Source organism: Acanthochromis polyacanthus, chromosome 4 (assembly GCF_021347895.1).
Source record: "Acanthochromis polyacanthus isolate Apoly-LR-REF ecotype Palm Island chromosome 4, KAUST_Apoly_ChrSc, whole genome shotgun sequence".
Taxonomy (NCBI): Eukaryota; Metazoa; Chordata; class Actinopteri; family Pomacentridae; genus Acanthochromis; species Acanthochromis polyacanthus.
In genome coordinates this window covers 38,024,839-38,313,196 of record NC_067116.1, presented here as the reverse complement: position 1 = coordinate 38,313,196, position 288,358 = coordinate 38,024,839, and the positions used below count along the sequence as shown (strand labels likewise).

Sequence of the window (288,358 nt, the reverse complement as noted above, 5' to 3'; positions counted from 1 at the left end):
GGATTTTTGGAGAAAATGGGTGTGTGTTTATGTGTCGGCATATTAGAGGAGAAGAAATCGCACTATGCCGGGTGACGCACGGACACAGCGACCAAGCTGCCATTTCCACTCACTCGAAATCAATCATGGGACTGTTGGAGTGATTTTTATTGGCCCTAAAAAGTCTTAGCCACGGGCTAATGGGGATGGATTCATCTTCGCTCCTCCAAACAGTACATCTCCCAGTGTGGAAACTTAAGAGTATGACAGCTTGTCATCCACAGCGTCTCTGTGCGTTTGTACCTTTTTGTGTTCACGTCCTCAACATCAGAGGGATCACACAGATCAATGCTCTCTCCTCTTTGCTTTGAAGGGACAAGTGCTGTCCCTGCGGTGCCCCCCTCCAAACCACCCCATGCACACCGACCTTCTCTGTTGCTGATGAAGGCCTCCTCGTCTCCCTCCGCCTCCCTCCCCCCGGCTCCCCCAGCACTTCCTGCCATCTCGAGCCTTGTTTACGAGCCTCTCTGCTGGAAGGACAGGTTAATAGAGGACCTGGCTCAGCTCAGGCCCGCCTGGTTCCTATTCACTCCCTAATAAGACATTTCATCTCCTGCTTTACCTGCGGCAAAGCTTTCTCAAAAAGCACCGGGACCAGTACAGGTTGTAATATGTGCACTCTGGTGGTTTTAAACAGTAAACGCACAAAAAATAAGGATGCAGATTTTCATTTCCTTTCAGTTTCTGTATTTAAGCACCTTTAAATGGTGCTCCGGATAAGAACTGCTCTATCATGTACCAATGCGGTTGTAAGAAATACCTACCCAAGTTGGAGAATGTAAATTAGCAGCTCTGTGCTTCACATGCCCACGGGCTTCAGATTCATGAGAGGCAACAGGAAGCCTGCTGCTTTGAGCCTGTATGTGTGAACAAGGGTTACAGTCGTACGTACCGTCTACCTTGTACTGTATGCTATGAGGCTGCAGGAGACTGCCTTAGACAAACCACAAAACAAGCAAATGTCTAATCTGCGTCTTTATTTCAAGAGCACATAAGAAATTGTGGTATGCTATAATAAATTGAAGTGACCTAGTTTGCCATGATGAATAAACAGATTAATAAACAAAATGTGTGGAGGGAACATTAGGAACGGAAAATGCAGTGTGATCATCTGTGAGGGGCTCACACATGTAAATAAAGTAAATTGTTGCACCTTAACTGTACTTTCCAGCTGCTCAAGCTAAGATAGGAATATTGACTTCAGAAAATTCCCAGATGTTATGTTACTGCATATACCTTTCTACAATATCTGTGTATGGTAAGAAGTTATGGGCCAGATTGCTTAAAGTAGCATATGGTGGTAGTTTGGTTGTCTTTGATCAAAGTCAGAGCTCTACATGCCCATCCACCACCCCTACCTCCAAACTCTCTCCGACTTGCTACAGAAATGTCAGAAGAGAATCATTTCAAGTGATACTGTTTGGCTGGTTTTCCTAAATCATCACATGCATCTAATAGAAATTAATACCTCTTCTTTTTTCTGAGGATTTTTAAAAGATGCTTTTGTGTTTTCTAATATTTTCCTTCCTGTGTGCATTTGGCATCTCCCACCACACCACAGCTCACAATTAAAGACAGAAGAACAAACTAATGAAAGCAGCTCTCAGCACACAGGGTTACCTTGTAAATCAGCTCCCAAGGACACAATAACAACCTCCTGAAAACACTGAAACACAGGGACTGTGATCTTTTTTTTTACTGGGGGACGAATGAAAGACAGGAACTGCAGGAGCGAGGAGCCAGGCCTGGTCCATAATGCCTGGACTTTAGGTGGTTTAAATCACCTTGACTGGCTGAGCTCTAAAAGCGAGCCAACTCCCTCCTGTCCAGAGGGAGGCCAGGGGGACGTGGCGTCCAGTAAACAATGTCCGCCTCACCCTCCGCAACCCTGGGAGGGAGAGGAAACGGCATGTCCTTGGGGCTTCAACTTTGACCTCCCTCCCTGATGAAATATGGGCCCTGCCCTGTGATGTAGACTTGTTTGAACTCAAGTCTCTAATGGGTGAGGGTGTGTGTGTGTTTTTTTTCATTGTGTCTTTGTGTTTGTGTGCATTGGCAACACTGGGGAGTTGCAGAATACAGTTATATGATTGCAAATAACTCAAAATAATGGCTCTCTGGATTACTGAATAACATGTCTGGTGAGAAAGAGATGTTTTGATTGTGGTTCTGCATCATTTGAAATAATGGCCTTGGCATGGTTTAGGTTTCAAACTCATTCTGTGAATGAGAATAAATTGTTAACTTTCTACTATGTTGATTTTGGAAGCGAAGAAATATAATTGTATTTCAGGGAATTGGTGTTACTTTTGTTCTCTGATGTGTTACTTATGAATCTATGCAATTCTGCGTGTACTAGAGGAGCTTTATTATTACAATGAGAGAGCAGAGGTTGAGAGGTGCTGCGAGAATGTTTACACAGGCCTGCTGCCGCTTTGATAAATGTGCTAGGAAATGACCTGTGTGTAATACCAGTTACTCCGTTCATTCATATTCGATATGATACTTGGCACATGATCCATCAGCAAAGCACAGTGACCTTTACCACACTGATGAGCAGCTTTTCACTCGTACGTTTCAGATAAGGGAGGATTTATGCCTTCTAAAACAGCCCTATATGGACTTGAACTGTGACATTTTTGGAGGATTTAAGAGGCTATTTTGTCCTACAAAAGTCGTGTCTGTGTGTACGTCAGTGCTCATTTCATCTACTTCCAAAGTCGAGGCTTAAATCTGAGGGCGACCGTGCTGTTGCCATCAGGGCTTTGGAGTGACCTACCTGAGGAAATGAGGCTGCAGGATCAGTGTCTTCTCTGAAATCACTTCTTACAACCCTTTTTTTCAGTCTCTTTCACTCAGCACTGCGATATTTTTGGTGCTTTTATCGTTGTTTGTAGTAATTGATGTTTATTCTATTAATTTATGTACACCAAAATTCTGTATTCTGCAAATTTCTCCACTTTTTATTTCTTGTCTTTTTTTCTTTCTGTTTAGCTTTACCGGTTTTCTTTTGTAAATTTTCCTGAGTGTCCTCTTGTTTTTGCCTTCAAATTTGCTATACAAATGAAGTTATTATTGTTACTTCTGTGAGTATTTGTTCCTACGCCACTGTTAAAAAAAAAAAACAACAACAAAAAAAAAACTGGTTGCTAGTTTGTGGCGATAGCATGTCAAAGCAGAAAAAGGATGCACAGTTCTCATGTATTTGCTTTAGGACAGCAAGATTTTTACAAACAGATTTGAGGTAAAATGACTTTATATCATTTCATGTTTGGTGTCAGCTCAGTGATGGATAACCGGTCAAAATTGGTATTGATATTTACTATTAATAACGGACACACAGGAACACACAAATGGGATTTGAAATTTTCCACTTCCCTTCAATTCCTCCCGCTGTGGCTGTTAGTTGAGGCAATTTGGAGTCATCTCTGTTTCCATGGCACATCTGAAATACAAGCCGTCTTTGTACAAATTGATCCGTCAGATGTCCCTCATACTGTGCCTGGTGTTCCCCTAATTGACAATGCACATGTTTCCATTTCTGCTCTTTTAAATTTCAAATGGCGGATGAAAAAAAAGGAGTCTGCCTTTCGCCGAATGCAAAAAGCACCTTCAGAGTATGGATGGTGGCCACAAATGTCGTAACCTAGCAACCAGGAAGTCGCTGTGTGAGAGAGTGCAGAGAGGGAGAGAGAGAGGAGAGGGGCTTCCTCTTGAAAAAAAAAAAAAACCCGTCACACTCATTCTAGTTTATTCATGCCTTTGTTTGACCAGCTATTTTAGGACCTCTGGGTATTTTTCCCTCACCCAAGGATTCATTTATTTTTAGCATCATCTCACGCTTCTTGTCTTTTCTTCCTGCTTAACCCTTTTTCTATTTCTGTTGTGCTGCCTGCATCTGTTCCACAGAACCGCATGGGAGAACCAAAAGGGAGGATGGTGGCAGTGTGTGTGTTTGTGTGTCTGTGTGAGAGAGGGCTTATAGGCAGAGGGGAGGAGAGAGAATGAGGGAGGAGAAGAGACTGAGGGAGTGTTTTCCATCTGTTTTTTGGCTGAATGTATTCTTTTTGTTTGAGGCCATCATGCTGGGCAGCATGTTTTGTTTTTGAATATGGTTGTTTCACCATCTGGGCTATTACCTATTACAGAACAATGTCTTTGTCCTTGTTTACACCACATTTGTGTTAGCTGTGTGCACACACTCATGCTAGACTTAACACTCTTATATGTGTACTCTTCTGTTGTTTATGCAGAAGCACAGACTGGTCTTGCTGCTGCTATTTTTATCAAAATGTCAATTTTAAGGGTAGAAAAGGCAAGATTGCATATTACGTTTTTGTCAAACCCTTTAAAGAAGAAAACCAGCAACATGTTTGTCTCTTAAAATTTCTTACTTCTCAGCTTATCTGTAGCACTCAGCCCATTCCTTCCTATCCAGGATCCCATAACATTGTCACAACTGACAGACAAAAAGTGCATATCAAAGCACTCATTCGAACTAGATATTGTCTTACATGCATTTTTCTTCCTTGTCAAAACCTCAAGCCTTCATGACGCATAACGCAAGTCTGCTACCGAAAGGTCAGCAGGAGATTGAAGTGTAGTAGCAGCCTCAAGTGGTTACCCTCAAGCAAAGATTAGGGGAAGCAACAGTGATCCGCTTAGTCCAGTTCTCTGCAACTCTAGACCCCAAGATTGTTTCCAAAACTGACGAAACTGACTACTTTTAAATGCCTTGCTTCTTGATGTGTGAAAACAGAGCAGCTAACTTTTTGAAAATAGTCACAATATATGTGCATTTTTAACTTTAAGTAAAAGGTTAAGTCGATTAGTGTACCAGTAGGAAAGTTTAGTAAAACTGGAAGAAAAACTGTATTTCTGGGACTATTTTCAGCAGTTGATTTGCTGTGCTGGTATTTTATTTATGGCACTAGACTCGTGTATGTGGGACTGGGTTAAAATAAACTGCAGAGCTCTTATTCCATGGAAGGAACATGCTGTCAGTGCAACAGAGTGGTTCATTGATGGGTTTTTGGCAACAATGAAATAATATTTGTTAGGGTGATCAGTAAATTGTTGCTCGTAGTCTTCAGATAGGGATTTGTTGACACTACAAAACATTTTTAACATACTGAAGTTCAAAAATCAAAGAATAGTCTTTAGTTACACAAAATGTTGGAGTCATAATAATGATGTATTGGATTTTGTTTGCATTAATTGTCCTGTGTCTCTGTTTTGTGTATAGTACATCATCACACACATGGATGCTCTTTGAGTCTGAATGTGAATTGGATGTGGCCTCTTAATCATCTTCGCGTCTCTGAATTTGCATAGTCAAAGCGACGATCATTTACATGATGGCATAAGTACAATTCATTTCAGGCTCAAGTCCCTCCCTGCTCCTGAATGAAGCACCGCAGCCCCAGACTGAGTGTCTGCGGGGAACGATAGGAAAAAATAAATGAGGAAATCATATAGGGGTGCTCCGTAGCTGATGCGTAGCTCTCTTGCGGCGATGTGATTTTACTGTCATTGGCTGGAGAAAGGGCAAAGCAAAGGCGCATTGAAATGGGGGAATAAATAGGCAAGCATACTGCAGTGCAAAGGGAGCGCGGGCCTGCCAATGAAGTCCCAATCTATTCCCCTCACGCTCCCTGTTCACTCCCATTACAGACCTCATCAGCATCAAATCCCCACTAGCAGCAGCAGAAGCAGCAACACACCCTCCCCCACATACAGTATGCTCCCCTCTTTCTCACTGATGCAAACACCCATACATTTGCAGGCCTTGCAAAAAGGAGGCCATTTGTTTAAATCTTCCAGGCAGTCTGTTTGCACGTGTGTTAGTGTATATGCAGTTTTGTGTGCGTGTCACCTCCAAACTCCAAGTAACATCAGCCATTCGGATAGTCGCTGTAGTTTTCCGTGACTATCTATAAACTCTAACCAGCTATCTGAGCTGACAGAGAGGATACTTTCTCAAAAGAACTAGACGTTTTAGCTTGACTCAAAGCTTTATTATGTAAATTATGAGCATATATCACAGTAAGTAATTTCTACACAGATGCAACGTTTTTTTTTCAAAAGGAAACAGGGAAAACATAACACTTTCACAGAAATGCTAATTGCTAGTTATTTAGCTTTATGGTTATGACCAGCTGGAGGTCATAGTTTCCATTAACCACTACATCACTGCCCTCTCTGCCCCGTCCTTCTGTCCTCTCCATCCCTCCACTCCACTCGAGGCAGTGGACCGATGCCTCAGCTACATCCAGACAGGCACCACCACCATCTCCACCTCCACCAACAGTCCTACACTACTCTCTGTCCAACTCAGCTCAGCTAACATGACAGGCCGGGCAGATGATGATAAATGCAGAGGAGGAAAAGCAATTACTGGATCAGTTAGGTGTAGTAGAGAGCGCTCAGGGCACTCATTACCAACAGACTGCAGAGTTTGGGGATGCTCACACACACACACACACACACACATACGCAGATTGCACACACTTGCATCCAAACCAGATTTAATGCATCAACAGCAACTGTTACATATGACAAAGTGTTGATTTGTTTCTTTATCTGTTTTAGACTTGCATTTATTTAAGCGGATTGAACCACCGAATCCGTCATTATTCCTTTAATGCGGAAACACGCTTTAATGACGACAGGACAAAACGAGATCAAAAGTGGCAAGCGGATGACAAAAACACTTTGACACACGCATAACATGAATAGGTTAATATCAGCGTGGCGGTAATGTGGCGTGCACTCGTTGATGCGAGCTATACAGTTGTGTAATGCGCCATCTGCACACCTGTCAAAGCTCAGGAAGCTGCATGTACAGAATGTAAGCCAGGGAGGATAAGGAAACCTAGGTGATTGGCAGTAGCACTGAGGTTGTCATAGGGACAGCTGCAGTCCTTGTCGTCCCCTGAGGAGGATGTGGAAACACTAATAATAAGGGAGAGAAGCACACAGACAAAGAGGAGAAGGAGGGAACGAAGAAAGGGAACGAAAGATTTGTATTTACCCTGCAAATGTGCACGAACACAGACAGAGACACACACGTATGCACATGAGCGCACACTCTTTCTTGCAGGCTAAAACAGAGGCAGTTGCCTGAGCTGTGTGTGTCTATGCGAGTGGTGGGTGGTGAGATCGCAGGTCAGGCCCACGCAGTCCCCATTCAGCCGTACAGTGTTGAAGCACGCACCGGCTACACAGAGGCCAGAATGGCAGACGGAACAAATAGGAGCTCATGCATGCACACACACACACACACACACACACACACACACACACACACACACACACACACACACACACACACACACACACACACACACACACACACACACACACACACACACACACACATAGCAAGCCTCTTGTGCCCTTATCTCCTCTACATTGCTGCCCCCTAACAGGATGATTTTTGCATCATCAAGAAAGCCATCAGCCTGGATCGAGTCAATAAAAACCTGATGATGCACATGCAAATCAGAAGTAATGTAGCTGCGTGGTAAGCAGCGTTTCAAGGCATCGTGCTTTATTTTGCCCTCCGAAACTTTCATTTCCCTCAGATTGAATGTCCAGCCACAGTTACACAAGAGTCCATGAGTCTTAATTGTGGGTTTCCTTTACCGCTACAAACAGTAAACATGTGATTACAAAAACAGCTTGATTCTGTTGGACATCTAATCACTGGTTGCATTTGCGGTTCACCCCAGTATCACTTTCCTTAATCTTAGCTGTCAAGAGGAGGTGTGTGTTTGACTTCGATAATGGGTATGTTTGGTTATTTGGGCTCGCTAGGGCCATTCTGTCACATGTCTGACCACATTTGGACTGGACAGGATGTTCTAAACAAGTTCATGCTTGAGCACCGCCGAGAGAGAGAGAGAGAGGAGAGAGGATGATGTAGTGCCACTGTAGGTGGCAGAGATACACAAAGTCTCAAAGTGTGTTTACGTGTTTGTATGCATGAGCGCGTGCGTGCGTGCGTGTGTATGTGCGTCAGCGCCAGTGTGAATGTTTGTGTATATGGGCGAGTGGGGGTGGCAGGGCTATAATCTGCTCCAAACTGCTTGCGGGCAGAGGCGAGGTGGGCGAGACAGTGATACAGAAAGAGAGCAAGGGAAGGAGGGAGGGGAGGGGAGGGGGGAGGCAGGGAGGGGAGTGAGGGAGGGAGGTGAGAGGACAAGCAAGGAAGAAATGAGTTGGCAGGAGAGAGAAAATACAGAAAAGAAAGGAGAGGGAAAAAAAAACAAGACAGCAGAGAAGGGAGGGAGAGGTGGAGGTGAGTCGAGAGCAGAGTGGATCCATGCAGCTTACTGATGCTCTGCAGCTACTGTACCCACTGTCCTCTCTCCTCTCCCACCCATTGTCATGCCGGGCTCCGTGGGCGCCAGCAAGGCAGCTAATTCCTCTGACATTTACGCCGCTTTCTCAGCCCTCAAGTGACGCAAGCCCGGCCACAGTCGCCGTCAGCACCCACAGCGGCTTCAAGGTGGACGAGAGACGGGGTAAAGCCCAGACGATGGACCCTGACTGGGGCTCATCCGGCGAGGAGACCCTTTAGAAACACTTTCCGAGCCAAGGTCCTGGATATTGTGTTGTATTATACAGTAGGTCTTGAATAAAATAGGATTAGTGTGGGTGGAAGAATGAGAGGAGATAACAGCAGCGGGCGAGAAGAGTGAAAGAAACTGATGGAGAGGAAGAGGAGAAGGATGGGAGAAATGGGAAGTTGATAGTGTGAGGAATTTTTCCACTCTTCCCTGCCAACGTATGCACTTGGGTTTTAAAAGTACGAATTTCATGAATTCGCTTAGCACTATGAAGAAAGACTTTGAAAAAGAGTACAGCAGTTTGACTTCTTGTTCGCCTCACATACATGTACCCACAATCCCTTGCTGCTTGGTAACCTTTGCTTTCCTGTTCATCACTTTCAGCCATCTTCATTTAAACTTATTTATTGACACGGTTTATATGTTTTATGCCAGCTATTCAAATTCTTAAAGTTGGTGATTCACACTTACAAATGCCAAAGTACTTAAAAATGTTTTCTTGCTGTTATTCCTACTTCTTTATGTTTTCGTATTTCAAATTTACTGCTAATAGTGAGATGGCTAACGTGTTTTAGAATATAAATGCAGGCATTGGAACAACAATGCAAACTATCAATTACAGCCGCCAGTGTGTGGATTTGGCCTTGTGTTGTAGGAACTGTATAATGGTATGATAAATAGCAAGGAAGGGAAATAAATAAAAATGAAAGGAAACGATTGGACAGACAGTTTGAATCCTTATTCGCTTAATGAAAAACTAATGACATGTCGTATCATGGACTTTGTTGTGTAATTTCGTGGGGAAAAAAAACAAATAATGTAACAAAGCAGGAACAAATTTTACTTGTCTGAAAACTAGGCCAACAAACTCATTAAGGCTCATTTATGACTCATTTCTTGTCTACCCAGTGGAGGATATCTGTAAGTTTCTCATGATAAAGTGATCACCTGTAGTAGTCTGGTGCAAAGATTTAAATATTTCACTCCAGTGATTTTGTCCTTTGTTGTGGTATTGCTTTTTTTAGACCCCGAGTCAGGGGTTGAGGCTGCAGATTTATAGTGTAACCACATCAACTGTGCTATCATATGTCTTCATTTCAAATATGGAAGAAAGTACAATGTTTCTGTTTAATACAGCAGCTATTCTGTGAGCCCTCACAGTCGTGTCTGTTATTGGGTATCCTGGAGGCTCACATGGTTCACTGTCTCTACTGTATCTTATCTTCACCTCCATTTGCTTTTTTCTCTCTGCCCTCTCGTCTCACTCACTTCCACTCCTTGTAGTCTGCAGGCCTCACTGATATAATTGTCAGGACACTTGCAGAGCTGGAAGGAACAAACTGACACATGCATACATCCACAGACACGTTCATTATTATCTTACGTAACCCTCCAACATGTATTTTAAGTTGGTGAAATTCACCATCAGACGCCAGCTGACACCAGATGTGACATCTGAATCAGACAGCCTTGAGAAAAACTTTTTTTGACAATGGACACGAGGCATCCTCTTAAACAGCAGTCACTCTTGTCATTCCTGAATTGCCTTTGCAAATGACTGTAAAGAGAATGCAAATATCTCTTTGTGGGTTTTAACGCTCCGAGCTTAAACATGCAAATGATAGATAGAATCCATTCTCCTGCAGACTGTTGCTTTGTTGACTGTTCCACTCACTGTCTGTACACTGACTCTCCCTTTTTTTTCTTTCTTTCTTTTTTTTTTATAAATGACTCAGAGGCCCAACGTCTACGCTGCAGTGTTTGTAAGAGTCTGAGATTGCACGCCGGTTCCACCATCTTCTGTCGATGCTTGTTTACTCTATTCATTCTGCATGGCTTTGAACTTATAAAACACAAGTGCTACTGCTGTCCTGGTTACTGACCACTCTGAATGAAAATCTTTTATTTTCCTCTCTTATGTCATACCTCCGTTGCTGCAAAGGCGTGGGTTCAAAACGAGTTCACAGTTGGAATGGAAAAGATTTGGTGGGATGTTATCTTGGGTGGGATGATAGGAGTGGCACTGACCACTTAGAGATGAAATGCAGAGATGAGGAGTGTATGACTGATGTGATCTTTCCTTTGTCATCAGGAAACAATGACAATTGCTTTTACAGAGCCTGATGAAGAACACCAGTTTCACTGTGTCACATTCATTTTATATCAACATCATACACATGTGTATATCATACACATTTTTGTCTAAGACTTGCTGCCTCTGTGCTCATCCATCACCCGTATGCACTCACGTACGTAAACACATACATGCACAATTGGATTGGTGAAGACTGCAGACAACGTCATTATGATTGAGCTACATCTGCAACCTCCTCCTCCTCCTCCTCCTCCTCCTCCTCCTCCTCGCAGCCTCCAGTGCTCAAGCGGACAGATCTAAACGATATTGACAGCTGAATAAATTTTCTGCATGAAATCGTGTCAGCTCGAGCATGCCGTCCCCCTCTCCGTTCCCCCTCTCCCCACACCTTTATGACCCACTGAAGTGCTAAATAATTACATTAGTTTCCAGAGGCTAATTTGACTGAGAGCAATAATTCTGGTCCCATTTCACCAAAGCTGGTTTCTTACATTTAAAATCGCCATTGGTAAATGTAAGTGAACTATAGGGTTGCCGTGCCGTCGTACACGGTGTGATAATAAAGACTTTGGATTGAGGAGCACCTGCAGGGTTAATGATGCTATGGGCGACGTCTGTCATCAGCAGGCATTACAATCGTCAATTATCTACCTTGGTATGTCACGGCGATCATATTGATGAGTAACTGGCCTCAAAAACACCTCCAATGTCGTATAAACTTCTAAATATGGAAACATGACGGATGGGTAGTTAAATCTGATGCAAGAATTTGATAATAAAGTCAAGTGTCTGAAGCGCAAATGTTCATCTTGTCAAAAATATGTGGAAAAAACAGCATAAAGTAATTAAGAAAGGAAAATATAAATATACATTTGAAGTAATGATACTACAGGACGATTGCATTTAGAAGGCTTGTAAACCTGCTTTTCCAAATTAGAGTGTCTGGTCTATGTTTTGTTTATGTCTTATCTGGCTCCAAGAGACTTCTAATAGATTCTTTCATCAGTATCTGTCTGCAAATCAGTGTGACTTACGACACTTACATGATTTTTATGCCTGTTTAATGACACACTGTGAGTATCTAATAGTAACTGTGTACTCCTTAAGACCTGCTATTCACAGAGGTACAACAACATTGTAATTTATGAGTTTGTCAGATCACTTATGTTTGTTTAATGACATTGCAATTACGGAAAATAACACAGTATTGCCATGCTGTATAATAGTGCGTGTTTATTGCTGACGAATGCCATGACCTTTACATGTTTCCAGGCTACAACACAATGTTTGGCTGCAGTTTCCTAAGATGTGTTTTGGTTGAAGATGCGTCGCTGACTGGAATTGATGTTATGTAAGCATGTTGGGTCTGACTGGTCTTTCCACTGCTGGAGTTTCTGCCCCCTGGTACTTAAAACAGTAAATGTCTGACTCCTGTGACTACAAAACTGCATTCTCTTCTTTGTGTGTTTGTTTGTGTTTGTGTGTGTGTGTGTGTGATCTAACAGCATAATAAAGAGCAGTTACATCATCTAAGAGAAAAGACAGAATCCTCCCTCTTCGCCAACAGCCTTTCAGTCAAAACAAGGACTACTCTTTGGCTCGACGTTCATTTCAGACTCAAATGTGTTTCCTATTAAAATAGTGTATTTTAACTGTTAGGTCATTGTCACACACACACACACACACACACACACACACACACACACACACACACACACACACACACACACACACAAATGAAAATCTATTCCAAGGTTTTTTTTGGTTTGTTGTCATATCTTCTGGGAAAAGCTATGCCGTGTGAGACCGGAAGTATGAAAATCACAGAACAGACAAAGGTCGTTGGCTGCAGGGTTAAGGCAGCGCGGGTTAAGTAGCGTTAAAGCTTCCTCTCACTGAAAAGCCCTTTAATCCTGATGAGGACAAACAGCTCACACACACACACACACACACACACACACACACACACACACACACACACACACACACACACACACACACACACACACACACACACACACACACACACACACAGCAACACGCATAGAAAAAAACCACAGTTTTTGCTGATGAGCGAGCCAGAGGTCACCCTGAAGGATAACTGCTGATAATGATAAAAACAGTTCTTCCTCAACACAGACATACACACAGACATATGTGTGTATGAACAACGTCTTTATCTGCTCAGCGTGCTCAGCACATGACGTTTCTATTTCGGTTCCCAGTTTCAGTCTGTGTGAAACACGTGTTCACATCTTCAAAGTCATTACCCCTCACCCAGACGCCCAAAGTGGTTTTACCCAAATTTCTCTGTCTCTATCATCTCATCTCCGCTCCCCCTGGCAGCTGTGTCAACACCCCTAGGCCTCTAGCCTTAAACAAATCTTCCACACAGCCATTGTACACCATGCCACTCCCCTAGTGTGGCTGCAGGAAGACTGCGCTGACAACTCTATAAATGCTGGCAGTCAGTCCCAGAACAACATTGATTTTGTTCCAATCAATCCAGAGAGATTGCAATGCATGGTAAATGACACAGCCTGTGTGCCATTGCATACATTTCAGCATTAATTGTTGCTGGGCAGACTCGAGGCTGTCCAAACGGTGGGTTGGTCCCTTGCGTGTTGCGGCAACCAGGAAACATCAGCATACTGTCTGTTCACTACAGCTCTGTGGGAGGCCCAGCTGTCACCCAGAGCTCATCTACAAATGGACAAACTTGATGCCTGCTGGACAAAAAATGATCATCATCATTGTTCCAAACACTCCATACAACACTAATTCTGTATGAGACATCAAAAATGCTGCAGATCTGACCTAATTTAAATCATAGTTGTAAATAATGAGGCAGACTTTGCTTAATTTCTTTGCGTATTCACATTCTTGCAAAAAACATTTAGATGAGAGGATTGGTGCAGCAATAACATTTATTTTGCTGGGAGATCTTGGATCCAATCATGTGGATGTAACTTTAACAGGTAACACCCTCCTTAACATTGACACAGACCAAACACAGCTCCCCACAGTATTGTCTGACAGCAGCAGCCTTCCTGCAACAGGAAAATGTGCACTGTCACAGAAAAAAACTGCTCAGGAATGACTCGAGGAACATTACAAGGGGTCCAAGGCAGACTCCAGACCTTCCAGATCTTAATCCAATTGCAACAAGGTAGATCCCCAGAGGCCCCAACCCACAACCTATAGTATCCGAAGGGTGCCAGTGGTGCCTGGCATCAAACCACAGGGATCATGTCCATTCTCCGACAGCTTAGATGCTACATTACAATGGTGGTTTTAATGTTGTGGCTTATCATGCATTGTTTTACTGTAAGCTAGCATCTATTCATGACTTGCTAAAGCTCTCATTATCCACTGTATTTTTTAAGCCCAAATCATCCCATATTTCCATTTGTTTAAGTGCACCAAGATGTTGCTGTCACATCGCAGGTGCAATCCTGAGATTTTGTTAATGTTTGATGGTACGTTTACTTATTTAAATCATGTTCAGCACCTTTTCTTGTGCTTCTTTGGCTTTGAAAAAGCTAAAAATATGAGAACTCCATTTTAAACTCGAAGGATTTCTGCTGTTTGACTTGCAGGTTCCATATATGCAACATTTCATCCCTTATGGTTTCTAACGTGAGACTATGGCAACCATTTGAGATACGGGCTTCGCAAAAAGTGTAGGTTGCCTTTGGATGGAGCCAAGCAAGCTGTTTCTAGTCTTTGTTATGCCAAGCAAACTGTCTCCTGGCTGTATGTATGTTTATTTAATGCACAGATAAGAGTGGTATCTTTTCATCAAGATGGCCAATGTGCCTATTTCCCAAAAAGGTCATTCTATTCCTTTAATCATTGTTTTGTGATTTTTTTTTTTTTTCCAGGAAACACCATTTCCTCCTTCCACCTATGACTTTTTGATTGCTAACATAAATTGATATTGCAGGCTCTTGCCCGAAGAGCGAATGTACGGTCAAGGAACTGCTGTGGATGTTATTCTAGCTGTCAGGCTTTGTTTACCTTTCATTCGAACATTTTCCTGTCTCCCATTCCTAACTTTTGTATGTTTTCTCTTCACCCCGCCTGTTGTTTTGTGTCATAACAAAGTGAGCTATATTCCCTCCTCCAATAGTTTTCTCATCCTCTCTCCTTATGGTTGATTTTTTTGGTGTTTATGTTTCCACTCCATCACTTATCCCCACATGGAGATGGGGACGAGGCCTGCTTTTCTACTCTCTGTGATGTGGGTTCGGGTATGGCTGTTTGTGTGTGTGGTTTTGGCACAGGGCATGTATCAGAAAGTATGTCAGGAGAGGCGAGCCGTGTGACGTCAGTTGCATATCTCCGGTGATGCACGTCTGCGGGTTTTACACAAGCTGCATCATGCGGCATTTTATCTGAATCCATCTTTATGGACACAGATTGTAAGGGGAGGAGGGAGGTCCTGTGCTGACAGCCAGCCTGCTGCCTCCTGACTGTAGAAAAATATTAATGTACCAGCGAGCAGGAACACTGCCAGCACTCCCTTTTCTCTCTGTGTCAGTCCATGTCTGATTGCTGGGAAAGACTTCTAGAGTTCTATGAGTTTTGCTGCTGGACCTGCCGCAGGCTTGGCTTAAGGCCCTGCCAGGGATCAGAGTCGCATAGCAGCACTCACACCAGGGCACACATACACAAACAACACTGGATACTGCACATACACACACACACACACACACATACAGCTGCACAAATGTGCCAGGTAAGAAATGTCAGTCATATGTTCGTCCTTCCGGGGAATCCTCGGCGACTGAACTAGCGCCATTTGTAACATGGGGACGCTGGACATTGCGACGTTGCACAACACGCAACCGCATTTAGACCTGAGCGGAAACAACCTGGACAGCCTTGGGCCAGCAGACTTGCCATTATAACACACACGAGGAACTGCCTGTCAAGGCAAAGGGCACCGGGGGTAGATGTGACGTACTGCCGAGAATCCGGTACGTAATCACATACGACAAAAGGGCTGTTCGGGGATAATAAAGGCAAACATTTGCTCTCCAGGTTATTTCCTGAGCTTTGTGCTAAATTTGGACTTGGTGACAGGCAAAGCAGTGTCTCGTCCAACCTGTGGCTCAGGGGCATTTCCTATTGGGTCTGACCTTTTCTACTGCTTTTGTCCTTATCTATCTAACAGATTTGATAAGCTACAGCATGCAGGGTTTATGTCTATGTGTAACAAGGGAAAAGGCCGAAAGAGCAAGACTTTATTAATCACTGACCAATGAGTGCACGTGAGTGAGTCGAAAGTCTGAAGCAGAAAAAAAAAGCAACAGAAAGGAGGGCGCAGACCTGAACACTGCTCTTTTGAGGCTTGAAGGTTGTGTTGTAAAAGCAGCAGAGCGGAAAGAGAAGAGAGGTACTGTCCCCATTGGTAAAGAGCGCTCGCTGCCCTTTGTGTTTGGTTTAGAAGAGGAGGAGTAACTGCTGACCACATCAACCACAGGCCTTTAACTTACGGCGCAGGCACTTTCTGCATGACCTTCACATTAGAGCAGCTTTAAACTTATGTCTGGAGTTCAGTTAAAAGAAAAAGGACACACAAAAAAAGCTGGGCTAGAATTGTACCTTTCAGAGTACAAAAGCTTGACACTGGGGCAGAACCCTATTAAAGTGCAATTCGGTAGCCTTTCTTACAAAGCTGTTTTTCTACCTTCAGTTTCTTCTTTCAAAAGAACAGTTATGTACTGCAAGTGACCAAAATGTAACTTTAATAGATAGTATAATCAAAGAGGAAAGTGTGGTGAAATATTGTGTATGCAGTTCTTATTTGAAAAGGTAAATAAGATAAAATATCATGTATAAAACAGTTTGCTATAGAGTTGCTGACAGCAGAATTTTATTTCCTCTGGGAAGAGCAAAGTTAACTTTTTACCCATTTCTGACTTGTGTTGAGCTAAGTTAACTAACTTCAAAGTTATTAAATAAAACAGGTATCAGTCAAAGCTTTCTGTGTTTCCAAAGATAATTTTACATTTTTCTAAGAGAGGCATTTAATAACTTTACCTTTAGCTTACACATAAACAGCACTAGCTAAAATCCTAAGCATGTGCCTATCAAGTTATTATTTTTATGCCCTTTGTGGTAACTTAGATTTTATATTTTTGAAGGTTAAGCAAAAAGTTAGCGATTGCTTACACTTTTCCTTTGATTGGTATGTTGAAATATAGTGACATAGATTATTTTCTTATCGACAGGATTTTTGTGAATTTGATTTCAGACCGAAACAAATTTTGATTGAAATAAACTGTGATCCAGACTGTAGGTAAGAGTTCGATAACAATAAATCTTTAATGATCCCCAGAGAGTAAGCTGGCCATTACAGCAGAAGTAAATAAAACATACAAACACAACTCCTGGCATGGTATTTAAAATTCAGAAAAAGGGCCAATGCAAATTAGTCCTGCTCTGGTTGCAGGAGTTCGCATTCAAATATTCCAGGTTGTCCTGTCACTCCCACACTGCTGCAGAGAGTCTTTCTGAGGAGTTTTATCACCCCGCTGGCTTTGACAGGACCGCCTCCTCTCACCTCTGACTGTGTGCCTTTACTAAACACCGGCCTTGGACTGATTACCTCCCTCCCTCAGCTCCCACTGTCTCTGTATATGTCTGCTGATGTTGTTTAGAGGAGCACAGACCACTTCAAATTGTTCTCAGTGCGGAATGGAAAGCAGCGGCAATCGTAGAGGCGGGGGGAAATGAGTGCTGCAGTATATTCTTACATGTCACTTTTTAGCAAAACACACAAGCCGAGCTCTTATTCTCTGTCTCCGCGTGGAGTTTTGCAGTGTGGGCAGAGGGTGATGAATACAATGGAGAGAAAATAGAGGAGAGGAGAGAGGGGGAGTGGGGATGGAGGAGAGTGCGTGGGTGAGCAGATAGGACTGGAGATGAGGGGGAGGGGGCAGGTTAAGTTAGTGCCTACACAGGGCTCTATCCCACAGGCTCTCTCCTGTCTCCCACGCCTGGCCCCTCTAACCTGGCCTAGCTTCTGTTTAATGTCTGGCTCTGTCACACCTCGGCCCACTCCCTAGAGATCTGCACGTCTGTGGAGTAAAGTACATTTCAAACTAGTTCTCCAAAGGAAGAAAAAAAAAGAAATGGAAAAAAAACACACTGGAGAAGACTTCACTGTGGATTTTTTGGGCCTTTCATCTCTCGAGCAGTTTCTGCTTGGCTACGTCTCCGGCTCTGTCTCTCTTGCTGCTCTTAAACTCTTTTTGTCTCTGCTTTTGCAGGACTTGTACTAGCTAATGGCTTTTTGCCTCAGCCCATTTAATCACGCATCCACTTCCAACACATTCCATCATGCTGTGCTCAAAATGCCCTTCGTTTAATTTGACTGTTATCTGAAGTAAATTTCATGACGGTATCACGATGACCACTCTGAACATGAGTAGAAAATGTAAGTTATTTTATTTATTGTGATAGAGAGCAGTGATGGTGGTGAACAGAAGGGTTTATTGTATAAACAGCTTTGCTGGATGTATGATAATGAAAAACAGCAGATTTCTGAACACTTTTCCAACTTTCTCTTGCTGCCTGCTCTTTCAGTGATCTCTAACAGCACTAGAAACTTGCAGAGAAGGAAATACAAGCAGCTTTTTCTATAATATAACCTTTGTTGTCACAGTGTCAGTCCTTTCTGGGGAGGAACAATACGTGGTATATTTGACAGCATTTGTAAAGCTGTCTATTTATATGCATAAATGTCCATGTTTGTGTGTGTTTGTATGCTCTTGTTTGTTAATTATTAGTTTGTTTGTAATTTTAAGTAAATAAGACTATAAAATTACCCCATGTCTGCCACACTCTGCTACATAAACAACAAAGAAACTTTATTTGAAATAAAATCAGATTGATTTAATGCCTAAAAACTCCTCTCTGTTAGTTACATATTTCCAAAAATAATCCTTTCCTTCCTCAAAAATGCCTGGATGTAGCTCTCCATGTTTCCCCCTTTAGACCAGACAGATCTATGAAGTCCCTGACTCCTTTTTCACTTGCTTGCTGCAGCTTGAGCACACTAGCTCACCCATGACTCTGTTTAAACACTGTAAAACTGCTCTACACTGCACAATGCCAAGTTGTAATAATGAAGAAATTAGCCACACGTGTTTGAACCTGGAAACCAAATGTGAAGCAGAATACTGATACAGAAATCCCCATCACTGCAAGTAGAAGGAATTGGTTTCACAAGTTTACTGAAATCCCAGAATTTGTAATCTGTCTTTGAAGCTGTTATCGACTCAGTTTCTTTTTGCATTTTTTTATCATCTTATCTTATCAAAAATAGAATTTTCTCTCTTTACATATACATTAACCAATTAAAACAAAGACTCACAAAAATCCCAGCTTGGTAATCGTTCATAATAACATAGTGATAATCATGTATTAACATAACAGTAGTAGCAGTCCAACCACAGAAGTTCATTTCAAAATAAGATAACAAAAAAAACAACAAAAAAAACCCAAATCCCTACAGTTAATCTAAAAACAAAAGCTATGGAACACAAAATAAAACAAAGGAATTTAAATATACATTCAGAAATGAGATATCAGTCCTTTCTTGTTATCAGCATGAACCAGCTTTGTAAATGAATACTTTATAAAGTCATTCATGTTACTCATTCACTGTGTTTTTATGTGTACTTTTGACAAATTACAGAACAACTTCCACAGATTAACCACTCCATATTAAAATTGTTGCAAGGCTCTCAGCCAGCAAAGTTACATGTCTGGCTGGCACAAGAACAATATTGTGTAGTTTTTTTGTTAAAATTTCTTTGGAGAGTGTCAATAAACCAAACCACTTTCGGTCATCACCCAAACCTGTATCATAATTCGTGGTGGTGCATTTTTTAAGGTTGAAAATCTCAGCAATGGTGCCAACTGCAGATTTTGCTCATGATAGCATTTATATGAAATGACCATACGCACATGTTGACAGGGTACAAAGAGGTTTTATATGCGTCTAAAGTCTTGCATTTTAACATCAACGCCAACAACTCAATTTATTTGAATTGTTTACCTGTACAATGAATGCCCACCTTAAGTAGAACTGTGGAGAATATAATATATTGCTGTATAGTATATCGCTGTATGCACTGTAACAGCATGAAAGAGCATTCTTTGTTGCTACCCTGCTGCTTTGTCATTGCTACCGGCACTCCTGGGAACAACTTTGACGCTTGTCAAGTCATTGTGTTAAGGTGTTTGCATTGCTTCCTGTAATCAGATTCTACTGTGCTTATAATATTCGTTGTCTGCCATGTAAACACATTCAAAGTCTCACACTAGAACACTTCCTCGTGGCGAACGCTTGCCAATATGGGATTTTCTGTCTGAATGGTTCTCTCCCTCCTCGCTGCTCATCATTCGCTCGTGTTGGCCTGGAAACAGGTAATTCTCTATCGAATGCCGGTCTACTGTACATAATCATTGAGATATTCAGATCCACATGAGGGCTGGATGAGCAGATTAATAGTATTGACAAATCCCAATTAGCGTCATGCTGAATCAAACGATTAATGTGAACAGTTGTTAAGGAGGCAGTGTGTGTCTAAATAGACCCAGAGGCTACATAATACAGTAATAGTCTATGAGTCATGCTAGCACTGTTTTAATGGGAAACAGACAGAAAAATATGACAGAGAGGGAAAGAAAGCGAATGTCAGAAAAGGAGAAAGTAAGAGAAGGAAGGAAAAGGGAGAAGAGAGGAAAATGACAGTTTTCTATAGCTGTACTGTTGAGTGCTTGCCTGCCTTCCTGCCTGGCTCCCCCCAATGTTTTTACACCTCGAGTTTTAAGCAGCGATGGGATTAGTTTGTAGGATTGTTGGCTTGCATTGTGTGCTGAGAGGATAGGCAGTGAAATCCCTTTTTCAGCCACCACTACTTATCCTTGTCCCTGTGTTGTCTCTTTCAAACAGAAGCGCCTCGCTCTACATGCATGTAATCTAGGTGACAAGAAAGAATGAAAAGAGAATTGAATGTGTATGAAGGGAGTGAAAATGGGACGGCTGACAGGGAGAAGAATGCAGCGAGGTTGGAGGAATACACTGAAGAGGAAAAGAAGAGGGTGGGAGTGTGGCTTGAATGTGAGCTGACTTTGCGGGCGCACAGGTAGCCCCCTCTGTTCATTTTAAATGTGGGGTGCACACTGATGGCATGTGCACAGTGCATTTATGTCTGACATCAGCATGTGAATAATTCATCCTGGACGTCGTGCCTGAATTATTGATGTCTTAAAGATTACAGAAACAGGCAGCAGAAAACAGCAGTCTGCAGGGAGGGAGCATGATGCAAGTTGGAGAAAAGAATTATGGTTTCATCATTATTTACAGTTTCATTCCAAAATAAGTTATTCACCAAATGAAAACTGTGACATTTAATCAGATAGAAAATGATTGCTGGCACTATACTGGAAGTAAAACTTTAGGTTTAATATATTTTGTTATTGGTTGGCTCTAATTTACAAAACAATAACATTTTGCACAATGTAATTGAGCAAAACAAATTTAGAAACGCATGGAAATATGTGGCACACATCTGAGAGGCTGGTGCATGTGGGGGAGCTGGATGAGATGATGTATTGTTGTCAAGAAGTAGCATGCTGATACTCTGTACTTATTATAGTATGTGTTTTTCTATAATAACACTGGGAACCTGTGGATGGTTGTCATCTGTTGATTTGTCACTTTGCTTCAAGGTGAAATGTCAATTATTTATTTGGATTTCTCAGAAATTTTGATATTCGTGGGCCCCAGAGGATGAACAATGCTGGCTTTGGTGATGCCCTGACTTTCCCTCTAGCACCACCATGACGTTCTGTGGTTTTAGGTCAATTGTTCTCACAGCTTTTTCTGTGTAATTTCCTGCAGATATCCTTGTTCCACGGACGATGAATTGCAGTAACTACAGTACCAAATTCCTTCTAAACTATAAATGTTCACTTCAGCTACAGCTGTGTTTTCTGTTTAGTGCTAAATAAATGATGCTAGCATAAGAGGTTCGTGCTAAGATGGTAAGCACGGTTATATCTACCAACACACATACATTTCCATCCAACAAGCTGCTTTCTCAATAATGCTTTAAAGTATTTCGTGATGAATTATGTTATGGTGCTATTGTTACCATCTTTTTACTCCTTTGCTGTTCCTCGTCACCCAGCCAATCATGTATTAGAAGAGGTGTTACCGTGGCAACCCAGATAATGAAGGAGACACTTCAAACATGTAGTTAAATTGATGTATTTTAACCCAAAACATGATATTTATTACTAACAAATTCAGTTCAGTTCAATTTTATTTATATAGCGCAGATTCGCAACATATGTCATCTCACAGTGCATAGCATTGTAAGGTGGAGACCTCATGAACTATAAACAGAGAACAGAATACCCAGCAATCCAAAGTTCCTTTTGGATTCCCTGTGAGTGACGGTGGGAATGAATGGGGGGGGGGACCTGGAAAAGGAAGGAGAAAAAAAAAACAGACAGAACCAGGCTCAGGTAAGGTGGCCATCTACCTCGACTGGTTGGGTGAGAGTGGGGATGAGGGGTGTGGGGGTAGCAGGAGGCGCTGGGGTGCGGATGGCAGGATAGCAGGTGGTGAGGCCAGTGGCTGCAGATCAGAGACATGTGGCTCCAGAGACACCCATGGTGAGAACAAGCACAGGACAAAGTGTGACATTTTCCGAAAGCTAACCAGAAAGTGAGTGAGAATTGAAAGTAAACAGTGACAGAGAACAGAACTTAATTCTGGTTTCATCCATCACAAGATGCAAACTGTAGTCTCTTTGGTGAAAGCCTGGTTGCTGGTTCATGACACCAAATACCACACTTGTGCCGCAGGTCACACGGATCACAGTTTAAAATGTGTTTGGGATTGCAGGTTAGTGGTATAGTAAGGTAATATTTTGGAGACAGGGATGCACCTATACAGTGTTGGCCTGTTTTTAACTGTGAGCTTCAGGACATTAGCATTTGGCTTGAATAATAACTGTAAGTAACAGGCTTGCAAGCTAGCTGCTATGCATTACATCTTGTAAATTGTGGCAGTAGACGATACTCCAACACAGCGGCTTCTCGGGAAGGTTGGGCAGTTTCAGAAACGCCATCTCCCTGGACTTGTCTGACTTTCGCTGCCATCAATTTCTGTAACCTGAAACCACCACTCTGACTTTCGCACACACCCATTTCACCGTTTGACTGACCAGCTGTGCAAAAATGAGACTGTAAGCAGCTCACGATGGTCCGCCAGTTTTTGAAGCCATATAACCATCATTCCCAGCTTGTTTTTATTATTTTAAAGCCCCTCGTGATGAATTCCAATGTGACTCAATCGTATAGCCTACATCAATAGAAATATATGATTTAGGACATATGTTTTCTCTTCATTGTGTCGCTTTTCAGCGATGAATAAGCTGCATACTCAAAAACCTGTGTGGAATTAGTGTTCAGTATGATATTAGAACACAACAATGGAAAATAAAGAGTGTCTCTGTTGGATGGATTCACAAATGGATGACTGGGATGCACTAAAATTGATTCTCGTCGCAGAATGAAACAAAGAGACCTCCCATTTCTCTGTGTCTTTTGTTTACTTCGCTGAGCCCCCTTTCTGCAGCACCCAGAATGCTACTTGCGTACATCTTTTTGTGGGTGTAACTGTGTGTATGTGGTGGCTGTGCTGCCTGCTCAGGGAGGCACGGGGCCCAGACACTTGGAATCATTTAGTGAGAATTTCGAGTGTGGGAGGAGAGGAATGTGCGCCCAGATAAAAGAAAGAAAAGTGAAAGAAAAACAGAGCAAAGAGAGGGGGTGGAGAGTGCGAGAGATAGACACAGATATAGACAGAGAGAGGGCAGGCAGGGAGAGTGTGGCAGGTGAGGAAGAGGTGGAGGGGAGATAAGGGGAGGAGGAGGAAGAGGGATGCGCCACCTGAGAGAGAAACATTTGGAGTGGAGGAAGACAAGCTCGAGTCGAAGACGGGGGGTGAAAATGAGGGCACCGAGAGGGAAACAAAACAGAGAACAGGAGGGAAAAAAAGACAGATATCTGGAGCAAATGACAGACAGTGGGAGCAGCAGAGGAAGAATAGAAGAAAAAGGCTCAGGAAGAAGAAAAAAAAAGTACAAGCTGCCCACTCCTTACCTACTGTTCTCCATTAAGCTGATTTTTTTCAAATGGCTCTTGCAGGTCTCGCTTAGGGGGAACATCTATTCCTATCACAATGCTGCCTACACACACCTCGCAGTGACAGGCAGAGCGGGAGAGAAAAGAGGGGGGCCTCGAGTATAAATGAACGAAGATTTAAAAGAGAATGGTGGAGAAGGGAAAGGAGGGGGAATGTCCACAGCATAATGTGTAACTGAAAGTACAAGCCAAAAGTACAACATGTTATATTGGTTTTATTATTGGTTATATCGCAGCGAATGTGGTTGCTTGTTTCATTACTGCAGTGCCGTCTTCAGTGACTCAGTGGTGAAATAAACAATTACCACGAACACTTTCCCTTCTACCAAATCGGCGGCACACCGACGTTTCATACAGTGTGTTCTTTTTTAAATATCTGTGCTCACAAACTGTTATGACCTCTTTTCTGTATATCTATATATCTATTTTTTTCAGTTGTTGTTGTTCACAAATATATCCTCCCACATTCCCACCTCATGCTTCCTGTCTCCCTTTCCTTTCCCTGATCTGTGCCAAAGCCAACAGCCTTGTGTGAGCATCTCATGTGTGCGACTGAGTCTGTGTGCATCTGTAGGTGTGTGTTTGGGTGTGTGCACAGGTGTGCCTGTGGATGAGAAATTCCAATGGAATACAAATTAGACCCCGACTTTTCCAAGAACATTTAAGCTGCTTGTGACAGCTGTGGTAAAAATAATTGTTGGTCTTCATCAACGTTAGTAGGGATCGACCGATGTGGGTTTTTTAAAGGCTGATGCAATGCTGATTGTTGGTAATCAAGAAAGGTCGATAACCAATCTTTGGAACCAGTATGCATTATGTGTAATGTTTTAACAGGATGTAATATATATGGTTGACTTTAACTGAATATGTAAAACAGAAATGGGTGTGATTAAATTACAATGTTCTCCTCTGTTTATGTGGGATCGACTGAGATTGATCGGTTTGTCTCCTGCAGTTAGGTGTTTTGCTGTTCTTCTCCATTTTCTTAATCTTTCGCTGTTCTATTTCTTTTATTGCTCACTAAGGTCCATATCTTAAAGTACTCATAATTATTTTTTTTGCAGACACTGTTTCAGGTTAATCTGTGGCTGCCTTCTAACTTAGCCACTAGCTGTAGTCTGAGCCATTGTGAGAGAAGCTAATTTCCTGGTTTGTAGCAATGACTTGTTTCTTGTTCAGTTTTTGCAGTCTCTGCTTGAGAGACATTTCTGAGACCACAGAGTGACTACAGACAGAGAAAGGAAGCTGCATCAGACCTGAAGTAGCATGTTTAACTTAGCAATAATCATCCAACAATTTATCGATACCGATAATCGGAAAAAATGCCAAATATTGGTGATAATAATCAGTCTATCGCTACTTCTATGGCGTCTGAAATCAGACTTTTTAATATTTTTTTTTTTCTATGGAGACCTGAAAGAAAAATGGCTGCACACACACTTTCTCTCTGCCCTCATACAGGTTGAAAAGTCAAAGGATTTGATGAAAATTGTCTATCCATGCAAATCCACAATTGGCCTCCTGACCCAGCTGATGAGCTATGTGCTTTAGTTGGACTGAGAATACACTGAAACAACACCAAATCAGCAACCATTGTTCACTATTGACAAGGAACGGGGACCCTTGCTGGGCCTCCAGCCTCCAGGTCAAGATGATTGGCATCTGAAATCAATCTTGGGGAGTATCACACACATCTGCATGACCATTTCTCTGTGTTCGACGGAATAATATGCGTAGGTTACGAATTAAAAAATTTAATGACGAATCAGAGTTCCGCTGATGGACGTGAGGTGCTATCGACCAGCCGAGGTCACAGAATGAACTGGGCTTGAGCTGACCTCCACGGCTCCTGGCAACAAGGCGGGCACATTCAATCTCACTTGACCCACTCAGCTTTGACCCCTGACCCCTGGCAATGCTGCCCCCGTGTGAACTATCACCTCCAGGGATCAATAGCTCTTGACCATCGCCATAGGCTTTGGGCCAGAGTGCTCAGGGCCATGGAGGGGCTGCAGAGAAAGGAGGAACTGGGGTGCAGGCTGATAGAAGCAGCTGACCTCTGAGGGCAGGGTTACTGACCAATAATGATGTGGGAGATTTATATTGGAATTGGATCTGATGAAGGCAGAGGCATGTATATGGGTATGTAAATTTCGAAAACATCAAAGCGAAGCCATTTAATCCCTCTTTAATTCTACCTCTAACTATTCAAACTACAAATGTGAAATTTAGACTACAGACTTCAAAAACCTCCAAGTTGAACTGAGTGAAAGAAATCCTTTCAAGTTCTCCCAATCTATTTATGTCATACATGGATACCTCTCTCCAGACTTCAAACTAGGGTTCCACATTCTGATCCTTAGTTATTGTGGTTTTGTTGTGTAGTTTAACAAGTCAGATCACTAATCCTCTTATGTTAGAATGGTGTAGCAGCAGCATCTGAAAGTTGAGCTGCCCTGCATTCTAATCAGGAAGGTAAAGTTCTTTGATCTTGACTCGGAAAAGCTTCCTCAGTTTCTGCTTTAGAGATGATACTGTGCATAGTAGCGGCTTTATGGTCTAAAACCCTTCCAGCGTTTGCTTTGGTGTTGCCACTGACTCTGGTATTAGGCTACTTGCAAAAACAGCCATTTCAATCCTTATTCCCATATGACAATTTCCAGCTTTATTCTAACGTTAGACTGGAACCTCTGGATTTTTTAACACGCGCATAGTATCACAATGGCAAAACACACACGCAAACAAATACATAGCAGGTCTCAGTGGGTGTCAGAGAGATATGCTGAGGGTGTTATAACAGCGGTGAATCATCGACAACATAACACAACAGAACACTGAATACATTCTGTTCCATGGGGCTATACACGAGCGAGACAATAAGACAAAAGCAGAGAAACTAATCAAACATACTCCAAGCAACTGTACACTTCAAGTGAGACTGTGTGACACTGAAAGAACAAATGATGCATTCTTTCTCTTACAAATATAAAGTTGGTTCTGCTGCCAAACCCTTAGGTATGATAGGCAGCTTATGGTGGCTAATCTTTGCAAACTTTATTTACACATGAATAACAGACATTCATGAGCCAGTTTACCACATTTACAACTCTCCTATGGGTGCTGAAAGAGTGCATCGCACTAAAAAACACAACCTAACACACAAAACATGTGCAACATCTTCTCTGACTTGCAAACAAATATGCTACACCGAGAAAGTAACACTGCAAGTAAGTAAAACACAAGCAGCTAACGAACGCGTTCAGCAATTTGCCACCACATATGTGGCATAAAGAAACGTGCTGCAAATACATGAAGCGTAAGTAAATAATGAAGCACTGCAAGTCCTACACAATCAGAGACATGATGAGGGAGAAAAATATACACTTAAGGAATCCTGAACAGAAATTTACGAGTTGCTTTTGTGATGTCAGAGATGGCAGTTTTATGACAGGAGTCTCATCCCCTCCCTTCAAAAAGCCACTTGTGTGCATTGATGCAAATGTGCTGTCATGAAAGTGTGCACGTACATAGTAGAAGTATAAACTGTACAAGAAAAAAAATATACTGTCCAGCCTTATTTTGGGGGCAAACTAACCAAACCTTTAGATCAGTTTTTATCAGATTTTATATGTGATTCCATTAATGCCGTTTTTAAGTCTGTTAAAGTTAAGTCTGTGACTGCAGGTGTGGCTCTCTTCTTAATCTTTCAGATGGGGACATGGTCACCTTAGGCTGAAATAAGTGGCCAGCGCTGTTACATGCAGCACAACAGATATTTCCAGAATACTCCAGTAATAGAAGAATGCTATAAATAGACACACAGTCAATGTCTCTGGTATTATAGGAGTCATGTAATCCTAATGGTTAAACTAAATACACATTTGTAGCTCTATCTAATGTGCTTGTCAGTGTCTTCCGGAATGTTAAGGTTTGCAGGTTCAGGATGAGTTTATTTTTGCAATTTTTGGGGTGGTTTTGTCTTGTTTATTTTTGTTGGGTTTTTTTCACGCTCTAAAATGTGTTTACTATGTGGCTTATTACTCCACCAAGGAACGTGACAGAGTTATGTGATGATTGGTGTACGTTTGTCTGTCTGTCTGTTAGCAACATTAGTCAAAAACGGGCAAACGGATTTGGATGAAGTGTTCAGGGAAGGTCAGAAATGACACAAGGATCACACTTGAATAGAGTTTGGCAGTGATGCGGCTTATAGTCTGGATCCATGGATTTGTTCAAGATTTCTGTATCATTGCAAGATGGCAGCATGATTCCGATCCTACTACAAATCCACCGCTGCAGACTTACCGGGACTTATCCATCTGAAATCATACATTGACTGAGCAGCCTTGGCTGAGTACTGTGCTCTCTGAGTGCTTCTCTTGCTAGTGGTTTGCTGGTGCTTAGTTTGTTTGCATGTTTTTCCTGTGCATTGCAATGCATTGATCTCTCATGGTCATCATACTGTTCTTGGCTAATTCAGTGCTTACACTATTTTTTTTTTAGCATTATCAGTATCCCTTAATTGTGTCAGTGACTGCTGTTCAGAAATGTTTAATGCTAGCATGCTTGCTTTGAGTAGGTGAACAGTTGATGTAGATTCCAGTGCACATAGAAACTTCTATGCAGACCTGTTTCTATAGAAACAACATCCTATGATTACCATTATGTATGCAAAGTAAACTTAATGCCACAAAAAATGTCATGAAACTCTTGTCCCATCAAACCTCAGTCACTTCACTGCAGCAGCCAGCACTCATTGTGAGAGACAGGTGCTCCAGTTTGACTCTAGGCTTATTCATCCCAGAATGTTCCTGGTACATAAATTATGACTCTGTTTGTGTGTATCTGTGAGTGTTTGTGCAAGTGAGTGTGTGTGTCTATTTGTTCTCTCATTTCCCATTTCTCATATCTCATGTCTGTGGTTTCACAGACAGCAGGGCCCATCTCACGAGAGCCGAGGCATGACTCAGACCTACGCAGACTTGTGGCTGGCGGCTGTGACTCAGAAAGGAAGGTGAAGGAGGACAGAGGAGAGGGAAGGGGAAGGGAGTTAAGGAGGAATAGAAACAGAGCAGAGTGGAGAGTGTCTGAGATGGAATGTCTTCGCCTCTTCACCCGGGGTTGCAGAGAAGAGCAGCTGGCCATGAATACATGAGTGGCAGCATCACTCAACGTGCACTGTGTGCACACATGCCACTGATGGATGCAGACACACAGGAGCAGCTGAAAATAGCAAAAACAGAGGCCTTCCACAACATCTGCTAATTATCTGGCAGAAAGCAGGCCTGGGCCCTGGATCAGAGTAGTCCCAGCTGTGGGCCTGGACTGGAGGATGGCACTGATAGAAACAGAGAGTGAGAGGAGAGAGAGAGAGAGGGAGAGAGCTTGGTGAGAAAAATTGTCAATAACAGACAAAGGGCTTTACAACAAGCAAAACTGGCTCCCAGTGCGACAGGCGCATAGATCAGGCTGTCATAAACACATAGATTTATTTTATCCATATGTGCCGCAGAGAAACAACCAGGGCCCCAGCCTTCCAACAGCATTGGCAGGAATCACAATATCCTTGACAGTCAGTCAGTTTGCCCACCTTCCCTCTGTCTCCATCCTTCTCTCCATCCCTTTGGTCTCCTCTGTGCTCTGAAAAAAGAAAGACAAACTCATTTCCATACAAATGGAGTGAAAGCCTGCAGCCCAGGGACCCAGTGGAATTGCAAATATTTCATCTTTGCCTGGGAGCCTCGCGCTATTACTCCTTGGCCATTATCCCCTGTTTTAGTCTCTCTCTTCTTTTACTTTGTATCTCTTCTTTGCTCTCATACCCACTCACCTCCGCTATCCACCCATGCTAACGCTGACCCCATGTACCTCCATCTGCCAATTGATCTTCCAAATCACCCGTCTGATGGAAAAACATCCTCAGACTGTTTTTACAGCAGTACGGATACACTCGCTACTGCTCAGTCAAAAATAACTTCACTACAAGGTTGGACTCAGTCTTGAGCTCAATGAAGTAGTTTTTGAGCAACTTTTAGGGTGAACACTGTCATGACTTCCAAGCGTCGCAGTGCAGACACAAAACTACTGCTGCCCTTCTGTTTCAGTTTATTCTTCTGTCTTTCTTTTCCTGTAACGTCCCTCCATCCTCGCCTCCTTCGTAGCATCTGCCCAGTGCCCACATTCTTAGGCACACATGGTATCCAGCAGCTGCCAGGTCAGCATAGGTGCTGGAGCACAGATTGCCTGGCGCTGGCCTCCTACTCAGGCGAACTGCCAGTTGTGGACACAGAGACAGCCGGGAGGCGCTGCAGAGGGTAGAGGATTTAACAGACTTTATACAGCACAGCGAGCTAGTGGCGGATTCTAATTACTGATCAAAAGTAAGGAATGTAGAAGATGAAATCGCCAGATATTAAGCTATACATGGGTGGTAATTATCAGAAGTGTAGGAGATTGGTGGTTTGGAATCATGCAATTAAACTATTAAAATTAAGATTTGACATTTTAGCTTCTGTGGAGATATTGACGGAGGCGGTGAACCTGCAACTCTCCAAAGTATTCCTGTTCTATTTGAGCTTGCCAAATTTCCATCAGAAATACAAAATTCACTTACTATTTTCTGCTTGCTCTACATTTTACTCTCTGGAGGAAGACCCCTTAACCATGGGAGTCCTTTACATGGCGGATTTTTTACCAGTAGGCTATACAAAGAAGAGCAGAGGGAGGACAGGCTAGGCCCCAGATGGACAGTGTGTAATGTTGTTAGCTATAGTTAGCCAATTTAGTCACACTGCCAGCAGCTCTCATTACATGATCTAATTCTCCCTCTCTATCTCTCTTTCCCTTCTATTTCTCCAGCACACACACACTCCCACACAGGCCAGAGAGGATGGAGGGAGTGCCAGGAGGTGAAAGACGAACAGACGTGTGTGTGTGTGTGTGTGTGTGTGTGTGGGGATGCGGGTGGAGGTGGTGGAGCTGCAACACTGTGTTCAGGAGGTTATGCATGGTCTCCTCACTCAGGAACTTCTAGTTTTTCCAACAAGAGAAAGGCATGAAAATTGAATGACGTTATTAATAATTCAGCGTCAGGTTTCTCCAAGAAAACAGGTTTTCTGAAACGATAAAGCAAAAATCAATGCCGCCCCTCTTCCCCCCTCTCGCTCCTCTCTGTCTCCCTTTCACTCCTCCATCGCTTTATGGAGGAGAAAGGAAGAGAGATGGATGGGGAGTGGAGAGGAGGGGATCAGCGTTACGTGGCTGTATGCCTCTTTGTTTTGAGCCCATGTGTGGGAGCTTCTGTTGGGTTTGCGCTTCCGTCGGTGTTCTCGCGGGGTGGACATCAGCTCCATGCCCCGGCAACATGCGCTGTTACTCAGAGAATCCCCTGGAGGCAGAGGCGCTGCTTCAGCCTCGCTACCTCCAGACTGGGTCAGAGGAGAGGAGACACCACGTGGAGGGAGGTGCAAACCTCAACAGGGCTGGAGGGAAGAAAAAAACTGTCATAGGAGTACAAGCACATGCAAGCATACACCCATCTGAGCGCACACACACACACACACGCATGCCTAACAAAAGTCCTGACTGTGAGACAAACAGGCTGCTCATGCTTTTGAACAAAACCGTTGACATGGTCGTGTGTCCATTGTGAGGTTGACTCAACCGGCGTACAGCGTGAGCTAATTATCACCTCTGTATGAAGCTGTCTGAAGAGGAGCAGGTACACACCCAGTAGTGTGCGTGTGTGTGTGTTCATGTCAAAATGTCAGACAAACCACTGTGTCTCTGCTTGGTGCTGCCTTTTTTCATGTCTCCACTACACCAACCTGTCTTACTCTGCTGCCTCTCCCACTTAACCCATATAGGCGCCCCCAAAAAAACGATGCTCAAGTCTGTCATCTTTGCTCAGTGGTCGCACGGATGGCTTGTCAGATTTCTCTCATATTAAATTTGGGAGTTTTGCGGCAAGACTGTGTGGGCAGAGGAGTTTACTAATGTTTTTAGAAACACTTGACTCGCAAGGTTAGTTGGTTGGGACATTTTTGGCGCTGACATGATGAGGAGGAGGAAATGTAAATCAGAGACACAAGCTTGGAGGAGGATGGTTTGTTAAGTTGTTTCCTAAATGAAAATGCATTTTTATTGAGAGACGCTGAAATTGGACATAACAGCAGTGAAAATAATGATACATTTTTCCTCAGAGTGCTGCCAGAGAGTGCTTTTACTCAGACATGTGGTGCCTGCTAGCGAGGAGTAGTCTCTTTAGCAGGCTGTTTGTGAAAAGAAGAAGATGCTTTAGCCTTTAATGAACAATCTAAATCCATATTCCCCTGGTTCTACAGAGCAAATATGTGCAATTGCATATATTTTCAGGGTGAACATGCCATGTCCACAGTTTGGCTCTTTGCTGGCTGGACATCTTTACGCATGTCATGCATCTGTCTAGGTCTCTATTACAGCAATCAAATAATGTGAATAAATGCCCAAAACATGTTTTCTTCAGCAAGTTTTTTCTGGATCTTATATTACAATATTATTTTATATTCAAAGCTGCCAACACTACACTGCTTTTATCCCTTTCACAGTTGGGAAGTGACGGGAACCTTTTCAGTCCTTCTGGCTAAGGAAGTCCATTTCATTTTTCATATAGACGATGTTACGTGACTCAGAGTGCTTCTACATCTTAGATGGGCTTGAAACTCTTCGGGGTAAAACATCAATACAAAAGATGAACGACTGAGATGGAAATTATGTGGTTTCTTTGATAAGATGTTGAAGATCTCAGCTAGCACACATAAAAATAACATTGAGTTCTATGTTAAATGCAAGCTGCACTTGACCAAGAAATATCCTGTCGCAGAGCTTACAATTTGGTTAGGGTGTGAGACTGTCTGCTGCTTAAATCAATTTACTTTACAACTGTAGATTTTGAATGAGTTTGCTGACTATAGCACTGGGTTTGGCTGAGAACTTGAACTCCAATGCATCTAATGTTTTTCGACCTGCCTACCTTGAGGGATAAAATTAAAGCAAATACAACAAATAATGCATAGATTTGTAGAATATTCTGTGCTTGTTTATCAAACATAAAGATAAAAATGAAATACTGCTACTCTGAGGCTACAAATACTTCGAAAACCAGCTGCTCCTTTTGCTTTGTAACGTCCTTCATCTATACACATTTCTTGAAACGGATGAATGAAGCGGCCGTGAATCAGTTTGACGCTACCAAACAGTATAGTGAGAGATGAAGGTTGTGTGTATGTGTGTGTGTGATTTTTTTTTTTTTAATTTATGTGCGTTTATATGGCGCTGAGTGTCCCCATTTGCTGGGAACACATCCTCCATGGGGAGATTAGAAGCAACACTGACTAACTTCCTCTGATTGTTGAGGACAAACGATGAGGCCTGGCGTGTTTGTGTGTGGGCGGCACATCTGGCACTGCGAGCTAATAATCTGTGTTTACGTGTGCGCATGTGGCAACGCACATCTACTTCTGTGCATCCGAGTGACTGAATTTGTACTGTATGTAGCTGCGTCTATATTGGAGCTCTCTGATGTATGTGTGAATGTTCCTACGCATGCACAACCGTGAAAGTTTGTGCATGCGTCCGTGTGTACGTTCGTTCCAAGCTCGGTGTGTTATCAGAGATGGAGGAGGTTCTGCTCCTCTGACACCGCCACTGTGTCATGCAGACATATCCAGAGTAAAAGAAATCATTACACTATGTTCTCCGTAATAAATTAGTGGGTTGAGGTAACCCAAGGCAAGGTAATACAAGGTTAATAATGCACTGTTATTCCCCACTGGCAGAAATAAACAATCTCCTCTGTTTATTTGCCTTCGCTACACTCCCACGAGAAGCCAGAAACAGCAGGACAGAGGCGTGGAAAGAGGGAAACGGAGGGGAAAAAAGATAGCAGGATGAGAGCGAGAAAGATAGATGACAAATAGATGATGCTTCATTCCCGCTTTGACACCCACCTACCCCTCCTGCCGTGTCCTTCGTTTCGCTGCGGAGAAGAAGAAAAAAATTAAAACAGGTCGACCCATGTTTTTTTTTCTTTCGTCCCTTTTTTTTCTTCCTTCCTCCACACTGGGTCATCTCTCTGTGTTTATCTGTCTTCCTTTCTCTCTCACTCTTCCTCCCACTCTCCTGGTCACTGCATGGGTCAGCATGGGAGTCACGACAGGCTCTGAGATGACCTCCCTCCTCCCTCCCCTCTCCGCCGCCACCACTATCTGTCATTCATCACATCCCACAATTGACAGCTGCCTCTACCCACTCACACTTTCACCTCTGCATTTCTCATGGAAGACAATGTGTTGCGTGTGGCGTGATATACCAACGCGATTAGTCTTTCAAGATAATCAGCGGAAACTTTGCTTTACTCGCCGTAACACATCGGGTTCATGCATTAGTAGCTTTCCACCTCGTAGGCTGGCTTGTCAGCGATATTCATAATCAGTGGTTAATCAAAAAAAATGCGTTCATGTGTGTGGGGAGCTGATTAATTGAAATAAAGAAGTCTGAAGTATAGCAAAACATATTTATGTCTGTTCATGTGTGTTTGTGTCGGCATAAACTACTGTGTCTGTGTGAGTGTGTGTGCATGAGAATGGAAAACACATTACCACCTCTTATCTCTTGAATAATACCATTGTTTAAGATATAGCCCCTAATTAGCAACCTTGCCGCTGTTAATTGCACCGAGGGGGTCTGCAAAGGAAGAAAGGCTCATAATCCCTGTCTTGCTGTGAAGACGAATATAATTCCGTGACTTCTTCGAGAACAGTGTGAGTCTTCATGATCGTGCAGCGACGCAACAAGACGCAGAGCTGAGAAAGGACGGGCATAACAAACTTGTCACGTGTTGCTGCGAGAAGTAGCGCTCCTTCTTCGTGACAGCTCTCCCCGTGGTGACATTCAGGCCCCCGCAGTTGTCATACGGTGATCTCACTGGTGACACTCTCGCATAGACACAAGCGCACTCACCTGCCCCGTCATGACCTCAATGCTCTTCCTGAACACACGGATTCTTAGAACTACTGTCACTCTAAGCAGAAAGCATGCAGCCCACACCTATTTTCCGAACACACACATGCATACATGCATATGCGAAGGCCCTCCTGCTGAAAGGTGAGCCGGACTAGTGCACATGCAGCCCCCTTGTCACCTGTGCAGGAGAAGCTGGACGGATAATGCACGAGTGGGAGGCAGAGGGCAGAGATACAGAGTGGAGTGAGCAGCATGTGTGAGAGTCAGATAGGAAGTGAAGTAGCTAAAAACAGAGCTCACATGCGAGGCGAGCCTGTCAGAAGAACTACTAAAACCTACCACAGGGACTTACTAACTAGGTCACCCAGGACCTCTGGGTCTGGGTGAGCACTGCACTTTTCAAAGATAGGCCAACTTCTCTCCATTAAGGTAGAGCAGAGGAGTTTTGGATCTATCATGTCCACCCTAATCTCCACCGGGGGAATGCTCATTATGCCCTATCTACAGCCATGATCATTTTTTAGCATTTCCATTTCCCTAGGTAAACACTTATTTTCACCTCAGTTCTTTTGTGCTGCGTGTGCATCACTAAAATGAGGTCGACGTATCCCTATTGATTCCTTTCAAAGGAGCACTTCTCTGTAAAATTCATTAGAGCGCTTCTCCTGAGGTGTGTTTAAACTGAAGCAACCTGCACTGGTGAAAATGTGGAGCGAGCCAAGCCAATCCAGCATTGGCATATCAACACATGCGACAATATGGTGCGTTCAGATTTAATTGATTTGATTAAGTGATAAATTGGTTTCCAACGTGTAGCCAAAACCTCATAATTGAAGATTATTGACTTAGTTAAATGAACTCTGTGTACCCTATCAAATTTCTGTAGTTCTCCTTTTTTATTTTAGGATAATTGTTTCATTCCAATTTTCATGCCCAAACAAAAACTACATAAATAAATTGGTTAAATAAAATGTCAGTGAGAGATTCTCAGAAAAACTAGAGTAATTGCCACATTTCTTTTTGCTAAACCTACATGGAAAACTCTATTCAGCTTGATTTTACAAACTGCTCTAATTGCATTTTACATCCCCTTCAGCATCATGAAAATCCACAGGAAACATACACTGCTTTTCTAAAGACCTGTAACATATCTGACCTGAATTCTAACAAGCAGCCCATCCCAAGAGAACATCTTGAAGGCCGCTTCATTTTAATAACACTGCTTTTGCTAGCCAGACATTTAGATGCTTTATTAAATCCAAATGTATGCTCTGGGAATCTTATCTTAGGAGAGGAATTATTTCTCATTGTGGTTTTATGAGATCCCCTTGAATATTTGATCTTATCAACCAATTATTGCGCTTAACCTCCGAATATGATGAAGTCCAGCCCGTCAGCACCAACTGTCACCTTAGTAACAAACACGTAGTTGAATAAATAACTTCAAGGAGGTTTTAGCGACATAAACTGAACAGTTTAATCTTTGTTTTCACACTTATTTGGAACGTTCAGTCACAAGTTCACGATTCAGACACATGATTCCATATGTACCAACATCGCTAAATGAATACAATGAGAGGTGTCTGAAAGCTCCAATTCAGTACAAAAGAGTTTTTGTACTTTGGACTTTTGAGCTTACATTCTCTCTATTGTGACTATGTTTTGTTTAAATGGAGATGCATGTGAAATATGGCACACAATAAATTAATTTTTTTATATTAAGTATAAGTAATATATAAGTACAGTGGGAGGAGAGGGAGGGGAGGACTTTATAGATCTGCACACAACAGTGTAGAGTTGCATTATGCCATTTTAAGGCATGAAGGGATTACTTGCATGACAATAATGCTGAAAAATGGAGATGAGGTTTTGAGGTTCAATCATTGCCTGAAGAAGGACTTTAAAAATTAGACGGTGTAATTTTTGTAGCAATTTGTTTAGAGCCATGGTAATGCATTGAAGATTTATTTGATTTTTTTCCCCAAGATATATTAATTTATCAGTACCTATTCTTAATTATATTCAATGCAAGTGAGTAATAGAAGAGGGAATCTCTGTAAGTCTGAGCATCTGTCTGTTCTTCGCATTTCTCAATAAGCCTTCATCTAAACCTCTTCAAACTTGGCAGGTGTATATTGCTGGAAATGGGAGAAAGCGCACTGTTGAGTGTGAAGTATTTTAAGCAAACGGTGGCCATCTTTGATGTCTTTTTGGCGTCCTCAGTGGGCGGTGCCTAAATTGCAGCTGCCATTTAATTCAATTCATTCCTAACATCACATGCTTAGCACATGACCCAGCCATAAACAAAAAGACATTGTGGTTAGAAAGTATACATCAGTGTCATCAGTGTTGTTATTTGACCATGTTTGTTGATACCTATTGTGCCTGTTAAAATATGTTATTGTCTGAGTTGGAAGGAAAGAAGACGTGTGTGTTTTTATAATATCATACTTTTCATATTAGTTGCACTTTTTTTGTATCTGTGCGTACACATCTGCTATGCTTTGGCTCATGGTTGTCACAGAGAGAAGTGCTTAAAGTTCTTGCCTCAAAGACACTAATCAAACCAACACCCACAGCCCACACAGTGCAGAGGGGCCAGCAGCCCACACGTGCACAAAAATGCACGGCAGAAACTCGGCAGAAGCAGGAACACTCTAATACAGGCACACCTACGATCTCACATAGCTCCGAGCACTTACCTGCAGCTTCTAATTGCACTTCCTGTGTTCTTTATTCCACGAAACTCCCGACACCCACAGTCGCTTCGCTGCCTACCTTGTTGATAATCCTTTTTCACTTTCTTCAAGACACAATGCAGTTGTTTTTTTTCCCAGGACTACGCCTGTGAGTTGACCCGCTGCATTCCCTTTGTCTTGGTTTGATTATCTCACCACAGTGTGCCCCAATCTCAAGTCTGCTTACATTCACACAGTATGCGGTCAGTTTGATTTGAGCGGTCAGACAAGGCTGTGAATGAGAGCCAAGCTTTTCAGTGTGATTAATGCAGGGTGACTCATTCACCATGGCTTCCTATCACACTCACACATAGGTGTGCAGGCACAGAACATGCAAATCATTAAATACATAAAAGAAATATATGTAAGCATTCATTCTTCACCCCCACACGCATTTCAGTACTCAAAGAACCCTTGCCAGATGTCAAATGCCTTTTGTGCGTTTAACATGTAGGCTGTGACTGTTGATGTTCTTATTCATTTCGACAACACTTGGACTCTGCAGTTGACATTCAGTCCTTTCAAAGGCTAGCACCAGGCGCTGAGGCTTCATCACAAGAGTGTCTCCTTTCACAGAGCCTGGACGTATTTTACGGTTTTCTGTCATTTTGGGTGGTTCAGAGCCAGTACAGTAATTCCATATGTGTCAGCAAAGAAGGAATTCAGTGTGGGTGATTGTAAAACATAATTGCTTGAGCAAAAAAAAAACACCCTCAACTTTTCCTGTTATTTGTGTGTTACTAGATCTTCTGACATGAACCTCTTCATGTCAGTTTGAACGAAGGCGCATCTGTTTGAGTCATTTTGATATTTTGATCAGCAGTCATAAGGAGTTCAGGACTTCTTCGGAACACGAATGTCATATTTACCGCTTCACATATTACCAACAGGCCCAGTTTTCCCTGAAACAGAGGACATCTGTTTATATTGATACATACAATCTTGCACATGTTCTTCTGTTAATCTGTGTGTGTATGACAAACCTGTGAGTATATGTACTTTAGGTCAGTAAAGGCCAGTAAAAATGTTCTTCCCTGTTGTGTGTTCCGGCCTGTCTCTACCTGTATTCCCCTGCACTTCGTCACTCACAGCTCCTCCAGTTACAACCCGGCCCCCTCTTGAGGGCCTCTGGGGCCCGCCGGCTAAATTAGTTTCAGCAGCACTAGGAACCGGACTTGCAGGCCCCTAACCTCTCTTTGGATTACAGAACTCTAAACCATCTCTCTGTCAAGGCCTCCCAAGGCCTTTGAAGTTTCTCATGGCTTTTCCTTCCTTACCCTGAATGAATGATCTACCCCCACCTCTGGCCTTCAGCGACCCTCCCTCGTCCTCTCACCCTCTTTTTTTTCCCCTGCTATCTCACCACTCCTCCTCCTCCCTTCTTTCCATCTCTCATGCCTCCAGGGTGAGGTACCCCTCCCTCGACTTCCTCCCACTCCTCTGGCCTCGATCCCTCTCCCTCTTGCTTTGGTCCTTATTCCTCCTTTCTTTGTCTCTCCACCGCTAAAGGCATTTCTACTGTCTTCCACTGATCCTCCTACTGTCTCCATCTTTCCTCATCGTTCATTCTTCTACTCCTCTTTTGGCATGATCACATCACTCCTCTTTCCTCCATCCAGGCCTCAAATCGGTTTCTTCTCCCACTCTGTTCCTTCAACTTCTCACATCAGCTTGTATGCCTCATCTTATGGCAAATTTTCCTCTTTACCCACTCTCTTGTTCTCTGTTCCATTTTCCTCCCCCTTCCTTCCTTTCTTCACTCCTCCCTTCCTCCTTTGGACCTTGTCCCCAGGGTTTTTTGCGTGCCTCATGCATTCCTTTGCGCTGACTGGCTGTGTTTACATTGACATCTTCTATTCTGTGTGTGGAAAGAAGCACCGCAAAACCCAGCGGCCCCCATGCACAACTTCATTAACCCTCTTCACTCGCTCGCCGGAGAAAATAAGTGAAAGTAAGAATAAATAATATGACGAGAAAATAGAAGGTAATTCTTCCTTGCAGATACCAGCCATCAAGAATGCCATGCTTAATATGTGCACATTCTATTACCCCTTGACTCTTTCTGCACTAATTACACTTCCACATGCACTCCAAAGGTGGGCATTTTTCATCAACATGCTGGGGACGGCGGGACAGCTGGAAGTTCAAATGGAACTCGAACACATTACAGTGCATTATGCCAGCAGAGGTTACAGAGTAAAGTCAAGAGCTGCCAAACTGTAATAGCGCCCTTAATCATATACCACCCGGTCCTGCAGTGTGAAAGCAGAAGGGAGGCACAGTCCAGTTCCATTGATAAATAAATGCAGCCAAGTGGATCTTTTTATAGCTCCAGCAGCCAGAGGACAATACACAACCACGTGAGTAATGTTTATTTTATTAAACAGGGTAAAAGAGAGAACAGGGTAGCATGGGCAGAAGGGGAGACAAAGGACAGGAGCTGGAGACTGAGACAGAAGTAAAGAGGAGAGAACTGGAGGGAGTAGTAACGGTTTATCTATCATAAGGTCATCTTTTTCCGCCGCATACACGTCACCCGTGCGTTGTCTACGAAAGGACAGTCAGCACATTCAAATGTCACTGCCGGCTGGTTGTATTGTGTAACGCTGCGCTCACCCGACTACAAACACGTGCTTGTGTGTCGTATAAAAACAGAAGTTTGGCATCGATCTACCGAGCCCTACCAGGTCCCTTTCCAGGTACTGTGTTGTGAAAGATCCTCCCAACACATCCGCCCCCTCCTCCATTAAACCCCTCCATATTAGGATGTTATTTTCCTCCGTGGCACACTGTGTATGTGTGTCACTATTTCCTGTCCTGTGCTCTTCTTGTATTCACCTGTCAGTTTGGCTTAATGCGTCTTATTATTCCTAGAAATAATGCTCCTTTGTGGACAAGCTCCACATATTCAATGGGATGAGACTGTAACAGTTGGCTTTATCGCTAATCTGCTATTGTTTGTAATGCTCATAACCAACATTCATGATTTAGAGAAGCTTGACTAAACCCTGTGTTTATGGGTTAAACACAGGCGTGACCAATGCGGAGCTCCTCCTCAGTCTACCGTGTTTCATCTTGTGTTGCTGCTCACCTCCCCTAGTGATCCTGTGCTCTTTCTGTGTGTGTGTGTGCTGACATGTCCGTCATGCCGGGTCAGAGTTAATTGCAAGGGAAGATTATAAGGTGTTGCAAATGGATAAAAACATTTGGGGAGTGAATCACTTTGACCTTACCAGCACACACGCCTTCGCTTCCAGTAAAGGAATAGCTGCATTCCCGCCCCTCTTCCCCCCGAGCTTTCCTTCGAAAACTCGCATCGGTGCCAGTGGAGCTGGAACTGCCCAACAAGGAGTTAACACCTCAGATGGAAAGACATAGTGGAGGGAGGAGTGGGAGGAGAAGGAAAAGGATGGTGTGAAGGAGAAGAGGAGCGGCTGGCAGCAGACTGCAAAGGTGGTGAGCTCAGGGCTGAGGAATCAGGAACTGTTCTTTGCTCTTTACTGTGCTACGCCCCTGCACTACCGCAACACCCACACCTCCACCCATGCTCTTTACTCGTACGACCTCTGCTCCACTCCGGTCCAGCTGGAATGCTGACTTTCCCCCCTCCATTTTTCTCACCCGTACGTCTCTTACAGAACAGAGACAAATAAAAGGGGAAGCGGCTTCTCCTGTCACGAGCTGCAGCTTTCTGCGGCCAGCAGTCTGCCTTTGAGTGACACTTGTATCTGAAAGCTTCGAAATCAGATAAATTTACCCACTGTGCCAACTTGTATTTGAGCAGAAATGCCACTGTCTGACTAAAAATATCTCTCCGAGCAGCAGAAGGAAAGTCTGATTCCACACGAGGCTCTATTAAAACCCACAGATTGAGCAGTGCAGACCTCAGTCTTGATTCCAGTGAGGATCATTCTTGCCTCTAGAGCAGGAGTTTTCTACTGTATGAGACAAGGAAAAATATTCACACACAGTCTCAGCTGGGGCAGATTCCAGTAAAAGCAATTTGTGTAAATTTGCGTCCAGGGAAAATGGCTTCAGAGTGGGTGCGCTGATCTAAAAATTATTCCTCTTTGAATGAACTAGAGATGTTACAGCTCTTATGTTGATACGCAGCCAGTTTGTTGTAACATCTGTGAGTCATACAGAGAGGTATCCTCTTTAAAGTTCAGGAAAGAATGACCATGCATCTTTCGTTTATCTCTTCCTCTTAGGACCTCGAGCATGAGCGAGTTCAGCATTCCTTCTGAGTTCAGACACTTCAGGCATGGCTGGCATGAAGCACTCATCAGCGTATTTGTCACCATCTATCTTTGGTGGTAACGGACCATGTCTATCTCCTGTCTCACAATATGAGTCATCTAACCATACCGCATTGTGTTTGTCAGCTGAGGAATATTTCCAGTTGGCTTTGAAACAGTTATTTTGTCAACACTTCTGATAAAAAATGAAGATAAATGTGTTATCTGATGGAGCGGCTTATTAAGCAAATAAATAGTTTCCTTTGAAATAGGTCTTTTTGCTACTGCTTAGCAAGGTCAGCAGTTGAACAGCACATGGGAGGTTTAGTGGCACAAAGAAAGAAAGAAAGAAATTGGGCAGTAGCCGGCACATCTGTCATCCATTTGGAATGGGGAGGGAAGGGATGGCTTTCTGCTTACCTGTGCACCATCAGCCCAGGAGGGGCAGCAAGGACATTTGTCATGAAGCTGGGGAGTAAATAGCGAGGAAACAAACCGCCATCTGTCTGGGCCCATTGATTTTCACATGAAAAGCAAATACATCCATTCTGTTTGCGCTGCCTCCCAGTTCTGTCTGCCTGTTGGGCGGGCGCAGAGTTTAAGTTTACCTTTCGACATCATGTGCTTTGATAATCCTTATATATGACTGAACCTCCAGCCTGATGACTCCCTCTTTGTGGGGTGTCACCGGCTGAGAAGAGGAGCAAACATTAAGTGCCTGATCCCTAGTGAGTCACTGAAAGGACACGGAGAGACTTACATTGCCAGATCGGCGGGAGGTTGGCGAGGGAAGCAGATAGCATGTCTAGCTCTTTAAACAATGAACAATGCATGGGGGTAGTGACGTGGCTGACCTGAACAAGGGCACTGACAAAGAAAGGTGAAGGATCTAGCCTCTTACGTTGTGATCTTTCAAAAGACAACGTTTTCCATCTCAGTCCTCAAACAGAATGTGTCCACTCACAGCTGCGATGTGTCACAAAGGTGTGTTTAGAGGCAGGCATGAGAAGAAAAGACAGGAAGAGCAAGATGCAGACACTGATCCTGAGGAAGGGAGAGAGAGAGAGAGAGCTTTAATGTCTTGTGTCACCACCACCTGCCTCCTCTTATGAAATCTCTTCATGTTCCACCCACTGAGTTTCCAATCCTCCATTCTGCCCTTGAACAGACACTAATTCAGCCACCGAATCTAATCCCTAATGTAAAGACCTGATAAATACCTTTCACTGCCACCATGTAAATGTTTATCATTAAATGGGTGGTATTCATAGAATTATCACTGAGGGGCGTAATGACTTTTTATGAGGCCTGACTAAGGTTTGTGGGTAGATAACCTAACAAAGAGTGCCTAGGTGCTCTCTGTGTGTATTATCCTCCCTATTTGGCTTTGATCGTTTTGGCATTTTGCTGCAGACACTTTAGATATACAGCTGATGCAACCAAAATGTCATCCCTCTTTTTGCACAACCGCTGGAGAGAAGGGCCTTTTCATTTAGGGGGAGAATTTGAAACAGCTCTAACCTTTCATCAACAATGCTGCCACGTTACGCTGTGGAATTCCTAATTCAGTGAGAGGCGTACCGAGGCACCTGCTTTCATCAGCGCTTAGGTCCTCTGAGAAAGTCGGCAGAAGCGGGAGAAAAGGGGATGGAGAGAGGCATTAGCAACTTGTTGACAAGAGCGTGGCGTCAAAAACAAAATGAAACAAGCGCCTGAGGGCTTCAGGATGTCATGTGGCACCAGCAGGCTTTTGCTGTTGGGACAATAGCAAAACATATCACACAGTCACACATGCACAAACACAATATACTAAGCTATAGAAAGGGCAGAAACTTTGCCACATCATCACGTAATTACGTAGGTGTGCTTTTTGTTCTATATTCAGTGCATTTGCATGTCCTTTGTTCATATCAATCCTCACCTGATCCACACTGGAAAACCCTCAACCATGTCATCCCCCCTTTCAAATGGCCTCTTATACATCATGGACCCACATGATGTGTCATCACTGGCTTACATTCCTGCCCCTGTTCTCTAATTACCACACAAAAAAGCCTGATGTCTCCAACTGCTGTCATGAGGGCCATTTGTTATTACTGTATTTCAAAATTTGTTTTCTGTCATCTTTCTTTCTCTCGCTCTCTTTCACCTCCCTGTCCCTCCCTTCCCCTTTGTATCCCCCCCCCATCTCTGCCTCTTATGGTCCCCTGCTCCCCCTCCCTCTCTCCACATTCCTTGGTGAGTGGGTGGAAAGTTCAATGGGGATGTGGGATCCCAGAAGGGCAGAGGGAGGGAGAGTGGGTTTTTGCCTCTTACCAGAGCACAGTTTTGTGTGCAAACCGGGGGCTTCTTATCCACCAATCTGATCTTTCTCCCTCTGTCGCCACAAATCAGCGGCGGCCCCCTGCTCCTAAGCAGCTGAAGAGGCTGCTTGGTGGTGTGAAAAAAAGACCAAAATGTGACCCAGATATGTAAAGGACTGAGATTCCCGGCATTTCAGACGGATGAAACTTTGTATCATGCGGTCATGTAAGCATCTGTTCTCTGTTACACTGTTCGAGCTGTTCCTGGTTCACCTTTATCACCTTCTTACTGCTTTTGCACAACATTAATGAGAGAAGGACCTCTGCTGGACATGTCTTGGTACTGCAATTCTTATACTATCTCGTCATCTTTGTTGGCTGCAGCCTGAGTTTGGCAGAACAACTGTGTTTATTGTGAATATTAATATTCTATCTGATAGGACGAGGCAGACAGACTGCTTATCATTTAAAGGAGGATCTATTTTTTGCTGTAGTTACTGCAACGCTTGCATTGCCTCATTTAACACACTTGGCAAGCAGAAAATGAAAGGGTAGGGCCGTGTGGGTGAGTAATCTCCAGTAACTTGCATAACCTTTCTATAATGGCAAAGACATCGCTATTGTTTTTGTGGCATTCCTCGCCCCTTTGTCACCGTGTTTACCTTTGGTTCTGTCTTATCTCTGCTGGACTGCAAGCAAACAGACTGGTTTTAGAAGCAGCTCTGGTCCGTGGGCTGCGAGTGTAGGAGACACACAGGAAGAAGTGGGCGACCAGCAAACTGTATTTCCCCTTCCTGTCTATGTCCTCCCTCCCTGCCTGCCTGCCTGCCCTTTGGCTATTAATGTAACTCTAAGCTACCCACCACACACCCACGTGGCCACTGGGAGCTGCTGTGCACTAAGCAAATCGTGCACACACGCAAGCATGCACGAAAAACACAAGCGCGCACGCAGTCTCAGCAGCAGATGCCAAGTGATATCAGTGTAAATAGTTAGAAGCTAAACAAGCAGGCAACATATTAGGTTGCAAAGTGTACCGAACAGCATGTGCCCTACTGGCTGGCTCTCGTATCAATCCATTAGTTCTAGCCTCTCCCTTCAACCTCACCGGTACATGTGCAACACACAGTGGGGTGCAATTAAATAGGTGTACATCACTCAATCACCGTGTCTGTCACCACCGAGGAGGAGGCGATGTACAGCGTGCATGCACAGTAGGAAAATACCAGCAGCGTGATAACAAGGTTTCCCATTCTTTAAGTTGGTGCACCTGCTCCTGCATACAAGCAGGCACGTGTACAGCACACACACATTACAGACGAGGTTCAACACAGCAGTGGAGGAAATGATTGGTCATTTGTGTTTTGCTATTTTTTACTCCCTCCTCCCTCCAAGTAGGCCTCAAAAGTGGGCTGATAAATTTAGCTCTTCAGCTGTGTGCATTTTCAGTCTCTTTGTTCGATTTAACACACATGGCACAACCTACACACATATATGCACACGCACACACGTACCAATGATCCATGTTCCCACTGCTTTTCCTTATCTCCTACCCCCGGTCACCCAGCTCATGTGTGAGAACAGAGAGAGAACACACACACACACACACGTACACTGGCATGAATCACAGTGAATCATGCAGCCCAAATAGCACCCAAAGAGAGGTGTTGCATTTAACCAGGACACGGACTATTTATAATGGCCTGGGCGTGCACGTTCTCATTATAGGCCACAGAGGATGCTGACAATGGACAGGCAGATGAGGGGTTAGTGAGGTAGAGACTCCTTTTAAATGTCACCAGCAATGTATCTTCTTATCTACAGGCTCTTGAGGTGGCAGTCTGCCTGAATACAATATTTAGAGTAGGATGAATGAACTGGAATAGAAGGGAGAGAAAAGGGTCTTTTATAAGACACAATGATTTGCAGATGAAGGGGCACAGATACCATATGGATTATTGATTTTTTTTATTTATTATTTAGTAGTAAAGGCCTCCGATGTTCTATTTGAATCGTTCCAACTTAGCTGAACTGATTAATATCAAACACACTGATTTAAACACTGACTATAGATGGATTACGACGGAAAAAAAGAAAACTCCCCACAACACAAACATGACAACAAACTCCCATGCAGACCTCTGCTTAATAAGCTTGTTAAAGTCTAATTAGTGTAACAAGTAGCTGGAAAATAAACAAACATAATTATCATATCAAATACATTAGCTGTTGGGGGGATGATAGACTAATATGACAAACACTTTGTTCTTCTGTTTTCTTTTGGCTTATTTTCTCTCCTCACATGCCAATCATGCTCAATGCATCACATCAGGACAGAGTTGGGAAGTGCAGGCTCATCAATCTCTGGCAAAGCTAACATTCAAATTACACTCTGTCTGATCTTGAAAGCAACAATGCGCTTGAACCCAACCCCCCACACACAAACAAGAAAAATTGTCAAATAGCAGCGGCGAAAACGCAATTCAGGTGAAAACGGCTTTGAGAAGCAATCAGCGCCTGAACAATTACGTCTAGTGAATTGATTAGATATTGACTGAGGGGGAGACACACACCTGACCAGAATCTGCAGAATACCCACAGTACAAATCAGCACAGCCCTGTAACAACCTAACAACAAAATAATGATAGCAAGAGGAAGAAAAACAACAAAACACTGCAACACCGTGACAGTTAGCCTGTTTTTCTTCTGTTCCGGTAGAAGAGGGAGAGGAGGAGAAGAAAAGGAGGGGCCATTTCATTATCAGCCAACATGTAGTCTCATGCCGCATGGCTTTACCCAACCAGCCGTTGTCATGGCAGCAACTTGTCATGTCATCTGCGTCTCACCTTGAATGAGTGGTAGACCTGCGGGACATGTGCCCTCCGCTGGCAGGATGCGAAAGGAGGGAGGCGTAGTGGAAGTGCGTCAGCCCTACGAGCAGCTGGGGACACACCCACGGCAACCTGCGTTCCGGTTTGTGTGTGTGTAAATGTGAGACTGCTTTTCCTGGGAAACGACAAGAGAGGCTGGCTTCCTCAGGACCACGTTGTCACCACAGGGACAAAATCAACAACAGCAACAACAGCAGCAGTCGACCAGCTGCTCCTCCATCTGAAAATTGCACTTCGCTTGGTGGGCTCATCAAGGAGCACCAAGTCCTGTTCTTGTTTTTTTTTTGTTTGTTTTTTTAATCAAAAAAGGGCATTTCAGTGTTTGGTTAATTGTGTTCATGAACCTTGGCCTCCAGGCTACCACCACTGAGTGTCAGTTTTTATACGCCTGTAATCAGATTTCAGTATTTGCAATGCCTGTGCAGTATGAATTATTAAGATATTCAATATTGCAGCAAAACAGGATTGTTTTGGTAATCTTTAGAGTGAAGTACATATACATTTCTGTGAAGAGTAAACTGGATAAACCTGTGAAACGTGCTTCTATCCGACTGCGGCAGAGTCTTAGATCATGTGTAGCTTTTCTGTGGCAGTGTGCAGTATGCATTGATCATGTATCTGAGCTTTTTTTTTGGCCTTAGAGGACAAGTGAAAAAGTCATCTTTATTGGAACTGGAAAAAGTTTAACTTGTATATCTGAATAATATCACACAGAAGATTTTCTTTATGCTTTTTCTAGTTTTACTCCACATAGCACTGCTGATCAGAATGTCAAATGTGAATGCATTGAGTTGAGTCCTGCTCCTCATATACAACAAGAATAAGAACACAGTGCAGGACACCCACAGTGAATAATGCCATGCACCCTGCGTCTGCTTCCTTATTTTCCCTAGTGTTTCTCTGCATTTTGTCTCCTGAAGAGTTGGACATCTTTTTTTCTTCCGACGTCACCTCTTGAAGTGTTTCTCGAGTGTTTCTAGAATGAGAGAGCTTGGCATATGTGTGTGTGCGCACGTGTGTGTCTACAAGTTTGAGTGTGCTGAGGGGGTGATGAGGGGAGAGGAGGAAGGCACGGCAGGTTTCCATGACAACAACTTTTTATTTGCGCTTCCTCAGTGGCGTTGGTGGAGGAGACAGATAGATAGACTGATAGATAGATGGATAGATAGATAGATAGATAGGGCAGACAAAGAGAGACAGTGAGTCTGGCAGAGTTATTAGGAAGAGACAGGCTAGTGGGCTGGGGTGCATGGGCAGGCGGGGGTGGAAGAAGGCAGCAGAGTTGTATGCCTGCTTGTTTGCTTTGTCTAGAACAGAATGTCTCTTTGTATACACCCCTCCCTTGTTGGAAGACAAGTAACCAACAACTTGCTCGCAGTCATCCAGAAATACCGTATGAATATAGTGAGATGTGTCTGCACGATCTGCTAAGAAAGCAAGCGTGCCTCTCAAGAGCAAGTGGAACAATAAGAAACTCGTGTGTCTGAACGATCACTGTGGGCGGGCGCCTTTAGGTGTGTTTGTGTACGTGCGCATGGTTGACGTCTGCATAATGTAAAAAAAAAAAAAAAAGGTCTCAACCTCAAGACACTATCCTGATGAGATTAAATAGAGATTAAAAAAAAAACATGCCTCTGAAACTTCTTAATGCGCTCGGTGGGTTTCACACCGCAGGAATCTGACGTCCATTCAACCTAAAAACCAAAGTCACTGTGCATCTGAAACATGGTGAATGAGAAAATGAGCAATATGCATGGAATTTTGCACACACTAAATGCATTCAAATGATGAAAAGTGTGCAAGTATGCAACCATGCATGCAGGCAGTGCTACTTTGAATAAAGAGATCTTTGCAGATGTAAGATGCAGCACACGTCAAATAATTATTTCCCTCGACTGAAACTCCTGTTTGCCCTCATTCTTTATGCTGAGCTTGTGAATCTGACGCCCACCTAGGAAAGTAAAGTCAGCCGACCTTAAAGACCACAGATACAGTCGCTATTCGTGTGCCGAGTACACAGATAAACTGGAGATACCCACTGTAACCAGCAACACAAACATCACACAGAAATGCACAGTGTATACAGTGGCATTCATCCTTTATTACTCTATTGCTCACAGCACTATTTTATTCTCTCGACAACAATTTGGGCATACACACACACAAACACACACACTGATAGACAGTCTATCTGTGTGGGGAATGACTCACCTCCTCCACCTGGAGTAGAGCCAAGCCTTTCTCGCCTCCTCCCCCTTCATCTGTGTGAGCCCTTCACTTCCCTCACTCCGGCTCCACTATGGAAGCATTTCAATCATTCAAATTAGCTGTAATCACAGCCAAAGGCATAGAGTGGGAATGGCAGCACGTCACTCTGCATACTTGAGAACACTTAATACATTGATTTTATATTGAGTATGCTGTGTTTCAAAAAGGGAGCTGGAGAGGAAATAAATAAGCTATCCAGGCCAAGCCTTTTTTTTTTCCTTTTTTTTTCTCTTGCTCGCCATGCTGGCTTCCAAGACAAAGGATGGAAGCAGGGATGAGAGGCCGGCTTTATAATGAGCAGCGCTAAGACTCCTTTCAGTCTTCAGCCCTGACATGTGAGAAGCAGTGCATCACTAGCACCAGCTGCAGTCTTCACATAATGACACAAATTATTGGCTCGTTAATGGGCAGCGTAGCCTTGAGTGTTCAGCCTGCAACACCATTCTGGAGGAGAGAGGGGGAACACAGGATCAATCTCTGCCTCCTTTGGCGGTGCTGTAAAACATGGGATGCATCTAAAGGACATCTTATACACGTCTCAGTCTCTCTTTCTCTCTCTCTCTCTGTGTCTCTCTCTCTCTCTCTTTCTAATCCATACTGGCCCCTTGAGACTCATATTAGGAGACTCCTACACTCGCCCCTCCCACACCTTCTACCTCCTCCACACACCGCCCTCAGAACCACTATCTGTCCACCTCCACAGTCGGCTTGTGGACAAACCCAGAATAACAATGTGATCTTGCCTCTTAAAGGCACACGGGCAGCTTTCTGCAGCTTTGTCTTTCAGTTCGACAATGTGTTTCTACATTTCTGTGACCCTCATAATGCTGATGTGAATAAAAAAAACAGCCACTAGCACATTTGTCTCAACTGCTATCTCTGGAAAATTCTAATGTGCATTGATTTTTAATATGCAGTAGAGTAGCAATCCCAAGTAAATAATCATCAGATACAAACAAAGCAGGCATCGCAGTCACGTTCGACTGCTGAGGCTTCCAAACACTGGACCTCTGCAAAGCTGCGGCTCCAGAATAGCAATCAACATCAAACAGAGTCAAGTGCAGGACACAGTACTTGTAGGCTGCAGTCAATGAACCTCTCAGAGAAGGTACTGGTTCAGACTCCAATGTGCACAAGAAAGCCTGCAGTAGGTTTGCTTAGAGTGCCCCCTTCTGTTGTATCAACGAAAATTATAAATGACATAGCAAAAAAATCGCAAAAACATTCATAGTTTGGGACACTTGAAGAAGCACTGTCACACACAGGGTTACTCTTCTTTAACTACTTAGCTAATTGAACTAAATGACAGGTTGTTTCTCCCTCCCGAGTTGACAATTCTGTCAAATAATTTGCATATGTGGACAAGAAAAGCAACAAAGATGCATTTTTCTTCTGATTCTGCACACCATTCCTCTATAGAGTCTCTTCTGACAGCTCTGCAGGTCTGTTTTGCAGCTTCTTACCTGACTAACATTGTCAGTGAAGCTTCACAGGACTGAATCTGCCACAATGGAAAACTGTGGTGTTGCACAGGAAGCCATGAGGTGTGCTTGCGTAGGAGGTGCTGAGGTAGAAAAGGGGTAGTTCACAAGTTGGAGTGCTTACTGCAGCACTATCAACTTCTATTTTTAACACGGCTGTGGTCTTAACTCTCTAATCTTAATTGCCTGCACCGAGTGCATTTTGTTTAGACACAGTGCAGGATTTCCAAATAGCTCATTGCAAGTGCATGTTTGTGTTTCTGCAAACTGGTCTGCAGTTGTAGGAGTACTTCACAATCAATTTCCATCAGCTTACTGCCTTGTTGTGTCCTTTTGTTTTGTCTTTTAGTATCTTGAACTTGTCATCAGCCTGCCTTCCAGACTTGGTCTGTGCCACTATTAATACCGAATATGATTGACAGATAATCTCTGTGATACAAGGCATTTATTATAAGGTGTCCCTCAACATAACCCACACTGTCCAGTAAATTGTGTACTGCAGCAGTTTTCTTGTGAGGGATTGTGTTAAGATTCACCTGCTGCTACCTAGTGGACATAAATAGAGTAGCACGAGCTTATTGAGGCCTCTGAATATGAACCCTGCAGTTACACTTTTGCCACAGCCTTGAAGATACACATCTTGATCGACGTCCATTTTTAGCAGCGTTCTCATGCAGACACTAACCTCAAGGAGATGGTAACTGTCAGTTGTGGAAAATAGTCAGTCTTGATGCCTCTTATAAACATTTCCGGAGTTGAAGAATTACATGGTGCATTGCCAGTAAGTGGGATATGTTATGTCCATTGATGGATGAGATATTTAGACCTTTGAGTTCAGCAAACTTGTATTATCTCTCTATATATTTTCTGTAAAATTAGATATTTTTTTTAGACTAGAATAATTATTATGTAAGCAAAATTTTATGTAGGTCAAAGTGAATAGAATGAAAGCACAGAGGCAGTGCTGCTATGTTCGTCTAGCTGTAGCTGTCAGTAGGTCAACTTGTTTGGTACGGTTGTTGGCGGTGTTGTTGTTGTTTGTTTCCCCAAATCTGGCAACTTATCAATTCAATTCAGTTCAATGTAATTCAGTTCAGTTAATTTTAATTAAATTTCATCTCTTATCAATTCAATTTAGTTCAGTTGCAGTTATTTAAATTAAGATCAATTTATTTCAATTCAGTTCAGATCAATTTATTTCAATTCAGTTCTGTTCAATTCAGTTCAATGGGGCTTTATTACCATGAAAGTCTCAAGAAACAATATTGCCCAAGCATCAAAATATAGTTTGTCCAGATATTTGGACAATACCCAGTAGTACATGATAATATTTTCAAAAACACCACCAAGTGTTGCTTCTTTGCTTTGGTTTAAAGAGAAATATATTTAAGGAAGTGAAAGTACAACTTCTCTTTACTGCGTTAAACTTTTTTCTTTTTTCAAACAGTTGGTACTTAATTTGTTCTTTCGATTCTGTCTTCCATAATTCCTTCCAACATAGAGAACACATGCTTTTATAGCCTTGTGATGTGATTGTCAAAAATGATAAGTCTGTCTCCTCCTGTAGTTGTAATGATGTATTACATGGTTCACTACCAAATAGGGATAAATCTTGCTTTTGTGTTCAAGGCAAGGTCACAAAACAGGTGTTTGCATTTTTGTTTTCAAAACCTCCCTTTCAGCCAATGAAGCACCTGCAGGAGTAAGACAGATATGACAGCTGACCATTTGATACAGAAATGTGCTAAAGAGAAATGCAGTTTGCAAAAGGGTCTAAATATACAAGTTTTCATGAACCAGCTACAGGTACTGTATGGTAGCTTACTACTACAAACAGTGGTTGCCATGCAATTAAAAAAGGTCTGTTTAAATTAATTGCTTCAATTGGTAAGAGGTATTCAATTTAAAGTAATCCAAATTGAATTAACAAGTAATATTAATGCCACTGGTTTAACTTAGATGTATTTATGTCATTCTTTTATTTTCAATTGAACATTGTTGTAGCAAATGTCAACTTAAAGGTTCCAGTTTTTCCAAATTAATAATTCACTTTACCCAGGCGTAAACTGTACAACATGATTTTGTTATTAGACTGATCATTCTGCTTCTTTATTTTCAAATCCTGCTTGAAGACAATGGGGGTTGAATAGCCGCGCAGTGTAAGAGGAGCAGCAAAGCACATTTTTTTGCCCTTTTGCTGAAATTAGAATCCCAGTTTAATTGGAAAAGAAAAATTAATTTCAAGATGGTAGAATCCTCAAAAATACAGTCATCACCACAGAAGGAAGATCAATGAGATTCGAAACAGTACTTTGCTTCAACTACAGCTCACACATACTTTTATATATATTTTATCAAATGTTAGCTTCCAATACAGTCCTCAAAATTCAGTATTTTTATTTGTCATATGTACGTATCAGCAGTTTGGTATAATGACAAAAACGGCTCACTTAAACAAAATAGCGGATAAAATTTCCTTAAATAGTAAGTAAAGTAAAATAAACAATATGAAATATGTTGTGGTGGATGCCACTATATAGTACAATAAAGACTATAGAGACTGAATATACAAGGTGCTGATGGTGAATATGTAACATTTTGAGAGCACACAGGGAGCCACCATATGCAGTGTTTTAAACAAAGCCAACCAATGTTCCTTGTTTGTCCGACATTTCTGGATTAAGAGATGAGACGTAGATCCGCTGCAGTGCGCTATAGTGCAGCAGCAGTGATGTAACTGAAGTAGATTATGTAGTGTCTCCACCATTAATGTGCAGCTCCACTGATACAGGAAAAGTCCTCAAGCCTTCTTCCGTTTCTGAAAACTCTAAAAGCTCCCAGAGTGCCCCCTTAAATGTGTCCATCTATCTGTTACAAAGTTTGAGTTAGAATTTTGCAGTTTCACTTTAATCTAGTTGTACAAGACCCATCTAGAAGCATGGTTATGTTGCTCTTCAATATAATACTGTCGCTTAACCACGCAGATATCTTACATCAAGGTTTTACTTCAGAAAGCAGGTTTAGAAAAAACTGTGACTATTACTTTGGCCTTAACAAACTCATATTCCTTTGGAGCTTACATATGAATAAATATAGTCTGCTAAACAAGAGGTTGGGTGAACTAGTTGACTTACTAAATCATTTCTCCTCTATTGCTGCATTTTTAAAGATGAATGCACATTGTCACATATTAAACAGAGGCTCTGCATGTATTTACTGCTAGAATTTATTTATGTGGTCACCAATATGATCAAAACATGTAAAAACGGAAACTGCCTGATGGTGGTGCTAAAGTCAAGCTGATACAGAAAGCAAATTCAAATGTTTTTTTGTTAGTTTTTTCCTGTTTTGAGCATTAATGTACTCGAGCCAATAATCATCGTTATCTGAGGTATGATGTTGACATAAGCAAATAATAATAATAATGGATTAGATTTATATAGCGCTTTTCAGGGCACTCAAAGCGCTTCACAATGGATCCATTATTCATTCACTCACACAATCTCACTCTGTGCAAATGTGCAAACAGGTTGTGTAATGTGTTTGACTAAAACATGTCTCACTGCTATGTTTATAAGTAGGTTTTATACTGGTATCCTTATGCATATTATATATTTTTTATACTCAGCATGTTGAATCATTTATCTTGATTTTTTTTAAAAAAACAAATCTATAGCATAGCTGTTAAGCAAATTAAAATGAGAATTAATGCAGGTACAGATGGTTGACTTGGTAGGAACTTATAGTAACTGAGAGGTGGTATGTGTTATAATAGACCAAAAAGTAGCAGGAAAACTAACCCGACACGTGAGCACTTTGACACGTACAACCTACAAAAAGTGATGAAAAAGAAGATCTTTCAGTAAAAACTTAATTTTTCAACTTAGCCAGTGTAATTTATCATCAGGTGTGGTAAACCTGTATTATTCCAATAAACCAATTGACTCTGAATGAATAGGGGTTGGAAACGGGCGTCGCTAGGATTAATTCTGTCGTTTTTGACTGTAATTTTGACTAATGCTGGTACTGACGACAACAGATGTCAAGTCATCGACAGATCTATTCTTCTCTCACATTTTTCCGGCGCAAATATTTTGACAGTAAAACATAGTCTATTATTTTATTAATTATAGCACCATGGTTTAAATTTCAAATTAAAACCCTTTTACAAGACTGTTTGTCAGCTATGTAATGCAGTATACCATGACTTTCTGCAAATTTAATGTAAGTCAGCTGCCTGATCATGTATTTTTGAGAGAATGAGATGAATCATCTATTTTTTTTAATCATTTATGCTAAAAAAAAAAAAGTTCTGAGACCACACCGTTGGACAACAGCAGTTTATTGGTTAAAAAAGCAAACAAAAAACAAATGTAATGAATCCGATATTTTCATTTAAGCAAATCAAAAAGAAAATGAACAAAGCAATATTTCACTTAGCATTTTTGAGTCTGCATTAAAGGGCAGATGATACAAAGGCTAATATCAGCAGCTACCACACCTGTATTTCTGATCTAAAGCGAAAACTTCCTCAGAAATCAGGTTTGCTTTGAAAGTAACCACATCAGAATAATATGATTTTATCCTTTTGACTCAGATTCCAGACTTCAGTGTTGATGTTTCCATGTCAGTGCTGAAAATTCTTTTTTAGCAATGTTACACAAATGATATCTGCAAATATTAGCTCAATCAGCTGTTGCGTGTATTAGAACTTTCCCTTAGGTTTCATGATATTATCGAGCCACTGTTTGTACTCGGGTATCTTCGTATACCTATAGACCATCGAGCCATCCGGATCTGGTTTCTTGCTGCAGGACACCAACCCATAAGCCTTCCCATCTTCACAGACCAATGGACCACCAGAGTCTCCCTGGAATGACAAATACAGTAATCAGTGATTGCTTTAACTGAACATTGGACTCACTGTCTTTACAAAAATATACAAACTTTTCCTGGTCCAGTCGGTCCCTCAGAGCAGTACAGCTTTTCCCCAGCACAGTGGCTGTTGTTAGTCAGGGTTACATTGAGTTCCAGCAGTTTGAGAGACACGTGTTCATCGTTTATTTTCCCCCAGCCAGAGACCGAGCATAATTTTGGCAGATGGCCGTTGTCCTCTGCTGCAAGAGCAATGGGCTTCACATGTTCGTTGAATTTTGCCTTGGAGCTCAGCTTCAGGAGTGAGGAGAGACAAAAAAATATTTTTAAAACTGTGAACATGGACACCATTTTAGTGGCATTTTCTACTCAGTTGAGTATTTGTTAAGCTGTATCTTAAATAACACTAATTCTGTCTTTTACCTGAAGAAGCATTATGTCATTCTTATAATGCTTTCCATCGTAGTCTTTATGTGGAAATGTTTTCCCCACAGGCAATTCCTGTATTCCGTTTACATCAAAATATGAGTGAAGACCTAGGAAGACTTTGTAGGACCTGAAATGAAAGAAACATGAGCAAAAACTTATCTGGGAAGCGAAGGGCATCATTGTAGTAACACAATAGAGAAATATTAGATAACTTATCAGGGGCTCTAGAATTGTTGGCATCATCCCTGTCAGAGACAAAGTGTGTTAAACTGACTCGGCTTGACAGTGAGCTGCAGTCATCACAAAATCCTCATTCAGAAGGAATCCACCACAGTGTCCATCAGGTTTATCTGGTACTTTCAACTCTAAAAGCGCCATGTATGGCCGGCTGTGTGGCTTAGCCTCATGGCCTCCAATGATTCCTCCTGAATGAACTGAGACAAAAATGCGTTGTATGTCATCGAGAGCTAAACACCACAGCACTGATTCTCTTTTATACCCGTATAGAGAAGGATGGTGTAAGGGTGCTTAGGCGCCATTGAAAGAAGCTTACCTTGACCACAGAGAGTCAGCACAAGTGTCAGCGTTGGCAGCTTGCAGTTGATGAACATGGTGAGATCAGAGTCCTGCTGAGCTACTGAAGAGCAGTGGCTCATATCACTGACAGCCTCGGTCTTTAGATGCTTCCTTGTACTCGAGGTAGAAGGAAGTGTTTGTGTAGTTTGCTTATGCAAATGATGTGGCTCCATCTCTGTCACCTCCTGAGCCTGACAAAAGTTAGATGTTTTAAACTGGACCCAAAGCTGTGGCTCTTGTGGAGGTCACATAGCCCCAAAGGAAACATTCTCATAAGATTGTTCATGAACATAAAAGCTTCACTATCTTTTATTCTCATGATGGGAGAAAAATATATTGGTCACCCCTTTTCTTTTAGTCATTGCGCTCGATCAGAAAGAAAAAAAAAACTCTCTCCATGAGATTATTCCCAAATGGTGAAACGAGCCACAGTTTGTTGTTAAAATTCAAGAAACTTTGATAGCTACTGCCTAAAAGTTTTTGGTGTGTGTGCTGATTCTGTCAGATCACAGCACAACAACCCCTGTTAGAGTAATGATCAAAAGATTTCTTTGCAACATGACAGTAGCTTACGGCATGTGCTTTACACTTCTACAACAAAACTGCTTTTCACAGTACTAAAAATAATAAAAATATATGCGAAAGAAATTCCCAGCCTCTACAGTGGTGTTAAAAAGGAGTACATCCTATGGAAATGGGTGACTTTTTCAACACGTTTTTATGCATGTAATTGGCATTTTGTTGTCATTTTCATAATCCAAATAAATTAAAAACAGACCCGACCAAATCCTTTAGATCTTGTATATCATCACGAATACAAATCTGATGAAAGTCTGGATGAAGGAGGACATTTCTACAGACATGAGAAAGGCACCAGCAAAGTTTGTGGTTTGTAAATACTCTGGCAAGATAACAGAAAATACAGGAAACCGTGTGATCTGAGAACGATTAAATGATGAGTGACATTTCCTTCAACCCCTTCCAACTATCAGCCATCACAAGGAAGCATCTAAAGCAGCGTGAATTAGAAAATGTGCAAGCTTAGAGACCATTACTACTTTACTCTTCTACCACTAATACTAACATTAAGGATTGTAATGCTAATGGCTTGCATGGAGTGTTCTAATTAGCATCAGACTTTATTTATGTAACTGTTTTTATTTAAACAGTAGATAACACAAAGTGCTTTACAGAACAAAATGAAACTATAAAAACAGTCTCAAGCGGTTATGTCAATAAAGAAGGACTAAGTGAATGTTATTATCTTAAAGAAATCTTCACTGTGTAGCATGGTGATAGCATCATCATGATATGGAAAATTTCTCAACTGGAAGATTTGTAAAGGTAGAGGGCAAAATGAATACAGCAGAGTACATTAAAAGCGTGGCGCACAGTCTTGTGCAGTTTGCAATGAAACTGCGACTTGGGAGAAGATTTGTTTCCCAACAAAACAATGACCTGCAGCATACAGAGACAAGACAACGAGGTGAATGCTCTGGAGTGGCAAAGTCAGAGTCCAGACCTCAATCTAACTGAGAATTTGGGGTTGGGCTTGAAAAGGGTTATTTGCCCACTGTAACAAAGGCGAACAATTCTTGACTGTTGCACCCCTCCATTTGGAGTGGTACATTCCACCCCGTCTAAGTTGGTATGCTCCAGCCCTGGTGCAGTTGAGAAGACGGTGTTCATCTCGTTAGCTTCTCGTGGCTCTGTGTACATGCTGTTGTGTGCGTCAATTGAAAGAATACCGCACACACATACGGCATTCTGTACACCTAGTTGGACTTTGTCAATAAAGTCTCTGAAGCGGAACACGTGGACAGTCTGTGATTTGATCGATCACACCAGTGGTGGTTGGTGAATTCCGAACCATAAGAATTGGAAAGGAGCCGTTGCACTATACTTTCTTTTATGGTCCTTCGAGCCGGATCGCCATCTCGCCACTGATAAGGATGCCTGAAGTACCAGAGGACCAGCCCAGTGTGCGCGTCAGGAGGCAGCCATCCCTTCCCGCACACTTGCAAGACTACGACCTCACCGGCTTTCACAGGAGTAATCCTCTACCTGTCTCAGCTCACCCTGTTCAGTACCATGAGGAGGATAGAGGAATAGAGGAAGGAGCAACCGGAGGCGAGCGCTCGTCATCACCCGTCAGCCAGGATGATAACCCCTCGACCCAGTGGGTATTGAAGGATCAGTGGTCCTCTAAGAGAGAGTCCCTCCGGAGGACTGACCAGCAGAGACCAGGCCCAGATGGAGAAGCCCTGCTCGCAGAGTTGGAGGAGGTAAAGATGCAGAATGCGACACTTCGTTATCAGAATGAGCATAATAAGCTCAAGTTGGAGCAAATCAGCCGTCAAAACTCCTCTGACACCCGCAAGCTACGTGAACAAGTAGAGCAATTAAGTGGTCTGGTCCAGCAACTGCAGGCATCAGGTGAACCAGTAAAGCCCAGGACCACCAGCCCGCTGGAGACAGAGCGTTCATCTGCTCCTTTGAGATGTGAACCCATCCCAGTGAAAGCACATCTCTCCCCACCACTCAAGGTGCAACCCACCTATGTTAACCAGAGGATGGCTCCAATCACTAGGAAATTCCGAGAGTCGTCCGATCCCAGTTCCTCTGAGAGTGAGGAGCATCACTACAGGTCACATCGAGGCCCTGCATCCAGGAGACAAGACACTCGCCATTACCGTCACTCCCGTCGCCATACCCCAAGTCCAGTGGGAGGACAGGAGCGGTTCTATAGGGGCCCAACGCCCACAATTCCTGACATGAGCAGCCCAAATCCACGGGACTTTAATCGTCTGAGGATTGCCCTTGATAACCTTCTCCCCAGTGATGCTTCAGAAAGATTTAGGTATCAAATACTCGTTGATCACCTTAAGACCGAAGAGGCGCTTCTCATTGCGGACTCATATAGTAACTCTACACATCCTTTTACTGACACCATGGCAGCTCTGAACCTGCAATATGGACAGCCCCACCAGTTAGCCCTCCAACGGATAGCTGAACTCATGGATGGACCGAATATCACTCATGGTGACACCAAAGCTTTCAGGATGTTTGCACTCCGCGTGCGTTCCTTGGTGAGCATGTTGGAACAACTGGGAAGAAAAGGCAATGTCGAGTTAGAGTGTGGCTCACATGTGTCTCGGCTGTTAAGTAAACTCCCCCATGAGCTTCGCTCTAGTTTCCGCCGCTTCATTCACCCCCTCACCATGCCCATACCAACTCTCCTTGACTTTGCTGGTTGGCTAGAGTACGAGCTCCAGATACAGGAAGACAACACCCAGTTCAGCATCAGCACAAGGAGAGAGAAGGAAGTCAAGAGCAAAGGTCAGAAGAAACCCTTTAAAGCTTCCACAGGACCGTCAACTGTTTTTATGAGCTCAGCACCCGCTCCCCAGAAGGAGACAACTCCGCCACCTCCAGCTGACCTCAACAAGAAGTACTGCCCCTACTGTGACAACAGTAAGCACTCACTGAATAACTGTGCTAATTTCAAGATGCTCAGCTCGATTCAGAAGCAGAGTTGGATTAAAGATAACCACCGCTGCTGGCGTTGTGGCCGAGGCCATCGAGCTGCTGAATGTAACCTGAAGATGCGCTGCAAGAGCTGTAGTAGCCGTCACCTTCTTGCTCTGCATGATATCAATGCATGGGCTGGTGCCGGTAGAGAGCAGGTTGGAGCGAAATCAAACACCACAGAAACCCCCATTACCAGCACTACAGAGGAGGTCCTATACATCGACCGACCTTTAGAAGGGCGAAAGGTGCTGCTCAAAGTCAGTAGAGTTGTGCTGAGGAATGGAAGCAGAACCATGGATGCCTACGCCATACTAGACGATGGTTCAGAGCGCACAATTCTCCTCCAAGCAGCAGCTCAGCAGCTTGGCCTTAAAGGGGAACCCGAAGATCTCCCCTTGAGAACTGTTAGACAAGAAATGCAAATCCTACATGGTGCTATGGTTTCCTTCACCATCTCGTCTGCTGCTGAACCACATCGGGTTTACGCCATCAAACACGCCTTCACCTCAAAACACTTGGGTTTAGCTGAACACACCCATCCAGTTGAGGCGCTGCAGAAGAAATATAAACATCTGAAAGATCTACCCCTGCAACCGCTGCATCTTGTCCGCCCCGTCCTACTCATCGGCTCAGATCACCCCCACCTGATCACACCGGTAGAGCCGGTACGCCTGGGACCCCCTGGAGGCCCTGCTGCAGTAAAGACTCGTCTTGGATGGACTCTCCAAGGCCCAGCACAGGGTGTGCGGCGTTGTCAGGCAGAACAGCAGATCTTATTCACATCCATCCAGTCACAGCCCTCAGAACTCTACAGCCATGTGGAAAAGCTGTGGCAAATGGACACTCTGCCCTGGCGCAATGAGAAGATTAGCACCCGCTCACGTCAAGATCAAGAGGCTCTTGCCCTGCTGGAGAGTAGAACAATCAGAGTGGATGTAGAGGGCATCCACAGATACGCTACCCCCCTCCTACGTGTGCAGAACATGCCCCCACTCAAAGCTCCCAAGGAAGCAGCTCTCCCTCAGCTCCGTGCAACAGAGAAAAGGCTGTCTCGAGACCCAGAGAAAGCAGCTGCTTACATGGCCGAAATGCAGAAGCTGGCAACAGCAGGCTACATTGTGAAGTTGAAACCAGGTGAAGAAGACACTCCTACAAGCTGGTACATCCCCCACCATATGGTGACGCACAATGAGAAGAACAGAGTGGTCTTCAACTGTTCATTTGAATATAAAGGTGAGAGCCTGAACCGACGCCTGCTCCCTGGTCCAACAGTGGGTCCCTCTCTACTGGCTGTGCTTTTGAGATTCAGGGAGCATGCAGTGGCTATCAGCAGCGACATTCGCAGCATGTTCCATCAGGTCAGACTGCTTCCTGATGACCAGCCCCTCCTCAGATTCTTGTGGAGAGATCTGAAACGCGAGGAACCGCCCAACATTTATGAATGGAGAGTGCTACCGTTTGGCACCACCAGTTCTCCCTGCTGTGCCACATTCGCTCTTCAAAAACATGCAATCGAACATACTAGTGAGGGAGAAGACGTCAGAGAAGCAGTGCTGAAGTCATTCTACGTGGACAACTGTCTACACAGTCTCTCATCTGAAGAGGAGGCTAAAGCCCTAGTGGATCATCTGCAGGACACACTGGCCAGCGGGGGCTTTGAACTAAGACAGTGGACGAGTAATAAACCATCTGTTATCTCCCACCTGCCCCCTGATATCAGATCCACCAGCGCAGAGTTGTGGATAATCCAAGGTCAACCAGATGCTTCTGAACGAGCCCTTGGACTTCTCTGGCATTGTCCTTCAGACACACTGTCTTACAAGCACCAGTCCGTTGAGCACACAGTGGTCACCCTCCGCACCATTTACCAGGTGCTTGCTAGCCAATATGATCCCCTTGGATTTATTGTGCCGTATACCACCAGAGCCAAGGTTGTTGTTCAGAGACTGTGGGACCAAAAGAGAGACTGGGATGATCCATCCCTACCTGAAGACCTCCTTCACGCTTGGCAGGAGTGGGAGGGTGAGCTCCCTGATCTGAAGAACATCATCCTACCAAGGTGCTACACCAGCGAACATCTGGATTCAGAGACCAGTCAGAGAGAAATACACGTCTTCTGTGATGCTTCAGATCGTGCCTATGGCTCTGTCGCATACCTGCGAACTGAGAGTGCTGAAGGTGAAGTGGAGACTGTCTTTCTCACCGCCAGATCTCGCGTAGCTCCGAAGAAACAACAATCAATTCCACGCCTGGAGCTATGTGCAGCCCTAACCGGAGCACAGCTGACGAAAGTGTTAAAAGAAGAGCTCACTCTGCCCATTCGGCAGATCACCTTATGGACTGATTCAACCACTGTACTTACCTGGTTGCAGTCTGATTCTTGTAGATTTAAAGTGTTCGTAGGAACACGTGTTGCAGAAATTCAGGAACTGACTGCTGGAGACTCATGGAGGTATGTAGACTCTGCAAATAATGCTGCAGACGACATCACTCGAGGCAAGCACCTTCAAGAGCTCACAGCCACGAGTCGCTGGTTCCAAGGTCCAGCCTTTCTACGAAAGACCTCCGATCAGTGGCCACAATTGCAACAGGTGCCAGCCATCACTGCAGAGTGTGGGGAACTGAAGAAAGCGACTTTCTGCGGCCTATCTGTCACACCTCCCCTCACCGCTATTCCCGACATCACCCAGTCTAAGACCTGGAATGAACTGGTTGCAGCCACTACCCAGTCCCTGCAGGGGGCGGCCCACGCCCAACTCACTGCTGATGACTACAGACAGGCAGAGAACATCCTACTTCAGCGAGTGCAGCAGGACTGTTTCCCCCATGATTATGACCAGATGCGGGCAGAGAAATCCCTCTCCAGCAGTAGTCGCCTTATAACTCTGGCTCCACAATTTGACAAGACTGCACAGCTCATCAGAGTTGGTGGTCGGCTACGGCACACACCAGACATCGATGTAGAGACCCTCCACCCGATTGTCCTCGACCCCAAGCACAAAATCACGCAGCTTCTCATCCAGCATTATGATGACCAGCTACACCATCCAGGTAGTGAACGAGTGTTTGCTGAAGTGAGGAGGAAATACTGGATCCTAAGAGGAAGAGAGGCCATACGGCGTCATCAGCATCACTGTGCTGAATGCAGGAAGTGGCGTGGGAAGCCACACATCCCCCGCATGGCAGATCTTCCCCCAGCTAGGCTACGTCTCCATAAGCCGGCCTTTTTTCAACAGGGGTCGATTGTTTCGGTCCCTACACCATAAAGATCGGCAGAAGAACAGAAAAGAGATGGGGCATAATATTTAAATGCCTGACCACAAGGGCAGTGCATTTAGATCTCCTCACCAGTATTGTCACAGACTCCTTCCTGATGGCTCTGAGGAGGTTTGTGGCCCGCCGAGGCAAGCCCTTGGAGATACACTCTGATCAGGGCACAAACTTCAAGGGTGGAGAGCGGGAACTGAGAGAGGCCTTCTCGTCACTTCAGCCAGAGCTGCAGGCCCACCTGGCTTCCCAACAGATCAAGTTCACCTTTAACCCACCGAGTGCCCCTCACTTTGGGGGCTGTTGGGAGAGAGAGATACGATCTCTCAAACAAGCCCTTCAGGTTATTCTTGGCAATCAGTCCGTCACTGAGGAGGTCCTGCAGACTGTGCTTGTGGAAATTGAGGGCATCCTTAATTCCAAACCTTTAGGCTACACCTCATCTGATGTGGCTGACCCTGACCCTGTGACCCCCAACATCCTGTTGATGGGGCGGCCAGACTCGTCACTACCACAGGTTGTGTACCCAGAGTCCGAGCTTCTTAGTAGACGAAGATGGCGCCAGAGCCAACTTCTAGCAGACCACTTTTGGAGCCGTTTCATCCGATTCTATTTGCCTGATCTTCAGACGAGACAGAAGTGGTATTCAGACCCTGCAAACCTTCAAGCTGGAGACACGGTAATGATAGTTGACCCCCAGCTTCCTCGAGCGTCATGGCCCGTGGGACAGATCACGCAGACCCTTCAAGCTCCTGATGGACGTGTCCGAACTGTGACAGTTGAAGTGGGAGATCGCTCCTACACTCGGCCAGTGTCCCGCATCATCAGCCTTCCTAAGCTGCCGGACTGCTAAGGACTGAAGGCTGACTATGGCCATTGCTGTTTTGCAGATTTCCTAAGGAAATCTGGGGGCGGCTGTAACAAAGGCGAACAATTCTTGACTGTTGCACCCCTCCATTTGGAGTGGTACATTCCACCCCGTCTAAGTTGGTATGCTCCAGCCCTGGTGCAGTTGAGAAGACGGTGTTCATCTCGTTAGCTTCTCGTAGCTCTGTGTACATGCTGTTGTGTGCGTCAATTGAAAGAATACCGCACACACATACGGCATTCTGTACACCTAGTTGGACTTTGTCAATAAAGTCTCTGAAGCGGAACACGTGGACAGTCTGTGATTTGATCGATCACACCAGTGGTGGTTGGTGAATTCCGAACCATAAGAATTGGAAAGGAGCCGTTGCGCTATACTTTCTTTTACCCACGATCACCAAAGGAGAATTGGGTAAAATTCAGTTTACAGATGTGCAAGACTGATTGAGATCTGTCCATAAAGGCTCAGTGCTGCAGTTGTGGCTCAAGGTGCATTTAGGAAATACTGACTTCAAGGGTGTAAATTCTTATGAAGTCACTTTTTACATTAATTGTTTTTAATTAATTGACATTACTTTGTGTTAATCTCTTTTAACTTTGACATGAAATAATCTTTCATTATTCATTCTTGCCAAAGTCCCAACTTCACTGACCTTGATTTATTGCTGAAAAGCAGTCAAATTGGAAAACTTCTTAAGTGGGTCAGTGCTTTATTAGGCACTGTAGATAGTATTTGCTATCGTTACCTATTTCTGCACATACTGACATAGTTCATAATATGATAGAACATTTTAATGTATAGCTAGTTACATGCCCCTTATCTTTAAACATGTTGGTCACCATTGCAAGTAGTTAGTAGTTAGCATAGTTTGCTAGGATTTACAGTTTACTGCATGTGTGAGGAAATAAACCAAAAGTTTAGCATTTAATCAGTATTTTGGATTCTGATCCAGGATGTTTCAGTGCTGAGAATCTTTGATCCAAAGTTCAGTGCAATAATTATATTTCCTGAGTGAATATCAGAATTATTATTATTCTTTATTTTACCTGGTAATATCAGCTAAGAATAATTTCTAATTTACAATGATGGCCTGGAATCCGAATCAGACAAGATTTATTGATCCCAGAGGAGAAATGATTTAATATATTCATCTGACAAAAACTATTTGTTAATCTGCATACGCACAGTGTGACAAATATTCTGTTTGTTATAACTCTGCACCAACTCGTACTCTGGAGGTTCAGTCCAACCCCACAGTGTTTTTAGACACCGATTCATCTTCCTGTTAATTTCACATTTGAATAATCCACTTTCTATGACTTGCATTATCCTCAAAAGTTTATGATGATGAATAAAGTCTGCATCACATTGTGATTAAATTAAAATCTGACTCTTGTCTTTCTGAATATTGCTTTGTCACAGGCATTTGAAATGCTGTTGCATCTTTCACCCTGTTTGTAATGTTGGGAGGAAATATATAGATCACTATCAAAAACCATTTCCTCTGCCTGACATGTGAAACAGCAACGTATCATCCACTGACTATGTCTTTGAGATGTTAGCAACAGATTTGTTCCATTGCTGAGTTGGTGTTAACCCTTTGACACATCATGTCATGCCTCCTCTGAGTTGCCGCCTTTTGAAGATGTCTTTTCTGATACTTTGTGTACTTTACTTTAAGTTTAAGTACTTGAAGTTGAAACTGTTCAACTAATTACCCCTATTAAAACATTGTGCATCAATATTAAACTAACTTTATGGGGAGATATAGCTCATTCAATACATTTTGCCCAATTTTTAGGGTTCAGCAGTAAAAGTACAGATCCATATAAAGCCAAATAAAATGATCATATGCAGTATTTTGTCAGAAATCCTTTGCGGTCACAGACTGCCTGTATTCTTCACACCTCAGACATCAGCAGATGCTTTGAGTCTAACACTGGTGATCGTCTGTCAGACCTGCACTGCAGCCACATTCAATTCCTGTGTATTGTGAGGTTTCTATGTCTTTTGTCTGATCATCAGCAAGTGTAATTGAATTAAATTAGAGTGAAGTCAGTCAAACACGGATATTCTCCTCTTCATCCCAAAATGCTGGCTGATTGTTGAGGGACTGTTGTCCTGCTGAATGATGACCTTCTGTCCAGTGACCTTTGATGCATTTTGATAAATTTAGCACACAGGCTGCTCCTGTACTCCTCCGCATTCACCCTGTTGCTTCCATCGGTGGTGAAATCATCAATAATTGGCTGTGCTGTTAATTTTTTTTTAATCAACGCTGTCCTCTTTCTATAATACTGATAATACAGCTTAATTTTTGTTTTCGTGCTTACAGAACTTTGCTCATCAGGGTTTTACATCTTGTGGTAAATCCCCTGAAGTTTTGATCACAGACAAGGTAACACATACGAGTACATCCTGTAGAGTATTCTGAACTAGTTGCGCAGCTATTAAGGGGCCAATATGCAGATAGATTTTCCGTTCAAGGCATGCAAACTATCTTTGCTGGAATGAACCTGATGCTGATTTTGGCAAACCCACCACCTTTAATACATGTGTAATTTTTCTTTGCAATCATTATTTTTATTGTCATCTACTGTTTTTACTTGAATATTGACAGACAACTCCACCTCAGCCGAAATGAATATGACAGCCATGTGTTCGCTCACTTTTGAACCCCTTCCATGGCCATAAGTTTGGACACAGCATGACTTACTATGTCTGTTTTGATGTCTATTACAGAACATAACTAATATTTTTTGACAGCACCAGTTTAATTAGTCAACAAATCAACAAGGGATATAATATTACCAATAAATTCCAACAATTGGAACAACTTTGTTCCCAAAACATAATATTAGAAGAAAATAACAAAAAAAATGCAGTACTTTCACAACCGAATTTGGTAAGAATAACAAAATGACACCAAACTTTTTTGATGTTTTTTTTTAAAAATATGAAACTTAATATAGTTCTCAGGACTTGTGTACTGTATTGTAAGTGACCATTTTGTGGTATTTTCTAAGATTCAAAAGCGTCATGGTACTTGTGTCCAAACTTATGGCCATGGCTGTACATGTTCAAAGGATTTTACCGTGCACAATCTACTGATGACATTTTTTCATATGACAAAAAGTGTCCCAGTACTTACAGCCTGAACTGTGTGTACACAGGAGGATTTGGGTCCCATTTCTTTCACTTTCTATCCAGATGGGCTTCTTGGAAAGGCAAGCAAAGTGTGGAGGAATTGATTAGAGTTTGGAATATAGGACTCAAGAGATGTGATAAAATGAGGTTGAGAAAGACACTCAGCACTTCATAAAGTGTCCCATTGTGACCCTATTGCTCTTAGCTTACACTTAAGGCAGTCAGGGAGACATATATGGTTCTCTGGGCAATACAAGGCTTATCTTAACCGAGTAGCTTCTGCCCTGACGAGCAAGTGCAATTTATGATTAGAATTATAGTCATCAGATCTGCAGCAACTGTACAGATGTGAATGTCAAACACAACACTTTGACAAAACTTCGACTTCTCACAGCTCGTAGAATATAAAGGTGGGGCCATCTGGAAAAGCTCTTTATTTTATCTTTTATCTGTTGTCACATTTGGAAAAATAGTGGTGTATTTGGGATGCGAATCAGGTTTGTTTCTGACGTAAGGCCTTATCTCTGATTAACAGGTCACTGTTTCTGTGTCAGCGAGACACAGTTAAAGCAGGAATTAAAGTAGTCTTATATATTTGAGTCTAACATGCTTGTGATTATGCAAGCAGATATGTGTACAGTATATGTTTAAAAGCATCTTAAGGAACTTATAAAATGGTTTTTAAGGCCTTCTCTGGTAAAAAAAAAAAAAAAAAAACAATTTTTAAAAAATCTAAATGTTTGGTTTTTTACCATGTCAACTTGCTGTAGCATGTTTTTTAGTTGTGCTTTAAGACGTATTGTCCATAAAATATGCAGTTCCTGTACTGTAGCACATTTCTTTATATCACTGCTGTATTCAACGCTATAAAGGACATTTGACTCTAGTTAAAATTAACTAAAATAAATGTAGCTAATTTCTTAGTGGTAATAAATGAAAAATGCCTTTTTTTAATGCCCAAACAATGCCAAAACTTAGAAACAAATGCACTTGTGTAAGTGAAAAATGATGGCACATGCTATCCATTAGCTTTATTAGATTGAAAGCTCATAAATCAAAATAATTACTAACATTCTTCAAGATGCATCAGTTCACTTTGCTCACAAGGAGGCAGTGTTGTCTTTTCTGTTGCCTTATGTCAGGCCCAAGAAGAGGACTACAACCACTTGCAGAGAGAATACAAAGTTTATTCTTTAAAAAGTAAGGTACAATACAGATCAGATTCAATCAAAAAATAATGCACAAAGCAATAATATATTGAATGCATTTCATTTTAAAGCATAAATGCATGCAGTGTCTAATGTAAGCGGGTATTACAACTTCTTACTTTCTAAAGCACATGTAACTTGTGCATCACATGTGAAAGTACAGCCTCAAAGAAAATGTTTGTGGATTTATTCTAAAAAATTTTCAGTAATTTGAAATTTATTGTTAAAAAAATAGTTGCCGAATTGTAACCCCTGCAGTTGCAACGAAAGGATTTGTACAAGAAAGAAACATCATGCAGTAGCTAAATTAAATTCACATATTTAGAAAAAAAAATTGTGTTTGTGTGATTTATAAGCGTCAAAGTTAAATGTCATTTGATCATTTCTGTCTAAAGCAAGCAAGCCAAAACTTCTGATCTGCCACGTTATTAATATGGAAGAACTGGATATTAGCAAATTATTATTATTTCTGTAATGCAAACAGTAAAATCCAAGTGTCACATGCATCAGTCCTTCATCAGAGCATTTTTAACTGTTGATACGATCCAGGCTCTGTAATCAGGAATCTTAGCGTACCTATGCACTTCAACGCCACCAGAATGTGGCCTGAAGGTGGAGGACACAACCCCATAGGCCTTATTGTCTTCACAGACCAGTGGACCACCAGAGTCTCCCTGAAATACACAGTGTGGGATTTAGATCGACAGTGAAGCAATTATCATTAATGAGCAAAGTTTGTTTGCACATGTCACGTACCTCCCCCGGTCCTTTTTCTCCTTTAGAGCAGTACATGTTTCCTTCAGTGCATTTATCATCGTTAATCAGTTCCACACTGACTTCCATGAGTATGGATGACAAATATTGATTGCTCCTGTTTGTTCTTCCCCAGCCTGAGATGCTACATGATTTTGGAAGGGAGCCATAATTGCTGGGTGGGAGAGCGATGGGTTTCACAGTCTCACTGAAATTTGCTTTGGAGCTCAGCTTGAGGAAGAAGGAAGAACATAATAACATATACGTGAAACAGGCATTTCTTCTGTGCACATTTGCCTCTTGTCTAACACATTTCATGCTTTGTTATAATATATCTGCAATATCCCAGGCCTACTATAGATTAAGATATCTGATTTATTAGTTGCAATGTGAAACAAATTTGAAAAAAGCATAAACAGACAATATTTTCTCTATATATTCTTACCTTAAGAAGCATGATGTCATTGATGTATCTCTTTTCATCGTAATCTTTATGTGGAAATGTTTGTTCCACAGTTATTTTCTGTCTTTTTTCATTCTTTTTCATATTGTGAGCTCCTAATATGACTGTGTAAGACCTGAAATGACAAAATGAAATACAAAAATGTGCCAGAAATATTAGTAGATTAAATGTGTCACACGCATGAAAAACCATGGCGCTTAGTCACCAAATACATGTCAGTGATTCATGAATTTTAAATCGAAGTCCCAGTGAATGACTTTAAGTTGTAGTTGAAATGAGAAAGTCTATTTGGGGACCCAGAATATTTGGTAACTTCAACTGACTTGCACTGTGAGATGTTGCCTAAAAGAAAAGTGCATTACAAATAAAATGTATTATTATTATTATTATTACTTGGCTTGGCAATGGGCTGCAGTCATCACAAAATCCTCGCTCAGAAGAAATCCTCCACAGTATTTTGTTTTACCGTCTGACATGGTCCTCTCCAACAGCGCCATGTATGGACGGCTGTGTGGCACAACCACGTGGCCTCCAAAGATTTTTCCTGCATATGCTGGCAAAAGAGGAGAAAAAAACATATCCATCTCTATATGAAGAATGCAGCTTCTCATACACGTACTGTAGTGTAAAGCATTTTCAATAATGACCTGCTTTCTGAAAGTGCATATGTAGCGCCCTAAAAAAACCACTTGACTTACCTTGACTGCTGAGAGTCAGCACAAGTATCAGCATGACCAGCTTGCAGTTGATGAACATGGTGAGATCAGAGTCCAGCTGAGCTACTGAAGAGCAGTGGCTGATGGCTTCAGTCTTTAAATGCTTCCTTGTACTTGAGGTACGGTAGAAGGAAGTGTTTGTGTAGTTTGCATATGCAAATGATGTGGCTTTGCATCTCATTCACAGGGAGAGCATCTTTATCACCCCTAAAGTCTCACCAAATGTAGATCTTTATGGGGCAAAAATGTTTAATTGAGTGAATAAATAGGTGTAAGTCGTTTAACTTAGTTTATATCTTAGCTGGGATGAAAGTAAAACCATGGTATGACTGATAAATTGTGAAAAAAGCACATTTGTTACTGTGCTTGGCTCATGTTTCAAGTTAAGTCATGACTTTTCTGATGCTTTTCCCTGAACACTCTTTGTATCACAAATAAGTTGACCTGAATTTCCATTTCCATAAATTTACATCACATGAAAAACCACCTCTCAAGGCCACAGGTCAGCTTGTAATTGCACACGGGGTGCAAAGATCGAGCATAAATCAGAGGAGTGTAGTGAGATGTGATATAATTGGTCATAATATCTCCACCGATGTCTCTGTGGCATCACTCACCGCTACGAAGATCTCTATTGATATTTTATGTTTAAAGCCACGGCTTTCTCCGAGGAGCCTCTGAGTCTGTCACACGGCCCCAAAGGTAACATTAGTCCGATGTTATCACGTCATAAGACAGTGCATAAAAATAGGATTTGTTTGAAAGTGTGGTTCGTGGAACTCAAAGTGAAATGAAACCCCTGAGCTACCAGAGGAATGAAGAAGTCGTTAGGATTCTGTGGGAGAAAAAAAAACGACTGCATTTTTTCTAAACCAGCATTATAGCCAAAAAAAGAACAGTTAAGTCTTTTTCTTTTAAGCCTGGAAGCCAAACTTGAATAATTTCTTTATTTAAAAAAATGTATGTGCGACATAAATCAAATGCAATTCATAATGTCTGTTTATAGCTTGTGGCTTCTACAGACACATTTGTTTCATTTTGGCAAATACACAGGAAAACACACTTGTGAGGCGACTGCTGCACTGAATATACGGCTGTATTTTAGCTAGCAGTGATAGATGAAATGGGAATGTGGATTTTTTTGCTCTGACTGGGGATTAAACACGTGAATGCAACAATAAAATTCTAAATATTTGCAATGCTAAAAACAGTGGTGGCTATAGCTTTAATTTTTTTGCATCACCTTCTCAGACTCAAGTATGTCCTAAACTTTACTGTAATTGTTTTGAATGGTGCACAGTAGAGTTTTTAATGTGTCAGAGAAGGCATTAAAGGGAAAATTAGGGGAGGATGGGAGGGAAATGAGTCAACGGGGTTTGTGGGATGTGAGCTCTGGAGTCCAGGGCAGTAATGGGAATTACAGGAGGAAATGCAGAGAGGAACTTGCCTGGTAGAACAGGGCCTTTACCGTTAGCCCGTCACTTTTATGAGGACCACGGGGCTCAGAGGACGGGCTGGTTTAGCCATCGGACACAGCAACGAGGAAAGAGGGAATGCAATAGCCGCCATCAATCAAAGTGCAAATTACATGTTTATTAAGAAGAAAGGAAAATGACAACAATAAAAACCAACAGACAGAGAAACAGACATTCCTAGAACAGTTACAATAGATCAAGCTGTGGGTTTAACTGAAATCACATATGGGAGCAGCAGTTTACAGTCTGAGAGCCGAGCTGAGGTGACACCGATTGCATCCAACAGTCATCCTGATAGTAGCTGACTCATGTCTGTGGCTGTGAAGTTAACTCAAGAGATGTTCTTGCTGAGCTTATCTCTACTTTTTCATTTTTAGGTTATTCAAGTTCAATGAGCACAATTTTTCCACACAGCTGTATACTATATTTAGAGTGCTCATGCAGACGTGCATTCGTTGCTTGTGTGGACTTTGTAGCAGGATTCTGGTTTGCTTAGTGACTTTTGGCCCAACGCTACGAGGACCAAACAGAAGCGCCTGTCCGCAAGAAAAGAATTTAGTTTTAAGTCTATAGCTTAGCCTCTACGGTGGGAAGATGCAACTAATCCTGTTCCCAAACACATGCTTGGTTTCAGTGTAGCTCATGCATCGCTGACCTCACAGGATGATAATAATCTACTTACACAAAACGAGATTTGATCTGTTTTTTTGACACTCTCAGTGCGATAGAACGCATGTGATGCGCGCCCTGTTCATTTATTTGGTCGTCTGTCAGTAAGATTAAGCAAACACTATTGAGATGATTTTCCTAAAAGTTGTTGAAGATAAGAAGCAAAAGAAGATCAAATGAAGTTTCTGTGTGAAACGTGCTGCAAGTCACATATCACAAAAGAGTGGACAATTGGTCCTCCACTTCTGCACTTTTATCTGTGTTGTAATGGCAGCCAAAGCTGGACAGAGTTGAGTCATTTAAAAAGCAAGATAGTTTATTCATTTTAGGTACTTACATTAATTGCATCACAATACAATCCTACATTGTCGATCAGTTTCTCAAGTAAGAAAGGACGTCTTGTAATGGTTTTGCTTTTTCTTCTGACAAAACATAGTACATGATTTTCCTATTTCACAGCAGCATATTAGCATATTTTTAATGCCTTTGTGTTGTTTTATTGATGCTGCTAAACCGCCTTTTCTTCTGACTTTCACAGTGAAAATAAAGATCTGATAGCATATCCTACTGGCACTTTGATGAACAAGAATAATGTTTTTTTTTTTGGTAGGATTAATGCTCTGAATCAAAATGATGCTCTTTTTTAAAAAGCTTGGTAACAGTGAATCAAATCTCAAAATTAAGGTACAGAATTGAAACAGTTTAGAGCCTTTTCCAAACACTAAATGCTAGACTGCTGTCAATTCTAGAGATGTAAGTAAGGAAATAACGCATACTAACTGAACAGCTCTGTTGAAAATTTCAGTATCGGGGCTGCGGCAGACTATGTTGATGTTGCATGTTTGATCTTGATACTGACACTCATTCAACTTCCACAGAAAAGGAAACAACAGAACAAGTGATGCACGTACACATGAGGTTACTCATATTGTGAAATCAACAATGAAAATCTTCTTGCTCTAGAAAAAGAGATGTTGGATGTATAACTACTTTTTTCCACTCATGCAGAAACTCAGAGGGGCTTTATTTGAAGCAGATCTTTTAGATTGTTGTGCGAGTAAGCTATGAAACAACTCATATTCTATCCTATTTAAGTACACAATTAATATATAACTTGATGGTTAATCAAAGAATAGAATGAGTTGATTGTCGGTATGAAAGTGAAAAAGTCTCGGAAAAGTCTGAGGTGAGTTTTTCAGTTTTCTCAGCAGTGTGTTTACAGATGGAGGAGTAATGTTGCACAGATATACAGATCTGACTGTTGATGCCTGGAGAGATTCTGCAAGACGGGAGAGAATAGGAAGCATTCTTGGATGCACCCATGATTTCTGCAAAGCACTTAAGCTGTCACTGATTTCTCTCAATTTAGACACATGCTGTTTGAATACACTTTGACAGGTATTGCACAATAAAAACATACAGTAAACTGGAAACAGTACGTAGAATTTAAGTGACTGAGGTGATATACCGTCACTGAATGTGTTTTTACCTGACTGAATTTATTCTCCACTTTTATTTAATCTTGATGTAACTGTACAATGCTGTGACATTACAGTGGAGATTCATACAAAACATATTTTTGCTCATGAAAATACCACAAAAAGCTCATAATCGCCCACTTTGTATTAGAATGTGCACAGTAAGCTGTAGTGACTTAACTGGCATGAGTCGATATGGTAAAAGAGAGGTATAAACATGTCAATTTGGTGTAAATATTCATAAATCATGCGCACACACATGATGTTGGGAAACACCGAAAAATGTGTTTTCCGTCTTTCTTCAACCCCCACTGCAATCAAAACACTTTTATGTGTACAGCCATTGAAAGGAAACCATGTGTTTGTGTGTGTGCTGGACACATTAGATATAGAAAAAGGAATTTATAAAAAAAGAAAAAGTCCACTTTCCCAGCACAGACTAGCATTTCTCTGATGCAAACTCTGGCTTCTCATCTGACCGTCGGTCCCACCGCACTGACCAAAGCTTCAGGATATTAGATCTTATGAGTCAAACCTCTATGATCTGATGTTGATTTGTCTTGCTTCTGCTTGTTTGACAGCTTTCTGTGAAGAATGTGCTCTAATTCTCAGGCATTACATCTCCAGCACATAATCTGGTTCTTCCACTATAAGGCCACGGCTTCTTACTAAAATTCTACATCAGGGGCAGATCCTTGTCTGCAGTTTTGTTCATATAACACAGCTGGGAATTAGGTTTTGGAAGTCTCCCAGTCATAACTCTGACCTGAACAGGCAAAGTGTGAATTGGGAGACTAGATGTTATTGTTGACTGCATGTAATTACCTAAAAAAAGCACGCACACAGGTGACTTCTCGCTAAAATCAAGCCTCTACTCAAGTAACATGGCTCAGGGGAAAAGGAGAGAGAAAGGAGAAAAGCATCTGACTGAGCCTTGAACGTCATAAATTATATCAGCTCTATGGGTGTTTTTCTGTTCTGCTCAAACCATTTCAATCCAAAAAACATATGCTGTCTATCCGCTTTGGACATGGGATTCATATTTAGATGTATCAGATTTAAACCAGTATAATGAGAAGATGGGAATTCCAACAAAACAGTTAGGCCACTTTTTTTCTTTTTTTTTTGCAAGAAAAGTGATACCAGTATGAAAGCTTCCACGTCTTAAGTTATGCTATTCATCAAGCCGTTGAAGAGAAGCTGTCAAAAGTGTGGAAATGGTATAAAAACACTCGTGATTACTAAAATATGCGCCATTCCTCTTTTAGTCTTCTCACAAGTTCTTTAACAAAGCTTGTAGAGTCAAAGTATTGCAGATGTTTTTCCTCCTGATGCCCATCTACAAGATAAGTGACCATTCACTGTTTCCATTCTTACACATGCGTTTTACTGATAACAGAACTGTCTTCACCATATGAAACTGTTTGTAATTTGAGTCTTAATTCCAGACAGAGATTAACAAAAGTGAGCTCCTGATTTCCAGACAGAATGATGGATGCTGGCTAATAAAGCTAGCGATTGATCCGTGAGATGAAAAGTTGTCTCCAGCTGACTTTTTAAAGCATCAAGTGATTTGATTTAAATTGAGAACCCTGCAAAGGGGGTCGTAAATGTGCACCTGTCGGCTACTTACAAAAAACTGAAGCTACAGCTGTGTGTTGCTGGCAAAATATCCTCCTCACCAGTCATGATCTATGTAAGAACAGCATTATTCATGTATTCTCATGTAGAGCTGTCCTCGTAATATAAGGTTAGATTTATGTTTTACTATTTGTATTCCCAGTATTGCATAAAAGACAGAACTATTTTCTTTTACATTACACCTCTGATGTGACGCATCACGATAAATCATCTTAATGTGGTTCAACTTAAAACCTGAAACACACCTGAGTCTTCAATGAATGAATGAATGAATGAATGAATGAAAGAAATTTATTTGGTTCTTTAAGGAATCTAGAAAAAAAAACAAGAAACAAAACCATACATTAAATCTTTATACAACCAAAAGGGTGTAGGCAAGGGTCTTTAAGTGAAATAACTAGTTTGAAAGATCTGAAAATGTTAAACCAACCAACTTATGCTAATTAAGCCGAATAGAATAAGTTCAGTACACTTAAATGTTTAATCAACAGATGTTAAGTCGCACTGCCAAAATGAGCCCGAACTTACAACTACACCTGCCAACTACACAACTATCAAAGAAGAGCAGCAGGTTTACATGTTTCTCTGTTTCAAATTAGAAAGTGGACAACACTCTGGAGAGCTTAAACTATTTTTAATAAATTCATTTAAGTTGAGTGAACATTTAAATTGTGAAAAAATTAAAAGCAAACAGTTGAAAGTTGAGTTTACTTGAAATTCATGAACCTTAATGTAATTTAACAAGAGATGTTCCTTGCCAGGGGCTCCACAGTGGTGTACTGGTTAGCACTTTGCCTTGCAGCAAGAAGATCCCTGGTTCGAGTCCCGGCCTGAGCCCGGGATCTTTCTGCATGGAATTTGCATGTTCTCCCTGTGCATGCGTGGGTTTTCTCCGGGCACTCCGGCTTCCTCCCACAGTCCAAAAATATGCTGAGGTTAATTGACTATTCTAAATTGCCCGTAGGTGTGAATGCGAGTGTGATTGTTCGTCTGCGACAGACTGGTGACCTGTCCAGGGTGTCCCCTGCCTTTGCCCGAGTCAGCTGGGATAGACTGCAGCAACCCCCGCGACCCTAGTGAGGATTGAGCAGCGTATAGAGAATGGATGGATGGATGTTCCTTGCCAGCTTCCCAGGTGGTCAGTACTGTCGCCTCACAGCTAGAAGATCCCAGTTCGCATCCCGGCCTGGGATCTTTCTGCGTGGAGTTTGCATGTTCTCCCTCTGCATGCATGTGTTTTCTCTGGGTTTTCCTACTTCCTCCCACATACCAAAAACATGCTGAGGTTAATTGATGATTCTGTCCACAGGTGTAAATGTGAGCACGCTTGTTTGTCTCTTAATAAGGATTACACGGTGTATAGATAGTGGATGGGTGTGCTTTGCCTGTAAACAAAGAACACCAGTCAAGATATTTATGTAGAACATATAAGGCAACAGACATTGAGCCAAAGTGCCTTCCAATAACAAATGCGACTAACAGCAAAACTGTATGCAAAACTTAAGTATGTATGCAAGTACACTGACAGTCAATAGAAACTTTGAGACCATATTTTTCAACATAATTTTTATTTTGAAGCCCGAAACTGGATTTTCTTCATATGAATCATTTGTTTAGCATATTGGCATACAGAAACCAAAATCTGAAGTTTCAAGAATGATTTCAAAATAAAGAATTTCACAAAAGAAAACGACAAAGTCACAACAGTCAATACCGAGTATGGCCTCCATTTGCTTCGATGCAGGCAGCAATCCGTCGGCGCATGCTTTGGACCAGGCTTCTGATTGTGGGTTGGGAACAGCCCATACGCCTGGCTACATCACTGTAGCTCAAACCAGCCTCCACCATACCCAGTGCCCGGAGACGTTGTTCATGTGATAGACGCGGCATGATGCTGTTCACTGGACTAACAATGGTGGCCTTTTTTGGGCCTTTATATAGGCCTTCAAACCCATTCTCAAATTGTGCAGATGCTCACTGAGTATTGCTTGGTGTGTATTTGGTTCACTTTTGCAAAGTGACCAACCCATGTGCAATGAATCATGACAAAATGACAACTCATCATTATCTCAACTACCAGGGCATTAGATCATCAGTAAACCCACAATGAATAATTACAACCCCCCCTACAAGTAGAATTCTGTGTACATTTCTACCTCAAAGTTTCTATTGACTGTCAGTATATTACATCCTACAGTACTATTTAGAATGCAGTTTTATCTGAGTAAGCTTTTACTAAATTCTAATTTTGCCATCAAGCATCAGCCAAACATGCTAAGGTTTCCAGCACCCTGCGTTTCTTATACTTCAGTGCACTTACCAGTGTGCTTCAGAAAGTTCTTGGATTTACCAGAAAACATGACAGGAGAAAGACTGTTTTTGCATTGCTTTTCAACATTTTTAACTTGAGTGCGCTTGGTCCACTATGTTCAAGCTTCACCATAGAAGGTCACATCTTGTGCCTCCAGATATTCCTCAACAGCATGCACATCATCATCATCATTTAGAAAATGGCCATCACAGTGGGATTTCAGTTTGGGAAGCAGATAGAAATCAGACGGTGTCAAATCCAGCAGTTCATAACCACGTTTGGCTGCTTCTGTCTCCTCTGCTGTTTGGACAGGCACATTGTCCTGGAGCAACAGCATGCCACCTCAGATCTTCCCTTTACTTGCAAAGAAATTAAGGCAAACATTTGAGTTACTGTGGACGGTGATATAAGGCTTTATAGTATACTGTTATGCCCCAAAATGGGAGTTATATTCCTTGTTTCCAGGTACTTTCTGAAGTACCCTTGTACAACAACTATGCAGTTCCATGCACACCAATAATATACAGGAAAAGCTTAATAGGCCTGTCTAGTTCCAGTTGCTATGCCATAACCAAGTTTTGAGAACGCACTTATTAAATTCAAACGGTTGCCTTAGTTTTTATTCCTCATCAACAAAGACACAGACAGACAGAATCTCTTTTACAGTACGTAATACTGACTGAGACATGAGGAGCCTGAGGGTACCAAGAGATGTAACACAGGGTGACAACTGCCCCTCTGTCTTTTGCACATTGAGATGTATGCGTACACTCAAGTATGTGCAGAATACCTTTTTAGCTCAGTGTCTCCTCATCAGTCCGTCTGTCTGAGCACACAGATCCAGTGTTCAGACCACAGAGAGCACCTCTGAAAGAGGACCATGTCGGTCAAACAGTGTGGAAACAAAAACAGACCTATGAAAGGGCGCTGTATAGGCTTTCACTGTGGTGCAAAAGAGGTCTGTATGTAGGCAACATAAGACTAATACATCAGCCCTTTTCATGGAGGGCAAAGAAAGGGTCAGATGTAATTAATAGGAATGGTAAGCTGATATTTAGACATTCCTGTTAACCCCGGTGTGGCTGAGAGAAATGATCGAAGTGCCAGATGTGGACTGGTTTGGTCTGACAATGTCACACTGGGTCATGGTATCCACCGTTATAGCCCGCTGAGTTCAGGACCCATCTCTATTTTTGTGATGGCTCATGAGCAGATTTTCTTTCTCTCTTTTCTATAGTTTTTTTTTTAGGACAGAATTGGAAAAGTCATTATCCACATAATAAGGTCGTGTTCACAGAGGAACACGGTGACAGGTAGCCTCTTTGATTTTTAGCTTGTCCTGTGAGGCTTGACGTCTCACCTTGCCTGCTCTGCTCTGCAGGTGGAAGGAAAGGTCTAAAGTGAATCTCATGTCCTTTTGCCTCATTTTTCCAAAGCCACTTCTAATTTGGTCTCTCTCTGTGTGTGTGTTGGTTGGGGGGGGGGGGGGGGTCTGTGTGTGTGTGTGTGTGTGTGCCCATGTTTTTGCTATACTGTGGGGACCAAATGTCCCCACAACTGTAGGAAAACCGAAAATTATGTCACTTGTGGGGACCTCATTTTGGTCCCCACAAGTTTAAACAGTGTTTTCTTGGCCATGTTGTTGTTATTGAAAAAAGTAAAAGCGCAAAAACGTTTCTTTAGGGTTAGCCATTGTTTTGGTTAGGGTTAGGGTTTGGTTAGGGTTAGGGTAAGGGTTAGGGGTTAGATATGAATGGGAGTCAATGGTATGTCCCCACAATGATAGCAAGACACACACGTGTGTGTGTGTGTGTGTGTGTGTGTGTGTGTGTGTGTGTGTGTGTGTGTGTGTGTGTGTGTGTGTGTGTGTGTGTGTGTGTGTGTGTGTGTGTGTGTGTGTGTGTGTGTGTGTGTGTGTGTGTGTGTGTGTGTGTGTGTGTTATTCACTATTGGAACTCACATAGTTGTGGAGACATACAGTATACAGCAAGTGGTGCAATATCTCATTAAAAATTCTACTTGTATCTTACGAACTTACGTATAGACAGAATTTAAATCTACTGTAACAAATATACAGGCCCCGCAGTGAAGTCAGTACACCTTTCATTACTAAGAGTCAGATCTTTTATTATTCAGGTACTTCATCTTATTAATAATAATCTTATTAAAATTACCTTTGGGAAAAGCACAACTCCTGAGACGGAATTGATTAAAAAAAATGGAACTGAAATTAAAACTGCAAAAGCATTTGAAAGTTCAATTCAGTAACGGAAACAATCTTTGCAACAGTGTTTTTGGCATGTGATCAATTCTGGTAGCAGACTGTTACAATTAGGTTAAATTTTTAACTTTTTGGTGCAAAATCACAATTGTGGCTGTTTTGATACTATTTAAATACTTTTTTGTATGATTAGCTGAAAATTATAGTCTGCTGTATCACACCGACCAGCAATCACACGTTATGGTTAGTCTTGGTTTTTAATTTCAGTAGAATTTAACTTTGAGTTCTGTGTGTCAAAATTTCGCTACTCTACTGTTCATCCTATAGAGGTTACAGAAAGTCTTGTTACCATAGCAACGAAATCTTTGACAGTCTCAAGTTTGTTATAGTATTGTTCTGTGCTGTAAAGTTATTATACAGATGATGATGTGAAGCGTGTGGCGTTTCGTTTTTCTTTTTGTATTGAGGGAAAGTCCTATCGAATTCCATCCTGTCGCATTGAACTTTCGACTCAGAGCTCAAGCCTTTCATCATGGGGCAGGTCCATTCAACAAGCGATAACATATATTAAGCTCTGAGTCTGCAAGGGCTATCATAGCAAAATGCAAACTAGAGACTTACAGCAAGTTAAAAATACCAAAAAGAATTGGCCGCCTCGAACGGTACCAAAATGATGGGTCTTGGCTCATGGATTATCTGTCCACCTTTTATTTCTGATGACAGATTTAGTCCTACTCAGCATTAAGAATACCGTTGTTGCACAAACTTCCCAAGAGATGATCAACCATTCTTCAGACATTTTTATTTGGCTGCACTTTACTGGATGAGTTGTGCTGCACCACATTTCTCTTAAAAAATGCCCCAAATGTGTTCTATTGGGTTCAAGTCAGAAACTTGTGTGATTTTGGCAGTTTGCTTTGGATCGTTATCGTGCTGGAATGTTTCTTTTCAGCCAAACTTCTGCAGACTGGAAGTTATCCTGGCAGCCAGTATTTTGGTATATCCACAGACGTTCATGTTGCATAAAACCTTTTGCACTTAGGCGGCCCCATAACGTCACATTCCCAACGCTCTGCAGGACTATGCATTCACTATGGCAGTCCTGGCCAGGTTTGCACCAAAGCTGGACCCAATCTGAGCCATCTGAACAAATTTACCTTCTACCAAATCTGACGCATTGACACACATCTCTTTTTTTAGAGCTAGATTGTACAAGGAGTGCACTGCTCTTGGTGTCATTTTAGGAGCACTGCTATTCCGATAAGAGATACTATCACTCGTTCTTTATCTTCTGATTACTGCTACAACTGTGTTTCTGCTGAGTTTTGATGGCTCACCAATCATCCTGCATCCTTTTCCATCTTTGTCAAAACTCTTTTAGTTCCTTTGGCAATTCTTTTGTGGAGCCATGATGCAGACATGCAGATGGATACAGTGCATAGGTCAAAAAACCGAGCAAATTCTGATGTTCACAGGCCATTTTATAACCATATTTAATTCAGTTAATCTAACTGGAAATCACAAATGTACTGAATTTAGTGTCAGGAATCACAGGTTTACTAACTTGTGTGTCAGTGATCACAAGTGTATTCACCTTTTTGCATTTAGTTTCTACTTTAGGGACTGTATTTTCAATAAAGTCTTTCTAAAGTGTTTGTTTTCCATTGTTGTTAATAATAAATATTCTATTTGTCGCCTTAGAAGTAATGCAGTTATTGAGAGGTGATACAGTTTTTAGTAATTTTGAATTTTAATGGTATTGCACTCACTTCTGTTGTATAACGTAGTTCTATTTACACAGTCCCAGTGCATTAAGCAAGTTCCCGGAACTTATATCCGGAACTTTCAGTATGAAGACTTAGCATGAAGTCGTGGAAGGTTAGGTTAAAGTTAGGCGTTAGCTGGTGGTTACGGTTGTTGTTAGAACAAGCGTAAAGTCCTCTGAAGAGATGAAAACAAGCAAACTCAAGATTGGTGTGTTAAACTGCGGTTAGATAAGCGGGACATTCAGTGTGCCTTTCCTATCTTTAATTTCTCTACTTAAGATATGAATCAGACCACATCCTTGACTCCTCCTTTAGTCAATATGTATTCATTTTCTTTTGCAATGTGGGGATTTTGCAAAGAATTTTACGATTAATGAAACACATCTACTATCATCTGTTTGTGCAAAGTAAGAATACCTGCTCTGTGGATACTTCTCTTATTGAGGCCAAGCTTCTCAGTGTTCAATTCCCCAGAGTTCACTTTTACACAGGAAGCCTCGGACTAGATTGGTCCCACCAGATGGGAAAGGACACTGGTATTCTGAGTATTTGGCAGTCAGAGGGGAGAAGAAAAGACAGGTATTTGGAGGTATTTGGATACAGAGTGGACAGACAGGAGGTGGATAAAGAGGATGAAAGTGAGAACAATAGAGTGTGTATCTTTGGAGTGAACTGCCTCGAGGTGGAAGAAGAGTCAGACAGTCTGTGTTTGTCATTAAAGGAGATTTTTCAATGGAGAAAACAGATGAGCGCTTCTTATCTGATGATTGCTGACAGCTGTGATCAGACACAAGGGGGATAAGCGTGTTTGTGTGGGTGCATTTATGCCTGGACTTTACAGGTCTGTGTGAGGACATGCGCTGCGTGTCCGTTTATTTATGATTTTGAAAATGGAACACGGCTCATTTCACCCCTAAAAACCGCTGTGCTATTAGAAATGCACTTTTTGATTTCTGTTAGTTTCGACTAAACAATAACACTCGAATGAGCCTCTTTACATTTCTGGACTTTGATCATGATAATGTACTGTTCTAACTTACATCGAGCGTCGAAGCCACTTCATTGCAGAAATCTGATCATTTCTCAGGCGTCAAGCCAGAATAACTTCGATTTTTGTTTTGTTTTGTTTTTGCCAAAGCTGGCATGCCTTTTTTCATTATGATTCATTATTTGAGCAGCATGACAACAACAGCTTAGTCTTACCCTAATAGCAGCTGTATATCAGTGTCACACCTCCTGTTTACTGACCTAGCTCTGACTCCAAAGCTGTTTAGAATAATAGTTCAAAAAGAAATTAGGAAAGACAGAGCAATAAACTGGAGAAAGCATGAAGAAATACTGAGGAGGAAACATTTTCACCTGTAACATAGAAGATAGTTGATAGTGTAGGTGCTCTGTTAGGAAAAAGACATGCAACAAATATTCCCAAATAACTGTTTAACCTTGTAAAAAAAACAAAACAATACAGTATACTGACATATTGTTTGCGTGAGAAAGTACAGCTACAGATGTATGTTGTTATGGTGCAGAAAGGCCACATGCAAAGGAGAAGAATATTATGACCTCGGGAAAGGAAACAGTGTTTCACCTTGTACTTCTTTAGTTTCAAATGGCTAAAAAAATGAACAATCACTTGTTTGCCACAATGATTCATGTCTCAAGCATTTGGCTTTCAGCAGCAGTCTCACTATGACATTCCCTTCAAGGTCTCAGAGTTCTAATGTTTCAGGCCACTTGTGATCTGGCAAAATAAATTTTGAAATGATGCAGGATATGTCTGAGGTGAAAAGCATCCTTCAGAATCTTAAAAATTTGAATTCCTAACAATACCTCATTGTAAGAGACAATCACACAGATGCAACACACAGTTGTAGGATGTTGTTTATGCAGGTTGTTGCAAAGGTTAAAGTTTTAACTAAAAAAGAGGTTAACTTCCTACCATTGCTGCAAGAGTGTTTTGCTGCAAAAGCACTAAAACCTGTGGAAAAGACGAGTAAACTGTCAAAATTGAGGGATGGTATTTGGAGCAAAGGAGAGGGCTTGAATTCACCTCTTTAACAAAATATGCATAACTGCAATTTCAAGCAACTGTGTGCAATAAGTACAGATTCAGCAAAGCCATACAGGAATTCGTCTTTAACTTGGAGGAAGTGGAAATTTCATATTATTCACATTTGTTCAAGTCATTTTGGTGGTTTGCTCATTTGTTCTTCTTTTCCATTCCTCCGCACTTTTCCCTCTCCAAACCTGCTGGACAAGCAGAGCTGAAAGTGTCGAAAGAAAGAGTACGTATGAGGCCGTGTAACGAGGTCATGTTATAGAAGTCAGTATGCAGGATGCTATATCAGAGCTGCTTGATGGATACTTGGCTAGCATTGACATACAAGCTCTTTTTTTACTGATAAAACCCACCTAGAAATGTCTGAGAAGCTGTGTCAGTGGTTTGATCTGAGACCGTAGCAGCAACAGAAACAACTTAATAAAAGCACAAGAAACAAAGATTATAATCAGAAACCACTTCCTCTGCTGATTTATGAAGCAGCAGAATATCAAACCTCTTCTTCTTTTGAAGGCTTATTTTCAATGCTATAAGGTAGAGAATCACTGGATTTGCTCCCCCTTCAGTTTCCTATGGGAGTATTGAATTGGTCAATCACGGGACGTTTGGACCTCCACATCTGAGACTGGAAAGACACTCAGCACCTCATTTAGTGTTCCACGGTGACTCCTATGCTCCTAGCTCACACTCAAAGGACAGTCAGGAAGACATGGAGGATTCCCTGAGCAATATTTCAACAAGGTAGCTCCGGCCCTGACCTACTTTCTAGCAAGTGCACCTTATTATAATTTCCAGATCTGAGGTGAAATGTCGGAACATGTGGAAGACAAGAGGTGTCTGAGGTTAGGGGCAGATTTTACTGCTCCACATGTTGAGTGCAGTGTGGTAAAACACAAAACTGCTCTCTGTTTCACCAGCATTTTTAATGCAACGAATAATGCCCATTTGTACAAGCCAAAGTGACTTTTCATTTGAATGTGGTGAGACAGATAGAGCATGTGGAAAAATCTGTAGATCAAGTTAGTCTGCTGTAAGTTATAGTTTTGCATCTATTCGGCCCGCTATCACAGCAGAGAGCAAGACCAGTATTGTTGCTGAAAATAAGCGAAGAAAAGAATATTACATCTGTTTAGGGTGATTGCAGAGACATGGAGCAATGAAACCAGTGTTACAAAAAGAAGACACCGACATCAAGGCCACAACTGCTCTGAGACTCCTGGTTTGTGGGTGAAAATTCAAAATTCAGTGTGTGTGAGTTGCTTTGTGAGAACTGGTTGGTGCTAAGTGGTTTAGTAGATGCACCACTTGGTCAGAGTATCATCTGATATGATAAGAGTCTTAAGCACATAATTTTTAGCTAATGTTAACTAATGGCTTTTATGAATGGGCCCTGTGTCACATATGAACCTTTAATTATTTTTTTTACCACTCCTGATGCTTAAGGCAAAATGTAACAAAACTGTCATGTTCTGTTGGTACTTACACAATGCACCTACAATGGAAGGAAGGGGGCATCAGTAATCCAACCATTCCTTCTTGCCCAAGGACCCAATTTAGTGGGTTAATCCATGCATGTTCAGGTGGTATTTCTGGATTTAAAATTAGTCATACCATTCTGATGACTAAGAACCAATTCTGAATGAAAATGTGTCAGCAACTATTGAAATACCCGGTGCAACTCTCCCTCTCAATGAGATCGTGTTGATATGTACGATGCATATCTTCACATCTTTTTAGTTCTTACGTCAGTGTTACCGCATCTACATGTTGGTGATAGGAAGTGGACTGATTCGTGCAAAGAGAACGTGCCTACCAGAGAGAATTTGGTTTATAGAAGATGCAGGCGTCTTTTGCAATGGAAAAAAACTAATACAGCACGACGAAGCATGTGAGGCTGACTGCTGTTGAAATATAAAGCTGCTGCTTTAAAAGTACTATAACAATGATATGGAGAATTGCTGATCTTTATTATGCATGCCAAGCCCGTAGCAATGGATAAGATTATGATTTAATTGAAAACTATACAGGTTTGACTGTTGGGAAAAAATGCTAAATATTCATCTGCTCTCCATGGGTTAGCACGTACGAAGAAACAAATTCTGCAGGTGACCACAGAAGGAACTCATCAGATTACTGATTTCAAAGGAAAAACTTACTCGGGCACAAGTCACTTCCTTGACAAAGACTTAATGTTTTTTTTGTTCATTTGAGTGTGCTACATGCGATTTTTGCACCCATGAACCTCCACACCACCCTCTGCAGTGACCTCAGTCCTTTTGCATACCTACAACAATTCCTTTCCAAACAAATGAATTCAGTTGTCAGGCCCAGTTTATCGCTGCTTAGAGTCCTTGAAAAGTGTTTTTTTTGTCATCCAGAAGGTGATTCATACCTTTATCTCATCTCTGGAAGCAACAGTCTTTCTTCAGATGTCAACCAGTCTCTGCTTTCTCGGCTACAACTGGAAGAAAATTTGCAGACATTAGGCTTCTGACAGGCAAACTGTCGTACAACAGGGTTGAACCCAGGCAGCAGGCGCAGACAACAGGGTGAAGTATTAATGATTTAATTAAATTAAAGAGTGTAAACAAAACAGAAACTCATCTTAAACAATGCAGGAGGGGAAAGAGCAGGAGGGAGAACTAAACAGAAACTAATCAACTAAAGGAGGACCAGGGGCCGAGGTAAAAACTATAAAACAAACAGGACTAAACTAAACAAAGGGCGGACCCGAAGGCCGAGAACAAACAAAACATAAAACTAACTAAATCAACGGGGAAGTGGTTTACTGATTGTCCCAAGTGTGTGAGATGGCAGAGGGCAGAGCTGACAGAGCCGGAGGGGAAGAGAGGCGATGGCTGGGAAGGGCAAGATTGTCCAAGGAACGGGGCATAGTGAGTAGTGTCCAGTGGAGAAAGCAGAGTCCAGGAAATGACGAGCAGCGTATAGTATCCAGCGGGGTGCGTCGTGTAGCGGGGTGAACGGGTGGGGATTGTCAATGACGCAGCGTCGGGGAGATGGAGAACGCCAGGCTTTATGCAGCACTGATTGTCAATTACGCCCGACTGCGCACTCCGCACAGCCATCTGTCATCAAGTTAATCAGTCTGGTCACAGGAGCGGGAGGCGTGACACAAACATCAGTAAAGACATATATAGCATGTGCTGACTTCTCTCCATTGGCTTCTAGTTTAATATTTTAGAGGATTAGCACCTCCTTAACTGTGATCTTTTAATTTGACATAATCCCAGGTCTTTCCACCAGATACTCCTGGTTAAGATAGAGATTCAGTCATTTGCGGTATAGCTGCTGCTCAGTTGGGAAAAAAAATGTCCTTTCAGGAATTCACCATCACTAGGCCCTTTATAAAGTCATTTGAAACCCCATTTTCATTCTTCGGCCTTTAAAACTAAACTGAGATTTGATATTTGCTCTTACTTTAGTTGTTTGTCTTTCTATGTTTTGCTTCTGTTCGTATTCAGAGTGTCACATTAGCAGTTTTCACTACACAATAGTCATGACCAAAGGAATTCACGCTGACTGTATTATTACAATATCATTAAAAAAAACTTGACAAGTGATAATGCTATCAGTGAAATTCATCTTTACTTTTGCTGGTGTGTGTTTTGTCACTTTTTTTGGCACATAAATCACACTCAAATACTCGTGTAAGCACACGGTAAGGAAGTCTGTAACCTTGACTATCTTGTTCTTATGTTGGAGTGTCAGTCAGATAGTTACAGGCACTGCATTATTTGTGATATACATTATTAATATGATATAAATATTTTATTCTTTAAGTAACCCAATTTTTCTGCATAATGAATACTGTACACTACATTGGTCAATGTCTGTTGTATCAGTGGCTTGACTCTACTTGAAGTGATATTTTTTGTAAAAAATGCAAAGCTCCATTTACAGTGTCGACAATGAACCTCTAAAGTTAATAAATGATGTTTTATTTCTGTCTTTACCACAACGAGCTCCAGGTTTTACAGCATATTTGATCGATGGTCATTTTAGCATCCTCGGGAGAATTAGATCTAAGTAAAAACAGCTAAATGATGAGTTTACCCAAAAATTCAGAGGAGTTGGCGGCGTTCTCTTAGCCTGAAGTAGTGTCTGCAGTCTTTCTCACAAGCTGCACTGAGACTCAACAACCTCCACGAAGAAAGTAGGACACACTGCATGTTGCCCCAGAGGCAAAATCTGTGGTGAAAACAGCCTGCCACTGCTTCTAAATCTTCAGCGCTCTCAGTGCACTGGAACATTTAACATTTTAACAGAAATCTTTGAGAAAACATAATAAAAGCCTAGAGTGGATCGAATCCCATTTGACACAAAAAACAACGCTGGGTTTCCGTTCATGCAAATATCATGTGAGACTCCCTGAAGAGTTTAGAAAAGCTGCCAACAAGCAGAGTTTCACTCTGAGACCTTTTGTTTCTGACAGTGGTGGAAGAAGTATTCAAAGCCTTTACTTAAGTAAAAGCCAAGTAAAAATATTCCAGTCCTGCATTAAAAACTACTTATAATACTACTAAAGTGAAAGTAGAAAAGTATTAAAACTTTTCACTGCTATGTAATCTTTGATTTTTGGTAAGATGTTGGATCATTTGAACAGTTATTTAAATGAAACCATGTAAGAAGTTTAGCCGGAAAAAATTACAATTTGCTGGAACTGTCAGCAACTCAGACATCTGAAATGTGATCCCGCCAACACACTGCTTTTAGTAACACATCAGAAGGCTGAAAACCAACAGTTTAATCATTAACAATGTGTTGTTTTTTATGTGTGCTATGTTATCCATTGTGTAAAATCTTCACCTTAAAAGGAAATAAATCTGTCAAATAAATGGAGTGTAAAAGAAAGTATCTCTGAAATGTGGTGGCGTGGAAGAAAAAAGAAGCATACAAATGGAAATACTCAAACAAAGCACTCCACTTGAGTATATGTACTTAGTTACTTTCCACCACAGGTCACTGAATGCTCACTTTCCCAGATGGAGGGTCCCTCTTTACAAATCGATCCTGTGTGTTCTCATTCTCAGTGAGACGGCCTGGTTGGAGAAAGTATTTGACTGTGCGCTGTGATGTGGTTAAGAGCCGCGGGCCAACACAGATTTCATCTTTCCTTTCATGGTCTATCAAATGCCCTTTTATAGAGCCCGGCTGTCTTTTCTTAAATCCTTACATTCATTCTGAATAGCTTATACATAAAATTGATAGACATGTCCAGTTTGGTGTTGTTTTAGTGATCTTTTATATATCCTCTGGCCATTACACCATCCTCTCTAATGGAAACCGGGGAACGTGTTAGATCTATTGATGCCGGATTGTGCTTGAATTTATTGTGAATTGCTTCTGTTGATCTTTTGAGCAACTACGAAGCAGTACATATCTCACTACCTTACAGCCTTGGAAGCATTAATATTAGTAGTCCAGATGGACTGTTTTATAATCTATTTGTGGTAAAAGGAAGCACACACAGGTTCAGTTTTTGTTTACTTTGTGTGAAAGCCATTGGCCTCCATTTATCCAGTCTCTGATCTGTCTTGTTCCAGACTGTAATATTCTTTCATAAAATCTCCTCTCTGTTTTTGAAGGCCAGGGAAGTACAGTATGTCCCTGCGAGAGTGCTGTTATGGGACACATGCCGATCAGCAAGGCTTGAGATATCCTTGAGGAAAATTAAGGCTACATTCCAAATTGCGTATGCACCTTTTCGCTTTAAATTCATACTAAATCTGTCCTTACAAAATTTGTTGTGCAAATTTTGCTGCTTATAAGCTTGTTTGTACTTGTGCAAGATATTGTAGCGTGTGAAATGTAACTGCACATGAGACTGAAGATCAAAATGGTTAGATAATGCTGGTGTGCAGCTGCAAAATCTAACCAAATGAGGAAAGACATCCTGTTATTTTTATTATTTGACAGACTTTACACTAGGAGATACTCGATCTTTTTTTGGCATACTACATAGTATGGTAGCATGACTATTGGAATGCACCCCGTGTCTTAGTTTGATTTGGAGATGGAAGTCAGTCCTGCTGATGGCAACAGACGTGAACAGACTTAACATGTCTCCATGGCCCACTTTTAAATGTTATGTTTGAACAAAGGTTCTTTCTTTTTCTCTCTCTCATGTGGCTACCAATACTTTTTGTGCAAGCTTTCATCCAAATGTGAATCAGCACGTCAGGTGACTCCTTCCTTTGAAGGATATGTCTGGTGAGACTGCAGGAGATTTGTGTTGTCCTCTGAACTGAAAGGCAAAAAAAACTCAGGCTAAATTGGCAAATAGCCTTGTGGTTCACAAACCATAACAAATTGCAGGTTGTCGCTAGGCTGGCTACCACCAGCCTGAATCTCAAGTGAGATACAGGCTGGGTACCTGCTATTCATTTTCTTGTAGGGGTGGAGCAGTTTAAAATTTTCCACAGCCGTTGATTGGGCGCTGCATATGTCAGTCAGTCTGGGGCAGTTGAAGCTCACAGCCAATCGTGTCACTGCTAGCCGCTGACGTAAATGCAGAGCGACGGCAGCACCACGAAAAAGAATCATTGCTGTGTTTGCTCATGTGTTTGCTTCTTTCGCCATGTCGCCGGACGATTCTTGCCGTTTATGTAAAGTAAACATGAGGGAAAGTGGACCCCGTGTTTATGCACACTCCACAGATATGTTTGTGTCAAAAACAACGCCGACCATATCAGATAGGTTAGCGATGATGGACCTGATAGTCACCCGGAGCCGGAGCAGTCAAACAGATGCTGCCAGCGCTGCACCTCCACACTCGGTCGGCTTGAAAAAGACTTTCCTTTATTCAGGCAATGGGAAGAGAACGTCCGGTTAAGCAGCGTATCGAAAAGACAACGTGAACCCACCCCGTCCAAGACACCGAGGACTTTGAAAAAGACCTGCCCAAACCCACCGAGTCCACTAGCTTGTTCCTTCGGAAACACGACAACAAAGGTAACGCTTCTTCTCAAACAACCCATCATGCATTGCGCGTAGTCGCTTAGTGTGCGTCATCGTCTAACTGTCCCTCCCCGTCCTGTGATTGGATCCCTGACTCAGGGACAAATTCAACCCCAGGTCGCCAGACTGCCTAGTAAACGAAATGACAATGAGTGCACAGGCAGTCTGGGTATTCCCAGACTAGGTTGTCGCTCTGGTTGAGCCAAAATTATTGTTAAAGGCGCTGGCCTCTGTGTGCCTCGGGGCCTGGATATGAATAATATGTTGATGTGAAAAGAGCCTGATGTGTTTCAGAGTCTGCTGTGCAGGCAGAGAGGGTCAAGTGATTATTGGTCCCTGAGGAGAACACTGTGTCCTGTGCAGTGGTGGGTCTGCTTATTGAGGTTGGTTTATGTTTTATAGGTGTGGTTTGTGTTTTATAACGGTGTCGTGCATAGGTTGTGAGCTTCCTCTCCTCCTGTCTGCTCTCTGTGGGGTTGTGGGATGAGTGCATGGGATGTGTGACTCAGTGTAAGCACGTGCACTTATCTTTTGTTTGAAATCTTTCTGGTTTTAAGAATGTTTTTATTGCTAGTTTTTGAAGTCATCGTTAAATTGTAAATTTTATGTATATTCATGATGTGACGTTCAAAATGTATACATGATAGCATTTATAGAGTTAAATAAAAATGATAACAAAAAAGACCATAAATGTACTCAGTGCTCTCTCTCAGACTGGAACCATCAATTACACGTTTGCAGTTATACCCTACGCCCCCTTTGTTTCAGCATTTCTTTGGTCTTTGTCTTAGGATGGGAGTGTCTGAAGGCACTTTGATAAATATTTTTATATTCATCAAATTTGTTTCTAGGAAATTTTGTGTCCACAGTCATATTCTCCACAGGTTGGATAGTAATGATTTTGGTGATCATCTCACATTTTCTAAGCCTCTCATGAGAATGGCACTTGTGCTTTTAGCTATTAGGAGGATTGAAGCAAAATTTGGCACAAATATTCTTGGGGAATGAAGAGTTAATGCTAGTTTGTCCAGATCACCTGACCTTTCATGACCTTTCATGTCTGTGTAGATTCTCATTCACCCAGGTCATGGTCATCCTATCAGCTTCAGTAAAAAAGCAACTGGGCTTCACTTTTAGGTTCTTGAAGATGTTTACCTTTAAACCAAAGAGGCTTTTTCAGTTCTAACTGACTGATGGGGAGTCTTAGATGTATATACTCCCCCTTAGGTCACGTGGCTAATGACCCATTAACAAACCAGGACTCGCATGTCTTGAGGTGTGAATGGTTTTGAAACCGCCAGATTTCCAACCAAGAACAAAAATAATGGCTGTGAAACTGCCAGCTTACCCAACAACAACAATTGGTTGGAAGCTGCCAGATTTTACAACAATAACTGTGAAGCTGCCATGTCTGCCAAGGGTGACTCAAGATGTTAATGGCAGTGAAACTTTCTGGGGAAAGATCTCAACACTGCAAGCTTGATAAGTGGTGTCAAAGACCCCCTTCTCTGTTCAGAAATGGCTACTCCAACCACCTATAGTTGTGAACAAATATTTACATTGTAAAGGGCATGTATATCATGGCAGTCTAGAGTTTCCAATGGCTCCTTAACTTTTAATTTTCTGTGATGGAATTACTGAAACAAATGCCTTTGTCACAAAAAAACAATTATATATTTTAGTTCTCTCATTTATGATAGGTCTTAAGAAAAAATGACACAATCTGCTGGTGGAGCTACATTCTGTGGTCAGATGAAAGAAAAATTTAACTATTTGGCCAAAATTACCAGCAATATGTTTGTAGAGAGAAGTTGAGGCCTTTAGTCTCAAGAACACCAAAGTTACTGGTAAGCATGGTGGTGGTATTATTATGCTCAGGGGGTGGGGGTGCTTTACACAAAATAAAGGGAATAACAAAAACAGAGGATTACTTCTATATTCTTCAACAAAAATCCTTAAAAACCTACATTCTAAAACTTCAGCCAGAAGGTTGGGTGTTGGACCCAGTTGGGTGTTTAAACAACACTATGATCCCAAACACAAATCAAAAATGGTAAAGAAATGGCAAAATCAGGCTAAAATTAAGATTTTTAGATTGGTCTCCCCAAAGGCAGGACTTAAACCTAATCAAGAATCTGTGTATTGTACCGAAAAAACAAGTCTGCATCAGAAAGTCAACAAATTTAATCGAACTGCGTCAATTCTGCCAAGAGGAGTGGTCAAAGGTACCACCAGCAGCTTGTGGACAGCTACCAAAAGTGTGTAATTGAGGTGAAAATGGCCAAAGGATGTTTAATCAGTTATTAGCTTTGTTGTACATATCTTTTTTGGCCCAGCACATTTTGCCACATGTCCAGAAGACCTTCAATAAATCAAAGAAAGAACCAAATGCATGATGTTTAATTGTGACATGGTGCATGTGTTTCAATGATTCTGCTGTAGACAGTTAAGAGTTATGAGTAAATGGAAAACACACGACTGCCATGATATACACTGTCTTTACAAGTGCATGTAAACTTTAACTGACAACTATCTTCTCTGTTCAGGATGTCTACATTGCTGTCCTGAAAGCAGAGCCCTTTCACCTTAAGAGGCAGGCGGACTGCTGAGTCTTGTCCTGAATACCTGTCTTTCCTGTGTTGTGCCATGGATTGGTGGAGGTGCTGTTTAGTCTGACCTGTATATAGGTCTGTGCACTCCTCGCTGCATTGGACTGCATATACAACATGGCTCAGCTTGTGGGTGTTTTACTCTTGAAATGAGCCAGTTTTGTCTGAGTGTTGCTGGATCTGAAGTGCACTGATATGTTGTTTTTGGAGAAAAATCCTTTATGAGTTTCTCAGACACACAAGCTACATGTGGAAAGACGATGTTGCTCTGCTTGTTCTTATCGTCTCTGTTTGTTGTGGTGCTGTTTTGTTCCAGAGTTCTTTGCTGACTTCATAAAGGCCAAGTGCTTCCTTAATATATGTGTGCTGCCTTTTCCCTCTGCCTTGGTAGAGACATTCTCAGCCCAGTGCTGTAAGGTTTATAATAACCCCCCAGCTTTCAGTTCCAGTGGGTGGTGTAATTAAACAGCAGGTACTGGTCTGTGTGTGTAGGTTTTCTGTGATATATAGTTCCATGAAAAAGTTTTAAGACAGCTTAAATCCACAGAGGAACTGTGTTGAGATACTGAGCACAACCTACCTGCCCAGTATTTTGTGTGTTGCACGTGTTTAGCATGTTAGATTGATGAGATATCATCCTAGAATGACGAGGCCTCATAACCACAACACAATTTTCCGTCTGTAGTTCATCATAAAGTGTGATGTAATATAGATGTGTTTTGTGCTCATGTTGGCACGTGACAGGAGCTGTTTGAATTCAGGCTTCCTGAAGACAATACGCAGTGTTTCTCCAACCATATATACCAGCACGACATGTCACCACAATCCAACATAAACCACATGGCACACCATAAAATCATCGTCACAGAGGTGCGTCATGACAACTGTATGTCTACATTTTCCAGATGGTGAACTCCTGTGTCCTCACTTTTAGACACAACCTCCCCAAACCGTTCAATCTGCTAAGCTGGGAACCTTGAAGAACAAGACGTATTGTGTCTGGATATAATCAGGACTAAGGACATGACGGAAGGAATGTAGCATAGTCTTGATCTCTCCTGCAAGACATGTATGCCTGTTCGACTTTACAGAGTGACTCAGCGGCTCAATGTCAAGACCTTACTGTCTCAAGAGTAAAATTAAATGATGTCTTTCCTCTACAAACTGGTTGGAGAAAAATATTGGGCATTTAAGATGTTTGCAAGTCAAATAAGGTACACTTTTACTGAGCAGTGCCTTTCAGAAATCGGTCGGAATTTTTGTCAGGCTGATTCTTTGCAGTTGAAACCAGAAAATTAGTCTGTCGGTCTTTTCCTGTGAAATTTCCAAGGCGACACATCCTGCAGCTTAAAATGACAGATCAACCATGACATGAGGAATTACATTCTTAAGTCACATTAAGGATGTCAAAGTAAAGTTTGCAACAAGATGTATTTTGGCAAGTTGAGGAAGCAGGTTTTATGTTTGGGGATGGAAAGGAAACATAAGAGTTGTTCTGCATCCACTTACATTTTAGCACCATTGGTCTCATTAGTGGGATCCAATTCAAAAAGCCCAACTTTAAGAGAAGCAAGCAAAGCAAACATTAATCAAACATTTCCAACATCATACCTTTGTTGCTACTTAGATTTTGATCCACAGAGGGGCATATTAAGTTTATGGTAATTAGCAGCAAAGAGGTCTGCTCATTGTTCGTTTTCTGCAAGTTTCCATAATTTAGACCAAAATTTGGTCTGATGAAGTCGTTTCAACTTTTAGCCTGTTCTTCGTTCAGACAGCTTTATGTTTGGAAAAGCCAAAGGATGCCTTCTGTCTGCATTTCTACTGCCAACAGTTTAATACTGTGGATCTGTAATGGTGTGAGCAGCCTTTTTGTGTCATTAGATCTGATTATTGCTCTGCACGGTCTTATAACAGCCAAGGAATGAGGTAATTTTACAAATCCAGGTGGTGCAAACCCTGTTCTCTAACCATGCTCCTGTTTTCAAAGATCCTGATGTGCCCATAGACACCGCTAAACAAATCAAAGTCTGGTCTCATGAACACTATTAAGAACAAGAATTTGGCCTCCACAGTAACCTCATTTAAACATCATTGAACCTTTATGAGGTCTGCACCAGAGAATGCGGAGGTGCTTCCTTCCCATCCCTCTAGCTGAGAATTTCCTTCTTGACAAATGATCCAATATCCCACTGCACTTACTTCAGGATTTGAATAGCTTTTTACCAAGTAGAGTTTAGGCTGTTTTCTTCTTATTTTTATTTGCTCTTTTTATTGTATTGTACTCCCGCTAGGCTAAAGACTTGGTAGGGACTGTGGTTAACTCTAATCGGTGTTCTAGTTCTCTCAGGACCAGGTATTGTTTTGAGGGGATGTGAGTTCTCCAGGAAGCCCAGTTCTAACCACAGCCCTAAAGGATGACATGTGAAAATTTGATCAAATGAGTAACTCCAAAACTGTACTTATTTTCTTTCTTGATGAGAGTTAAATGATAAAATGGATACAACAACATTTCAGTATGAAATGAAGTGTTAAAAAGCAGCTGGTGTGCTTAGTATAATGACCGGACACATGGGGGGAAAAGGTGCCTGTGCTTAGTCTGAAGGTAAAAATATTCCCCCGACCAAGCCAGTTTCCACAAAATTACATTTCTATATAACTAAACTGCAAATTACATTTGCTTGTAATGTATCATGCATTTCTTTTCAGTGTATCAATCATATATTAAATGGTGCATTACTTGTTACCCTGGTAGCTCAGGAAACAGAGTAGAAGCTTCAAACATGTACTAAAATGGTCATATTTTAACTCTAACCAGGACATTTTTCCAAACCCTAACCAGGCAATTTTGGTGCTTAAAATTAACTGAGGTCCTAACAAATAGAGTGTCTTAAAAAGTGGAATTTTCCAAAACCAAACCACATCGTTTGGGTGCCTTAGCCTTACCAGAGAACAAATATAAACTTAAACAAGGAGCGAAAATAAAACTTAATTCTAAGATTGATGGTCTCTTGTTCATCATGGGACATGAACTCATGAAGTCTTCTGGGTGAAAGGCCAGTTGTTGGTTTATGCCACCAACTGCACTACTTTCCTCCTAATGTAAACTCTGACAGTTTTCCAAACTGGACACTTTTCCCACCACATCACAGGTCGCAAATTATGTTCAGGTCAAAACGAAATTAGTTTCCCTTCAAAACATAATTGAGAATAGAGTTTAGCTGTATAAGAACATCATTTTGTGGAAACTGGGCACATTATTTATTGGTTATTTCACTGAAAACTGAAGTTATGAGGGATTATGTAACCATTTTTTCTTGACTATGTACAGTGACTTCCTTAAGGCTTGTTGTCATCATGATGTTCCCAAGCAACCAGTAGAGACTCCAAGTATATGAACCCCTGCAAAAAAAAAAAAAAACAGTCTGGAAGTTTGATCTTTACATTGAGCCAACCTAGCTCATTTCCACCTTGTTTTTAGTCTTTGTGTTGAGCTAAGGTAGCTTCCTGGTTTGGTTGAAGCGTCACATTTAATACACACGGGTCAGTGGTATTGACTCTGTCATCTAGGTGGTGGCAAGGAAGCAAAGACAGTGCAACAGCTCAAAATACCTCATGAAACATGGGCCAGCATTTGATGAAATGCAGGTTTGCGAGTCTGTGAAGGCAGACATCAGGATTATGAGAAGTCAGCAGTGGCTTCAGTGTCCCGTCCACTAAACATCAAAGCTGAGTCTGGATTTGCATTTGAAGTGTCATTATGACACTGTGGCTATTCATGTTCCACAGCTGTAGAGGACATCAAGCAGCACGCAAGCAATAGTGTTATCATTATACGAGCTCCTTAGGGGACCCTTAAAGCTCACTGTCCTCATATCAGTGCATGAAACAAGAAGCAATTGAATGACAAGCTCCATTAGAGAAGGAGCAAAGCAAGCAGGGAGTGGTGTTTGGAGTTTGGCTGCAGCATTTGCTTAGCTAATGAAAACCACATTGGCTGGAGAGCTGGTCTTCCATCCATCCTTGGCGGATGAGTTAGGAGACTTTTGAGGGTGGTTGCTGGGTTGTGGACAAGATGAAGCTAATGATGGATGAGTTTTGGCTCTGCTCTCAGCCTAATATCTCATTCGAGCCAGACTTTCCCCACACCAAATTTTGCCCCATGCAAATAGTTACACTGTCCAGTGGTCGAAGTGCTGCAATGAGAAGTCAAAGAAATTTATGGACAGTGCAATGCTCCTGTGATCATTTTGGCCCGTTTCTCACTGTCTGCAGCTTTGTTTATTAATCCCATCCAGCCTGCTGATTCAAACTTTCCACAATACATCATTTTCATTTCTGTAATTATTTTTTTCCCTTGCAAAAACTCAAATCACTTGGAGCTCATTTAATTTGATACTCTGCATGTGTACAGTTTGTCTTGTCACCTTTCAGCATGCAGGGGCAAAGCTGTTGGTAATGACTTTCAGTTTGTCATTGCCACCTCAGGCTTGCAGACTGCTCACTTCACTGTACAGCTTCTTGGCCGCAATCCTCTGTGAACTATTACATAACCTCAGGACCCCACCCTCTAATAAGTAATACTTGGAAGCACCGGTGAAAATAAACACCTTTGGTGATTTTCCAATCTAACCCTGCTGTACGAGGGGAGGCTGCATGGTTCAGGCCTACCTGTAATCACCATGGCAAAGTATTCCCAGCTGTGTTTCACTGCTGGTGATTTGGGTTTTGTTTCTGGATTTTTCCACAGAAATGCTATGATGACATGCTGTTAAACACTCAGTGAAGGTATATGACAAGTAGGCATGGATTCTTTCAGTTCTCATGTTCAGTTGTCATTTGGTAATGTTCAATCAGTCATGCATTGGTAATCTGGTCCTCTGCAGACTGAACCACAAAAACATGAATTGATACATACAAAATATACTGCAGTAGTGACTTAGTAAAAAATAATCCAAATATTGCAACTACAGTGAATGCTGGTTGATGCAGAACCAAAGTATCATAGCAGATGATGTTGACAATTGGGAAAATAGCACACATTTACCATGCAGATCACCATAAATGCTACTTCATCCTTTTTTTTTCAACTATTGTTGTTGTATGAAGAAGCCTTTGTGGGCATCCCTTTTCTGCCTTCACAGCTGAAAACTTGCATAGTGTGATTTAAAATAATAATAACCTCTCTGTTGATCTGCTTAGCACACTCACTTAGCTCACATTTCTTTACATTGGCTTCTCCTTTTCTTCACATTTACTTTTGCTGAGGATCCAACTTCTGACAAGATGCAGTAGCATTCCTTCTTCCTGCCTGAGACACATTTTCACAGCATTGCTGCTCTCCTCCTACTGCACCCCTCACATGAGTCAGTTTCTCAAAGACACGAATCAGAACAAGTAGCCTCTGTTACGCATCACCCCAGTCTAGACACTAACTCACATTACTTACAGGCTTAACTCCCAGTTGCATTATTACTGGCTCAGTGAAGCAATGGAGACAATGTGGTTGATAGCTGAAGAAATGCAGATCATCGTTTGTGAATTTTTGGTTTTGCAAATTGCCATTTGGATGCACATGTAGTTCAACTTTAGTGCTACTGAAAAGATTGGTTTTCAACACTGGTGATAATAATGAGTTAGTAATCTTTGATGGTAGACAGATGGCTGACTTGTACACAGAGAAAGTTGCTGACGGAAGATCTACTATGTTGTTTGAAGATGGCATCTCTGATAAATTTATCTTCTCTATCATCTCTTGTTTGATGTAGCAGTGCTGACAAAGGCAGATTTTTTCCTGTAGTGAAAGACAACAACACACAAGCAGACACAAACTTCACAAACAATTGAATGTAATGCTAAAGTGGAGAGAAAAAAAAAAACTTGAAGAAGTCAGCCAAATACCTGTCTGGTGGCAGCAGACGGCGTCTACCATGAGAGAACAATAACAGCCTTTTAACTGATAATTGAGAAATGATTTTGAACTGTTTGCACAGTACATAAAAAAATATGTTCCACATTTACCACACTCCTTGGGAACAAGTCCAATACTCTGTAGTATATTTAAGTGTTCTCAATAAACTCCGCAGGCCACAAGAACTCCGCAGAATGGGCTTGTTGCAGCTGGTTGCCATGTTTGAACATAAACAGTGAGTTAATTTCACAGACTGACCCCAATCAAAGAACAGGAAGGGTCTGTCTGGTTCCATTCATTATGAAACATTCACATTTATGATGTATATTAATGTAGTGAAGTTCAAAGGCCTCCTGGTTGCAGGATTGGACCTTGTGATGCATGTTTGGGGTTATTTTTGGAACAGTTCAGTATGTGCATTTGCACTGGATTTGCACTTTAAGCGTCATTTTAAAGCATATAAGTCAGTTTGAGCTGCTCAGTATCTGTGAGGAAGCGTTTCACTCATATGCACGGTTACAGCGGTGCTTGTGCACGGCGGTGTCTGGGTGCAGGCAGCTCGGATGGAGGCAGCAGCAGCAGCTCCTCCATGCGGCTGCGCGTCGCACCGCTCGGCCCGCTGGTTAATATGGAATATCTGCACGGATCCAGCGGCCAAACCGTTTGCACTGGCGGAAAAAAGGAGGCCTGTAGTAGCGCAAATTAGAAAAGCAGCTCATTTTGCCGGTTCTTTATGGCTTCTGGCTCCAAAGATGAAGAGGGAAACACGGAAGGCGGTTCGTGGAGGCTCATAGGCCCGGCCTCGGAGCTCTCCAGGAAGCGCTGCCGCTTTGATGCACTCTTCTCTCGGCTACGACTTCTGGTGTGTGCCTCTTCTACGTAAAGGGGAGTTCTTTGCCATGGATGCTCGATGCTCACACTCCGGTAAAAACCCTCATTCACGTTCGCTTAGATTAACCCTTCAGCTGCATCTGAAATGAGAAACTACAAAATGTAAAAGCCACAGTGCGCGCAGCTGATCATAACAGTAAACATGTACTATAAATGTCTCTGTGGGGGGAGTTTAACTGAGCTTCCATCAACATATGAGGACTGAGTCATTCTTCTGAAAAGCAGCATGCCCCCTGCCTGTCTTCAACATTGTTATGAAGGCATCACATTTTCCTTGGAGATTGTTGATTGTTTTGAGAGGATGTTGTTTTTGTGTGTTTGAGTCTAGGTGGTCCTCTGTGTGAGGGGGACATTGAGGAGGCTGAAGGAGTCCTGCAGGTCTTCTGTCCATGGCAATGACTATGACTTTGACCTCAGAACTGGAAATCAGGACATCACTACAGGTTCCAGTGATGAAATAAGTCCTCCAGGGTTCATTATATTAGTTTATTTTTCTACTACAATAGCAAAATGTGTTTTGTTTTTTTTTTGCCCTGTGTGAAACATTGAAAACATATACGTAATACAAACTCCATTATGTAGGGTAAACCAAAGAAGACGTTCCTCTTGAGAACAATGCCTATTCATTTTTCAATTGTATATGTCTTTGGATATTACTTTAATGTGTACACAGTGATGTGCCCCACACTTCAGACTTCATTTTAGTTCTTTCATACATTTATTGTAGTTGTTTTGAAGTATGACAAAATCTGCTGGCTCGAAAATATACATACACCTTTGGTTAGCTTCTGCAAGCTTCTGGTTGTATCTTTGGCAGCTCCTCTTAACAGAATTTGTAGAATTAAACTCAGTTTATTGACTTTCTGACAAAGACTCTTTTCTTCATCACAGTCCACAAGTACTCGATGGGATGTAAGTCAAGGTGTCCGTAATCCTTGCCCAATTTAGTAATTTCTTGATCATTTTTGATGTGTGCTTGGGGTCATCATCTTTTGGAAACCAACTGCATCCACACCCCAAATGCGTGGATGATGATTTTTAGGTTTTCCTGAAGAATGTATAAGTAAGGTTCTTAATTATTCCATTTACTTTGTGCAAATCACCAGTTCACAAACAGCTCAATTTTTGTTTCATTTGACCACAAAACTTTCATCCAGAAGCCTTTTCTTTGTCCATGTGATCAGCAGCAGACTTCAGTTATACCTTCATGTGATGCTTCTAGAGGAAGTCCTTCCTTACATGGCAGCCTCTCAGCCCACAATGATGTACAACACTGCCACCTGTGATCCTGCAGATTTTGTCATATTTTGAGAACACTTGTAATAAATTGAAAGAATTAAAATGCATGATTTGACAAAGATATGTTTGCTTTAATCATTCCACGATAGAAAGTTGAGAGTTTTAAGAATCGTTGGAAACTCACTATTGCCATGATGTGTGTGGTCTTTACAAGTCGATTTAAACTTTTGTTTATGTCTGGTTCACTATGTAATCAGTCAACTGCAAGTCAGCTTCTTGTTTGACTGGCAGACTCAAAGCTGCACAGAAAATGAGTAACCTACAATGTAGGGCTGAGCGACTATGACGATAGATATCGTCTCGACGATAGAAAATGTCTATCATTTTATGTGAAGATCCATATCGCAGTGTCGCAAAACACGCTTTACGGCAGTATTTTACGTCACGCCGTGCCTTACGGCAAGCCCAGGCACACGGCCGCATATCTATGCACGGCCGCGGCAGTGCTGCTAACTTAGCAACTTTCTCGCTAAATCTAGTGACTTTATCGCTAAATCTAGCGACTTTCCAAAGCTTCCTAGCGAGTTTTTTTTTTTTTTTTTGTCAAAAGCGACTAGCGACAAATCTAGCGACTTTTTGTGCCGTTTTGGAGACTCTGACAGGAAAACTTGGATCATTCTGCAGTTACTGTCCTCAACAAGCAGCAGGTGCTGCTGTGAGCTTCTCCTCCCCCTCCCAAAGTACAGGCTGTCAGTCCAGTAACCCCGCAGCAGTCCCAGTGTTTGATTAGGGGAGACCACATCACTCCGCGGCCAGACGACAGATGAATCGTGCATGCACAAAGTCACTACAGATCCCATCCAGACTACGGAGCGGAATATAAATGAAAATGTTTCCTTCACTGTCATACTAAAATAAACCACAGCATTTAGCCTCTAGTTCAAAACATATTTTGGGTGTTTTATACTCACTTTTTGGTCTCTTCCTCTCCTACAACATTGATTACAATTACATGCAAACTGGGAAATATGCACACGAACAACCAGCTCAAACCGACGAGCTTGTACCTAAAAGAGGGGGAACTTCTGTCATATGGCGGTGGTTTGGATTTAAAAAGAACCGACAAGATCAGACTACCGTAACTTTGTAAGGTATACCGCTGCCCGGTCCCATCATTCATTGAATTTTACCCAAAAATATGCTATATCGTGAATGTATATCGTATCGGGATATAAATAAGCTATATCGGGATATAAAATTTGGTCATATCGCCCTGGCCTACTACAATGTAAAGACAAAATACAGAGTTGTTGGCAGTTTTGGCTTCTTAAAACTGAAAGCACATTTTTTCTGCATACTGATGTTTACAATGCTCCGCTCCAACCACGTGGTTTCAGCTTGACACCTCTTTATTTTACTCTTTTCAACATAAGTTCTGGACTCACATGGTCTGAGCTGCAGTAACTGTGGAGGCTAGAGGCTTCCTTGTGCGCAGCACTGCAGCCTGCATGTGAGGCATTTAGGGAACATAGTAAATTGTGCTGTCTATCATTAGCAAATGGTCAGCGAGTTAGTAGTTTCCACTACAATTTGATCAATACTTTGCATCTATGAGCTGCACTGTATTTGTGTGTTTTTGATACAGATATGTCCATTAGCAGGAATGTAGTGCTTTTACTATGACGTGAAAGTGTAGTAAAAATATTTTGTCTCTATAACCAATTAGTAATTGTGATACAGGTTAATCATGATCTCAGTATTATTCCAAAATCAGCATAATTTCCTGAATCGTGCCGATCTAGTCAGTTGTATGAGAATATTTTGGCTACAGAAAGGATGATTGAGTATGAGGAGTTCAAGCCGGATCTGAATGCTGTCCAGACAAACAAAAATGTTTTGGATGTCTTCGCTAGTGTTACACCATATCATTCTGAAGTCATTATTCAACTTTATTAATATCATTTATGATTTTCTGTGCAAGTGCACTCTGCTACAAAATTACCTTAATCAGTCTAAAATAATTATTTCTTTCAAAATATTTTTTTTCAGTCATCTGGTGAAACTTCCTGTTTTTTTTTTAAATATTGCAATATAAATCACAAAAGAAAAAAGTAACTATTGGAATGCACGTGTTTCTTTCAAGGTAATGCTTAACCCACTATGAGTTTTTGTACTTTCACACATTAAGGTGTGATTGCTCCCACAGTACTTCAGGTGGATGTGTTTCTGTCATCTCCTATATTTTTGTGTTTCTGTGTTTTCATTTCTGTAGCAACAAGTGTACGAAGTCAAGCTGGAGGACGGTAACGTGTACGTAAAGCACCCAAGTCATCTCTCCTTACAGCCTTTTCCTGCAGAAGAGAAAAGCTGAACAACAACCTCAGTGCTGTTGCTGCTGCCTCTTCGTCCTCCTGCCGTCCAGCCCTTTGTGAGACTTGTGTAGTCCGGTCGGGCTGTTTTTAAGATCTGTTCCACAAACCCAAGCCATCCGAAAACATTCCTAAGCCTTATCTTTTATGTCTCAGAGCTGTTTCTACTTTGACCGCTGTGAACTCAGGACCCTATCGAGAAGACTGTCTGAAGAGGACATGAGAGATGAAAATGTTTTTCTTGAGCTTTTCTTGCCGGCATTCAGGTACAGAATCATCACTGGCACTGAACATGAAGAGACATGAACTTATTACAGACCTTAGTAGCACACCGGACAGTAGCAAGCATCAAATTTGACGGCATGGAATATCATTTTCCAATATAATTTTGCAGTTTTTTAATACTGCCATTTTTTCTGGTGCAGATATTAGAGTAAATGTAAAGTGGTTTGATCTTCACATTTGAGGAGTCTGATTTGCACCATTCCTGAAACTCAACAACTGTTGGGGATCTGAAAAATGTATTTCTCATATGCTCTTTTTGCATATTTTATTGCACTTGTATGGACCAGCAAGCAAATCTCTCCTCTTTGGACATACTGAAGACATTCACAAATGACTTTAATCAAAACATGAAATTATCATTTGCAAAACTCCGTCTAGAATTGCTCTTATGAGATGAATTTTTAGTGCACCTACTAATGAAGCCTTTGTGTTTTGCAGTCATGGCAGAGGAATTACTCATTATAATTATGCAAAATGCAGCTCTAATTAAGTAATTTGAAAAAGCAGTTAAAATGGAGAGTAAATTGAATAAAAATTGAGCAGCAGCATCTTGACGTTTTGACAAGATGCGTTAGACAATCATTAATTGTGGCATGTTTGTAACTTTGAAAGTCAGACAGACAGGTTATTGGCATAAGCAGTACAGGTTTTCCTTTATAAAGCATACATTTTGGGTGCAACCGTGTAATGGTAAAGTATAATGACAGTTTCTTTCAACCGCTAAGACATAAACAAGCTGCACTGTCTCACGGTCTTGTTCCGATCGACCGAAGGTGCTTTTCCTATCCTCAACAAAACATCACCTGTAGTTCCACCAGTGACTGACAGACATGTTGAGTTGTGGTTTTGGATAAATTCAAACACTTTATTCCAGTGAAGTCATGCAGCAGAAACTCCTTTGCAGAATTTGTCCCTCAACTGTTTTTTAACCCAATTAGAGCCCAGGCAATTAGAACACACATGAAGGACACTGTGGTTATGATCGTTGGCCGTTCCAGTTCTGAGACGTCTCCATCAGCATTTCTCTCCATTCCTGGCTTTTGCTCAGACAGGTTTGTCTGCTACTGACGCAATGGGATTTAAGAGGCACGGTTAGTAAGGCGCCGGAGGAAGGTTCACGACCTGAAATGCACCATTGACTCAAGAAAAAAGTATTTTTCTAGCTGTGTATGTGTGCGCGCACACTGATGCAAGAGTGTTTTCTTTATTCCTCAGTGGTGAGAGCAGTCACTCACTATATTTTCTGTCAACTCTGTTTTCTGGCAGATGCACAGAGGCCAGTCATGAAGGTGTCAATGACAGTGTGGCTCGACAAGCTAGTTTTTCTCCCTACTGTGCTGCCCTTTGTGCAACTTATCATAATTCCACTGGCTAAAAATGTGCATTATGTGCACCAGAGGTATCACTTTGTTGCGGTATAACTCATCACCTGGAGTTTAATGGGCACGCACAGTGGAGATGCAACTATTTTGTGTCTGGAGAAAGTCAAAGTAAGCACTGTCTGCAATTCTGCAGGAGTGGTTTCTACATTATTACATGTTGACATGACATCGCTGGAGTCTCCTAAAACACTGAGGGAAAACAGCATTCTTGTCAGGTTTTTGTTATATATTTCCTGAAAATGTGTTTTGTATGCTTTGCTAATTTGATGTATTTTGTCTTTCACGTATGCATCTGGCCTTTAAGTTAAAAACATTTGCCATTCTCCAGACTGCATATGCAATCTATCTGTTTTATGATAGTATTGATTTGTTTGCTGTAAACTGTGCTTGTAACTTATGCAAAGCTGAAATTATGTTTATCAGTGTTATTTAATTCATAAATTTAATTATTCTCTCAGAATCATTGTGGTATACTTATTATAAAACAGATGAAGACCCTTTATTTCTCTCATAAATGGGACTTTGTTAAACTTTTATGATCTTTCAGTGCATTTAACACATAATAAATAACTAAAAAAAAGGAAAAAATCTATCAAAAAGTTAACACAAAATCATTTATTTACATTTTCTTGTTCGTACAATAATTGCAGATTTAATACAATACACAATTTACACATAAAAATTTAATTCTGAGAGAAACAAAGCAATGAGCATCACCATGCAATAGTTCGCGCTACAGAGTATTACCAGGAGTTCATTTATGTAATTATTTTACTACTCAGGGTTGCTTCCTGGGGCACAGTGGCAAATGTACACGTCTCTCCATATACTCCAGAAAGTAGTGGAAAGGTTCAAGGATGACCTTCTGAATAAATTATGATCTCCCTGAGACCAGCTGGACTGTGCAGAGAAGAGAAAATGGATTAATCGGTTCATGCTCGAGTTGAAATTGTCGGAGGTTTCTGGCAGGAGTTTCGAGACTTTGTGCTTTTCTGCTTTAAAGTCAAATAGTGCCGGTAAGCGTTACTGTGACAGAGAGGCAAAATCAGGTCAAGTATTTTGAAAAGAAATTGGCTTCACAGATTCCTTTTTCAAATTTCAGTTGGCACAAAACACCTTAAATGTGGCCAACTGGTCTAAAAGGATGGATAATACCCAAGAAAATAACATCTTTCAAGCACAAGACTCACTCTTTCAGTATTACTACAACTGTACCATAAGCAAACTGTATTCATAAAGAAAAAAATCCACATTTTCATATCCAAATATGTTTTTTTTGTCTTCTTGTCAAGAGTTAAGAGATGAGAGTACTGGTACCACTCTTACATCTGTAAGGCAAATAGATAGTTATAAGAAAAATGCCTCCGTTTTCTGTTTGCAGCTAAATATGCACGCCAGCACCTTTAAAAGTATGTCTTGTTCATTGTTTTTGTGCAAATATCGAAGTGATAAAAATGAACCCTCGTCCTGAACTGTCAGGCCTGAAAGTTCTTTTGATCCTACCGTCGATCTCTCAGCATGGAAGCATTTTCTTTTTTGACATATTTTCCGCAAAATCGACCTATTCATTTGAAAGTGTCAAATAAAAATACATTGAGCCCCATTAGGCCAAAAGTTGCTACTACTACTGCTCTTCCCATGGAAATTCAATGAGATAATCTTTGCAATGTGTTTTATCTGTTAGATTCTGGCTTAAACTCATCTTTTTTTCATTTTAAAGACTTATGAAACTTTTTCTTAAGTCATTAAACCAACCATCTCAGAGGTTCTTTAATCTCCTTTGAAGTTCCCCAAAGACAAAGTAACTGTTTGGAAAGCACAGTCTGCTTTCCCATGCAAAGCCTTACATAATGCTTTACTCAGGCTATTATTGTTACCTTGTCCTTCAAACTCCCCTGATAACTTCTCCTCATGAATAAGTCAATTCTCCTGTCAAAGCATTCTAGGAAGAAAACCTGCATTCTTCCATGTGCAACCACTTTGAAAGCTCAAGATCCTCTAAGTGATGGACTGTGAAAGCCAAAGACCGCTAATATTTTCCCTTTCCTTTTACCAAACACCCCAAAATGATTAAATCCATCACAAGATAATCTTGCTTTTCTTTCTCCTGATGTCTTTGGTCTAACATTTCCTTCAGTCGCCTTACATCTGTTGGGCCTCCTCAGCTGACCTCACACAGTATTGCATTTTTATAGGACTTATCTCTTTCCACACCTGGAGTCGATCATCGTCTTTCTTATGGGGCTGCAAATGTTGCTGAGAGGTGTTTGTTTTAGTCTGGAGATCTGAATTGTACAGTCTTGGACTGCCCATAGACCTGTGATTAGAAAGGTCACTGATAATGGTGAAGGTACCACACACTGTCACTCTATATTTTTTAGTTTTCAGGGTTTTTTTTTGGAGTGTTTCACTCACGGAAAGAGTGGGTACATGTACAGGTGTGTGGGGTACAAGATATGGTTTTCGTTTACACAACTTTGCTATGGCTATCTGTTGCGCATTAGAAATGAAGATGTTATGAAGTTAAGTGGACTATATTGAAAACATTTCCAAAAATTAACTCTAACATGATCTGAGTGGCATTTTGATGGTAAATATTGTAATGCCCCTAACTGCAGGAAAATCACCTGGAGTCCTCGGTTCTCCTTTGGGTCTTTTATTTAACAAGCAGGCAACAAAACGAGCTGTTGTCACAGCCACAACTCACGCTGAACTCTCCAGCCACAAGAAAACGTCCCATCTCTCCCTCTTCACACCCCCGCACGCATGCGGCCCATATGGCTCCCCTCTCATACCCATGAAACATTTAACCCTTACATAACATGAACATCAACAGCATAGTCATTACAATATGTTGGACCAGAATACTCTTGGGCCCAAAATATTATTAATTACTTAAGTTCTATCTTTGTTTTCTTGTAAAGTTTGGCTGTTTGTGAAAGTCAGCAACAGAATATGTAAATTACTTTTTAATTAACAGCAGACTTATATTTAATTGTCAGGCTCTTCTTGTTTCTCCAAGGACCTTCGTGCCCCTTATCTGGATTTGGATTATTTCAGCTTGAGGAGTTTTGTCCCGTGGGTCTGGAAGAGCCAGTGTTACAGATAAGTATGTTTAGGGAGTCAACTTTCTGCTTTTTACTGACTTCAGTTTTATATTATCCCTCACTTTGTCACATGGACAGTATTTATAGAAACTTGGCCAGTAAACCCAGAAGTGTGTCTCCTACTAATTCTTAGAGGTTAAGAATTGTGCAGTTTGTTTAATTAATGAAGAGAAGCCTCTGCTGAGAGTTTCAAGCCCTATAACGAAATATCACTCCGAAGCTAAAAAGATTAATGTGATGTACAAATTGAGTCATGCAGGAAAGTATGAAAATGTTATTAAACTTACAGATTCAAAAAATGATTACATAGCAGAAATATTTACTTAAAAATCACATAAAATGTGTCCTGTGCAAGATCTTGTACAAACACCTTTGCCACATTGTCTGTGACATATACTGAAGGAGTTGTTGTTTCACTCAACCAACATAACAGTTTGGAAAATGCTGGATTTGACTGATTCTCAAGTTTAATTATAGTTATTGCACTTCAAGATACAAAGGCAGCTAACGACTAAAACAAAGTTCAATTAGACCCTGAAAGAGCGTTTTGCTGAGAAACTGACTTTGTTTTGAGTAACTTTTGTTTGGTGATGTGTGGCTTTGGAATGTGCAAGAGCAAAAAAGGGGAAATTATGTCATACCTCCCAATCAATTATCTTTTTTAAACTGCCTGCTGGTAGTGAGATCCCTGTTTGTCTTGGCGACAACCTCGGTCTTGCACATTTTAAGTAGGTGTGGAAGGACCTTTGACTGAATCACAGTGGGCAATGTGACATGTCAAAGAAAAACATTGAGAAAGCTTGACTGAAAACATCCTCTGTTCCCTGGGTGGCATGCCTCAGCCCACTGTCTCTTTTTAGAGTGCCTCCTTTTGGTGGAGAGACTTTCCCACTTCGAAGAAAAAAGGCTCAGTGTCTGCTGTGGACAACAAGGACCTCATGTTGGTTTCTTTCTGATCTTGAGGAAAAATATGAGTTCAGTGGAAAGGAATGGCCAATTATGAAGTGTTTGGGGCTTACCGTAGTATTTACAGTTTTTGGAAGGTTTGGTTTCTACTCAAGCATTGAAAGTTGTCAGCAAAAAACACCCACCATTGGGGAAAGTGGAATGTTGCAAATGAGCTCTATAAAACTTACAATCTCAGCTGTCAATTTAGAGTATTCATTCATAAAATGACACCAAAGCCAATTAAATAAATGCCAGTCACTGAGTTAAAGACAAATGATGCTTGTCTTTTAGGAGGGAAGGAAGACATTAATAATATACCAAACCCTTCAAGTAAGCATTACACTAACGAATATCTTCAATCATACTTGATGATTTTGCTGAATCGCTGTCTGTCTTGGTTTTGGGATTCTCATAGTCAAGAGGGAATTCACACTCATCAACAGACAGACAACTTTCAGGAATAGATGCCATCACATCGGCTTGAACGGAAGACCTAGACATGAAAACGAAAGAACGTATAAATCAGTCAGATTTCCTGTCAGTTTACATAAGAATCAAAATTTTATTATGGTATCTACACCTACTTCTTGGCACCTCTACTGGCGTTGCTGCGTACGTGTGGACACTCTCCTCCTGGTTGTGGAGCTGTCTCTGCTGCGACTCTGGGTCCTGCCCCGCTGCTCAGAGGGATAAGCCACCACCTGGGTGGATGATCTCTGCACCTGCAGACCCTCCAACTCCCTCATGTCCCTCGCCATCTGAGACAGCGTCTGGCCGGGGTTAGTCTGCAGACGCTGGAAAAGGCTCTCCCTGTTAATTTTCCTCTCTGGACAACTGAAGGTCAGTGCCACTCCTGAATCTGACTTCATCTCTCTGGAGAAACCATCGGAGGTGCCATCAAAGCAGCGCCCGATAGCGATTTCTTTGGCCACTCTGGGGTTCTGGTCTGTGACTGTGTAGATGCCATAGTTGTGTCCCAAAGGATCAACAGGTGCTAGCATGGTGAAGGCATGGGACTGATTATTCTGAGCGACTGGTGGATGTTTAATGAGATACTCTTGCAGGAGGCTGTTGGTGTTGATTTTACGACAGTTCCCTTGTGGAAGGATTGATATGAGGGACCTGTCTACCTTATCTTGATCGAACAACATACCACTGCATTTGAACTCCACACAGGCTGCTGAGGTATTTGCCTCCCGCATGTCCCGGGTGCTGCGAATGTCTCTAATGCCATAAAGTTTGTCTTTTGTCTCTGGGTGTGTCCCTCCATGATTCCTAGACCTAATCATCACTTCCTTCTGCCCATGGATCTTGACCTTGATAAAGCATGCTCTGAACTCCTGAGGGTTGGGCCACCAGGAGAGGTAGTCTCCTGTCCAGGTTGTCAAATCGTTCTCTTCAAAAGGGACAACATTGTATTCATACTTGTCCTTTTCCACTCGGAAAAATCTGAAATGATTTGCATCGGTGGGGGCATTTTCACAAGCTATTAAATTCTGATATGGGTATATTGGCCCATTGGTCTCATCCAGATTGTTTTGGTTAGGCTTTGCTAAGTTGATCTTGAATGCTGTTTTCTTCAGAGCTGGATCATCGTGGTCTGAACGCTGGTAATCTATTTTATCCAGATAGGGCTGAGAGACTCCGATGATGTTTGGATTCATCTTTGGGGATGAAGGAGCTGCTTCTAGTTCTTCACCACCCATCATTGCTGTGACGTAAGCTGTGTAGGCGTCGGGCCTCTGGGCATCACAGAAAGCTGGTAAACAGGCTCCATTGGGCCCAGTTATGACACTGTCAAAACGACCCCATGCCCTGGGATTGGAAGAATAACCAGGCTTTGGCTCCAGATTTATCAAGCTGATCACGACACCCTCTAGCTGCTCACTTGGTAAGAACTTGTCACTCATGTACGCACGGACTTTGACATAGCAACGTCTGCTTTCAGGCACATCTAAATTGAAGAGTCTTCGCTCTCTAATCTCCATGTTGCCAATGAGGAATGTTCGCTCCTCACGCTTGCTCCGCCCATGACCACCAGTAGTAGTCGTGTTGTAAGAGAAGTTGCTCTCCTCTTCCCAGACTCCTGTGTCGGGGTTTAAAGACCACAGCTTCATAATGGGAATGTGCTCTTGCATTTTGACATGCTGTGTGTCAAGAAGGACTTGGACTGCTCCAGCTCCAAGAACCTCCATGTTGGTCTCATCTCTGAAGTCCACAGAGAACATGCCATAGGTCCTCAGAGGGAGCATGTCACCCTCATCATCCACAAAGTTGAGGTCGCCAGGGGTTGCAGCTGCCGTTGTGATGTTTCTTGGATCAATGAATGTGACGCTGGCTTTAACTGTCCCCTCGTATATTTCTCCATTGTCTCTATGGAAAGAATTGGGAGGGATCACCAACTGCCCTATTGGGTCTTCTCCTTTCATTTCTCCAAGGTTAATAGCATTGGTCTCTCCTGCATTGATATCAATTGGTGTCTGCTTTCTCATCACTTTTACATCATGATAGATGGAGCCACCTTTCCTGTCAAAGATGAACACCTTTGGAGTGTCAAGAAATTTCTCGGTAGGGTCAACAAAATTCACCACTAGCCTCTGTGTGTCAGGAGTAATTTGTAACGTGAAGCCTCCTTGGTATCCAGTGGTGCCCACTCTCTCTTTACCAATGTAGATGTGCCCAAACCGCAGTGGCTCACCATTGTCAGCTGTGACCACTCTACCGCGAACCAACAGTGTTGGCTCCATGCACTTCTGACAGCTGCACTGTGTCACGGCCCGGATAGGGAGGCTATAGCTACCGCAGTCAATGACTCGACTTTCCATATTTTGCACCCCACAGCAGAATCCAGCTCCATCTCTGCAGCGCATGTCAAAGTCAAGGGAACCAGCACATTTGTTGTGAGGGCAGCGGCCGGCGTTGTAGTACTTGGAGTGAGTCCCGGGTTGAACACAGTCCATCGGTAGTCTGATGAGGTGCGTCTCAGGGGTAGAATTACATGCTGGTGTTCCTTTGGCTGTGAATTATACAATAAATTACATTAAACTTGCGTTGATACAACATATGTAAAATACTAATTATCATAAATGTCATGCCATGTACATAAAATACGAAATGTTACTTTTTTCCACAGTGCAGAAAAAAATATTGCACAATTGACCGCTGTGAAATGTCATTTTAACATTGCTTTGGTTTTAAAATGGAACACAGACTTTTCATGTTGAAAACATGCCTACTACCTCTGAGTACTGGATATATAGTAAATTAAGTGGATTCTATATGTAGAGTCTTCAAAAAATATTATTTATGGCTTTCTTTTTCACACATGGGTGCACGCACACATGCTATGTGTTTATATATAATTTATGCGTTCACCATGTCGGTATGGCATAAAAGTGCCTGTGAGTGGCCAAGTTGGAGGCTGTGTGACATGGTAATTAGACATGATGTTGAAGAGAACATTTATTTACTGAAGATCCAACTGGGAGCTGTAAAGAACAACTGATTGTTCACACAGACATTGGCAGCATAATCAATGCGTATGATCATGTACTTGGAGTCTAGTATCCTTGTTAAACTCCCTGTATCCCAAGCAAGTTGTGATTCCAGAGACATGGATTTGTTATAAAATATAATTACCGTATTGCAGATGGCTTTACCATCAGTGTTTCTTTTGATAGTAAATCACATAACTTCTTGTTACCTGTAAGAATTGTTTGAACATATTCGATCAGTCAAGTTAAAGTTCTGCACTGTGGAAACTGGAAAAAATGAAGTGTTGGGCTGAAGGAATAAGGAGTTTGTCATCCTGCTCTAAAGTGCAGGTGTTGTTCTGCACATATACAGTGTCTCCTGCCATTATGGCTTCAGGAGTTCAGGGGTTCGTCTGCGGCCTGGGATAGGTTGCTTTAGCACTGTTCCATGAAAACCCTGTTTGTTAATCAGTGTCCTAACTAACAAGCGCCTGGAGAATATAAGGAATAAGTAGCCCTCCCACAAGAATGTGGAAACACATGCTTGTCTGACTTCTGAGAGAGAAAAGAAACAGAATTTATTGACAATCTTGGGTTTCGTTTCAGTGTTTGGTGTTCTGGAGAAATTGGGTGTGAGGTTTTTACGGTGTCAAGAGCACACAGTAAAGAATTCCTGTGTAGAAAGCTGTAGTTTTCAACCAATGTAAATGCAATAACAACCTGTTCCAGATTGTAAGAGCTCTGATATTTTTATTTTCTTATGACGGATAGTCTATTAGCTGACGTTTCCCTCTCTGTCAGTTGTAGGACACTGTGGTTTAGTTTGATTCCACTTAATGCATGCTCATGGCTCATGGATCACTTCGTTGGAGCACTGACTTTCCTCTTAAATTGTGTATTCAATCTCCGAGACAGCTGCTCTTTATACAACAAAATGAATAGCGGTTGTTTGCTTTTTGTCAGTGGTTAAACTTAAATCTGTGGAAGACTTTGACTAAATACGTCACTGTCAAATGCACTGGGATAGCAGCCATCCTGAGTTATAATCCCTGTGTGCTGCTTGCTGTCGTCTTAGGAAATTACTTTTTCTCAAGGTTGATGAAGATGAATTACAGTTTACTCAAACTTCACTTTTTGTCTCTGAGAATAAACCTAGAGCCAAAAAAATGGTACAAAAATGGCACTATACATACCAATCACAGTAAGGAGGGCTGCAGATGACTTGATGCTGCCTACAGGGCTGCTGGTTTTGCAGTAGTACTCCCCTGACTGCTCTGGCTTCAGATCCCGCAGCACAAGATCCTCCTCATACTTGTACACCTTCCTGTCCAGCAAAGTCCCATTATGGTACCTTTAAGAAACAGCAACAGAAAAAAAACTGTTGGTACAGGTAAAATAACACTATATACAAATATATAATGTGTGTAAAATTGTAGCAGTACGACTTTTAGATTGATGAATCTAGCAGAAAATACAAGTTCAAACTTACAGCTGCATTAACTGTTCATTTGAATTCACTGCGCAACCAATTGCTGCATGCATTGTAAATATAATAATTAAGGTTTAGAGAATTATCCCTTGACTCTGCAGTTCTCTCATGCTTCGTGGACCTTTTTAGAATCTTTTAGCTCATTACTTTGGCTTTATGACTATACTGCTTTGGTTTAGTCAGTTCCACTTGTATATGGCAGCTTATTTTAATGCAAAAGCTTTTTTTAACCCACTGCACATTGTTTGCTTATCATCAAACAGCAGTGCAGAGTTGGCTAAAGCAGCTAAAGAACAGGTATTTGTCTAAAGGCCCAGTGGAGCCCAAAGCAGAAATATAAGTAATGCACTTTCATGATAACATTTCATCTTTTATATGTACTTTTCACTTGATAAGTGCACAACTGATTCTTGGAAAATGTACATTTCACAATATGTAAAAGTAGCATTTCAGATACTGTCTTTTCTTGGGTTTCGCACTCAAATTAATGAAGTGCCAAAACTAGTTTGTGCCTCACCAGTAGTATTTGTCAGGTGCTGGTGAACCCGTTGCCTTGCAGCACAGCAGCACCCGTCCTCCCTCATAGCGCACTTTGTCCTCTGGGTGCTTCACAATGTATGGCTTCTCTGTAAAAGCAGAAAAAGGAATATATCTCCGTGACTCTACTCTGATTGTTGTGAATGGTACCGCAGGGTAAAGGGAGCTCATAAAACTCACTCAAACATTACATTTTATTCTCACATTGGTCTCTGTGCTTATGAAAAATGATTGCTGAGGGAATTAGGCTTTCAAAAAGCAGCACAGGTCTATTTTTATTTGGTTTCTATGCAACCAAGTAAGTGCTCGAGAAAGCCTTACAATAGTCCAGACTGTTTATGTTGTAGTGTTGTCAGTTCCCTGTTTTCACTAGGCTGAGAAAATGATTGGAAGAATTACTGACTCTGTGGAATCATAATGAAATTCTGGATACATTTTCCCATAATACTACCTCCTTTTACAAACTTTCATTTATCTGCACTCACCGGCTGATCTGAGGACAGCCTGTAACCAGGACAACCCAGTGGTGTTGCTGGAGGTGGAGATGGTGATCGGGACAAACTTCTCCTTCCTGATGGCGATCAGAGTCGAACTGGAGGAGCAAACCCCTGGGAGCCTGAACTGACCTTTGGCATCAGTTTGAGCACGAATGATCTTAGGATGGCTGGCCAGAGCCACATAGGCTCCAGCCACAGGTACGCCGGTCACGGTGTGGACGTCTCCATGCAGCATGTGGCCTTCACATACACAGCGGCTGCAGTCCTCACTGGGATGACCTTCAGTGCATACACGCTGGCATTTCACTGTTATAAAGAAGACATAGAGATGTGGATGATGAAGACACCAGAATAAAGATGAGCAGAGTTACTTGTAGCTGTGAGGTTACTTCAAAAAGTTCTTGACTTCACCAAACGAACATCACAAGAGAAGAACTGCAACGCAGTCTTCAACTTCAATGCACTTGGTCCACCGATGCTTAAGCTTTGCAATACCTTCCTGGAAGAATCTCACATCTTGAGCCCACAGATACACCTTAACATGCATGACCTCATCGTCACTCTGAAAATGGTGAATTTCAGTTTCAGAAACATAAGTCAGTCGGTGCAGGTTGGGTGAGTAAGGTTCATGGGGCAACAGTTCAAAGCCACTTTTAGCTGCCTCTGCCCCCTGTGCTGCGTGGATGGACACATTGTCCTGGAGCAATATCACTCCAGGTTGAAGGTTTCTTCTCTCTTGTTCTTTGATTGCTTCAAACATTTCAATTTTTGATGGACGGTAAAATAAGGCTTTGTAGTTTACAGTTATGCCACAAAATAGGAGTTACACACGTTGTTTCCGGGTAAGGGTCAAAACTTTTTGAAGTACCTTCGTATGGTGTTACTTTACATACCTGGGCATGGACTCTTTCCACATTTCTGTATTTCAACAGGCCGTCCCCTACAATGGACTGTCGCTGAGGATCTCACACAGGTTCTTCTTCTGATCCTGCGCCCGCCACCACAGGTCACTGAACACGAACCCCAGCGTCCCCACGGACTCCACTTGGCTATTCACACAAGAACACACAGGGGATGTTCATTTGATCAGCATATCAGTACTCCGGTAATTTGAGATAAACCTTTTTACTAATTCGGTCATTCAAACCTTTTTACTACCTTGTGCATGGAAGCGACACTTACACAGGATAAAAATAACAGCTTCTACTCCAGAGCCTTAAAGACAAGCTCTATCAAAAAATTTACTCTGTTACATTTACAGAATTAGTAAATATCTACATTGTTTTGGACCTTCTACTACAGTTTAGACATCTTCTTATATACAGCACATTCTATCTATAAACTCAGCCTGTGCATATGTTTACACACAAGAGGACTTTATATGTACTTTTAGCGCTACTTTAAGCCATGACATTTTCATAAATTTACATCAATCTCAAATTCCAGAAGGGCATCGTCAGTTATGGTTTATGTGGTGTTTTTAATACAACAAATAAGTTCTCCTTGCATGAGCGTGCTAATATACTGTTTCATAAGTCATACTTGTACATATTTTTTACTATATTTTTCTATTTTCTATTTACACATTTCTTACTGTAGTTTTATGAATAAACTGCTGTCTGTGTGAATGCACTGACAGGATTGCTGCTTAATTTAGTTGTACACTGTGCAATGTCTATTCTATCTATTTAGGTGCAGTTATACTGTATTGAGACTGCAGCTACCATACTGTGGGCACTAAAAACAACAACACAAAAATCTATTATTAAAATCTGTATCTGTAATCTGTATGCAACTCTGGTAGAGCAATTTTAGCCATCTTACCACAGGAAAATGTGATTTATGCTTAACTCATTTAATTCAATTTCAATCAATGCCACTACTCGTAAATGTCATTGCATTTAATTCACAAGGACATATTTATTGAATATAGCTATGTAAGTGAATATAATATTTAATTAATATCCCTATTAACTGGTCTGAAGGAAGGGTCAAGTACAGAACAGTGGCCTCTAACTGTGAGGAATTCAGCAATAAAAGGAGGGGAAATTATGAATCGCTTTCCTGATTAAAGCGGTTTAATTCTGGTTGGCCTAAAGATCTATAGCCACTGAGTAAATTAGATTACTGAAATGGCTTAGTTGTTGATGGATTCTGGGATGCTCACCTGTACATGGAGGGTTGGAGCACTCCCTTCTCTCCGAATGATGCCCTTGACATGCTGGCACCAACAGAAGGGGCATGGGCTGACTGCTCACGCATTTCCTCTGGCGGACCTGGATGCCGACATCATCGCAAACCGTGGTCGAACAGGGACCCCATTCGCTCCAGTCAGTCCAGTAGCTCTGCACTGAAAGCACACATTGAAGACAAGAGTGTCACATCCTAATCTTAGAATGCACAACAAGCAGTAAACAGCTAAGAGGCATTACTGACACCTCACTGTAGAGAGGGTGCATTTGGGAAAAGGTTTGCATAAATATTCATCCGGACTACCTGGGGGACACTGAAAGCGGACATGGTAGTTGGAGCAGACGCGACCTTGGGGCTGTTCCTTGTTGATGCACCAGAAGCCTTTCTCCAGACTGGAGTGAACCACCTCCCCGGTGTCTGCCGCTGCCACCCAATCCGTGGTGCGAGCCTCCATGGCTGTAGGCCGTGAACAGACTCTCTCCCTGTAATAGAAACGAATGGCTTCTAGGCGCTCGTAGTCTCCATTTCCCCCAGGATGGTCGATATTGAACCAAGACGTCCACTCAGTCACACCTAGATGGGAGACGTGGATGAAAAACAAAAGAGAAAGAAAACAGCTGAGGATCCAGAAATATTGAACAGGTTTATTGCAGGTGGAGCTGGTCTTACATGGAGAAGAGGCATAGTTAAGAATAAGGAAAAAGCAACAAGGAGGAAAACAGCAGCGGTGGGGTACAAAATTTAAGAGGTCTGCAACTACCATTGGAAACTGACTTCATACACCCCAGGGAGCTTTTGCATTGTCCAGGTTCTTTCCAAGCCCCCTGGTCTGACTGATGAGGCATATTGTCTCATTTTTTTGGTCTGCAACATGTTCCGAATCCTGAGCAGTTTCCTCAGGAGAAATGCGAGGGATTAAAAATAAAAGGAATCCATTAGCAGCACATGGACGGCGCATTTTTCATTCACAAGGTAATGCATCGCTGAAATCAGGTAGCACAGAGTCAGATACAGACTAATACAGTTACAGATGCTTTTTGTAGAGTTAGAAAATGGTTGTTTTTATTAAACCCTTGTGCTTTTTTAACCCAAGAAGACAACAGACTTAATTCTATACACATGATGCTGGGTTGGACAAACAGAAGACATCTTCTCTACTAAATTACACTTTTCTGTGTTACTGCTGCACCATTTATATTTGGTCAGACGGAGTTCTATTTCAGTTTAAGTGGCTTCAGTTTCAATAATGTGGGAGTTTCAGGGGATTAATAACAATATTATGTTTCCAGGGAGTGATTTAGTTAGTAGGAGGCTGTCTTACAGTCTAGATTTGCCCACATTTTTGGCAAATTGGTATGATTAGAGGTACAAAATTAACTATCATTTCCTGTTAGGGAGGTAGCCATGGATTTCTGGACAACTATCACTGTAATACTGAAGAAAACATAAAAATGTGATGATTTTTAGGCAAATTCTGGATTGAAATCAAACATTTTATTTCCTAGATGTATGGATATGTATTTATGATGGAAGCTCATGATGATATCCTTAATCTCTGGAAGAGTAACATACACGGAATCTAAACTGTGAGTGGGCTGTTTAGTCTGTGCATTTAGAGTTGTATGAGTTACGACTCCAAGAAAGAGCACAATTTTTGATGCAAATTGCTGCTGTTGGGGCACTAAATGTTTTACCGTGACTGTCCATAAACGGCGAGCCTCCTGCTGTTCAGTCATGCTAAGTCCGCTAAATCAGCGAATCAAACTCCAATAGCTAACTTTACTGATGCTTTTACAGCAACTGGCAGGGACTCGGCATGCACCTGCCCCCTTTCACCTGATGCTAAAAGTCTCACAGTCCAAAAGCCCTCATGGCTCTGGATTTTTCTCTGCTGGATTCGGTACCTGTTGTCTGAGAGTCAGTGAATGTGTTGAGGGCCACTCTTCTGCTCCGGTCTGACTGGCTTCTGGTCCACAGATATCCTGCAGAAAAACATTTTAAAAAGTCATTGCTGTATACTTCGTTCTTCAGTTTATATCCTTGAATTTATGCATTCCTCCCCTCCGACAGATCTGGCAAAGTATGTGACTATAATGTAAAGTTCATGCTTTCTGTGGTGTGTATTTGTGGATGTGTATAAAAACATGTAAGATAATTTCAAATAGTTGCTAATTTTATTCAGATAATACATGTGTGTGTGTCTATGTAAGAGTGCATGTGCATTTTCTGATAGTTCCTGAAACTCAATCCAATATTTTTATGCAAATACAGCCATTGCACACACTCAGTCACTCACAATAATGCAATCTGAGCACGTTTTGCTCTCTCTTCATGGCTACAAAGCTCAACTAATTCCATGCACTTTACTTAGTGTTCTCTAAAATCTTTTCACTTAGTCACATACTGTTTTCTTTTGGAGTGCTTAAACAACAAGCAGGATTTCGTAGCTGCTTAAAACAAGAAAGAAATTGAATATTTTGTTCCTTTTCTTCCCGTCTCCTAATGCAAGCTTTCATCTGTCTCTATCTAAAACTTCTAATTCTCCATGCATTTCCCTTCTCCTCCATTTAGATCTGCTCTCTTTGCTCAAACATCCTCCTCATCTATCATGTTTCCTGTGCTCCTTGTCACTCGGCTTTTCATTCTTCAACTCTTGCTGTCCTCCTCTGTCCTCCCTTCTCCCCTCTATCCATCATCAAAAAGCAGCCGCTGGTGAGGATGCTAATCAAGCTCCAGCTGAGACAAATCACTGCATTCAGCGGACAAGCCAGAAAAGTTCACGTCGACTTTCTCCATCACCCCTCTCACTAACAAACAGCAATTTCATGCCGATGTTTTTCTTTGAATGATTTATGATTATACAGTAATGTAAACGCTTTGCATGCCTGTATCGCTGAGTAATCCTTACATCATTTGTCATGCGCACGTTCACACACACAACAGCACAACGGTAAGCGTAAGATGAAAGCGAATATTGCCTTATTAGAAAGAGAAAGATATGGAATCTGGCATTCATTGAAACTCTTTGATTTATGAAATGCGTGCCGTGACATTTTCCCTCATGCTTTCATGTGTAATGATTCATTTTCCTACAGTACTAATTTTTTATGTTTTCAAAAATGTCAGTTGTTTGCTTGACATTTCTTGGAGTTTCACTTGTGCCAAGCGGAAAAAATTAATGTCATGGACCGTAACAGAAACAAAAAATAGCTTATGTAGCCCTGGTGAGTGAGTGTGTATGTGTGTGTGTATGTAATATGCACAAGCACTTAGGACTTTCAGAGAGACACTGCTGAGTTTACGAGCAGAGACTCCCAGCACTGGGACCAGTATCGATCCCAGTCCCCGCTGGTTTTTACAGCTCACTTCAAGTCTTTATTGTCATGCCAGCACATTTCTTTTCAACCCCAAACCCTTTAACAAGACTTAGCAAAAGAAGGATAGTAGCCCAACAGAACAAAGATCAACTGTCCAAAAATGTATTACATAAGTTTTACGGTAACATAGAAAGCTGACTTTCATGGTTGACTTTTCATGCTCCTGGCTTAAAAAACCATTGATGGGTTTCCATATCGGTTTTTGTCTGTCTGATACATCGGAATGGCTTGATATACAGAAGCAAATGCTTTCGCAGTGATCTGCTGAGCAGATGTGGCTCGGCCTGCAGATTTAGTTTAGTAAATCAAGTCAAATAGTTTTTCCACCATTCTCTCCTTTTGTCTCCCCAGTTATGTGTCTGTCCTGATTACATTTTAAAAACAGTTAAAACCGTGTTTTTCTGCTACTGCATCTCTACTGTTATCATGCTTTAGTACACATTCTGCAAAGCACATGCTCTGTTGACAACTTATAGGATAGAGTGCACAAACAAGCTTTTTGTTTCACTTAATTAACATTGATTTCAGCCTATTAATTACCCAGTCTGCAGTGCCTCCATTTATTTCCAAGAAATCCAAAAGCAGCATTTCTGCTCTTGTTACATAACATTTTTTCTCCTTCTCACACCCAAACAAAGGGAATTCACAGCAGAACATTTGGCTCCCGATTATCATTTCAAGATGTCCGATCATGAAAACGAAATAGAGAACGATTCTTTGAGTTTTATGAGGTGACTAATGGTTTTAGAAAGTTAAAAGAGGAAACCCAGATTAGTTGCAGCAGAAGGCAAATTGTTGGGGTAGTGACCTCAGTTATGGCTGGTATGAACTGGCTCGACTCCCACAGCAAACTCACAGAGCTTATTGTGCTTTTTGAGTGGCATGTTAACACTTTATGAATTTTAAAAGCTGCCGGGATTTTATTGGGGCACCGCTTCATTCAGCTGGTATGTGAGCGAATTTACCTCATCAAGAAGCAAGTAACACACGTCTTTTAAGCCAAAATGAACAAGGTCAGAACTTATGATTTCCTCTTTACTGAAAAATCCACCCTAAAGTGCCTCACCAGTACAGTATATCTTGTTCATTCTTGTTCGTGTGGACCTTTCTTTGTTTGCTTTTAGGCTTTGCAGGGAGAAATTTCTTTACAACTTAGGATTCTCCTAGCAATTCAAAATGTCCTGCTTGTTGTTTGTCGATGCATATTTGTCTCAGAATTCCTGAGCCATAAAAAACACTCCTGAAAAGTACATCTCTTTATGAAGTGACAGTACTATAGTTAAAGCTTTTTTAGGTTCAGATTACTTGGTTTTGGTTAAAATGAGATGATGTCCTCCTAAGAACAACAGCATTAGTCATTTCAAAATAACATATGTTCATGCTCAAGTGACAAAGCTCTCTGAAGGCCCATATTTTCTTAGCCAACCCCGCCGTGACCCTCATATACCACCGACAAGGTAACAAGATACAATACTGTCTCACAATATATTAGGCTTGACCTGCTCTTTGTTCCACATATAGCCCCACAGTGAGCTCCTGAATGTCAGATATATGTCTGAAACAGAGGTATTGGATTACTTTTTATTCAGCACTGTTTTCATTGTCACCCACACCCACCACGAGTCCGCCGTGACAACTATATATCTTATTTTAGAGAACTAGCTTTGGATTTAACGATTTACGTCACGGCAACTCGTTGTGAAATACAGCCGCTGAGCTTACAGCTCGGCTACACGAAGGCAAATCTTCTAATAATAAGCACCGGTGCCTTTGCAAAGGACTGCCTTCCAGTCTCTCCTTCACTTTCTGAGTGAGAATATTTTGCCTTTTCCAGAATCTAATAAAAAAAGCTACCGAAGAGAGGAGCGGGGAGAAATGCAGAACTTTATGAAGTTGTACCCAGAATGGTTTCAGTCATACTAAGGAGGTATGGCTGTGCCAGATCTATGTTGGCAGACAGACTAGACTTAAATAGAAGGTCTGGATTCTGTTTATAATACTCCAGATCCTTACAAGAAGGAGAAGACGTAAAAACACCAAACTCCCCTCCTCGTATTACGTAACCGAATAGACGGAGCAAAGCTCACTAAGGGAGTGAGGTTGAACAGGATTTGCTAATGTAACTTCCACTTAAGAGGGAGATCAGGAGTGTTGCGATGAAGCACCTATCACCGAAGTGTGTAAATTTAGTTGAAACACAGGTATTTCATGTGTGAACTGTGGTCTGTGAGTGTGTGTTTGTGTGTGTGTGGGCTTGTGTATGTGATGATCCGTTTGCCATGTCATATGGAAGCTGTTTATGTGTTTGGCCGGCTTCTTAGTTGAGGTGTGTGTGGTTACAGAGGAGTCTGCTCTTTCTCTCACTGTCTCTCTCTCTCTCTTTTACCCTGACATTCCTTTTTTCCTCCAAAATCTGAGCTCTAAAACATCTGCAGCTCCTTAAAATCAGCGATTTCGACCCTGACATTAAACTAATGATGCAAATCAACCTTGTGATTAAAGGATTTGCAAAGGTATAACGGAGGATTTGTGTTCTTAAAATAAGGCATTTGAAGAACACATCATTGTCTCCCCCCCTCAACGGATGCTATTAAAAACAGTTGGGCAGCTTTGAATTTCCGCATTAAAAATATGTGCAAGCCCTGGCTTGAACCTCTGCACCTGTGCACAGGTACGGAGCCAAGGGGCTGGAAATAGCTCAGCTGAAAGCAACTGATTAGTCCTGCAATAAATAATTTCTTGGCACATCCATATACACAGAGAGAAGAAATGAAAAGAAAGATGTGATATGGCTCAGAGGCTGTCATTAATGGGAATTTGTGCCTTTTCCCTTGATCCATAGTAATCCCTGTCTCAGTCATTGAAGTCGGCTGGCCAGACAGCTCTGTGTTTGGAGCAGACGGTGGTCAGCATCTGGAGAACTAGGCCTCAAGTCTGAGTCCAGCTGCACACATACACCAACTTTTCTGCCTGAGAAGAGAAGGCTGGAAGATTTATGCTAAGAGCTGGTAATACCACAGTGTTCTCCTTCGGGTTACAGTGAGCATTCAGGCGACAGCTGCCACCTTGAAATTGGAAAACGGCTCATAAATCCGTAAGCTCTGAGGTGTGTGGAGAGACTGACGGAGAACGAGGCGAAGGGAGAGCTTTTTGAAGGAAGAGACCAGAGAGAGAAATAGGTGCAGGGAGTTTGATGGAGCGAGGCAGAGACAGAAGGGAGAAAGGTGGTGAAGGTATTTGCGAAGAAATACCTGAACGGAGACATGATCAGAAACAAAAGGCGAACAGATGGAGACGTACAGTCATTACTTTAGCGGTGGACTGAGGGGGGGATGAGATGGTCAGCGAAAAGGGAAAAAGGAAAGAGTGACACGCTGGCCAATTTGACAGGGGAAAAAAGAGGAAAGTCGGTAAAGTCATTTTACCTGTGCTCTTTATCCCCCCCTTTTTGTTCCATTTTCTCATTTAACCAAGCACAAACCCAGCAGGTGGAAAAGTGGGCCACTCAGTTTGTGATTATTGCACCTTGTTTCCAAGGTGACTGGGTTTATATCTTTAGGGACTGCTGCCACTATATTCAAGGGTGAAATAAGGACAAAATGCACCACCTTACTGCAAGATGTGGACGTGCAGCTTAAGGAGCGTGACATTTGACATAAAAATTTTACAGTCCATTTTAAGATTATAGTGTTCTGTTCAGTCAGTATATGCTCACTGTCCTCTCATCGTTATGATATACTCATCAGGAAAATGGCACAATGCCTCTGCAGGAAATTTACAACTCTGAGGCCTCAAGAGCCCAACAAGATATGGAGACTATAAAGGTGTATTCACAACCATTTACTCATATGAACTGCCAACTCCATTACTTTGGCAAAATAAAGTTAATGTGAAGCAGCTGTGGGGTGGAAAGAAAGTGACAACTTTGGAAAAAGTGCTTCCTCTGGTGTCATTCAGGAAGAGTGGCAAGCTTTCAAAGGATGATAAGAGTGACATTGTTCAGGGGGAACAACACCGCTGACACTTCACCAACAGTAAAGGCAAAATGAGAAACTAGTGTTAAGAAGTGTATGTTTGAGCTGGCTTTTTGTCAAATCGTAAAAGCACAGCAGAGTGTTGAGACACATTTTTTTTTACGGTGCAGGCCTTCTGTTTGCTGATAGTGGCGGCTACTGTTGGGCAGCCTGTGATTATGAAAATAAAGTAGGTGCCACCAGGACCTTTAGTCGCTAACAGCACTTTCACTGTCATCAAAAGAGCTTTTTCTGCAGTTAAACTGCACTACAGGAAGAGTGGATTTCATGACCTCCTTCTCTTAACCTGCTCTCCTACAGCCACATGCTGTTGATCATCCTGGTGGTGAAACATTCTACATTGAGAAAACAGCCAGAACACATCATGTTTCCAATGATTTACACTGACTCCACCAGTTCTATCCTAATTCTAAACTCACCTTGAAATTAAATCATGTTATGGGGACTTGAATTCGGTCCCCAAACAGTAGGTCACATTTATGTCCTCACAACATGAGTAATTCAAGTACACACATGCACTTTCTACTCTTATCATATGAGCTCACCTCCAGACATTCGTCTAAATCCTGCTCCGACATCCTTTGGGAAATGCCGTCAACTTAGAAAACTCTACTGTCAGTTGTGTTGCACATGTGTGAGCAGCCATAAACTGGCCCTCTGTTCTTATGTGATTACAAGAAATGACAAGGGAGATGAAAAACCGCTTAATTCAGTACAAGATCCATCTTAGAATTGGCTGTTGTGCTGGGAAAATCTGCAGTCTCACAGTAGTTTCCTGTGATTCTGTTGTCCTGGCAACCTCTTTTTTTTTAACTCGGTAATAGTAACAGTTGTGTCATCAGTCTTCACTTACCTTGGCCCAGAGCCACCGAGGCCAGGAAAGACAGCAGGAGTGCCACCTTATTTAATTCCAACATTGTGCCAACGCTCTCAGTTGCAGAAGATTTTCTAGTTTTTCTCTGATCTTCTACAGCATTGAGACAAACTAAAGAAAAGCAACAAAAAAAAAAAAGTCAGTCGGTTCTTCAGCTGTCTCTTCAGCTCCTCAGGTGAGAGTGATGCTGCGGAGTCTCGCCTCTGCTGCCTCTCATGTGAGTCGAGCTGCCGAGTTGGAGACAGGAGCTTTTTAAAAGAGGGGGCATCAGGAGTGCACACCAATCCAGCCCCTCTCTCCTCACCATTGGCCGGTGAAACGTAACATCTGGGTCCCCCATATCATCGTCCAAAAAAAGGTGATGGTACGGTGGGGGTGGAGACACACATGCAGGGGGAGGTGGGGAGTGTGTGCTTGTAGCTGTGGTTACTGAAAATAACAGGGTGTTTTCCTGTCCTTCCGAGCAGGATCTCATAATTTCTGACTAATTTACATTATTAGTTCAATTTTTCTGCCTCTTTGTAACCCTCTTTTGCTCCAGCGAAGTTACATTTATCCACAGAGCAGGTGTGTTCGTGCATGTTGCCATTTTTGAATGCCTTTTTTGGTTTCCGTGACAGACTTTCAACACATCAGAATGCCCTTTTAAGTACTTTTTGTTTCATATTTTGTCTTCTGTGACTTTTTTTTTTCCTAAAATTCAAAACATGGGAAACTAGTTTGAAACATTCATTACTTTACCTCAAGATTCTATTAACTGTTTATTCATGTGTTAAACATGCAAAGACATTTCTAATTATCTTCTGTAAACTGTTGTGTCCTTCTTTGGTCCCTCTTCGGTCTTTCTCTGTCTGAATCGCTGTTTCCGTCTCCCCCAACTGACACAGGACAGTGCCAGATGCTGCGCTCCCTCTAGGTTCAACTTCTGGTTCAGTTTTGTAACTTTTTAACAGTTGCTGATTGCAGGGTGATGCGCTGCCAAAGAGTGGAAGTGGCGTCATATGGCATGCCATTCAGGAAAAAGTCCTCGGAACGCAGACACGAGACGTGCTTATGAGGTGCAATGTACTCGGTGCTCATTTGCAGCATGTGAATTGTTGCTGTTTAGCGACGACGCTTGTAAAAGCCATGGAAATTAAAGCATTAATTGCTTTCAGCTCTTTTTATTGGTCCCTCTTGGTTCTAGATTTTTAAAAAGGGTGTTAAACAGGAACTTTTAGAAGAATGACTTTCAAGATAAGTGCAGCTTTTTAAGTGGATCCTGAGATCATTGCTTCTTAATAAAGGCTAAGGTAAAGTAAATGTTGAATTTGTTGCTGTAAAGGAAAGCTGGCAATTTGTACTGTGTTTAGGTTCAATTTTGATGAATTTGTATTTCATTTGCATTTCCATTTTTTGCGACCTTATACATTTTAGATATGAATTGTGAAATTTTTTTTAAAATACAGCAAACTGTGAAAAATTAATCAACATGTATGGCTTGTATCCCACCCCATAAACTGACCAGTGTCTGTTGGAGACTTAATAACATTAAAATGTCAGGTAAAGTGTTTAACACAGTTTAAACAACCAAATAAGTACAATATTACAGATGTTTGTATCAGAACATAGTTTTTCCTTCTTTTCACCTCCATTATTCATCTAATGGCCCCTCATGTGACCCTTTGTGCAAACCCAACTCCAACGTTACAAACTGGCAGACTAATGCTGCATGCTGTTGAACGTTGAAAGGCAGAGCTGAACATGACGTCATACCTTAGTTGACTGTCTTCCAAAGCAAAGATGGACACCTCCTGGAAAAACCTTTGCTTTATGTGAATCTCACTTTGTGTCACCACGAATTTTTGGACAAAATTCATGATGATTTTTTTCAAAGAAACCTGCTCTATAATGTTTTTCACGGCCTACTTTACATTATTTCATCATATGGCATGTTTTTACAACATGTTGAAAAAATGTCTTTTTTTTCGACATAGTATACTATGGCGTTTTTTTGGACAAAATTCATGATGATTTTTTTCAAAGAAAACTGCTCTACGGTGTTTTTCACGGCCTAATTTACATTATTTCATCATATGGCATGTTTTTACGACATGTTGAAAAAATGTCTTTTTTTTCGACATAGTATACTATGGCGTTTTTTTGGACAAAATTCATGATGATTTTTTTTCAAAGAAAACTGCTCTATAGTGTTTTTCACGGCCTACTTTACATTATTTCATCATATGTGGATTTTTTTTTTACTTTTTTTTTAAATAAAACAAAGTTTCCATCTTTTGTTCCCTTTTTTAAACAAAGTAATCAAAGTCTTGCATGTCCATACATTGTGTCTTTCTTTCAGAATACTGCAAAGATGGCTTGTTTTACCACAACTGTACAACCACTGGTTTAAAGGTTGTTCTAAATGGACTGTTTTGCTATGAACACCAATGAGCTGCTGCTGTCCCCACCTCCTTCAGGAAGAAAACTCTCTCTGCAGTTATTTCTATTGAGCTGAATGACTGTTAGTTAGTTATCCAAAGTTATTTAAATCAATCCACTGGACTTTAAGAAAGTTCCTTGAAGACGTTTCACCTCTCATCCAAGAGGCTTCGTCAGTTCTGGTGGTGGTTGGTGTGAACTGAAGAAGCCTCTTGGATGAGAGGTGAAACGTCTTCAAGGAACTTTCTTAAAGTCCAGTGGATTGATTTAAACAACTCTGGATAACCATGACCTGGATGAATGAGAACCTACACAGACGTTAGTTAGTTAGGCTTTACATAGGATCTGGGTTGTATTCTCACTCACAAAGCTAAGAGAGTAACTAGCTATATAGGGAGACTTGAGAAATGGCAAAAGTAAACATATGATTTTATAACAATCACAAAACACAATAAAAAAAGAATTTTCTCTACGTGGAACCTTTAAATGCTTGAGATGATCAAACTTGGAAAGCAGATAAGCCAGGCTTTTAAAATATGTTTTAAATTTGAACCTTTCAGTGATTTCTTTCCATAAAAATACTATTTATCATAATGAAAAAGTTCTGGAAAACTTTTCATGGCAGTGAGATTTGGTGCTGAGATTCTGTAGACAGTTAACAGTTTTAATACATCTTCCATTATGAGAACTTTATCTCTCTGCCTCACATCTGATTGCTGTCACTTATTCTGCTAAATCTTTTGACGGCACTTCTTTCCCATGTCGGACTGTCTCTCACTGGATATTACAACAACTGCCGCTGTCAGCCATGATTGTTCGATTCTTCAGGCCACCGGCGACTCCAGAGCTCATTACTCAGCTACTCCCAGGAAAAGCACAAACGACAGAGCGGCGACAAGCCATTGTTTCCTGACAGCGATTGGACAGGCATGAAAGACAGGACTGCTGAAAGCTCAGACATATTTCTACAACCCTTGTCAGTTTGCCTCTGACAGATTTAATGCCGCTAAGCAAAAAAATGGATCAACATTCCTTTTCACTGACTTTCTACACCCACTCGCATATGTGCGCACACACTGGGCATTAGTGTATTAGCATGAAGAAGAAGCTCCTGTGCTTTGTATAAATACACATTACCTCATCCGTAAACAGCACAGCAGCTTAGTCGCTCTCATCACGGCCTGCAGCCCTGAGCTCAGTAATGAGAGACCTTCCTCCACAGCTGATTATAGCTCCATCACACCTGTTTACGGCTTTCACTTCCAAATCAAATCCAGTTGGGGACCACGAAACAGATGTAAGAGAGTGCGCTCATTTTAGAAGCCCAGCCCTAATTGCATGTGATGGAGATATTACGCAGCTTGGTGGTCTGGTGATTAGTGACCATCATTTAACAGAACAGGTTGACTTTAAAGCCTGTTTTGGCAAACATTTATCCTGGCACTCAGGGGTTCTATTCTTACTTCAGCATTGAAGATCAAATAAAATAATGAAGTTAAATTGTTGACAGAAAGCATATTTGAACTGGAAGAGTATAAGAGAAATGTATGCTTTTCTGTGTTTTTTTAAGCTGCCTTTATTTAGTTCTTTTGGTCATATTTTGCAGTGAAGCATGCTGAAAAAAGAATTTTATCACCTCGCGAATGTTGCTATGTTGCCTTTTTAAACACCCAAAATACACATAACACTAAAAATCAGTAGGGTTCTAGTTTCTGTATACCTTGAATCCATAATTCCTTATGGCTCTGTTTTTGGTCTCCACCATCTCATGGAGAAGCTGCTAAATGTTCTTATGCCCTCCCACATTATTGCAGAATTGTTTATCTGCTTCTTGGTGTTTCACTGCTAGCATAAACCAGGTTTTTAGCAGATCTTTCCCCACTGCAGCTGAAAACATGCTTACTGAGAGGAAAGTTACAGACTCAAAAACCAGAACAACAATGATGGAAACTGCAGAGTTGATTGGCAGTTCTCAGTGAGTTTCACACTGTAGGTGATCTCCTTTCATATTACATCCTTACTCGATCCATTGTTGATCTAAAATATTAATCAGTGCAGCTTTAAGTCATTTGCATCTCTAATATCATCGTATTTGTTGCTGTTTTTCTTGTATTTCTCATTTTAAGTGAAGGAAAAAAAACACCAGAAACCAGACAGTACCTTGAAATTGATATTTGTTTAATTGGACAACAAGAACTCTCTGGGCTTTTTGTAAAAGCAAATGAGGTAACTGAAACAAAAGTCATCCGGCAGTGCAGGCTGACAAAACAAGGCAAAAACATGTAAACATATAAATTTAATCACCAACCTACACCAACTCAACTCAGCAGCACACTTCAGTAGAAAGGTAAACATGAGAGCTTATGGGCATCAGAACATGAAAAAAAGATTCTAGTGACTGTTGTCATAGAAAATTCCTCCTTCCTTGCTGACTCTGGAAAAAGAAGCTTCTTTTGCAAAGTAATCAGGACAAAGTGTAATGCTACAGCTTGTACAGGTAGACTGACACAAAACTCCTCATGCCGTTCCCTAAAAAGACACGACTCAAACCACAGATTCTAAATATTATCCGTTTACTGTAGCTCAACAGCACATTTGGTTAAGGTGTATCCTGATCTACACAACTGAGATGTTAACATTAAGTCACATTAACAATCTATAAAATACAAAAACAAGAGAATAGATCGAACATACATTTTTAAAATGAGGCGTGGCCACACTGGCTCTGATGATTCCATGTGTTACAATTCTATGAGACAGTCTGTGCCAGGGTAGTCTGGGAGGTTCAGCTCATATTTTTTCTGGATGTCATAGGGCAGGAAACGTCCAGCCAAGAAATGCTTCCCCGAGAAACTCATGGCGCACTTCTTTGGTGCTGTAAGCGAAATGAGAACTTCTGGGTTTATCCCCTCCTGACTCGGTTCCTCTACATCCCAACCTGAGGCAGAGAGAAAGAAGATTTTATGGAGAGGACCATTGTGATATTTTTGTGTTTTCAGCAGGTAATGTATGTGGAGTGTGATGGCATCACACTGAGCTGACTGTAGCATTAGATTTATCCTCCATGTGTGCCTCCAGACTTGGAAAACTCCTCTCAGTGAGCCAAAGCTCCTAGGCAGCTGCCTGGAGGCTCGTTTATCATGTTGTGTTTCTGGGCCTAGAGTCTGATAGCTACAGTTTGTATGAACACTTACCTGAGGGCACATCCACACTGGCAATGGGAATCTTGACTTGCTTCAAAGTGACCAGAATACCAGAGTAGGGCTCCTTAATGTTGGTGCAGTCCGCCTCTGGGCCGAGCATCGCATCAATCACTAGGTTGTAGGCATCATTTATGAGTTGCACCTGAACAGAACACACCTCAGAATGAATAAAATGAAGAGTTTACTTTTTGGATCACAGGTATCAGTGGTTCCCAGTCCTGCTGATGGTTGGGACCCCTCCAATGGCTCAAGTCAGGTGTTAATTAAACAGCTCAATGTCACAAAGCATGCATTTCCCTGAGCAAGCTTGGAAGTTTTTGTACTTCAAAAAGTTCCAGGCCTTACCAGAAAATGAAAAAAAAGATTGTTCTTGCATAATTTTTCAAACCTTTTCATTATTTTTTACTTAACGTTTATGCACTTGATCCACCATTGTTCAAGTGGTGCTATTCCTTCTAGAAGAAAGTCACATCTTGAGCCTCCAGATATTTCTCAACAGCATGCATGACCTCATCATCATTTTGAAAATGGTGACTTCAGTTTGGGAAACAGATTGAAGTCAGACTGTGCCAGACTGGGTAGATAAGGTGCATGAGGCAACATTTTAAAGCCACATTTGGCTGCTTCTGCCACCTGTGCTGTGTGAGTGGGTGTATTGTCCTGGAGCAACAGCACTCTAGCTCGAAGCTTTCCTCTCCTTTTTTCTTTGATTGCTCCAAACATTTAAGGCTTTGTGGACAGTTAAACCCCCAAATGGAAGTTACATCGCTTGTTTCTGGGTGTATATATACACGCTAATCAACCACAACATATATTAATATTGCGTAGACGCTGCCAAAAGTAGGTCTGAATTGCATTGACAGAACATCTGGAGCACTTGGTCGTCTTCCTTTAACTATTACTGAGCAGTTATTGCAGTGTAGCAGGATAGATTTTCCTGCTGGTGGAGCCCACTGCCATCAGAGAGTGACATTTGACATTTGGTGTGCAGCAGTGTTTGAGTGCATGGTACTTGTCAAAGTAACATCCACATGAATGGCAAGATCCAAGGGTGAAAAGGTAGAGGAGCACTGACTTTCCCATATCTACAGAGAGTTAAATCAGAAGATAGATACCACTTTCTCATATCTGCCCATTGGGCTACAGACAGCAGCAAATTAGCCTCTCTTAACATAAAGGTTTTAACCAAGGACAGACAATTAGTTTGATTCTCTCCAAAGGTAGAACAGTATACTGCCAGCTCTAAAGCTCACTAATTAACATGTTGTGTCACTGGAGGCAATTGCCAGGCAACCAGCAGAGACTCCAGGAAGTCAAAGGTCTGATCCAAGAAATAATCCAGCACATGGACCACTTTTACAAAGCAATTAATTGTGTTTACACTTTGGTTTTAGTAAAGATTAAACAAAACTAGTGAGTTTTAGAGGTGCAGGTTGATGGATTGTGTTACCTTTGCATAGACTGGCAGCTGCCACCAACCACACATTAGTTTTGGAAGTAGCATCACTCTTAAACAAAGAAGATTAAGTACATCTCTCAAGACCACTGTCAATCTTTTCAGCACGCAACAACACAACTGAAGCTTTTGTAAAATGTCTCGTCGTGTAAAAGCACTGCTGACCTCTGTAGGGAGATAGGAGAGGAAGGGGATGTCCATCTTCTCACACTGAACTGTGAAATCCTGGTGTAGACTGTGAGGGGAGCGTTTCGGGTGGTAGATGGTTGGTTCGTATTCCTGCATGAGATGAGGCAACAGAGGAAAACAACACAAAGGAGGAGAAAGAAGCACAAAGAGAGAAAAGGTTACCTAATGTCAAGATCTGAGTCAGCGGCTTCTGCCAACACTTCCATGATTCAGTGTGGATAATCCTTCAATGTACATTCGGCTTCCAGTTCATAACAAGTGAACAAAACTGGCGATCACGTGTTGTCGTTTCTGCAGTCTGCTTCCCTTATGAGCTGGAAGCTGAGAAGAGTAGAAATCCAGACCCCTGCTGTCTGAAAGGCCTGTGATGCTCAGCAGGAAGCAGCTGTGATCCGTGACCTTTACATACTCACAAAGATAAATCTTTCTGGTGTCAATACGTTGAATGTGTGCTCCCATGTTTGATCGTGTATGTTCATCTCTTTCTCAAAATCATGGTCTCGGTGTCCTGTACAATTCTGTTTTTACAAACAGCCCATTAAGCATGAAGGGATGAGGTCTGCTGCACACAGTTAAGACTTTTAAATGTTTAACTGGAGGCACAAGTAACATTTTGGCATACAGGGAGTTTACAGCCTGCTTTAAAATGCTGCTGAGGTATAAAACGGTGGTGCATGCGAGCCACAACATGACTAACATCATAACGTTTGAATGCAGTGATTGTCTATGGAGCACATCAGCGAGCCAAACCTGACATCATCTCCACTTTTTGAATCCAAACAGCACACCGGAACTAATGACCATCGTTGCTGTTTTTTATTTTTGTTTGACATAAGCTTTGATCAAGGAATATTTGTATCATCCGGTATGTTCTGCTCCATACCTCTCAGTGGAAATAATCAAAGATGAACGACACACAACCTGCTGTCTCAGAGTGACTTGAGGAGGAAATTGTTCGCCTGCAGCTGATCATTCATTTCTATGCTCTGTCTAATCACACTCACAGTTCCAGATCAGGGGCTTCAGGCCATGCATGCATGTGTGTGTGTGTGTGCGTGTGTGTATAGAAATATATATGTGTGTGCCTGTTAAACTGTGTGTCTCACGTGTATCCTTGCATGTCGTCCTGCTGACAGGGATCACATCACACCGTGAAAAACATACGCTAAGAAAGCTGTTCGCCGTCCAAAGTAAGTATTCATGTTTCTCAAGTTAGAGCGAGCTCAGACCAGCGTCAGTCCCAGTCGGCATCGGTGTAGTGTGGAGTCGCTTTAAAAATAATAATAGTAAAACTTTTATTTATGCACCACATTTCAGTGTGTTTTTTCCCACAATATTAGAAAAACACACCGATGCAGACGGTAAACACATTAGAGAGAAATGGACAAAATATCGGACACAACGCATACATTATGAAGAGACAATCGGTGTCCACCTGCGTCATTTTTCCCCCGTTTTCAGGTTAAGTTATGTAACAGCTTCTCATTCATTTCTGGAATTCCAGGGTGAAATATATCTCCCTCAAAGCTGACCTCTGACCTTGTTCTTGGCCTTGAGAGGGAAAAGACAGAGTGGGAGAGAGAGACTCCACAGAGAGCCACCGGGCTGCTTAAATAAAGTCTGTCTAACATGGTTTTAATCAGAACTATCAATGTGTTGTGAATCCAGTACGTCAGACACATATGGTAAAGTGTATAGATGCATTCCATTCTGAGCCAAAGATCCCAAAAACACATATCCCATATTTCCCTTCCAGTAAAGTTGTAGACTGGCGCAGGACCCCAGCACCTAACAAAACGACCCTGAGATGTGTTGGTATGCGGCCTGAGATGCAGACATCGTGGTCATGACATCACATCGCGGCGGGAGAGGCGATGCACAAGATGGTTTTAACGAGAGTAACAATAGCATGATCTCACGACTGTCTGAGTGCCCTTGCAGAGATGGTAATGGGATAACTGCTCGGAGCCATTTACAGGAGCTGAAATGAGATTCTGTAAAGCGCCGAGGGCCCGTATATGGAGATCCCCTGTTAGTTACCACACAATTTGATGTCTGTGAGAGGACTTTTTTTGAATTGCCTGAATGACTCTGTAATTACCAGCCTGTGTTTAATAGCTGCTAATTTGACATGTTGTTACATTGGGTAAGAATTCACTCTTGGCCTGATGTGTCTCTGTAAGTTACTTACAAACATGCGCAGGTGTCGGGCGCAAACCAGGCCAATGGATCCATTCTGATCCGGACCACAGATCACCAGCACTGTTGGCTGCTTCTTTCCTAGAGAGCTGAGAGGGTAGGCCTGGTGGAGAGACCAAAAAATCGAGTTAGAAACAGATCTGACGCAAGCACAGATGAGAAAATGGAAGGGGTTATTGATAGAGAACAATGGTGAGAGGTAGGGGAAGATAGAGTTTCTGCAATATTCAGTATTATCCCTCCAATTCAGGCTTCTTATTCAGTGCTGGTCACCCGATCTGCACCTCAGCCTCTGCATCATAGTCTGAGTGCCTTTCTGCTGCATGCCGTGGATGCCAGACAAGGGTGGAAATGGCACCGGCTCCACTGTCTCTTCCGTCCACGAGAAAAGGTCCACTCTTATTAAAATAACCCTGACAGCAGTGGAAAAAATACCACTGTCCTCACCATGGGATGCTTCCGTATATATAACACACTTTCCATCCAAGTCCCAAGCTGCTGGCATCTGTCTCGCTTAGTGGCCGCACATTCCCTTGTAAATCACCCTCCACCTTCTTAAACCAGACAGGTATTCATTCGCCTGCAGAGCTGTCATCCTGAGTGGCTAATCTTCCATCTCCAACACCTAAACAGAAGAACTACTGAAAGTCACGCAGGACGTCTGGCTTCATTTTCCACATTTTCCTCAAAGCGCCAAATTCATTGCCACATTATGGATTGTTGGGGGGGTTGGGGCGTTATTACACTGTACACAAATGATGGTTCAACACTGTTTTGGTCACAACAGAATTTTATGAACTCGAAGAAGAACCTGAGTTCATGCAGACGTCCTGTCCAATTAGAGCTCAGTAAATGTGTGTCGGAGCACAGCTTGTTAGCCCAATTACTCGGTTTAATTACAGCCATAAATAGCCTCTGACTCCAGTTCACAGTAACGCTTTAGATCAAATCCCCCAAATTGTAGTCGAGGCATTTTGTAATTACTAGACAGGTATAAAAGACACTATAATGTATTAATAGAACAAAACAAACTAAACTAAAGGGCAACATTCTTTATTTATACTGGGAGCTGAATCATGTAACTATTTTAACCTTAGAGGATGTTCTGGTGAAATAATTACAGGCTGCAGGGATACAGCCCAATGAATTTAAAGTGGTGGCCTGTTAAACCGATACATAAATTACCCTCTCTTATAAGTATTGGTTTAGTCTGTCCATAAGTACAGCTCTGCATCCTATGATGAATAAGCTCCTCATTTCTGTGTTTTCTCTGTACCTTGTAATTATTTCATAAGAGTCCTGCAACTTAAAGAGTAGTTATACCATCATTTGCAAGCTGTTACTCCTTTATTAGAAGAGTTTTGGCATCTGTAACCATTTTGTTGTACCCAGTAATTATTTAGTTATAACACTGGTGCTCCATAATTACAAAAATAATGACACTTTCATTACCAGGCTGTAATGTAAAGTGACTGAAATCATAAGTTTTTGTGCTGGTTTTTAATCATCGACTGGCGATCTCAGTTTGACAAACGCTGGAGATGAGCTCGAAATAGGCCAAAATTCTTCCACCGTGCATAAAATCCATTTAGTTCCACTTTTGCTAATGTATTCACTACAGGAGAAAAGTTCATATGGAGAAACAGGCCGTTCCCCGCGTTGGATAATTGGATATAACAAGACTCAGAGCGCATTAACAAGAGCGATGAATCCAGGAGAAGAGACGGCGGCCGTTATCTCCATCATAACAGCTCAGCGGAGAAATTATCACACAGGCTCAGCGAGATGGAGGAGACACTGTTATGGCCACTGAGGGCCACAGGGCTGGAGGTAATTTTAGGAAAGAAAGAATGGTAGTGATTGATAGGAGAAGACCAGACGGAAGACTAGAAGAGAATAAAGCAGGAGGGCTTTCATTGTTGTCAGTAATAAGACTGAAGCTTTACCTGAGCTTCACATATTTGTGGCATTAAGTCAAGCTTTTACTGCAACCAGCTGCTGAAGATTAAACATCTCTGAATGTACTGTCCACTGCTGCAGCCTCACCCATATACAGAAGGTGTTAGCAGACTACACAAGTAATTGAAAAAAGTTAAAGAAGCAGGAAAACGGTGGACGTAAAGCTGCACCGATCAACATTTTTATGTGTAATGTCGCCTGAACCCACAGAGAATTTTAATCTACCTCTGCAGCGTCTCTCATTGAACCCAAAATGTCTCAGTTTGCTTTGGATCATTGTGTTGATTTTTGGGCCCAAAACTCTGCTTTCTCTCAGCATTTTCCCATTGGCAGCAGGCAGCTATTTTCAGCAAAGCTCCTCTGATAAACCCACTGTTTACGATGTGCTCAATGTCAACTGTCAGAGAGACAAAGTTAACAGGCTGCATTTAAAGTCAGTATGAAGTTACTTGTCTTGTTGGAGCTTGTGAAATACAAAACAGAGTTAAAAAGAGAGTCAAGGTGGTTGTAAACGCAACAAGGTAACGCAATTGTTGCAAATGGAAGCAAGACTTTCACTACAACAACATTATTAATACTGATATGGCAGCTTCTTTAGCTGTAACCAGTGGCTCAAAGCAGTTTCACCATCTTGTGTCTCCTTTCAACTTGTTTCTTTCTGCTGTGACATATACAAATTCACATGACATCAATATCTGAAAATGTTGAGGATCATCAGGAGGACAAGAACCCGAGCCAGTAGTTACTGCTGGAGAAACCATTAGAGCCACACACTGCTGAAGGTGAGCATCTATAAAGGGATCAGACCAGTCAAAATCAGGCAGATTTCTAAGACATTATGAGGCCTTTGTGCAAGAGAGAAGGGACACTCGATACCCTAATCTATTCAAAACAGTAATTTATTCTGATATTGTGTCTTCGAATGGATCACCGAGTAAGTGAAAGCAATTTGCAAAGGATGAGATAGAGAGCATCTTCTAATGGGGTCTTGGCGAGTGTCAGCGTTGTTGGTTGTGCTTATTTTTTGTTTGTTTTGTAATTTAAAAAATGAGCGCCTGTCAGGGCAATCCTGACATAAATGGCGAATTTCACAGCTACTTTAATCCTCATTAAATGCAACTTGCGAGTGTGACCCAGTTTCTGAAGTGTTTTTGATGTATTTTGCATGGATTTACGGCCAGAAGCGATGATTGCTTCACTTGTATCGTAAATCAAGTGAAATGTCTTGGTACAAGTGTATGGTACGCTTTATTCTGAAATAAGGTCATTGTTTCGAGCAGTTCAAACTACCTCTGCAACAAATTTGATATAGAAAAACAAGGTTTTATGAGGTAATAAATTTGTTCAGATGTTTTCCAGTGTGCGAGATATTTATGATATTTCTGATGTGTATGAGGTTTCTACAAGTGCAGACAGGTGGTTTTGTTGCATCTGTGCAGCAGGTTCGTGATCTCCTTTTTAACTCTTTTGTGCTGCTTTATTTTCCGTGACAGCTGATGATGTAATGTTTCTGACACTTATGTGCATTTAAAATATTTTGTAAATTATCAGTAACTTTTTATTACCAACATTTTTAGAGCATTAACGTAGGTGCAAACTTCAGGAAAAGGCCGAGGTTGGAAGAAAGGTCATAAAAGTGTAGCGTCTAGAGCACTGCTACAACTTCCCTCACACTCAAACACACACTTACTGTAGGAAATATGTCAGTCTTGATTGTAATAACGTCTCAGCGGGAATACCTTTTTGAAGTAAATGCTAAAGACACATGAGCTTTCACCTCCAATCAACCTGAAATGCACACTGAGCCTGAGAAAACATTGTCAGGCCTCTGAGAACACAAATACATTCACATACGGAGAAAAACACTTCCTTTGATATTCGTACTAGAACACCAAGCTAAAGTCCAGGGGCTCTTGTAAACTACACACTAATTTATTGGTGTGTGGTAACAAAAACGTCTCCTGTCTCCACTCAGGTGTTGAAAAGTCTCAGACTGATACAGAAACAGACAGTCTGGACACGGTGGTCGTGGCCGCCGCTGCTGGAACAGTAAAAGGATTACTTACAGAAAACCTATAATCTATCTGGCAAGTAGAGGTTTAGGTGTGTGTATGTGTGTGTGTGTGACTGTGCTTGTTTATGTGGTATATTTGGAAGCCAAGCACAGTAGGCCAGCAATGAAATCAGTGAAATCAGACTGTCTGCATCTCCTTCTACTGTAATTTTCCCTAAATAGCAGTGATGTCATGTAACCGGTAGCGTGCTGCTGGCGGCTGTGGGCAGCGACGAGCCACAGCATCCAGGCCATGTTTGTCTAGTAAGGCTACGCTGCTGGGGCTGGTGGTGGACGGCCAGGCGTGGGGCCAGGCGTGGGGCCAATGGCGGCTGATGATAATAGAGGGGAAGTGGATGTGGTGGGTTTAATCACACACTCTGAGGAGAGAACAGTTAGTCTCCACTTCTAACTGATGCTGCCTGTCTCAGCTTTTACTTTTCTTTTTAGTCCCCCGTCTCTGGATGTTCTTAATTTTTTCTGAGGGGAGCTATTATTCTTTCTACTATCGTGTGGGCTACTCATTTGTGTTTCTGCTTGTCTTTTCTTTTTCCTGTGCCTCTTTTCTCTTCATCTTCCCTCCTGACAAGCAAAGCAGGGTTTCGTGTGTCTTGTAGCTTAGACTTTTATTCATCACAGCCAGTTGAAGAGCCCACTGAGAAAACCAGTGTGGTGTTAAACCAAGCCAGTGGTCTGGTCAAAGGGAACCACATGTGTTCCTCACAGCTCTTCACTGACACACAGAAGCGTACACACAAAGCTTGACACAGTTCAGATCGCAGCATGATGAAAACTGCAGAAGAAGAGCTGTGGTTCTGGGTCAAGATGGTTTGGTTATAAGAAACGCTGCCACTGAGTGAGCTCAGGTGTTGTGCTTTGAGGTGAACCGCTCAAATGTTTGTTAGCAAATGTCACCAAAAGTTAATGGAAACATTTCCTCCACGCATTAATCAGCCTTTTTTTACGGAAGTTAATGCAAATTAGGAAAGTCTAAGTAGCAGCAGCTGTGACTTTTCACCCCCCTGTACAATCCAACGGTCACGTCAGGAACTCGCTGAGTTTTGTGGTGATTACTGAGGCTAAAAATGACAGGATTTGAAGAGAATAGGGGTGAAATCTGTGACCTTTGCAAATGGTTTGCTGAGTGATGCACACTGGGCCCGATTACATGGATTTGCTTAGGAGTGGACTTGTTGAGGCCACAGTCTGATGTTATTTAACTGAAGCTTTAGGTTGTGGTTCGAGATTGGATTTTTTCCCCTGACAAGTTCGGTAATTGCAGAAATAAAAGTGAATTCGGAGATGGTGGGGGCAACTAGGAACTGCCTCAAAGCAAGTTTTGATTGGATTTGTGTAAATCCTGACAAGATTCTAATAAGGCAGGAGGGAAAAAAAGCTTTGACATTTTGAAATCATTGTTAAATGTTTGTAGGGTTGAACTTCCATAACTTCGCTTTGTTTCACTGCAGTAATAGAAAAAAACCCTTTATAATCAATACAACCATATAACAGATGTAAAATAGGACTGAACTGCTAGTTATGCAATACAGCTCGCACAAGAACTAGTAAAAATACATTTCAGACACAGCAACCTCACATGCCATGGTTAATGGTAACCACTGTTCAGTGTTTGGTGCCTCTGGTTTAATGGACCAAAGAAACAAGCCTATAAAAGCACACTGAAGGAAGGGTCTATTTCATGCACTAGAAACAAAACAAACAGTGTCATGGAAATTCAACATTTTACCTTTATAGGTTTTACTGTACTTTACTGCTGACATTAAGCATGTTATTCTTTTGGATATTTTGCATCTTAACTGCATGTTCTCTCATGTAAAGGTTGGCGTCTCATCCACTCTTGTTTGTCCTAAAGCAGCCTTATCTTGTCTCGAAGGCGAACACAAATAATTCTGTGACGGCCCTGGAGTGCCCCATTAGTGAAACACGTAGAGAAAACCATTAGAGACTGACCTTCACCATTTTTCCTTTTCTTGGGAGAAGTATGAGACACAAACCCTCTTATAACATGGAGTGTGACATTATACAAGGTCCATGAAAACTATTCACACCCCTTGGATGTTTTCCCCTTTTATTGCTTTTCAACAGTGAACAGTGGAAAATAGATTTTGACAAATTAATGTCAAATTATTGAAAGTATGAAACATAAAATAAGTGGTTACATAAGTATTCACTCCCTTCAAGTCAGAATTTAATAAGTTCAGTGTTGAGTCTGTGTAGTTAGGTCTAAATCAGTCTTCCATGTCTGGACACTGCATTCTGTTGTTCTTTGTGAAACTGCTGATGCTTTGTCAGACTGCATAGACATTGTGACTGACAGGAATGGTTCAGTCCACAAATCCTCTATTGGACTGAGATCTGGGCTCTGATTTGGTCACTCCAAAATATTCACCTTGCTGCTTCATGTCATTATCCTGCTGGAAATTAAATCTTCCCCAAAGTCGCAGTCCTCTCAGGTTATCCTCTGATTTTCTCTATACTGTGAAGCATTCATTTTACCTTCTACCTTTACAAATGTTCTGGGGCCTACTGCTTAGAAGCCTCTCAATATGATCATGCTGCCACCACCATGCTTCACAGTGGGAATGGAGTGTTTGTGATTATGTGCAGTGATAGTTTTGGTGCCCAAAAAGCTCCATTTTAGTCTCATAAGGCCAAAGAAACTTCTTCCAGTTGATTTGAGAGTGAACTGATACTGGTAGATCTCACAGATCTTCTTCAACCTCTCTTCTTTGGTCAGGCTGGTTAGCTTTCTGCAATTGTGAGCAAGGATAAATCCCATAATACAAGGCACACTCCCGTCCAGCTTCGCGTCGTCCAACGTCTGTGCCTACAGATGAACTTCAGTCAAGATTTCATATGAGCTTTTTTTTCAACAGTGGCTTTTTCTTTGCCACTCTACCACAGGGCTTTGACTGGTGAAGAAAAGGCAACAGTTGTTGCATATGCAGTCTCACATCTCAGCCACTGATGCTTTTAACTCCTGCAGAGGTGTCATAGGTGTCTTGGTGGCCTACCTTACTCATGTCTGTCTTGCAAAGTAACTCAGTTTTTTATGCAGCTTTAGACCTGTGCCGTATTAATTCTATTTCTTATTATACTTTTTTTTTATCCCTCCCCTGACTGGTGCTTTTCTCTAACGATTTTGCAGAGTTGCTTTGAGTGTTCTTTTGTAATCATGGTGTACAGAGGAGTATTGATTCACCAGTGACTGGACCTTCCAGATACTGATGTCTTTATGCTATAATCACCTACCACACATTGACTACACCCAGATGATCTCAATTTCACTAATTGTGGGACTTCTAGGACCAGTTGGGCTGTATTTGTATTTTACATTTTCATTGCATTCACATTATTTGTAGAAATCAGTTCTGACTTTGACATGAAAGAGTCTTTTTTCCCCCATAAATTCTTGTCAAAAAAGTTGACAAGCAATTAAAGGGAAAAATTTCCAAGTCGGGGGGTAAATACTTTTGATAGGCAATGAATGTTTGGATCTTTGGGTCTCATATGCATACATGTGGTTTACAACAATAAATGTATGCTTGTTGTTTGTGAATTAACTTTTTGTAGAATTTCCAAAAGGCATACTGGAATGGCAGAGGTTTGCCTCATGGTGTGTTTTTCTAAATTACTGCAGTAAAGCAGGATCAATTAGCAAAAAAATAAATAAAAAAAATAAAGACAAACTATTAACAGAGGAGATCAGGAAGATAGAAGATATACAGACCTTAGTGATGGCGAGGGCACATGCTTGTCCCCAAATCTCTATCAGCTGCTGCTGTCCAAACCTGTAGTCTCTCAGGAGTTCCGTCTCGATAGCTGCAGCCTCCCCTTTACTGACAGACAGGGGGGAAAGTTTCATGTTAATCATCAATAAACACATACACACGTGGACAAAATTGTTGGTACCCCTCAGTTAAAGAAGGAAAAACCCACAATTCTCACTGAAATCACTTGAAACTCACAAAAGTAACAATAAATAAAAATTTATTGAAAATTAAATAATCAAAAACAGCCATTACTTTTGAATTGTTGATTAACATAATTATTTAAAAAAACAAACTAATGAAACAGGCCTGGACAAAAATGATGGTACCTCTATAAAAGATTGAAAACTATTTGACCAGAGTGACATGATTAACTCAGGTGTGTCATTTAATTGACATCACAGGTGTTTCCAAACTCATAATCAGTCAGTCTGCCTATTTAAAGGGAGACAAGTAGTCACCCTGCTGTTTGGTGAAAAGGTGTGTACCACACTGAACATGGACAACAGAAAGCGAAGGAGAGAATTGTCCCAGGACATCCAAAAAAAAATTATAGACAAACATCTTAAAGGTAAAGGCTATAAGACCATCTCTAAACAGCTTGAAGTTCCTGTGACAACAGTGGCTCATATTATTCAGAAGTTCAAGACCCACGGGACAGTAGCCAACCTCCCTGGACGTGGCCGCAAGAGGAAAATTGATGACAAATTGAAGAGACGGATCGTTGGAATTGTATCCAAAGAGCCCAGAGCAACCTCCAAAGAAATTAAAGGTGAACTCCAAGGCCAAGGTACATCAGTGTCAGATCGCACCATTCGTCGTTGTTTGAGCCAAAGTGGACTTCATGGGAGACGACCAAGGAGACACCACTGCTGAAAAAAACTCATAAAAAAGCCAGACTGGAATTTGCAAAAATGCATGTTGACAAGCCACAAAGCTTCTGGGAGAATGTCCTTTGGACAGATGAGACCAAACTGGAGCTTTTTGGTAAGGCACATCAACTCTATGTTCATAGACTCAAAAACCAAGCATACGAAGAAAAGAACACTGTCCCTACGGTGAAACATGGAGGAGGCTCAGTAATGTTTTGGGGCTGCTTTGCTGCATCTGGCACAGGGTGTCTTGAAAGTGTGCAAGGTACGATGAAATCTGAAGACTATCAAGGCATTCTGGAGAGAAATGTGCTGCCTCGTGTCAGAAAGCTTGGTCTCAGTCGCAGGTCATGGGTCTTCCAACAGGACAACGATCCAAAACACACAGCCAAAAACACCCAAGAATGGCTGAGAGAAAAGCGTTGGACTATTCTAAAGTGGCCTTCTATGAGCCCAGATCTGAATCCCATTGAACATATGTGGAAGGAGCTGAAACATGCCATTTGGAGAAGACACCCATCAAACCTGAGACAACTGGAGCTGTTTGCTCATGAGGAGTGGGCCAAAATACCTGTTGACAGCTGCAGAACGCTCATTGACAAATACAGAAATCATTTAATTGCAGTGATTGCCTCAAAAGGTTGTGCAACAAAATATTAAGTTATGGGTACCATCATTTTTGTCCAGCCCTATTCCATTAGTTTGTTTTTTTAAATAATTATGTTAATCAACAATTCAAAAGTGATGGCTGATTTTGATTATTTAATTTTCAATACATTTTTATTTATTGTTACTTTTGTGAGTTTCAAGTGATTTCAGTGAGAATTGTGGGTTTTTCCTTCTTTAACTGAGGGGTACCAACAATTTTGTCCACGTGTGTATGCAGTATAGCAGTAGGTGAAGCTGTTCAGGGAGAAAATAAGGCAGCGTAACAAATATGACATGCTGTCACTGGTCTTAATCAAGAAATACTTCATTTAAAGACTTCACACATAATTCAAATGTGTTTTGTATTTTCTCCTCTTGTACCTTAGTGACATCAAATATGTCCGAAATTACGTTCTGTTGTGTTTCATTCACTTCAAGGTCAGCTCACCTTTTTTTTGTAAGTGTTAAGTTACATAAAAAAAAGCTTTGTTCATTCTCAGTTCTTGGATTAGTGAAAATTCCCCTTCCTCATTGGTCTTTGATTCCTTACGGTATTGTCTCATTGATTTAAAATCTTCAGTCGAACTTAGCAGGAATGGTTAATTTTTGAGTAGTGATATAAAAACACGATAGCATGAAGCATAATGTACTAAAAAGACATCTGCAACAGATGGTCATCATATAATTTGTCTGCTGGCCTTTAGAAACAAACGGGGGCCTCCAGGTTTTTAGTAGTTACAGGTCGACAAGTCAAGGTTTTCTCATAAAAACCTTAACAGCTTCTGGGAAATGTTGTCATGCATCTCAAAATAGGAACATGTGATCGATTAACTGGCTTTACAGTAGCTTGCATGTGCTAGTTTGGTGCCTGTGCAGGTGTGACTGAGCTTCATGTTGATGCATTTGTCGATATATTTGTGAAGTAATGTTCCCACATGTTCTTTCTGAGCTGATTGCTACTTTGCTTCCTCCGGTTGCATGGTGACAGAATGACATAATGCTGCTGTATTGGAGCCTGCTGGTGCTGCTTATAGCATGGAGGTGTTAGTGTGTGGGTGTGTTTCATGTTTGTGTCTCAGCGGGGACTTTAACCTGACTGCATACCAACCCAAAGGGACTTGAGTCACTGTGGCTGCAAAAAATTGAGGCTCCAGTGGGTAATGACTGCTTTTTGAGGGGTTAAGACTTGGTTTTAGGTTGTGGTTGAGATTAGGCATTCAGCTATGATGTTTGAGGGTTGAGCAAAGGGCTGGATAAGGCATCATAGCAACGAATGACCACAAGGATGGAGAAACTGGTTTATTTGTGCTCATGCCTGACAGTCTCTTGAGTGTGAAGACCATGAAAAATCCAAGCAAAATCATTGAAGTTAGGTGTATGTTTGAAAGCTCGCTCTGCAAACTAGGATACATCTCTATTACTCTATCGACACCTAGTGGTCCTTCACAGAAATGCAGCTCAGAAAAAAAGACCCAGGGTGATGAAACACTTCAGTCGGAGGTCTTCCTTTTTTCAAAATGTTTGGTATTTCAAGAGATATCAGAGACAGCTTCACAGCAGAAGGAGCTTGATGTGGATTAAAATGTTATTAAAAGAGATTAGATGTTGGTTGTTAGAAGGAGTTCATCACATTATGACTTTTGCAAATCAACAAGAGCAAATGAGATGTGGGTCGATGCAAAAAGAAGTCGATGATGTGCCTTTAATCAGCGCTGACTCGACAGGGTAGCTCCTCTCATCTTTACATCTTTACCTCTCGAAGGAGATCAAGAAGTTTTTGTGCATGTGAAAGCAAACTCTGTGTGTGTGTGTGTGTGTCTGTGTGTGTGTGTCTGTGTGTGTGTGTGTATTTCTTTGTGTTACATCATTTGTGCTTTTTCTTGTTACATCATGTGTCGACGTAAAAAGAAACAACAGGAGGAACCTACAAAAACATGACACCCCAAACTCTGGCATCTACTGTACAGATTAACTACCACATATGATGGATTCCTATTATCAGACATTTAAACTTGCATACAAACGAGCAGAGCAACTTAATCAGAGATAAGTACAAACTGTACCAAACATTTGTTGTAAATGGTGTTGGATAATAGCTTTTTTGGACTATTAAAATGCTAAACCATTGTTGTTACTGTAATGGAGCAGTTTTGGTTCTTTATGCAGTAATAATGCTGCATTATGCTGCTGTCTGACAACTGTTATTCATTTCCACCCATTTTACAGGAAAGCCGGATGCAGCTTCTATTACTGTTCTGTTTATGGAGAACAATTACAGTGAAGGACTGTATCTGAACCTCTGTGTTATTCTGTGTCCTTGCAGCAAATGTGTGTATCATTATGTGTGTTTACGTCAGTGTCGGGTATCTGTAAAGAGAACAAGGTGTACAAATCAGTGACTAATGCTAAGCCTGTCCGTGTGACTTTTAGGTTCTTATAAGACACAGCAGTGCAAGTGCGTGTCAATGTGTGTGTCTTAGTGTGTACGTGGGCACTTGTGTGTCAGCAAGGGAGAGTATCCGAGTGGGGCTTCTGGCATTTACCTGTGCCAGTGGAGCGGCAGCAGCTGTCACCCACGGCTCACCTCAGGGATGTTTCCTGAGTCACTGTGACAAGTTGATCTTTAGAAAGTTCACCTCGGTCCACAGGGTTCGCTCTGTGTTTTCGCTGTACCTGACAGAGCCAGAACGTCTCACGGTTTTATTAAGCTGAATTGATTCTGCATGAGGATAGGCTAATTTAGCTGTTTTATCTCACAAACAGAAAGCAGGGAGTAATCCAATTTGAGTAAAGGAAAAAAAGGCGCTGCTCTCCATGGGTGGGGAAGTCTTGGCTCAGGACTGATACGATCGCAGTAACAGTACTGCTGCTGCTGAACAGGCAATTACTATTGATCCTTAACAGCACTGACAGAGCAAAGTGCTGTGGGTGTGCAGCTCAACAGCTGGTTTTAGCCAGGAGGCTCTACCACGCAGACAGACGGACTACGGACAGATGGCTGCTTCATGCCACGTACTGCAGCTTTGATCATGCTTATTATTATTCTTAGTCATGCAATTATTCACCAGAAGCCACTGAGGTGCATTAGAAATCTTCATGTAATCAGTGATTTTTCCATTTTGGAAATAACATCACCATCAAATTGCTTCTTCAGTAAAGCAGGTATGCAAATATAAGCCAGTCCTGACATGTGTTTGTGCTGCATGTACAGTGTAGCTGTAGAAAAAAAAAACTGTCTTATTAGTAATAGAGCTTCTGTTGCACCTGTAGCCGCAGTCATGCAGCCTCTCCCTAGAGGGTAAGTTGATTTCCCCATGCTGAGTGTGATGTGCTCCTGTGGCGTGTCACCTTCAGTGCAGCACTGCTCAACTATGATCACAACCTGCTTAATGAGTCTGTTTACCTTACACATGAGATAAAGTAAAATTAAACTTTAATGGCCCCTGTGGGGAAATTGGGACAGTGCAGCAGCAAATGGCAACAGCATATGCAGTAAAAGATAACAAAGAATTGCAATAATAATGGAGAAGTTGGGGGTCATAAAGACATTAAAGTTTTAACACATGAATAAATTATAGCATTGTTGATGAAAATGTGACAATTAAAGTATTAAAAAATAAAAGCAATCGTCAGTTCTCAGTGTTGCTGCACAGAGTGTGTTGTGTGTTGATGGAAATACTTCACGTAGATGTGCATGCTTTATGTAATGATTCATATACAGAGAATACTGCAATGTACAGCGTGAATATAGGAACAAAGCCTTTTAATTATAATGCAATCCAGTTCAGCAGTACCATGACAGATACAAGGATAGAACTCAAAGCAGCATACAAGGATGCTAATTTTATCCCCAAATACCAGCCAATGAAAGCCTAACAAACAATATGTTTCTGTGTGCAGTCTTCAGCTGTGAAGCAGCTCAGTATCATATAAGAGATGAATAATGTGCTGAAAATCAGAAGAGCTTCCATTTTTCAAACACTGGAAGCTTAAAATAGCCACATTTCACCACCTCCTCTCTCTCAGTTTGCCTAATTTCCACCTGATCTGCTGGTGAGATAAGGAAAAAGGCTTTGAAAGTGTGATTACTAAAGAGTGACTACTGCTATTAACATTGTAAATTTGACTGAAAACAACTTTGTTTTAAAGCTGGAGCAGGCAGTGTTTTATTTGGCAACAATGACCAAACATTCGTTTGTATGGGTATGTGGGGGAAAAAAAAGTATTTTTTTCAACATGTCGTAGAAACACGCCATTTTATGAAATGATGTAGAGTAGGCTGTGAAAACCACTATAGAGCAGTTTTTTTGGATAAAAAAAAACATCACAAATTTTGTCCAAAAAAAACGCCATACTATGTCGAAAAAAAAAGACATTTTTTCAACATGTCGTAGAAACATGCCATTTGATGAAATAGGTTGATGCTACGGGTACTGACCGTACCCGTAGCATCTCATTAATATTCATGTACGTCTAATTAATATTTATGATAAGGGAAAGTGCCGTATCCGTAGGCCACAGGCTACGGGTACGGGTCCGTATCTGTAGACATTACCGATGAAATAATGTAAAGTAGGTCATGAAAAATACTATAGAGCAGTTTTTTTGGGGAAAAAAAATCATAAATTTTTTTGAAGAAAAAAAACGCCATAGTATACTATGTCGAAAAAAAATGCCATTTTTTCAACATGTTGTAGAAACACGCCATTTTATGAAATGATGTAGAGTAGGCCGTGAAAACCACTATAGAGCAGTTTTTTCGGATAAAAAAAACCATCACAAATTTTGTCCAAAAAAAAACGCCATAGTATACTATGTCGAAAAAAAAGACATTTTTGCAACATGTCGTAGAAACATGCCATTTGATGAAATAATGTAAAGTAGGTCATGAAAAATACTATAGAGCAGTTTTTTTGGGGGAAAAAAAATCATAGATTTTTTTGAAAAAAAAAACGCCATAGTATACTATGTCGAAAAAAAATGGCATTTTTTCAACATGTCGTAGAAACACGCCATTTTATGAAATGATGTAGAGTAGGCTGTGAAAACCACTATAGAGCAGTTTTTTTGGATAAAAAAGAAACATCACAAATTTTGTCCAAAAAAAACGCCATACTATACTATGTCAAAAAAAAAAGACATTTTTTCAGCATGTCGTAGAAACATGCCATTTGATGAAATAATGTAAAGTAGGCCATGAAAAACACTATAGAGCAGTTTTTTGGGGAAAAAATCATAAATTTTTTTGAAAAAAAAAACCCCGCCATAGTATACTATGTCGAAAAAAATATGATTTTTTTCAACATGTCGTTTGTATGGCGGACAGACAAACCTTTCAGCATATTGTATGCTCGGCTTTGTTTTCAGATTTTCGATAATGTAGCCTTTTAATGAGAGATTCTAGCCAATCACAGAGCCCTTAACCCAGAGCAGATGAGACGGTATCATAGCAACAAAGTCTGGAGAACAGGATGAGGCGTTACACCAGGTAAGATGGAGGATTTTCACTTGGAAGAAAGGGGTTTCAATCATAGCCGAAGCCACAAATCAATGCTGACCTTTAGCTTTATTAACTTGCGCGTTGAAACACATGTGCTTCTGGTGGATAGATGGATGGATGGATGGATGGATGGATGGCTGGATGGATGGATGGATGGATGGATTTGCAATCCAAACTTGCATGCAAAATTGCAAACATAGCACACCACAAGCAATGCGTTCTTACTGTCTTTCTTTGTGTTTTTTTCCTTTAAAACTATCGACATCATGTTATCTGGTACCTAAGATTTGTTTTTCTCGGTGTTGCTGAAAGTTCAACATGATGTTTCACTCCTGAGCACCAGTACTGCCTCATAAAAGGGATTGTTGAGCCCCGCTGCGACCTGCACCAAATTTACTGTTGTGTAATTAACTATAGTTTATCCACCAGTAGAAGGGCTCTGAGCAGCTCTGGTCTCTTAAAGAACGGCTAATAATTAGTCAGACTCCTGCTCTGGAGAGGACAGAAAGAGTAAAAGCACACAGTTCATTAGTTCCACAGCTCTCTTCTCTACCTGTCCCCTCCCTCATTATCTGTCCACCCTCCTGCTCCACCTAATACTCACTAGCTGCTAATGATATATAAAGCCTTTTAAACACAAATAAAGCACCACATGAAATAACATGCTGATAAGAAATTAATCACTCTTGTGCGTGTTTCTGTCTCTTTATGGCACTAATCTGTAACATTTCTGTATGAATTTGCATTTTTGTTGCTTGTCTATCACATCTAATAGAACACGGTGATGATTCAGCCTGAACAAAGCTTTTCTGTTTCCCACGATTGTGTTTCTAGTAAGTACCCATTGTCATGTACAGCAGGCAATAAAAGGCAACCTCTGTGGAAAAACGAGGAAACTGATGTAGTGGAGACGCTGATTGTCAACAAACCGTGTTGTGAAAATCTTCCCTGAATGTATTGTATAACCAAGATATACACAATTGTACATATACATGCACATTTGTTGAATCTGATTTGGTTTTATTTTCATTTTCACTACCACACAAACCTATCTGGTTGAAATTTTGAGTTCAGAGAGTAAATATATAGCCTTTCACAGCACCTTTTCTACCACGCATGTTAACCGTCTCAGCTTAGTATGTCAGAAAAATGCCAATATTTGGCTAACTAGCAATAATGTACAGCTGAGACTGATGGGAATGTGATCAGTTTTGCAGACATTTTGTTATACATTATGGACAAATTGAAGTTTAGATCTCATCATTGGTGCTGCGTTAAAATTCAGGGATCATTGAGGATATTACAATTTATGCTAAGAGGACTTGAGTGTGCAGCAGATTTCTTTGCAATCCGTTCAGCAGCTGACACATTTCATCCAAAAGCACAAATGTCAGCCTGGTGGGAGTGCTAGAAAAGAAATCTGGGCATTACCAGCATGTGCAAAACATATCTCCGAGGGTGCACAAATGTCGGCACAAAATTGTATCAGTAGACTTTGAGAGGTTAAACTTTGACTTGCTGGTGCCACAACAACAAAACACTTGGGATTCTCAGCATTATTAGAATCTATCTTCTGATAACAATAAAAGCCTGAGAGATACTGCGTGAAAATCCATTACAGACTTGTGAAGATAAGGGCTAGAAGCGCTAGAGACTCACTAGCATTTTATTCTCTGGGGGACATGAAGGTTTGTGCAAAACATTAATCGTTATCATCTAATAGTCTAAAACATTTCAGTCTGGAACAAATAGTGGGTTCAGATAACCAACAGACACTGCCATCCCTCGAGCATGCTTTTAGTGTGGATAAAAATCCAACTGAAATTGCATGAATATGTGGGTACAGTGTCTAATGTAGATAGTTAAATCATAAAAATGTATCTGAAAAATAGACTCTGACTGTTGATTTATGCATAACTGCCAAGTTTCTATGAATTGCAAAGCAGCAGAAAGAGGGGTCTGTGGAACTGTGTGGGTGGATGAATTGTATGGAGGGTGTTTTTTTCATTCATTTTCCTTTATTTTCCTTGTGCAATTATCTGTCTGTCAGTTGTGTTAATACATGCTCATGTCATTCGGTGTGAATGGTATAAAAAACGCATTATTTAAATCGAGAACAAAAAAACGAATCTGTCACAACCATGTGCATCACATTTTGTGCTACACAAGTGCAGCACAAGACCTGAAATTTCCTTTCAGAACAAAAAAGTATCCATAAGTCGATCTGTCTTGGAATTTTCTCCACTCTGCTCTTTCCTGCTTCTTTCCATCACCCACACCTTCCCTCCACTATTCTGTCTTTTGATCTCCAACTTTGCCGATCTCACCTTATCAGTCACCTCACTTTAGCTCTTTCCATTTTCTTTTTTTGCATTATCTTTGTCTGTCACTCTGCTCCTCCCATGCCACCACCCTCCATCTTTCTCTGTCCCCGCTGCCCTGATGAAGGTTTGCACTTCACTGAGCCAGAATGATGGAAGATGGAAAGGTGAGAGCAAGAGCCAGAGAGAGAGAGAGAGAGAGAGAGAGAGAGAAAAGACTGAGAGGTCACACAGAAGAAAGCTGATATAATCTATGGTGCTTCAACGTTTTTTTTCAACTAAGGGATGCAAGACTGCAGTAAGTGACTTAATGCCGACCTGTCAACATTTAAACTACTGACAGGTGAATTAAATGACATTGTTCATCTTATTACAATACAATGTTCTGCTAGGAAAAATTGGGTATTGGTAAGATTGTTATTGTGACACAGACGCTGCAGGACGTGGATGTGCCCTGCCACACGAAAGCTGCTCAGTTACGGCAAGAAACACAACAAAGATCCCAAATTGAATCAAATATCCATAGGATGCATCAGAACTGGCCCAATACAGCGAAGTCCCTCACTGCAGGCCACAGGACCCAAAGGATCTGCTGCCAAAGTCTCAGTATCAGACGCCACAGGACAACCCCAGAGGTTCCAAAGAGTCAGAGCTGTTTTGATAGCACAAGGCTGATCTACAGAATATTATTCAGGTGGTTTTAATGTTGTGGTAGTAATTTAAATATCAATGAATCACTGAGGGCATGGCCTCATTTCAGTGAAGTCAAGAGCACAATCAAAACAGAAGAAGTAGGGCAGTAATTTACGAGATAACAAACAACAGAGCACAACTAAAAACACAAGAGCAGACTCATTTGTAATGATGGTTTTCAATTGACCTACAAGTGCAGTTCAGTTGTGGTAAGGATTATTGTTTGTTGTAAAATGCTCCAGGTGCATGCTGCACAAAAACTGGTTTACCAAATTCAGTGAATGCAAAAAAGACTTCAGGGATGACCAAATCAAAATCATTTTTTTGCAAAGTAGGTTTTCATCATACAAGGAATTTTACTTGGTGATTTGGTGCATTAACGCTAACATGTAAAAAATGTATCTGAAAAAGGGGGATGAAAAGGGTTGTTTAATCTAACTGTTGCAAATCAGACAAAAGACACAACTGTAGTAAATTCAAGGAGTTAATAAACTAAAAAAAAATGTAATAGAAATGTTTACAGTGTGTAGAAATGTGCAAATGAATCGCCTGAGAATGTGCAAGGTTCAATAATCCTATTCAAAAAGCTCTTTGTAAATGTGATGTATAGAGTCAGTGACAAAGGAGGGGACAAAGAGACAGAGCCAATGGGGAAGCTCTGGCCTTGCTCGTGAGGCCAGCTGCTGTTGAGAACAAGCTGTTCTGTGGCATGAGGTTCTGGACATCATGGACCACAGAAGTTATGTCTGGTGGCATCTTGCTGTTCAGTGCCTTATAAATAAAAAGAAACCAATGTCTGTTACGTCTCACTGTGAGTGGTAAATTGAAGAAAGGGCTTTCAGAGTGGAGGCAGAAGCTATAGATGGCATCACTGTAATGTAAAACAGACAACAGCTGCTAAATAGGAGGACAATTGCTTTGTTTCTGCTCAAATACCCTGTTTGTGTATGTGCAGTTTGCTAACAGTGTGTCAATATAAAATTTGACACTAAGCTTTTGATCCAACCAGATTCCAGTTAAGATATTTGTGCTCCAGGACCTGTTAAGTACTTTGTCCACTCAGAGTCGTGGTATGCAAACTATCATTCACAATATCTCTGACTCTAGATTATCTTTGATCTTTTTTGCATTTTTTCTTGGGAAGTGCAATTTTGTCTTGCAGTTTCTAAAGATTTGGTGCAGGATTTAAGTGTCTGACTGGCTCATATTAGAAAATCTGTAGACAACTTTATCATCTGCATAGACATGAGTGTTGTATTTTTTTATGATTGATCTGATGTTGTTAATGGAAACTGAAAACAAGACAGGACCTGAAACTGAACCTTGAGGGACGCCTATAGCCAGAGGAACTACTTAAGATTTTCTGTGATATAGAATCAAATTCAAAATCATTTAACCTTTGCAGAAGAATATTGTGGCTGACATTAACAAATGCTACAAAGAGGGCTTCACAGTATTTCTCTGTCTGCAGCAGAAACTACATATTCGAAACCAAAGTACTAGCAGTGACAGCAGTGCGTTTTGCTCTGAAACGTGTATGTCTGTGAACTCATCGTTACTGATTTTTAATCCTCACTTTCGTCATTACCCTGAAAATAATCTCATTACAGACACTCAAGCTTGTTCCAGCTAAAAGGCTTTGGCCATCACTCTGCTATCATACTGATGGACAGACACGCTTATATGATGCGAAAAGATAGCTCCCTGCAATTACAATGAGATTATCAGTGGGCTTTCCCAGGTGTATGTGTGCATCTAATTTAATGGTTGTCATCTCAGGACACTTTTCATCATCAGTCACACCTCCTGCAGTCGGCCTCCACGAAGTCCTGCAGCACCCCCACTAAGAAACGATGTAAAAGGGGGAAAGGGGCGAGAGGGAGAGTCATAGAGAAATGCAGAATGATTTAGATTCAAACTGCCTGAAGTTAAGATGTAATATAGATGATAGATCTTGCAGAGAATTATGAATGAGTGGATTGTCTGACAAGAAATGCAAACACTGGCATGACAACAACAAAACAAGAGTGATGCCTTGCAGTATATGACATTATGCATGACTGTGTCAGGGGATATGTTTGCATGTTTCCAGGCTGTGTGTACACAGCGTATGTGTTTTCGATTATTTTTTGAGGGTGGATATGCAGCATAAACATGTTCTATCTGAAGTTACCACAAAACCGGAATAATTTGTCTAATCACATCACAGCTAGCCAAAAAACACAAGCGAGCATGATTCATTACACGGTGCTGTCAGCTGCATTCAAACTCACAGCCGAAGTTTGCTCAAAGATACGTATTATAATGTTTCCGTCTGCATAGCTGGATGGACAAGAGGATCAGGTGCCGTTATCAGGGGGAGCGTCTCATAAACAGCCTCAGCTGGCAGATATGAGCTGGCTCTGCGCCTCCATATGGTCCCATTCAAACTGCCCAGCATGAACCCCTTCATGCTGCTCAATTCTTATCAAATCAGGATGGCATAATTCACTTTGTTTCAAGTCTCCTTGGGCAATCATTTCGGACTGGCTGTATGTATTGTGTGCGTGTGAGAGGCGCACAATCACATCCATACGACTGTCTCCTGTAGCATCATTCTTTTAAATCAGGCTTAATCAGTTTAGCTGTCTGCTCGCCGTCCTCATATCCGGCATGGTGAGACAGACATTCTTTAGATAATCGCAATCAGTGGCTCCTGCATTTTGTTCTCGATTTATCCTCCAGCAGCTGTGCACATGAAAGAGGGGCATGGATCATATTTACCTGAAGCCACAGGTGTTGACAAGCTCATTTCAGTTTGTGTGTCTGTATATTTCCTGTGAGCATGAGCTAAAAATGTCCACGATGGCCAAACTATGATTCAGGTCTACTTATCCCTCATTTTTAGATGTAATGTGATGGCACAAGTAGAAGGGCTGTTATGGAGATGGATGAGCGGCCACCCCCACACATGCACACACACGGGTCACACAAATGCACCGAAGCACAACTTGACATAAAGTACACGAGACATGCATAATCAGCAGCACACCCACATGCCCACAGGTTACATCATCCTGTACCCCTCAGTGGTCTTTAAACCTCCGTTCTATTTATCCAGAACATTCACATATAACCTCTGCCTCCACTTTAAACCAGGTTACCTCAGTTTGAGGCCAGCGGGCATCAGCATCATGAATTATGATGACTGTGTCGTCGCATTCCATTCTTTTGTGGCAGAGTTTTATCCTCCAGGTACGGGAAGAAGAGCAGAATGGCTAACGCAATTTATCATGCCTCTGGCCAGGACGTGCCAGATTGATGACCTATCTGCGTTAATAATTGACCTGAAGTGCAATAACAACAATGTATCGGTGGCCCTGAGCTTTAGGGGGAACAACTTGGCTGGAGTTTTATATATATGAATATGCATCTCTGCGACCCAGCTGTGAGCTAATCCATGCAGATTAAACTTGACTGTGTTCACACACAGCATCAACAGATGTCAAAATCTGGAGATTTCTTTTGTACCCGCCAAAATATACACAATTATGTTACTGTGTATTGCCGAAAATGGTTCATTTTGTACAAGAAAAAGGTGACCTAATTTTCTCCCTTGTGCACCCCTTTATGCACAGCCCTGGTGCCATAGCAACCACTATCATGTAACAAGCATGATAAAAAGAAAAAAAAACATTCAGTATGCCATTTTCAGAGTAGCATGAGCCATAATACACCAAAGTCCATTATAACATTCGCAACACTTTCAAATACATTCTCCACATGAACAGCGTGGCTATATTCTGTGACCATGTCTAGATGTGGTGTGGGGTATGAAACGTTCAATGCTTTTTGGTTATATTCACATTGATGGTCTTGTTTTATCATCTGAGACAAATACAAGGTCATTTCAGCAGTTGTTTCTGATTTTAACAACTGAGAGTTGTTCTATTGTTGGTAACAATAGATTGAAAGAGATGGCTTCAGTAAGAAGTGAAAAAATGGACATGAAGCTGAATACAGAGATCTGATAAGTGCCTTCAGTGACTGGAGTCACAAAAACTGCCTGCTACTCAACGCCTCAAAGACAAAGGAAATGATCATAGATTTCCGCAGATCCAAACCCCCTCTTCAGCCAGTGAACACTTGTGGCGTGGACATCGAGATGGTGACATCATATGAATATTTAGGTGTCCACCTTGATAATAAGTTGGACTGGTCTACAAACGTAGACTTCATCTACAAAAAGGGCCAGAGCTGACTTTATTGCCTCAGAAGACTTCGATCACTAGACATCTGCAGTAAGATGCTGCAGATGTTTTATCAGTCTGTGGTAGCAAGTGTCCTGTTTTATGCTGCAGTCTGCTGGGGAGGCAGCATAAAGAACAAGGATGCAAGGGGTCTGAACAAACTGATTAAAAAAGCTGGCTCTGTGGTTGGAATCAGATTGAACACATTGGAAGATGAGGTGGAGAGACGGGCACTGAGCAAGATGGAGGCCATTCTGACCAACATGGATCATCCACTTCACATCTGCCTCAATGAACAACGAAACATCAGTGGACGGCTCCTATCCCTGCGCTGCAAGACAGAAAGATTTAGGAAATCTTTCTTGCCATCAGCAGTCAGGCTATTCAATTCAAAATTAAACAGATAAGAACCCTGACAACTGAATTTCCCTTCTGGGATGAATAAAGTGATTCTGATTCTGATTCTGATTCTGATATCATTCAGCTTTGCAGTTCCTCTCAGCTTTAAAGATCATTTAATCATCTTTTTGGTCATGATTTTGATTATATGGCCTAACATTTAACCACTTTGGTCACTCTCAGTATTCTCATGGTATCATTTTTGATTTCAGTAGGCAGATGTTGTCCCTGAAAAAGCTCTAAAGACCCACTGAACACTATCTGGTCCAAAAGTGAATCACTATTTGACAAGCATAGAGGATATTTCTCCCAGGATTTGGTGGATTCGGTTTCTACTGCCCCAAGTGGCAAAAACTGCTAGTGCATCTTAAAATAATTTCTTTTCTGCATAGGTACAGTTGTCACCACTAGCTCTACTGCTAATGGCACCATCCATCCATCCATTCTCTATACACCGCTTTATCCTCACTAGGGTCGCGGGGGGTGCTGGAGCCTATCCCAGCTGACTCGGGTGAAGGCAGGGGACACCCAGGACAGGTCACCAGTCTGTCGCAGGGCTACATATACAGACAAACAATCACACTCACATTCACACCTACGGGCAATTTAGAGTCATCAATTAACCTCAGCATATTTTTGGACTGTGAGAGGAAGCCGGAGTACCCGGAGAAAACCCACGCATGCACAGGGAGAACATGCAGACTCCATGCAGAAAGATCCCAAGCCCACCCCGGGATTTGAACCGGGGATCATCTTGCTGCAAGGCGAGAGTGCTAACCACTACAGCTAATGGCACCAGTTGCCTCTTTTTTCCTTCCAGACAAAGCTAGCTTTACAGAGCGGCCTCAAGCTCCATCCAGAACACCACATCTTTGATGAAGACACAAGCCCACACACAAAAACTTCCATTCCTTATTTCTCTGTACATTTTATTGAACAAATGCTAGCATGCTAAAATAATGCACACACAAAGCCATGAACCATCATGGTTACTAGCAAAAAGAAATGCATTTTCATGACCGTAACTGGGCATTCACAATAATAGTGGAACAACGGGTCTTGGATTTTTATATTACAAAGGACTTCAGCAGAACTGATATCAGGAAAAATTTCATAATTAAGTGGGACTGTAATAAAAGTAGAAAAAATGAGAAACATAAAGGTTTAAACCGTTAAGATGACATATTAAAAATGTAGGGAGATTGTTGGCGAGGCAGCAGACAGGGAGAACAGAGGAGGAGAAAGTGACACAGCATAATTAGAATAGCTGCCAACGACAGCGCTGAGATACAACGGAGCAAGTCAGACTAATAAAACCCTGCCAAGAAGGGGACAATCTTCCTACAGCTTTCCTCTGCTGTACATGGCTAAATAAATACCTTTCTCCAGGCTGCAAACTGAGAGCACAATGCCTCTCTGTGACAGCTCCAGACAGTGTTTAATCAGTGTCACTGATTTATCACTCTGGGGCTAATGTTGATAGGAGCACTGAAAGCAGCTAAAAAAAAAAAAAAAAAAAAGGAAAAATGTGCCGTTTGCTGTATTTCCGGTCAGTCTCTAATCCCATCGGGCTTCTGTCTACTGCTTTTACACCCGTTTAGCTCCAGATGTCACGGTTGGTTAGCTGCAGGACACACTGGAACAGAGTGGGAGGAAATATCTCAGGATGACAAATGTGGAGGAGGAAGGGATGGAAAAAAAGAAGAGGTGGAATCACACATGAAAATCATACATGCGTGTGTGTTTACAGACATATTACTGCAGGTACACAACAGATAATTCCACTGGTGAGAGTCAGAGACATTATATGATCATATAAACACGAGCAATCCTGTCAAGAATTTCACATCAAAAGAAGTGATGTTCACAGCAATGAAATGTAAAAACTTGCTGTGTGGCCAAATGTGAAGTCAAATCAGTGACTTCTAACATTCAGTATCCTGCTGATCCGGCATCAGCGTCTCCAGAGAAGAATGTCAAAAGGATTTTATTGTCACTTCTTCCCCAAAATGGAAGCACTTCCAGTTTCTTAGTAATTTGCACATGGGTTATTATCAGTAGCTAACATAAGAGGAAACTGGGAGTGATTTGACCAACAGAAAGAATTCATTTTCCCTTACAGTTTAAGTTTTTCTGCATCGGAAGATCTTTGAACCCTTTTGTAAATAAGTTAAAGGGAAATTCCAGTGTTTTTAGAGGATTTGGGGAATTGAAGTAGTCTTTTAAGTACATTATGTTGATAAGATAAGATAAGTCTTAACAAATCTCACAAGTTTGCAGTGTTACAGCAGCAATAATGCAAAAATGTCAGAACATCAGTTTACAAAAAAGAAGCAAGAAATATACATAAGTATTGTTGATATTCTACAGATTCTTCCATAAGTAGAAATTCAGATATTTCACACGTGTTTGAATGTGGAAAAAAATCAGTAATGCATCGGTTTAGTCTATATGTAGAGTAGAAAACAGTGATAAAAAAACACAGGTATTGCTCATAGGTTTGTGTGTGTGTAAATATAGATAGATAGATATTGCACAGTGTTTTAAATGTGCAAAACATTCATTTAATGTTGTACAACTTCACTGTCTTGTTTTTTTTGTGCAGAACTGCAGAGTGGAAAGAAATTAGCTAGGGAACACAGCAGAGCATTTAGCGGTGAAAGAGTCTGATTTTTGCTCCAGAGACCAAAACAGAGCTACTAAAGCAGCGACCTTGCACTTGCATTCATCTTGTCAACACGCTGCATCTCCTGTGTACATGAGCAACTGTTTACTAGCAACTTAAAAGCATAGAACATGTCCGTGTTGTGCTTACAGCTGATTTCTGGAGGCGGAAAAACACTCAATTAATGCAGATTTGAGATCAGACACAGATGCATGAGATGGAATCACCAGCAGCCGCAGAAGGTACATTTTAAAGGTCTGACAGCGAACAGCGGAGCCACTTTCATTTTTACAGATTTATACTTAGAAAATCTCTAAGAAAGATCTGAAATAAACCCCTCGAGAGCATGACAAGCCTCGGCTCAAGCATAACCCGAACATCAGAACCAGCAGCGGGGGGGAAATGAGTGGTGTGATCTTTAGTATAGCAACTTCAGCACATTGTGACTTTGAGCTGCTGACTTGTGACCAGAAGGTGTGTGTTTTTCAGTTTTTGGTGTTGAGGACTACGTGTTCTATAAGAGGTGTTTACATTTACTGCAGAAAAAAACAGACATCTACAGGGAGCGGAAGGTGTTTTTGTCCTGCAGGGCATCTGCTGCTCGTCGTAAGTCTCCCCTCTCTGAAGTTTATCCCCTTGTTAGTTTCTCCCTCAGTGGGGAAGCAGATCAGGTTCAGCCATCAAATGAAAGATGCACAGATGGGCCACTAAGACGTTTTAAAGGTGGAGTTTATGAATCCAGTGTGCTTTTAGTCAAGTTTAGCTGAAAAATTATACATTTAGATGCAGCACTGGGTCTGGAAAAGGTAAACAAGCAAAGTGGTTGAGAGCGGTCAACACAATGTCATTCCAGCATGTCCTGTGCATGGTAAATCATATCTGGAAAGGACAGAAACCGGGGGGTAAATGTGGCTGTGGGGGCAAGAGGGGCAGTAAATGCATGACAGACCAACACTGATCACCACATAACTCCGCCAAGGCTCCACCTCCTTGGCACAGTAAATATTAGCAGTCTTTCCCCAGAATCTCAGACTCCACCTTTAATGTCATTCTGTCAATCCTGCTGTTGATTTGTAGTTATTCTACAATTAAGCTGAGAAACAAGCAAACAAACAACTATAAATCACCTCATAACATGAATCATCGCAGTGACTTGTGTTGCATTCATTCAGCTAAGAGCCCTGTTTGTGTTCTGCATGAGCATCTGCTGTGAGACTCTCCTCCAGGAAAATAAAAACATCTCAGCACACAGCCGGTGAGGAAAATGAATGCTTTGGTGTTCAGGGGAGCAATGTGGTGATGCAGAAGATAAAAAACTTGGCGGCAGATTTTCTGTCGTGTTTTTTTCCCCCACAATGTGTCCCCATTGCAGACTTTGAAGGGCCTGCAGCCTTCAGCTGGTTTTGGATACAAAAGACTAATCTCCTTCCTGCTCACAATTTTTATGGCTCTATTTTGTAGCGTTGCCAATAAAATGCGAGAAGAGAGAATCCCCAGGCAAAGCCAGCGGAGGACAACAAAGAGAACGAGGCTTCTGCTGCTGCTCAAAAACTCTCCGAGGCTTCTTTGAACTCCCTTCACAGAAATTATTCACTCTCTTTCTACCTAATCATCTCGTGAATACATGCGTGTGTGCGCATTCGCCGTATGTACGTGAATCCAATCCCTTCTCTCCTGAGTGATTCAGACTGTGTCATGAAGAACAGGCAGGTGGGTCAACTGAAAGTCAGATAGAGAACACACACACAGCACATAAGCAGCAGACAGCATATTAATGAGAAAAGCCTCAAACCTATGCTGCCACCCTGGTAAAAATGCCCCTCTCAAAACAAGAAAAGAAAACTTATTTCAAGGAATTTTTTACCTTAAAATAAGCGAGAGAAAAAAAATCTGCCAACAGAACAAGTGAAAAATGGCTCGGTAAGATTTCTTGAAATAAGATATGACATTTAGAATATTTAAAAGTTCCTTTAAAAAAAAAAATTCTCCAAAATTGGCTAGACAATTCTTGTAACTATTATCAACAAATGAGTAAAAATCTTCCAAAAAAAAATCCTAAAAATATCTAAAGTGATTACACATATATCAGTAAAACTGATTCACATAAAAATCAACCAAAATTCAGCGAATTTCACTGGATTTTGGTTGATTTTTTTGTGAATGTTCTTAAGAAACACTTTGAACATTTGTTTTTCCCACCAAAAAAATTTTCAAAGATTTCCCAAAAATGTTACAAATGTGGACATCAGAAGTTTCACTGTGAAAATATAACTTTTCCCCCACATTTTCAAACTTTAAAACGGGTCATTTTGACTCATAGAACGACACGAGGGTTAAACTTATTTTGAGTTTTCTTGTAAAATTCAATTCAAAACGAGATAATTTCAAGATTGTTTGACTTAAGATACTTAAGATGCATTGTCTTAAAACAAGTCCCTCCATCTTGCTGAAATGTCACTTGTTAAGAGAATTTATCTTAAATCAAGTGGGATGAAACATTTGGACCAAAAGTAAGACTACTAGTCTTGGTAAGCTTTTGAGTTTTTGCAGTGCACTGTCTCTCAGCGTCTCTCACAAGTTTGGCCAGAAGCTTTCACACCAAGAAGGGTTTTGTTTCCTGCATCCTCACACACAAACGCACGCCCAACCTGTGCAGGCCGTTTATAATTGATGAGCACAGCAGCAGGGGGAAACCATGAGAGGGGAACCAGAGAGCTGTCCTATCGAAACTGGCATTCGGGACGACCTTTTCGCAGATTTTCGCCTGCATGCGTGGTTGCATGTGTGTGGGCGGGTGTGTGGTTGTGTTTACGCTGTGGCAGAGAGAAACGTGCGAGAGGTGCAAGGCAGAGATGAGGAGGAGAGTAATCTTCAGAGACGAAGCAAATAAAAAAAACAACACTGATTAGAGAGTTGAAGAGGAGGCTGATGAGCGAGAGAGGAATCCTCTGATGAGTTGCCTCTAATGAGAACCGAGCAGTCGGGCGTTATGATGAACTTGGACGAAAATGGTCTGTTTGCTCGAGAAGATGAGACCGATGTTAGTCAGTCGCACAAACATGAAACTATTTTCCCAGTCAAGCGGCGTTTTACACAAGCGATGAGCCAACCCCTGTGGGATGGAGTTGTGTTAGTGACACACACGCTCTTGCAAAAGCAGCCTCCCGACTTCAGGATGAATTAATTAAATCACAGCTGCTGCTCAAACATTCCCTCAGCTCTCCCATGCTCTCGCCCTTGGCACCATCCTTTACTGACAGGATTTGTGTAAAAGGTGGAGCTGTAACCTCGGGCCATCGAGGCTTTTGCGCTGACAGGCTCGGCAGGTATAATGTATGCATATGTGGCATTTCCCATACATTAGGAACAGAATGTCACACAAGCTGTGCAGCCCGAGCAGCCTGGCAGGATGCTGGGAGTTGGTGGGTTTCTGCACGCATGATCTCCATCAGTCCAGGGACACGCACGTCATGTGAGCCCGATCTTCCTCAGCTCCCTCAAAGACGATTAGGAGGTGAAAGAGCGGCGGAAGCAGGGGGAGCAGGAGGTGCAGATGTGTGAACAGCAAGCTGCAAAGGTGTGATGTGGAGGAGGAGGAGGAGGAAGAGGCGTCACGCAAAGACTGCTTCTGTCGCTGGTACTGCTGCTGCCTAACCCCCACGGCCAGCTGAAAGCTAAGTCATCATACGTGGTTCAAAACTCACCATGATAGTATAGTGTGACATTCAAAAAACTTAATGTTTGATTACTGTGAACATTTTAGTAAAAATGTATAAAAAAAAACCTACATAAATTAGTGAAAATTTATCATTAACATCTCTAGCACAACATTTTACTGTCTTTTGTCACGTCTTCATGTCATTTCCAGTCAGAAGAAACCTTACCGGACAAATAAAAATATCACCAGAAGTCAAATTTTGACTGGGCTATGAATAATTTACTGCTTAACTGTGTGAAACTGGAGCTGGTTGGACAATCTGGGCTAGAAAAAAATGTGATAGTTTACTGTAGTATGTTGATTATAAAAACACCATAATATAATGTTCAACAAAGGTCATATTATAGCATGTGGTTAAAAAAAACTGTCACCCTCAGCGGTGCCAAACATGCGGCATTTTGGTCTGTTTTTGTCAACCAGTTTCATTTTTCATTTATTGTCATTCACATTAAAGTTTCATCCAGACGCCCTCATTCATGTCACATCAACCTCACAAATCTATTATGGGATTTTCAAAATAAAACTCTTAATAAAGTAACGGCTTTGGCATGCATGAAGCTCAGACATGCAGCCATTATTTCACATTTTAATTACCGGTTGCACTGATACTTCACAGCCCCACATATGATTTCATCTCCCTGCCGGTGGTCACTTAAGGGAATTGTGCACATTCTGAAGTCACTGACCCTAACAGTAACATTTTAAATATTCATATCTATAACTAATTGGCTGATCATTATTCAGTCTCCTTGAGCGTGATTAATCCCATTACCTTGACCCTGACTGTGCCGTGGAGGGAAATTAATTTGACAGGAAACCTTTCTGCTTTGAAAACCACCTACTGCCTCTAATCTCACTCCTGTCCATTCTTCCTTTCAGTTTTTAATTTAAAATTTTAACCCAGTATAATTTTAATTTACATCTTCTCTTGATTCATCATTGTAGGCAGGTTACAGGAGATTACTGGAACCTCTCACTGTGTTTCTTCTTGTAATATGGATGTTCCAGGACATTAAATTCATTCAACTGTTAATTTAATCCCGCAGTAGTTGCTCTGAGCAACTGTGCAGGTGGATAATTAAATGTAGACTGTAAAAACTAGGTTTGTGGTAGACATGAGTTGCATATAAAAGATACCAGAGTGGAAATACAGCTTTAAAAAGGCAGATAAAATGTCATAAAGATATTTGTGCCATCATCTGACCTGCTGTGTGGCAAGGAAAGAGAAATATGGCAATAGATAACAGTCCTTGTGGTGTTTACTTCATAAACATGCCAGTTGAAAGGAAACAGAAAAATGAGTCAACATCAAAGCATCGTGCTTTTGAAGCAGCCGGATTGCCAGAGTTTTTTTTTTTTTTTTTCCCTAAATCGGGGCCAAACCTCAGGACAAAACCAGCACAGAAGCCACAAAATGAGATTTAGCCTACAATTTTTATAGGTCAAAAAACGAAAAGAGCTGGAGAAGTATAAATCCCTAACGCATGTCTCATCCAAATGTAGCGGCTGCTGATTCAAGTATACAGTTTGAATTCATTATGATAACAATTAGGTGCAGCCTTGCTTATCAGAGCAGGAGTGAGTGAAATCCATCCATTAATCTAGCAGTTTGTGTGCTGTGTTTGATGTAAACAAGGCTGAGATTAGACCAAAGCTAAAGGAAGTAGCTATAACTCAGTTGTGCATTTGTGGAGGTCTGCATGAGAACCATTCATAGAGCGTCACGGTTATCCGATGTGTCACAGCTGGTTTTAGACAGTTCACTCTGATCAAAGTTCACACCGGAAGTAAAAATCCATCAGTAATTTCAAGATTAGAGAAACGACTTGGCTTAAAAATGGGAATGACAGCACATATTTCTCTCCTAGAAGACATTCACGGAGTGTCACTCAGATATTTAGATTTGAATGAAAGGGCTGCCTAAAATGTTTGAGTTAAATCAAGAAATTTATTTTATTGTCTTGATTAAACATTTCTTGCTGTGTCAACCCTTTGTGTGAGTTTCATTTATTTGAATTTGTTCATTTATTGAACTCCTTAGAGTAGTTGTTTGAACTTGCAAATCTATTTTAAGTCAATTAAAACAGCTAGTTGTGTGACTTTTTTTCTATTTTGTTTTGATTTAGATTTGTTAATTGATTCAACTGTTTAGGGTAGTTATTTGAACTTGTAAATGTAATTCAGGTTAATAAAACAGGTCTGTTCACTGAAATTAAGTAAATTTACTGAACTTAAATACTCATTTCACCACAACTGAAGTGGTATGTTGTGCTAAGTTTGTCTTAGTACATTCAAATTAGGTTTGTACTTTTACTCAACTCCATTTCTAGTTGTTTAAACTACAAAATCTTTGTCAAAATATCCCAAAAAGTGCAGACAGAGCCCGTCTCATCTTGTACCTGTGCTTGTCCTTCACTACATCTCGACTTGGTGGATGCATGTTAAGTCAGATGATGTCTAAAAGCCACATACAGCCAGTGCAAAGACTGTGTTCTGAATGACATGAATCGCTTGTACTTCCTGCTTATACAACTAGTAATACAATAGGGAGCCTTTGTTTTTCTTTTTCAGCCCTGTTCTCTTCCTCTTTGTACCTTCTCATAAAGCCCACCAGTTATGGCATACTGGCAGTGTTACAGAAAATGCCTCTTGATTAATTACATCCGCTGTTGACAATTTTAGCGCCAACAACTCACGTCTCCTATGACTATGGCAAACCTTCAGGCTTTATTTTTACTAATTACAGTGATCTGGCAAAAATCCAAAAAAGCTATAGAAATCAGTGCCCCTCCCTTCTGACTGACTCTTTATAATTATGGCAATTATCACATAATTCAAAAGCAGACATGGGAAAAACACGAATAGATGATCGCTGAAAATTGAATCTGTGAAAGCAGTTAGAAAAACAAAAGGCCTTCCACTGCATGTCCGTCTTCCATTTTCTCTCCTTCGCTTCTTCGTCTCTCCAGGGTTTTGATTTGCTCTTTCTCTGCAAACATTTAGTTGACTGTGTTTTGATTCTTCCGTCCGGTTCTCTCCGACCGGCGTTCTTATGGCAGCATCCACATTAACCTGCCGTCTCGCAGGTCACCGGGGAGTCTGCCCTTAGCAACTGCCCGTCAAGGCAAACAAAATTCCTCTACACCTCTGTTGATTGCCTTACTAAAGCAGATCTTTGTCTGGACTTGGAGATTTTGTTTGTCAAAGAAGAAATGAAATCCTCAGGTGATTAGAAATGCACACTTATTTTGCATCTTATTCCCGTGTTTTTCTGTGTTAGGAATGATAACCAGCCTTGAAAAACAAACTTTAAGCCTGTGTTTACCATAATGTACTGTTTTTGATGAAGTTTCCTGCACCCTATATAATCAGCGCACAAACTGCTGTGAAGCTAATTGAATGTGCACATTATTGTTTTCTTGCCGCTTTGTTATCTCAACTTCCAAATCCCCCCAAAGTTAATTTTCTATTTATATAATCCATCAGCGAAAAGGAGGGGCTGTGATAAACAACTCAGAGGGCCATATGAAAGACGAGTCATTTACATAATCAGAATTATGTGACAGCGTTCCTCCAACGGGAAACAAAACAGAACCACAATCAGGACTCTGCAGAGCGAGACAGTGAACCCAATTACTGAAAATTGGGAAAGCCTTCTTGGCAGCCAGCAGTGGCACGTACAAACGCATGAGGACAGCCGGAAACTCAGTACCTATAAGTGCGGAATATGACATGAAATGCATTTATGGAAAGGAAAAAGTGCATCAATTATTGAGAATTTATGTAATGAGTTGCATCCATGATTACCTATTCTGTTTCTTCTGTCTGCTCTGCTTCTCTTTCTGCCAGTTCTCTTATCAAGCCTGATTGGAACTACGAAACAGAAACTTCACTGAGAGGGAAATTTCATGGCAGCATATTGTAATGATCAGCTACAGTTTTAACTCGAGTCCCTGCAAAGGTCTTTTTACTGGGGTGTAGCTGGGTTTGGTTTCTATGGCAACTGGAGCAAAATCGATGTGAGTGACAAGTGGTAATAGCTGAAAGAAAAGTGAGACCCCCCCCCCCCCCCGCCGCTGTCTGGATCTTATTATCAATTTACTGGTCCTCAGGCATTCTTTTTTCTTGCCTCTACATCTAAATTACCCCTGCCCTCTCGTCTCTTCTCCTCTTTTCTCCTCTTTTCTCCTCCTCTCTTCCTCTTCTCTCCTCTCTGTATCCCTTTTCTCCGTCTCCCCACATTGATTTTTCCGGCGGAGATGGCATAGGGCGAGCTGCTAGTGGGCATCGCTCCCATTCTGTCACCATGAGAACACTTCTTTTTCTAGTCACATTCCTCAGAGCAGCCCTGACCCCTGTCAGCGAGTCCCCCGCAGGGTTCCGAAGGAAAACAGCTGAAGGGCTGGAAATTAGAAGTGGAGAGTTTGTCGTTAAATAAGCCACAGTTTGAATGCCTGTTGTACAAAGTGGAACACACAGTTTTTAAGGAACTGAATTTTGAAGTCCACTTAGTGTGTCCAGATTGTAAAGGAGGAATCATCTCAAGATGCTGCTAAAATTCTACGGAGAGACGTTGAAACATGGCTCAAAAATCTCTCTGCTCTCCATCTTTCTTTGGACATGTTCAAGGCATGACTGGCTGGCTGGCAGGAAACACTGTGGCAGCACACACCAAAGAGAGATCTCCTGCAGGGTTTGTGCAAAAGCAACCCACCACCCTGTTATAGCTTCAGCCCACCCAGTAGTTCTGAATATCCTGCCTTGAGATTTTGGCAGGTTTTCAAACTTTTATATAGTTGGACATCGAAACAGCATCAAATAACTCCTATTAAACAAAGCTTTAAGATTTATGAGCAGTTTTTACCAAACGCTCACCAAGAAAATACAGGCTAAGTGCAACAGCAATAAGAGACCAGAGCGTTTGGGTCATTTACTGGACTGGAAGTTTCTCCTAAACGTGCAAATGCTAGTTCCCACTTCAGTGCTGCTTAGATTTACTATTTCTCTTCACAATTTCTAGATAAAAAATGATGTGATTCTACCAATATTATTTGGATTGCATTAGGCCCAAAACATCTATGACAATATGAATTTATTAAATATTAGTTATTGTAGTTCTTCCACATGCTGAATAAATTCAGTAAAAAATTGTGAACTGCATTAAATACAAAAAAAACTGAGCTCCTTCGGGCATGCATAATTATAACACATTTTATTTATATAGCCCTTTTCTGGGGACTCAAAGACACTTTACAGGCAGGAACACATTCACCATTGTCATGGTGAAATATTTTTCTATAGCCATTCTGTGGAAAAGACTATGAACATAAATAGTAAAATATCTGTACTGGCTAATGCTAGTTAGCAGTTATCTCTGGTTTACTCATGTCCAATCCCAGTTGTATTGAACAATCCAGTCCAAGTCCAGGTTATGAAAAAACAAGAATGTATTTATTTACATTGTGTCGCTGATTAATTCACAAAAAAGGCTTTCAAAACAAACACAGGACGGGACACGGTAAGAAAACCGTGTGTCTCCACTGCGAACCTGGCGTTTCTTCCCATAATCTCACGTTCCGGTGAGCCAAACTGCCAGCTCTTAAAGCTACAGTACCACCAGAAATTAAACATAAAGTGAACAGTCTGTTCCAGTCCAAAAGATAAAGAAATAACCATATTCCATTAGCATCACTCTGAAATAACCATTAAACCAATATGCAAACTTAAGATTCAAAAGTTACAGGGCCAAAACATCGAGGGAGATATGTATTTGATAATTAAAAAGAATTAATATGTATGAATCATTGCTACAACGCTGCTTTTTCTGACCAGTGATACTGTAGTGATATGAGATTCCAAAATTCCACAAGTGAAAAGAAGATGTATGCAAGTCAGATGTTGTTTATAAAGTGATGCAGCAAAGCAGAAGTGGAACTTTAAAGCACAACTGACGGACTTATCAGATGGAGGAAAGTTTACTGAAACACTGAGACGAGCAGTGGTCAGCAATGGGTCAGGAGTTAAATCTCCAGAAGTCTGAAGAGTCAAAAATCATACAGTGAAAATCCTAGTCAGGCAGGAGTTAGTCTTACATTGCCAAACTATTCGACAGAACATTGTCTTGTCTGTATTTCTTTAAAACAATCACGGTCTTCATGGGGCGAAACAAAGGATGCAGCTTTGCTGTTCATTCAAAATAGCAGCAGGTGGAAATTATTTAGGTGGAATATTTCCATGCAGGCAATCAGGAGAAAGCTGACCAAAGTGTTGAACATGTTGAGAGACAAACCACAATAAAAAGAAATGCTAATAAAATCTATTTGTTTGCAAAAATTATATATAATTACTAAACAAGGCAAAACAGAATAACAAGCTATAAGACAGAAGATAACAGAAGAAGCCTGGAGATTTGGTAAGTAAAAAGGATACTTATCTCAGCAAGGATCCAACAATGTGGTGGAATGAGTCCTGCTTATGGGACCAAAGTTTCTTAAGGACCTTCAAACATTTGCACATCCAGCAGGTTCTGGATTCCAAAGCCACTTCATTTACTTTGATCCAAGCAAAGATGATAGAAGGTTGATTTCTCTCATCTCTTTTGTCCAACTCTCACTTCACTCGCTAATCTTCTTCATGCTTCCTTTGTTGTCATCTCAGAGGTGTTCCTGCTTTAACATCTCACTCCCTGCCTACACTTCCTGCCAGGAGAAAATGAAAGGGTTGTTCTGTCTGTTTTCTTTTTCTTTTGATATAAGACACAGATTCTAGTTTAGACACAAACACATTGCCAAAATCAGGCAAACATGTTTGTTGCTCTGTCAAGAATCAGAGGTCACCATTAATAAGTAAGATGTTTCCAAAAAAAAAGCTTAGAGCCATTGTTGGAGAGTGGATGTGATATTAGAATTGATTTCTAACCGTAGCTGCATTGTTTTCTCTTCATTATCTCACATTTATTTTTATTAGACAGCTGTTCTGAGATAAAGATCTGTAACAGACAATAATCTCTAAATAACATGCATCAAAATGAAAGAGTGATGGAGACTAATGTTGTCTCTCACTATAAATACTAATTTTGCTCCTATTGTGATGATTCAAGGAAAGAAATTCTCTCATGTTCCACTGACTGACAACAAATCTGACAACAAACCTCTGAATAAATACTGCCACTCGTCTGTAGATGGGATCATGTCTTCAGCGGTTTAATGTGTTACATGTGTCTGCTGAAGCTTTTCAAACGTAAATACTCGGGCTCAAAGGTCAACCAGGATTTGGGAAGAAAGCCAGAAGGCAAATATAGTAATCGACTCCTTATATCATCCCACATCTGAAATCAATCGCAAAACAAGCTGAAAGTAGGATTCTAATCACAGAGACATGACAGCAAAGATGATCCTCTACAAAATAAATGAGGCAATTCTAAAAGCTTTGCTAAAATCTGTTTTTCTATCGCGCATAAAGCTGATTGAGCACGAATGGCTGGAGAGTTGGAAGAAACAGAGGAGGCAGCTCAAGTGTTCTTGTTGAAATCTGACCCTGAGTGAAGCAGAAGAACGAGGCGACAGCAGCAGAATACACAATTTTAAAGACGCTACAATGCGATGCACAAAAGTGTGGGTAAAAAAAACGAATCAGGGAGTGGATCAGAGATGAGCTGATTGTTAGTGTGTTGCTAGTATTTTCCTAATATCCCCTAATCCTAGACTTTGTTGGAGATATTGATTAAAGAACCAGCTGAAAGATACTATTTTAGTGAATCATTAGGTGTAATGATTAGTTCACAATTATCCGAAAACTGTTCATCCTCCCACTTCGTTCACGGGTGGCTTCTGATTATCTCAGATCCAGGTCAGAGGTCTTAAGCCGTTCCTTTGATTTGGGCCTATCGTAAAAAGCTCTCACTAACTGATCTGTGAGTCAGATTATTCTCCTGCTGTAGAGTAGATTTTCTCCGTGCAAACTGTTACCTCCTTGCTGTGGATCAGGCCGAGGCTTCCCTTGTCCATCCAAGCTCTTAGCAGCATTCAGGGATCTTTATCATCAAAGTCAGAAAAGATAACATCAACGACCTGACAACACCTGAAGAAGAAAACGCCTACCTGAAGGACAAAGTTGATGACACTGAGAGCACCCAGCCTTGGTTTTATTCATCTTTATGAGCAAAGTGAAGGAAGAAACATGTTCACCTTCTTGATCCAACTACTTCCTGTCAGGGCCAACATTCTTACTTTGCCCTTTTATCGACTTTCAGCTTCAACTCTAAATTTGCTCTGAGACCCGTCTTAGTCACTACATTTCCAGACGGATTTTACATGTGGCCATGAAGCTATATGGGACCCTGACGCCATATTTATCCATACTTCAATGCTGGTCGAGTCATGATATGCCAAAATCATCTCCACGCTGCTAACAACAAATTTTCTGTTTTATCCTTTTATACTGAGAGGAATGTTGGTGCAAAATCCAAAACTGTTCCACTGTCCTTCATTTCGCCAGGACAGTGCTGTGAGTTGATTATTCTGTAAGTGAACCTCGTAATTTTATTCATTTAACTGATTTTATTCAGCCCATTCTTCCAAATCAGTGCAATTAAACTGAGCTAGGAGGGCAGAGTGAACCTTTGCACACATTCTAATCACAAATACCACACCTATAGGGAGACTAGTAGCTTTTTCAAGGAATAATTTTACAGAAAATGACTTGAATGTGGATACTAATGTGCTGTATATGTGGTCTGAAGTTGATGATTAAATACTTGAAAGGAGGCACTTGTTAAGATAATGATAAACTACTGGGTAACTACTTAGAGTGATGCTTCACTTTGCTTGAAGAGACATAAATATAGTTGGCAAGGGACGCGTAATCCTAAGCATTGATGAAACATCTTTATAGAGCTGATGTATAACACACAAATTGTAAAATGTCAATCATGTGTAATTGCCTTTTCTCCAATATTAATAACACCTTTGGACATTTGGGAGACTTGTTGTACATGCTGGTTCCAGGTTGAGTGATTTATCTTTTTTTAAAAAAATAATTTGTGGCATTATAGTAGCCTAGCCGCGCTAGACAACCCACGGCAACGAATTTAATTCTCTGCCAGGGTGGGTCTAGTTACCCTCCATAAGGCTCGAGGCTGGATTCTCCTAAAACTGGCCGGACCAATCACCATGAAGTGTAGAGTCAGAAGGCGGGCGTAACTAAGTGACGACAGAGGCGTGACGATTCTGACAGAAACAACTGGCGCACAATAAACAGTTATCTTTCGACTCGGCTTTGGCCACAGCCCTTAAAGATTTGAAGCTAAAATTCAACTTGAAAGATAAACAAAGGACAGCACTTAAATGTCTCATTGAGAAGAAAGACGTATTTGGACTTATGCCGATGGGATATGGCAAATCCTTAATATACCAGTTGGCTCCGCGGCTCCGCGGCTCCGCTGGTTGGGAAGCTAATGGGACTTCGTCACAATCCGCTGGTGCTCTCGGAACTCCGTCAGCCTATTTGCGTTGATTGGTTGTATACCTACCCAATTGCTGCAGAGGGATTTGATAGACAACCTTTTAGCCCGCCTCCCTCCCTGTCGAGCTTCCCTAGACCCTTGTGCCGTCAGAAACATTGGTCTAGCATGGCTAGGCTAGCATTATAGCTGTGTCATTCCCAACAGGAAACATTTCTGAGTTCTCTCTAATTTTAGTCATTGTTGTTCTGTTTCCATAGAGGCACAGGACTTCATACAGCAGTGAAAAGGACTCATGAAGTAGGTGGGAGTGTGATTGATCTTTAAAATAATATAAATGAATCTTTACCTATAAGGAGTCACAACTACAGTACCTTCCAGCAGGGTTTAAAGAAAAAAAAAATCATTATTTTCTACGAACTCCAGCAATAAAGGTTATCAGGCATGTGCTTCTGAAGGAGCCGCGCACATGTTTGTGTATTAAAAAGTGTCACCCATCCTGTTTTTTTTTTTAAACCTTCTACCCACCACCACCATAATGTACACACAAACACACAAAGATACACTTCCCTGCAACCTCTGTTTCTTCCCTTTTCCATGCCTGTCAGCTTTCTAAATGTAGCTCGGTAAACAAAACATTCAGCAAATGCTCCCACACGATGACAGTGTATCTTGTCTGCACACATTAAAAATTGAATAAATGTCATCCTGGCACATAAACAAACACACATTTTTCACACATTCAGAAAAAAAGGAAGGTTTACACATGCTTCCACTTGGTTTATCAGATACCTTTCTGTCTACCTCAAGCTATCAAAGACAAGAAATGTGATGAGAAAGTCATATTTTCTCAGAAGGTTTCCTCAAGGAAAATCTTTTTTCCTTAAACCTGGATATTTATTTGTCACTTGGCCATGATTTCCACAATTCATCATAACATTTCCTTCGCTAATTGCATTGCTGATCCTCGGAACAAACAACATCAAAGGCAGGAAGCACAAGCGATCGATATGATCAGGCAGATTGATACCATCGAAACATGGAACCAAAACGACTGGAAATCAAAATAAAAGCATGGGGAGAAAAACTAGAATGCAGGGAGAGGAAGGCTGAAAATATGTGTCACTTGCAATATCAGCAGAATTACTAAAATGTCATATGAAAAGATCACATTCAAGCAGCATAATAGTTTAATTAGCAGCAGGTAATTGAGGCACAGTGTGGACCTGCCAAATGAAATAATGGTGCGGTTCTAATAATAGCCTGGCCCTCTGTTTCACTGAGTCAAATCGAAGTCCCTGTCATCAGTGGAAGTTTTGTTCTTTAAAAAAGGCAAAGCGGCCCTGAAAGTAGAAATTAAATCATCTGCCACATGGAGTGTGATGAGCCAGTCGCACATTGTGGTCATAAATTTTCGTATCAACTTGTCAGCAGAACCAAGTCCCTCTATTCCACTGTGAGGACGGTGACTTTAAAAAGCTAACGTCTGCTTGTGGCACTTGTAACATTCTCATTTTGATTTGAGTATCGCATATAAGAACTAATTCTCATCTTTCCCAGGGCATTAAATGTGGACAATTACTGAGAGGCACTAAGAACTTTGACATCGGTTAGAGTGAGGTTCATGTCCTGTGTTGAATCACTATTATACACTTAACTTCATTTAATTCGATAATTGAAGTCCCATATTTACACACTTATTTTCATTTTCACTCGCTGCTTGACTAAGTTCAATTAAATTCAAATAAATTAAGTCATATAATGCCAATTTATACACAAAAATAGTAAAACTACGTGGTTGAAAACAGGAAAAGACCATAGCTTGAGTCAAAATACAGTCTTCTACAGCATTAACCTCATGTCCTGTACTTATCTGCGCTGTATTTATATTTTGGCATTTGTATTCTTTCCTATCTTTAATGTGTGCCTAAATGTTAGACTTTTCTTTTTGTGTACTGTGGGAAACGGCATCTCAGTTTCTCTGTATGTCGAGATACTAGCAATAAAGTTTGACTTTGGCTTTCATTTTACAAGGCAAGGTTCTGGTTACCTGAAAAGAAGAAGATTGAGCGATGTATTTCTGGTATAAATGTCTTAAACTGAACATTTTTTAAGGTCTGAATGGCCTTTGCATTGAAAAGTGTTGCGAAAAGGAGCCCAGTGCATACAAGAGGGTCCTGACAAAGCAGCAGCATATTTGTTACCTGTACAGTTCAGAGTCCAACATGCAAAACATCACTAAAAAACCACTGCAGCATTCAGATTATAACCCTATACCACTTTATGTATTCTATAGATAAATGTGTTTCCCTTCCTCCTGGTCCGTCAGTTTCCGTCTCTTTCGGCGCTCTATATGCAGGTGTGAGTATCTGAAGGGCCCGGAGGCATCTAGATGAAAGGTTCTCAACAGACACTACGCTTGAGTGCATTCTCCTGCTGCCAAAGAGACACTAGATCCCGTCAAATCAATCTTACACTCATTACGGCATTAACACACGGGCTCTCCCAGGCATCCTTTATGCACACATTTCTTTGTTTAATGTCTGTTTACGCGGCTCAAGTGCGCAATCCTTTGGTTTTTCTCTGTGTGCTTAAGCATGGTAGTAAGGAGAGGAATAAAACATGAAACCTGTTTCCGTTAGAAGACACCTCAAAGGAGTGATTCCACCGAGCATCCGCCTTCTGTAACCACCTCCATGTTTTGCATGTGCGTGTGCACGTAAGCGGTGGGAAAAGAAGGTCTGTTTTTCAAGGACAAGATGTACCGAGCTGTCTCTTATTTAGTGAAGTGTGACAGGAACTAACCATTAAATTTTGCTCCAGTGCCCATAACCGCAACCACAGACACACGCACACCAGGACTCTTTATATCACAATTATCTGTGTTGGTGTAACGCTACAAATTATTAGGGGAGGGAAGATGGTTAGAAAGGGATACAGCTTGAACATCAAAGTGTCCTGCTGTGGCCCTGTCATCCCCCATCACATTAACACTCACAAGGCAACACTAAAGCACACACTGGGCATTCAGAGCACATTTTAACACTCTTTCCAATTAAAAGCACAAGAAGGAATTCTAGCTAGGCTTTGTCTTTCTTTACTGCAGCCTCTGTCCCTCCGTCACCCTCCAACTGCTTCTGTTTGCAGGACATTTTATTGCATTTGGCTTGTCACAGAAAACTCCAAGTGCGAATAATCAAACCAAACTCAGCCCCGACCTTTTCACTCCGCTCTCATCTCTCCTCAAACCAGGCAGTGCTAAAGCGAGACGGTGCTTTAGATTTTTATCATTTCATCGAGTGTGTTTTGCAGGACAAATTGAGACACCCTTGGGAGAATATTGCTCTCTTTCACTTCATGTCCACAAAAAAACAATTCGCAATATGGACATAATGAGGAGGACAGAATCTTGGCTCTGGCTTTCCTCGAATGGCTTCTGTTGTGCTCTTCATCAACAAAGGCTGCTGCCTGGAGACTAATTTAAATGTGGATCTGCAGTGTTTTATGCTTTGGGGAGGGGTTCGGGCAAATGAACACAGGAGATATCAAACCTCGAGTGAAACAGACCTCAGAGAAGCTTTGGATTGAATGAATTCACCAATGTGAAAAATTATAATTACCACACAACTGTATTTGCTATCACATTCTTATTTCCCATTAGCCTGTAAGTGGCTACACATCCTCCCCTTAAGTCAACTGCTGCATTAAACAACTTGTGTCCTTTTAGTCTCTGTAATAAAGTTTAGGTAGGAACAATGGTACCGGCATTGTCATTGGAATTGGCCAATATAGCCTTTAAAATGTTGTTTGATAAAAATAAATATGACAGATTTGACATGTGAGTTGAAGTAGTTTTTGTATTTTGCTGAGGAAATGTCTAAATTTGAAGACAATTTTACTCAAGATCTGCTCTGTCATGAGGAGTACAAGTATTATAGTACATTTCACTATAGGATGGACCTAAAGATCTATGTCCTTTTGGTGTCTGGTACCAGGGAGTTGCTACTGAATCTATTGGGTCTTGTGAGTTATGGGGTGGGGTCTCTGTATCATGCGTGTTTGTCAATAAGATTGGGACCGGCAAAGCCTTTACTGAGCAATTTTCATGGTGTCTTATTGCTTTGCAGTTTAATTTCAGTAATAACATTGAAACTCGGATGTTGCAATACAGGACAGATAGGGATTCAAATATAGAGCTAGTTCAGTGTAGCACAATTTGAGTGTTTTAACAGCTTTGACAACAATGACTTTGGCTCACGATGCATCCATGTTTGGAGTCACACCTTTTCACATAGCATGCTTTATAGCCTATTTTACTCTAAGTGGGGCCATAATTAACAAAATAAACATCATATTGTTTTCACAAAATCTCAAAACTAGCAATTGAAACCATTAGCTCATTGGGGAAATGTTTACTGAGGTCATAAATCAAGTAAGAAGTAGGGTTGTTTTCTCATAACCAAACTTCAATTTGCAGCCAGAGGAGTTGCCCCCTGCTGTTGGTTAGACAGAATGCAAGTTTAAGGCACTACAGTCTATGTTCACAAGGGCACATCTGATAATTACAGCAAGTGTAGAATGTAAATGCATTTTTTGTATCTTGTTTTAGCCACGAAGACTGAAATATGTTCGCATCAAATATACATATCAGCTCCAGCTAAGGTTTATTTTTGTTGGAAATGGGAAAATGCTAGCAAGCTAATAAACTAAAATTAGCTGTTCAGCAGGGTAATCATTATATCTGCTAAACATCAGCATGCTGTCAATGGGAGCAGTATGCTGGCATGATAGCATTTTGCCTCAGAGTGCTCTTAGCTTTGCTGTTATTGTGTTTCATGTGAAGCATAAAGACACAATTATCTAAGTCTTACCTTAAGTTATATACTCAAGGTAATGGAATCACTTTGTGTGAATGAGCAAAGAGCTGTCTGTCACACTCTAAGGCTATACGAGGCCGCTTAAACAGCGAAGATGAAAAAAAAAACAGACTTATTGTAGATTCTATAACTCATTTGAAATCAGATATAAGTCCTCATCCTCCTTAACCTCCTCTTAGCCTCATTCTCCTCCACCCCCTACATTTCAAACAGTGATTTGAGAACTCTTGCAGCTAATCTGACTTTAATGGAGAAGGAAAATGATGGGCAAACAGCGCACTGGTGGCAAATCATCATCTCTGCCCTCCATTCTGCCTCTCTGCATCTCCACCTCTCTGCCCCAATCATTGCATTTGGCCTATAAATAAATGCCTGAGCTGTCACACAAGCAAATGGAGCTGGCACCATGGGGATTGGTGGCAGGGAGCTGAAGGGAGGGAGGCAAGCCAGAGGAATAACAATAAGCCTAATATTCATCGCTGCCAAAGTAGGAGGGACATGAAGGCAGAGCAGGTAAATTCAGACAGCTTGACGCACTGGCAGCGCATCAGATAGACGGCTAGGCAGAGCAGCAAGTGGAAAGACAGACAGGAACATCTCAGGAAAGTCTGACATTTCTCTGTGTGACTGGTTTGCAGGCTTTTGGTGTGGCGAGCAAAGGGGGAAAAGAGGCGCAAGGAGCCCAAATAGCAATCACTGTCAGAGCAGAGAGAGGAGAAAAACTCCGAAAGCTCTATAAAGAAGAAAAGACGTTACTACTTCTTGAGTCACTCTTTAAAAAATGCCACTGAGTACAGTTTGCTTGGAAAACAGTCAGGCCTTTGCGCCTTTTTCTCTCTTTGAAAGGAAGATGTTGTATACCTGAATAAATCACACAACACACATGCTCCAAAACTTGCCCTCTGCGATTTGACTCATCTGATCTCTCAGAAGCAGCAACTGTGCCAAATCCGAGGCTCAAAAACCAACGAAAACATTTACAGGTTATCCACCACCGCAGGCAAAACATCGAGTGAGGTGCCAGAGAAATATGTGCACTTTAATGCTGGGGCTACTTCCACACCTGCTTACTCCAGAATTTGTCATACACATCCTCTGTTGCATCATGTGTGAGTGTGCAGTTTGGTTTTCTGTGTGTTAAACACTTGGAGTCAATTCTGGTCTTTCTGTCGTTCAAACCATTATCACACTAAAACAGCAGGATTGTGACATATTGAGAGTTTAGTGCATTAACTTAATGGGTTCCTGCTTGCCTCTGGCACAAACATTGCTTACAATTTCTATATAATTATATCAGATCATTGAACGGCTTTATCACAAGGTTGACTCTGGAGAAATGTGGAGCCCTGCGGTGACAGACGGCGATCATTGTTTGCAAAATCCTAATTTTTGCTTAAGCGTGTTGCTGAAACAGCTGCCTGTTAGCGATTAACTTCACTGGCAGGAATATTTAGATGTTATTTGAGCATGAGTCCTGAACCAGTGGGTAATTTAAAAAGCAAATAACCATGAAGGGCACATACAATATGTCCACATGCCTGCACACATGTACACATCCACATATCCACATACATGAAACCTTGACAACGAAAACAGCTGTAGCCAGTGCAACAGTGTATATGCACTTTAACTGACTGCGTTAATTGACCCGCCAGCCAACTCCAAGCAGAATGCAGAGATCTGAGAGGTTGACGACTGGGACGAAGCCTCCTGGGTGACTGTTAATCTTCCAGCGTCTGGATGTCAGCACACTGGCACAAGAACGCAAATGCAGCCAGAGCAGAGAGCGCAATTACATATGTTACTGAGGAGAGTAAAATAAGCTCCCAGAATAGATATGAGCTGTAGGTACATGCACAGATTACGTGGCAATAATATGGAGCGAGTGAAGGAGACGGATGTCGAGGGCCTCGAGCAGTGAAATCAATCACCAGGAGTGCGAATGTTGGCGTCAGAGCTGAGGTATAGTACAATATATGGAGATGTTTCTAGAAGCATATCGTAAAATCAGTCACAGTCTCTCAGAGTAATGCATATTTTTTACAAGATAAACAGAAAGGGAAAAAAAGTAGGAAGCCATCTGTCTCGACTAAACTAAGCACATCATCCTATTTGAGGTGCACTGAAGGAAGAAAGAGCACAGTGATGCTTCCTCCTGGGTGACAAACACACCCAGTTTAAGGTAGATTAGCCAGGGACAAAAACAGCAAAGACCAGAGGGCATCCAAGCATTCACACTAATTCTGCCACCCCACTGGATATAATTTAACACCATTGAGTGTGTTTCACAGGGCTTGATATGCACCATTATCTGTGACAGGTGGCCGTGTGTGTTTTGTTTCCTCCAGTTGCTGTTGCAATCATTTGGTCAGGTGGCGCACAGTAATTAAAGCTTTAATGGGAATGCTAGTGTGGTTAAAAGAGCCTCCAGTGCAGCAATATAAGACTGTTGGACTCACAATTGACATTTTCTCTTTTTTTTTCTTTTGATGTAGAAAAACTGATGCCACAAACTCAGAGATCATGTGTTGTTTTGTGTTTTTTTTCCCCAGTGATAGACATTGATGTGTAAAACTCCCATTCTAGCATGTACTTTAATGCATTTACGTGGCTGTGCATCCAAAATTCTAATTCTGTAATAACAAACTCAGAGCCGCTTCTGCCTCAAATTAACCACCTGCCCACATGCAGCTGTTCAAAACCTTAATCACCAAAACAAGAAGCTAAATGAGCTGTTTTCTCCCAGTGGATTGCTGCTTTCTGAGCACGCTTCCTTAATCCGCTGGTGACTCTAGGAACATTATTTCCGTGTTCTCATACAAGCTGCATTTTTCTGTGTGTGTCACAAGTTTGATGGCAGTAACTAAAGGCAAAAAGGATTCTAGATTATCATTTAAAATCCAAATATAGTCCTCGATATAGCTGCTTACCTGTATTACAACATAAAGTGCATCTCTGACAGCCCATTCAGGCCATAAGCACTTGTCAGTTTCACCTGTTCTCCTTCTTCCCGGCACTCAGAAAGTAAAAGTGGCGCTACAGCAGCAGCAAGGATTGCATAACAAAATAATTACACATCTCATCCAGGAAGACACTGAATAATAAGACGCTCGGTTAGGATGGTAATATGTAACCTGCTAATGCCAAATTAGATGAAACACGGACCTCCCGATTCAATAACAGCCCACATTTGGAATCCAATTTGAGGCTTCAATGGAGTGGAAGAGAGTAAAGAGGAAAATTCAAGACTGGCAAAGCGGTACGGAAGTTTCTGCAGGAAGATCAATGTATCTTAACGTTTGCTTTCACTTAAATAATTCATCCCTCATTATTCCGTCTAATCCCATTACCTTTAAAAGCTGAGCAGACTGTAACATGAATGTGAAGTTTTTGTGCTTCTCTCAGTATTGCTCTCTTTCTCACACTGCACAGATTTCATAGCTGTCATGAGAACTGGCAGCAACAGCGTGGACAGGAAAAAAAAGAACAGTTCAGAACAGAGGAGAAGAAGCAAAAAGAGCTCCAGAACGCATTAGAATAGAACCTACCTGAGGTAACGCAGGGGTTCTATGGTTTCAGCCTCTGCCTCAGCTGAGCTGTGGTTCATCTTGTCCATCTGTTTTCACCCAGCACGACTCGGCAAATGTGAGGAAAAAAAGGATGAGATGTGTCGCTCCAAAGAAAACCCTTCCTTTTCTCTCTGATTCAATAAACACACTGTCTAAGCTCTTTTTGCCTGGGAATAGACTGGGAATCTAAATGGGCTTTCCTGCCTCTGCCTCTGTCCCTGCAGCTCTTGATTGGCTCAGACGCTGGTAGGTAATTACTGCACTCTGAATCTTGCCTCTGTATCTCTGCCTCTCCTCTCTGCCTCTTTCCCCACTGTGGCCCCGGCTCATTCTCTGATAAAACCAGCTGGCTCTGTGTATCAGCTGCGCTCGCCGGGAAATCCAGCCAATTAAGAATCAGGAGGCACGGTGCTCGCCGGCTGATTGGCTCTGGCAGCCACGATCAGAGCTGTTCAGTCTTGTAGGGTGCAGCAGCAGCATCACACACACAATTCACACCAACACAGACGCATATTCGTGCACACTGCTTGCTGGCAAAAGGATCCCTTGATGTTGAATCTAGAGCAGAGTGAGGAAACACTTCAGTGCTTTCATATGATGCTGGAGGATAAATGAAGACATTACCTAAACTGAGATAAATAGCACCTTGAGTAACAGCAATTTGCATTTAGAGCACAAATGAAATGATAAACAATGGCCTCCCCAGTAGGAATTTGATGCATGCAAGCTCATCATATGGATTTAGGGCAGCTGATGAGAGAGAGAGAGACAAAAAAAGGCTCATTAAAACGTGAGCATGTAGTAATAAACATACAGACAGTTGCACACACACACAGGAGGGATATGTATAGCACCATCACATGGAGAACCTGCAGCTGCCAGGGAGTGAAGCTCAGAAGTAGGTCGTGGTGATAAAACAATAGCCCACTTTCTCTTTTCTTTTTCCTCCCCACATTGTGACCGCTCCGTCCAGCTCAAAGTCTGTCTGGTTTACGGATTAAGGCGAAAAAGAACAAAAACAAAAAAAAAACACACAAGCAAGTCCTTTTGCTTTTGTTTTTCTGCCAGCTTACACACAAATGCACCTGTTAGAAGGATTAAATTCCTCTGAGGACAATTGAAGGCAATCAAAAGTGGAGGGAATGTTAGTGTACTCTGCCATCTAGGGGTGATAAAAAAAAAGAAAACATAGCAGAGATTGTAGGTTACAGCAACAAGGGGAGAGAGAAAAAGACATAAGAGAACATAGCATGATGGGAATTTGGTTTGTTGTATTAAATTTACGTGGTAAGCATTTGAACAATAAAGCAGCCTCACATCGATACTGAACAGTGCTGTGAGTGTACACGGAGGACAAACTTCAATTTGCTTGTGCTGAATGTGGTTTATTGGCATTTTTTTGTATATGGAAATGCAAATACAGATTCAATGCAGAACTATTGCAATTTCCTCTCTGGTCATTGATCAAATCGCCATGAACTTATCTCTGGGTATCAACGTTATATACATATTCAGATTATTTTTAAAAATTAAAATAATCCCTACTGACCTTCAAATGGCTTGGATTGAACTTTTTACTATCATTGTATACTTGTCTGTCTTCACTCACTGCAGCAACACTGTGAAATCTTTCTGCAAAGTAAAAAAAAAAATTAGATATAAAAATGTATATATATATATATATATATATATACACATACATAATTGTAATGATAATTAATCATTTAAAATAATGTATTTTCTAGCCCTGGTTTTATATATAATTATCTTTTTTGTTTCTTTTTAAATTTTAGATGGGATGAAGGATATGTGTATAAAAACAGTAACTTTAGCAATAATATATAATATATACTGCATAATTAGATCAGTATATTTAAAATTGGTGATTTCCAGGGAAACAATGTACCTTTCTAATTAAACAGTATTTATTATTACTATAGCTATTGTTTTTAAACATATAAATATCCATCATTGAATATAAGGAAGCCCAAAAAAGACAATTATATATAAGAGCAAGGCTAGAAAAGACATTATTAATATATATATATATATTAGAAATAAGATAAAAGGGAATATAATTGTTTGTTTTTAACAGTTATTTTATTTTAAATTAGGCATTACAATTCAGTCTATTTTTTATATTTTATTGATGTTGTGTCTATTTAAAAACTACACACAACATCAATTGTAAAAAATTAGAAAGAAAATGTATTTTTTTGAACAGTGCATGCTAAACACTGATAACTTATATTATTAAAGTATTTCAACGGTGCATGTTTAAAACCAGTCAGAAACTAGCCTTCAAGAAGAATAAAACCAAGGAAGACCCCACCTGGGAAATTACAGGATTTAATGATTCTTTAGTTTTATGGTCACACATTAAACCACAGAAGCCCGAATCAGTGTTGAGAAAGTCATCCGTATATTTCATTTTTGAAGTGGAAATGCTCGGCCATAATGTTGACCGCTTATTTTGCTCAAATATCTTCTAGCATATTTTTTAAAAAAAACACACACACAACATGGACAAATTAAAAACGTAAAATATGCACTGGAGTGCGTCTTTTGAACCTTTCCGCATTGATTTAGTGTTTGAATTAAGGTTGCACTTCTTTACTCCAAAGCCTAGTGAAAAACTTTTTTAAAATTCTGTCTTGATAGCTCCCTATTTGACAGAAAGATAACCATCAGAGCAGCAGTGAATTCATGCCAGGACTATAAACTGTAGTTGCTCCATCCTTTCTTTCTTAAATGCTCATTTCTAAGCTTCACTCAGCGGTGTTGACGCAACTCCCAGAAACTGACTTGCAGCGGGCAGACACAAAAAAAGCATAAAAGCAACCCATGTATGATGAATCCAACACAAAAGCCTCACAATAATCACTACGAGAGCCTCACCATTGAAGATTACAAGCTTTACAAACATTATTTTCAAAGTTATTGTACCATTTTATTTTGTTCAGAGCAATTTAGCATTCTAAATGCACACCGAGTCACGTAGAGAAATGTTACAGTTCACAAGTAAACAGGCAAGCCAGCCATAAAGAGGGGTTAAAATTAGTTTTATTATTTGATAGAGCAGAAAAAAAATTCCAAAAAAACAAACAAATATTTCTCATACACTGTTTTCTTTTCCATTTGGGCTGCACTGCATTTAGCAGCGCGTCGACCCCAAACAAACGGAATGGTGATATCGTTGTCAAACAGCAGCAGCAGGCAGTAGTCAGGACAGCACAGGGTTACACTTAGCAGGGCACAAAATCCTGTTCCAGATTGCTTTATTTATTATTAATATTACTTTTTTTTGCATCCACAAGACGCGGGCTGCTACCTTCTGCCTGTCAGGAATGTACAGACAACCTGGAATAATCTGATGCTACTTTGAGACAGAAATACAAAGATCTCGAGCGATTTAAATTAAAAATCACTTTGCTCGTATTTCCACCAGCAGAGAGTTTTTTGTTGCACCATCCTAAATGAAACCCAGGTGTACAGTGATGATACCCCAGCACAAAGGGAGAAACTTCAACTGATGCCCCATTTAACCCAACGCAGTGCACTGTGTTTTCTAAGCACGGAGGCCGAGATAAACCAGTGAGCTAAAGAGTGGACGACACAAAGTCTTACAATGCCGTGTTCGATCACCTCATGGTTGTGTTGATGAACTCAGGGGTGAAATGACAAAGGGGGAGAGGGAGCAAGACATCGGGTTCATGATGAGTAATATTTCAATGTGACAAGGACAAAAAAAAATTAAAAAATGATACAGGATGTGGAAAAAACTGCTGGGGTGGTCAGCCACTTTTTTCTTTAAATATACAACAAACAAAACAGCAGATGTTTTTACTGACTAAATTCAACACATCGTTCATTTACTGACATTCCCCAATAGGGCACATAACTCTAAAGCCACTATTGAGGGGTAGAGTTGATGCAACCGGACCACCCCAGCGAATGAAATGAAAGAAAAACAGCACATGGTAGCTAAATAAGTCAAATCCATGAGCGGGTGGGAATTCCCCTGTTCAATGTGGGACATATTGTACTTCACTAGCTTATCCTGTGCTGCTGCAACCTGATAAAAATGCAATATAGCTCACGTGAAAGGCAGAGTTAGCTCAATTCAATGACCTGACAGAAATCATTACACACCTTAATGTTAAAGACTAAGAAGTTCATGTCATTTGTTGCTATAGGGGTTTTTGCATAACTACATTCTGAAAGCTGTCCAGCTTCTCTCAGACCAATCGTAAGGGTGCATGGGAGCCACTTGACACACGAGAGAAAACAAATTTTTAAGATCCATTCAAACTTAGGGCATAAGCATATGTCTTTACTAACATGACCCTATAAATAAATTCAGACAAGTTTGTCTATAGAAGAAAAATAATGCACCACAACCTATGACTAAAAGCAAAAACAATGTCAAAAATATGACATTCCTTACACCCCCTCAGTTTAGCATGAATTCATGTTTATATCCAGAGAGGGTTCAAATAAACTAGAAACCTTCTAGCAGAAGGGATTCCATTTGGGCTCCACTAGTTCTTTGGAAGGTTTATTTTACAATATTCAATAAGAATAGTCCTCCAAACATATGCTCCGTGTTTTTACATGAGTCAGTGAAACCTTAATCTGTATTCTTCCTCTTCATCTTAGAAAAAACAAAGTATTTAAAAGTAGGCCACAACATGGAACCCAGCAGATGTAAAACCACCTCAACAGTAACATTAGCCTGTAAATTCAGACCTCGACAAGAGGCCACTTCCAAAGTATCAGGGAGCACAATATTCCAAACACAGTATATGACTTACAGAAGAAAAGACAAAATCCTAACATTCAGCCATACAAAATAATCCAACACACATCAACTTCTCTACTATACACGCTGTAGGTTAGAGAGAAGAGGCAGTCTGTGTGTAGATAGAGATCCTTTTTTTTTTTTTTTTTTTAACAGTCTTTTTTTTTACCTTTATTTTATTCATTTTTGCAAAGCTGAAGCAGTTATTATTCCGTGGATGGTCCTCGAAGCTCAACAACAATCCGTGTGATGAGGTCTTCAGTTAAGTTCGGTTCGGCCACCGCGCGGGCCTGAGTCTGACTGGCTCAGACTAGGGGCAGGACGTAAGGCGAATATTTTATTGTGTATAATAGTGATTATTACTTTTCCCTGCCTAATCCAGAGGCAGGAGAGCTCAGGGAGCTTGAGTGAACATCGTCTCGGTGCAACTGGGAGGTTCAACCAATATACAGGGAGGGAGAGGCAACATCTCTGCAGAAGTTTGTAAAATTGTACACGTCCATGTCAACAACAACCCTCAAAAAAACAAGGTACCCAATTTTCTATTCGACATGTTCCTTGTATCCCTGAAGCTGTCAAAGCACAACTCCACTTGGGGAAGGATTGAGATAAGGAAGAAGGTAGCAGAAGATCATGGGAAAGAGGTGTAAGAACACCTCTACTCCACAAGAAAAGAGGCTGATTCTCTCCTGTGCCATTTTGGCCAGAGTCCACAGAAAGGATAAGAACAGTAATGAGAATGGCTGTTATTGATATTAAGAGGGCTAATAGTTATGTGTCAGTAGGGAGTAAGATTGCATTATTTCCATGTGTTTGCTGCTTGGGAGATAGAACGGGAGGGAATCATGTCCAGCAGATATTCTCGCTGACGGTCCACAGCAGAGCTGGTCTTATGAGCAGATAAGCTGGGGTTCACATAGGCCATAGTCATACCTGTCAGGAGACAAACAAGTGGTCAATGTACTGGATATGACTAACATCAAGTTGTTTCACAATAGTTCTATAAGAGTTATTACATCATCACCCTGTTTTGATGTTTGATGTAGGAAGAAGGAAAAAAACAAAAGCACTGATGAAATAGATGGAGCATTTCTCTGTTAAAAGCTGTAATTTTTAGGATTTTGTTTTGAAACAAACAAAAAGTTAAAAGACAAAATAAAAACAAAACACACAAAGACTAGAAACAAACACTCAAATGAAAAGACCAAGTCAAAGGGAATGGAAAGAAAGACGAGTTTAACAGAAGAGAGGAGGAATCCACCTTACAAGAAAGTGATTCCTCCAAAGAGGAGCAGAAAAACAAACACAGGTGAAGTGGATTCTCTGTCTAGCCTTGACTCTCGTTTATCTACCTGTGTTGCCACCGCTCTGCTTCCTCCAGGCGGCCATGTTGCCCTGGTTACCGCTGCTGCCGGCGCCGACCTTTGCCCCCTGATGCAGAGGGCGAGCTGCAGCATGCTTACCTGCCCTACTGCCCAGCGCTGCTGCTGTCACCGCATTCTGCAGCTGGGAGGAGGAGGCGAAGGAGTGGGCCACACCACGAGAGCTCACCGCAGACTGGAGGCTGTGCGACAGCTGACTCTGTAACGACAGACAAAGCAATGGGAGTGTGGATGTAAACTAACATTTGGGGTGTTGATGTAGGAAAAATGTTTTTAGACCACTTTCAAACCACACTGTTGGTCTGTCAGCAACATAATCCAGTATAATACCAACCTGCTTAATGGAGTGGTGAGCAGCCAAAGATCTGTGATGCATGGCAGCTCTGACCTGCTTATACTGCTGGGACACCAGCACCTCACTTTTGGACAGTGAGGGAGAGGAGGACGAGGTGGTTTTAGAGGCAGAGGAGGAAGAAGAGGCTGCCTGCTGGAGGATACGCTGCTCGATCTCCTGCTCCTGTTGGAGTGCCTTCACAAAGGCTGCTTTCAGCCGGTTGGTGTGCTCAGCCTTCAGGGCCTTCTTCTGATTGGACGACATGCATTGGTCACAGAGGATGGTCCCAGCCTTCTCCTTTCTCCAGCGGGAGGTAAAGTCCGTCTTACACTGGGCACAGGTGTATGGCTCTTTGGGAATGGAGCTGGCCATTGCAGCAGCTGGGCCCAGATTACCTATGAGCAGACAAATGATAAACAGAGAACTTCTCTAGAATAGTTTTTATACATTTGCATCACATAGTTTAAAAGCCACCATTGAACTGCAACATCCCAAAATAAGCCATTAGATTAGTAGATTATATCTACTCACCCCTGCCGTGCATCTCCAGAAGTTTTTGCACCACCTCTTCCAACCCCAACAGGTAGATGAACTCATTATTGGCTGCAGAAGGCAAGAAGTTGAACTCAGGGGCAGGAGGTTTGGGTGGAGGGATCTCCAGCAGCGTCTTCTCCAACTGCTTACGCAGTGCAAGTTTAGCAGCCGCCTGCCGGCTGGCTGGGGAGTCATTGATGCTAGAGTTGGGTGATGCTGAAGAGCCCTTTAGGCTGGTTGGAGAGGCCTGGACACAGGAATATCAGAAACCATTTTATGACAAATATGAAGACAGAATGAATAGATTGCTCAGAAAAGGGAAATTCTCCATATGACTGTGCAGCGACTGCTTGTATTTTGTGTCCACACCTGAGGGATGTTGACCATGACATTGCTGTTGGCCACATTAGCCACCCGAATGAGTCCCTGCTGAATGATCCTCTGGCCCTGGACCTGGACATTGGGCACAGAGGCCCTGGGAGCCAACAGGAGTGGAGGGGGACCCGAACCGCTGTGCTGCTGCTGTTGCTGACGTAGACTGGCTATCTGCTGGGGAGTCACCGCAATAGGCTGATAAGGCACACATGCACACACAGTAACCATCGTTACAGAGGACACCAATTCAGAAGCATAGAGAGACCGAAGATTTAAGCGTGAGCCCTTTAAAACAGTAAACTTTAAAAGGAACTACAACAAAAGAGGAATTATTATCCAATGGTTCTACATCCCACTACACACTAACCTGGGCTCCTCTGACCAGGGGTGGCATCACAATCTGAGAGTTGTGTTTGGACGGGACATGTTGCCCACCCCGCACCAAGGGAGGGGGGATTACCGTGCCTGAGCTACGACCTGTCACCTGTGAAAATTAAAAGACATGTTTTTAACATTATTCAACCAAAACAGTGAACTTGACTGAGTTTCCACATTGGTATGACAGCATTTCACAATAAATAATGGAGCTGTACATGTTGAATACTGCAAGTGAGGGCAGATGAGTCGTTACCTGAAGGGGTCCTTTGCTTGATGTCATGCTACCTCTCACCAGAGGAGGAGGAGTAGCCACAGAGCCGCTCGCCTGGACAGTTAGGAAACAGGGAATCAAAAAAAAAGTGTTTTAGTGAAAAGGGAGAACATTAAAGCAGAACTATGACTCCTCTGACAATTAGCATTTGCAAAAGAATTCTTCACACATCTATTCCATGAGGCAGGTGCATAGAAGAGGAATGAGCCTATTAAAAGTTTCGATCTGACTTCTACACACTGTCTGACAGGCAAAAAATACAGTTATCAGCACAACATTTCTGTGCCTTAACTTCATCAGCAAAAGCACCATTTGCCTAGTTATGCTAAAAAATGCATTTCTGCAAGTTAGACAGTGTGCAGGAGTCTGACACTTTTCAAGTAGCATCTGCACCCATCAGCTCCAACAAAACATTCCAAGGAGTACAGAATATTCTCTTCTATTTGGGGTTTTTACCTTCTGTACAGTGCTCTCCTTCTGGATCTGGCTCTGTCGCAGTTTCTTAAGCAGCACCAGTTTGGCCTCTTGGAGTCTCAGCTCCTCCTTCAGCTGTTTGATGATGCGCTCCCTTTCCTCAGGTGAACTCTTCTATACGCACCAAATAAAAACAAGATTTAGGGAATCTGGATAAATTTGAATTATTTTCAGGTGCAGCGTGTGTAATAAAGGCAACTCAACGCAGTAAATGACTGACTACAAATAAGGGTACAATTTAATGCAATTACAGGGGACAGGAAAAATGCAAAACCATGTCATAACATTTAACACCGGATCAACAACAAAGGTTGCTTTTGCGGTATGAGTTGTACCATTTCTATCTGGCATTTTCAGCAGGTATCAATAAGTAAGAATAAAGACTTTTAAGCCAGTAAACAGAAAGAGACTATTGTTTGAAATGTTCAAATTCTGGATTCCTACCATAAGTTTATCTGTGTCAGTCTTTGTGAAGCAGTGTCCATTCATGAGGGGACTGGATGGCTCATTGTCTGATAACACAATCACATCATCTGGTGAAGGTGGCTGCCGCTCTTTCTTAATATCACTGAGGGGAGAAATATTAAAAGATCATCATTCAACAGATGTTCAGAATTACATTATGTTTCCGTCTAGAACACAGCAACTACAACTAACTTGTAGTTCTGTCTTTTACACAGTAGATGGCAGTATATAATTATAATACTATCATCCCTGCTGTATTGTGAATGTGTGCCAGGACACACAAGGAGGCAAGAACCAAGAGATCAATAATGGAGTAATGGCGGCAGGGGAAGAACGCAACAACCCATTATCTCCAACGAAAGGTAACATCGACAGGCCTCAGGCTCTCTCTCTCCCAACAGCAAAATCCCTTACAAACGACATGCAAACTCAGGGCAAATTGACAGCACTGTAGTTTTATACTGAAGAAAAGGTTCAAGACCTTTGGTAAAATGCAAAGTGGCTCTTCCTGACGACTAAGGAGAACAAAGGCGACCGGTGGCAAGCTGCATATGCATCAATCTGGAGAGGGGTGGAGATAAGAAACTAGGGGGTGGTTGTAATCTTACAGCGCATGGACCGTGGCTGAAGAATAAATTTGCCTCTATCACAGCAGGGATCCTATCAGATCCTAAAAGTCTGAGTGGTAAGGAGAACTAGTGGAGGATGAGGTAAGCTCGGGGTAGATGTATGACAGTATGTGAGAGGTAGAGGTCTGTGTTGTACTGTAGAGTTATGCATGCGCACATGCAGTGAAGTTATATAATTGTTCAGTAGCTGTCGAGCGAGAGGCTTCAGGGCTTCGAGCTCAGACCCAGTTTACCACCCAGACAGGGCCTCACCCCTCCCCTACCTCCGTGGCGAGGCCTATGGCCTAGCCGGATCGGCACAGCCTGGGCCTCAGCTCTCTCCTCCCTCCCAGCTGCCGACATCAGAGTCACAAGCTGAGCAGAGCGGAGGTCCGCTGGAGACACTGGGGAGGGTGACAGTGAGGGGGAGGGGAATACATGGCCAGGAGCCAACCTATTGTGTACACTCTCTCACTCAGTCACTACTTCACACACCCCTCCCCCATCCTTACTTACTTGTTCATCTTTTATACTCCAACTCACTGACTCACTTCACATTTTTTCCTCTTTTGCATTCTCCTGTCTTGAGACACGTTTCTCCGCTAACCTCCCTTTCTTCACAACAGCTGTCTCAGCAGCTCTCCTCAACATACACTGCAAGCTCAGTTCACCGAGTTCATCCTTATGGCAATATCCATGCTGCTGTGTACATTATGTGATGACAGCTTCATCACACTGAGCAATTAGAACATGAAATCTGACAAATATTCATTGCCATAATAAAACTTTTCCCAGCAGAGAATTGTTCCGTTTGTGTCTTTTACTAACTTCCTGAAAAGTGCTTGCCTGGTGCGTTTCATTAAAATCTAGAAAGACATCTGACAGCCTGGCACTTTCAGAATACAGCTATTCTGAGAAGGATTACTCTCCTTAAGCACAGCTGAAGCCTGCAGGAGCCGCAGTTTTTCCTCCCCCTTCCTTCTGTTTACATTCCATACAGTATGTAATATGATAAAAGTACCACTAAAGAGTCAAGAATGCAAAGCTCCATCTCACAGGAAAGCATAATGGTAACCCAGCGCCTCCACTGACTTGGCCTCCCTGATAAACTGACATGGACTAGTTTGTGGTCGGTTGCTACTAACTATTGAGAACAGCTTACACAAGCATCACAACACACCAGCTTGGTTATGTAAGGTCCAGTGTTTCTGCATGCCTCGGCTTCCCCAATCATGGCTTCACACTGACCCCACTATAGGATTCATGAGTCAGTCATTATGGGGTGCTTCGGGATTCTAGATTTAGAACGCACCGAAACACCGCCAAGTGCCTTTTTAAGCCACGTAAGGCTCTTTAAGTTAATGAAACGGCTGGGCTATAAAACAGATGACCGGCTTAGTAAAGGTGTGTTTAAATTTTGACATATTGTTGCAGTGTATACGAAGCATCAAACAAACCTACTTTAAGACAGAATCGTGACATTTCAGTGGCATCTCTTTCATACATGAATCCACTTAGAGCATCTAGTCAGGTCACTTAGTGTATTATCATCTGACATGGCAACATATGGTGTGCATTCTATTTCATTAACAGTTTCAGAAAGTTGGCCTTTATCCTCTATATACAACAATAAAACAATTGCCTTGCAATGACTAAGCACACAAACATGCCGAGGGTTAAAGCGGGGCCAAAGGTGACGCTTGTGTGTAGTTATGATGTGCCACGGTCTGAGCCAACACACTTTGAGCTGAATCACCTCTCTGTTCCACTTGAGCTGCCATCACATCACTGTGTGTATTTATCGCTCTACCAAACACACGTCACATGACATCAGGCATTTCTCTGTGTGGTCATGTGACACACCCACCACCCCTCCTGGCCCCTCCTTCCTCCAACTGCTCCTTCCAATGTGGAAACCATGGCAACGGCCAGTTGGAACCAGTTTGTGACACATAGCCTTCATTTTGTGTGAAGTGTGAGGCAGAGTTCAGGTGCTGCTGTGGGAGAAAATGGAGCCCAGGCCTCAGGAGCCTCAAAGTTTTCAAAATGGGGGCAGGCTGCCGACAACCACGCAGCGACTTCCTGTATGACTCTTGTCAGACCACTCGCTCGCACAGAGTTAAGAGAGAGACCTGAAACTCCAATAAGACACATCTCTGCGCCAAACCACGCGCCGTGCATGCATGCATGAAATCCAAGGCCTCCGGTACATAAATAATCCTCAAGAAGTTTTCAAACAAATCCATGCACAAAAATGTTGACAATTACTCTGCTTCAGTTGTCCTTTTAACCCGTGAGATGGTTCAACATCAGGAACACAAAACCATATAGAAACACAAGGGCAAACTGTTCTTTGCATCATACACACTCGCTGACACCAACTAGTTTGTAAGCAGATTAGGGTGCATTTTGTGCAGCCGGAAATGCTTGTAAAGGGTTTATTGTGAACAAAGTCGGATGACTATGCAATATCAAAGCCCAGACAGACATATCGGCCCAAGGTAAAGTGTTTATCGCATTCCTTTCAGAGTAAATCACTGACTAATGACTTACAGTAACATAAATTGAACAATGGGTTTCTTATGAGCGACACTCTCAGCTGTTGCATGAACATGACTAACATTACTTCAAAAAATTACATACAAGAAAAAAAAATACAGTCCAGCCAGACAAAAATCAAACCTTATGATCCTTTTCTCACCTTTTAGATGTGCTCATGTCAACAGGTTCGTCTCCAGTCTGCACCTCTACCTTGATGGTAGCCTTCACTTCCCCTGACTTTAGAATGCTGGCTGCTACCTTAGCAGCCTGCTCGCTCTTCAGCTTGACCCCCTCAGCTCCAGCTCCCACCAGGGCCAGAGGGGCCTCAGCTGCGTCACCCTTCTCCAGCTTAACCCGTTTACTGTCCATGTCCCCCGGGGACCCAGAAAGAGTTGCATGATCCCTCTCCAGAGCCCGCTTCTGGCTGCGCGTTTGACGCACTGCCTCCTCTGACATGGCTGCTCTCACCCTGGAGAGAAAAACATCAAACAGTGACAAACAGTTTGAATACATTTACAAAACAAACAAATAGGCAAAAACAACTGGTTGGAGATGACAGCAAGGTAAAGGTCTAATTGTGGTAGCATACAGCTCCAGGTACACTTTAACAGCACAGTCTGTAGTTTTGTTTTTCTTAGTGTTTTATTTACTTTTATTGAAAAAGTGTAACTCAAATTGATTATTATTTTGCACAATTTAAACATATTGTATCGCACATCTTGACAATCTGACTGAAGCATAATTTAAAATAAGATAGAACTTTACTAATCCCAAAGGAAACTTTTGCTTTGTTAGATTTTTTTTAAAGAAGAAAATATGACAATTTTGGGGGATAGAATCACAATCCACAATCTGAAAATTTAGGTTGAGTGGATACAAAGACTGACCCCTGAACTCGAGGCCAACTCGCATATCTCTGATTCAATTTTTGCTGTGATTGAATTGTAGAAGTCCTCAATAGAAACTGTGGTTCATATCTGCATTGCTTTGAGGCTTCTTTGGAAAGCTAAGTTGCTGCTAACCAGTCAGTCCTGAGCGGTTTAGTCTTGTGTTCCTCTACCCACAGGCTGGTCAGGTCATCGTCGTGGCAGTCCTTGATGTCATTCAGCAGCCTCACCAGTGAACCTCCCACAGGCAGACTCCAACTCTACCAGCTTGGGCTGAAGACGGCAATGGTAACCTATCTTTTTTACAAGCGGGAACATTGCCTCCATATTCTGTTCTGTGGCCTCTGTGAGGTTGGTATAGCACTCGAATCAGTTCATGCCTGCTGCCGGTTGTGGCTGGAGTGGCCTTCCAGTTTGCAGTGGATCTCCCAGAAAGCACAACAAGGACTACAGTCGCCAGATGCAGTCCAAGATGGTGGAGTTGGAGTCTGTCCGCAGGATGAGAGGCTGACTGGATGAGACACTTATTGGAGGGCAGCTGAATGACAATGAGAAACCTACAATTGTGACCGAGCCAGCCCACAGGTTAAGAAACATGAGACTGGTGGTAGCTGGTTAACAGAAACTGAACTTTCACAATAAAATACTTACATATACCAACAATAATGACACAATCTGTATAATTCCCATGAAGCAGATTATATGCCAAATTAGGATCGACCATGATATAAAAATCAGCAAATCGTCCACTCCTACTGCATCCTTTTAGGGGTCTGCTATATAACTCTATGCAGGTTACTATGAATTTTGAGAGTCTTATCTTCAGGATTCAACATCTTGGCAACATTGCCAAAACAACAAAAGAGTAACATGTGAATGCTGTGGCATTTCAGAGGGCAGTAACAGAATAGAAGTACTTCAATAATCCCAGAGGGGACATTTGGTTGTTGCAGTAGAGAGAGTACAGGTCCCAATACCACAAATACAGATAAATAAGCAAAAATGTGTAATAAGTAAAAATAAACAATAAGAAAAATGTAAAATAAAAAATGCCCAATGTAAAGAACGCACAAATGTTAACGTGTTTCATGTGTAGTGTAATGCAGCCAGCAAAAAAGCAGCCCTGCATGCATTGTGAAGTAGTAGGTGAGGTAAGAGTGATAGGTCGCATTACCTTAGCTGAGGTACATATAAAACCTCAAATTGAAACTATAAAAGTGAACGCTAGCAGTGCTGGGTCTAAGCTTTAACGGACATCACAGGGTGCCTTTGTCTGAGAGGGAATGGTCTGCCAAGAGCGACTGATGGAGCTGAACCAAATCAACTAACATGAATGTGCAACAACGCTCAGGTGAAGTTGAGATTTAACAAGCTTAAATGGCAGCTGCTTAACTCAAAAAGCACTCAATCAGTCCCACCTAGGGCATGTGACGTTTTAAAGCATGTATAATCACATTTTGTTCAACAGACTGCCATTATATCCAAAAGTGCAATTGAATTCCGCACTGTAATTCTATGAAGTATAACGTCACAGAAGTGCAACCAGTACAAACTAAAAATAAAGAACCCTGCGGTATTTTAGTCTTTGAAGAACAGGTTATACTACTGATCTGCAGCACGCAAATATAGATTATTAATAATACTTGAAGACACACCCATGATGCACTGTGTTGTTAAGTGTGTAACCGAAAATGTGTAACGCTGAATTTAAGGATGCAATAAATTACTATTTCATTAGTGATTCATCAGCTGGTAATTTCCCTAATTTACACAAGAATGATAAAATATGTATCTAGAAAATGCCAATCGAAACTTCCAGAAGCCTTAAACGGTATTGTCAAATGTCTTGTCTGTCCAACCAATACTTGAAAACCCAAAGACATTTCAATTATTACAAATGACAAAGACAACCCTCATCAAATCTTCAAATTTCAGAATCTAGAATCATATATTGTGCATTTTTTCTTTAAAAATTACTTCACTACTGATGCAGTTGCAACTCTGGTTTGATTTAGCTGATATTTCCAGCTGCATACAGGGACAACCCTGAGGTGTACAGGCATCTCCTGTCCTACTGCCAGTGCCCCAGATGCTGACCCAAATCTCACTCGGTATGGTAACAGCAGAGGATGAGAGACCCACTTAGATTTCAGGGAAAAACCTATTACACAGCAGAAAAGCAGCAGTGTGCTCCGTTTACACCAAGTACACCAATGTAGGCCATGTACTCATTATAGAACCAGCACTTACATATGCTCTTGAAATTGTATAATATACAACATGATGCTTTTTGTACAAGAATGAGAGCATTAACACGTGTGCATGTTTGCGTTTCAAGATTCTGAAAGGACAGCCTAAATGATCACTGGACTGAAAGCGCTGCACGTATACGCAATCGTGCATGTCTGATTAAGAAAGCTGGCTCAAGGTCTTTCAAAGTCTGACATCCAAACAGTTCTTGTCCAAAAGATTTCAGGAGAGACAAAAAGTGCCTTCCTGAAAACCAGTTCAAACTGGTCTGCAAATGAAAGAAGGCACAGGTTTACCATATGGACAGACAGTGGCAGAAAACAGGGAGAGAAACAGGGAGGCCACAGACACGTCCCACACAGGGAAGAAGAAGGCAAGAGGGAGGAGGAGAAAATTATGTCGTCTTCGAGCATTCCAACATACGGCAACCACACTATGACGGGGGGGAGTTGCATCCGTGACATGACTTACTTCCTCAGCAGTCAAGAGTCAGCACATAACATAAAAAGCCTGCCATTTATGATATCTGACACTCTTAAAAACACTATTTTAGTATTGCTGGACATAGTAAGCAGGGTTTGACATTAAGGCTTACCCACTTACATGGGACAAGTGGATTGTTTTGTAGCGTGATTGGAGCAGAAATGTATTTGCCCAAATGAACTTAAAGGTAATTTAAAAAAATAAAACAGAAAAAATACAGGTGTCACATATTACTTGGCTATTTAGGTAAATGATTAACTGCTACATTCATATTCCAATTTGAAACGATGCATCCGTTTCCTGATTAAAAATAATATTTTGGAGATTAGCTAAGCAACAAACAGTCTACAAACTAGGTAGACAGAGGGGTGAAGTACCTTGTAAGCCAAGTCAGACGTTACCTAAACTCAATGCATCTGTCACGTCGTCGGTGTTGAAAATACTCTCAGACAAAATAGGCCAGACCACTGGTTCTAAAATGGTGTGCAGTGGGAGTGGACCAGGGGCCTGATGTATAAAAGAACACTGTGTTGTCTGCAAAATAATAACACAATCAGTGATAACTATCTAAATTACAAGGCTATATTTCATTTTTACCTGAACAAGTGACTTTTGTGGCTGAACAACAGAAAACTAAGTTTGCTTGTCCAAAGTTAATGTGGAGCCATGATAAACATCTTAAATTTTTTTTGTCTGCTATCCATTATAGCTCACCATTTGAATCTTATGTATACAAACCCTCCTACTATGAGTTTGTCAAAACCAGGCACTGAAAGAACTGCAATGTAAGGTTGGAAAATGAAACTGCTTTTCAGCAATTTCAACAAAACACTGTGTGCAGAAAGACTGCAGTTTGTTCTAACAATTTACATCTGTTAGTGCAGCTCAAATTTAACTTTAAGTAGGTGTGTGACATTGGCATCCCCGACACTTGGCAAGATGTTGAACTTAAGTGTTAGTAATAAGAAAACCAAATGCATTCAGAATAAAGTAACTACAACACAGCTTAACATTCAGGTCTGCTTGCATCCGAGTGTATAGAACCTAAAATGCACCCTGCTCTGATACACTGCAAGGACAGATGTGCCCTGCTGTACCATCCCTGGACACAAAGGCTATTTATCTGCCAGAGATGACAGCTTGTGTATGAGTGTGTATGTGTGTATGCCCACATACCACACACAGTGCTTCAGAAGTCATACTTTAAACAGTCAGTAAGACTGCAGAAATGGTGGCTGCACATTGCTCTTGCTGCAACGGTGGTGAACCGTGTCAGGTAGAAAATGACTATAACCCTTTGGGACAGTGCAGTCAGATCTCCACATCACTAGGACGGCTCTGGCTGCTAGTTTCAGGTCTAGAGACACGTGGCTACCTTTGTCCCAGAAGAGATATATGGGATCATGAATCCAATGTTTAACGTACTGGATGCACTGCTGCTAAGCAACTGGAGGTGAGAGGGGGGATTGTTGTCCATGCATATGTTGTGATGCCTTATGTATGCACTTGAGACAGGCTGAGAGGGATGTGTGTACTAGTTCTCATTGTTGCATCACATTTGATCTCAGTAAACCTCCAGTGAGACATCATAACCTGCTGATTGATTTGGATAAAACAAACTCTTACAAAGATACACCACAAATTGTGAAAAATTACAACTGCAGAGAACTCTGGTGTATTTCTTTTATAGAATAGTCAATCAAGAAGATCATTTTTTGGTGTTTTTTTTCTTTATTTAATAGGGACAGCTGAGGAAGGGGCAGAAGCAGGGGGAAATAGGGGGTCAGGGCTGGAATTGACACCGAACCACCGCAGTGCAGTAAGTATTCAGTCTTAGTACATGGTGGGCAGACTAGACAAGGTGAACTAGCGAGCCCCCCTTAAGAGGACAAACTAATAAACAATGTAAACATATTTTAAAAATATGCAGAAGAGCATCAAGCAAATTCCAGGCGCTATTTACAGTGACACCTGAAAAAAAAATAAGACTTCAAGCAGTCAAACTATGAAAGTATTGCACTGTGACACTAGGAAAAGACACAAAGATGAGCAGGTAAATGACAAGTCCAACAACCCTCAATAACAGCACGTTATGATGGAGACAAAGCTACTCTTTCTCTGTCCAGGTTGAGCAATCAAATTTAAAAACCATATCAGATTACTGGATCTCTAAGTTTGACATCAATTTCTATTCTATTGGCAGGCAATCAACGGCAAAAAGATCCTAATTCAGTCAACTAGAGCACCCTTGTGAGCTCCCCCCCAGCTCCATCTATCCAGCATTTAAAACAAACTGAGATTGACACTACAATCTCACAAACAGGTCTGACTTGTCCATCAGCAAGTCCGTCAAGAGATGCCTGGAGGGAGCTGGTACCCCAAACCTCATTGCCTGGGACTTAGCAACCAGGAATAGAGGACTTCTGATCAAGAAAAAGGTCTGCTTACTACTGTCTCCACTGCACCATCCATTTCAGACTATCAAGTTTGCCAACCTTGGCACATCACAGTTCTTTGATTTACACTACACACATAATCTCAGCCCTCTTGAGGTGGAATTTAGATTCTGGAAATTTTAAAATGCTCACTGATATTGAAATTTAGACTTTGCTACCAAGAACTGAAGGAGCCTCTTGGATGTGAGATGAAACTTCTTCAAGACCCCCCAAAAAAAGTGCAGCTGATTATTTTTTACTGAAACTCCCAGGACTACCATGATCTGGATGACTGAAAATCTACACAGACATATTACCAAAGAAGACCACATTCAGACCACAAGATGAAGTGTTGCCATCAGTGGTTTAGGTTGGTGGTACGTGTCCAAATAACATCCACACGAATGCCAGGACCAGCCGTTTCCCAGCAGAACATTTCCATGTAATGAGATGATCAATGTCACTCATCTCAGCTGTCGACAGTTTGAATGCTGTATCATATAAGATGAAACCAATAATTTAACAAAGTTACAAAACCAGCTCAAGTTCAAATACTAACATTAATTTAGGCCCAGATTTTTCTCCCAGTGTGTTCCTGCTGTCAACATTCAGCAACTGTCAGCTCTGAAAGATCTGAAATGCTTTGTTACATCAAACGTGTTACCTGTACTTGAGTGTCTAAACAATCTAATCTGCACATCATCTAACTCATTGCTCCAAAGAGACAACATTCTCTTGGAGGTTGTTCTTCCTGTATCATCCACAAGTAAGATAGACAGCCAGTCACAGGTACTGTAGGTCTCACATACTAAATCACTCATCCATAAAAATACATTTTAATTCTTTATCCCTCCTAATGAACAATAATTAACAGGAAGACACGATCCACTTTGTAATTTTCTTAAAATAAATGGGTAAAGAGCACACTGAGCGCTGGCGTGCTTCGTTATGCATTTCAATCCCATTAAATTTAGGAGGAACATTAAATAGTAAAGAGAAAAGATAAGTTTTGATTGCAATAAAGAATGCTGGTATACACCAGTATCACTAAATATACTGTGATACCCGTCCCTATTTATATGTCAGTGCAACAACCTCATGAAGATTCATCTCTAACATACAAATGGGCTACCAGCAAAAGCAACGACAAAGACAAGATGATGAGAAAGAGGGTAGAAGAGGACCAGCCAGTGATTAGTTATCTGTGCCAGTTGATCTCCAGAGGGAGTAGATGCATGTCTCTCTCGTTTCCCTGTGAATAAGACCTGAGGGCAGAGCAGATCTTTGGCAGAAAAAAAAACAAAGGACGACAAGACTTCTGGGCTGTGGGTGCCACGAGATACCTCTACTACCCATTCAAATTGATATGAAAAAAACAAATGTATGAAAAGGTTTGCATCAAGCTGCCTCGAAGCAAGCTGGCTGAAATAAATACATATATGATATACGTGTATAGTGCGGCAGGATAAGATGCAACCACTTGAAAGCAAATGGAAATCTTGTGACCTGGAGTGACACTACAGGTTTTGTTCTCACTCTGTCTTCTATTGTGTCCAGCATTTCACAGAGACCAGATCAATGGCAAAGGCACATCCCCTCAGGTAGCGTGCTCGCCTCTCATCTCCAACACTGTAATGATCTTCCCACTGGGACTGGACCCAGCCAGCCAACACATTACCAGCCATTTTAAAATACTGAGGCTTTTCAGCTGTGTCCTTAGGGTTCAATACAATGGGAAACAACAATTATTCTGTCCAATAAAAGCAATACAAGTATGGATTATTATTGCCCAATAAAAGAAAATGGAGCGACAACTCTTTTTTTCCTGTGTAGCTAAGGGGCTCTGATCCTTGTAATATTGATTTGATCATTCAAACTGTCAGTTATCTTACTGGCAGATACAACCAGGTGATGATCTGATGATGATCTTGAATTCAAGGCAATTTCTTACTAAACACCATAAACATTACCCCTGCAGGTGCCTTTATATCACATCAAACTTATGTGTTGCTTCAATGACAAAATTATTTTCAAGTTATCAAAGAGCATAGTGTTTTTTTTCTTTCCTTTGGGATATCATCTAACCAATAAAAGAAAAGACCAGACTACCTATGCTAATCTGTGCACCAGGCTAGAAGTGGGGGCAGGGACCCAGCTGAGATGGTGCCATGGTTGGGGGAGGGAGAAGGGTGCAAAGCGCATGTGGTTCGCTGAGCCATAATCTAACTGTACCCAAGTGAAAAATACTCTTCCTTGTCTTCTCTCTCTCACTTGCTCACTCTATGTCCTTCCCTCTACCCCTCCCTACCTCATTGCACACACTCCCTCCTCAGTTGTTCTGTTCTAGGCTCGGCCAGCCCAGAAGTGTGTGTGTGTGTGTGTGTGTGCCCCTGCTGGTTGTGTCCCGAACGCCAAGGGTTAAGCCCCTGCCATTTTAACGCCACTGACAGATCAGACCATTAGGGTGTTACCTAACAAAATGGAAGCCTTTAACCCTGAATCTGCCAGACTGCCTCTGTGCGTGTGTCTGTGTGTGTGTGTGCATGAGAGCCGGAGCCACACAGTGAACGTATGTGTGCGCATGTCTCCACCTGGATTCTCCCTCGGCAACGTGACGACGACAATAGCTGCAAGTCCAGGAAGTGGAAATCAGACTTTTGCACATGATCACGCAAGAATGCAGGCACATACAGCAATAAAAAACTTATGACTAAGGTTGTTTAACACAGATGCACTCGTACTTGGGAATGTATCCTCAGCACATACAACTAAGAAAAAAGTGCATGTATTCTCTCACAGCTTACGTCTCATCTGGATTTTGGTGCACTGATGTCCATAAAAGTCTCCTCTAGTATTCTGACTGATTGTTTCATGCCATTAACAAAACATAATCTGCTGACCATCAAATGACATAAGAAGCATCTAGATCATGAAGTTCCAAAACACAAGCACCTAAAGTCAACCTCAAATAATATTCCTGAACCTGTGATCACAAGTCGCTGGATACATTTTCGACCACAAATGTTTACAAGATATAATAAAAAGGAACAGCTAAATGTTTTCAAAAATCCTAGACAGGGATAATCTCCAATTTCAGCCAAATTGCTTCCAAATGGTTACTTCATAATCCCTGTAAAACCAGAAGCACATACCCACATACAGACTGGAGGGCCAGGACACACGCAGACTGCTATCAGATTACAGTTCTCAGAAATGGATGGTAGCAGGAAGTGACAAGGGCAGAGGAGGAGAAGAGTTTAAAGAGCACAAAAAAATACAGTAAACCGGACAAAACTTCACCAGTGCTTATGGCTTAGCGACACAACCATGCCAATTAGGTCACTTGCACTATATTTCTGAGTTGATCTTCATCAGTAGGGGTTAATAGAGGTTGGGTGGCAGCAAATAATACATTCTGAAGTACAGGAGGGACACCAAAACAAAATTCCAAAGGGATATTAGGTCACCACTTCAGTTAACAATGAAAATGCATCTGAAAGACAGCCTGGAGAGGCACAAACTGCTTGTATTGGTTACAAAATTAAGTGGAATTAATGATTGTGATAATACTGCAAGCAAAGCATCTCATGGTTTATGCAAACAACTCAACTGCAATCATAGCAACACTCTAGTTCCACCATGCATGAAAAAACTCGCCATGTTTATTACTTTATTATTCTTCTGCAATTAACCACTTTCCAGGAAGAGTGAGGATATAAATAAAGGAAAGTTCAATAATAAGAATTCAACATCTGTGGCCAGCCTCTTGTTTCCCCGTAACAATTCCAGTGTAACTTGTTTCACACGCAAGAATTGACAGGCGAACAACAAGTACAGCAAATAGATTTGGGAAATGGTTGCAAAATTTGACTTAATGTACATAAACGTATAAAGATAGAGAAATGTCACTATTTATCCAATACACAAGAATCTGCTTTTATTACGATCAATGCCCACCAGCTAGTATTTATCAATACTAGCTTGATACTTAGAATGTCTTCCTTCTCAATCTCTTGAATGGCATAAGCACTTGGTTGGACCTGTTTGAAAGTGTGAGAATTGGCCTCCACCCATTGGAGGATGTTTGCATTCTTTTAAGAAATGCCACTGCTATTAAACTAGGATTAAAACTAAATTTCTGGCACAACTATTTAATAGCCGTATCCTGCATCATCACTGGGTGTGGCCTTAAGTCTTGCCTATTTCATTTTTTAACCACACCCAACACTGATGTTATGACTCAGTATTGAACCTCATCACTTCTGAGTACTCTGTCAAAAGCAAGTTGAGCCCAAATTCAGCCAGATTCTTGCTTACTTAAGCCATTACCAGTCTTGTGTACAGGTGGAAATAATACAATTGCATGCAAAATGGAAGAGCAGGCTCGGATGCCTCTAGATGTGGTTGTGCAATGTCAAGTTTTTTTATCATGGCCTGCTGCAGTTTGTATTCTAAATGGTGAAACTTAAAGTCTAGCCGACCTGGAGAGGTGCAGATTTATGCTGAATTTAAAGCTCTGTATCGTTAACCTTTATATTGGTTTAAAATTCTCCGCACATAAACAAAATCTGCTGTTTTACGCAACACCATGCCAAAGTGTTATCTTTGAAGATCCTGCAGGTCTCAAAGGACCCAATGCAAGTCTTGTATGGGGCGGGGGCAAATCTGTGCTTCAAGTGGAATTGGGCAGTCAAAAAAATAAACTGCGGATCCTGGGATTTAGTGCTAACCAGAAGGATAGAGTCAACAAATGAAAGTGAAAAGAAGATTAAAGCAGGTTTTTACAACAGAAAAGCAAAGACAGAGAAGCCCAATATCTCAGTTGCTGCTGACCAAGATGGAAAGGAACGGGACTTTGCTGCGAGAAATATGCAAAGTATTGATAGACAACATGCACTTATGGGACACTTCTGATTTTGAGCTAGCATATCTGCTTCACTCTCCCCAGTCACAATAAGCGTACCTTATAAATAAAGCACCTTTTCCCATACATATTAAACAAGATATCACTGAGAGATATCATTGAGAAATCTGTGAAACGTGCACACGAATGACTGACTGATATGAATGTAACTGTAATTTCACTACATTATAACTGCATGCATCCCTTTGCTAATATTACGCAGTAAAGCAAAGCCTTTTCCTGTGGGATGGGAGAAGACATGGATTGGAAAGTCACTATATTGTGCAGGCACAAATGATCAAAATAGTTTGTGTGCGTGCAGGAGTGGAAGATGTGTGCAAAAGTGGGCGGTAATGGTCAGTAATGGTCAGTGGGAGTGGGCGAACTAACGCAGGGTTTTAGAGCAAAACTCAGATCACATTGTTCATTGCTCATCCACCAAGAATCTCAGACATGGAAATTCCGTATCTTCTTTTAAGCTGCCTATGAAAATTCACTTACTGTTAAATTTTCTTAAAATTTACAATAATTGATTTCATTTTTATTTATATATCTGTGGAAGTATTAGCATTTTTCAAATTTTTCCTATTATGTCTGGCACCAAAAGCACTTTGAAACTGCTGACATGCTGTATAAATGAACTTAGAACTTGCAGACGAATGGTCGAGGACAGACAGAAATGTACTCCCGAGTTAACTTCAAGGAAAAACGATTCATCGGTATCCTGGTTTGCTTCTGGAGAAGAACTTCAGAGTTGAATAAAGTAAAAGTTCTCTCCTCTTTGGCAATGTGATGTGCCGTATTGAATTTGGCACAGCACTCGGCATTTTCACTCGACAGACTAGCCTTCTCTTGACACCAAAAGCTTGTGGGATAATGAACCATTTTCTTTCTTTAAGTTTGTTCTTAGTTTCTGTTGCAGGAAGTGGCAACACGTCATTCTGCACAATTGACACAGTCATCTCATTGTTCTCTTTACAGTATCACCACTCATGTCGAAATACACATTTCTTTTTATTTGCAGCACTTTCTCTTTCACATGTCCCCACTGCATCCCCTGCCTTCTCCGCTTCGTCTTGTAGCTTATGAGCTGTGGATAAGGCACTTTTAGAGGGGCCTTAGTGCAAAATAAGACTTGATGGTATGTTTCATGACTTTACAGAATGACCAAATGTTATCAGTGGCTATCTCATACTAGCTGTGCCTATGCATAAGACTTTTGTTTGTATTTCCATCCTTAGTGAAGAATGAATTCTGGCACTTAGTGTTTACTAGTTTTACTACTTGAGAAACTTGCACTCGCTCACTTGTGCATCCATGGCTCAATACGTTTCCAACATGTATTACGATTTAAAGCTACTGCTACTGTATGTCCTCCTCAAAGCTGTGGAGAAAATTAACCCTTTAAGCTTCAGTCAATTCCAGCCGTTTTCAGTACAAAAAAATCGCTAATATTCTATTTTTAAATAAAAAAAATTACGAAAAATACGGGGAATATTGGACGGGCATCGCGAGGTGCATTTCCTTGAAAATGACCGATTCGGGGATTTTATACCGACTTCAGGACATGTTTTGGACAAAATAGTTTCCTGGCTTGTGTCATCTGGATGTAAAAGGTTGGATTATGGCCGTTTTTTGTGGAATCTTTTTTTTGTGTATAATAATGAACCCGGAAATGTGAGTCGCGCTGTGTGCTTTGAAGCCGTGTACAGAGAACGGATGGATGAATATTTGTTTTTGTCGGACAAATGTGTTTTTCTCACCCGCTGTGGTAATCACATCTGAAAGTGGTTTATACCGGCAGATTCATGAGAATCTAAGCTTTCCATCGGTGTATAGTGTTTGTATAAGCGCGTTTGCGGCCGTCGGACATTCTTGAAATTCCTATGCAAATTAGTAGGTGTACCGCCGGCGGTACACTGAAGCTTAAAGGGTTAACAATGGAGAAGTGGACTGTGTGGCAGGGGTGGCTTGAAATGTTCCTATCAATTTCTCATACTTTTTCCTGCTATCATCACGTTTGGAATTCATTTTATCAAATGAAGGCTTCAAGCAAAAGGAGAAAAAGAAATGTAAATGTAACTCTTCAACTGAGTGGCAGCCAAAACACAGATTTTGGGTAGAGTCACACTTAAAACCTCATAGTTTCAGGCCATTTTATCAACTCTGAAGGCAGTAAAAAACAATAATTATGTGCGTCAGGTTTGTGGTGTAAACAAAGACAATGGCATTGTATCATCATATCCACAAAATATGAGGAGTCTCCTGTGTGTCCAAAAATTGAAGACGAAAATTCAACACTGGAATCATTAAGGTAGACCAGAAAATACAATTTGTTATCCAAGTAATTTTTCTTTCTTGGAAAGAGGATATCAGCTTGAAAATGGACTTCTCCAACAGATATGGAGCAATGGAGATGACAGTGAGCTTCAGCAATGATAATCAGGTCATTTTATGTAATGTGATGTTGTTACCACGTGAGAACTATTTCTACCATTTTTCATCTGGTGTGACACCATACATTTCCCCTGATTCTTCATTCTGCTCTTTTTCAGCCTACAAACATGTTCTCTGTCTACTACTGTTCACTTTCTGTTGGAAAACATGACAACTCTCCTAATCATGAATTGGTAAAATAACTGGAGGACTCCAGCTTCTACAGTCAGTGTAGGTAAACCTTGTTTTGACAACTTTTCCAACAGGCATGAAAGTGCGCTGATGAAATACTGCACATTTATACACAATCTGCATAAATCAGCCATGTGGCAGGGACACAGTGAGGACAAGGTAGTCCCCTCTTGGACACAAGCCTTAATGCTACATGTACCCAAGTTACCGGTCTGCCTGTTTGCTGCACTGAGAGTTCGAGAGTTGCCATGTCAGCACGGGCCACACACTGGAAGCAATTGTTACAAGCAGACTGAAAAAAACAACTTTAGAAATGTGTATTCCACAGCCTGTAAACGCACAATTAGTCTTGCACATCAGATAAGATGCCATTTCAGGCAACACAAGTCATGCGAGTTGTCACTTGTAAGCAAAAATGCAAGCATAACTAAACAAGCATGATTGCCATTAAGATAATTCTAGTGTCATTGTTGGTTATGGAGCTGAGAATTTGCTTGTCCACAGAAACCAACCTAACTAGGGGCCTATCCAAGAACTAAAGATGTTTAGTTGTAAAAGTCGCCAGTCAGACAGGTAGGCTGCTCTTTAGTCAGTATCTGGATTTTAGAAAAACCCCAGTAAACATGTGTTAAAAATATTTTTGGAGTAAATGTGACTGTGCCATATAGCTACAAACTGAAAAGAAGCAGAACCCATTCAATACTAGCTCCCACGCATTTGATGGGTGGTTGTGAAGTAGGATAAGAATGCATTTTTAAACCCACAATACCTAAACACCTGTGGCAGCTGGCTTGGTGTTATTTGTACCTGCTAAGTTTTTGTTTTTGTCTGGTTCTTTATTTATTTTAACTACTGTGAAGTGAATTTTGAGAAAATCTCACTTTACTTTGTCCTATTTCTTTCTGTCACAACCACAGTATCCATTCATGCTCAGCCTCCAGTGCTGCTGCTTAAAGCTTTGTCAGTATCACAGACAATACAAAATTTCTTTACACTCAAAATCAACTGTGTACAGTTATCAAAACTTTTACATTAAACTCAAACTAGTTGATGCTTTAAGTTAAAAAATAACAGCACCGCTCAGAGAGACGTGCTGTAACGCACAGACTGATTTAGTCATTGCTAAGCTAAACATACAGAAGTATTTCTACTCGAGTACATTGCTTAAAACCTAAAATTCTTACATCATGAATTCATTTCATCACTGTAGTAATGTGTAGTTAAAACAATCACTGGCAAATGTACTTCTGTATCAGTATGGGACATTGAAAATAACTGAAATAATTTAGGGACTGCAGCAAAGGGATGATGGCATTTGTCGCTGCAGTCTAGATGAAGTGCTTTGAGATGCTTTAAATGCTCATGCCTAGCAGTTGTACTGGCGTGATAAGTCATTTTCAATTTGCAGTACTTAGAGCACCACAATGTTGGTCTCTGTTTAAAATCCTCCCACACTTGAGATGATCGTGGGCGAGGATTTTTACCAGAAGCAACTTCTCCAGGGGAATCCCATGCGTTTGACTGGGTCACCTTTGCGATATACTGTTGCCGTAATCGGTGAGGCTGATGAGCTGCCTTAACCTAGTCACCAAATGTTGTTGAATGTTTCTCAAGAACTGCCCATCCAAACTCCTTCATACTTGACACTGCACTTCCTTGGGTCTCCAGAAATACACTCGCCAAGCATAAAGTACACCAGATGGATGGTTGTCAAGAAAAGCAAAGAACAGACAGACACACGAATAGAGGTAAAGACTAGTTGGATTTTCTCTTCTCTAGCAGAGGTTTTTGTTTTCATATTGTTTGACAAAAAAAAAAATCACTTGCCACCAATTTTAGCCTTCTTTCCTACAGTATTCAATTTCACTTAACAAAAACTAATATGTGACTTTCTTAATCTCTTCATAAAAAAAAAAAAATAAAGCAACAGCCAAAGTAATACTAGTTGTATGCCCAGTCTGAACCAGGAGGCAGTATTTTGGCATGTTTGTTGGCGGTCAAAGTAAAATTTGAGGCAGTTAGCTTTAGGAAATACAATGTCAAAGTCATGACTTCCAACACTGTATCTTCAAATGTTTAAAACAGGCCAGTCACATTGTAAATACTTGATGAAGTCCAACTGGGTAAACAAGTAATAGTTCAGACAGTCAAACACTGTAGGATTTCTCTTCTCGAGCTCCAAGAATTGCCTAAGGCCTTTGGGTGGGAACCTCTGGTCGATATGTCTACTCCTGTCCTCTGGCATCTGAAACAACAACTAGGTAAACTGCCAGAACTCCAACTTCTCAAAAGGGCATAAACACATTCAGATCGTAGAAATATGCAAATCTTTTCAGCTGACATCTCAACCAGTGTAACCCCAAAAATTCCATTACAGACAATCCTCTAGAAAAACTTAGCAATGCAACATTTAGCATGCAGTAATAGGCTTATTGTATTAAATAAGATATGCAACTCAACAGCCAGAAATTTGCAAGATTACACAGGGAACCATTACTACAGAACAAGAGATCAATTTGCACTTGTGAGGACATTATTCATTTTTGCATCTCATTTGAGAAACAAGAAGTGATTACCACCGAGCAAATGAGGCTAAGAATCCTACACTTAATCATTTCCTGGTGACATCACTGTAGGATAATCCTCCAATCTAGTACAAGCCCTTGCAGCCCTCATCGCTCATCCACACCGACACCAGCAAGCAGGCTCATTTTTGTAAGACTTCATAGTTTCACCAGCATTTCCTGTTAACCTTCTCACAGTGACTGGTCTCAGCCTTCGACTCTGACAGCTTTGTCAAACTGTATCCACACTATAGTACTCCTATAACACCTCGGCCAGACTTACGTGGATGGAAGTAATAGCAGTTGTGCCACACAACCCTACAGAAATCTCACAAGTGTGAGGTCTACAATTTGTAAGAGGGACATTATATGGCAAAAAGAAAAAAGCCTAAATACATTTTTTATATCACAAGTCACTGTTTGATCAAGGTTCTGTGAAACAGGTGTGATTCAATATCCCTACCACAATCATAAAGTCACTATAAAAAGTAAATTAAAAAAAGAACATAACTATGGACTGAATGCATAAACTCGTGAGCTGATGCTTCACTTTCATGGCAGCTGCCCAGCATTAGGACTGAACTGCACAAGCCATAACTCAACAAAACCTGAAAAAAAGAAGTTTACAGTAAGATTAAATTTCAGACAAAGGGGTCTGCAAACTCCAAGGCTAATATAGCCACAATAAACTCAACGGCCATGATGAGCGAGGTATGTTTAGAGCTTTGAGAATGACGAAAGCAAGCACAAAAATACTAAAAATAATGGGTGGTGGAAAATACAGATGTATCTTTAAAAGGTTTGAATCCTGATGCAGCAGAATAAGAGAGGATCTCCAGTCATGCCTGTCTAGTTACATCACTCTCAGGAAGGTTTTTCATAAGAGGCACCCCTCCTCAGGCAAATCCAAGGCCCATCATAAAATGCAAAGCGACACGTGTCCCCCATCACTGGCCAAGGGTGCCAACTGTCTGCTTGCTTTAAAAGGAGGGCATTTGTTCAGAAGCAGCAGCGATATAAACATCGTCGCCCAGCTTATGAGACACACCTCAAAGTCAGGTGAATACAAAACTGACTTGTCCACTCAAATCACATAAGCCACGGTTCACAGAGAAGATGACTGCGTAAAAAAAATTGAGGCACTACAAGGTTTGATAATTAAGAAATGCATCAAATGAATACAATTACAGGAATGCCTTTAAAACGTTTGAATTCCATAGGAAATGAACGGTATACTAGCTGTAGATCTTCTCTTTAGAATTAGACATCTCATTTCATACACTAAGTCGTGAATCTGAGTTATAGAAATATTACTATTCTGGTACATGCACAAAGTAGGCGCTTAGTCGTCTATAGTCTGGCGTGGGTGATAGCTACTAAGCTGTCGTGGACACACAGACACACACCCCGACGGAGGCACAACCGTCCACCATTACGCCTCCATAAAAAGGCTTTTCACGGTTGAGCTAATCTGACAAAGTTCTGAGATCAGTGGCTCATAAAACCATAACCATGCCCATCCACGGTTAAAAGGAAAAGCAGGCTGAGCAAAACCAAGTGGCAATGCTGCTTGTAATATTCATAAACTTTAGTGACCCAACTTTACCAAAAGAAAAGCTGCCTATTTTCAAGTAACCCATCAACAACAACAAGCTATCGCATGCTAACGTTAACTTGGCTTGCCAACAACAACCTGTCCATCTGTCCGGCTACAAAACCAGCGGCTAACTATTGCTGAGCTAACAGCCCATTGTGATTAAAACCGGCTATAGAGATAAGAGTAAAGTCGTTCAACAATGCAGCCTTTACTCGGGTAAACATGATTATACAGAGTGTGATATTTAGCTCGGATGTCTGTACGCGTCCAAATAGCGATACACGACAGACAATGAAACCGACCCCGTCTCAGTGAGCAGCTAGTGTTACAAGGCTAGCTCAGGAGCTAAGTTAGCCTGCTAACGCTAACTCCCCGGTCACTCGTCTGCACAGGCAGACAGTCGCTAATTTTATTCACAAATAATCGAGCGTTAATTACCTACAGGAGATGATCATTTCGTCCCGGAGTTTTCTAGCTCCATTATGAGCAAATAAAAGGACTAACTTACATTATATCCTAATAATGGTGTATCCTAATACAAGTTTGCCGGGGAAGTTTAGTTATTATTCCTCTACTTTTGGGGCTTGTTCTTGGCAGTCTGTGCTCGGTAGGTGTATGTGTGTAGCTGTGTGACACACAAACTGTTACCTTGCACGTTAGCTCAGATCAAGCTATGCTAGCTTAGCTTAACTTGCGTTAGCAGAGCTAAAACCGATAGAGAAACTTCCGTCGTCGTCATATTTTAATTGAAAAATAAATTACTGAATTAGATTATACGGTGGCAGAACGGCGTTCCGCGAACTTACGGAGTCTAGGAGGAGCTTTATCGAGTTCCCCCGCGATTTTCAGTTGTTTGGTGGTATTACTTAGCTGGCTTCGGTGTAAAAATCCCGGGGATACCCTCTCTTCTGTCCGCTGCCACTCCGGTTGCCAGATAATGTAATGAGCCACCACAGGCGGCGTCATGCTGCGTTCATACACACCTCGGAAATGTTAAGTTTCCAAACTGATGAGATGTAAGGACAATGGTGCGTTTAGGACTAATCAAGGTGAGTGCTGTAGAATTAAGGAGCGTAAAAACAAAAACATAGTGATTAATTAATTAATTTTAATGAGAATGTATGTAAATAGATAAACATTATAATTTCTAACAGTCTTTTATACACTCAGTACATTTGAGGTGTTGTTGGTACTTTGACACATTAGTGTCAAAGTAGTGTCATGGCCATCAGTTTATTAGATTTTATCCTGATAATGACACCATGTTCAACTTATTTCAATTTGAAATTAGTATAAAATGTGAGACAGGCAAAGTAGGGTCATCCCACTTTCTAACATCACAGTGAGTGCAGGCGCCTCGACCTGTTTCTCTTAAATTGTGTCTTACTTGTGATGATTTACAAAGTTTAAATTATATGTAAAGATGTTTCTTGACAAAACTTGTTTGCATTCATGTTATTTAATAGTATTTTGGTTGACTGGCCATGTAAATAGTCCATGAGAAGAGATTCATGGTGGCCAGGAGAAAAACTTTACCCATAGGTGAAAGTCTCATAACACAATACCCATAAATAAATAGGTAATAATAATTATGCAAAATCTGCTGTCTGTGTTGCTGACAAGGAAAAAAAAAAGAAAACATTGGAAATGCCATCTGTTGTCCAGTTATAGTTCATCTAACTACAGCAACTTGCAATAAAACATTAAAACGTGTTTTCATTGCTACTTAGCTACCTGCTGTCATAATTTATTCGTTATTTTATTGATTAGAAAGGTCACACTTTATATATAGAACACTGCACGTATCCTGCTGCAAGACTGTGAAACAGAAACATCAGATTTTAGTAAACAAATCAGACTATTAGGAACTGTGAAATAATATCCCAAAGTTTTTGAATAGTTGTTTTCGTGTCTAGAGCTTTCAAACATGATCAGAAAGATAGATAAACAAAGCCAGGGCTACATTATTTTGATTATTATTAATATTATGCTTACATTTCTTTAAAAAATTAACAAAAACAGATGTGGGACTACTCATGACACATTTAGGGCCACAGCCTGAGACACTCAGCTGGTGAATGGAACTATATTTAAATGCTTGTGTGACACTGTGTGCTTGCTTGAGGCAGAAATTTAGTTTTTTATTTGTTTTAGGCCAAATACGAAAAAATGACAAAGCAACTGTCAATAACTATTTCTTGACACAGAGTGGCATTTTACCACACATATCTCTTACTCTCTCTGTTGTGATACAACTATTTACCAAATATAAATACATGTAATGAACAAAACATCATGCATTCATTGATTAAATTACCAAACCTACTATTGATCACTGAATAATCAGTTTAAATGGTTCTTTAAGAAATAAAATGTCAGTAATTTTAGACTTTCAAATTTGAATATTTTATGGTTTATTTACTCCTGCATGATAGCAAACTGCATATTTTTGAGTTTAGGATGTCATCTTAGAATTTAAGATTCAAAATTTTCACCACTTTCTGAGATTTTATAGCCAAAACAATTAATCAGTTAATGGAGAAAATCATCTAAAAATCAGTCAACAATAGAAATACATTTTATGCTTTACTTTGTATTACTGACTGTGGCTGTTCACACATGTTTTACTGGATTCTGTGTGTTACAGTCCTAATTTTGTGAAATTTTACAGCATTTGTTTAAATCATTATACTCATATTTTTGATATATTTAGCATTGCAACATGTTATATGACTTACAAGTGCACTTTTTATGTATTTTGCAGAACTTAATACACATGTGCGCCTTCTTCTACTGCGTTTCTTTCCTAAATGTTAATGTGTATCACAGGCTCCAAAATGACCCAAAACAATACTTTTGTTCCCAGACTGAAGCTATCAAACAAGATTAGCATATCTGAACGGATATTGCAATTTCGTTGTACTTGTTGCAATGACAAATAAAGTTCTATTCTATTCTATATGCGCGTTTCACAGACTACAAAAACATCCCAGTGGATCTGCCCCATCACCATCTCCTCAGGGCTTTCCTCAGACCACAGAGGACCCTGTAGTGGCTGTAGGATCAATAGAGATAAGGCTGCCAAACTTTCTGTATGCATCCAGTGTACTGACCACAACAGGTATCTGCTGCCAGCTCCCTCACAATGCCTGTCCGTTCCTGCGGTACACTGTGTCCTCAGGGTACGACTGCTCAGCCAGCTCTTGAAGTACACCAAGAAACACAAACACATCATGTGACAAAGCTCGACTATCTGGGCCACTTCTGTTGACACTGTGCTGCTGTTGTGGGAATTTCTGCGGCTCTCCTTTTGTTGTTGCAGACCTGCTCAGGCTGAATTTATAATAATCACCACTGAATGTCAGTTTACCACCCACAGAGACCTTGTAGAGGTTCAAACCAGGGAGATAATAGTGCAGGCCATCTGTTGCTTCTGAACGAGTGCTCTAAAGTTTTTCCCCCTGACTCCAATTGCTCCGTGAGGTCTGCTACACGCAACAAAGAAGGCAGGGGAGCAAGCACCTTTAGCATGAACTCACAGAACAGGTGCAGAAATTGATGTAGGAACAAAGGTCCTTGCCACTCGGACAGCTCCACACACCAAGTTGGTGCCATGGTTTGTGTTTGTGCAGTATTAACCCCAGAGGATACATGGAGGGACAAGAGTAGACATAGTTTACTGCTCCACACAGACCTCAAATTGCTTATTAAAGGTATTTCTGAAGGGTTCAAATAAAAGCTTCTCCAGTGAGAATGAAGCGAACAGACTACTCGTCTTATATGACCTAAAAAAAAGGAGTGTGGGAGGCTTATTTCGGATGCTTTGGGACTAGATAAGATGATTAAACTTAGATACAGGTGCCACAAAATGTATGTTACCAGATCCTATAGGTGCAGATATTCCAGTGGGACCAACCCGCTTTTTAGATAAAAATCAATTTTAACCCAGTTTTACCGAGCTACTGCATTTCCAGTTCTTAGTCCAGATCCAAAATCCTTCTATTATGAAGCAAATTCACTTAAAAGAACTGCAGCAAATCCATCCATCCATTCTCTATATACCGCTTTATCCTCACTAGGGTCACGGGGGGTGCTGGAGCCTATCCCAGCTGACTCGGGTGAAGGCAGGGGACACCCTGGACAGGTCACCAGTCTGTCACAGGGCTACATATACAGACAAACAATCACACTCGCATTCACATCTACGGGCAATTTAGAGTAACCAATTAACCTCAGCATATTTTTGGACTGTGGGAGGAAGCCGGAGTACCCGGAGAAAACCCACGCATGCACAGGGAGAACATGCAAACTCCATGCAGAAAGATCCCAGGCCGGGATTTGAACCGGGGATCTTCTTGCTGCAATTATTCATTGCAAATATAAGTAATTAATTTTAAATGAATTATGTACTATTTCAACATTTGCATCAATAAAGGAAAAATGTATCACTATTTTGGAAACACGGTATATAATCAATTACAAGCCCTTACATGGTTATAATATAAAATACATTTTATTAACCCTTTGATGCACAGTGTGGGCTAGGAGATAACCATTTTCCATTGGATTTGGGTCACTTTTGATTCATTTTGTGTATCAAAGGGTTAAATAAATTCATTTTTTTCTCTAACGAATGCAAAAAGTTTAAGTATATTACAACAAAATCCTAAAACACAACTAAGAGTGCACATTTAGACTAACAATGCAATTACAGCTATACTAGACTGAAAAATCTGGCACCACCTAAAGGTTACTTGTAAAACATGCGCCGCACTGACTTTTTTTCCCCCCTATCATTGTAGTTAGTAGCTACTAGCTAATAAATTATATGACATAGAGCTACTGGTATTCAGTTTTTTCCACCCTGTTATTTTGCTGTATTCACCATGTCCAGAGGGCGTTACCAGAACAAAAAGCCAGTTTTTTGGACTTGTTAACGTAGACAGTGGGTGTCTAACTAAAAGAATTTCTCCAACGAATACAGACCCCCAAATTACAAAATTTCAATCATATTTTTATTGGAAAATTATTGAAAACAATGTAAGAATTAAAAACATAGGCATTGGATAGAATATGGCTAGTACTCAAGCTGAAACTGTGTCCTTACAGAGTGCTTTAAATACCAAGCGTAGAGATACCTACATAGGATAGCTAAAATAATACATATCACACTTTTACTAAATTGACTTTATAAAATGTCACTGTACAATAAAGGTTCAACGAGTGGCAAATCTATACAAACATACTGTGAAGAAACCATTTAGTAGAACTATCAAGACAAATTAAAATATAACAAAATAAAATAAATTCTTTTTTTCCCCCCCCGATATCTGAAGATTATTGAAAGCCTCCAAAAGTCTAAACATGATTTGTAAAAAGTAATACATCAACAGGAATTCATATATTACGGAACCTGAAAAAATATATCAGTTAAATGTGAGTTTATAAAGGGAGGCTACAACTCTTACAGCCACCAAATGATAGAAATTCCAGAAGTATTGAAAGTTTGCTGAACAGAGGCATCTTCTGCACTATCCCAAAACAATGTACACTGCCAATTTGTAGAACGAAACATTTCAATTATTATTCTGTGAAAATAAATTACAAGAAGTCTCTATTTTCTTTCCTACTATGGATTTTGTGCAAAAAACATATCTACCATGAATTTATTGTTAGCAACCCAGGTGAGAAACTATTGTACAGGGAGTCCACTCAGTAACTTCCATGCATGAAAAAAGAGCATCCATACAAAAAAGGCAAGATGTAAAATATTTACCAACAGTTACAAAAATAGCAACATGAATAAATTAATTTCTTCTACATTTCTTTACTGCCCTCTCCCACTCCCCCTATCTAACCCCGTTGTTTTTCCAGTAAATGGAAAAGATTCCTGGCAAACATAGCAAAGGCTTCTTTATATCTGAGGCAAAGAAGCCCTTTTTATACATTGCCATGTGTCCTTCACTCCTCCAATCACGAGTCCAGCCCTGCCTCTGTGCCCCACGAGTGTCCTTACCATCAGAGAGCGTGAAATACATGTACAACAGCAGCTGCAATTGCTTTACAATGTTTAAAAATGCAATAGCAGACAATCAGGAAGAAATCTTGACAAACTAATCAAGTGGAGGCCCAACTGTCACCTGTTAAGATCCTTTGAAGCTACAGTGGTCTGGATAGCAGGTTGTTAGGCATCAGTTTGCTGCTTGTGATAAATTACCAGCTACAGCCATAAGCGAGACAGGAGGCTCCTCATAGCAGGCTTGCAAGGCTGGTGGTCGGGCCATTCTGGGCTTGGATCTGGACAGGTGGAGGGCCATCAGTCCACTGAAAAACAGACAAGACACACTCTAATCAGAGCACTCAAAAACACAGAATAAACCAGTGTAAACATGTGAATCCATATGACACTAGAGTGAAAACTGGTCAAGTATGACACATACACTGATGAGGTTATGCTCAGGGAGGCTGCAGGCAGCGATGTGGTCCTGGAGCAGCTGCTGGGAGAAGTTCTGGTGCATCTGCGCTGCTTCATGAGCATCCATGGTGTTCCCAAGAGCCTTGTTCAAATCTACGAGCAGAACACATGGTCAGAGACTACAAACACAGCTTGTATCTTCACCCTCTGAAAATTAAAACCTATCTACAGGTTTTTAAAAAAGCAGATTTTAAAAGAGGAAAAAGACACCATTTGTCAGAGCCAGAAACTGTAGAAACTCCCAAAATGTACGGCTTTTCTGGTTTTTGTATTTGCTGCTATAACACTAAAAATGTCCCCGCTGTGGGATCAATAAAGTATCCATCCATCCAATCATCTGGTCCTTGAACTACTCATCTGTGTAGAAACCTAACCAAAGGAGTGCTTAAAATAACAACACTTCATCAAAATCCCTTTATTCTACGTGGTTGATTGAAAAATCTGCCAAAAACAACAGTTTGAACTAACCAGATTCTGTAAAAGAATTCTGCACTTCTTGTTCTTCTAGTGACTCAGCTCGGACTAAGACTCAAGTGGCAAAAATTCAGGGATTTTTCCACTGAAATGGGCTGAATGCTTAAACAGAGCAGATAGGAGACCAGTATGGAAACAAATTAAACATCTCAGTAAAGTAACTAAAGTGTGTGCAGTCACTATTTTTTCCAATATTGCCAACACCTATGGGGAGTTGGAAAATTGTTAAAAATCTGAAATGAGCATGTTCAAATTCTGTTGAAATAAATCAAAGAATTTCTTTGATTTATTTCAACGGAATTTGATAAAAAATCTGAAATGAGCATGTTCATCAAATTCTGTTGAAATAAATCAAAGAAATTCTTTTGTTCTTTTTTAAAAATGATCTAAAGTCATACAATTTGCAAAAAATACTTTCAACTTCTGTCTACTTCTAGCTGTTGTGGAGTTGTTTCCATAGCAGTACAGAATTTCTTTATTGCAGTTGTAAATGAGCCCACAGTGAGTAAAACTGTGCTGGGAGCAACAAACAAATAAACAAAAAAAAAGGCTAGACACTGCTTGAGGGTTAAGAAATTTTGTTCTAAAATAAGAAATGTATTGCCAACTTTTATTCACTCACAGCAGAACGTCTGCAAAGCTTTTAATTTGAGTGTTAAGTCGAATGAAGAGAGCGTAAATAATGTTTTACTGGGATGATGGAAAGAATAATTACACACCTTTCAATAGTGCTGAAGACCAGAGCTGAACAGACATGTCAGGGATCTTGCTGGCCAGCTGCATGGCAGGTACAACCATGTTGTTGCTTTCCTAAGGAGAACAGAGAGCGTTTTCAGGGATCGGTTACAGGTCATTACAAACACAGATTCTCATTTATAGACATGCAGAAAATTTAAATGGTGTTAAAATATGCTGCTTTCCAGTCAGCCATACAAAAATCAGAGTTACATGTTTGTATCATTCAGGTGTACAAGAGTAATTAGTGCTTCTCAATTCATTTGTGCACAGAAATCAACTATTCAACACAAATGAACAATTTCTTCCAGAAAATGACATAAAACATACGACTGGTGTAGCTACAATCATCTGTCAGGGAAGAACCTGCCTGCAACCATGCTCAGTGCAGAGATGGCCACAAATTACTGAATCATTTATTCGATACTTTAAAATATTCATATGTATCTTGAAGTCCGTCTCTGCTCGTCGTTTTGCTTTGCCTCATCTAACACACTGCATCACATGCATTTCTGTGCTGACCAACAGAACCCTCGTTAACCAAAGGTTCATTGACAGGACATGAGGCCAATATTCATGCAAGTCTGACCAACTTCATTGACTATTTAAGGTAATTATATGGGTAGTTTTATGAATCTGGATGTTTCATTACAACACTGCACTTCTATTTTAAGCAGTATGTATAATAAGTCTCATAAATGAGGCCCCAGTCACGCATCAAAAGAGGTGAAGAAGGTTGGCCAAGCAAAACATTTAGTCTTCAACTATAGAAAAGATGTGACCCTGTTCTTCCTTCCTGTTCATGGTCCAGTTGTTCTAAGTGAAAGTCAAATTAGCTTTAGTGTGAGCGTCAACCTTATTTGCAAGATATTCAGTCTTACTCTGTGGTTGCCCAGTACGTAGAAAATGTGTCCAAGCAGAACCAGAGAGCAGGCGGTCAGTCTGTTCAGATCCTCAGCGTTGGACATCTTCAGGGTTTCTCTTAGGAAACGTCTGCAACACAAACGGAATTATGTAGAAGTGCAGAGTGGATCTGTTGGTGTGTTTGCATTAAACAATATGACATTCATCTTACTTTGCCTCATTGTAGCGTCCTTGAAAGAAGGACAGGAGTCCCCTGATGTAGAAGGCGGCAGCGCGCAGGCAATGGGAGCTGAATCCAAGCAAAGTCAGCGGTTGGATATTTAATAACTGGATCAAAATTCTTTGCTTTAATAGCATGTCTGGTGTTACATATACAAACTGTAAAACTCTTATGCCATCTTACCTTACTGGGAAATTATGGTCTGGGTTTATTCTCTCTAGAAGGCTGTACAGCTGGAGAGGAAATAAAACAGTAGTTGGTTAAGATTTACATCTATTCGTAATGGTTTTATTTAAATGATGGTTCTTGCTTATATCCATGAAAACTCTTGCTCTGTTCTTAAAACCAAGATAAGGATCACATACATACATTTATTTTTTTTAAATTAGAAATGAGTGGGGCATTTTACGTATGAAACATGAACTTGTTAGTGCTCTCTGGTGGACATGGCATGTCATTGCAACCATTTTTAGGCAATACCAATCATATCTGATATTTCTACAACTATTTCTTGTTAGTCTTTGGCTGATATATATATATATATATATATATATATATATCAGTGCCACTCTCTATATATGTATACACACACACACACAGATGTAATTGTCCTAGGCCATTTTCCATGCTGATTTAATGGTCAGGTACTGAAAAGAAGTAAACTACAAACACGAATAAACACATTAACCACTTAGTTTAGAAGTGGGTCACTGCATTTCTAGTTGTAATTTGGAAATGGGACCCATCATTACTTAACTAACCTCCTGGTGTCGGTTTCCTTCCCTTATGTAGACACTGGCCAAGTTGGTTACAATGTACGTCCACAGTTCCTGGTGTGTGGTGAGCTGGAACACAAAGAGCAATTTTAACATGCTTGAGTCAAGAGGAAACAGCGGCTGGCACATAAGAGTAGAAGAAGAGAGAAAATGAGACGAGAACAGTAACAGTATGAGGATGAAGCGAAATCACCGTGCACTCACCCGCAGGGCTGTGGTGAACTGTGCCTCTGCATTATCCATGCAGTTCACAGAGATACAGTACAGACCCTGGAATAAGAGAAGGACAAGAGAAGACATTAGGCTAACAATCAGAGACATCAATTTCTCAACAAATCAGGGATATAATTAATTTGTTTAGAGAATGCACTTGGCATAGATACAGCTTCTATGGCAGCTGTCTGCTTTGGTGTTTTACCTTTTTATTTAGTTCTAGTTAGGTTCATAATTTAAAAGGTTAGTTAAGGCTTTTTCATGAATTTTAGTTTATTTTCATCCACAAACAAGATAAATGCTTGTTTATCAATGCAGAACAAACGTAATTCAAACTATTTTCTTACTGTTCTCACTTTTGTTTTGTATTTATCCCCTAAAAATTTAAGGAACTCCTTTGAAGTGTGATTTCATCAGTGTAACAGTTTTCTCAAGAAGAACTGGTAGAACTTTGGGATGATTAAAAAATTTCAAAACAATTCCTATTTTTAGTGTTATTTGCGTGTGTGACCATGTTTTGAAACGGTGTTGTTTGTCTTAGATACTGCTGTAACCCTGATCACTTTCACATAATCAAACGCAGCTATATTACTTTTACAAAAGGCTTCGGCTGAAATACTCACTAATAGAGTGTGAAGCTGAGCAGCATGGTTGGTGAATAACCTGGGGGACTGTTGGCACAGCTGACACACCTGTGAGATCTGGACAGAAAGAACAAACAGTTAACCGACCTTAATTCCACAAGCTCATTTAAGCATGCAAATTCCATTTTTGTGAAATGAAACAGAGCTAAGCTTTCAGGCTTGATTTATTTTTTTTTATGATGTCACAAAATAAAGGGGAAGTCTGTAAATCTGGAGCAATACTATTGACGTTTAGCGAGGTAAGAATAGCCTGCTGTCCAGGTTTACTGTCCCTCTCATTCCCGCAGTCCCTGCATCTGTTAAAATTTGTCGAATTTCACAAAAAGTGTATTGCATTACGAGTGCATGCTCCACCCTTAAACACAATAAAAGTCAATAAACGGCCATGGAAACAGACACAATGTACCTCTTGTAATGCTGTGGCCTTGTGGCCCGTGACGAGTCGGCACATGATGATGTGCTCCAGTAGAATGACTTGAAAGGTAGAGAGGATGGGGCTGCAGTCCAACACTACAACAATAGAGAAATATATTGTTTTTTAAATGTAGCAACACAGGCGATGCAAAAAGATTTGTTTCACAGTTTAAAAAGCATAGCCTCAGTTCACATGATCAGCCAAGATGTAAAATTTGAACTCACTTTTTAGTTTCTCTAGTTGCATAAGAGCCTTGTCTGTGTACTTCTGAGCTTTCTCCAGATAGCCTGCTTGCATGGAGTGCATGACTGTCACCTGTAACACGATGAAATAAACATGAACATTTTAAAACAATTCCGAAAAAGTGCATTTAAGAAAAAAAAGAAACTTGTATGATTTCTCAAACACAGCATATGACTGTACTAGTGAGAGGCAGGGGTTTAAGGCCCCCACTGTAATTGAATCTTTGCAACTCTGTAGCTACGATGGTTGGCGTTTATTACAAAGACATAAGATGCACCTTACATGCAACCTCAAAGGTAAACAAAAAGAAAGGCTGTGGTAGTAAGTTGGACAATCTAGTGTGTGCTATTATTCTAAACAGAATTAATGCTTCTGAGACAGTTATGTGACCTCAGCCTGTGATTGCCATGCTTTAACTTTTAGATATTGCAACTTTTAAGGTCTTTTGAAGCGAGGGAGGAAGAAAAGCGGTATTACCAAATATACAAGGACACACATGTGCTCCTTGGGCAGCCAGTGGAAGAGATCAGCTGGGTTGCTGGGCAGAATCTCATCATCGTGGAGTGTAGAGATGGTCTGGATGCACTGCTGCAGCTGCTTCAGACACGGCTTCACGCTCTTCACCTGAAGACACACACAAACATCGGAATCAATCCGATATTACCTCCTGTTAGCTTCCTACACACAGACATCCTCCCTATATCCCTGAAATCAAAATATGAATGCATGCTGATCAAAAATGTTATCGAGTATAACTCTTCTACACTGGATTTCCTACCTGCCCAGCATCCAGGTAGTGTGTGACCTGTAGCACTAGGAAGAAAACCCTCAGAGACTCCTTCTGGATTGGGTTTCCCTGCCAGTTTTCCACTATAGTTCCGCACAGTGTGAGAAGAGGATGCACCTCCCCAAGCTTCCTCTCCATTAGCAGCAACTAGAAGATTAGAGAACATTTCAACGATCAAAACAGAGCAAAAAATACTTTCGCTGTTTATACTGTGTTTTTTTTAAACTAACATGGTAATTACTGCTGTATATGAAGGCGTCATCTATTGCTATATCTAAGGTTTGCAAGTGGTTATGCTACTATTGTGTAACAACACTAACAAAGCAAAAGTATAACAAAAGACTCACCATTCCTTTACTAAGGAGAAACAATGCCCTACAAAAGAAAGAAAATCACAGTCACTTATTTACTATGAACTTTCAGCACAGAGTAAATTGTCGAGGTCAATACCAGGTTTAAAAAGCACCCAAAGCTGCCTGAATGCATCATTTGTGTCACCATCGACACATGCACACGAGATGACAAACCGGTTTTTATACAAAGGGACCATCTTGAGTTTTTTTTTCTTCATTTCACTAACTATTACATGATTTATCAAACTACACTGTGTATGACAATCTAATAAGTTTCACATTCAGATTAACATCTGAAAAGCAGCTAAACAGAAATTACAGTTGATTGCACAGTTTGATCAATTTTAATGATGCTTCCAATATTCTGCAGCACTTCTGGTACTGAAGTGAGATAGTGGGAATGCCAGGTTAGCAACAAAACGGACTTGCTGTTAAGAGTTTCATAGTCCACTTATATGTGGTTTGGGACTTATCTGAAGACTGCAACGCTTCCCATGCAAACCCCTGAGGAGGGTGTAATGACTCAGAAATTATTCATACTTCTAGTTTAACTATCTATGTATTATATTTGTGAACACCAGATTAATAGACATGTTTAATGCAATTTATAGTGTCTGATGCCATCCACTTAAAGCCTGAAATCTGCAAACAAAGCACAGGGTGACATTACCTGGTATATTCTGAGCCCACAACTCGAGCGTACTCAGCTCCAACTCCCAGAAGGTCACATGCTGACACCAAGTCTTTCTCCAGTGTATGAAGTTGCTGAAAGAGACAAAAAAGCAAATTGTAGTCATCCCTTGGGACTCCTCTGCTGTTTGGAAACAAATTCCAGATTGCAGCAAAATCTAGTTTAACTGTGAGCAATTAGCATTTAGATCAGCTATCAGAGTTCTGCAGCTCCACTACTGTTTGACCTGCATGTGAGAATAACTAAACACTATCACCCCTACAGACACACATTCATGCTATTGCAATAATACATACCGCCAACTGGAACAACAATCTGCAGTGCCAGTATGGCGTCTGTTGTGAAATCTGGATGGCTTTGCGCAGCAGGGGTTTTGCAGAGTCCACCAAATTCTGAAAATATAATAAAAGCAAGCAATTAAGTTTTAACACAGCAAGTGCTTTACATGCAAAAGCAAAACAGATACAATGTGTTTAGGATTTAAAAAAAAATACAAATTGTACAGACAATTAGAATCAGGATAATTGAAAATGATTTGACAAAATTAGAAAAAAAAAGCAAAACCAAACATGCACTATAAAATAAAACAGAAACTAGTATAAAAAAATAGCTTACTTTTGAAAAAATAGCTTATGTTGAGGCAAATCTAAGTTACAGCTGGAGATGGTTCCAGCAGTGGGCACCACAATGACTAAACACATTTTCACCTTGTATGGTCTGAACTGTGTGCACCATTGACTAATCAGTCCTTGCAGTTCTTACAAAGCTACAAGCCTTGTACTCAAACAAATGTGTCTTCAATGAATGTTGGGCCCTGACCATTCAGAGACTTGTAGACAATAAGTAACACCCAAACTCAAATTGAACATATAACTGGAACTCAGTGCTGGAATCTAAGAATTAGTCTGACATGTTCTGGCTTCTTTGTGTTTGTCACTTTCCAGTGAGTAGAATTTTGAATCAAGTGCAAATTTCTTATGGTCTTATTCGGTAAGTCTGTACAGTCCATTCTACAAGTAACAAAAGTATGAATTGGTTTTAATAAATCTTATTTGAACACAAAATTGCTTAGTTTTAGTACGTCTAGACTGCAGAGTAAGGATTTAGTTACAGATATGATATGGCTGCTGAAGGATCAACAAATAGACTAGAACGAGATAAAAGGATCAATAGCTGATTGTAAATAACAAATACCATCACGTATCACCACGAAATACACGTATTGTACTAGTATCGTGTGAATTTCACTTTATGATAAGAGTAAATGAACGCATGCAGTTAAACTTGTTCCCCACAGATGACGATATAATTACATTGACGTTAATTAAAATGTCTTACCTGTTGGCAGAAGAGTTCTGACAAAATACTGGCAGCTTCAAACTTGACATCTTCAAATTGAGGAACTTGTTGAGATATATACCACTGCAAAACAAACGAAACAAAATGTTGGCGGCGCTACAGCTGCTATTATTTTGAACCAACAATAATCCCATACAGTAGCTTATTTAGCTAACATCACAGACAGAGGGAAAGTCTTCGATTTGCTACGAATATCTATCAAACAACCAAGCAAATAACACGCTAAAATATTCCATTTTAAACATTTTTAATAATTTAATATCCTACAATGAACAGCAATTTAAGAACTAGCGTCGTTCTCTATTTTCGCTACTTGCGGCCTACACCCGTCCGCTTCTCCGCAGCAACCCCGCTCTTTCCTACTTCCACCGTCCCTCACCGCTTTCTCCAGGTGGCTGCGGGCCAGCTCGCTGTTCTTGGTGTGGTGGTAGAGAACCGAGCCCAGCTGAAGATGTGTCCGAGCCTCGATCCTCTGCGGGGGCTTAAACTGAAATACGGCCTGTAGGCAGTGCACGCAGAGTCGTATTTTGGGCGGACTGGAGGTTCGAAAATGCTCCGCAAAGCCGAGAAGGGCGAGGTACCAGCGCTCCGGGGCCTCTACGTTTGACGCCATTTTCCCAGACAACAACAAGTTTTTCAGCGCTATGGCCAGACTCGCTGGTTGCCAGGTTCGTCGCGTAAAACCCCCAACTAAAGCATCCAAAGCCTTATTCATTCCAATTTTTATCCTTTTTTCCTTTTTTGCAAACATTTAATCATGTTTGACACACACTTACAGTGGTAAGAGACAGAAATTGTACAATATAATGATCTATTATCATATCTACTGTGTATACACTGCATATATCTCATTCTGTTTAGATCTGTGCATGCACATTTATCTTCATTTTGTTGTCTATTCTGGTTATATGTATATACTTCTATCTGTCCATACTGTTCATTTTGTTTATATTGTAACATATTGTGTATAGTCAAACTGCATATAATGCACTTCATTGCTTCTTTTGTATTTGTAATTGCATGCTAAACTTTTGTTATCTTGGTATTTGTACTGTGCAATGGCATTAAAGTTAAATCCATTCTAATCTGAAAATAATAAAGTTTATTTATTAAGCACACTGTAAAATCCAAGTTGCAAAGTGCTTCACAAGGCAGCACAAATCATAAAATCATCAAAATTTAAACAACAGATAAAAACACAGCATGGTACCCATCAAAGTGTTTAAAAAAAGTTAAACATGGGCAAAAATGCAAATGAAATGAAGAAAAATAATCCAAGAAATAAGAGCAAACTTAAAAGAGGTCACTGTCTCATCTGACCTGATTTCCTAGAGCTGATGGTTTCCTGATTGCAAATGCTCTGCCCGCTTTAGTTTTCAGCTGTGCCCCTGAAACCGACAAAAGACCTCTGCTTGAGGATCTAAAAGAGTTTACTGGTGCATATTATCGATATTAAAACATCTGAAATATAGTGAGGAGAGAGTGCATGAAGTCTTAAAAATCTATCCTAAAACATACCGGGTACCAGTGTAAAGAGGGTCAAACATTCTGGTTAAAAGCCTGGCAGCTGACTTCTGATGAACCTGAAGTCGATCAATAGCCTTTGGGCGCCGACATATAAAAAGATGGTTGCAGTTATTTAAGTGTAATGGAAATAAATGTCAGACTGGCTACACTCATATCAATTAATACAATTTAACACAAAAATGACAATTCTGAGTACAGTTGATGCACATTTTCTCAAATAATGCAGTTTTTTAATTTAAGGTACTCTTGTCAGTCTGGTAATTAGTCAGGTAATATTTAATAATTAATAATATGGCATTGTCTTAATGTTAATATTTAAATCAGTTGGGTAAATTTGACTAATTAGTAATACTGTAGGGCCTTACCCTTGATATTTGATTTGTTGTGAGGTTTTCAGTGTAATATTTAAAATCACACAGAGAAATTCAAATAGGGTCTTAACTCTTAACCTTAATAATGGTAACTTGCTTAAAGATGCGACCTTGAATTAAATAATGTGCATTTTTAATTTGAAAAAATGTAGACAAGAAATCTATCGTGGAAAAAACCCTCAGACTGAACCAATTTAAAAGTGAAAACAAAGAAAACACACATTAAAGAATACAATCCTAGTTGAATACATTAGGCAAACCTGGCAACCCAATCTTGGCGAATACTCTCGCGAGAATTTACGAGATTAGCATTATGGGTACTGTAGTCCAAAACAGTGACATACACTGCCCTAGTTTTCTTTAAGACCTTGGAAAGCCCAACTAATCTTGTGCGTCAAAGCCTAGGAGCAGCTCCGAGCAGAGTTTCCTCACAGGCCGCAGTCTATAAACAGACGAGCCTCTCCGCCGTAGCTCCACACCTGGCCGCAAAAAATCAGCCTCACGGGGCGTCAACAACAACAAGAAGGAGGAAAAATACGCCCAGATCACAGAACACAAGTTAGTTAGAGGATCTGCCTCCAAGAAATGTGTGCAAGAAGCTGCAGACAGGACGGACTGGTGACTGACTGAAAAACGTCGAAGATTGCACGGGGAAAGGCTAATTTTTAAATCAAAAACGAAGGTAAACACACACAGCGAGTCAGTGTTAAACAATTCAATGCATGTTTATTCCCTGTGATTATGATTTATTCATCCATCCGAGGTGGAAGTTATTGTGTGGCACGTTTAGTTTTACGTAACCGATAAGTTGGCGAGGGTTCAGATGTATATTCGGTGGGATGTTTGTTTACAAGCTGTGTACTGTTGTTTACCAAGCTGTGTGTGGGGACATGGAACGTGCGTGCAATCACGTACTCGGTGCAGCCACTGCGACACGAGTGGAGGTGTTGTTGTGTTTAGTAAAAAGTGTGGTGTGTTTCCCCCCTTCTCTGCAGTGGGTTGTTTCTGCTCCCCTGGATGAGTGACTGGGTGTCCTGCTGCAGCCTCGGTTAACCCGTGAAGGGCACACATGGCCCATAGTGTCCACGACCACCAGGGCCGCCTGCCAGTGGCCCAGGCCGCCGTGCTGACTCTGCCCGCACCCAGCCAAGCCAAGGTGAGCCTCCTTTCTCCCTGTTATGCTTTTGAGCGCATGATTCATTCGTTATTAGAACTTGTCTGGGCAGGTTTAAGGGGTGTGAGTTGCATTTTTGGTTGTACCTGCAGGTCAAAGCTCAATTAAAGTCCTGCATATTAAATAGAAAAAACTTACATTTGGTGCAATATCAACACATCAAAGCTGTGGATTTTCAATATTATGCGATTTTGGGAACTCTTTGCCATATTAATTTGTCCTCCCAACAGTCAGTTTAAACTCATATTTCAGTGCAAACACTTGGCTGATTTTTCATTTACCACTCAATAATACATGTCTCTGCAACAACACTATCTGTTACACTGTATACTTGCACATTTTACATTCATCATCTACCTATGTTTCTATTTTTATGACATATTTTTCTATTTGAGTTTATCTATATATGTATTTTGTGCTGTTTATACTTCTAAGACTTTACATGGGAGCAACTTAAGCATTTACCCCTCAGGGATCAGTCATGCTTTTCTAATTTTAGATCAAATCTGTGTGATATTAATCCTTCTCTATTAGTATTTATGCTCACAAAAGAATCTGTACAGTCTTGTTGATTTGTGCAATGTTATTATTGAGAATTCTTAATTATAGCAATATGCAAGGGCGTAGGTTTGGTCTCAACATTGGTAGGGACGATACAACAGCATAACCTGCATGTACACTTTTTGCTGGGGACGGGACATTAATAAGACCAAACAGATTGGGTGAACGGGGGTCAGGGCTACATTTCTCAAGAATATGAACCTAATTAATTGATAAGCTAAATGATCAATGCAAAATAAATCTGTATTGACTTATACTAACTTTCATGTGTATTGGTCCAGGTGATAGTAATTAAATACATTTTAATTAATAAATAAATGCACTAATAGGTATTTGGTTTCAAAAGTGTAAAGTCACAACATGCTCTAGCCTTCTTTCCTTCTAAACCAGGCTGTTGTAAACAGCCTGGGGCGGGGGTGGGGGGGTGGGCGGGTGGGGGTGGGGGGGGTCCAAGTCATCAGCTAATCAAACGCACGTTTAATTGGACCGGCACATTCAGCAAGTGAAAAGGGGTAAATGTAAGTCTGAACCTGGTCTGAACATAATGAAAATAATTCACTTAATAATGGTAGGGTCAATTCTATCCTTCCAACATATGGGAAGACAATCAAAATGACCTATATAACTGAACTCATTATATAATGCAAATAAGGTTGCTTAAAAGTTGGTGGGGACAATTTGACCCTCTTGAAAAGTTGGTAGTGTTATGTCCCTACCGTCCCTATGCAAACCTACGCCCTTGGCAATATGACATGGCTTTTATTCTGACCTTTCAATATTAAATCCTACGGAGCATTTTAGAAAATGAAGGTTGTAATGCTGAAGTTGGACCCATGTCAGCCATCTGTTTCTGATTTAATTAATGAATTTTACATCTTTACTGGTATTTCACCTTTTTTTAAAAAAAAAATCACTTTAAACACTGTTAAATCCATGATAGGTCAACATGAGGTGTTCTGTGTTCCCACAGAATACAGAATTTTCAATCCTCATTCACTAAAAAACACCTTAAAATCAAGTTTTATGTCAAAGTGAGTGTTTGAAACTTGCTTTAATTGAGAACTTGTACTTGTGTGTACTTTTTGCAGTATCCCAACATTGCAGATTTTCCCCACTGTGGGATTAATAAAGGCTTATCGTTTAGTGTTTACCATGCTGTGCAGTGCAACAGTGTATCCAAAAAGAACATAATGTCCTTTTAGAAAGGCACCCTTTGTTTTATATTTAACCTCCATGCTGCGTGGCTGAGGCTCTGCTGGCTGCTATAGGAGGCTGCTGTTGTGATTGTGACATGCAGTCCAACCTTCCTGGCTCTAAACATGCTTTCAAAGGACATGCCTGTGCTGGTACATGGCTGTAAATAGCAGGGAGGTGCCAGCTAATCCAAAGCTGGCCTTCCTTTTGCAAAGCAGTGCAGCAGTAACTAGTTCTGGACAAGGACAGATGTTTACACTGGCTCCACATGGTTGTAAAACATCACAATATAGCTGAAATACATGATTGTTTCATTAATCCTCACTAAACACCAATAAATACAAATATTAAATGAATGGAATCCAAAACCAACTTTTCTCTCTTCTAGGTTAAGTTGTGAAATGTGTTTGTTCGCTCCTCTTATCAGTCTGTGGGAGTGTTTATTGGGTTCAACTGTGCCACATAAAGACAAAGTTGGGAAAGTTGGCGTTTTTTCTGCTCGTTGTGAGTCAATGTGGTGTTATTGCACGTGCACGTTTCTTCATCTGGAGCGACTTTTTGCTGACGGAGCGACACAAGAGCGTTGGCGCTGATAAGCATATGAGGGCTGCACATTTGTGAGAGCCACACGGCACATGGACATTGATAAATGACTAAACTTTCCCTTCTCTTGCCCACAACAAAACAGCCAGTGAAGCGACGTTATGACAGTCTATTTTAATGTCTGTATGATGTGACAAAATGTCTTTAAACAGGACTTGAGGCCCAGACTGACTGCTCTGGACTCTCTGCTTTGTGGTGCGTTTGCTGGAGCCGTTGCCAAAACAGTCATTGCACCTCTGGATCGGACCAAAATCATTTTCCAAGGCAAGAACAACCCTCCATAATAAGTCCCTTTTTTAATATATAGACAGAAAGTAAGCTACATGGAAGTGACTTAACTTGTGTTATGTGTTTGAAATTCCACCATACATGCAACAACTGTTTGTGCCAGACTGTTCTAAATGTTCCCAACTAGCCAATAATCCTCTTAGTGGATGTTTAGCCTACATGGGAGTGTGTTGTTTAACCTGGCGGCTCACTGTGTCCCTTCCCTTCTTGTTTTACAGTGTCTTCAAAGAGATTCTCTGCTCAGGTGAGTTCAGCTTGTCTTATCAACAAATCAGGAGCTGATAAATTCCCCAGATTTACCTAGTTTATTATGACGCCACGGTGATAAGAAGGGCGATTTAGAGCACAAATGCAAAACATCTGATAGTCACGGCTCCTTGACTGAATGTTTTTGTCTGTCAGAACTTAAAAAAACATGCAAAATAGCAGATTTTACCACTTCACATCAAGGCTATAGTACATTGAGGCATTAAGCTCTGTCATCGTATAGTATAGATTAACTTTGATTTGATAAATTAAAAATGCTAAATACATCGGTGATAAAATAACCTTCCTTGTATCTAGTTGATTTCTGTTGTAGTGTTTTTATACAGGCCCTCATTCATTTATTTGCACACACAGTGAGTCTTAAAAACTTTAGACATGATTGTAATGGCTATAGATTGTATGTTCTCTATTAGAAACAGTAAATGCATCAATAACAACAAAATTCTGGCCTATGTCTAGTTGATTTCTGCTGTAGAATTCTTGTATATGTCCTTATTCACACATTTACACACACACAGAGTCAATTTTATGAACTTTATGCATCATTGCACCCTTAAATATGTAGGCTGACTCTGGTAAATAAAGATGTGTTTTTTTTTCCTATTATGTATTATAAATTGTATTTTAGCTGTTAATTGGTAAATTAAAAAGTCCAGTAAGGCATGCTTTCTGCTGTAATGTTTTTATACCTGATCTCATTTTCACATGTACACAGTGATTCTTATGAACTTTAGGCATTATTCTGCTCTTAAATATATCGGCTCTAGTGCATCGAGAGGCGGATTTGTGTCAGTGTGTAATGTAGATTGTATGCTAACTGTTAACTGATCAATTAAAAATAGGATATGCATCAATGACAACTATAATCTGGCCTGTATGTGGTTGATCTCTGCCACAGTATTCTAGTAAATGACCTCATTCACGTATGTACACATGCCATCAGTGTTATGAACTTCATGCATTATTGTTCTCTTAAATATGTAGGCTCCAGTACATTAACACATGATTTTTTTTGTCATTATATAATATAGATTTCATATAAACTGTAATTTGGTTTATTGTAAATACATCAATAACAAAGTAACTTTGCCTGTTCCCAGTAGATTTCTTCAGTAACATTAATATACAGGCCCTCATTTACACACACATTGAGCCATTTAAACTTTATGTGTTATTACACTCTTGAAAATATAAGTTCCAGTTTCTTTGATTTTATATGAACTGTTAATTGATAAATACAAATATTAAATGCATCAATTTCAGTAATAGTCTTGCCTGTATATGCTTCGGTCTTCTTGTATATACCCAGATTCACACATTTACACTTGTAGTCTCATGAACTTTGTGCATTATTGTACTTTTACCAGTAGGTTTAGCATGTTGAAATGACTAGATGCAGAACATACACACACTTCGTTCTTTAATACCGTGCAAAATATTGCAGTTTTTTAAACTATGTAAATAGAATGCCATCCGTTCTTCACTGTGTAAATTCACACTTAGATTTTAGATTTATTGCCTGCTAATTCTGTTCCTACTGAGTACTGTAAGTTCCAGTTACCAAGACAAATTCCTTGTGTGTGTGTGCGAGCTCACTTGGCAATAAAGCTTTTCTGACTCTGAAAGGCCACTTCTGCTGTTTCTAACCCAACACACACACTGTCTCATCCACAGGAGGCCTTCAGGCTCATCTACTGTACGTATGTGAAGGATGGGCTGCTCAGTCTGTGGAGAGGAAACTCTGCCACCATGGTGAGGGTCATGCCTTACGCCGCCATCCAGTTCTGCTCACATGAACAGTACAAGAGACAGCTGGGGAGCTACTACGGCTACCAGGGAAAGTGAGTAAAGAATTTCCATTCAGTTTTATTTACTGAAGGTTGGTGAGGCCGGAAATCACGGCTCACAAATTTTGTGATCTTTGGAGCCACAGATAACTACAGATGATAGATAAATTACAGGAGAGAGAGAAGACACAAAGTTAATGAGTGATAGAGGTGACATAAATGCATGGAAAGTGAAAGAGAAAAGAGTCTCTGAATGCATCATGGAAAATCTCCCAGCAGTCTGGACTGATAGCAGCATAACTAAAGGGTGGTTAATGGTCATGCTGACTATAAACTACATCGGAAAGGAAAGCTTTTATTAGTGTGTTAGTTTAATTTGTGGATGTATGTATTTGGTTTGTGTGTTAACCACTAAAATAACTAGAAAACTGTTTGCATAACTATTCTAGAACTGTTTTATGATGTTTTGACAACTATTGAATGGACTCTTATAAAGTCTGACCCATGATCAGAGAAATAAATCTGTCCCATACTTTGATCTATGACCATTTACCTCATAAACCGATAGCCGTAGCTCTGTTTTCTGGTAATTAGCCATTGATGGCATGCTGCCATGCTAAATAAGGTGGTAAACATTATATCATGATCAACATGAAAATGCATTGTCACTTTAGCTTAATTTTAAGAAATAAGACATTTTCAGGAATATGAAAAGGAAAATGATGTGGGCATTGTTTATTGATTTTCTAGCAGTATATTCCACAAACTAGCTAGTAATTTACCACCAAGACACCGCTTGACTCCGCATCACCATCCGCTCTGCTACATGTGCTGCAGAGAGGATTGTAAGCAAGAAGCTGGACAGAATATGTGATCACACTGTTTCTGAATGACTCCATCTGTTCCAGTGTTATGCTCTGCTGAAGAAAGCTTTCATATCAGTCTATATCCAATGGCATAGACCCCGATATCAATATATCTATAACAAACAAATATCAGTCGACAGTATCAGCCAAACAAAGTATCAGTTGGGCTTTAATTGTCGCTATATGCGCGTGATGTTAGCATTTAGATCTAAAAACGCCACAGTGTCAAAGTATGGAGAGATGCTAATTAGCAGAAAGTATTCTTCTTTTATTGTTACTTACTGCAGGTTATTGTCCTGTTTGTTTCAGAGCTCTGCCTCCTTTCCCTCGTTTCCTGGCTGGATCTCTGGCTGGCACGACTGCTGCTATGCTAACCTATCCTCTGGACACGGTTCGAGCCAGAATGGCCGTCACTGCTAAGGAAATGTAAGCACCTATGCTTTGTTTCGCAACCATAACACCTTTTAGCACGATCCAAAGGACAGTGGTGCAGTTGTTGTCTTGCTTTTGCACTGTTATGGTTACTGATGTCATAGTTGAGACGGTAAATAATGTCCTCCCTATTACGTTTAATCCTCCAACAGGTACAGTAACATCATGCACGTGTTTGTACGCATCTCCCAAGAGGAAGGTGTGAAGACGCTTTACAGAGGCTTCACCCCGACTATTCTGGGTGTCATCCCGTATGCAGGAATCACATTCTTCACTTACGAGACCCTCAAAAAACTACATACAGGTACTTACTATTAGTACTTAATAGGGATAGACCGATTACTGTCCTGGATGATTATTGTGGCCGATGTTTGGCATTTTTACGATGATCAGTATCGATAAATTGTTGACCAACTACTGATAGATTAAATGTTTTACTTATGTCTGATGTAGCCTCCTCTCTCTGTCTGTTGTCACTCTGTGGTCTCAGAAATGTTTCTCAAGCAGAGATTTCAAAAACTGAACAAGAAACACAAACCAGGAAAATAGCTAATCTCACAGTCGTTAAGGCTAAGCTAATGGCTAGCAGCTAAGTTAGAGGCAGATTAACCAGAAACAAAGTCTGGAAAACAAGAATTAATGTTTCAGAATATGGACCTTAGTGGGAAATAAAAGTGATAGAAGAAGGGTTAGGGTTAAGAACAGCAGACGTAACTGCAGGACATAAACTAATCAATCTCAGTCGGAACAGAGGACAGCATCCTAATTTAATCACTCCTATTTCTGTTTTACATATTCAGCTCTAGTCACCCTTATTAATATAGAAGCCTAGTTATGAATGAGTGTTTCCTGCTATCACTTGCTCAAAACATTATATTTTATGTTTATCAGTTCCAAATATCGGCCTTTCTTCACCAATAATTGGAATCGGCCCTAAAAAAAACATACATTGGTCAATCTCTAGCACTTATTGTGGTCTGTTAACCCTCCTGTTGTCTTCATTTATGGACACCAAAAATATTATTTCTTTGTCTGAAAAAAAAAGAAAAATTCTGAAAGAAATCCCCAAATATCTGAAAATTTGCAAAACCTTCAGAAAGAAAATTCCAATAATTCCTTAAAAGTTTCACTTAAAATTTTTATTTTAAAAATCCCCCAAATTTGGCAAGAAAATTCTTGTAAATACGTTCAAAAAGTGAGTAAAAATTTTCCAAAAAGTGATCACATATGTATCAGTAAAATATCTAATGTTCTCTTAAGAACATTCACATATAAATTTTATGTGAATGGTCTCAAGAAACATTTTTAACATTTCTTTTTTTTCTTCCAAAAATGTTCAAAGATTTCCCAAAAATGTTGAAAATGTGGACATCAGAAGTTTTACTGTGAAAATATATATTTTTTTCCACATTCTCAAACTTTAAAACAGGTCAGTTTTGACCTGCAGGACGACACAAGGGTTAATATCTGCATTTGGTGTAGCAAAGATGATTTTTTTTCCCCACTGTTTAACTCTTTTCTTTCTTGTCATATTTCTCACTGTAGAAAAGACGAAACGATCCCAGCCGTACCCTTATGAGCGTTTGGCCTTTGGCGCCTGTGCCGGTCTGATCGGACAGTCGGCTTCGTACCCTCTGGACGTGGTACGCAGGCGGATGCAGACGGCCGGCGTCACCGGTTCGTGCTACAGTACAATTCTGGGGACAATGCGTGCGATCGTAACGCAGGAGGGAGTCATACGTGGACTGTACAAAGGCCTGAGCATGAACTGGGTGAAAGGCCCCGTGGCGGTGGGGATCAGCTTCACCACATTCGACATCACGCACAGCCTTCTGCTCAAGCTGCACCAGATGGGCTACTTTGTCCACTGAACGGAGCTGGAGCGTCGGAGGGGTGACGAACAGCGCAGATGAGACTTTCGTAAGGAAGGCGGTCGAGTCTGACAGCGATGAGTAATGCAGGACGTTTCTGCTGCACAGTCCTGTTCCCTTCACATGGAAGTGAATGAGCGGACAGGAAGTGTGTTTGAACACACAGAAATGCAGAATCTGAAACTGTTGCAAACGAGGAAGTAAAGAGACAAAGAAAGCGTGTTTTTAATTTGTCGATCAGAGCTTTTGTTGTGAAATCACGGTACGATGTGCGTGGCTAAAATGGTGAATGTCAGAGAAAGTGTTTTTTTGTGTATCAAAATGGAGGGTTTTGTGTTAATAGGATGATGCTTGCACTTTATTCAACCTGCAATGTTCTTTCAGTTTAATCCTGCATCAATTCAATGATTTTAATTCTTTTAATTTGGAGAGAAATTAAATTTGTATTTCAATAATAGTGCTTACTTTTTAATTCTGTTAAATAGCCTGATGATACAGGGTGGACTTTGTACCTAAAGGGCAATTTTTGCAGTCTGTTTTGTTTTAAATTTGATTTAATCTTGGCACCAATACTGGATTGAACTGACCCAGATAGAGTAAATGATTGTAGGAGGAGGATGATGTCAGCAGGACTGAACAGGTTCACTGTCCATCCAGCACTGAGATGTGGAAACGTCGTACTTCTAATATCTAATAAATGGACACTAATAAAACTTATGAGAAATAAATTTATATATATCTATATATATAATACAGATTCTGGTTTATGTGAATATCATTGAGATTTTCTGCTGTGCTCACGTGGTCGTACACATTCTCTGGTTGCTTTTACTTGATTGTGAGGCATCGTTGACTCAAAAAGAAATCTAAAAATGCTAACTCAGTGACATGTGAAATATGGAGAAATCAAACTTTCTCTAACAATGTACATTTCAGTGACACAGTATATCCAAAGATGTAAGTTTACGGTTGTTTCAAACATGACTGGCCTTGCAATAAAAATGTTCATTCACAACACTGAGCAATGACTCCTTTTGTCCACTTGAGGGAGCCGCGTGATAACCAAAGCTGATAACAACGGCAGCAACATTCAGAAGCGGCTTTAAAGCTAAAATTAGCATCCGACCAGGATGGTTACAACAGGTTTGTGTGGCTGCATAAAAATCTTCAATATAATATTGTGTGGTGTAGCAGCTACTCAGATTTTTAATTTTAGTAGTGTGAAATGTGATTTTAATGACTTTAGCTCCTTCATACTGATATGTGTTCCGTGTGTTTTGGTTTGTTTTCACAGATTTGAACAGGATGTAAATATAAATGAATGGAAAAATGTAGTATTTAATATATAATCGTGTGAAATTGCACTTTATATGTATATGTGTATGTATATATGAGTTTCATCCATCATTTCTGACCCACATGTGTGTGAGGCCCAGTAGATGGCAGCATTGAGCAGCTCCACTTCCTTGTGCATCCTGAACCATTATGGAGGTTATTTAGGCTCTGATCACCTCGTGGCCTGAACTTGACCTGCCCTCTGCTAACTGAGACATTTAAGCTGTTTTTTTTTAACTTAAAAAAAAGGTAATTTTTTAGCTGTACTGAAATTATTTTAGGTGCAATTTCTGCTACTCTCATTTTTTTTTTGCTGCTTTTAATGCGTCAAAGTGAAATTTAGTGAAACAAAATTAGTGAATTTGCATTGCGACACGGCACAAAGGCTAATTACGCACCCAGATATTGTCAAAATATCATGTGTAATGTCTGTATTTTCTTTCTTATATACGCACACGTGATGCCAATATCGTGGTGCAGTTGCAAGGGAATAAGCCGTATAAAACCGAATTAAGAAAAACACACACAATTCATGCTACACTTAATTAGAATACTATAAATAATATTAATACTTTTATTTTGGGATTATTTACAAGCACTGTATCACAAAGTAGTTTATAAAACATGCAGAAAAATAGCTAGAAACAAGCAGCAATATAATACATAAATAAATATGAAAACATATTTTTCAGCAAACACATTTATTTATTAATAACGTCAACCACACGTGTGTATTTTAACACCTTTATTAAATTTATCAAACAACATTAAAGCAGGCAAACACACATCATTTAAAAGCTAATATCAAAATGAATTTATTATAGATACATGCTGCTATATATAGATACATATTTAATGTATTTATAATTATTAGAAACTTACAATATCAGCACGTGTGTTAATTAACAGAATTCTGATTTATGGTTCAAATACATTAAATTATGATTAATAATAACGTGCTGCATTCAATCCGAGCGGTTTCTTTCCGCGTCTTATCCTGTTTTACTGCACTGGTTTTGTGCGCATGAGCTGGGAGTAAATGCGAATCGTATGTGAGTGTCTGTCGCATTATTCACCACCCAAAACCGCTTCTTCTTCTTCTTCTTCTTCTTCTTCACCGGTGGCTGAGTGTCGCCTCCTGAACTTCCCATCCAAGCAGCCGGATGGAGGGATGCTGCCCTCCTTCCATCTGCCCACCCTCCATCTCTCATCCTCCTGCCCCCCCTCCCACCTGCTTCTATGACCTTGACTGTGAATTATGGGATATCCTGCCACCCTACAGTGTGCAGCCACCCAGCCTGGTATTGCAACAGTGGAAACAATACGACTGGGTGGATAACATGGTCGGAGGGCGGGTGCTCTGAGAGAAGCAGGAGGCGGAGGAGGATGAGGAGGAGGAGGAGGGATGGAAGGATGCTTCTTGAAGGCGCCGTTGCCATAGGTAACCTGGATCTGTGCCAGCGAGAGGGGAGTGAACCATTTGCATGTATTCAAATCTCACATGAATAATTCACTTTGAAGCGCCTGCTGGAGCACTGGCAGACAATAGCTGCTCACACACATATGCACATAAATGCACAGTATAGGATGGAAAATGGGGAAAAATACAGGCTTCCTGCGAGCACACACCCAGCCTGGTAGGGTGTGAGAAAGGTGAGGAGGTTACACTGGGAGGAATAAAGGGTTTCTTGGAGCTGAATCCGATTTGGATGTGTTGCCATTCCGCATGTATTTCAGCGCAAATTAAAAACTGGCTGCATGAGGCCCGTCTTTGCACAATGGATGCGGCGAAACCAGACACGGGGAGCTGTTTGACTTTGAGCTTACACCGTGCGGCAAAGGCTCAGATTAGGGAATGCATGGCAAACATATCCGCACATGCTCACGCCCCTGCAGAAGCCACGCTGGCCGGGATCCAGCCGCTCGGAAGGCCCGAGCACCTGGCTCCGAGGCAGCTTTCATAAATTCACGAGCGTTAAAATGCCTTGAGGGATGTTTTATCTAACATAAACGGGCCTGTAAACATTTCCCGCGTAAAGCCCCCTAAAAAAAGCCAAGAAACTGGTGGGGGGGAACAAAAAGGCTAATCACGCCACGGTGACTGTAAAACTCAAACCGCAGCCGCTCTATGCAAGCACGCTGATATTTACAAGTGCTATAGGATTGTCCTCCTCTCCCAGCTCCCCTCTCCACCATAGCTCAGTCTTGTTAATTTTATAAGATCCAGCATATTGCCACTTATCGGCTGGCAGCGTTGTAAAAGCTCCGGGGTCAGTGCATTACTGAGCTGCTGGGCTCCGCTCTTCCATTAGAGGGAGTGTTCAGGCTGCGTTGGCCTTCACTCAATCAAATACAGGCTCCGAACGGCTGCTCCAAGTGCAGATGAGGGGGCACAAACACACACTTTAACGCACACACACACACATACAAATGGAGACTCCTTCAGTCCCTGGGTGTGAAGCTATAGCACGCATAAATCTGAGCACATAAATCTGGGCACCTACACACACACACACACACACACACACACACAGGAGTGCTTGTTACCTCCGCTGCTCACTGTTTTTGAGCCCACAGGCGGTTAACGCACTCATTTGCATGGAGTGTTTGCATTTAAAGAGAGTAAATGCATAGGTGCATGTGCTCGTACGGCGCCTGACATTTTCACCGCTTGGCATTTAAACGGATTCAGCGCCCAAATGAGTTGTAGCTTCCTCCAATCTGTGGATCAGGTGAAACAGATGAGAGGTGCAGCCCACAGCCAGAAACAAGAACCAGGATGATTTAATAGAGATGCTAAAATAGAAATTTAAATAGAGGCTGTGCTTTTTTTTTTGGTGTGTGTTGCTTTTTAAATGTGTGCGAAATTATTTTTTCACAATCAGGCTGGAAAGGAGGTCGATTTTATGCTGCTGCCTGTCAAGGTAGTGTCAAGGTCATAGGAAGTTAGAGATTAACAAGAAATTGCAACAATAATTATGATGGTGCAGCAAATGTGCATTCACTTTCTGTCTTTTTGGCAATTTCTTGCACATTATAGAGCGGAAAATGCACAATAATGTGTTAAAAAAATGTGCTTCCACATGAAGAATGCAACATGTTTTCAAGTGCGAGAGTTTCAAATCTTATCCGTGAGACGCTTTCCTTCGAATGTCTCCATTGTGTGTCCATGCGGCTCCACATTTCTGCACTCGTAGCATATGTAAAGAACGAGTGCACCCATCCCTGCCTTCAGCGCACATTTATAAACATGTATGTATTTCTTGTGCAGGAGCAGGAGATGTTGGGGGGGGCCGGGTGGGTGGGTTGTGCGGTGGGTGGACAGACGAAGGATAAGGCTCTGACAGACTTTGCATGAGAATGGCCGGGGTCCTGTGAACCTTCTGCTCCTTGCGTCCACATTCAATGGCATCGCTGCAGTTAGCATGACAAACTCGGCTCCAAGTTCTCGGACTTTTTAATGCAGCTCCCCCACCCTCACCCCCTCCATGCACTGACTCCATCATAACAAACTCCTCCCGCCTTCACCCTCAACTTGCTCCTCTGTGAGCGCTGTGGGGTCGAGCCTACACGTTTTATTAGGCGTCTGGGGGGGCTACCAAGTTCAGGGGAAGGCAGGGAGACGAGCCCTGTGCGCACAGACTCACAAATAGACGCACACTTACTGAGCAAGTTTCAAATTACAGCATCACTGATTTGAATTTCTGTGATATGAAACATTTTTAATTCCCCAAAATCAAATTGAGCTCAGTCAAATTTGATAAATCTGATGCTCACACTCTCATTACGAGTTCAGTTTTTACCCCTCCACTTTAACATCACATCAGCACGTTTTGAAAGTCAGCTTTTTATCACACGTGAACGTGAGCACAGTCTCCGTGCACCAGACTTCTCGTGGCTCGGAAAACAATTCAATGAATGGTGAATGTGCGATTAAAAAATGGACTCAACACTAATTTGTCACCAGTTAAATTACAGTAAATAATCTGATGAGAGAACAGAGTATAGAAGAATTATTTTTTGTGTGTGTGTTTGGTGAGATCTCATCACAGATAAACTCTCTGAACTGAAATTTTTGGATGCTACTGCACTGAAATGAAGTCAAAAATGAAAGAAAATAGATTGCACAGGTGGCCGATTTATGTAAAAACACCTACTTGAGCTTTTGCTCATTAGGGAGGTCTTTATTCATTGGAGCTAAATGTGCTAATGATTGTCTAGCAAGGCTGCATTGCTATAATAAAAATGCAACAGTGGCAGCTTTGCATTTTACAGTTTTTTTAATCTTAATAATAATGACTTGTCAGTCTATTTTTGCCGTGTTCGTGCAAATGTCCTCACTGTACGACACACATCCCTCCGGAGGGCCTAAACACTCTTCACACTGATGCGCTCTCACCAAGGACAATTAAGATGCTATTTAATGAGGCCAGTTTTAGGAAAATGAAATCACGCTCTATTTTGGAGGACATTAGAGTGTCATCGCAGGGCGCCATAATTTTCAACGCGAGTGGAATTAAAAATAGCATCGCTTCCGAATTGAAAGCGACGAAACACACAAACAACCCATAAAAATAATGTTTCTTGTTATTGTGACGCATGTAAGCGCAATCTGAGCAGAGTGCTTTTTAACGATTCATGTTACTATGGTGAAATATGTGTCGGCTGATTTGATCTTTTTTTTTCCCTTCCTGTAATAATTACATCTTTACTGCTTCGTGCATCGTCATATTGTGTGTGTCTGAAACAACAGATGCTCAAAAAAGAAAAAAATACAACAGAAGGAGCAAAATAGTGGGATGTAAAATATGCAACAATTTGATCAGTTAAAAAAAAAACACATCTTGTTTATTCCAGCACATCTGTCAGAGGAAATTCAGAATCAAAACAGAGAATTATCAGAATCATTTAGAGGTTTACATGCAACCAAACAACACAGCAGCACAATACACACCCTTCCTCTGCATTGTCTTATTTTATTATTATCTGTTTTACAGCCACTGAGCTTTATTATGCAGCTCTGTCCCGCCGTTAAAGGCCTTTGTGTTGTTAACGGACCGAGATGTTAGAGACTCTCCATCCACAAACAAACAGCCGAGCAATTAAAAGACAATTAGTCGACCCCTGAGGGTTTATTTAGGTCAATAATGGGGCTGCTTTTACAAGTCAAGGAGCTGCTGCAAATCAGCGCAGCTGAAAGACTTTAAATATACTGAGTGTGGCTAATCGTCGGCGTGTTTGTCTGCTAAAAAAACTAAAGTCGAATTCAGAGGAAAAAACAAATTGTGTGTTTTCTTCTTGCGTCTTTTAGCAAAAATAAAGCAAATATGAAGGGATTACAGTTAATTTTAGAGTGATAACAAGGCCAAAGAAATAACAAAGCGTGCTGTGTAAATATTTGTAGGGAAGCATTAAAATAAAAACAAATAATTCCATCTTTCAGCACCTTTCCCCCCCTCCTCCACGCTCGTCTTCACATTCGCCACCAGCTGTGAACAGGCCTCCGACTTGTACACAGACTTTATGTGACATGATCCGTAACTCCATCTATAGGTGTTATGGTATCATTCCCACCATTAAAGAGGTTTTCCACCTCCCCGATGACCTCCGCCTCGCCTCACAGGACAGAGAAAACGACCTGATGGCAGTGTCTGTTCACTGTACAGAGGCCGGAGCTGAAATGTGTGAGCGTCATGTGTGTGTTCGGAGAGCTGGTCAGCGTCTTTAGAAAGCCTGTAGGGCTCGGCCTTCTCCCCGGTGAGAGTGGGGGAATCTAGCACGGCCAGTAAGCATGTATATCAGGCCATCTCACGGCTGGCTGGACGCTCCCTGGGTGGCCCACCGTGGTCAATACTGCACTGGTGACTGGACACACAGAATGGGATAATCTCCTACTTTCTTTCAGGGCCATGGTGCGCACACACACACACACACACACACACACACACACACACACACACACACACACACACACACACACACACACACACACACACACACACACACACACACACACACACACACACACACACACACCTCCTTTTATGCTGGCCTGGCCATGGAGGCTTGCCTGGTCCTATAATTTCAGGTCAGGACCAGTCGGGGGGGAGGGAGGCCGAGGGGAGTCCAGAGCGAGCGAGGGGACTGGTGTTGCTGTGGGGGGTGAGGGGGAGACCTGGAGGGGAGCAAAGGAGCCCATTTCAGCCAGAGCAGTGGAGCACACTGGGGGCACTGGGGCATCGCCTCTACTGGCTGTTGGGGGGAAAACAAAAGGAGGTGTGATCCCCACAAAAAAACAGGAGCGATGTGATGTGTGTGTGTGTGTGTGTGTGTGTGTGTGTGTGGTTATGAATGTGTATCATTGTTCAGAGTTTCCTTCAGCTCCAGCAGTTCGCTTCAACACCCCTGCTGCTCACACACAAAGGCACCTAATTGACACTACAGATTTAGGCCACTAGGTTTAACTGTTCCTCTTCCAACCCTTCAGTCACTGCTGGAAAAATCAGAGTAATCTAAGTGAACAGACTCCTGTAGCTTCTGGGTCCTCATCTCAGGCAGGACTTGTAGCATCAGTGTTGTGTTTGTGCTGAGGTGGACCAGCCTGGTGATGTTGGATATTTTTGTTTTCGTCATTAAATCCAAAATTTCTTTCAATCCCAATCTCAGTCTTTCCTGTTCTAACCCTTCAGTCACAGATTACTCTGATGATTCCAGTAAACAGATGTGAATTCTAGTACCAGTGTTGTCTTTCTGCTGAGGTGTAACGGGATGATTTTAGTATAGATTTTTGTTCTTGTAATTTAATCTAATGAAAACACCCAAACCACATTTTCTTTCTTTCCAACTTTTGAAAACCAGCCTTTAAGATTCAACCCCAAATTTAAAAAAAAATTGACCAGAAATCTAAATTTATATGTATGTAAAGTTTAAACCATCTCCTAAAACAGCTGCAGTTTTTAGCAAATGCACCCAAAAATGAGCTTACAGTGAGCTTACGTTCTCATTCAAATGAATGAGAAAGCGTCCTAAAACGTTTGACAGGGGGTGTACTTGCAGCACCAGGACTGACAAAATAAACTTCAATGCAAATGTGTAACAAATTTAAAGCTTTCAGGCACAGAGGAAAAAGATACATCAAGCTTTGGCTACGCAGGAAATTAGGATCATGTCTATTGTTGTTTGGGTATTTTCAGGCGATTATTCGGCATTAATAAAGATATGGAATCTCTTCAGACTTCTCCTTTAACTGTAAATTATAATGCCAGCAATTAAAAGCAACTGCATGACACGTTCAGAAACAAAACTCAAACAGATCAAGAAAGAAAAAACAACTAAGGCGACTTTTCATTTCACATGGATCAACTTTATTGAGCATATATACCATATCAAAACAACACTTTCATAATATCGCAATCTCATTCGCTCTTTCATGATAAATTAGTTGATTACACTGTCAGAAAGATTGTATAAATTCGTATGTGTACACAAAAAGTGGAAAGTAATTCAACCGCTACAAACTCTTGAACAATTTTACAGTCAAATACTTGAATGTAAATTACTAAGTGAAAAGAGGGACCCCTTGGGGTCTCATCCAATCTCCGACCTAAAATTGGTCTCAAATATAGTAATTCATATCTAATGAAACTAATTTTGGAAAATATTGTTCGGCGGCTCCATTTTACACTTTAGACAGCTCTTAAATTGATTCAACCTCTACACTTACCTTTTAGAAACGGCTCTGACTTACCTGCTCGCGTCCACAAAGACCGCTGACAATCAGACTCTAATGATGTGTGTCTAACTGGCTGTTCTTGCAGGTGCAGAGGCGGCGGTTTCCATATGTAGCCAAGGCTAAACATGTTCTAAGAAACTGGCTACAGATAGCGTGTGCGCTTTGTTATTCGGGCCTAATGATGGAAGCTTGATCGCCGTTTTTCCTCTTCACGGTGGCATTTCTGACTGCATCTGTGAAGATATAATCATAAAAAAAAAAAAATGATTAGCAAAAATGAAGATCCTGCAAATTTTGCCATTAGTCCAGTAATATTCATCTAAGTGACAGCGGGCTGAACGTTATGCAGGAAAAGCTGTCCTTGTTTAAATCTTGCAGGGATGACGCTGCTCGTGTCATCATCAATACTCCCAGACACATCAAACTGTTAATAGGAGGCATGCGCATGGACGTGTGTGCGTGTGCGTTTGCCTGCGCGTCTATCAGCTGTGTGCATCGGTGGTGTGCATGACCCATGATCTAGCAGACAGTCATGGGTCAGAGGTCAAGGTAGAGCCTGTCTGGGCTTCCTGGCTGACCCCAACGCCTGCAGCACAAACACACACATACGCAAACCGGAGGCGGTGGGACGGGCTGCCCCCCTACCAGACTAATATCACCTTTGGGATTAGGATCCAGACAGCAATACATTGACCCCAAACACACTCACATACACAAACACACACACACACGCTGGGATCTGCTTGGTCATAAAACGGGTTGTTACAGCATGACGCAGAGATGCTGAGTGTGAGGAGGCCATCTAATTATCCTTCAGCAGAGGAGCCTCGTAACAGAGAAAGAAGCTAGCACAGGGCTAGCAAGCAACGGTTGAATCTGTAAGGCAGCTAGGATTATTTAAATATTAAAAAAACGTGAAGCTAGCAGAGCACGTTGCTAAAGCTTGCACTCCCCGTCATGTGTCAAATATTTAACTCCGTAATTTAATCCGAACCCCGACGTAGCTACAGGAAGTCAGCGCCCAGAGCACCAATCTGGATAAAACAACACAAGCGTGCCAGACAAAAAAAAAAATCACATATCAAAGAGAAGTGAGACTGCAGGATCTGAACACAGAGCAAAACTGAAAAAAAGGTCAAATTCAGAGGAGCTGACGGGCTTCACTGCGAGGCCATCGGGAAAACTCCCTAAATAAGCCCGAGTGTTAAGCCCGCTAATCCCCAGTATTATTGCAACATCTGTGAGGTCTAGAGAGGCTCTGCCAGTGATTACCAAGACAGATGTAAACAATATCCTGAGCTGGAAAAAAGGAGAGGAGAGGAGAGGACTTTGTTGATACAAGTGAGAAACTAGAATAAGAATATGAAAAGAAAACTAGAAAGAGAAAATGTGGAAGGTAAAAAATGTGCGAGGTGGGAGCTTGTGTGTGTCGAGGGATTTAAAGGAGAAAAGGAAGACGAGGAAGGGGAAGATTGACGAGAGGAGGTGGTGATTTTAGAAGAAACACAAGGCGGGAGGAGCTGGCATGGGTTGAAGATCGAGGATTGATAAAATACAGTAGATGGGGGAGGTGGAGGGAGACAGAAGGTGACAGCATGAGGGGAGCAAGAGCAGCAGATTGGGAGATGGCAGACCTGGGGCCAGGCGTGCCCCGACCGGCTGACGAGACACCAGGGAGACGTGCCTAATTTATGCAGAGTTGGGCTGAAGGGGCTGCAGAGTGGAGGGTGTCTGGGACCCCCTTCAATAGCCCTGAGAACTGAGGGGAGCAGCTATGGGTGCTAGCAGTGTGGGAGCAAATGGGGCAAAAGAAGGGGGGGATGGGGGCGTCTCTCTTCTTTTTTTTTTGGAGAGACAACAAGGGGGTTGGAGGCTGCACTCCCTGCTCAATTCAGGCGAGGCTGTCCGTCTGACGTCCCATTAAGGTTTGGGACAGGGCATGGGGAACGAGGCGATAAAGGGGAAAGGGGAAGGAGGAGGAGAAGTGAACGAGATGCTCTTTCTCCCCCCTACTCCAGCCTACTTCTCCAGTCTGGCCACCTATTAGATCCACTGGACCGTCTGTCTGCTTCTCTGCATACTAATTTCCCATTACCACAGCCTTGAACGTGAGCAAAGAACAGAGTCGGACTAAATCAGAGACGAGTAGCCCGCCTGATGGGTTGGCTCTACGAGAGGGTATAAGAGTGCTTTAGCGGTCAGGCAGACAGGTCCAGTGGGCAGACTGTGTGTTGTAGTGTTAGCCCAATACTGGCCTTCAGTGAAACACAAAAAATTTTCTTTGGATTTTACTCAGTTTTCATCCTTAAAGGTCCAATCTTGCTTCATGAATATATAGACTTTGATTACAATCTAGGTTTCAGTGGAAAAAAATGGCACTGCTTTCATAACTTTACCTCTTTCTGGACATAAAATCATTCAAGTCAAACAATGAAACAAACAAAATTCTCTTCTCTTGTCACATGATGACACTATTTTATACTAAAGGTCCATGAGTGAAGCAGGTTGGAAATCAGATCTAAACTGCTTTTTTATCAACAAAGAAGAAAATTCTTTGCAGAGACGTTGCATGTCTATATAAATTTTTGGCATAAATTTCAAAGAAATTCAGATGAATTTCTGCACATATTAGCTACGTGCAGCATTTAACTTAAAAATGTCAATGCTAGCTAAAGCCAGCCTTCAAAATATTGAATCGGTTTTGTGTTGAATGTAAGGAGACAGGCAGTATGCTTTCTGTATGTGAATCCTGGCTGATGGCCAAGTGAATCTGTGTGTGAGTGCCGTTCGAGCGCCCGGCGAGAAGCAGAATGGACAGCAAGGCAGGGTGATGGTTGAGTCTGGTGATGCAGGCAGACAGTTTAATGACAGTCCTCACCCCTGAACATACAAACCAGTGAGCGCCTGGCACGCTCACAGATGTACACACAGTGTATGACACATGCACCTATATGTGTGATATATGGTGTGGCGTTTTCTGAAAAAGACACCGGGGCCGGTGAAAATGAAAGAGAAAGAAATCTTTCTGTGTATGACCCTGGAAAACATAACTGGAGGGGCTAGAAATGGCTTCCAGGCACTTCTTTTGAGCGTCAGTGTATACTTCTGATAATAAACAGATCTGAGCCTGTCCTACAGCGCAGGAAGTGACAAACACATGCATGAAAATGTCATTAGCTATAAGAAATTAAAGTTAATTGTCAGTATCGCTGTAGCTAGCCGTGTTCGCAGGCAAACAGTGTGAAAGTGGAGAGCTATTCAGTGGCTCAACTGAAGCTGGGCTCTTTGTGCTTTTTGTGTGCTAAGTTGTGCCTGGCCATGGCCTTGCATCTTATTCAGCAGCACTTGCTCAGGTCTGGACTTGAATTTGGTGCCCAAACAAAGACATAGAGCCACCTCATTAAAAAAACATGTCATTGGATCAGGCCTGGGCTGAATTGTGTGATTTTCCCTCCTACCATAAGTGACCGTGACTGAGCGTTGGGCTGAATGAGTGGCCGGATAGAGGCCTACCAATGGAGCGCCACGCCACATCCCTATGGGAACCACCCCCTCACAGAGGGGGGTACATTTAAAGCTTTGTTGGTCTGTTAACACAGCTTTTTAAAATGCCTCTTTATGGACTCAGCTAAGCAAACTGCCGCCCCTGGTTTTCTTGTGACAGAAGGAGAAAGTTTAAAAAAAAGGGAAAAAAAAGAAAAAGAAAAGAAAGACAGAAGACAGTAAAGGCCAGCAAAATAAGAGGGAAGAAAGATGCTTATTCCAAACAACTTTAAATAATGAAAGCACATGCACTCCACAGAAGTTGAAGTCAGAAACTGTTCTTAATTTAGTTTTATATGATATGAAATGAATACTGATGAAAAATATTTGCAGTCACACCTACAATCAGGCTTTAATATTTCAAATCCATGCTTCACACCTCGCCAGAGCACAGACAACATCCTACTTAGCTAGAGAAGTCTGTACATCTGCTCTGGTTGCATCTAATCACCAGAGAACTGAACTTTGCTGCAGCTGAATGCAGTGGAACCAGGTCATTGACAAACTGCAGCGTCTCACCGTGTCCTCTGATGGAGTCAGCACACACGTTTACCCAAAGGACTACAGCCATCCTGCTGCTGAAACAATAGGTTTGTGTGGGCACGAGTGTGTGTGTGTGTGTGTGTGACAAACACCGTCCTGCCTGAACCCGGGCTGGACACTTGGTCAGTCTCACAGGGCGCCCAGGATGACAGTGAAATGAATAACAATGAACTTGCTGAGCACCAAGTTCAGAACATTAGAAATGAGCCACAGCTGATGAGCGCAGCCGTACACAGCCGAATGCGAGTGCGAGTGTGTGTGTGTGTGTGTGTGTGTGTGCGCGAGTGTGCGCATAATTGTGTCAACGCACTCAGGAAATATCTCAATATGAGCAGAGCGCCGGGCTCCAGAGAGGAGCACCCACTAAGATGAAAATGCACACATGCACACCTCTTCTCTTCTCTCCCTCTCGTTCCCCTCCCCTTCCCATCTCGCCGTGCACATGCAGCAAGGACCCCGTCCTCGCGATTCTATTGCTGTCTGCTGTGCGCCTGATGAAAAAGCAAAACGACATAGGGGGTGCACATGCCTAAAGGCAAGAAAACGCACATTTGTAAATCACAGCCCCAATATAAACATAGGGTTTAATAGGGGTTTCTCAGGCGTGTTGGCAGGGGTCCACCTCGCTGTGTGCTTCACCAGCTGTGTTGCACGTTTTTCAGTCGGCTAGCCTGCTACAGGAGAAAATGTGACCGAACAGCCTCCACCGCCACCCAGCAGAGATGATGGTCCACGGGGCTGAGAATGAATCTGAATACATTTACATAAAGACTGTGGTATGTTGACAGAAGCGCTGGTGAGATTGCACCGGGCTCGTCATTGTCCCCAAAAATCACAGTAATGATTGAAATGTGGCACGAATAAGAAGGGAGGGGGGGTTACTTAAAACGGGAAACGGTCACTTTATTCTGAGAAGAAACAGGGGAGGCTGCGTGTTTTTTTTAAAGTCTGCCGGGAGCTCAGCGTTCACTGTTCCACTTTATGTTAATGATATCAGCAGTGTATATGAACCAGAAACACATGCAGGGGAAAATACTAAGAAATAGCAGCATAATGTAGCACCATGTGAGAATAATAAACAGAAATTACACAAATAATTTCCCCCACCCAGGAGACTGCAGCTGGTAGGAGATTAGATCAAGACCAAGTTTGTGACAATTTAGACGAACAAGAAAATCACTCAACTCTGATGCTAAAACAACACAATTGCAGTCGTATTTGCAAACAAGAAAAGCTCTCTCTGCAACAGGCAAACCTCTACGTAAATAAATATCTTTTTCACAGCGTATTAAAGTTTAATCTTAATGTAATAACATCTCTGCAAAAAATGAATTTAACAGGTAGATTGTGCAAAAGAACGCAATGATATCTTTGTGCAAAAAAATCTAGTCAAGAAAATATTTTTTGTGCACCTGGAAAAGCAGAGTGTTCGGCAGTAGAGCGACTTCAAAATAAGGCTGAGATGAGACCTTATTTCATAACACGCAGCCCAGATATTCCAGCTACAGATTGCATTGGAAGATAAACTGACCAGATTTTACTGTAACAAATTTAGAGGATAGGATTCCGCTAACCTTTTAATCAAATAGATGGGATGTTGAGGTGAGCATGGCCTAAGGTACGGAGGGGCTTCTGGAGAAAGCACTTTAATATTGAAAATAAAAACAGGCAGGTAACAGAAGGAGAGCGGTGAAGCTCTGTGATAAACCTCTTGCAGATATAGTCAGCTAGCCAAACCATCCTGTCAGATCAGTGCCTGAGGAGAGGCAGAGGGGGAAAGAGAGGCGGCGAGAAGGGGAAGAGAGCAAAACAGGGGTGAAAAGGGTCAGCAGGGAGGAAGGCTAAACCCCAGAAGCAAGCAAAAGATTGTGTGTGTAGTGCATTTATATTTCAGCATGTGTGTGTGTGTCTGTGTGTCTATATGTGTGTCAACCCCAGCTGGGCAGACATTTACTTGACATGCTGATAGGGATTTAAGCAGTGGGTGGGTGGTGTGTCTGACCAAGGTGAGTGAATGAGCGGAGAAGGGGAGCTGGTGGGGATCGGAGGATGATAGGAGGTGGAGAGGAAGGGGGAGAGAAGGAGGGAGGGAGGCGTCGGACCAGAGGGGCTCACAAAACTGCTGTTACTAAGCTTGATTTCAGCGCGAGTTGAGACGATTAGGAGATGGGAGGCAGAAATGAGGAGGAAAACGGGAGTAAGGGAGGTGGGTTTTGTCGGAGAACGCTCCAGGCTATGGAAGAGAAGGGGGACTAGTCTATTGAGGTGATGAGGGAAAGCGGGTCTTTCTTTCAGACAGTCTAATGAAGCATAAGTCCCCGATGAAGAATGGAAGCAGGCAACCGCAGGGTGGGTTAGCTTGTGCCTCTGCTCCTCTCCATGTCTGCCCTCTCCTCCTCTGTCCTCCCTTTTCCTCATCTCCCTGCACATCCCCTCTTTATCCTCTCCTCATGTGCTGCAGTCCCTCCTCTTAAAGGGCTTACACTGTTTATTTCTAACGTAATGTGCGTAATGTGCCGCAAGCTCGCGCGCTCGCCTCTCGGATGATTTGATGAAATGGCAACGATACAGTGACCCACTGCTTTTCACCAATAAAAAGGTTCGATGGCCGGCACCGTCAACAGATACGAAACGCGGCACACGAAATTAGTCAGAATCACTTTATTCATCCCCGAAGGGAAATTCAGTCGGAGACACGACATGCCGTATCAGAATGGGAATTTAAACCTGAATTGTAAAATGTGATGATTTCAAAGAATACAGCCACAGTGTTCAGTGGTAACACACAACGAAACGCACCGCATTTCTGATTGAGGCATGCACGTTCAAGGAACCCTGAGCCGACATGTTAAATTACAGGAGGCAGCAGACTGAGACAGACAACGGGGGCTGTCAAAGTGTCTGACTGGGTTTGACTGTGTTTGGCTGGGGGTTGTTTGACCAGGGGGTTGACTGGGCTGCAGGACTGATTTCTGGCTCGATTTGGCTCAGGGCCGGCTGGAGACTGGCCAGAGGCTGACTGAAGGGGGTTGGGTTCCCCTGTTTCTCAGCTCAAGTTGTCCCTGGAGCGAAGCAATAAGAAGCAGCTTATAAAATAAGCAAACACGGAGGCAGCTCACAGACAAGTCAGCCAGCCAGTCGGGGATGAACGACAGACGAATATTGCACACACACACACTGCTATACGCTGCAATGATGACCCCTTCCCCCCAGCCCCTCTAACCTTGACCCTTGAGGTCCTTCTTAACCTGTTTCTGAATGGAAGTCGGTGCAGCTGGGGTGTCTGGCCATGAACTAACCGCAACCCCCTCCATGACACAGACCCCTCATCCCCTAATCGCTTAGTCTGTTCCCACGCTTGATGACTGGGATGCTGTCGCTGTATCTGAATGGTCCAATTTAATATTTATGTGGCCACCGTAGTCTTGTCTGCCTGTTTCTAAGGGCAACGGCATTTCCAGGATTGTGTTCGGTTTGCTTGAATTACCTACTAAACATGAATCTGAATGTTTTATTTTTAATTTGCTTTTCTTTCCTACTACATAGTATTATTCCTCCCTGATTGAAGTCTTAAATTGCATCAGCAGCCTGTCTGAGTGGCTTCCCATATAAACCATACGTACGATATATAATGCATGTATAATATGAAGTAAGTGTGTGTGTGTGTGTGTGTGTGTGTGTGTGTGTGTGTGTGTGTGTGTGTGTGTGTGTGTGTGTGTGTGTGTGTGTGTGTGTGTGCGCGCGCTCATACACGTCATTCAGGGGGTTCAAACCCCACCACCTTCACATTTTCATTACGGCCAAATCTCAGGCCTGTGTTACACCGCCGTGGCCTTTTGCCGGTGAGCAGGCAGTTTAATCACACATACAGCACTACTCCATTTTCATTTCCTTTTCATACAGCCTCCATTCCACTCCGGCTTCATAATTCTCCCCTCAGAGCTGTCTAGCCCGTCTGAGTGCTTGCAGCCTGTTGAAATGACATAATCAGTGACTTGGATAAATGCCTGACTGTTTTTCCCTGAGTCTATAATCAGACTTGGGGCTCAGTGTTGCAGCTCTGAGAAAAACCACAGCAGCAACACTTGACTCAGGATCTACTTTCTAAGAAGGGTAGTTTCACATAAGGAATTAGTCTGAGTATCAACAAAATGAAATCAGTTTGGTCAGCCTGTTTTTACTTATAGAAACAATTAGCTTCTGCAATTTGACACCTTGAAAATCATAATTATGCATTAATGAAAGGGGTTTAATAGTTCTCTTTTGTTTGGAGATAATGACTATTCCTATAATAAAAATAAAATAAATAAAAATAATACTTGAATCTTTTATTGTCTTTTACTGTCATGTACAGTTCTGAGCTCTGGAGTCACTGGAGAGACTGCTTATATGGATTATAACTGTTGTTGGTTTTTGTCTGTTGGTGTTTTGTTTGTTTTTATATGGACCGTTATTGTGTCTGAAATAAATAAAATAATAATTTTATTGCATGCAAATTGTAATGAGTGGAAAAATGTGACTATGAGCATTTGCAAGCGTAACAATCTTGAAAAAAAATTTTTTTTAGAAATGCTTGAACAAAGGCAAATAAAACATTCCTTTCACTGTGTATTAAAAAGAAGTCATTGCACATATTAAAATTCTGTTTTTCCAATTGAATGATAAGCTGCTTTGTGACAGATCCGATGGCTTATTTGCTCAGAAAAAGAAAGCCACGTGAAACAGGCCAGAATGAATTGAGTGATGGCTGTAAAGGCTTTCAGCAACTATTACTTCAGAGGGTGGACCACATTCAATCAATACCTAAGCAAATAAAAAGCAGTGGGCAATCAAAATGAGAAAAGCTGCAGTGGACTGGACGACAATCACACACACAAATGAACAGTCCGCATTCAAGTCGCTCCATGAAGATTGTAAGAAAATACACCTCGAAATTCTTTGGTTTGTACAATTTAATAAAGCGTCTGACTCTTTTTTCCCCCTTGGTAATAGTGATGTTCGTGGTTCAAATGCTTAAGCAGCCCTTGCATTTTCCCCTGATGAAATAAAATCATGACTCATTTGACAAGCATTATTTTAGGTCTTTTTAGCAAATAAATAAAAGTAGTATATCTACCAATATTATGGATCAGTGTTACAGATTTTCTTTTAGCAATAGTCATGGATTAGATCAAAATACAGCAAAAAAAAAGTAAATTTAAATGAGTTATGGAAGTAAGAAAACTGTTTGAGATGATAATTTTGTTTTTCAATAATCAGAGCATTTGTGTATGCGGACTGGGCACTATTGAAAGAAAATCTGCAAGAAAAAAAGAGTAAATACTGTCTTTCTGCTCACCTCCTTTGAAGTGTCTCAAACTCACATGTACACACACAGACTACTGTATTCAAGCACATGGATTGCGTTCTAAACATACTGAAGGTCTACTGTACCATCCTGCCTCTTGTCTGTGTGCTGAATTATGCATAATTGCAGCAGTGTAGTAACACACATGGCCATAACCATCATTAGCATAAAAGCTTTCTGCAGGAGATGGTGTTGGAGAGTCCTTTATTCTAGTGTGTAAGCGTGAATGGACACATGCATGCGTGTGTGTATGCGTGTGTGTTCATACAGTACTGGTGCACGAGCATGTATGTTACAGTCCAGGCGGCTGACGAGCACACATAGATGGGTGTTATGTTCATCGGCTGCTTCATTAAACATATGGCTCCCTTTTGTGTATGCACAGGAAAAATGAAATGGCCCCACCCCTATTTAGCCAGATATGATCCAAAAAAATTAATCTTTCTTCTTTACAAGACTTCACGCAATCCTCACACACATTCAAGATTGTAGAACCGGTATAAACACTTGAACTCATTTCGCTTAGTCTGCCTTTTTTTATTTTCTCTGTGTTCTTTGTGTTATTTTATGAAACTCAGCTATGTTTCTGCCGTACCAAAATAATTCCTTTAAAATGTATTAAGCTGGGCAAATCGGCAAAATATATATCCACAAAATGATCACGTTTAATCTAGCTTGTCTTGGTTGTTGTTGCCTCACTGCCAGCCACACACTGAGAGCTGATTTGAGTCTACCTGTCTTCCTGAATGCCATTTCCCCCCACAAAAGGGATACAGTAGCCTGCAGCCCCTCGAGGCTAACAACGGCTAGCGTGGACTCTTTATACTAACCTGCTCAGCTCTACCTCTCCTCATCAGTGTCACTGTGGGCTGATTAGACAGAGAGGCTTGATTAAAACTGCCTGAGTCTGATAGAGGAGATGATAAGAGGGCTGAACCAGCCTGTGTGGATGGGTAAATGACAGAACTGGTTACCACACAACTTAAAAAGATAATTTATGGCACTAATTGAGAGACAGTTTTCAAGGAGAAAATATTGACTGTGTTTTATGGAGCAAGCACTGTACTATGAAATGCTGAATGCAGCCGTTTTGTATGACAGTGCTTGTTATTGGCATGTGGCTTGGTAGAATCTCTCTTTTGATTTAATGCCTTTTTAAAGGCTGGTTAACCATTTTACTGTCAGACCTACTTCACACTCTCAGTGTTTTCTGTCTTTGTCTCTCCATTCAAACAAATACACACAGCCTTCGACATACACAAATACAAGCGCACAATGAGAACAGAAGAAAGATATGACTTGTACAAAAAAATTGATTGAAAATCTAGAAAGCAATACTTTTCTGCTTCAGTATTGGCCCAGTCCTGTGTGTCTCTAAAAAAAAGGACAATATATATGTATATATATTTATATACACTCGATCCTTTGTCATGTTTGCATATTCCTAGAAGAGACCATATGTGGCTGTGACTTCCCCCAGTCCTCACTGTGAAGTTTGAAGCTACACTGCAACAGACTGACAACAGATGCCATACAGTGGGACTCCAGAGTGGGTCATAGCCTATTTCCAGGACACAGACAATTCACCAAATCAGTCTCTCCAATAATTAGCACTGACAGGTGAAAACAGCCATGAATACCACGGGAGCCAACAATGAAATGGACAATTGCACAAATACACACAACCATGGAGCAAGACATTCACACAAACATAAACACACACATGTCAATGCACAACAGCAGCAACAGAGGATCCATCAGTACAGCTAACACCACATTAAGACCATAAAGCACCAATACATCTCCTGTTCCACGTACACAGTGCGTATCCTGCTGCTTCTGCACTGATACCCCTGATCCCCCTGCGCTTTGACAAGGCGTAATAAAGCCTGTATGAAGCGCCGCATTGTGTGGGGAGAACACAATGTTGCATGCTGAGTGCTGTGAGAAGGGCGTACACCGGTGGGTCCCACGGCGCAGCAGCGCACCAGGGCCTATAGCAGGGAGTGCTGAGCATGCTAATGAGGTCATTATGTTATGCCTCTCCCTCGCTCCTGTTCTCCTTTACAGTGTGGGCTTTGCCTGTCAGAGGAGGCAGGGCACCCTGGTAATGCAGCCAACCACAGATGTCACATATGGCACAATGAGAAGACACATGAGCGTCTCCGATTGAGTCGCTGAGAGAAAGACGAGGTGCCGTTTTATTTTCCAGCTAGCATCAAAAGCCAGAAAACAGCATCAGTGATTTGCATACAGAATAAGGTGAGCTTAAAGAGAAGTAAAGAGCAGAGCGACAACAGGCAACATTCATTTGCTAATTGTTCCTGCTGTGTATTCAATCAGCAACCGCACAGGGTTGTGTTTCTTTTTATTCCTTACGCTAGCGCTATTATTTACAGTCGAGGGGGAGGGGTTAAGTATCAAGCACATGCAAAGGCAATTACAGGATATTTGCATAGCCGTTAACAATTAGAGGGCAGATGGCAAACAGCGGGCATTAAAAAGCGACCGAGCGCCATCTTGGCTGAGGGAGACAGCTGGCAGACAGGAATCGGCCATTTTGTAAGCATGGGTTGCTGCCAGGCTGAGGCGTAGAGAGGCGCCAGTCTCTCTCTGTGTGCCAGGAGATTGGCAGGCGAAGGGGAATCGTGCTTTAATATCCTCCCTGGTACACGCAACAACAACGAGCTCCTCCAACAGTCAGTGACAGTATGATCACAGCCCAGAACTGACTGAGGAGATCAACTACAACACAACATGCCTGTGTTCACTTTAAAAACACACATGGTCCTCTGAGCAGGGATGGCATCTTATCTTAACAGCGTTAGGAGGAGAGGAACATTTTTTATTTACTAGTTCAGTATGCCTATCAGAATCACAATACTGCTTGTGTATTGACCACAAAATGAGCAATTAAAACACAGTAATGTACTCACCAAGACGAAGAAGAATCCCATTGTGATCTCTGTAAGTTTTCATGCTCAGGAAACTGTCCATCTGTCTTCTAGTGCCATTCCAGATCTCAAACATGCACAATATGTTTTGTGACAAGGCCTCAGAACTTAAGTTTCACTCGGAGGTTTCTATCACTGCATTAAACATATGCTTGTTTCTTCTCTCTTCTTTTTTTCTGAAGTGGTTCATGTCTACACTGATGGGAAACCAGGTCTTCTCATTTGTGATTATTTTGCAAGTTTTCTTTAGCAATTTTGCTAAAACATCTCTTTGTGTGAACCAGGACTTTTGTATATGTGGTGGAGAGAAAAGTCTAAGTAGCAATCAGACAGGAGGAGGGAGCACTGCACAGGTGAAACTACTGTCTTTTTTATCTCTCATTCAATTAGCAGCCATTCACTTGCGCTGCCATGGGATCCCTGCTGCACAGCAGTAAGTGGACTTCAGGTGCTATTTCCCCACACGTAGTGAGAGAGGTATGAAAGCCCAGGCCCGCCTTCCTGCCTTCCACCTTATAGATCAATACTGCACTGCCATATCCTCTGATGGGAGCTGCTGTAGTGAGGGCAAGAAAATCTAAGGCGAAAAGACAGGTTGTGTCTGATATAGTGGATGAGAGAAAAAGTTCAAATTGTCCTTTCATCCTGGCTCATGAGATCTTCGGAATATTGTGCGCTACGTGCTTGGAAGTGGGACTGAGCAGAAACGTTCCGTGTTGGCTACATCTCAGATGGATCCTTATTCAAGCTGTTAAGGTGGAATGAGTAATAGGAGGGAGGGAGCTGGAAGAAAAGAGACCTCCGACGTCCTGTCTCATTCTTACACCGTTTCGCTCCCTCCCTTGCTGTCTCCATGTCTCTCTGACAAAGTTTTATCAAGTGGTGTTGGACGCGAGAAAAACCCTCCGGCTGAACCACACACAAAGACTGTTTCTCTGTCTCTTCCCTCTCCCTTTTTCTCTGTTTCACACGCACATGTGCATGTACTGACACACACACTGCGTGTGGGGTGCTTGCAAGGTTAGGGCCCTGGCCCTGGCTGGTGCTGGGACTGCTGGAGAAAGATAGAAAGAGAGATGGAGAGAGGAGCTGGGAGCAGTGGTGGTTGGTCCCTGGGCTCCGAGGCCTGCAGGCGGTGCTGGGCAACCTCTGCTAGCCTCTCTCCTCTGTATTGATTTCTGCTGCTCCGCGCTGCTCCACTCTGCCGAGGAGGCTCCTAGCCGGCGGGAATGAGAGCTTGGCTCACCCGCCTCACCTGCCTCTCTCCTGGCTTGGCTGGCCTAGCCTGCCCACTCTGCCGCAGCTTTGGCTGGCCCCTGCTGGCTCCCCGGGACCCCTGTATGCAGCACCGGGGCCACAAGAGGAAGGCAGCCAGAGAGCCCATGGCGATCCACAGCTGCGTTCACCTGCTCTGGGTTCACCCGCTTCGAACCACCTCCTCGAACTGCTTCTATCCTTCTCTCCTTCCATTCTTCCACCCACTCTGCTTCTCTTTTTCCTCCTCCACTGCCTCCTCCTCCTCCTCCTCTTCCTGCTGTACACAAACAACCAGAGACAGAGATGGAGAAAAAACAAGTTAATCTTAACTTTCAGCATTTTACCCACTCTGAATGTCAATCCTGGTCTTTGATCAGCAAGAAGTCGGGGGTGAGGATTCTGGCATCCTCTCTCAGCTGGTAATATGAACCTGCTAACCTTAGAGAGCAGAAACTGCAGGGATTGGAGGCCCGAGAGTTAAGTGTGTCAGGCAGTGAGATACTGCCTGCCAAAGGTACTCTCAGCTATTAGATTCTGATGTGCTGCAGATAGCAAAATATAGCGAGAGTGGGCCCATTATAAAAATCACCACTGCATCAATAGAATACATTAAAAATATTTACAGGAAAAGTTTTTCTTCAACAACCACCCTCTTTTGCTCGCCCTGGCAGCACAAGCCTACGGAGTTATATATTTATTTGCCCTTAATGGTTATAAATAACAAAAGCACGATTTAAAACTGACAGGATACTTCAAACTACTCTTCCCTCACCCTTCTCTGTTTGTGGCATAGCGAGTGTGAAGGAATGGAAATGTTTTGGCCAGACCAGTGGTGCTCTATAGAAACTTTGTCAAAGAAAACATCTCAGCTTTTGTATCATCCAGAATTATTCAAATGGGTTCAGCAGCCCTCTTCTTATGATAATAGCAGTTGAGGTGTGTGTGTGTGTGTGTGGAGGGGTGTTGCATTTCTTTGAGGATTCATGGTCCTATTGTGTTCCTCAACAGAGAAAGAGCCATGGCCAAATTCAACCCCCACCACCTCACATTGCACCACGCCACACCAGCCGCACAATCGCCAAAAAATCCTTGCCACAGTCTCGCCACGGTGCTGCGACAGCCCTTCTGTCCACCTCTATCCGCCCCTGTGCAGGCCCTAAAAATGAGACTAAAACCCATGGGTCGACTGCCAGGAGAATAGAGAAGTAAAGTGCGAAAGGTTTACAGTCGGTGGGGCGGCAAGGCTTTGGAAGTTAGAGCTGTCTGTTAAGGAAAGAGCGAAGGGGGTGCAGGAGTGGTGTTGCAAGGGGGGGGGGGGGGGGGGTTACACTGTTGGGACAAGAGAAGCAAGTTTGAGAGCAGGGGGGCGAGTTGAGTTAGGGGGACATAGATGGGGACCGGGGGTGCGGTGTATGTCTCAGACACAATAATACTATTCATTGGGCTCAGACATGGGTGTTAACTCCCCTCTGACAGAGCACAATGGGACTTGGCGGCATTCAGGCAGCCTTGGTGATATTGTTAGTTCAGGGCTGCATTCTCCCTGCCGCAGGATAGAGCGCCTGCATTGTGCCCGTCCAGGCAGGATGGATGGAGGGAGGTTTGAGAGGTGAAAGGCAAAGAAAGAGAGAACAGTACGTCTGTCTATCTGTCAGTGCTGAAGGAGAGAGGGCAGAGGGGGTGGAGATGGTGGGGAGGGTCGGAGGAGGTGGCGGCGGTGGCGTCGGGGGTGTTTTTTGCCCCACAGCATTGGACTTGTTTGTTTCACGTGGGGGGAAAAAATAAAAAGGAGAAACTGAGACTAAAAGAGAGTGTGCAATAAATATTACTCAAACAGGCAAGCGCAGGGCTAAAGAGGCATTAAAGGGGGTGGGGACACAGATGGAGCGAGGAAGGCACGGTGGCATTTTTATGGGGAAAAAACACAGCGGGTCTGTTTGCTGCTCGGGAGTTTCGGTCCATTTTCTTGATATGCCTCAAAAGGGGGACAGTGAGGGAGATGGAGAAACAGAAATGATGATGGGAATGATGGGGAAGTTGCTGCTTGTTGAGATTTGTGATGAAGAAAAGGGTGACATAAAACTACACTGCAAGACCTATTTTGGAGGAGAGGAGAGGAGAGGAGAGGAGAGGAGAGGAGAGGAGAGGAGAGGAGAGGAGAGGAGAGGAGAGGAGAGGAGAGGAGAGGAGAGGAGAGGAGAGGAGAGGAGAGGAGAGGAGAGGAGAGGAGAGGAGAGGAGAGGAGAGGTTCTTTAAGGGAGAGCAAAATGAGTTACAACAGCAAAGCAGGCATAGGACAATGCAGTGCGGTGTCTTAGACATAAGTCATTTTTACCTTAAAAAGTAGAGAAAATGTTCCAAATTCCCAGAAAAATTCCAAAACAAAATGCAAATTAATGTATGTTTCTAGACCCTGTCATTATTCAAATATTAGGAGAATAGCATGTTGAGATAAATGGTTGGCAGTGTTGATTCTTTATTATTAAGCAGCACCAACTGATGGAAAATCAACTATTTTAAAAACTGAAATTAATTTCTTAATTTAAAAAAAATCTAAATTTTTTTAACTTTTTGTTGTCTGATTTTTCTGTAGATAATTCATAATGTTGTTGATGATGGTACCACTCCGCTACAGAAAATAGAGACAGGCATTCTTAACTGTTGTCTGATGTCATAAACGATTCAGTCAGAAATAACCAGCAGATTGATTGATTATAAAAATGATTGTCAGTTGCAGCTCTGAAACCCTGCGAGGTCTAAGAACTTGGTCTGCTTTTTAAAACGAGTCCAACTTCCTCATTAAAATGAACTTGAAAAACAACGCTACCATATGGGCTCATAAACGTTTCATTAAATTCCTTTGGAAGCTGCAGTCACTAAAGCCCAACCTCCTATTGGGCAGTTCAAATATTTCATGAAGGTTCTGTATGGAACAGCAGATGCATAGTAGCAGTAGGGCATGGTAAAAAAGGACAAAGGTAAGAAAGGATGCATGGTTTCACACATGTATCTAATCACTTACTCACTAGACATGACACATAACCCACATTTGCACACACACTCAGAGTATCAGTGCTCCTTCTGCACAGAACAACCTGCTCTCATGAACAGTACTTTGTTTGTTTCCCCTCTGGTAAACTCTGACCAACCGTTCCCATAGCAACCTTACCTACTCGTTCCCTGTGTTAATGTGTGTGAGTGAAAGAGAAAAGAGGGAGAGGCAGGGAGAGTCATGTGGGGTTGTGGTGGAGATTTAGAGTAGGACTCCACTATGTGCACCTGTGTGCGCACATGTGATGGAGAAAAAAACAAACGAAGGGATCCTGTTAATGCATGCCTCAATAAACACTCTGCTCCTGCAGCAGTTTGACGTATTGATGATTCTTAGATGGGTCAAGCAACAAACGTTAAAAAACAAACTGTTCATATTACTACACACACACACACATACACGCTCCCCTGGTCTTTTGTGCCCACTCTGAAGCCAAACTGACTTCCTCAGATCAGCAAAGAGCCAGCGGTGTGATGGTAGGTTGTCAGGCAGGCAGAGGCAGGCCGGGGCATGGCTCTCGTCAGGGGGCTAATGCCCTTCAGGGGTGGCTGAGGTAGTGAGGGTACGGCCCTTTGTCCCTGGTGGGGGGATTACACTGGTCAACCAGCACAGACAATGTACCCCCCTCCTGAGATGGGAGGACCAACCTGCTCTCTACCAATGATAGGGGCAGTCAACTGATCACTAACTTAATTAAGGACAGGCGAAAGTAAGAGACGAGGAGGAAGGGTGATGTGGAAGACATGGCTGAGAAGAAGCAGAGGCAGGGGTGATTCAAGGGGGATAAAAATGAGGAAAAAAGAGGAAGAAGAAAGAGGCAGCAAGGAGCACAGGGACACGCTAAAATAAGAAGAGGCATGGAGTTAAAAAGAGAGCAATGGGAAGCAGAGGAGGGGTGAAGAGAAGGCTTCTCTAGCACAGGATTAGGGGAGAGAAGATGAAAGGATCAGGTCTAACAGAGGACAGGGAAAAGGCCAGGAGAGATGGCCAGAGGAGGCAGACCAGCGACTTAAACTCCAAGCAAGGAAATCAAGTAGAAGAGGGTGAAAGAAAAGAGGAAGAGAGCTCAGGTGTCCATGACCTGGAGGCACTGGTAGAAGGATTTTTTTTTGTATAACAGGTGCACAATGTGACAGCTCCCTGTCTGTTCGCTATTTATGCCACAGCACACACACCTATTCAAACCCAATGACAAATGTGGCGGGTAATTTTATTACTGAGGACTTTAATAGAGGATATTTAGGGGACAGTTAGCGGGCCCAGGTAGCATAGCTCAGGCCCGCTGCAGACAGATATGGCTCTGCAACACTTAACAACAGGGATTTGGCAGCACTGTTGATTGAACATGCCAAATCCCATTTGTAGAAGGGCTGTGCGCGTTTGTATCGACACTCTGTAACCTTGTGGCTCCGTAAAAGGAGACCTCAGAGTGTGTATGTGTGTGAGCATGAGTGTGTGTTTTCCTGGCGGGCGGGCAGGCAGGTGGGTGGCATGGTTCAGCTGGATAGGTGCGCTGGTCTTAGCTCCCCTCCACCATCCGCTACATCTGTGCTCCTGCCCCGCATCCTTCCATCTTTACATCGCCGTCCACCTCAATTCCACCTCTCTGCAAAAAAGGGTGACAAGAAGGAGACAGAGAGGCTTTCTCAACGCTCCTTTTCTTGCCTTCCCTCCCTCCATCCCCTATGGTGGAGCTGCCAGACAGGAGTGCTCAGCAGCTCTCCGAACGTTATTGATCCTGAGAGCAAGCCGGCCGGGGAGTTGGTGTCTCTCCCTCTCTCCCTCTATATCTCTCCTCCCTCCATCACAGCCTCATCCCCCCAACACAGCCCGCAACTTTTTCCTCCCACCCTCCCTCACTCCTTCCCTCCCTCACTCCCTTCCCGCCTCTACTTCATTTATCAAGGTTAAAGAACTCTTATAAAAAAAGGAAGAGAGGGTCGCCTGGATGTTATCTGACTTCATGAAAGAAATCCCCTCAGGCCACTCCACTAGAGGAGGATGCTCTTTGCTAGACCCAACTCAGAACACACACACACACACACTTATACACACAAACCATGCAGTGGCACCAAGCAGCGGCCCACTCACAGCCAGTCAGAAATAGAAAGTAGCATGTCCAGTTTGGTACACAGCAACAGGGCAATCAGGAATAGAAATGAAGAGGATGGATGGCTGCCAGCAACAGGAAATTAAATCTTCAGTCATTGTGTGTTACTCAATGAGGTCAAACATGGGCCTTACAGTTCCACTTTCTTAGAAGTTGTTGGAGTTTATAAGTAGTAACTGATTATAACTAAAAATGTATATATTTAAATTTACTTCAAAAGGATAAGGCTCATTAAGATTTAAAATCTCAATTACAGGAGCATCCCGGAGAAGATAGGCAGCACCACAAGTTAACAGGTAAGAGGCATAGAGACATAGGAGAATGTACATGCGGTTTAGGTAAAAATTAAGATTGCATTACATTAAATTTGCAGAAATATAAGTCATGCAGGGCCAATATGAGTCAACCATGGCATGCATATCTGAATTTCTTTTCCTCAAAGTTGCATAACATTCAGCTCTTTCCAGCAATTTTGTAACTGATTTCAAGCAAAAGGAAGCAGCGTACTTGAACACTACTTTCCCCAATTCAGTATGAGCTCTAGAAGCATATAGTAGCAATAATTACTGGAATACATTATGGAGTGGTTAATCAGATAATGAGAGTGTTTTTTGAGTTTTAAAGAGTCACTGCAGTCATTTTCCACAAGGCAAGTGGTCGAGCAGCCCATTTGACTGAAGAGTTTTTGTAACTTTATCAACAAAACAAGTCATGCAGAAGAAGTAAAAACACCAACTTGGTCATTTTTCATAATGTTGAAAAACAGATGTTATTTCGGGAGCTAAAGAAAAGGTAACTACATAAAGTGTCACAAAATAAATAAGTATCACGTAAACAAATTACTAAATGCGTAAATTTTTAAAGATACACTACTGTTAAAATCAAGCTTTCTATGATGTCAACACGATCACATGGTTGGTGGTTTTTATGTGCTGGAAGACATATCATGAGTAAAAAAAGCAGCCAGTGCCATGAATCAGCATTGTATTGTACCAATGACTGTCTCAAAAACACACATTTTGATAACAGACCTAAAGACCTAATCCTGTCACATTAAAAGGTCAGGCTTTCCTGTAACATTATTCTTCTTCAGAATCAGTTTCTAGTTTGCAAATGCATGCCTAAGTTATTACTGCTATTGTGCAGTATATAGCAGAGACTTTTAGCATTTAACTACTCAAAATTATCTGTTACTTTCCTTAGTTTTCTGTGTCTGCTAAATTCAGCTGCTCTTAATTACTGTTGCTATGAGTACGTAGCCAATTCAAATTCTTCTACACTTTTAAAACTGTGCTTGTACACAAAATCAGGTTTCTCCTTTCTAGAGTGCGATCGCTTACTTTGCTGGTGTCTCACCCAGTTTACAAACACACACAGTTGATTGTATCTGGATCAAACAGTACTAACGTGTACATGCACAGAACTTTGTCTGTGGTGAAGGCGTGTCTTTATTAAACTTAGCTATTTAGTCAGACTTACTTATTCAGTGTTTCTTGTAAATAATTAATTGCAACCAAAGAAACGTTTGCAGGTGGGACATTTAAAATTGAGCTGAAGCTGCAACTAGTAATCGATCGTTGTCAACCATTAAATAAATCACCAACTACTTTAATAATTAATTGGTTTGACTGAAAGTGTATACGATCCGATTCCATCTTACGAATGTAGAATATTTTCTGGTTTCTTTACTCTTCTATGAAAGTCAAATTCAGATTTTTGGGTTGTGGATAAAACAAGACATTTAAGGTGAAATTGAGCTTTGACAACAGTGACTAACATTTCAGGACATTTTACAAACCAAAGAATTGATTAAATAATCCAGAAAATAACAGACAAGTTCAAAGGCAATGAAAATAATCAACTGCAGAACTGTTTATTATGTTTAGGTTGTATGCGTTTATTAATCCTAATATTCTTATTTAGACAGTAATGAACATAACTTACAGGTGAGTTGTATATATAAAAATAAAGAAATGGTCTATTTTGCAATTATCCTATGAGGTATATTCTTTAACATATAACCATCATGAGTGAAATCAAGTAATTTTGACACCCTAATGACATTTTAATCACACTGAAAGGGCTGCAGTCAATTTATGGATTTAAGTGGTAAACTGTATTATGACTTCAACTGGTCTGTCAGAGCTATGTTGAACAACATGAGAAGGTAAGATAATGCAGAGAAAAAAAGGATAATAACTACTCTCCGCATGGCAGTTTTTGACAGACAATTGCAGACAGCAGTTTTTTGTTTATGTGTATGCACAATACTTGGCCAAAATTACTTTTTAGAAACTGTCAGGTGTTATTAGCTACAGTTAGCAACTCATGAGCTAACGTTAGCTAAATCAGCTAACGCTAATTAGGCTAACGTTAGCTCATGACTTGGCTGAAAACGGCAAGTTAATAATTTTTTAAGCGGACTCATTTAGAGGAAAGAAACATATAATACGTTACAAAATCGATTACTTACAGTTTCCACTGCTTCACTCCGTTTCAAATTCTTTAAAAGCTGAATACTGTGCAATTTGCTTCTACATAACACGTTAAACGGCTTCCTGTATTTGCACCTTGCGAAGCTCTGATTGGACAGTCCTTGTTTAAGGGCGGGGCTTTGTGACAATGACTTATTATTAGCGCCCCCCACCTTTTAAAAAAATATCCAAAAAAGTAAGCCATCATCATATTAATCTCTCTTTTTTGTTTTTATTTATGCATATAGCTATTTTTAGGCAGCATTGCATTTATAAATTAGCATACGTACAGTCAAATATAAAGAGTACCTTATTAGAAAGTGGAACCAAAACTGGACAGCAGAACCGTACAGAGAACCTGACAAGTTTGTTGTCACAATGCCACTAGACCTGTGCATTTAAAGCCCTATAATCTTTCTGAGGAGAGCATACACTTTCTACATTTCCAGCCTTTAAGAGACTGTAGCTGCTATTGTCCCTGTTCGTAAAAGGACTGGAAATGGCTCTACATGTGGAGTACATCCTGTCTTCCATTGTTACTGCTTTCACTCTCCCCTATAAAGGCCTGCCTGCAATCCAGGCTACAACAGTCAGGCAAGCACACACAGCGGCAGCACATCACAGAGCCATACCTTCCCCTCCCTTTGTGCTCAGTAATTGCCACAATGCATCTTCTCGTCCAGCTAATTAAGCGAGTCTTCCCCATTGTCTCCCAATACTATCACCTCTTCACACAGCCAGAGAGAAAGAGACAGAGGGAGAGATAGAAGGAGAAAGACACAGAGGGAGAACGTATTAAAGCAAGAGATGGAAAGAGCAAAGGGGTGGAAGAAATACAAAAGCAGGAGTCCAAATAGAGAGAGGATGAATGACAAAGGCATGTGTCTGTGTCCTAGTAAATGTTTACCAGCTGAAAAAGGTGGCTGTTGTCCGTGTTTGCTGGTGGGCTGTAAACAGCACATTACTGCTGTCAGATGAAAATCTTCATTCTCAATAAAGTCAATTCAGGAATCAGGAAAAATGGTGTCATTATTTAGATGGACAGTGTTGGCTCTGTTAAAAACTGTACCACAGGTTTTAAGAGAGTCTGAACATTTTTACAAATTTTAGCTGCTCAGGCCACAAAAAGCTAAAACTAGAGCATTATAAGTGCTGTGGTTGATTAAAAAAAAATAAAATAAAATAAAAAAAATAAAAAAATAAAAATATATATATATATATATGAAAGGATGTGCTTAGAAAGAGTGAATAAACAGCCACATCACACCAGAGTGACTCCAAGTCTCTTTGGCTCAAAAACTTGTTTGCTTGAGCATCACTGTGCAAAATGCTGTAAGCGCAGAAAGAAAAAGCTGTTTTTTACATTCATTTCCTGAAGGAGGAAAGTTTCTGTGTGCTCACCTTAATTAAAGATGAGTTGGTCTAACAGGATTTTAACTGACTGTAATGCAGCATGCAATTTACATGGATGTGATGTAGAGACATGACAAAAATGACTTCATAATAAAGCTAGAAACTGCATGTATCCAGCAAGTTAAATTCTTGGCCATATAAGAGTCTGAAAAGCTCAATGACAAAAAAGGCTAAATAAAGAATTTCCATAAGGTTTTAGGTGTTCTTCTAATATCAAACACAAAGTAAGGCTACTATTTGATTTTTGTAAAAGTCTACAGTTGGCCTGTCTTCACTCAAAGCACAAAAAAGAACAGTTTCACAATATATTCATATAATAAAAGCACCTATAGGGAGAGAACCCTGGAACAGATCCAGGAGGGAGCTTGGGTGTTTGCCATCACCTCCCACATTTAAAATATATATTAATAACTTCAAAAAGACAAGAATTTCATCAAATTCACTCAGTGAGAGAACTGAAATCTAGTCCTTATGAACTAATATCACAACAGGCATTATGTTTCAGCCGCCACACTGCCTGGACTTCACATATGTGCACAATTGTGAATGCACTTCAGAGAATTTATAATGGAAAAAAGTGCTTTTCTTTCCTCTTATTCTTTCTGTTCAGGCCCTTTTGTGAGGCAAAACCAAGGAGTCTGGACTCCTGACTGAATTACTGGAAGACACAGACCAACAGACTCATCTAAATTCCACTTTGCTTTAGAGTTGCTAGGAGAATCCCCCCCAGTACACCCCCAAAACACACACACGGACACACAAACTAGCTCCACGCTCAAGTCCACTTGCTGACCTCTCAGGCCAGACACTGTCTTCCCTTCACATCAATCCTCACCCTTCCAACCCCCCAAAAAATCCCCTCCCAACCCTGAACCCCTCCTTGAACCTCTTCCACCCCCTGCCCCATCCCGAATGCTTTCCCTTCCCACACTTAAGTTCCTGTCCAGGCCCTGACAGACAGACAGACAAGTAGGGTGACATCATGGCGCAGGGAGAGAGAGGCAGACAGAAGAAGGGGGCTGCCTGCCTGTCTGCCCCTCCAAGCACCCACACAATACAGCAGGGCATCTGGCACTGGGGTGGTGATGGAGGGAAGGGGGTGGGGGTGGGGTGGGGGTCTGTTAGGACAAAGCGTTTACATCCCCCTCCTTGGAATATGATTATAGTTTGTAAATGGTGGCTGAGACGTAAACGTGTGGGGAGAAGAAAAGAGGGCTGCGATGTGGGCATATTTTTGGCTGTTTATAGGGAAGACACCTACAGATAAATTAAGAAGAATTTAAGATATTCATGAAAGTGTAACATGACTACTCTGAAGTGCGGAAAAAAGCAGAAGGGGAAGAGGTGTTAAAAAAAATATCTCCAATTTTGCTTTAAAATTTTTACTTCCATGCTATTTTTTGTGATTTTCTGCTGAGTGACAACCTGATATTACAGGAATGTTTGGTTTAGTGGTGCAATCTGCATGTGTGTGTGTGAATTCTTAATTTGCAAGATCCCAGAAGAAACAATGATGCCAACAGGATAGAAATCAGTGTCATAATACTCTGCAGCGGCCCCCACCTCTGTCTCCGTCTGAGAGGCCGTCTACTCGCTGTGTGCATACAAGTGTGTGTCTGTCTGTGTGCATACATAAAATAAATGAGCTGTGCGTATGCATTGTGAGAGTCCACAGGCCCAGTGTATATATTAGAAATGTGACTTGACCCTGGCAGGCTGAAGCAGGGTTTCTGCGTCGTACTGGGCGTGGGAAAAAGGGGAGACCTCTTTTCACAGCTGCTTCGGCCGTTGCATTGAACCAGCGGAGGCCCCCACCATCACCCCACCACCCTCCAACCTGCTTCCACAGCTAATGCCCCCCCCACATACACACACACCTCCCTTCCCCTTTTTCCCATTCACTCTGCAGCCTGCTGCCTTTCAGCGCACCCCTGTCCCTCCCCTCTTGCGCTCTGTTCGTCACCCTGCCTGCACCCCACCATCGCCGCCACCACCAATCTTTAATACTGCCACCATTCAGCCAATGTGCATTGAGATGCCAGAGGCCTCTGTGCTTTGAGGGGGTAAAGAAAAACAAATAAAGAAACAAATACCAATGCAAAATAAGGTACTTATCTACTCTAGTGTGTTTGCTGGAAACACCAAAAACAACTGAAGGCACTATACAGGATGTATATGTATATATATATATATATATACCCGAAAATATAGCAGTCGCATAAACTACTGCTTCATTTCTCATGCTTCTGCTTTACATCATCAGTTTATTCTGTCTTTTAAACTCTTTTATTGGTCTTTAAACCCAAATCTATTTTTTCTCACTCTCACATTCTCCTCTCTCTTTTCTTCTCCAAGCCCTTCTGCACATAGACTTTAATTTATGTTAACATACGCCACCAGACTACACACACCTACACACACACACAGCCCCTTTCACCACCTCCCTCCATCCAGTGTATTCATTTGAAGAGATTTATTTCCTATCAAGCCGCATAATGCAGAGGGTATAATTTAAATCAACTTTTAAGAACAGCCCAGCAGCGCAGTTTATGCATACAAATCTAGAAAGCCAGGGAAAAAAAAATTCCCAGCAAACAGCAGGCTGTGTATAAGCAGATTGCCAACTTTAAGAAGCCATGGGTGGGCTGTGGGTGTTTGGTTTTGCCATTAAAGATAACCTATTACTGGTAAACCTCACAATCAGTCTGTTTAAACGCATAACGCAGGCTTCATTTGTTTCAGACACTCTCGCTAATCTGACAGTATAACCATGCAACCGGCCGACTCGAAGTGGAATCAGAAGACACAAGGCCCACATGCAATTTCGTCGAAACTTTAAAAGGTCACATAATGTGCAGAATAACTCCAACAGATTTTCAGGAGCAGCCCTATCGTGCAGTCTGGCTGCCCCGCTGATACACCAGGCGTGTTGAGGAAATGTTGAGAAGCAGTGAGGGGGCAGTGATGGTGGGGGGGAAGGAGGGCGGGAGGGAGGTTGTAGCCGAGAACCTGAAAGGACTCCATCTCCCTTGGCCAACATGCCATGACGGTGTGGAGCAGCAGTCTGAATTGGTTTCTCCGGGGTGGCGGAGCTGGAGAGGTGATGGCAAGATGAGCCCGAATGGGGAGGGATGAAGGGGGGAGGCTGAGTAGCGGGGGAGGCGGGGAGATATGGTACACTGAGGTATGTGTGTTTGTGTGTATGAGGGAGAAAAGTAAGAGAGAAAGATGGCAGACTGGATCTGAGGTATCGTAAATGAGCGGATTACTGCTTCCCTCTCTTCGAGTCTTTCCATATACATGAGAGTGCTCAGCTGTGGAAGCAACACTGCTATGTGCGAAATCACACATCCTCCTGCCCGCACTGCTTATAGGAACAATTGAAACAAACTGCACACGGGTCCTGTAAGGGCAAAGCACAGTCTGAACGCAGACCTGCTGGCTCTTAATTGCTGTTATGAATACAAAGAGGATGTGAAGAGTGTCACTTCTGGATTGATGCGTCTCTGCGTCAAATTTAGCCTGTAGCTATGCCTCCACTTCTAAAGCCCATGTCCAACCAAAGCTTGTTTGCATCGATTTATCTAGTTTGTGGATATGATATTGACTAAGTAGACCGGCAGCCCTCATCGAGTTGAAGCAAAACGAAGGAGCTTTAAGAGGTGGTCGAACGCTATGGAGGAGGATAGCCACAGGCTGTGAAATCTCCTCTGATCTTCCCTTGTCTGACTCTCAAACGCAACCTCTTCTCTGGGGGGGCATGCTGATATAGAACTAGGCCAATGTCACAGAACGCTCATCTAACCCTGGAGGGAAATAAAAAATCACTCCTTCTGTTTCTCCCCCGATGACGGCCCTCAATCTCTGCGGATGGGGCTTCATCTTCCTCTCCTCCCCTCTCCAGCACTGCCTCCATCACTCCGTCGACTTTGTTCTCGGCAGGAGGTTGAACATGCACGAGCTGAGCAGCGTTCTCGGGCCTTGATGGCCTGCTATAGCAGCTGTTAGGATAGTGAAGGTAATCTTTAGTCATGTCACTCAGCGCTGAGGAGGAAGCCGAGAGGAAAGTGAGTGAGTCACCTACTTCTGGTTTCAGCCTTCCATCATCTTCGACATTACACGACATTATAAAAACATGCAGGTTCCAAGGTTTTCCCAACTAGATAGCAAAGTAAATGGCAGCTGAAGACAAAAAGTCTTGACAGATACAGGTTCATGACAGCATATATATATAACTTTTCCATTATAATGCAGCAAACAACCAAAAATCTGCTACATTCCAACCATAAAATCTCAGTTTGCCTTCACAATAATTAGGCAGGAAATTAGGAAGGAAAAACAAGAGGAGAAAAGTAGAGTTTTCCCATTTTTCAAAGTGTTCCCGGAGATCTGCAGAGAATTCCGTAGGACTGAAAGATATATAGGAAGTAACCGAAAGAGAAGCAATAAAAAAGATGTTTCTCTGTGTCTGCGTGTTGGGCTACAAGTCATGAACGGAGGCCAGAGGACAGAGAAATATGAAGCAGGCGGGAATAAAGAGGGCAGGAAAGGGTATTAGTGAAGTGAAGGACTTAGCCACCCTGGCAGTCTTTCCACATGAGCACACCTTATGCACACAACAGGCCAACACCCCCCCCCCCCTCCCCCCGACTCACCCGTGTATCTTTAAGGAGATACAAAAAAAAACAAAAGGTGGACAAAAGAGTTAAAATATGGATTATTCAAGTGGCCACCCACTCTTATCTGGCAAAACTGAGAAATCTAACAAATTGGATCAGATGTTATCACGCAGGGGGTGAAAAAGTGAACAAAAAAGTGTAAAAAATAAGAGGTACCACCCCTGTGAGGAGATACGTTTCAATGGAATCCAGGCTTTAGTTTAAAGCACACTCTAAATTTCACTTCTGGGGCCTCAAAACAAACAGGATCATGTGGAATTATTTGAGTGAAGTGTAGAAGTAGTTCAAGTTCAAGTGTGTTTAGAAAAAAAAGAACATCATTAGCATAGCAATTCCTCACCTGCGACTCTGGAGGGACGAAGCCTCTTTCTGACCCAGTCGGTCACCTTTGCTCCTCGGGGCACCAGGCAGCGAGTGTCTCCTCTGACCTGCTGTCCTGATGTCCAGCTGCAGGCCCTCACATGAGGTGTGTGTGTGTTTCTGTGTGACTGCATTTACTCTCCACAGATTCCTGCAAAAAACATAAAGCATGAAGTTGAGAGAAGGTGCTCCCTCTTGCAGTTTGTCTGATACAACTGTATTATCTTTTATATGCAAATTAATTTCACCATCATAAACTTTTGGCAGAAACTATCACATGAAACGCTTGAGGTGTGTTATACCGATTTCAAAATAAGCTTGTGTTTAAAATCTAATATTTTAACAGCACAACAAACAAGATTTTTAAAAATATTTTTACATAAAACACAAGACAACATAGATATATTTAACACACAAACATAAAGCGTATACCAAAAATTCAGATTTGAAAATTAAACTGGAAGAAGAATACAGGAAGAGCTGAACACATAAAACCATAAAAACTTGTATTAGTGTATTTAATGCAAGCAAGAGAAGACTGTTTTTTAAAATATACCTTAATAGAGCAAAGCAGATGAGATATGCATACTGCATTTTTTTTTATAAATCTGTATTTCCAGCTTTTTGATTCATGTGGAAACTTTCCTACATTTCCTATTGCAGCTGTCAGTGATAAATCCATGACAATACCAATCTCTTCAAAACACACACACACACACACACACACGCTCACGCTAACAAACACACTTCACAAGCGATTACACAAAATACTCAAAGATTACATCCACTGAAATCTGACGTCCTTTGCGGGTTTAAAGCCTGCATGTCAGCCTTTCAATTTTTTTTTTCCTCTTTCCCTTGCATGGGTCAGAGGCTGTTGCTAGGCTACCAAACCCAGAATTCATAAGTTCGGAGAAAAGGTTTATATAGGCCATTGCAATTCAGGTGAAATGATAATAGAAGCCTGATAACACTGGAATACGGATTTAGATGATATGGAAATAAATAGACCACAAAGCGTGATTTATTTCACGTATGAAAGAAAATGTGTAAAAATACAGAAAATAATAAAAGTAATGATGATAACAGTCAAGTGCATATAGCTTCAATAAAAATATTCAATAATTTAAAGGCATTTTTTTCTCCCCTGAAAGCCATTGACAGTCACTTAAGTTGATGCTCTCAGGGAAAAACACCTCTTCTAACATTGGCTTTCCAGGAAGTAGCCTGAATCAAGAATTCTGCAACTTTCTACATAAAAGCAGAATTTGCAGAAGTTACTTTTGCTCAAATAAACAAATAAACATAAGCCACACACCTCAGACTTGAACACAGTCTTACACATCAGTAAAAAAAAAAGGAAAAAACAAAGCTGTGCAACCAAATCCCACACTATAAAAACACCTATTCTCTCATCCTCAGTATCCTGTCATGTTTATGGTACTCTGCTGAGACGAAAAATGAGGCACTAAGGGCGCAGTAATGACGTAGCAGCAGCACACTCACATAAACACATGCATGGGAGCACATGTACAGATGTATAGTAACATGTGCACACAAAAAGACACACACTCATACACAGCTCCGCAATCTAGTGGCCAAGTGTGACACGGGCAAGATAACATCTATAGGATGGTAGCCTGGAAATGCAGCAGGGCTGTAAAGCTAAAACAATGGCTCTGTTGTGTGTATGGCCATGGCTGCTTTGTCCAAACATCTTTGTCAACAAGCAACTCGCCCTTATGCAACGTCTAGAAGAAAACCGTGAAAATATTATCAATACAGTGCAGAGGAAGGCGGGGGGTAGAGGTGGGGGGACATACTGACATGTTTATGCTTCAGCAGGAAAAGCTACAGACATGAAAGATTGGTTAGAAATGCACAGCATGCACATGTCATGTTCTCTCAAGTCCAACCATCACTTTGTGTAATTTTGTTGCCATCATATTACACGCAGGCTGGTGAAACAATAAAAATGCACTCAAATAGACGTACAAATGGAGAAATCACTGAGACAATGGCAAGTTCAATGCAGCCTTATGGCAGGTGCCTCTAAGCTAGACCTAGACTAGACTGGGCTCCATCTGGTGCTGAGGGGCCGCCTCCTGATGGTGGAGAGGGCCCAGACAGACACACATTAATGTGGGAAAACTGACGTCTAGCCGGCCTCTCAGTCACTCACCAGACTGCATTTCAATGTCAAAGGGGCTCTCCCCATATCCTCCATTTATTACCCCTCAGCAATGCATGAATTTCTACTGCAACTGGACAAAAGCCTGGGAGGGTGGGTGCAGCGCACACATCACACTGTTAAATAAATGCCTCAGCTTAATATTGTAATTATCCGTATAAAATTTCTACATACGTCGTCCTGAAATCAGAGCTACTTTTCAAGCCCAGCTTTTCATCACATCATAATGCCGTGAGTGTGATGATCATATGGGATATTTCAGCTGAAGGCGTTAATCCTGTGAATTAAATGATTGTCTCAATGGGAAATTAGCATCTACTTGCTCTTGTCACATTAAAATTGCTATATGGGTATCCTGAAGCTCAGAGTGTTTTGCTAATGAAAACATTTATTACTATCAAAAGCATAACTGTGCATGCCGATAGTCTAAAATTACTATTAATATTATAATACAATTACACACAACTGAGGTTTATATAGGCCCATGCACACACACAGCCGGACTCTATAAATTCACACATGCACAGCAAGTATGACACCACAAAAAGCACAACACAGTGAGGAGGAAGAGCTATTTTCTAGCTAGGTCCAGTGCTAGCACCTGCCCTGCTCTGTGACGCAGTACAAGCCGAGGCCTACCAACCGCAGCACTACACACTCACACACTCTCCACCAGCAGCTACAGCTTTAGCAGCTAGCACAGTACTAGCTTGTTTAAAATTCAACAGGCTCCACTACCGAGTACATCCTATCACTCAGGCAGCTCCTCTTCGACTCTGGATGGAGTGGAGGGGTAAAGAACAGATGCTGTGCAGCCCAAACGGCATTATGGAACAGGCCTGAAAAATCAGCTCTGGATCTCTGGACGACCCGGCTGACCCTGACTTCTCCACCTGGATGCTGCCTCTATCATGTCCAAAAGCTATTTAACATCATGGAAACACACAGAATACCTGTGATTTGTGACATACCAGTGCACCCACTCAGGCATGTTTCACTGCAGGAAAATGCTATCTAGCCGTCGCTTGTTTTCATCCAGTAACAACAAACTGCATCCTCATGAAATGCCTTTGCTTTAAAAATATACCAAAAATATTCAGTATGTGCCACTTCCCTCATGTCCCACAATCCTCTCTGGCAGCACTGTGAGTTGCTTGTGCAGGGGGCCTGCAGGTTCTGTTAATAAGGGCATCAATCAAGCTAAAACCAGGGATAAAACATGATCCCTTTGACAAGCACCAGCTGACTCACAACACTCTCTTCCTCTGCACTTCATAACCTGTGACACTTTGCTTTGATGCCCTGCTGGATCTGCCTTTTGCAGCAAGACACCACATATATGCTTAGAGTTTTAGGATTATTTGCCATCACATCCAAATAGAAGCACAGATTATAGAACTAGAAGCTACTTCTGCAAGGTGAAGCTCCAGCAACCAACTTTTTTCAAGCCAAAATCAAGCAGCATGCATCTGCAGAGGCACAGCAGCTTCCTAACACAAACAAAAGCTGTATAAGTGCACATAAGTACATCAGCTTTGATTATTGAAACAGTCTCCCCACATCACCACACAGACAGGCCAGATGTAAAGGGGATATGGGGGCTACTGGTGGAACACGTGACTCCCAGGAGTCCTCCAATCAGGAGCTTCTACGAGCTACAGATTCATCTCACCTCATCTCTCCTGTTTATCGGCATCCAAGTAACTACACAATGAACAGAAAAGCGCATAAAATAGCAGATTTGCAGAGACTAACAGACAAGTATGTTCCACTAAGAGAAGCACTGCCGAGTCCCTCCTTCCTCCTCCTTATCATCACTCCATGAATGGAGCCTGTCTCCGGTTGCTAACAACTGTCACTCCACGCATCCCTCGTGAAAGAAATCTAGCGCCATGAATCCGTTTTTTCATGTCTAGTGTGGGAGGCTGAGAAGGCGTTTCTCTGTGCACCGGCTCCGTCCAAGGAAGCAGGAGGCGTTTCTCGGCGCGATGCTGCCGCGGGCTTCCCGGTGCTCCGGTACAGGCTGGCAGGCTGCATCCATCCATCCGCTCCGGCAGCTCCGGCTTCTTCTCCCCCCCGCCGCCACCACCTCCATCATCCTCGGTCCGGTTCCGACTCGCTCCGCCGTGACGACTGCAGAATTAGTTTATACATTCGGTTCTCTAGCTTTATGATATTACATAAACTCATACAGCTAGATAACCAAAGAGAAAAACTAACCCACGTCTCTTAAAGGGGCCGCCGCCGCCGGAGCTGCGTGTGTTGTGGTCACATGGAGCCATTGCATTCCGCCTGTATGCGCACGCCTCTCTCCCCTCGCTCTCTCTCTCCCTTTCCTCACCCTGTCCCTCTATCTCTAATCCACACACATAACTACGCATGCACAAAAGCAGGTTATAGTCACCTGTTTTTACGGTTTGCTTTTTACGCATAAGGATCCACTGACAGCTCAAATCTTTACGTCTTTTTATACCAGTCTGCTTTGGCACAGTGGGTTGGAAGTGAGGCAGGACAGGGATGGAGGGCAGAATAAAATAAATATAAATACATGTGTTGTATTCCTCCTAGATGAAACCTTCCTTGTGGCACTCACACTGGTGCACTATTCGTCATCTGTAGGCTACTCCTCTAAAAGAAAACACACATACTGGTGAACTTCCCTCCACTATAGCCTCTGCAGGGTGAAGTCATCCAGCTGCAGGAGGATGATGACACATCCACCTGTCATCCAAGCACACTGGTAACAGCAGGAAAACTAAGGCTCCACAGCCTCACATGTAACGGGAATCTACCGACTAATAACACACAATTTACCGTCCAGATTGAGCTCCTATAACACAACTGAGATAAGAGACAATGTTACTTCCACTCCCAAACAAACCAGCTCATTGTTGTTTTTAAATGCCAGCTCACATCGACCCATTTTCAGAGCACAGAGCAGAGCTTCCGCGATGAGTGAATTAATCCATGAATTGTTTGAAAGCATGACAAACTACCAAAGGCCCCACAATATCCTACAGTAGAGGGGCTTCCAGCTAAATGTCAACAACATGATCTAGCGGAGAAAGTCCTGCCTCAGTGGATGTGATTGGACACTTTGGATTAGTGAGCAGTTGAAGCAGGACAACTAGTCTTTATGATCCTTTAGAATCACCATATCATGCGCATCATGCGTAATTGTGGATTTTAAGGACAACTGTAATAATAACTCTAAATTTTGTTGCAGAAAATAGGTCACATATAATCATCAACAGCAGTGCTGAGAATAAAATACTGCAATTTGACATCTTTCTAAATATGTGTTGGCACAAGTAATTCGGTTAAAAGGCTACTAATGTGCAGCTGACAAGATACAAGCAAGTTGCAGCAAATTAAGGAAGATTATTTTACTACATTGCATTCCTCCGTTAATAATTTGCTCCAAAATGCTGCTAGAAGGGCATTTTTAAATAAAATAGTCTATCTTAGATGACACAAGTCCTAGAATTAAGAATAAACACACAACATACTCACAGATTCAGTCCATTTGAACAGGCCATTTCCATAATCAAACAGTTATGTCGTGCTTCCTTGTATCTTTTTTCTTTTTTAAAAAGAGACAAAAAATATGAAAATCCAACAACCGACATATTCTTTCAGTCTCAGTCCGGGGTCGGAGCTTCTCTCTCCGGCTCCCTCCAGTCGTGCTGCTGCGACCATGTGGGATACCGGCACAGCGCGAAGACAAAAGCCCATTTTACGCACAGCACCACCAACCGTATAAGCGCGAATGTGTATCTTGGAGGAATATACGACGGAATAAAACGTCCATTGCAGGGTGCCGTAAAAAAATATAATACTGCAACAAAACCAGAGGAAGAGGAAGATGAGAGTGGGGAGAATGTGTAGCGGCTATCAGAGTGTCAGATGTGGGGCGCAGGAGGCGGAGGGCCGCTCGGGGGGCCTCGGGGTCACACTGCCAGGGGATACGCGCAGAATTAGGCATGCTGATTGGCACAGACATGGGCGAGCATCAGAGACATGAAGGTGGAGGGTGAAGGAAGGAACAGAATAGGAACAGAATCCATTGCAACGTCTAAAGCTCGTCAAATAGCCACTAAAAAAATATCATATCTATCATCACATGGAAATGATTGTTGGATCCAAAAAAAATCACCGAATCGGAGATCCACCAGTAAAAATGAGGAATAATCACTTCCATCAGTGCACAAACACAGTATTCAAATACAAAAAGCAGCCAGAGCAGCCTTTGTCCCAAATGGAGGCGCAGAGTGCAACAGTGTGTAACTCCTCCAACATCACCTGACTGCTTAGACCTTGAGCAATACATCACACAACTGGCCATGTTTAAGGATTTGTTGACAATGAAGCATCCATCTTTCAGCCACACCCTGTCTGCGTAAATAAGGACACAAAGTTTGTCCCGATGGCAGAAGCACAAAGAAGGGGAACAGGTCACAGGTCGCAGGATTACTAAGACATACTGTACACTGCTTTTTAAGTTATCAGTATCATACTCGATTTCAGTGCCCAACTCTGTTCTATCATTTGCCATTTTTATCGTTATTTTCTGTACTGGCTATAAAGAGTACTTCAGAACTCTACAGCTAGGTTTTAATTAGGGGAAAGTTTAATTCATAAAATGCAGACTACACAGCAACACTGTATATTAAACATAACGTGGAATACATTAACCAGCAACCTTTCCTGTTATCTCAGTGGAAACCTATAATGTGCACACGTTTAACACAGAGCGTCATTGTATTTACAGTGTGCTTACATTTGATTCAAAATTACATTCCAAATGAGGAGACTCCCTGTTTATGTATTTCCAGTGTGTGTGTGTGTGTGTGTGTCCTGAAATATCTGTATTTTTATTTGAATTTTAATGAGCTCTGCCAGTGTTCTGCAGGTGTGTTTGCTTCACTTTTCGCTATGAAGAAAATTCTGAAGATTTCAGAAGGTTTTTTGAAAATAAATTTCGAGAAATGTATCTGTAAGGTTGCTCAAGCCAAGTATATGTATTTTGTAATAATAATAAAATAATTAAAAGCACATCAAAGAACTGAAAATAACCTTGGACACAGCATTATTTTGAAGATGTTTTTAAATTTCCCACATTGTCTTATTGTCTAAACTTCCATTAAATACCTCAGCTACAGTAAAGAATCATTTTTATTAATTATTTCTATAAAACACTGACTTGTCAAAGAACATATATATTTTTTAAAAATCTATTTGTAAAAATGTAAATTAAATAGAAGGGCATTGGTTATCTCGCTTTAACTCACTGTATGTTAACTGTAAGTGTGTGTGAGACAGTGTGTCATTTTTATTTTATTTGTATGTTTTTTTTCCTCTGTCTCTGTTAGAAATTGTTCTCATTGTACATTAACACTGATTGACTCTCAGCTCTGCCTTTCATCAGCCTCACGTTCACTCTGAGGACCCGCCCCCTAAACTGCATCACGTCCTGTCACGCACAAAGTACAGTAAAAGGTGTTCACATGTCACCAGCTCCATTCTATTCTATTCCATTCCATTCTATTGCACCAATGTATTCTCTTCTTCCTCCTTCAACTCGATGCTATAAGTCTTAAATAAATAGTTGTGTAATCAAACGTTAGCCACCAGTTTCCTGTCATATTGTTTAGTTTATGCAATTTCCTGATCTCACACCGGATTCACGGTTTGTGCGTTAATTGACACCAACAAGGAAAAAATATATATTGGAGGATTCGTTCTTTCTGTTTTCTTTCTGTCTTAGCAAAATGTAAAAGTTGCACAAGTATACAATAAAAATATGCTCTGAAATTAATTAGAAAGAGTTTAGATGTATTTAAGAAAACTGAAGTGATTCAACTTCAGCACTAAAAAAAAGAGGCGAAAAAGCAAAGTCTCTGTCCTTGGTGCTGAAACGAAGGGACTTTATTTCCTGCGACGTTTTATAAATGAAAAAAGTAAAACGCTGCATAATAATGTGTGCTTGTTCACGCAAATCCACACTCACTGAGCTGTTTTTAATTTAAAGAAATATGTTTACAAATTAAAAACCGAGCAAACAAATACACGTAGAGGGAAGAATTTTCATATTCTAATGGAGGAGTTTGACAACTTGACAGCTTTCACTTTCACAAGAAAATTAAATAAATGACACAGTAATAGTAAGAGTGTGAATACTGATAGTAATCTGCAATAGATTCAAAGAAGCAAAGGCAGCTATGATGTTTATTTTTCTTTTTGCTCTGACCTGCACATAGAGCAGAAAAATTGCAACGAATTAACTCAAACATATGCTTTAATGTCAAAAAATTCCATCCGAAATTTATTTAAGAATATAATATTTATTAAATTGAGACTAGATATTATATTTAGCGAAACTGTGTGCACTAAAGTTTATTTATTTTTACGTAATTCTGGAAAATTTGCTTATTGTATTAGAATGAATAAAGCGCCAGTGTTTTATGTTTGGTTTTACATAATAAGGGAAATTGTGTGTTTTAAGTAGTAATTAATAAAGGAGATAAGACACTGTAGTTCAGTGATAGCAGCACAATTTACATTAGGCCTACACCTGTTGCACGGTGAAAGAAAGAAAGACAGAAAGAAAGAGAAAGAAAGAAAGAAAGATACATTTATCACTTTTTAAAATGGTCTCTAGTTGTGATATTTTTGCTTATCAATATAAATTAAAGCCTTACATTCACATTTCTGCAAGTTATTATATATAACACAATAAATTAGATAGCTTAAAATTTGCAAAAAAAATAAAATCACACAGCTAATTCTTTGGAGGAGAAAAAAAATCTTCTATTTCCTAAAATCTAAACCCTGTAAATTCCTCACTGTGTAGTCTCCCTCTTATGAACTGTTTTTTTTTTTTTGCAAAAACAAACTTTAGATTTTCAGAAAAACGAACTAAAATGACTTTCTATGTTTGCAAGAATTTGGGAGCGCTGCCTATTGTAGTCAGCTGCAATGGCCCTGATTAATTAATTTCACACTGTTGCCCTAGAGAAGATTTTCCCACAAACAAGTGACCAAGAAAAAAAGAAGAGAAAGAGGGAGCGAGAGAAAGGGGTACGGAAAAAAAATCGCCCAAAGAAAGAAAGAAAAAAAGTCAACATCAAGTTCAACAACGTGCTGGTGCTCATTAGCATCACAATGCTGTCTGGGAGCACACAAGTCTTCTTAACAAGAGGCTCTGGCGTCAAGTCCCTCCACCTCCCGGCCGAGGGGACATTTTCCCAGGCTCTGCTAACAATCACACAACTGTTTGCTTTATAAACGCCAGCTCTGGGGCCACTCAGCTCGCCTCATCACCGCTCAATGGATGCTCCCGCTAATATGAGATGGAACAGCCGGGCTGCCACTCACCGGCTCTGGCTTCTCCATAACGCACACTGCAATTTGCTGTTTCATATGTGCCACTACGCAAACTATATTTATTATTACACCCATATTTTGGCTCATTTTACGCACTGAATTCGTGATTTTACGCACCCAATTTGCTGATTTTTATTGTTAATATTGAATAAAATGTGCCACTCAAGCATCCACATCCCTCAAGGTTAAAAGCAGCTGACCCTAAATGCATTATATACGTTAAAACACATACTTACAAGCCACAAACTTTGCGTAAATCCCGCATCTCCGGTTCAAGTCCTTTCAGTACCCAAAAAAAGACAAGTTTCTACCAGTCATCTCTCAAGTGTGACCAAACAGAGCCCAAAGTCCAGTGAGAAAAATTGAGATTGAACCCGCACACTGCGTTGATCCAACCCGTTAAAAAGTGTGTTAATTTGCGGGTGGTAAATTACGCACACACACACAGCGTGTTACTTTTGCCAAGGCCGAGGCGATTCTGCTGCCAGCATCCTCCTGCTGCTGCTGCTCCTCCCGCTTCCCCAACATCTCCTCATGCGTCTCGGATGACAGTATGCGCGGAGCTGCTGCGTCGCCGGTCCCCTCCTCTCTCTCTCTCTCTCTCTCTCGCTCTCTCTCTCTCACCCCCTCTCTCTCTCTCTCACCCTCACGCTCACATACCGGCTGCTACTCACGACGTGTACAGAAACCCAAACATTCTTCATTGACCATTGTGAACTCCATTGTTCTGCTTGAATGCCGGGCTCCTTCTTTCTCTTTCTCCCTCTCTTTAGTTGCATCCAGCATTTGATAGACGTGTTGAGCCACGTCCAGGCTGCGTGGTGGGAGAGCGCAGAAAGGGGTGGAGGAAGGAACCAGAGAGGACCGTTGGGAGACAGATGCAGCAGAACCCCCAAAAAACTTGGCTTTACCGGGAAGACAAATGCCTCAAAAAGCACAACACAGGAGGCAAGCCGAGGGCGCTTCCTTGCTTGGCAGAAGGTTTTATGTGGCATAAAGAAGATGCCTACACTCTCTCTCCCCCTTTCTCAGTCCATCCTTCCCCCCTTCCGTCTCCTCACAGTCCGCTGCACAGACAAAGTCCAGATGGCACTGGACAGAAAATCAGTTTTTGGGGCAGTGAAGCCGCCTCGACTGAGCAGTGATCTCTCCACACCTGCACCCTGTTCGACTGAGGCACCTGTGTCAACGTCTTGCGGAAAGACCGAGCAAAGATCGATTCGTGAAGCGGCAGTAACGGCTGCGCATTTACACATTGTAGGTTCCATGCGTTCACGGGGCGGCTGCAGGTCAAATGCGTAAAAAGGGAACCGATTTGCAAGAAGATGGGAGCGATAAAAGCGGAGCACGCAGCAGCAACATGCGGTGATGTTGCCGCAGCCTCAGCAGGAGAAGCTGATCGCTTCCCCGGAGCTCCAGTGGGTCACGTTGCTTTACGTGGCGCGACGTCTCCTTCCCTCTCCGTGCGTAACGGAGCGCACGGTGGATACGCGTGTGCCAAATGTCAAATGACCTCAGAGTTGGACAAAAAAGGGTACTGAATTCACTCCGCAAAAACACAAAACCAGACTGCAGGTGCGTTTATTTACCTGCAGAGGAGCGTCAACGCTGAGTGGTACAAAACCAGCTCCCTGTAATAAACGTGACTGCGTGCGTGCTGACGTCAGGCGCCACGGTAGATTATTCCGAATGTGTTACCCGACACGCCTGTGTGAGAAGTCCACGGTTTACACGAGGATGCTCACAAGACTGATTTGTGCTTTGGCGCTGTTTAAGGATTGCGTTGATTTATGCGCACCTTCAGCTTTTGGAATTATTTTAGAGACAAAATTTGACATTTCCTGTGTTTTAAAAGCAGTTTTGATACCTGAATAAAATGACATTTTTGTGTATGTGTCTGTGCATCCAGATTCCAAATGGTTAAAAAAAAGTTAGAATTGAGTGAACATTGCATTGGTTAATTTATTTATTTATTTATTTTTAAAAAAGGTAAATTGAACAGTCTGTTACTTGGAAGCTCAAAATCTGATTAGTGGAAAATTTCATTGTTAAAAAAAACATGAATTTAACAAATCAGATTCAATAGGTTGAAGCTTCAGGACAATCCAAGAAAGTTTTATCATAAAAATTAATATTATTATTGTTAGTAGTAGAGGTATGAGGAGCAGTAATGGTATTATTTATTATAGAGAAGAACGCAATCTTGCATGGGAATAAATCTGAAGAGTTTTCCCCCCTATTTACAGATTTCAAGATGCAAAAAAAGCAGAGTTAACACAGATCAACCTAGAAAATAAAAGCAAAGAATAAAGAGTATTGCATCTCTTTAGATCTATATTTATATTTTATCTCCTGAGCCACAGTTGTGTCCACTGACCTCAAGATTTAAACGACCAATCTGGTGCTTCTTAGTTGAGCTCCGAAAAAATTAAAGTCTTCTCTCCACGCATATCCATATCTACTCCAAACTGTCTAATCTCATCACTGCGGGCCTTCAGCAGGCCTGCACGTCCAGACAACTTTGCGAAGTTGCTAAGACCACTGGAGCTAAACAGCGACACCTATCGGCAGTGAAGCAGCACTGCAGCTCGGGCCTGCACGTCTCTGGCCTAAATCCACATCACACTGCAAACTGCATAAAACGGCACATAACCTCCTGACAGTATAGTAATGGAAATACAAGCTCTAAGTCGATGCAGCAGAATGTATTAAAACTGTGCACAGCCGCAGATAAAGCCAGCAAAGCATCTGATGGAGGAACTGACGGGAATGATGCTTTCTGGATGTGTTCAAACTGAAAGAAATGTTCATGAAATTGGAGCATTTTTGGAGACTATGAGTCGTTGTAATGGACATTAACTAAAATTAAAATTCTAAGGAATCAAAATACTAATTGGCTGATGTTTTTGCATTAAATTATAACCCCGTTAGGGCTGCATTCTCATGACGCAGAATAGAGGGCATTTAATTAGCTCCATTCTGGTCAGCTGTGGCGAAATAATATTATTGCGCGTAAAATACGATTCGTAAAATACCTGCTGATATACAGACTATGCACTGAAATACGAGAGTAAAATAGTGTGATTTCTTTTAGCAGCATTGCCTTAATTCATCAGATTTTTAAAGATGCATAAACCAAGCTGGAAAAGCCCATCTAAAATATGCCGAATTATCATTGTGTTTTATAGAACTAACGAAGCAGCTGTTGGGTATTTTATCTGCTTGTATTTGTGTGTTTCATATCTGCAGCGACCAGTTTTGTGACAGAAATACAGGACGAGACCCTGCATAGATTCCTTAGAGGTCCCCAAACTGCATCAATATTAATGTTCTAAACTTAAATCATGTTAAGATTACTTTTACGTTATTAAAATCACATGGTCATATTTGATTTTGAGTTATCAACAAAATCTGCTTTCATCTGTAAATGTGCGGTCTAATCTGAGTGTAATTTCGCATTTATTTAGCCTTAAAATACGTAATTTAACACCTCTGGATCATGGATAAATGAAGTAACATTTTTACCACGTGAATCTAGCAATAAAAAGAATTGGATTAATTTGAATTAGTAGAAACAGAAAAATTAAACTCCTCCGAAAATTGCTGGGTACAGTAATGTGGTAAAAATGCTCCATTTTGAAGCAAATGCAATGGAAATCAGAAATAAAAGAGTGATTTCGTCTTTAAGGACAGTGAAATGTGTAGTTCAAGCTAATACACATATTTAAATAAGAGATAACATATTCTCAGTTACTCAATTAAAAGGGCACAATTTGTAAGTTAAGAAATTGTGTTTGTCTGCAAAGTTCCTGTTTATTTATATATATATATATATATATATATGGGAAAAAAATCTGTTTGCACAAATTAAATCTGTAAAGACTTCACAAGATGCAAAATTTATTTACTGAATAAATAAAATAATAAATGATCTAATAATAATTGATTCTAATTCTAAGTAATGTTTGGTGCATATAGTGTCACTTCGAAAATTGTCCATTTTTATTACTTTTAGATAAAAAAAATATTTTTTTCTCACAAGAATCTTATATTTCTGACATACAGGTTGTAAAATGTTACCAGAATATATATATATATATATATATATATATATATATATATATATATATATATTTTGTCTCACTTA

General features: G+C 41.4%; 8 protein-coding genes and 1 long non-coding RNA gene across 13 annotated transcripts; 2 read left to right on the top strand and 7 right to left on the bottom strand.

Moving 5' to 3' along the window:
• Positions 1-55,203: 55,203 nt before the first annotated feature.
• LOC110949137 (granzyme B(G,H)-like) lies at positions 55,204-56,859 on the bottom strand. Its single transcript, XM_022191017.2, has 5 exons — positions 56,725-56,859; positions 56,446-56,605; positions 56,166-56,298; positions 55,815-56,036; positions 55,204-55,737 (listed from the first exon to the last, which is right to left on the bottom strand). Exons 1-5 carry the CDS (start codon positions 56,825-56,827, stop codon positions 55,573-55,575), a joined length of 783 nt encoding a protein of 260 aa, XP_022046709.2. The 5' UTR covers positions 56,828-56,859; the 3' UTR covers positions 55,204-55,572.
• An 11,873-nt stretch (positions 56,860-68,732) lies between these two features.
• LOC110949144 (granzyme E-like) lies at positions 68,733-70,775 on the bottom strand. Its single transcript, XM_022191028.2, has 5 exons — positions 70,683-70,775; positions 70,378-70,537; positions 69,967-70,099; positions 69,525-69,752; positions 68,733-69,442 (listed from the first exon to the last, which is right to left on the bottom strand). The coding sequence occupies exons 1-5, from the start codon at positions 70,738-70,740 to the stop codon at positions 69,275-69,277; spliced, it is 747 nt and encodes a 248-aa protein (XP_022046720.1). The 5' UTR covers positions 70,741-70,775; the 3' UTR covers positions 68,733-69,274.
• Positions 70,776-100,323: 29,548 nt separating this feature from the next.
• Positions 100,324-106,444, top strand: si:ch211-212d10.2 (uncharacterized protein LOC557710 homolog). The gene is given in 6 exon segments (XM_051947455.1): positions 100,324-100,647; positions 100,649-100,742; positions 101,038-101,102; positions 101,104-101,158; positions 104,155-104,162; positions 104,221-106,444. Coding segments are annotated over 6 exon segments (417 nt in total). The 5' UTR covers positions 100,324-100,551; the 3' UTR covers positions 104,320-106,444.
• Positions 106,445-106,584: 140 nt separating this feature from the next.
• cilp2 (cartilage intermediate layer protein 2) lies at positions 106,585-128,513 on the bottom strand. The gene is made up of 10 exons (XM_022191043.2): positions 126,493-128,513; positions 120,133-120,210; positions 118,532-118,801; positions 118,203-118,385; positions 116,929-117,084; positions 116,024-116,341; positions 115,519-115,627; positions 114,706-114,863; positions 110,624-113,055; positions 106,585-110,532 (listed from the first exon to the last, which is right to left on the bottom strand). The coding sequence occupies exons 1-9, from the start codon at positions 126,554-126,556 to the stop codon at positions 110,636-110,638; spliced, it is 3,756 nt and encodes a 1,251-aa protein (XP_022046735.1). The 5' UTR covers positions 126,557-128,513; the 3' UTR covers positions 106,585-110,532; positions 110,624-110,635.
• A 2,578-nt stretch (positions 128,514-131,091) lies between these two features.
• yjefn3 (YjeF N-terminal domain containing 3) lies at positions 131,092-183,131 on the bottom strand. The gene is made up of 6 exons (XM_022191803.2): positions 182,715-183,131; positions 143,745-143,853; positions 135,974-136,084; positions 133,759-133,872; positions 132,129-132,279; positions 131,092-131,872 (listed from the first exon to the last, which is right to left on the bottom strand). The coding sequence occupies exons 1-6, from the start codon at positions 182,780-182,782 to the stop codon at positions 131,676-131,678; spliced, it is 750 nt and encodes a 249-aa protein (XP_022047495.1). The 5' UTR covers positions 182,783-183,131; the 3' UTR covers positions 131,092-131,675.
• A 2,649-nt stretch (positions 183,132-185,780) lies between these two features.
• Positions 185,781-213,599, bottom strand: gatad2ab (GATA zinc finger domain containing 2Ab). 4 transcript variants are annotated; one of them, XM_022191837.2, is made up of 11 exons: positions 213,452-213,599; positions 195,059-195,367; positions 191,729-191,852; positions 191,267-191,398; positions 190,793-190,864; positions 190,529-190,645; positions 190,156-190,356; positions 189,784-190,033; positions 189,253-189,647; positions 188,889-189,117; positions 185,781-188,469 (listed from the first exon to the last, which is right to left on the bottom strand). In XM_022191837.2, exons 2-11 carry the CDS (start codon positions 195,352-195,354, stop codon positions 188,336-188,338), a joined length of 1,950 nt encoding a protein of 649 aa, XP_022047529.1. In that variant the 5' UTR covers positions 195,355-195,367; positions 213,452-213,599; the 3' UTR covers positions 185,781-188,335. The 4 variants fall into 4 exon arrangements, with proteins under 4 accessions (XP_022047529.1, XP_022047522.1, XP_022047506.1 ...); XM_022191830.2 differs by lacking the exon at positions 213,452-213,599 and adding an exon at positions 213,084-213,257 and having other exon boundaries at positions 190,156-190,332; XM_022191814.2 differs by lacking the exon at positions 213,452-213,599 and adding an exon at positions 213,084-213,256.
• A 4,039-nt stretch (positions 213,600-217,638) lies between these two features.
• Positions 217,639-227,546, bottom strand: LOC110949679 (MAU2 chromatid cohesion factor homolog). Its single transcript, XM_022191851.2, has 18 exons — positions 227,274-227,546; positions 226,874-226,957; positions 225,832-225,927; positions 225,515-225,609; positions 224,839-224,866; positions 224,483-224,638; positions 224,182-224,328; positions 223,686-223,776; positions 223,453-223,556; positions 223,026-223,103; positions 222,394-222,459; positions 222,175-222,258; positions 221,597-221,646; positions 221,405-221,482; positions 221,211-221,322; positions 220,314-220,404; positions 219,086-219,213; positions 217,639-218,969 (listed from the first exon to the last, which is right to left on the bottom strand). Exons 1-18 carry the CDS (start codon positions 227,505-227,507, stop codon positions 218,895-218,897), a joined length of 1,797 nt encoding a protein of 598 aa, XP_022047543.1. The 5' UTR covers positions 227,508-227,546; the 3' UTR covers positions 217,639-218,894.
• Positions 227,547-229,113: 1,567 nt separating this feature from the next.
• On the top strand, positions 229,114-238,850 carry LOC110949685 (mitochondrial coenzyme A transporter SLC25A42-like). The gene is made up of 8 exons (XM_022191864.2): positions 229,114-229,474; positions 229,788-229,948; positions 232,477-232,588; positions 232,831-232,856; positions 234,554-234,720; positions 235,842-235,958; positions 236,117-236,268; positions 237,510-238,850. The coding sequence occupies exons 2-8, from the start codon at positions 229,862-229,864 to the stop codon at positions 237,833-237,835; spliced, it is 987 nt and encodes a 328-aa protein (XP_022047556.1). The 5' UTR covers positions 229,114-229,474; positions 229,788-229,861; the 3' UTR covers positions 237,836-238,850.
• Positions 238,851-246,511: 7,661 nt separating this feature from the next.
• On the bottom strand, positions 246,512-284,861 carry LOC110949696 (uncharacterized). 2 transcript variants are annotated; one of them, XR_002595597.2, is made up of 4 exons: positions 284,448-284,861; positions 274,615-274,785; positions 259,272-260,820; positions 246,512-247,135 (listed from the first exon to the last, which is right to left on the bottom strand). It is a non-coding gene; the product is annotated as an uncharacterized LOC110949696 (long non-coding RNA). The 2 variants fall into 2 exon arrangements; XR_002595596.2 differs by having other exon boundaries at positions 259,272-260,823; positions 284,448-284,860.
• Positions 284,862-288,358: the final 3,497 nt, after the last annotated feature.

What these genes read in the sequence shown, in the direction of transcription:
- LOC110949144 (XM_022191028.2), bottom strand. Translation starts at nt 70,740, where the DNA reads ATGTTCATCAACTGCAAGCTGGTCATGCTGATACTTGTGCTGACTCTC. An exon ending in GCTGACTCTCAGCAGTCAAG is followed by an intron (nt 70,538 to 70,682) that starts GTAAGTCAAGTG and finishes CTCTTTTGCCAG; the next exon opens with CATATGCAGGAAAAATCTTT. An exon ending in GAGAAAAAGGACCGGGGGAG is followed by an intron (nt 69,443 to 69,524) that starts GTACGTGACATG and finishes TGTGTATTTCAG; the next exon opens with GGAGACTCTGGTGGTCCACT.
- yjefn3 (XM_022191803.2), bottom strand. Translation starts at nt 182,782, where the DNA reads ATGGACAAGATGAACCACAGCTCAGCTGAGGCAGAGGCTGAAACCATA. An exon ending in GAACCCCTGCGTTACCTCAG is followed by an intron (nt 143,854 to 182,714) that starts GTAGGTTCTATT and finishes CCTGTCTGTCAG; the next exon opens with TAAAGGGGAGGCTGCAGCTA. An exon ending in CAGTGTGGATGTGCCCTCAG is followed by an intron (nt 131,873 to 132,128) that starts GTAAGTGTTCAT and finishes TCTCTGCCTCAG; the next exon opens with GTTGGGATGTAGAGGAACCG.
- LOC110949685 (XM_022191864.2), top strand. Translation starts at nt 229,862, where the DNA reads ATGGCCCATAGTGTCCACGACCACCAGGGCCGCCTGCCAGTGGCCCAG. An exon ending in GACCAAAATCATTTTCCAAG is followed by an intron (nt 232,589 to 232,830) that starts GCAAGAACAACC and finishes CTTGTTTTACAG; the next exon opens with TGTCTTCAAAGAGATTCTCT. An exon ending in CCTCAAAAAACTACATACAG is followed by an intron (nt 236,269 to 237,509) that starts GTACTTACTATT and finishes TTCTCACTGTAG; the next exon opens with AAAAGACGAAACGATCCCAG.
- LOC110949679 (XM_022191851.2), bottom strand. Translation starts at nt 227,507, where the DNA reads ATGGCGTCAAACGTAGAGGCCCCGGAGCGCTGGTACCTCGCCCTTCTC. An exon ending in AGGCCACAGCATTACAAGAG is followed by an intron (nt 223,104 to 223,452) that starts GTACATTGTGTC and finishes CTTTCTGTCCAG; the next exon opens with ATCTCACAGGTGTGTCAGCT. An exon ending in GGACGCTACAATGAGGCAAA is followed by an intron (nt 221,323 to 221,404) that starts GTAAGATGAATG and finishes TTTGTGTTGCAG; the next exon opens with ACGTTTCCTAAGAGAAACCC.
- LOC110949137 (XM_022191017.2), bottom strand. Translation starts at nt 56,827, where the DNA reads ATGAGCCACTGCTCTTCAGTAGCTCAGCAGGACTCTGATCTCACCATG. An exon ending in GCTGACTCTCTGTGGTCAAG is followed by an intron (nt 56,606 to 56,724) that starts GTAAGCTTCTTT and finishes TTTTTGTCTCAG; the next exon opens with TTCATTCAGGAGGAATCATT. An exon ending in GACCGACTGGACCAGGAAAA is followed by an intron (nt 55,738 to 55,814) that starts GTTTGTATATTT and finishes TTGTCATTCCAG; the next exon opens with GGAGACTCTGGTGGTCCATT.
- cilp2 (XM_022191043.2), bottom strand. Translation starts at nt 126,556, where the DNA reads ATGTTGGAATTAAATAAGGTGGCACTCCTGCTGTCTTTCCTGGCCTCG. An exon ending in GCACCTGACAAATACTACTG is followed by an intron (nt 114,864 to 115,518) that starts GTGAGGCACAAA and finishes TGTTTCTTAAAG; the next exon opens with GTACCATAATGGGACTTTGC. An exon ending in AGCCCTCCTTACTGTGATTG is followed by an intron (nt 113,056 to 114,705) that starts GTATGTATAGTG and finishes TATAATTCACAG; the next exon opens with CCAAAGGAACACCAGCATGT.
- gatad2ab (XM_022191814.2), bottom strand. An exon ending in AGGAGAGCACTGTACAGAAG is followed by an intron (nt 190,865 to 191,266) that starts GTAAAAACCCCA and finishes CTAACTGTCCAG; the next exon opens with GCGAGCGGCTCTGTGGCTAC. An exon ending in CCCTGGTCAGAGGAGCCCAG is followed by an intron (nt 190,357 to 190,528) that starts GTTAGTGTGTAG and finishes GTGCCTTATCAG; the next exon opens with CCTATTGCGGTGACTCCCCA.